Below are 288,358 nucleotides of genomic sequence, written 5' to 3' on the forward strand. Positions count from 1 at the left end.
AAACCCAAACATCATTACCCATGCAGTGCTGCAGAATAATATCCAGATGACCGGTGCTGTTTATGAAAAATATCGCCGCCTGATCAAAGTCTTGGGAGCTCAATGTTAGCAATTCAGCTCCGTAGGTATGGAAATATGTAATAATGATATTTTGTGTTGGGTATCACTTCCCTCCCCCCATGTCCTTTTTGGCAGTGATGCTGTATTAAATAAGCAGTTGCAGAAGAATGATGTTCTTATGTATGCATGGAAACATAAACCACACTTCCATATTTCCCATAATGCATTTTCTCCACAGCTGAATGACATGATTAACTCTGTTACCCACCAATCACAGTGGTTTGCAACAGCTGATCCCAGAGTCAGCTGAGTCAGATATATTACTGCATAAATGTTTTTTAGGGGGTTGAGTTGGGTGAGGAGCACAAGGCGTTCAGGGGACTCTGAGAAGGGTTAGGTTAGGGTTAGGTTAGCGTTAAGGTTAGGTTTAGGTGTATGGAGCTGATTTACAATCACCTAAATTACAAGAGGTTATAAGTGGATGTTATAATATCCAGAAATTATTCACTAGCTCGATTGTCACACATACATAAACAGGCTCCACAAGGTTTGGTTTACAGAAGGTTTAGAAGGCCCCATATCATCCACTTTTAAGAGATGCTGGATAGTTGTGTTTAGATGTGCCTGAAGTGCTGCACAATACCAAATTCCTGAAGCATGAAACATTTTATTTACTATTCTAAGGCTTTGTATCTGCAATTCCAGGCACTAAATGCGATTGTTTAATAAACCTTAAACTTTGGCATGTCATGCGTTTTTTATGTACAAAACCACAAACTATATCCTGCAATAAAAACTGGGACCTTTTTCATTATGTGCCTGGTTTTTTAAAACATCACCCCACCTTGTGTTTGGCCGGGGAATTGCACCACATGTGTCTCTTGTTGGACTTGGCCAAGCATCCAAGCTGTGACTATGACCAAAACACGAAAAGAACAGTGTCAATAAATAAAACTGTTGATAACGCAGAACAGGGCATCCTGTGTCCTGCAAAACAGAAGACATGCAGAAAAGAAAGAAGGAGTAGGAGGAAAGGGGAAGAAGGAGAGAAGCAGAAAGCCAACAAAATTAAAGAAAAAGCAAAGAATGAGACAGATCAAGTGAGTTGATGGCAGAAGCAGCATCTGCAGTCAGAATGAGTTTGAGAAGCTTCAGCTGGTTCAGCAAGGGGATTCATTTTGGAGGAGAAGAGGCAGTCAAGAAGATTCTAGAAGAGAGAAAGTAGACGAACTGGGGGCTGCCTTGCACTCCAATCCGTGAGCAAGCACAACTGAAGTGGAAGGAGACAAATGAAAACCAGCTTACTGACTTTTCCAGATTCTTCTTTTTTGTTTTGGGGCAGAGGGAGGGGGCACCGTGGGCAGGACACCAGTTCGCTACAGGACACAGACAGTCACATCCTATAGGCCACTGATTCCCATCCTGGTCTTCGGGGACCCCTAGATGGTCCACATTTTTGCTCCCTCCCGGACAGTACACATTTTTGCTCCCTCCCAGACAGTCCACATTTTTGCTCCCTCCCAGACAGTCCACATTTTTGCTCCCTCCCAGACAGTCCACATTTTTTGCAAAAGTATGGGCTTTCTGGGGGTCCCCGAGGACTGGGTTGGGAACCACTGCTATAGGCAATTTAGAGAAATCAATTTACCCAAATTCCATGCTGTTTGGACTGTGGGAGGAAACTGAAATACCCCAGGGAATCCCCCATACATAGGGGTCCTCAACTGGCCGACCAAAGTACAATTTAAAAATTAAAGCGGTACTCTACCCCCCCTTGACTTGGTGTTGCTGAAGGAATCTGGCCTTCGGGGAAAAACAGCCGGGGACCCCATCCCCGTAGAGTATGGGGAGAACATGCAAACTCCACATAGACAGACCCAGAGGTAGGAATCAGCTCTCCAGCCCTGGATGATCGAGGCTACAGTGCAGAGCCACCCTGCCACACTGATCGGTTATCCTTCATAGGCTCAGACTTTCTCAGAAAATCACTATCACTTACCTCCAGCTGGAACCAAAACCATGAGCCTGAATCAGTCCTGCCAAAGTTCTGTGAGGTACCCGCGCCAGAATAAACATGCTGATGGGAATTATTATTTACTTTTTATCTTTGAGTGTAGAATGATAACCTGATGATGAAAGAAACATAGTGTTCAGCATGCTTTTGACTCTGTCTCGCTTAAATACATAAAATGTATACCCTTCTTCATAATTCTCAAAATATCGTGATGGCTGCCTTATTGTTTTAAGTAATGCAAAGGCCTTTTCTAGACGTTTTCTATTCAAAATAGGTGAGTCGGAGTAGTCGAGTTACAATAAACAGATATATACCTAAAATGCGACACTAAAGCACCGAGCCAGGGCTCAATTAACATCAATTAACATAGAACAAAATGTTCTGAAATGGACCGGGAACAGCGGTAAATATGCAGGCATAAGGAATGAAAAGAATTCTTTTTCTGGTTGTATCAGTCACTCCATAAAAACATTAATATTTTAACAAAATCATTAGTAAAACATAAACATTACCCTTATAAATAAATACGCTCAGCTTTGTCTGATTTATTTTATATTTAGACACGGTATCATCCACTTAAATAAGTGGGTTCTAGCGGCTGAAGCACGCACTGGAAAATACCCAAGTCCTGATACATTTGTTCGGCATTTTATTTACACGTTATTGCATTCTCAGACAGTACATGCAATTCGTTTGTTAGGTTTATTCATGGGATACACATCAGCTTTACCCAGAACTACTTATCTCATTTTTAGGTATTTCAAGCAACAGTTTTATCTCACATGACAGGCTTTAGAGGAATACCGCGCGGAAGGCCACGGCGGCCGTGGGAATACTGTGACGGGACAGGCTACTGCCTGTGGCGATGTACTGTCAATGCTTTGACGAGATCGTTAGAAATGCAGCTATAAGATTATCCATATTAGGAATGCTTTAGGTGGAGCAACGAAACTGCACACACACGCAATATAGCACATAGAAACTTCGCCTTACAATATGGGTAATTTAAACTAAGACTGGGGTGCGCAGCTGAGTACTGTTTTTGAGACACTATTTTAATTATCCGTGTATCTATAAAATCTATACTATTAAGCTAAACACTCACTTTTAAACTAGACAATGTGATGGAGACGTGAGGAAACGCGCACGCGATTTATTCAAGCCGGCGTATTTTATATAATCGCATGCTGCCACCTAGCGGAACCTTTAAGTCCAACACCACGGCTCGGACGCGCATGTAGCTGGTGTCGTACCCCGCTGTGCATTTACTGGCCTTTACTCCGGAAGTACGACAGAACTTTTCCTGGCCCCACTGTGGAGACAGGTCTGTGTTATGCGCCGGATTCCTGCTTGGTGCTGATTGGTATTAATATACAGAACAGCGCATTCAACAAAAGAAAAGCCATTTTAGCCTGCGTAAATGAATAGCTGAGGTATGTGGGCGTGTGGTTGGGCGGGGCGTCTCGGCCGCAGGCAGTAGGCCGGATGCTGTGAACTCGGCCAGTCCGCAAACATTTATAACACACAAGAAGGAATATTGTACTGTATGGGCAGAATATTTCTGGTCACCTGACAGCCTGCTCCAAGACCACCATATCAAACTTATACACTTAAACAACTCATTATTTTTAGGTATATTATAAGTAATCCTTGTATGGTGCAGAATTTGCATAAATGAGGGTGGGTTTAATAAATTACATTTAAACGTTGCCTCAACCACTAGGTGTCACAGTGACATAGCATTTCCGTGACGCCCGAAGTTGGTGCCAGTGTCTCTACCTTGCTGGCCTACTGAGCAAATCTCACAGCGTTCCAGGTCATGGAGATTTGAATAAATGCTTTGGTTTTTCTTTAACCCTCATTCATTTCATTAAGATTCACCATGAAATTATACGGCCTCTGGAAGATGTTAATTAAAAATGCCTGGAAGCTTTTCTCCAGGGAAGAGTGGTAATTGTCAGCTGGATCAGGTTCATGATAGAAACTAATAAAATATGAAGGGCACAGGGTGGGTGATTGAGTCGCTTCTAAACTGGCCATACTGTGTGAGTGTGAGGCCTGTGATGGGCTGGAATCCCATCTTGGGTATCCCCTGCCTAGTGCCCTGTGATGGGCTGGAATCCCGTCTTGGGTATCCCCTGCCTAGTGCCCCGTGATGGACTGGAATCCCGTCTTGGATATCCCCTGCCTAGTGCCCTGTGATGTACTGGAATCCCGTCTTGGGTATCCCCTGCCTAGTGTCCTGTGATGGGCTGGAATCCCATATTGGGTATCCCCTGCCTAGTGCCCTGTGATGGGCTGGAATCCCGTCTTGGGTATGCCCTTCCTAGTGCCCTGTGATGGGCTGGAATCCCATCTTGGGTATCCCCTGGTGCCCTGTGATGGGCTGGAATCCCATCTTGGGTATCCCCTGCCTAGTGCCCTGTGATGGGCTGGAATCCCGTCTTGGGTATGCCCTTCCTAGTGCCCTGTGATGGGCTGGAATCCCATCTTGGGTATCCCCTGGTGCCCTGTGATGGGCTGGAATCCCATCTTGGGTATCCCCTGCCTAGTGCCCTGTGATGGGCTGGAATCCCGTCTTGGGTATCCCCTGCCTAGTGCCCTGTGATGGACTGGAATCCCGTCTTGGGTATCCCCTGCCTAGTGCCCTGTGATGTACTGGAATCCCGTCTTGGGTATCCCCTGCCTAGTGCCCTGTGATGGGCTGGAATCCCGTCTTGGGTATCCCCTGCCTAGTGCCCTGTGTTTCCTGGGATAGGCTCTAGACCAGGGCTGGAAGGGCAGGGATACACTGGCAGATTCAGGGGGCTCAGCACTTCTTGGGAAAATTTGGATATGGAAAATTATATGTTAAATTGGGCAGGCAGTGACATTTTATCAGGGGACCCACAATTTCATAGTACGCCCCTACTCCAGACTCCTGCTACCATATGTGTTTGAAAGGTAGATAGATGGATAGTAAGTAAAATACTGTGAATGGTTCTCTTCAGAAATATATAATCGTGGGTGAACTGGGCTATAGTATTGTTGAAAAAAACGAAAAAGGACAATTGTTTTAAGGATACCTACAGATTGAATAAGTAGCAATAGGTAAATCTGATATTTAGCCATAAGACCAGAATCAGAAAGCAAAGCCTTCTATTGAGTAATCCCAACCAGCTGTTTCCATAGGGTCTGCTATTATTATGAGCAAAATTATGAGGGTGTTGAAGGAGTTAGTGCTACAGTTAGCCAAACAAGTGAACTTGTGGTCTTGAGTATTGGTGTCAATCACAACTGAAGTAGCAGAGGATATAGCTGTTTGTGCAGGCCTCAGCCAACTGTCCGACTATGAAGAACATTTGAAATACGAACAGGAAACTGGCTGATTATTGGCTACCACAGTTCTCTGGGCAGAACATAAAAAGACATCTGATTGGTTGGTCCCACCTCCCCTAGTTGCTTGGACCCACCTCCTCTACAGTCTGATTGGTTACCTCTCTGAACCAATCTTTATTTTTTTGTTCTGCCCTCAGAACATTTTTGTGTAAGTAAAACTCCCATTAGACGCAGGAAATGTAGGATGGGAAGCCTTCAGAAGGTCACTTAGGTCAGGCTTGTAGAAATACAGTTATTTCTGTCCAAGTGCCCTGTAATTCCTCATTTTTTGCCAGGCAGTAACTAGCCGCTCAAGTAGCAACAGGTCATTCCCTTTTCACTATCAGTCTTGTAAACACTTATATTGCACTGAGCTTTGTGTTAAATCCACAAGGCTAAATGGTGAAACAGGTGGTTAAGATTTAGTCAAAGGTTGCAATTAGCCTGTAATCATCATGGAGAGCGAAACATTCACCCAGATAAACTGGCCAGGTGACTTAACCTTTAACATACCTGCACCTGTAAAACACTCTGAAACATCTGAGGGAAAATGTAACATTCGTGTTACCTAATGCAAAACAAAAAACACAACTAGAGTCATTCAGTCAGAATAACTGATACAGAGATATAAGCCATATTCAGTGGAAGGATCCTTCATTTCTTTCACCCATTGTTCCGTATCCTCATGTTCCGTAACACAAGTGAGGGCCGTGGTGAAATATGCACCGTGTTTTACTGTAAAATATCATAAATTACTTTATATTGCGATGGGTTGGCGCTCCGCCCTGGGTTGTTCTTTGCCTTGTGCCCAGAGCCTCTAGGATAGGCTATGGACCCCCCCCACAACCTTGAACAGGATAAGCAGTTTCAGAAAATGGATGGATGAATGGATTTTATATTGCTGCAGGGATCTCTCTGCCTGACTTGTATGGTACTTCACATGAAAGTGTCTGCCCAATAAATGTAAGTGTACAGAATTGTACTGAATGATTTAACCCCTGATTTTATTACATCTTGTAAGTGTATTTCTAATATTAAATAATAAAATGATGGGCTGTTATTGGTTACAAGGCAGATAATCAGGTATTAGCTCTGTAACTTCACGTATCCGGGGTTGTGGGTTCAGTTCTCTCCATTTGGTCTGTTTGGGTGGAATGTCCACGTTCTCTCTGCTCCCCTTTGGAATTCTGGATCCCTCCCACAACACAAAACATGTGCTCAGTTGGGCGGGAGTCTCTGAATTGGCTGCATTGTGTGCATGATCACAAATATGTGCATTCTATCCCTGTGCCCTATGGCCTGGCATTCCTTCCCGTGCCATATGGGCTGCTATTCCATCCCTATGCCCTATGGGCTGCTATTCCATCCCTATGCCCTATAGGCTGGCATTCCTTCCCGTGCCATATGGGCTGCTATTCCATCCCTGTGCCCTATAGGCTGGCATTCCATCCCTGTGCCCTATAGGCTGGCATTCCATCCCTATGCCCTATAGGCTGGCATTCCATCCCTGTGCCGTATAGGCTGGCATTCCTTCCCTATGCCCTATAGGCTGGCATTCCATCCCTGTGCCCTATAGGCTGGCATTCCATCTCTATGCCCTATAGGCTGCCATTCCATCTCTATGCCCTATAGGCTGGCATTCCATCCCTATGCCCTATAGGCTGGCATTCCATCTCTATGCCCTATAGGCTGGCATTCCATCCCTATGCCCTATAGGCTGGCATTCCATCCCTATGCCCTATAGGCTGGCATTCCATCTCTATGCCCTATAGGCTGCCATTCCATCTCTATGCCCTATAGGCTGCCATTCCATCCCTATGCCCTATAGGCTGCTATTCCATCCCTATGCCCTATAGGCTGGCATTCCATCCCTATGCCCTATAGGCTGGCATTCCATCCCTATGCCCTATAGGCTGGCATTCCATCCCTATGCCCTATAGGCTGGCATTCCATCCCTATGCCCTATAGGCTGCCATTCCATCTCTATGCCCTATAGCCTGGCATTCCATCTCTATGCCCTATAGGCTGCCATTCCATCCCTATGCCCTATAGGCTGCCATTCCATCTCTATGCCCTATAGGCTGGCATTCCATCCCTATGCCCTATAGGCTGCCATTCCATCCCTATGCCCTATAGGCTGGCATTCCATCCCTATGCCCTATAGGCTGGCATTCCATCCCTATGCCCTATAGGCTGCCATTCCATCCCTATGCCCTATAGGCTGGCATTCCATCCCTATGCCCTATAGGCTGCCATTCCATCCCTATGCCCTATAGGCTGCCATTCCATCCCTATGCCCTATAGGCTGCCATTCCATCTCTATGCCCTATAGGCTGGCATTCCATCCCTATGCCCTATAGGCTGGCATTCCATCCCTATGCCCTATAGGCTGGCATTCCATCCCTATGCCCTATAGGCTGCCATTCCATCTCTATGCCCTATAGGCTGGCATTCCATCCCTATGCCCTATAGGCTGGCATTCCATCCCTATGCCCTATAGGCTGGCATTCCATCTCTATGCCCTATAGGCTGGCATTCCATCCCTATGCCCTATAGGCTGCCATTCCATCCCTATGCCCTATAGGCTGCCATTCCATCCCTATGCCCTATAGGCTGCCATTCCATCTCTATGCCCTATAGGCTGCTATTCCATCCCTATGCCCTATAGGCTGGCATTCCATCCCTATGCCCTATAGGCTGCCATTCCATCTCTATGCCCTATAGGCTGGCATTCCATCTCTATGCCCTATAGGCTGCCATTCCATCCCTATGCCCTATAGGCTGGCATTCCATCCCTATGCCCTATAGGCTGGCATTCCATCTCTATGCCCTATAGGCTGGCATTCCATCTCTATGCCCTATAGGCTGCCATTCCATCCCTATGCCCTATAGGCTGCCATTCCATCCCTATGCCCTATAGGCTGCCATTCCATCCCTATGCCCTATAGGCTGGCATTCCATCCCTATGCCCTATAGGCTGGCATTCCATCTCTATGCCCTATAGGCTGGCATTCCATCTCTATGCCCTATAGGCTGCCATTCCATCTCTATGCCCTATAGGCTGCCATTCCATCTCTATGCCCTATAGGCTGCCATTCCATCCCTATGCCCTATAGGCTGCCATTCCATCTCTATGCCCTATAGGCTGGCATTCCATCCCTATGCCCTATAGGCTGGCATTCCATCCCTATGCCCTATAGGCTGGCATTCCATCTCTATGCCCTATAGGCTGGCATTCCATCCCTATGCCCTATAGGCTGGCATTCCATCCCTATGCCCTATAGGCTGCCATTCCATCTCTATGCCCTATAGGCTGCCATTCCATCTCTATGCCCTATAGGCTGCCATTCCATCCCTATGCCCTATAGGCTGCTATTCCATCCCTATGCCCTATAGGCTGGCATTCCATCCCTATGCCCTATAGGCTGGCATTCCATCCCTATGCCCTATAGGCTGGCATTCCATCCCTATGCCCTATAGGCTGCCATTCCATCTCTATGCCCTATAGGCTGGCATTCCATCTCTATGCCCTATAGGCTGCCATTCCATCCCTATGCCCTATAGGCTGCCATTCCATCTCTATGCCCTATAGGCTGGCATTCCATCCCTATGCCCTATAGGCTGCCATTCCATCCCTATGCCCTATAGGCTGGCATTCCATCCCTATGCCCTATAGGCTGGCATTCCATCCCTATGCCCTATAGGCTGCCATTCCATCCCTATGCCCTATAGGCTGGCATTCCATCCCTATGCCCTATAGGCTGGCATTCCATCCCTATGCCCTATAGGCTGCCATTCCATCCCTATGCCCTATAGGCTGGCATTCCATCCCTATGCCCTATAGGCTGCCATTCCATCCCTATGCCCTATAGGCTGCCATTCCATCTCTATGCCCTATAGGCTGCCATTCCATCCCTATGCCCTATAGGCTGGCATTCCATCCCTATGCCCTATAGGCTGGCATTCCATCCCTATGCCCTATAGGCTGCCATTCCATCCCTATGCCCTATAGGCTGGCATTCCATCCCTATGCCCTATAGGCTGGCATTCCATCCCTATGCCCTATAGGCTGCCATTCCATCCCTATGCCCTATAGGCTGCCATTCCATCTCTATGCCCTATAGGCTGCCATTCCATCCCTATGCCCTATAGGCTGGCATTCCATCCCTATGCCCTATAGGCTGGCATTCCATCCCTATGCCCTATAGGCTGGCATTCCATCCCTATGCCCTATAGGCTGCCATTCCATCCCTATGCCCTATAGGCTGGCATTCCATCCCTATGCCCTATAGGCTGCCATTCCATCTCTATGCCCTATAGGCTGCTATTCCATCCCTATGCCCTATAGGCTGGCATTCCATCCCTATGCCCTATAGGCTGCCATTCCATCTCTATGCCCTATAGGCTGGCATTCCATCTCTATGCCCTATAGGCTGCCATTCCATCCCTATGCCCTATAGGCTGGCATTCCATCCCTATGCCCTATAGGCTGGCATTCCATCCCTATGCCCTATAGGCTGCCATTCCATCTCTATGCCCTATAGGCTGGCATTCCATCTCTATGCCCTATAGGCTGCCATTCCATCCCTATGCCCTATAGGCTGCTATTCCATCCCTATGCCCTATAGGCTGGCATTCCATCCCTATGCCCTATAGGCTGGCATTCCATCCCTATGCCCTATAGGCTGCCATTCCATCCCTATGCCCTATAGGCTGGCATTCCATCTCTATGCCCTATAGGCTGGCATTCCATCTCTATGCCCTATAGGCTGGCATTCCATCCCTATGCCCTATAGGCTGCCATTCCATCCCTATGCCCTATAGGCTGGCATTCCATCTCTATGCCCTATAGGCTGCCATTCCATCTCTATGCCCTATAGGCTGGCATTCCATCTCTATGCCCTATAGGCTGCCATTCCATCCCTATGCCCTATAGGCTGGCATTCCATCTCTATGCCCTATAGGCTGGCATTCCATCCCTATGCCCTATAGGCTGGCATTCCATCCCTATGCCCTATAGGCTGGCATTCCATCTCTATGCCCTATAGGCTGCCATTCCATCCCTATGCCCTATAGGCTGGCATTCCATCTCTATGCCCTATAGGCTGGCATTCCATCCCTATGCCCTATAGGCTGCCATTCCATCTCTACACTCTAAAAAACGCTGGGTTGTTTTTTCAACCCAAATGCTGGGTTGAGACTGCTGGGTAACAAAGTTGGGTTGATTTAACCCAATTTGGGTTGAAAATCGGTCTTGATCTATAACCCAGCAGTGCTGGGTTGGGAACGCGGACGTGAAAGAGAGCACGCACGTCACGTCAACATCCAGGGACATCAGCGAGAGTTGACGGAGTTTTGCGCCGTCTTTAGAGGGAAGCCAGTGAAATTCTGTCTGAAACGTAAGTTATTCAGTGTGTATTTAACAATGTTCACAATAAATAAAACATTTGCTTTACTGTATAATATATATACACGCAAATTTTAGGCTTTCGGTCAGTTGAACTGAGATTACCTAACGACTAAGCGACGGCCGTGCTCCGCCTCACGGCCGATCTCTTGCTCAGTGGACGGGAAAGCGCGCGTGACATCGTCATCGGAAGGAGCTTGGAAAGGATAACGTAAAATTTTTAAATATTACTTTTGTATATGTTAAATCTACTTTGTTTATTATTAATGATTTACTGTATTAGATACGGTTTTGATATAGCGGAGTTTACTTAACTAATTTGATTTTGTCAGCACATCCGCATAAATTTCCCGCTCTGCTTGTAAGGTACATTTCGTTCAATTCGTTTGACTTAGTTGTACATTCGACAGCAAACGATGTTAATTTACTACGAACATGTAATTTCTTTAATCCTGTAAATGGTTTGATGCAGGCGGGAATGTCTGAGCTCAGCTCAGGCTAAAGGAGGCTTGAAACTAAGCATGTTCGACGGACATTTTCTAAGCATAGTGCTAAGGCCATGGTCAGTGGTTAACTAATGCTGATAGCTTGGTGTGTTATGGTCTTTAATGCTCCTAAAGGTTTTTTAGGTGTTCTGAAGGTAGCTCTAAGGATATTTAACTTTTACACATTTTTGAGTTCTATACCATTTCTTTATTTATTTATTTTTTCCTTTTTTCAGATTCGGACCAATATGGCTGAGTACCTTCGTTCAGAAGAGTCCATTGAATTTTCTTATGTTCTCATGCTTGGAGACAACCACTGCTTTCAAGCCTTTGCTATAATAAATGGCACAGCATTTGAGCAAAGTACATTACTTGCTGCAGTGGACGTTTGAAATGTTTTCATATTTTAAATACATATTTTCTTGGAAGTAAATTTGACTTCAGTCACTTTATATCTCAGGATATATTGATGTTTGCACATAATTGTTAATGGGAAAGTTATAAAATGTTTTCCTATTTTTTCCTAATCTTAAATATGCATTTTCTTAAGTTTTTTTTTTTGTTTGTTTTTTCAGTCAGTTTGATGCCGTTTCATTATTACTTCTACATATTTTTTTTTTCTACATTGCAGTTGATGATTTATATATATCAGGATATGTTAATGTTTATGCACAAATTTGTATTTTAAAGTTAGTCTTTCTGACTTCAGTCAGTTAGATGCTTTTTCATTATTACTTCTACATACTTTTATTTTTCCTCTACTCTGCAATTACATTGCAATTGATTCTTACTGATGATTCCTGTATATCTCAGGATATATTAATGTTTATGCATGATGTAAATGTTATGAAAAGTTTTCATATTTCAAATTGTGTTTTTCTAAAGTTAATTTGTCTGACTTCAGTCTGATGCATTGTTACTGACTTCAGTCACAGTGTTTCTGTGATACAGTTTGATACATTTTAATAGAAATTGTCTTAATGCTGAGGTGGAGATGGGAAAAATGTCTTAAATTCATATGGACACATTTTTTACATGTTTTGTCATAAATAAAATTCCATTACTGAAGTATGTATTGCTGTAGAATTGTTTTTATTTTAGTAATTTTAATCACCAAAGTTTCTAGATTAAATTTCTGACCCATTTTGGGTTACATTCAACCCAGCAGTGTAGTCATTTTTAACTAATAGTTGGGTTAAAAATCACAACCCAGCATGCTGGGTTAAACGTGTAACCCAACTTGTTGGGTCAAAATAACCCAGCGTTGGGTTAGTCCCTTTTTTACCCAGCGCTGGGTTACCAAAATAACCCAAATTGGGTTGTTTTTAACCCAGCAGTTTTTAGAGTGTATGCCCTATAGGCTGGCATTCCATCTCTATGCCCTATAGGCTGGCATTCCATCCCTGTGCCCTATAGGCTGGCATTCCATCTCTATGCCCTATAGGCTGCCATTCCATCCCATGCCCTATAGGCTGGCATTCCATCCCTATGCCCTATAGGCTGGCATTCCATCCCTATGCCCTATAGGCTGCCATTCCATCCCTATGCCCTATAGGCTGCCATTCCATCCCTATGCCCTATAGGCTGCTATTCCATCCCTATGCCCTATAGGCTGGCATTCCATCCCTATGCCCTATAGGCTGGCATTCCATCTCTATGCCCTATAGGCTGCCATTCCATCCCTATGCCCTATAGGCTGCTATTCCATCCCTATGCCCTATAGGCTGGCATTCCATCTCTATGCCCTATAGGCTGCCATTCCCTCCCTATGCCCTATAGGCTGGCATTCCATCCTCTGCCCTATAGGCTGGAATTCCATCCTGTTCTCTGTAGGCTGCCATTCCATCCCGTGCCCTGTATTTTCTGGGATAGGCTCCAGGCTCACCATGGCCCTGTATTGGATAAGAAGTTATGGAAGATGGGTAGATGAGCAAAACTGGGAGCAGTTCAATGCCCACTATCCCATAATGCACCTGTGAGACTACCCAGCCTGCAGGACTAAATGAATACTGCCAGCTTTGCTGTGTGTCAGGAAAGCACATAGAGAAAGTGGCCAGTGGCAGATTCCATCAAACCAGCATGAACCTGGAGTCTGGGCCAGAGGCGTCAGATTCCTGCAGAATCCTAGATCCATGGCGACCCATGCAGTGCTGGACACAAGTCTGAGTTGTCTAAAATACTGATATAGCAATATAGGACACTAAATACGGCATGCATGCTAACTGACTTGTTTCCACAGTAACAGCCGTGACCACACCCGCCGTCAAGCACGCGGTACGTAGAAAACGTCACTCCACGCCACACATCGAATATTCTGTTGTGTAACATTTTATCTCCTTAGGAAAAAGAAAAGGTTAAACTATTTTATAAACGAACCGGTCCTTGCATGAATGAAAGCCTATTTATGTTTCAACGCAGCAGGGGAAATCGGTTGCGAAGTAGAAATGCCAAAACGTTATTTCGCTTGAACTTAATAAAAAGGCGGCCCGAAAGCGCTGTGATCAGATAAGCGTGATTGCGCGGCAGAACCAGTAGCCAAATAAGCGCTGAAATGAAAGAAACGCCAAACTTGAAGGAGGATGCTGAGGACAGGTTGCCATGGCGACGGCGACGGTGCCCCCGCAGCGCCCATACTTAGACACGGCAGACCCACGGAACCGGGTTCATTAAGCGCTGCGCATTTCCATGCAGCATCTCCGGGGGCGGCATCACAAACCACTTCATTAAAGGGATCGCACCCTCAATTAGGCATAACTAATTAAAGAAAGGTCGCGACATTCACGGCACGCAATCTTATCGGATTGGGGGGAAATCGGCTAATGAATTCGCAGTCATCGATAACCGAGTAGAGGTTATAAAACCGAGGTGGGGACGACAGAGATCTTGTATGCAAAATATTCATTTCTTGAATTTTTCGCAGATTTCCGAATGAGGGAATAGGCATGACGCCGATCCCGAAAGACGGGCACAGGCGGAGAGGCTTTCAACGAGGAAGCTCGCCCGACATCAGCGCCGCACATCTTCAGACGTGTGTCCGTGTCAAAGCGTCTTGGCATCACAAATATGTGATTTATCTCCCCATATGTGACCCTAAAAACCAGAGCTGGGTGCACGTCATTAATACGGGAAATGCCTGCTGCCGCTGTCAGCTCAGAGTCCCCGCTGATTCATAGCCGCCGGCTCTCATAACGCATCCGTTGCTGTAGCCCCCCCCCCCCCCCCCCCCCCCCGCACCTTCGCGCTGTACGACTTAATCCGGCACGACTGAAAAACGGAACCGATACAAAAAATGCTGTCTACTACCTTTTTAATAGAAAAAAAATGTACAGCATTTATCTCATTTATGACCTTCCCTTTTCCCTGTATGGTGTAAAGAATCTTCTTCGGTCTATTCATTTTACAGAGAACATCGCCTAGACTAAATACGCAAGAATAGCCCTACTATAAAACGTGAAAAAAAATGCTAAAATAGCTGATACCTACGTGTAACTAATATGTCATTTTTATGTTTCTGTAGTATGCTGGAATATAAAACTTTGTCCTGCGGGGCGTCAGCGGGAAGGTGGAAGTCAGAAGACCGTATTGAGAGTGAAGCTCTCTAGGTGCGGTGCCTGAGGGCAGCTTCCCGGGCGCCAAGCGTGAAATCCAATATGCCATTAGAGATACAGGCAGGCCGAGTGAGACGTGCCCTGTCAAAACATTTCCTCTCCCAAACCGCCTGGTTACCCGGCAGACTGCAAAATCTCGAGAAACTGAAGTAGTTTTGGCAGTTTAAGTGGAGTCACGACGCCACACTCTGTTGCGCACCTCATAAATAATACACCAGAGCAATAACATTGCTGCAACTTAGTGCTGACCTGATAACGTGTAATTCCAAAGGTTCAGAATTGCACGAAATACTACTTTTAGTTAGATGCATCATTTCATGTAAATTATGTGATTTTGTTTTCAACCAGGCATCCTGAACGACACTGTTAGTCCAAACTTCGGACGAGAAATTAGTTGCTTGTCTCCTTTCGTCCAAATCCCTCCCTGACCCGAGTGAACCGCAAGGTGCAAAATTATTCCAACAGTGAACGTTGGCTGTGTCGCTTTTTACAAGTTGGGCAGAAAACTGATATCTGAGAAATTAACACCTCAGAGTCGCAAGTCTCTTCGGCAGCGTTTCTGTTAAAGCGCCGTCGAGTTTAAAAGGTGCGGCAGCATAGCGATTCCTTTAATTAGAAGACAGCAGAGACAGGGGGGATGAGGGAATATATATTTTGTCCTGCAATACAGTATTCGCTGTGTGTTGTCTTCGTAGGGGACCAAGCAACCGATCCCAGCTCAGATTACTGCTCCTTCCTCGGGCGAGAACAGGAGGTTACAAATAGACCGGTGGCCCAAATGATTGAAAGTTTATTTTGTACCCTGGGGGGGCAAATGATCCCTCGTATTCTTCTATACCCACCAGGTATGGTAGCCTATATAAACAGTTTTAAAAGGAACATGAACTGCATAAATGTGTGATGCAAGCGTGCTTCATCCATCAGCTCCTGTAGCCGTTCTGCTTCAGTTGTTATATTGCTCCATGAAACATTTAATTGGACACTTAACTGGACACTCGGTTAAATTGTAGACCGTAAAAGTGACCGGACTGCGCATGTCTGGCTCTCGCATCCTCTGTACTGTAAGACAGAACATGAGCCATAATTATGCGGGGACGGTACGTGCGATCGATACGCGGCAGGAATTAAGTGAGATCGCGCGTTTCTGCCCATGGCCTTGCAGCCTCACAGCCTGCTCCAACATCACCGCAAAGTCATGCCTTTCTCTGGAATTTCTCTTAATGCTTTAAGACGATAACCAAGTTCATTAAAAGTCACAGTCACGGATCGTTAACCAGTCTACTTGCTCTTTGTGCAAACGGAGCTGGTATGTCTGTTCAGTTAAGAAGTAGCTCTGCATGACCACTGAAAATCTCTCGGAATATTAGAAAAAATGTTTGGCCAGAACTACAGTGTCAGAGTAGTTTCCGTGATGATCTAACTTGCAGATCGCTTTGTCCCGATAGAAGCAGCTTGCTGTGCATTATGACCCCCCACCACCCCCTCACGTCAGTTTATTCCGGCTCACTGCCAGCACTGAACTTAGAAGGCATTGATGTCGTTTGTCCAAGTACAGCTCGTATGTAAAACATTTGTTGTTTATTTCCTGTCCCGACTCTTTTTTCTCTCCCTTCCCTTCTCTCTGACACACTCACTCCGCCGACCCACACGTTACTATATTTGTGAAATTAGTTCGGAGCATCTTAATTTGTACTTTTCCGCCACGGGAAAATGGCTGGTGCTGGTCATCCTGCTTGTAAGATCTGTGTTGCTGTCTATTGTAGGATCCTTTTATGGCTCCGAGCAGAGCAATTGGATAATACGTTTTATGTGCGTCCCCATTAGTACGAGGTGAGCACCGCCAGGGTCAGATGAGGCCAGAGACGGACATTCATAAGTAACAGCCGCATTTTTAATGTACAACAGTCACCCAGCACCGGAACTGGCGCTGTGCCTCAGTTGTCTCTATTTCTTGAACGGAATAGCCAGTTTTTAAATGATTATTCACGAGTAAATGAAAAGACTGTAAATGCGAAACTGCGCTGTCGAAATGACACCATGCTATTAATCGAATGTTCAGAAAAGAATAAACTTCTGAGCACCAAAATTTGAGAATGCAAACATTGTATAATAGATGGATTAATCAAACACTATAATCGCTGTATTACTCAAATTCAGATCTAACGCAGACAGCCGTTGATTGCAATAACTACCAGCTCAGGACATAAAATACTGAAACATGGAAAGTATCAGTGACTATTAACTATTAAAATGTCCGATAAAAAAACGCAGCGCGCTGTTATTAGTCTCACTTTAATAAAATCGATTTTAACAAACAATTTGATTAATTGTTCATATTTGAAAAATTTGTATATACTGTACAATCTTATAAGCAGTCATGTGGGTCGTTATTATGTTGCCAGTTTTAATTATATATAGGCCTACTACATATAGGCTACGTCCTTTAGGCTTTTATCAGCAGTGGTAAGTGCGCAGATGTATTGCACTATTTCTATCCATAAATATAATGCTTCCACCGGCTATCGGCTACTACTTTGCTAAATGCAGATCGTAAAACGGTGACAGCTTAAGATCATTGTGCCGCCAACGCCTCCCCTGTTATGGTACGGTTTATCGCCGATGTGGACATTTTCATGTCATGCGTGATTTAATAGGGACCTCCGGTCTGAGAGAGGTACAGGAATTAAACATGAAATTTTGCATTTGGCTCGCAGGGCGAACTAGAGCTGATTGCGATTCAAGCGCATCCGAGTCAATCCGGCCAGATTCGCACGATTCTCCGGGAGTGAAAAGAAAGCCGATTTGGAAGCAATTTTAATCAGCAAGACATCTCAAGCTGAAAAGGGAGAAACTAGCTTCTTTAAGCCACAGATGTGTCATTTGCAGGGTTGGGGGTGAGAATCTAAATACATCAGCGTTGATTCATAATTAAAACGTAAACTACATCATCTGTTTAACCATTTGTCACACCATAATGATGCGAAAGGCACGAAAGTAAATTTGCACTACTGACAAGTACCTTTAAACTTTATGATTCTGTCTGCGATAAATTAATAATTAAAAGGTCTAGTCTTACACCAGGTGGAAGAAGTCTGACCCTGTCCTAATTTACAAGTGATGTATAGACTGAGAGGATCCAAATGCAGGGTGAACTGATGTTTCATTTGGAGGCTGAGATTGAGAAACCGACCAAGCTGAAGGTGGAATACAGAAGCTGAAACGCGGGTGCTGGCGAAGGGTCGATAACGAGAAGACCGTCAGTGAGGCGACTCAATCCAGGGGAACACAGAGGCGAGAATCAGAAGTCCAGAACATTCGAGACAGTCGCTATGGTGCAGGCAGGCAATACTGCGCAGTGAGCTAGCTAAACACTGGGCTTAAATTAGGTGGCTAATTACTGGGGTTGAGTAGCAGCTGTTCAGTATTCCGGGGGGGACGACCTCTGGAGGCGTGGCCGTTCAGGTGTGTTTGGGCGTGGTCGGGCTCGTTCAGATGCGGACATGACGTCGTGTTTGTATGTTAATGAAAAAGAAAGAAAGTTATTTATGTATTGCGATGTATGGGAAGTGTGCAGTTTATTGAAGCTTAACTACAGGTGCACCACGGAGACTAACCAGCTGTTTTCATTGGCAAGCAGCAAACTATACTGAGCAGATTCCCGTAAATCAACTTCCCACCACAGTGCCCCCTAGTGTTGTAGCACTGTTGCATCTACATACACCATGAAAATTATTTAGAAGACGTCTTTGTCCAAAGCTACATATAAGTGAAGAAAGCTTGGAGTCCAAGGGCAGCCAGCATCGCTGGAGCAGCCGGGCTTAACCGCTCGGCTCAAGGGCCCAACAGTGGTATAAGTACTCTGCAGTCAATGGACTTGAATCCACAACCTCCTGGACTCACACCCCACTCCCGTGCCCTGTAAGGCCAGGGATAGGCTCCAGGACTAACCATGCAAGTAGCACTTGGGGGATGGATGGATGGATGGATAGAAGAATGGATGGATGGATGGATGGATGGAAGGAGAGGTATACTTGAGGTGACCAGAAAAAGAAGTGTGCCAGTTCTATTTTTTCTAGGGTATCTGTTGAACAAAAAGCTGCATCGAATCCCTTAAAGGGCAGGCCGGCGTTTCAAGCCGATTCTTAATGAGGAGAAGAAGATGTACCGAAAGGCGTCGGAGAAAACAGGCGGAACTGAGTCAGTCTCCCCCCACCCACGTCGGTATTCGCCATCTGGGAAAAACCAGCAGGGTCCTATTTTACTTCCCCCCCCCTGGAAGTTCTCTGATTCAAATTTTCATCTGCTTTCTCCATTTCCTTCCCCACACCCTAAGACGTGGGGCACCCTCGTCTGGGCCCATGGAGCTCCTCAGTGGGACTGGAGCCCCCCCCCGCGCCCTCCTGCTGCTCCGAGGGGACTCATCCGGGGATTGGCGGTGGTCGACTTGCGGCTGACGCATTGCTGCCGTTAGTCACCGCTCGGGAAACCAGCTACGGGGGGCGGGGGGGCGTTTCCTCCTCTTCCGAATCGCTCTGCCAGAGGACGCCAGTAGCAGAGCCCCTCACTCTGAAGCCTTATCGGCTGTCCTCACAAATGCCAGTCATCCGCTGTCGGGAGCTCTGGGGGTCAAGCACTCGCGCTGCACATTTTCATTCCTCATTATACGTCAAACTATAATACGCAGAAGCAGACAAAATATAATTCGTACTCTGCTGCACTAGCGAGTTACTAGTTTACAGGTAACCAGACCGCATCACGGCTGACAGCTTTGATCAGATTGTTTTATATATTCATGGTTTACAGCAAGCACTGGTCTTCGCAGAGGGGTGACTGTTTTAAACTGCTGTTGCAGCACTGAAATTGGAAATTCCTGAATGGTACCTCCACGATTGTGGGCTCCGTTCCAAACCAGGCTCTTCCTGCGTGCAGTATGCATGTGTCTTTCCTCCTGCCATCTCTGGCCACGTGGTTAGGCGAGTCGGCGTCTGTAAACGGCCTGAAGCGTGTGACTGTATGAGTGTACGTGCCCTGCGATGGGCTGGCATCCCCGCCTCCTACCCTGAGTTTCCTGTGACCGTGACAGCATGCTAGTAACGAAAAATACATGGAAATAATATAGCAATAATGAAAGTAAACATAAATAGCATGTATACACAAACAGATACGAAGCAGAGCTATTTATGTAATTCTGTGTTGGATTGGTTATGCGCAGCCAGGATTCCTGACCTCGTCGTCAGCTGGCCGGGGGACCCAGAGACGACGCACTGCCTTCTTCCTTATGGCCAGTAGCGTATTTTACATGGGAAATCAGGGGGACCTTCTGTCGCACGCATATATGGCAGATTAATCAGCTCAGTCAAAGAACCTCTGGTGCGTTATTTGCTCTTAGGGATAAAGCAAGAGCCTAAATATATAAAAACACATTAAACACCCCAGGGATGGAAAATTGCAGTGGAACCCAGGGTGAATCCCCCCCCCCCCTCCCCCCAACAAATTGTGTGTCCATCTACCACCCCACCGACAAAAAAAGCACCAATTGGCATTAACTGTCATTTTTATTAATACGTTTGGATCAATACAATACAATAATAAATAACAATAAATTTAGCACTAGGCCTATTTAAATATGAGACTACATACAAAATAAGACACAGAAATGTCAAAAAGAAGTAATTTAGACAAATAGAAACCGTGTTCTACATAAATAATAATAAAAAAAGTGATCCGAATTATTACACTCTGACCCTATTGACAAACAAACACACTACTGTTATACTAAACGATTTTCATTGGTTTATGTCAGTGTAACTATATATTTACATTATTATGATTGACTTGTTATTTATTATATAGACTCCCCCGCTGCCCCTTCCTCTGGCTTCCAGTGGGGTGACCTGAGGTCAGCCCAGTCCTGCCCCATCTCATACTTCTGAGTGGCAGCCTGCCTAGCTCACAAATTTTTATCACGGCGCCCCTTCCGCCAAGATTAATTGGCCCACACAGTTACATGTTACATATCAGTACATATCATTGACATGACGTGCAAATAAGCGATAGAAAACCGATCGCGGGAATGTCACCATTGCAATTTTTATTTTTTTGCGTCGGTGCTTCGTGCCGCTCCCGGTAGGATGATGCCCGGGCCGGATACCAGTGTCACCTATACGTAAATCTACCAGTGTAGAAGTTTAATATATAAATCATCTCGAAACGCACTTTTCCCATTCACACTCTTCACAAAACACCGTCCAAAACTTTTTTTTGTTGTTGTTTCTTAAACCGTGTATTTATGATGCTCGCAGTGATTGAGATGTGTAATTTAAGGATGTATTTTTAAATAAGTCTGACGCTGCGCGCTCCAGCACGGCGTCAGACTTATTAAAAGCGGTACGGACGGCATCGGGGGTGCTGGCAGAAGATTGGAAGTCAGCGGGAATTTTAGACGCACTTTGGTGTATCCATAGTTAATTAAAGCAGACACACATAAATTGTTGTACGGAAGCTTTTGAATCCGACCCTTAAAAAGCAGAATTAATAAAAGCTTAATAATTATCGTAAACTCCATTACATGCCTGACGATTTGCACCCTCAATAAGATATGACGTGATTATTTATACTTGCCTGGAATGCTAATACATGCTAAAAGCTAATCCTAAAAAGATTTTTTTTTAATCTTTTAAATGAATATTCATGGCCAAAGACCTCAAGAAATAGAGAAATCCTGACACCATGTAACCCGACAGGATCCAGATATTTGTGAAACTAAACTAAGAAAATTGACATCACACATAGATATGACATTTAAAAAGTCTAAAGGTGTTTTTTTTCTTCTTCCCCGAACATGGTTGGCACCTCCGGATTAGTCATACTTTACAATGATTCTACAGTATGTTCTATTTTGGTGTAATAAGATACCGGGCTCTCAGGCTTACAGAACAGTGACCTGGCACCTTACGGGGGAAGAGGGGAGCCTCGCTGAAATCTTTTCAGTATTTTATGTTCCTGTATTATTGTGGGGGTTTCAATTTTTTTTATGCGGCTGCCAGGTACTGGAAAACACTGGTGTGACTGTGCCAGGGCAGGACAAAGTCAGGTGATGAATGTATCATTCACATCTAGACGGATAATAGAATGCAATGGGATTCTCATTGAATCTCAACCCCAAACAGACCAGAGCACCAGCCCCTTGGCACGCTGTGTGGCCCCAACTGTGGTTTTTTGGAGCGACTGGAGTTAAGGGCATAATGGTGAAATCAATCTGCTGAACACAAGATTTGAACCAGTGACCTTCCACTCATAGGAACAGAGCCTGAACCTGCAGAGTCACACAGCGCACGACTACTGCCCCATTGAAAAATGACTATCCTTTGTATTTGTTCCCCACAGTCTGTTAAAGCCCAAATCTCTCATAAAGCCCTGATTCCATCCCCATCTCTGTATTTGCATTTGTTTGCTGGAGTAAACCTCACGGTCGGATTTCCGTCCATCACCCTAACACAGGTGCTAATTTGCATCTTAAATGAGACATGTACAGGTACACCATCTAATTTTAGTTTGCCGTGTTCACACCATATGGCTTTACTTTGGATTCTGAGACATATTGTCATAAAGCATTTGACAATGCTTTGGGGACTTTGGGAGATTAAAGCAGAACGAGTCTGTAGCAAAACAAATTAGTCCATTTGGCTATGCTCCAAGATATCACAAAGAGTTCTTCTGTCAATGAAATGTCTTTGAGGTAAGAAGAACTTGGGACATTTTCAGTTGCAGTAGAAGGAGAACCCAACTGGTCAAAACTAAGGAAAAATGGTAGCTTCTGGAACCTGCTGTCGGTCCATCTGTAGTGTGGCAATATCTGGAGGAGACTGTTCTGGCAGGAGAAAGTGCATCATTTTGTGAATGGGTCGGTTCCTAGAACTTCAAAACTTCAAAAATTCCAAAAACTGGAATTCTGCTGGGACAGTAACCTGAAGTTAACTTGGAATTAGTTGCTTAATAAAGGATATTTACTACACCGTGGAGAATCCATGCATGGCAACATTAGTGCTGTCAAAGGGCAAAGAAAAAAAGTGGCTTAACTTACTTGGTTTTTAGTAATCCCGGGTTTTTAGTAATCCCGGCCAGTTCCTCTCTAGTTTGTGTTTGACGTCCCATTTGCGTTAATCCCAGCTCACACGGCAACGCCCCTTCTCCGGGTCACATGACTGCAGCGGCGGACTGACAAGAAGGTGGGATCCTAACCCATAATGCACACTGATGGCTCCTTCAGCACAGTCGTCAAAGGCAGCTAGCATGACGCGAATTAAGTAGCATCGTCGCCCGGGCAACACTGACACAAATCTTCTCTGACAGGACTGTGCCATACCGTGCCAGCTCCCGATGAAATGGAATGAAAACAAAAACAGAAATAAATGGTTTTGCGCCGTCATTAGAAAAAGGGGGAGGGACAAAAGCGTGTAGGCCTGATGGTAAAACACTGCCGTGTGTTCTGACTCTCTTCTGACGTGCTGCTCGAGCTCTGGGAGGGAAACAGTGCTATCACAGAAAACCACATTTGTATCTGTAATTAGAGTGTGTCGCTCGCAGTAAATATATCAGCACGAGGTCGTCCCTTTTGCGATCTTCTTTCCTTGTGACAGCTTTTAGTAAACTGCTGAGCAGATGTACTGCGTACAGTACTGCGTACTGATGTCAATGACTCTCCAGCTCGGCTTTACCTAGAACGTGGCTTAATTTAGCTTTTTTTTTCCAAAAGAAGGAACGTTTTATATAACTTCAAATGACCTTTAAATCAATAAAGTCTGGTGTGCAATTCAGTGATTCCCTCTGTCCGTCTGCCTCGTCTCCAGAAGCAAGCGTATCAATTATGGTTGACACCACGTCTAAATCGGCGTAAATTCAGTAATATTCCTCTCATGTTTGTTGTGATATTGTTGGACTGTGTCTTTTTAAGTCAGACTATTTGCACGGATAATGGGGTCTGCATTCTGAGGTTTGGGCCTTTTTGAATGAAATATTCCGCACAGCAGGTTTTTGGAGTACAGTCCAGGTGATGCTGCTGAATTTTTGTCTTGCTTCTCACCGAAGATCTCAAAACCCATCGATACTATTCGCCACTTACCTGTCAAATGGTCATTTGGCAAGAGGAGCAGGCATGGAACCTATGGGACACTAAGTAAGGAACGTCTGGAGTGTGGGAGACACATCGGCCAGGGAAGCTTCTCTCCATGCCTTTTCCATCACCTCTTATCTAAATGCGAGATCGCAGTGAGTCTGGAGCCAGAGGGCACTGGGGGAAAGAGGGCCCGGAGGAGCTGCCAGTTCATCACCCACACACACACACTGTCATACACAGTCACACTCGGCAGGCTTTTTAGACACACCAGTTCACCTAACAGCCTGTCTGTGGGAGGACACCAGTAGCAGGAGGAACCCCGTGCAAACATGTGGGTAACAAACTCCACATCTGTCACCAGAGCCTGCGTGCACCAGCTCTCACATTCAACCTTCTGATTTCACCTGATTAGACGATGGTAATAAATATGACCTCTCTGCACTGCGGTGGGAACGTCAGCTCAGTCATCCAGGCCCAGGAGAAGAGGTCCACAGAGCCACTTGTAAGCTACTGAGGGGCCTTTGGGCAATGCTCAAGGTCGCGGAGTGCTTTTGGGTCCCCTCCCGTCCCTGCATAGGGAGTTTCTCTAACTGTTGGCTGGAACTGTATCAGTTTGAGTCTGTCAACATCCACCCAGAGGACAGTCTTTATTCTCCATTAAGTGGACCAGAACTGCATCTACTACTTGGCCAGGAAGAAAAGCATTTTTATGGAGGCCCCCACCCCCAACACTCCCCTTCTGCTGCAGGAAACCCAGCGGTGATCCTGAGAGACCTTTGGTTACTTAAAGCGAAGAGGGAGGTGACGGCATGCGACCCAAAGGCCGTCGGGGACTGCGTCACCATCGCAGTTGAGTCATGACTGAAAGATCCGTCTCGGTGATCGGTTTCATCAAGTACACTGCCAGCGACTGTGGGGGGGGGGGGGGAATCCATTTTTAATAAATTAGCAGAAGTGATAGCAGGTCTTTCAAGGGAGGGCGAATCTATAGATGTGAGAAGGGACCTCATTCGCTGATTGTAGTATTCACCAACTGGATGATTACATAACAAGTTTCTAATATCTATGTGAAATAGGGCTAAATAAGCGACATACTGCTTAAATGTCAGTTTATCTCACTTGCAAACGTTAAAGCCTGAAACGGATCAATGTCTCGGTTGACGGCAACCTATCCGCCTTGTAATGACTTTTTAAAACACCGATGAATACTAAGACATTTTCTGCATTAGCCTTTTGAAATCTCTATTTTGTGTCGAACTATAAAATTAACAAAAAGGAAAACTGGAAATATGACTCAATGCCAAATCATTTTTCTTTTCGATTCTTGTTTTTGCAAAGGCGATCAAATGACGCGGGACGTTTATTCCGTTCGCGTGCTTTTGCTAAAAATAACCATTAAATTGTCTCCGTCGGACTGTGGGATGTGGCGCTGAGAGATGAAGCAGGCTAATTGGTCTGCCGGTTCCATTATCCATTCCGGGTCTTGGTGGCATCTTGCTCTTTTCTGTGTAGTTTTCTCCTATCTGTCTACGCCGCAGCAGCACTAGGCGCTGGGTACCGAAAGCAGAGATTCCTGATCCGCCTGAGACATCTCCATCGCTGGATCCCTTTCCCCTAAATTCGCTTCATATCCGGATACTGGTTTAGGATTAACCGAATCTGAGCAAACGTGCGGTCCGTTTCGTCAAAAAAAGACGAGGTAAGAGCTCGACTGGGAAAAAATAATGCTTTTTAAAAAAATACATCAATTTTGCGACTGTGCCTAGCACTGCACACTCATAACAGACCACAATCAGCTGTTGATTTCACAGTTGATTATTGATCTCTGAGAGGTTTTTTTTATATATTCCTTTTGTTTTGCATTTTGCCTTGTTTTGCAATTCAGTGGCTTGGCGAAACGCTCTAGCCATATTCGCTTTATTTATACCCAATGCTAGAGACTCCACGCTTCGGATCATGTTTAACGAACAGGAAACAATATGCTAGATCCAGAAAACAAAGGGACGGGGGCTGGCGACATATTTATGTGTTAATCTGTTAAATGCGAATAATGATTTTTGTAACCGAAGGCTGAGGGTAATCGGATGTTTCAGCTGGGTTTAAAACAGGCATTAACTTGCGCCATGTGATTCTCGGAAATAGCTTTACAGCACGCAGAGCGTTGGCCCTTCTATATAACGGATCCATTGAGCGCAATTATTTCACTTCATCGTTTGCTGTAAATATAAGTCGGAGCGGTCGGTGTTGTGTCGTTTCTGATGGGTTAGATGTGAAAGAAAAGCTTCAAATATAACGATTAAACGCCTGAGTCGACTGAATAAAACAGCCCTCGGAGAAATATGTTTGCTGCCCATGTGGGGTGTTTAATATATTCCAGAAGACTATAATCAAACCCTTTCCTCACAGATAAGAGATGCATGTAAGGAAAGGGGCTGAATAAAAAGCAATGGGCAGCAAAGATGATAACATTTGTTTATCTAGGATTCGGTAATCTGGACGGACTTTCCCGTTAGAGATAAACGCGTGTGTACAAAGCATAAAGTGTAAGATTTAACGAGGGTGCATCTGGCCTGTCTGAGGAATCCATCTCTTCGGTCCTAGTGAAGGCACTGTTATTCATAAAGTATATACATGCTGGTCAATAATAAACCCACTCCTAACTCTTTTCGTTGATTGTAATCCGTCGTCGAACTGCACTTCTTTGAGGGTGATTAAGTGATACTTGAAATACTCAGGCTTGCATTTTCCTTACTTTTTTTTCTAACATGGACTGTACTGAAGAATATTATTATGTTTTTCATTCTCTATATACCGTGATATATTTTAGCAAAATGCCAGGGGGTTTGCCTGTTAGTCACCTACGGCTTGAAAGTGCCGCTTTTATGAAGGCGTGCGAGCGGCGTCATCGTCCCTCATCCCCGATCCGCGCGCACCGACGTCTCGTGGCATCGCGAGGGACTGCGGAAAGCAATCATCTTTTCCACAATAAGAAAAGACGTTAAATCCGATTAAAGGCAAGATTAATTCGCGGGGTGGCACGGGCAAAATAAATGCAGATGAAACTGAAAGGGAGAAAGCGGTCTTAGCAATGCAAATGTAGCTGTCTGTTCCCTTTAACGGACAGCTACTGGCATTTCCGTGGAGTTCGTCCAGCAGTTTCACATATCGATGTCAGATTTTTTTTGACACCTCGGTGCATACGAGGATTATAATTATGTTGCAAGCTTTTGCAAAAATGAGATACCGAGCGCGTTTTTGGAAAACGAATATGAACCTTTATAAAGTTAATCTTCAGAAGGTTGGTTTAGTAATAACGATGATATGGCAAAAGCGGTTCATGTCAGTTCTCTCCTGTTTGGTAATATTTGTAAATCCTCCTCTTAATAGCCTTTCCATCAAATGAGTTGAGTTTATTCTCGTTGAAAAGGTCAGTCTTAACCGGATGCCTGTCCAGTGATTTTATATTAGTTATTTGCTGTTTAGTTTTATATTTTGTTTTTCGTTTAGGCCTAACTTGCACAAACTTGGGATCCTTCTGCAACTTCACCTGTCTGTTGCAAATTCATTTTATTTTTTAAAGGCCCATAGTGTCTTTCACAACAGAGTCACCCAAGGCGCTTTCCATGGGTGTGTTGTGATACAATGCAACATCATTAAGACAGAATAATACGAAAACGGGGAAAAGGAAAGACAGAGAAATTAACTAAAGAAAGCCAGATGACAACAGAGGAGAGAAACAAAAAACTCCAAGTAGGGAGAAATGAAACCTCTGGGGGTCCAAGCCCCCCCCCCCCCCCCCCCAGGGCATGCTAATATTATAGAAAAAGAAAGAGTGGGCTTGCTTGCTAAATGCAAGGTGCAAACTGTGGTCAAGGTCAAAGCCAAACTCCATCAATGAGTCAGTTGTCTATGCTGGCCTGAGTAGGGGGGCAGACTGATGGCTGCACCCTTGATGTTACAGTTCGTGAGTCACATGCACAATGTTACAGTTGCAGTTCGTAAGGCACATCCATGATGTTACAGTTCGTGAGTCACATGCACAATGTTACAGTTGCAGTTCGTAAGGCACATCCATGATGTTACAGTTCGTGAGTCACATGCACAATGTTACAGTTGCAGTTCGTAAGTCACATCCACGGTGTTACAGTTGCAGTTCGTAAGTCACATCCACGGTGTTACAGTTGCAGTTTGTAAGTCACATCCATGATGTTACAGTTGCAGTTTGAAAGTCATATCTATGGTGTTACAGTTGCAGTTCATTAATCACATCCACAATGTTACAGTTTGTAAATCACATCTACGCATGTCACCCTTCAGGTGCTTCCCTGTGTTGAGTCACTACTGAAAAATATATAAAAGCAGAAAAAACAAGCAACTCTGCTATGTCTACAAGGAGCACTGATGTGTATGTTTCATGGAAATTCAGAAGTTCCCCCTACAGTGTGGGACCAGTGAAACTGTATAACTCAATTCTCGTGCTTCTTCAACCACTAAATAACATAAGTGTTGTCCAGGGGTTACATTCTTGTAAGACACACCTGTCCCAGCAGGAAAGGAATGTTGCATTATGGGAAGTATATAGCTTCCTGGGGTGATGAGAGCGGGATCCTGTGTCTGTTGGATCGACCAGCTGCTACAGGGTATGTGTGGCTTTACAGTTGGGAATCATAACCAGGATGAGCTCGGATTTGGAAGGGGGATTACAGAGATGTTCCCCAGAGATAAAGATGTTGCATATTTAAAGTCTGTATTGCTCCAGAATTGAATTACTGCTCTTTTCACAGTCCCCTGGTGCCCGCCCCCCGCCCCTTCCCTGCTGTATTCCCTATTAGCGCCACGGGACAGGAACTCATTGTGTGACGCTCGTTGTCACGGGAGCCACGGCGCAATCGGAGCCGCCGCATTGTTTACTCGCGCTTCCGAGGGGTTCGGCGAAATAATGCCACAAACTTGCCGGCTTTCAGAAAATGGCCTCCTGCGTTTCCTTCTGCTTAACTGGCACATGCGTTGCTATAAAGAGGTGGACTAAGTGATCACCTCTGTCGCCTTATGGTCCCCTTGGACTCTCATTTGTTTCTGATTAAACTGGATGTCTCTTTATAAGGTGAAGGTTGTTTAAATATTTCACGGCTGCCCTCCAGGGTTTGATTAATACATAATGTGAGGCTTGACGAGGCATATCTTGGGGTCCCAAGTGGCCACGCATGAGCACTGTATTGTTGTTTGAGTTCAGAGACTGTTTTGAGGATCTGGCAAAATTGGGAGGTGTTTATTCCAGATGCCTTCTTCACCTCTTGTGAGCCCACGCCCCTCCTCCATCCTGTTCACCCCCAGAAGCCTCCCCAGGGGATCATCTGAGGAACTTGATGATGATGTATTTAGTTGCCACGTCCTGTAACCCAAGCAGAGCAGAAAGTGACTCAAAGAGAAGGGGGAGCTTGCAAGCTGCGGGCGCTCGCTGAGTGATGCCGGACAAGCGGCCCGACGAAGGCAAGTCAGGAGGTCATCTGCTCCGCGAGGTAACTGCACATCATATCATGTAATACACTGAACATGTCTCTGGGTAACTGGCATCCCTATCCAGGGGGTTCCCATGCCCTGTGCCCTGAATGGGCTGCAGGCTCTCTGTGACCCTCTAATGGATTAGTGCTCAGATGGATAGCTGGCTCTTTCTCAGTTGATATATGTGTATTTTTATCGGGACCGACTCTGTGCAGGGTCAGTTTCACCCGTTTGTTTTTTTTTCTGCGATTAAATCCTGTCAGTTTTTTTTAAGCTGCGGATAATTAGTATCAAGGAACAAACTTGCTGTACAGGCTACGGTAAATGCCTTTTTTCCGGTGCCATCGTTGCAGTCAGTTTATTTTCGCTGCAGGTCTGATGTGCTCGGGGCTGACAAGTCATCCCTGACGGGGGAAAACCGCGAAGGGTCTGTAATCTGATTCATTAGAGACGAGCGAGTCCACTGTGTCAAGTGAACTGGAAAGACGTCATGGATTTTTTCCCCCCGGTAATATCTCTGTCATAAATAGGGGATGATTCGCACGGTGGTCGCCCCGATCTAGAGTGTGGTCTACGTTTTCGCTCCGCTGGTCTCTCAGAGCCTTTTCGATGGGGGATAGAGAGACGCGTTTTTCCCCTCCCGGCTATAGCTGGCGAAGCCTTTGCGATCGCGTTCAAGAAAAAGCGAAATTATTTTCCTACTTTAAGAACATTCTGTTCTAAGCCATCTCTGCATTTTCTGTAATGTATACAAACTTTCTCTAAGGAATCTTTATTTAATATCAGGCACATTATACCTGAAAAAACAAATCAGAATTAACGTTGGAAACGGCAAATATTTGCAGGGAGCGTTAAAGAGACGGAATTCAAAACCTTCCTTGCTGTCCTTGGTTCCATTTGCACATTGGCAAGGTGTCAGTTGATATTGTGGTGGTTAGTGTGTTTATATATATAAAAGATTCAGGCTTTGCATTGTCGCACTTTTACGCAAATTGTTCTATGTGAGGTTTTTATGCCGGGTTTGTTATTAATGAGATCCATAAAAACCAAACTGTGGGATGTTGCACATATTACAGGTTCAGCAATCCTAAATAATTATGATGCTAGTGATGCCCCCTGGCTAAGGGCTACGCGGGATGCCAGCCTATGCCTTGTCCTCTAATACGCTCACGCACCGCAGACCACAGTTGACGATTCGCGCGAACGGCGTGTTTTGGGGGCGTGGACGGAGTATGGAGTGTCCATGGAAAGAACAGATCAAAGGCAGAGGAATCTTGGGTCTGCTATTGCAAATGTGCACTGGAGTGGTTTTAAGATATATAACAATCGAGAACCGAGTCTTTCTGTTTTCTCTTAAAGGTCCCAACCAACTCTTAGTATCTCCATCCAGAAACTGTCATAAATTCCTACCTCATGTTTACGTCTTACAATCGATAGTTTATATAGACATACATGCACACACATAGTATACATATAAAAACACGCGCACACACAAATACACACATCCATATACATATATATATATATACACATAAATACACGCATAAAATGTGAATATTATGTTGCTCTTTGCCATCTTATTAGGCACTTCTTTTGTAAATAATAATGTGACAGATAGTTAACCCGTAAGAGAACTGTGGTGGTGGCAGTGACCTTGATCGTACCCAGGCTTGCTGCCATCTCAGTGTGCCTGCACAGGGCTTGACATCTGACACCAATCCTCTTGGCGGTGGCCGAACAGATTCATTAATGGAATCAAAGGAAAACCGGGAAGCATTTTCGCTCCCCCCCCCAGCAAAAAAAAAAAAAAAACGGATACAGGCACGGCTTGAATCTGGATATGCTTTTGCACTCCGCATGAGAAACTTGGAGGCGCTCGGAAAGCTGTTTGGTAACCAGAATAAGAATTTATAATAATGTTCTAGAAGCGTTATTTTTTTCGCAGATTCCTTCCCCACGGACAAATTTAAATGTTTTTTGATCTTCGTAATGGCTTACTGATGTTACATGTACGGAGCGTCGTGATGTTACTGTAGGAACGCAGACGTCCGTCTGACAATAAGGCAGCATTTTAGGACATTACACCTAAAGTATAACACGAGGGCCGTGTGAGAGAGCTGTAAAGGGATGGGGGGAGCAGTCTCGCCGACCGGAAGGGCGCTTATCCGCTAACAGCTGGCTCGCTCTGACTGGCTGCCTCTCCCGCTGGTGGTGGGCGTCGGATGATTCACAGAAACGCCGTAGCATCAGCCAGACCGCATCACGACGGATCTGCGCACAAACTGGGATACGGCGTCGTTTCAGACGGCCCTCTTCTTTCATGCTTCGTATTTGTGTGTGCATGTGTGTGCGTGTGTGTGTGGTGTGTCATAATGGTGAGTGTTCCACCTCCCCCTGAAGGAAGTTTGCACTTGTGAATTAAAGGAAGCGCACCTCCCCCGGCATCATGAGATACGTGCTGACATACGCATCCAGAAGGGCTCAAAGAGCCATAAATAAGTGAGAGCTGCTGCTGTTGAATGAAGCAGCTTGAGGCGTCTGCCTGACCTGAGTGGGAACACAAGGGCGGCGATGTTCAGCTCGTTTGGGACAGTGATGTAGATACCCCCCCCCCCCAATACCCCCTTCTGGATAGTTCAAGGCAGACAGACGTTAGACGTGCTAAAGTCAGGATGTAGAACAGATGCATGAGACGTGGAGGTGGAATGGGGGTTGTATTCTACCCCGGGGGGTACAAAAGATGCCATTTCGGCTTGGGTAGGAGGTTTGTGCCTGTGATCAGAAGGTTGCCAGTTCAAATCCTGGAGTCAGCAGAGTGATTCCGCCACTGGGCCCTTGAGCGAGACCCTTCAGCCCCATTGCTACTGGGACTCTGACCAGCCTCATTAATCTATCTGACAGATAGATTAACCAGCCTCTTCACCTGCTATTATGGTGTGTGCACCCCCCTGTGTTACACCAACAGCCCATAATCCCCCTTGTTTACACCCGCAGTGTTGTTCGGTCACCCAGGTAACCATGGGTCATCTGTTCAGGCCTGTCAGGAACCCAAAATGAATGAGCGGTACCAGGTTCTTGTGAGCATGCTTCTGTGTCCCCGCTGTCTGTTTTAAATTGCCTGGTTTTAGAGGCAGTAAGTGGAAGGACTGAAGCGTTCTGTGAGATTTGCCCCCCCCCCCCCCAGTGAATCACCGCAGTCCGGCACCCATCAACCCCTTATCACTCCGGTAGATGAGCTGCTCCTGAAACAACAGCACAAAGCAATAGCATGCTAACGCTGACGCGCAACATGAGGGCTTTGTGACTTCAGGAACAGGCAGAGGGGAGATGAGCTTGGAAGGTGTTTTCCAGTGTCCAGGCCTTCAAAAAGTGCATGAAACAGCTGTACTATGATAAGTTTATTTAAGTGACTCTAAATGACATTCCCAAAAATATAACAATGGGGTTATTATTCAATAATCAAAATCTCTCCATCCATCCATCCATCCATTTACTATACCTGCTTGTCCTATGCAGGGGCATGGAGGTCCAAACCCTATCACATATGCTTCGGGTGCAAGGCAGGGAATTACCCAGGATGGGGCACCAACCCATTGCAGTGCACACCCACACAGTATAATTTAAAATGCTTTGTGAAACAACCTACTGCATTATCAGTAGATAACATTACAATAATGCCCTATTCAGTTTTTTTGTCATAAAAATCTGTGCTATTTTTCTGATTTTCAATTAAATTTAGTTTTCCAGTAAATGCCTACACAATGAAAGCAATGACAGTGATACTGTTGGACAGTAAAGTGGTTAAGGGATTACCTCTCCATGTGCTCCACACTGCCTGGGACTCTGAGTGGCTGCAGACAGAATCTGCCTCAGGAACTATCGCATCTGAGATTGGGAACTCGATTAATGGACAGATCGGGCGTGAACTTCCCGTCTCTTCATTTAGACTTGGTGGCGTTCCCCCACATTATGCGGAGAGGCCAGTAACACCCTATAATCTGACTGTCTTTGAGGGTTAACGGCAAACAGAGAAGAGACGTCATTTTGACACCCGACTGAAAACGGTGGCATCTTGTCAAGCAGCGGTCTGTCATGGCATCTCGGTGACTCGGCAGGAAGTCTGGTGCTGCCCCCCAATCCTGCTTCCCCCACAAGGTGGATCATCTGTGATTCTGCAGTGGAGATGCTCTTCTGGCGTCTTGGCTCTGACAGGAAGTCTATATAGTGCCCCCTGTGTCATTAATGCTACTCCAGATTAGCAGTGATCTTTGCCCTTTTGGCCGCTACCCTTTTCTAGATAAACAGCTGGTTGATGTACGAATGAATGCATCGATGATCTCTTACAGTGTAACGATGCTGAATATCGTTATGGTTTCATGTGTCTGTGCACCTCGAATCACCATGCACATTTCCAGTCATCATCATAAGAATTAATCAGCCATTTAGTTATCTAAGAAATTATGGATGTTGTGCCATTTATTTACAAATTGATTAATTGGCCATAATTGCATAATTATGTGTGTTGAGCAATTTTAAGCTAAGTATTTTTTTTTCTTTCTGAGAACCTGGCACAGCTTGTGCCCGGGGTCCTGTTGGATAATTAAGAAATTTAGTGGCATGTTCAGGGGCTCAGTAAACTTTACATGGGTCCTTGGATACATAAGATTAGGCGGAGGTCTAGTTGCCAGCCACCCAGGTTATTATGCAATTTGTCAATTTTTCTTACCCCCACTTGGCAAATTAGGGAGACCTAGGGGACTGGGGGGTGGTAACCCTAGTAGGGGTCATGTCCATAATTTAGGTGGATTCTGTGACCGGTACTAGATGTTCATCAATTCAGTTTAAGGTTAGCGTTGGGATCTCTGGCGAAACAATCAGTGTTCATTGTCACTTAGGCTCAGAACCGGCTTTCATCCATCCTGATTAGGGTCTGCAGCAATGCGGAGCGGAGAGGTGCAGATTTAAATCAGGATCACGCAAGTGGCAGGCCACAGTCCTCCTGAACATTCATTACAGCCGCCTGCACCAGAACTCTCATGACAGGCGGGTTGAGATCTGTGGTCCGGTCCTGTAGATGGTGTAGCTGTGACGTTTCTTGCCAGCTTGAAGCTCGAATTGTTGAAAAGGCCCCAGGAACCGGGCAGCCAGTGACACGAGGACTTTGGACAGTAATTGGAGTAAAGGTGCGACCACAGCAGACTCGGCTGCTGAAGGACTCGTGTTTCATCCCCAGGGAGCCATGCAAATTTAGCCCTGTGGTTCTTTGTTGTCCATAATGTGTCCGGTTTTGTTCCTTTCTGGGCACTTTTGAGACTTGCAGCGATTGCTGTTTTACTGCTAGCTGGGTATTTCACTGAAAGTCAAGTCAAGTGTCTTACTAAGCTGGATTTTAACCTTGACTACTATGCCACCTGCTGGTCAATATGGGTAAAGCTGGAGGGAGGAGTTCTCTACCAAGCAATTTATTCATGCCTGGGTTCTTACTTAATGGCAAGATCTTACAGCCAAAGGTGCCAGCTTCGAACTTTTAAAAGTCTGGTCAGGTAGAGAATCCTATCCTGGAACTGGAGAATGTTTTGTAGGGGGTTGGGGGGGATATAATCCCGGTGAATTCAAAGCAGCTGGTTTCCACAGCGACAGCGGGGCTCAAGCTGTGTCCCGTATGTAGCCATTTTAACGAATGCTCTGTACTCAGGTCACAAACATACAGTGTCCGCTTTCGTCGGCAAGCAATTTGAGGACGCAAGGCATCGAGTTTCCATGCCAACCCACTGACAGATTACAGACTGTGAGTGTGATGTGTTGTCAGGTTTGGAATCCTGGCTGGGGAAGGGGGCACTCGAGCGGGGGAGGCCTTGCCGTTGAGCCAGTGGGCTTGTTCGTATAGATGCAGTGACAGCCGGAGATACAGAGAGGTACTTTGATGCAGCTGTGTCATTCATTTCCTGGCCGGACAGATCTGGGCACAGGAAACAGGATCTTAGAGTACGGCAATGGTGTGCGGGGATCGGAACATGCAGGCGCTAGACGGAAGGTCTTAACAACTCAGAGGTGTCATTCCCAATCCACAGTGGATGCTACTGCAGTAGTCTGGCCAAAGTCTTTGACAAAGTAGAGGTGTCTTTGATAGAGTGAGTGTGTCTCTAACAGAGTGAGTGTGTCTTTGACTGGATGTGGCAGAGTGGGTTTGTCTTTGGTAGAGTGGGCGTGTCTTTGATAGAGTGGGCGTGTCTTTGGCAGAGTGGGTTTGTCTTTGGTAGAGTGGGCGTGTCTTTGATAGAGTGGGCGTGTCTTTGGCAGAGTGGGTGTGTCTTTGGCAGAGTGGGCGTGTCTTTGGCAGAGTGAGCGTGTCTTTGGCAGAGTGGGTGTGTGATAGAGTCGGTGTGTCTCTGACAGAGTGAGCGTGTCTTTGGCAGAGTGGGTGTGTCTCTGACAGAGTGAGCGTGTCTTTGGCAGAGTGAGTGTGTCTCTGACAGAGTGAGCGTGTCTTTGGTAGAGTGGGTGTGTCTCTGACAGAGTGAGCGTGTCTTTGGCAGAGTGAGTGTGTCTCTGACAGAGTGAGTCTTTGACTGGATGTGGCAGAGTGAGCATGTCTTTGGCAGAGTGGGTGTGTCTCTGACAGAGTGAGTCTTTGACTGGATGTGGCAGAGTGAGCATGTCTTTGGCAGAGTGGGTGTGTCTCTGACAGAGTGAGTCTTTGACTGGATGTGGCAGAGTGAGCATGTCTTTGGCAGAGTGAGTGTGTCTCTGACAGAGTGAGTCTTTGACTGGATGTGGCAGAGTGAGCATGTCTTTGGCAGAGTGAGTGTGTCTCTGACAGAGTGAGTCTTTGACTGGATGTGGCAGAGTGAGCATGTCTTTGGCAGAGTGGGTGTGTCTGTGGCAGAGTGGGTGTGTCTCTGACAGAGTGAGCGTGTCTGTGGCAGAGTGGGTATGTCTGTAGCAGAGTGGGTATGTCTGTGGCAGAGTGGGTTTGGCCATAACTGTGGTCCTGTCTTAGCTCAGACTGCCAAAGAGCATTTTCCCTTAGCTGGTAGAAAAGGACAGATGACATAGCACAGCTGGATTAAGCAGGGATGGATGAAGTGGCTGAATATGGATGCTTTGATTGTGTTCATGTCAAAGGGACGTGACTGTGGTACCAACACAAACAGCCGCTCTTTTTCACGTTGTGATTGTTTTCGGCGATGAGGCAGACTGATCTCTTGGGACCGGTTCTTCTCCAGCTGTCAGCTCAAGACCCAGTCAGGCATAGAGTGGCTGAGGGGAGCGAGGTGGGGGGGGGGGATAATTAGCTCCACTCATTACGAGCAATTACACTAGTGATGGAAATCAGAGTGCTGGCCGAACATCCAGTTTTAATAGGCATAAAAATCTCCCTGCCTTTGGGAATTTCTCTCCAGCTCCAGAAAGCACCGTAAACCAACTGCCTGGTAATTTGCTATGTATGTGTCTCCTAAAACATCCCTTATAAATATATGGCGTATAACTTTTTTGTGGGCAGTTTATTGGATAATGGTATCGCCTGGGTAGGAGATTTACATCCTGTCTCAGCTTTTAAGTGTGGAGAGTTTGTGGGGGTTTAATCTTACGGTCCAAATCTATACAATTTGAGTGCATTAGTGAGTCTTTGTGTGTGTGTGAGAGAGAGAGGCCTGAAATGGTTTGTGGGTGAATCTCTGATCACGCTGACCCTAATCTGCATAAGCAGTTATGGGAAATGCACGGATGACTAAATATATCGGCTGTACATCATTCTGTTTGTCTAGGTCCGCTGCGCTAAGCTGCGGAAGGACAGCCATGGCAGAAAGTGTCAGACCTGCCTGTCACTTTCACAGTTTCGGGCTGCTTGAGGCTGTGTACTTTCTCATGTACAGAATGTTGACGTTTTGTAGACATTCCATTATTTGGGTTAATTTAGGTCTCTTATTTATTTGTTTTAATGAATAGTGCCTCAGACAGACAGCCGTCTCGCACCCCAACATCAGGCATGTGACGGACAGCTGCCAGCGTGTCCTAAGCAAACTGGGCAGAGTAGCTAACTACTAGCTATTTGCTAACAGGCCTGAAGAAATAGCCTCCACAGTTGTGAGGAGGGAGCTACTTTTGGTGGCCTGCCACCTTGCCAGCAAGAGGGCCCTGCTGGAGCTTGTGGTAGGTGGCTCAGGATTCTGCCTGATTGAAATCGGCGCTCTGTGGCGCTCAGCCATCAGCCTGTGAAACTAACCCTGTTGGCGTCGGACGAGAGGTAGATGAAAGCAGGAAGAAGGCATGCCCAGCAGGCATCGGCCACACCGGGAGCGCCCCCTATGGGCAGGATCCAGCCTTATCGAGCGTCATGCAGGCTTGGCTTCCTGTGCCGGCAGAGGGGGAGCAAGACAGTCAGGAAAATCGGCTTCCTGAGCCCCCCATCTCTGGGATGTTAGGAGGGTTTACTCAGTGTGTCCCATCAGGAACCATAACTGGTGTATGTCAGTGAAGCTACCTCAGGCTTCTTTGGTTATCTGCGGAGTGTCATCTAAAACACTTGCTTGCCACCATGGTAGGATTTTCCTCAAAGATCCCAACGTAGGCTGGCTATGGCTTTGAGAAGGGCGTCATTCTGGTGGCACACCTATGGATTTTGACATCTTTATGTTAGGACCAGCTATGGGTCCCGGAGAAACTATTTTCCCCGGCTAGAGCTTAAGTCTGTTCCTATGCTAATTATAAATAGCATTTTCTAAACAGCCGTTAGCCTGCCAAGTGTTCTCGATAAAAGTGATGCCAGGCACATTTTAATGGCAGCTATTTGCTAGTTTTCAGATAACAGATTAAAAACTGCCAGGTTCTGTCTGTCCTCCAGCATTTCCTGTGGGTTCCTTTCCCCGCCACAGTGCAGTCGTTTTTTTTTTTTTTTTTTTTTCCAAATCTTGATCACCCCACCTCTTCAGGTCAAAACTGAACACGAATCAACAGAGCGCTATGTGGCCATGTGACTATGTGGCAGGACATACGGATCTGAGATGAGATGCCGGAGACAGACAGTAGAGGAGCCTTTTTGGCAGGCCTTAATGGTGCCACCCTTCCCTGTAATTGGATGAGGTCTGTGGCTTGATTCATAAGGGACATCAAGGGATCAGTGCTCTGAGCAGAGGTTTCACCAGATTCACCACTGTCCTGTAGCTTCGCGGTCCTGCAGATTTCATGGGTTTGACTTTACTGTAGGTTATGTGGGCTGTAGTGTGACTGTCATGCAGTTTTTACTGGTTTCTCAGTCCTGCAGTTTCTCAGGTTTCACTGTCCTGCGGGATTCACAGGGTTCACTGTCCTTCAGGATCCACAGCTTTCACTGTCCTGCGGTATTCACAGGTTTTCACTGTCCTGCGGGATTCTCGGGTTTCACTGTCCTGTAGGAGTCACAGCTTTCACTGTCCCGCAGAATTCACAGGATTCACTGACCTGCAGGATTCACCGGTTTCACTGTCCTGCAGGTTTCACCGGTTTCACTGTCCTGCAGAATTCACAGAATTCACTGTCCTACAGGATTCACAGGGTTCACTGTCCTGTAGAATTCACTGTCCTGCTGGATTCACAGGGTTCACTGTCCTGCGGGATTCACAGGGTTCACTGTCCTTCAGGATCCACAGCTTTCACTGTCCTGCGGTATTCACAGGTTTTCACTGTCCTGCGGGATTCTCGGGTTTCACTGTCCTGTAGGAGTCACAGCTTTCACTGTCCCGCAGAATTCACAGGATTCACTGACCTGCAGGATCCACAGGTTTCGCTGTCCTGCAGGATTCACAGGGTTCACTGTCCTGTAGAATTCACTGTCCTGCTGGATTCACAGGGTTCACTGTCCTGCAGGATTCACAGGATTCACTGACCTGCAGGTTTCACGGGTTTCACTGTCCTGCAGAATTCACAGGATTCACTGTCCTGCTGGATTCACAGGGTTCACTGTCCTGCAGGATTCACAGAATTCATTGTCCTGCAGGATTCACAGAATTCACTGTCCTGCAGGATTCCCAGAATTCACTGTCCTGTAAGATTCATAAGTTTCGCTGTCCCGCAGGTTTCACTGTGCTCCTGGTCTGGCAGATTTCACTGCGCTAAAGGTATGACAGATTTTGACTGCTAATGGTGTGATGGATTTCACTGTGCACCAGTGTTACTGTGCCACTGCAGTGACACATTTCACCTCACTGCAGGTGTGACAGGTGTCACCTACTGATGAGCGAGTACTGAAAGCTTAAATGAAGAGGCGAATAAGACATTTGGAGGGACTGAACCCTAAGGGGAAAATCTGAAGCAAATATGAATGAATAAATGAATGAATGAATGGAAGAGGTTTGTTTCAATCAAAAAAACTCCTGACAGTGATCTCGTCGGTTCTCAGAACAATGGGATGCCAGGTCATCGCTGGCCCTTCACACACCCACACACACGCACACACTCACAAACACGCACACACTCATAGTGTGAGTCTTACGCAGAGCCAGCTGGGACACACAGTCTGGCATGTGTGTGTGCACATACACTTTATCTGTCTATGCGCCAAGTGACTAACTCAGCGCAGAAGCCATAACGCGACTCAGGTTCACGCCAGATGCCAAAGGCAATGCTGGAAGGAGATTTTCGCCAACAGATGGCGACGGTGAGTCTGGAGAGGGCAACGCACAAGATAGACTGCAGCAAACTCATCTAGTGGGAGATAAGCCCGGAAGCATGTTATTTGTTCATTACAGCAGTGGAGAAATGAGATCATTTGTGCTTAAAGCTGTCTACAATGGCTCAAAACTTTCAGCTTGTGTTGTTCGATTCTTCTAAGATACCAATCAGACGTCACCTTGCAGACAGGTCTGACCCAGGAACAGCATCTGGTCACATTAAAGGTTACCGATGACATCTATGCTCTTTGTTTCCTTTCTCCCTTGTGACGCACATCAGTATTCCTGCCTGTGGTTTGGACGCGTGTGTCAGTGGCTGTCTATGAGGGACATAGACTGGAAGGTGACCTGTTTCAGAACCTGATCCCTGCTAAAGGAACCCCCCCCAGGGAGACACGATTCTCATTGAGTCGTGATTTGGTGGCGCTTGATGGTCCTTCGCTGAAACAAACTAGAGTCTGTTTTATAGGGCATTTTATACTGGCAGTAACAGGTGTGTTTGGTGCCTGGATGATGGATGAAGGGTATACCAGTGTGGTCTGATGTTGCCTCGTCTTTGGCTGTTTCTTTGTAGTGGCTGTAATTCTTAAGGAATGCAGAACATACTGGACATGAAGCAATATGTCAGTAATTAGGTGGGTATATGCAGGTAGTAATCATGGGCTCCACAGGCCTGCAATTTTCAGGCAAACTGGTGGCTGAGAAAGTGAACTTCAGGACCACGGACAGCACTACCACGTGCGGCATGTACTAAGGCGGAGTATAGTGACATGTTTTAGTAATGGCAGATTACGGCACAGGTTTCAGTTACAGGGCAGATTACAGCAGAGTTTTCAGTAACGGCAGATTGGGGCACAGCTTTCAGTAACAGTACTGACTAGAGCATAGATTTCAGTAACAATACTGATTACAGCACAGCTTTTCACGGTAACAAGGACAATTCCCACTGTCAGTGCATTTTTTTGGAAAATGCATGTGAAAATGTATTAGGTAGTTCTTGAGGACATCTGACTGGGTATGCGAATATGTAGTATTTTGACATTCACAAGTAGAGTATTGTAAGACATACTGTACAGCAGCCTGTATTAAAGGAGAGAACATTATGACAGGACACATTACATGGGATAGCAGTACAATGGATTTTCTTTTGTGGCTTTATGATGTTTATATTCCTGCATTTTGTTATTTGCTATTTTTGTCTGCTTTTATAGATTTTCCAGCGTGTTCATTGTGTTGTCCCTTCCAGGACTATGTGATGTCCTGCCAGTTGAGGTCAGGGAAGGCTTTTTTTTACAGGAACCCCAAATCACTTTGAAGCAGTCTGGAACGTGACATGAATTATTACCCGTACAAACAGTCTGGCCTGAAAGCAGCCAGGGAGAACAGAATAGGGCTGCACTTTATAGATAGACACAGCAGGAAGACAGTGAGTGGAAGACAGGAAGTGCATGAATCTGTGGGTAATTAGCTGCCTGTTACATGTCCCGTTAAATGTTTGGGCGTCTTTGACCAATAGATGATTCATGTTCTATAATCACCGTGGCAACAGAACTCTGAGAGAGGAATAGAATAAGGACCAGGTCAGTGCCAGAACTAGGCCGATCTGGTTGCTGTCTGGCTCTTCCTGTGGGCTTCCTGTAATGGGCCTACCCATTGCCATTCCAGCCGAGACCACCCTACTCTTGATGAGCCCGTTCCAGTAGGTTCCAGGACAGCTCATGTCCCCCTCAGCAACGGACACCATCTGCTGTCTGATTCTCCTCTCACACAAACGCACCGATTCCTCGTGTGGGGGAGATGGTTTCTACTGGTGATGCTGTCACCGACTGCCTGTTTTTGCTGGGATTTTGTTTTTCACTGGGGGCAGGCTTTCACCCAGAGGAAATGCCGTTCCCAAAGCCAAATCCTCTATCCCTGATTCGGTTTAAAACCTCATATAATCAGAGCTCCTGCTGTGCTGTTAATGCACCTAGTTCCTGCACCCTTTCTTTAAGAAAATAATTGCTGCCCCTTCCTTCCATCCCACAATGCCCACGATCAGGTCTCATTAGCGACCTCGTACCACAGAGCCGGGTTCCCAGAGCGGGACGACGGACGCAGGCGCGGTGAAATTTTGAGGAGGCGTACATCAGACCGCGTACATCAGACCGGATCCCTTAATCAGGTCTTTCCACACGTGTGCTCTATTTTGTCTAATCACTGGGAAAGGTGGCATGAACATGTGTGTGTGGAGCCAGTGAGAAGAGGGGGGCTTCTCGGGGGGGGGGGGGGGGGGGGAGCACACACATTACAGGACTGGTGCTGTTTACAGCATAGACGGTTAGTTTCCCTCACTTGCAGAGAGACGTGATTTAGCAGCTGAACCTTGCGGTGTGTATTTCATCCGCGGGTGCATGTGTGTCTGTGTGTGTGTTTGATCAGGGTCCAGGAGGGGTGGGATAACAGGCACACAGGCCATGGGGGGGCACTGTGAGAACAGTGACATCAGGGGTAATATAGTACAGCAACACATTAGTCTGGAGCTCCTAAATTCCTTGGACTCAATAGCACCCCCTACCATCCCTGGTGATGTGATCCTGGTAATGAAGAGCTCTCAGTACCACCACAGATACATATTGAGTGTGGGGAGTGGCCTGTGGACAGTGTGGTGACTATTTGATGGGCAGATGTGGGATGTGTACTTGTGGAGCAGACTGCTGTACTGGTAGATGTGGGATTTGTACTTGTCGAGATGGGTGTCGTAGTGGTGGATGTGGGATTTGTACTTGTCGAGATGGGTGTCGTACTGGTGGATGTGGGATTTGTACTTGTCGAGATGGGTGTCGTACTGGTGGATGTGGGATTTGTACTTGTCGAGATGGGTGTTTGTACTGGTGGATGTGGGATTTGTACTTGTCGAGATGGGTGTCGTACTGGTGGATATGGGATTTGTACTTGTCGAGATGGGTGTCGTACTGGTGGATGCGGGATTTGTACTTGTCGAGATGGGTGTTTGTACTGGTGGATGTGGGATTTGTACTTGTCGAGATGGGTGTTGTACTGGTTGTATGTGTCACTGAGCCTGGTTACTCAGTTATCTCAGATGTGTATAGATTTGAAAGTCTTGCACTTTGTCCCTTTATAATTGCAGAGATACATGTTTATACATTATTCAGGTTTAGTACTATTAAGCCCAGGAATCCAAAGCACAGCCCGTCCAGGGGTTTGAGCTGTGTGAAGGACACAGTGAGTCTGCCCTGGCGTCGTGTCACACCTTCAGTTCATTCAAGGTTCCAAACGTTCCCTACGGGTCAGGAAACATTCTTATGCTGCCCGCCTGAGCCGCGTCCGGTTCCGAGCCGACGTCGCTGCTGGTGTCTCAGACAACGTGCCCTGCGTCTCGATAAGGCCAGACCAATGAGTCATCGTGGGGTAACTCACGCCGTTTAACCATGCAGCAAGATGCTGAACTACAAAGGAGCCATCCTATTAATCATACAAATGATTAATATCTGCAAAGATTTATTAAATCCCTGGCAATGACAAAATCCCTAATCTTGCTATGATGTCAGTGGTCCTTTTGCAGTACAGTTTAACTGGAAACGTAAGACGAACTGATAGACATGCAATTTTCATCTATCTATCTATCTATCTATCTATCTATCGATCTATCTATCTATCCATCTATCTATCTATCCATCCATCCATCCATCCATCTATCTATCCATCCATCCATCCATCCATCCATCCATCCATCTATCCATCCATCCATCCATCCATCCATCCATCCATCCATCCATCTATCTATCTATCTATCTATCTATCTATCTATCCATCCATCTATCTATCTATCTATCTATCTATCTATCTAACTACAAGTTCAGGACATACATTGAATGTTATTGTGCCTGTACAGTACATGACTGAAGCCATGTTTTCATGATTCAATGAATGAATGAACGACTATTTCTCCACACAGCCCTAAGCAGAAGGGGTACGAAGATGGATGGATTGTATTGTGTAATGAGTTTGGGTCTGTAAAGGGACCGTAAAGTAGGTCGAGTCATGACCTCACATCGCCATGGCTTTAGGTTTGAGTCCCACCCCCAGCTCTTGTGGAAATCACTTGTTCTGTCTTCTCCCAAAGTGCAAAGACATCATGTCACGTGAACCGGCGTCTCTAAATGACCGTCGTCTGCCTCCTGGGACAGGCTCAGGCTCAAATACACAGTTATACAAAATGGATGGAACTTTGAAACAGAATAATTAGGACTGCTGCAGGAATACAGTAATCACTCAAGCACACTCTTCATGGATGGACAGCAGGGGCTGGTGAGGATGTTCTAGCACAGCATTTACGTGCTGTTTTATAAATCATCTAACCAGAAGGTTGTGAGATCTAAACCCAGAAGGTTGTGAGATCTAAACCCAGGAGAGGAACCAGTGAAGAGTGAGGCCCTTACCTACATAAACACATGGGGTGTGAAAGTGCGAATCACCTGCCAGGTGGCATTGTCACCAGCGTGTTTCTGCGTGGCACACTTGAGTGGTGTCGTGTGACTGATCTAACCCCATCTGACAGAGTGTGTAGTTGTATGGCTGTTAAATTCCCAGCTCGGAGTTTGATTACTCCTCCCTTGTGGGCTCTGCCTGTCAGCTACACTGGACCGGACACATATGGGGCACCTTAGCGACTCTGCGGTATCTGACCATTTATATACTGCTGCTGCCACCTTAATTTTATAGCTCAACTGCTTTGTGTTTTACTCTCTGGTTCTGAGGTTACTTTGCCTGAACTCCCCGTAGAAGCATTTCAGTGTTATTTATATGCTTTGCGGTTTGACTCTGTATAATAAATATCCATCGCGTAAACATTATTTGTCTGAAATAATAAGAAGTCAACAAATCAATTTTTCGAAGTATTCAGGTTCTGTGTTTTAGCCCGCAACAGCGAGATTCACCAGTGTGATGCGACGTGATGTGTGTAGGCAAGTTATTCTAGAATGTTCTGGAGGTTTGCTTCACCAGTGACGGATGGGATTGCTGTTTTGACTTGGGGGCGTGGGTGATGAGTTCAGCCTGCCAGAGGTATCTTGAGTGATGAGGTGTCCGTGGAGACCTTTTCTTGATGCATTGTCTATGTTACCATTGATACAGTTACCAAGGGCAGCTGGGTCATGTGACAAACATGTACATTCATACAGCCCCCTGGGGACATTACTGAATAGCCCCGATCTATAGCATCTTTCGCTATACAGCTGCTCTGCCCCAAGTGGTCGTTTAAGGTACTTGTTTCTCGCCTGTGTGTGGCATCCTTAAACACTCACATCCAGAGGATAGATATGGCCCTGAAATTCCAGACAGAAATTATTTTGTTCATCACTCAGACTGTCATCTGTGTATCGAGGGGAAATTGTATTACTCATAACATTCAAAGAGCAAGGAATCATCCAGAGACAGGAAGTCTGGGCAGAGGATGACTGATCCACCCTGTAAACATTCTGCTTTTCTATACCTGTTTTTCTTAAAAAAAAAAAAAAAACTATTTCCTCACATTATGATCTTACAGAAAAAATGGCCTCCTTCATTCCACCCCCCCCCCCTATTCCATAGAGACTTTGATCCTAAATAAGGTACAGAGGAGTGTGAGTGATGGTAATACAGCACATCAAATGATTCAGTTTCCGCAGAAATCAACCTTTATCCCTCATCGCCGTGCTACAGACGGGGGTGCCGGAACGGGTCCGGTTCCGCGGTGATCGGGCAGCCCTCTAGAAGCTCAGAGTTCTGACGGGAGGCTCTGATCCTCATAATTGCCCCAGCAGAAGTCGTCTCTGTAGATGAGACAGTGGGAGGAATCACACCCCCACCCCCCCAACGGTTTTATTGCTGCTCCAAGACTTTACTCACTTTCCCAAACACCAATGTATCTGTTCTTCCCAGTGTAGAATATTACAGTGAGTCGTCTGATTTCCCTTCCCGCTTCGCTGCTGTTGTCATGGTTGCAAAAAAAAATCCAGTTTTCCTCCTTTCAAATACAGCCCCCCCCTACCCCCCAAATTTGTACTCCTCTGGATTCAGAATGTCTGTCGTTTTCCAAGATCTTTTCTCCTCTTATCCCTGGTCTTTCTGTATTCAGATGCCAGTTTTGTACAAGAAAACACACACACACAGGTTGGTAATCATATCTTTGTGGGGACTCTCTATTCATTTCTATGGGGAAAACTCTCGACCTTAACCCCTACCCAGCCCTAACCTTAACTACAACCAAACAAAATACGAGGCATTTGGCATTTTTAGTTTTTTTGATTGTATTCACAGATCTTTGTGGGAACCTGAGAAATGGTCTCCACAATGTTAAAGTGACAGGTTTTTATTACATTGTGGGGAACATTTGGTCCCCACAATGTTATATAAACATAATACACACACACACAACCCCTCCCCCCAGACTGGATTAGTCTTACACCGTGCTGCTCCTGTGTATCATGACACGCTTCGTATCAGTCGAGCTGCACATCCATGGTATGTGACACATGGAGGATTATGGGACATGTCAAGTCACAAGCTGTAGCTTTCATGGTCTCCAAATAGGTCACTCTTACCCACTGATCTTCTCACCGCTCTGGTGCACAGTCCACAGCTTGCTGTCTGTAGTTCCTGAAGTCACGTGACTCAAGGCCACCAATCATCTCGGAAAGATGAACGTCCGCACTTCCCTGCACTGAGATCGTGTCTTGATAAGATCCAGTTGGACGTGAGCGGAGATTAATGTTAGCGCCGAGCTCGGTGCCTTGCAGCGTGCAGGTCCAGAAAAACCCGCGGAGTGATAAGCTGTGTACTGGGGCGATATACGAGCGCTGCTGGTAGACAGTGTCCCCTAAATGGGCACTGACACGATGCGGCACGTGCGAGCGCTACGCTCCCTCCGGCCAGGAGTCCCTGTGGAGACCTGGACTGTCATTGGTTCTCCCTAATAAAACATCAGAGCAGGCAGGGGGGGCGTGTTTGGCGGGATGGTGTCGGTATGCAGAGTACAGACGGAGTAGGGTCCCGGGGGCCTTTCCCTGTGTGTGTGGGGGGGTTATTACTCATCCTTACAGGGGTTCACACCTGCTTGCCGGGTCAGCCTTGCCGCCAGGGATACGGGAGCATGACGGCACAGATTAAGCAGCAGGCCACCGCATTCTGATGGGGGGGGGGGGGTCAGGAGTCACCAGCATTGCCCTCCCACACGTGGGGCAGCTGCACACGCTCTCTAGCTACAGCAAGGCTTTTTAATCAAAAAAAGGGCTCCTTGCTGAAAAAAGTGGACATTTTACTGTACAGTCTGTGGCTGAAAGTCTTATTACATCAACAGGTTAACAGGTATTGTTGTAGATGTTTTTGCAACAGCAGATTTGCAGAATGGAAGTTATCAATTAGCAAGACATGGAAATCGGAAAACCTGCACTTTGCTGGTTTAAACTGTAATTTAAAGACAACAATCTTATTTAACAATGACGTATAACATGTATTGTGATGGGCTGGCATTCAGGAGGTGTCCCCGCATTGTGACCCGGAAAAGAGTTTGGGTTGAAGGATGACACAAGCTCACTTGGTTAAAGATTTATAGTCCGGTGTGTTATGAAGAGGGATTTTCCCAGTATTCCAGTAATGACCTGAAGTTTAACCTTGTGCATTTTACATTTTTTAGATAACGTGTAAGACCTGCGATGTCTGTTTGCGACAGTGACCCTCCCAGTCCCTCCAACGTCCCCGATTCCTCACGTCAGCATCGCTGGAAGACTAGCAGGACAGTGTGTCGATGACACCAGCATTACTTTGGTTTGTTTTTAGCTCATGTAATCTACACCCCCACCATCTCTCCAGTGACGGAGTAGCGCTGCGGGGAATCGACGTCCGTCCCCCAGCGGAGTGAGATTCGGGATGGAGGGGGACTCGTCACTCTGAGGAGGTGTAGTCAGCTTGTCCCTCCCAAACTGAAAATCTCAATTTTGACACAAATGCTGCAGTCAATCCAGCAATGCTTTTTCAGATGCAGATGAACCAAGCGTATACCAGCACTTGTATGTGGTAAACATCCATTGAATCATTAAGCGTCTCAAGGTTGGATTGCAACTTTCAATAATAACAATTGATACTTCTTTTTGAGATTGTCTTTTACGCCTCCCTCAACTTGATCTTTGTAGAGTAAGTTGTCCACAAAGGGCAGCCACCTGTTGGGGCGCCCAGGGAGCTGGGGGTTAAGGGCTTTGCTCAAGGACCCACAGACATGCCGGTTTTGAACTGGCGACCTTCCGATTACAGGCTCAGCCCACTGAGCCACACGCTACCCCATTGATGCCCTCGTCTGTTGGACCCAGTTATTTGAAAAAAAGGGGAGGTTTCAAAGATGTAGTAGTTCCTGGCTAGTATTACTGTAGGTTTTACGCTGGTACCTAAACAGATCATCACCGTGGTGATGTGTGTTCCTTAACATGCACATGTGGTCCTGCCGTGTCTCTCTTTGGAACATTCTAAGATTCTAAGACCATCCTTCTAAGGCCCTCCCTACTGCGAGTGTTCTGATCTTCCATGTGAGCCATCCAAACACATCGACTGGATGTTTTGGCCGAGTCCTTGCAGCTTCCACGACCAGCATCCCAGCCCAATCAGTCCTGCTGTCAAAACCGTGTTTGCTGTGAACGATTCCCATGAAAAGTGAAAAGGCTGGTGCCCGATTTATAATGTATGTGAATAATTATGTATATTTATGATGCTATATTAAATATTTATACTAGTATATTAATATTTATAATGATAATAGCATTTATAATTTATAATTATATGTGTGACCGTTTGCTCTGTAGAAGAGTGACTCTTTGGGGTGTTTATGGAGTACAGTTCTCCTTCCAGTCAAACTCGAAGGGATGCAAGAATGTGTAGCAATTACGATGTCGATATGGAGAATCCCAGACGAAAACTGTGTCTAGATGATGCTGGCTAACTGGCATGAAAGTGTCCTGCCCAAATATGGGTACGAGTGAAAAGGAGCATTTTCACACTTAATATTCAAAGTGGGTGTTTTCGAGGCAAACCACGCTTTAGTGGGTTTGCTGATTTCCAGTCAGTGATGGAACAGGCTCAGCACAACTCCTAGGCTAGATATGTTGAGGGTTTCTTTACTGATATCTTCCAGAATAAACTTGAACATGAATGATGCTATGGTGTGAGCAGACTTGGCCCGCCTGTCTCACCTCTCATTGTTTGCATTGCTTCGTTTTGCTTTGCACCACCTGCACGATCCCTAACGATGTTAAACCTGGCACAGTTTGTGAATTGATTGGCTGTAAGGATGTTAAACCTGGCACAGTTTGTGAATTGATTGGCTGTAACGATGTTAAACCTGGCACAGTTTGTGAATTGATTGGCTGACTAGTCGGTGTCGATTTTCATGCAGCTACTTGGTGCATCAAGACTTTAGTGATGTAAATGTAGCTCTTGGGGTCCTTACATATGTCAGTCCCCCTCCCAGAAACTACTTTTTTGACTTCTGTTCACAAGCGTTTAATTCCAGGTCAGTCTAAGTCACGTGGTCTCTCAAGGGTGTGCTATCGAACCACACCTTGTTATACTTGGGATATCGAGGCTAGCATTCTGGCCTTCAGCAAGCCGGTCAGCATTCTCCATCAAGTCCTTTACCTGGATCACTCTGTTTTGGTCAGGATCTACCCATGTTAACTTTGATCAGATCAAGTGTATCTATAGCAGGGGTCTCCAACTCCGGTCCTGGAGAGCTACTATCCAGTAAGTTTTCTATCCTGCTTGGCTTCTGATGAGCCACACCTGTTCCTGGTATTTACCTGAGAGCAGGTGTGACTCATCAGAAGCCGGGAAGGATTGAAAACTCTCCAGGACCGGAGTTGGAGACCCCTGATCTATAGGAACCTTTAGTTTTGTGTATGGACCCAAGCTTCCAAGTTGCGAGGGGCAATTCTGTTCCCAGCAGGAAGGGGATTATGGTGGATCCGTCATGGACATGGGGCTCTTCAAAGGTGTCCTTGCTGGTCCAATCTAGATCTCAGCCACTAGAACATCACGTCTCTCGTTTGAAATGCAGATGTGTTCCCTGGCAAAACTACAGCCTGAACTGCTCTTCAAAAGTAGCTATAAAAAGAACAAGCAATTAACGTGAATTTTGTACTCTCATCTAAAAGTATGTATTTACCGAAGGCGAGTTGTCTGTTGTATAGGTATGATACTGTACTTCTTCACCTAATTTATCCATCCATCCATCCATCCATCCCCATGCATGATCTCCCCCTCCCCATGTGAGCCTGGAGCCCCACTCAGGAAGTAGAGGGCAGGAAGCAGGGGGGGGGACCCTAGACAGGATGCCCTTCCATCACAGAATACACCATAGCCAATTAGACAAGCCAGATCATCTAATCACATCCCATCTTTGGGCAGCAGAAGGAAACCACTCAGAAGAAAGTGCAGGGAAAACATGCAAACTGCACCCACAAAACGCCAGGTGCAGGATTCAAACTGGCACCCTTGGAGGTATGAGGCTCCATTGCCCCCCGAGCCATCATGCCAGCCAAAGATCCAACCACGATACCCGAAAGCGGCGTCCCAGCCCAGTGCCCATCATTACTTACGTGTCAATAGAAATTCACCTACATCCTGAACCCTTGGGTCCCAGTTTCCGTGAAGCTGATCGGTCATTTTCAGTAACCCGGTGTTTCTGGGCAGGGTGTGAGTACCAGGTACGGGGGGGGGGGCTTCAGCTGTGATGCACTGTGCCCGGCGTGCAGCTGCCGGCCGAACCGCCGCAAGCCGTGGGCGCTGACGGCTGCACGGCGCCCTGGAGTAGTAATTACGCCACTGATTGTTCTCTGGCTGGAGCCAGTGTGGTACTAAATGTGGCACCATGCCTGCTGAAGGGATAGACTGAGAGCTAAAAGCAGACTTGGCTGGGGGGGGGGGGGGGCGCGTGGGCGGGGTCACGGTCATGCTAAAGCTGTTGTTAATGAGCCCCCCCCCCCCCCCCCACCACCACCGGTTTAGTCAGCAGCGTTTTCCTTTCACACCTTATAATCATCTCTGATATTATATAATAATTTCTCCCATTCGTTTCATCCATTTTTTCAGGCAGGGAGGACTGCCATGGAATTCTGCACAAAAAACACGTGTGATGTCCCCCACTTGCTGGCCGCAGGAATGCTTGTCTTTGATTTGGGGATGTGAACACATCGCCTACCGGGGGGGGGGGGGGGGGTGCATAACACCTTGAGTCTGAGGCCACTGTCGCCATGCTGGTGAGGCTGGGGAAAGCTGGGGGGATTATGGGATATCGTGTTAAATGGACATTATCATTCGCCCCCCCCTACATCCCAGAGGGACAAGTGAGAGCCGCGATTTGTGCAAGTTCTATATTACAAATGTTTCTTCCTCACATTAACGTCAACGACGGCCTCCATATGCAGATAGATGTTTAATAAACACCTTCATGCTGTCAGTGTTTTTATTCGTTTCATCTTAGAATATCTTTGGTTTCCACGTACCACCATTTTCTTTCAGCCAAGTGTGAAATTGAAATTTCTCCTTACAGTAGTGGAGGAAAAGTCTCCCTTTCAACAAACTTTATTACTGAAAGCATTTCCCAGTTCATAATGATAATCGTGTTTCTTAATCAGCTCATCGAAAGGAGACAAAACGATAGAAAGCCTGAGAGTTTCTCATTAAGGTGACACTTGTGAAAATCATATAGCAATCATATAACAATCATATAACAATCATATAACAATGTCCCTGTCACCCTCGCTGCAAATTTCCCTCAGGGAGATAACAGGTAAACTGCATCTTAAAATGCCACGTCTGCACGGAGATGTGGATATCCATCTTTGTTTGGCACTTGTACAATATGCAAGAATGCCGCTTTGGTGTAAACCCATACACAGGACAAACACACCCTACGTTTATTGCAGGAAATCTAGACTGGAATTTTTGAATTTAGAAAAACAGAAATAAGTATTTAAAATGTACAGGCTTATACAGCGTTCACAATAAATCTTGGGATGCTTGCTTAATTCAGTAAAAATATTGCAAATTTACTGGTTTTATTAAAAAATCATTCATTTATTTGTTTACAAAAATATACATATCACACTTGAAACAATCAGTAGTTTTAAGTAAAACATTCATTTCAAGCAGTAATAAATTGAAACCTGAATTATAGTTCCAAAAGAGCTATTCTGAGTTAAAAGGTTCATTGACAAGCAGTCTCACTCTGTGCTTTTAAATTAGTAACACCTTTGTAATAAAATAAAACACCAAACATTCGTGTTTAGTATCCCTTTGGGACAAATGACCACAATTGCAATTAATAGCAAAATGGTGAGAACAGAACTGAATGAGTCAGTCAAAAAAAATTATGACACTTAATAAAAAGAAAATGTCTGTGTGAAATATATGTGCAGAGATGTTAAATATTGCTTGTCAATGGACTTTTGTTATGAAACCAATAAATTTGCAACATTTTTATAGAATTATGCAAGTGTCCCAAGACTTCCTGTAAGCGCTGTATATAACTATGTGAATTTGCATTAATACACGTTAATGTCCAAAAAAAAAAGATTCATCAGAAGGTCTTGCTTAGAGTAAACTTCTGCATTTGGTAAAGCAGAGACAGGCTTGTTATGGTTATATGTTTAGTGTAACATCCCGTATTGGTGTCTTTCATATGTGTCCAGTGTTGTCAGCTTCCTCTCCTGTGCTAATAAGGGGAGTGCTAACAATGCTAACGACGAAGGGCCGTGGTCACTGACCCACACCACGGGCCACCACCCAGGCCTCTGGGCCAAAATGTCATATCCAGGCAACCCATCTACCAGATGTCACACCCCCCCCCGGTCCCTAACAGGACAGAGACGCCTGCAAAGGGCTGCAGTGATAGCTAACTGTGTGCTCTGTTTCCCATGAATAACAGCAGGAAATCCGTCTCGCAAACGGGCACTTTTATTGTTAAATAAAACGGAGAAATGCGACCATCTCTCTTTTCCCTCCGCAGCAAAGGACATGATCGACCAGGGGACCGGCATCCGGAGGGTTCCGAAGGCCCAGCACCGACATGTGTAAAATGGGTCACTGAGGTGGGTGAGTTGAACCCCCCCCCCCCCCTCCCTGACACGACCCACAGGCACTGATCACCAGCGTCAATCACAGGTTGTCAGGGACTCTACAATGTAACACTGGTACAGGAATCTGTTTTTTTTGTGACATTCAACAAAGAAGCACATTAAAACATCCAATCCTGCACTGTTTAGCATGCCGGCTCTGTAGGTGGCACTGTCTCCTCACACCCCCAGGACTGTGGGTTTTAGTCCAGCGTGTCTTCGGTTTCCCCGTGTTTGTGAAGGTTTCCCCCCGCAGCCCAAAACTATATTCCCACAGCCTGTGCCCTGTGATGTGCTGGCATGTCCGCTGGAGTTTTCCCTGCCCGGTGCCCTCTGCTTCCTGGCATTGCCTCCAGACCCACCACAAACCTGTACTGGGCAATTTTAAATGTTTATACAGCACAGTTTGTGACTTTAGCAAATATTTTCAACTTGGTCAAGGGAATAGACTAGGCAAGAACTAGTAACCCTCAGATTTTGAGTCTTTAATCATAATGCCCTCTGCTGATGTAAGATAATATATTGTGAAGCAAAAATAATCAAAAGGGTGCAGTATATGACAAATCACATCCCTTGTTCTGACCAAGCTCTAACGGGCCTGTGTAACGTAGGACCCGGTGCTTCCTGTGATTGTCTCTCCTCTGTACGGACGATGAGACCCAGGCTGACAGAGCAGCGTGTAAGCAGACTGGGCGATGATGCACTCAGATCTGAGGATGCCATCGGCGGTAGAGAGGAAAGCAGCTCCCGCTCAGCACAGCACACAGGAGTCCCGCGGTCTCGCACCCTCTCCGCGATGGGAGGCACGGGCTTTCTCGTCGCGCTCGTCCCCAACGAGCGCTACCCGATTTTGGGGAACATTTGCGAGCCAGGTTGGGGTGCCTAGGGAACGTCGAGAAGCTGATGCGATTACCCTTTCAGTTCGGGGATTGCCAGGCTTGTATCGAGCTGGGGGGGGACTCCTTTCACCCACTCCTCAGCCAATCAGAGGCCTCCGTTTTGCCTGCGTCACCTGCTTTCTAAGCGTTGTAATGATACTTGGTGATGTGGCCCCCGCTGTCATCACTTGCACATCTCCGACGGCCAAGGAGACACGTGTTTTAATAACACCGGGTTACATTGTGTGGCCTTGAATGATTTAGGGATGGTGCGGCAGGAGGGAGGAACAGGGATCTTTACTTTTATTGGACAAAGAAAGTACGGGCTCATAAAAGGTAGTGAAAGTTTAGTTTTATGAGGCAGCCTGTTTGTGGGCTATTTATGAGGGTTTGTCAGTATGTCTGTTTTTTGGGGCCCTACACAGATCACAGGCTGCACTGGTGTTTGTAAGTAGCCCCTGTTTAATAAGACCGGGAGTAGGGAGGACGTTTTGAGAGAGGGAACTTTTTAAAGGAAGGCAGACCATTGTGGAAACCATCTATTTTTAGGTATATTTTCTATGTATTTTTTAATCAATTTTAAAACTAGTTTTTAAGACCACTTTAAAAAAACAAATGAGATTTGAACTCTGATGTTTTTAAATCTGTCTTGAAACCAGCCACATGTACTCCCTATAGAAATGGGTTATGAAACCAGATTTAAAAAGTGAGAAGCCGCTCTGCTCGTTTTGGTGAACTGCTCACGAGTGGAGCACTTTGAAAAACGGGTCACTTCTGTCACATCAACATGGCCAGATTTGCAATATTTACGAGGCTTGGCTTGTTGTGGTAATAACATATCCCAGTAAAAGGAAGTTGTTATCGATATGAACCGTGGATGCGGATCTCACCGCAGCCGACATTAAATAAATTGCGCAAATTGTAAATTGTACCGGTATGAAAATGCACCATAAATCATCGTATGTGAGAAATATCCTTATATAAAAACTGGAACCATGTCAGCTAATTTGTATTTTTTTTTTTAATATTTGATTTTGCAATATGCTCCTTAATATAAGCCTTGATGTTCTTTCTGACATTTCTGTATTGGTTTATATTTCTTTCTCTTAATGGGGATGTTTCGGAGACTGATTTTGACAGTAGTTTTAGGCCCGACTCCAAAGGAGACATTAAAAAACTCGTCAGCGCTGCTGTCGGATGAAGCGTTAAAAAGGATGATGAAACATGGACAAAGAGGAGAGATAAATCTACGTATGCAATGCTGGGGACTGCTGCTCCTGAAATGTAATTACAGACAGGGGGATTTGGAGCTGCAACTATGGGGAAGAATTAAATACCTCTGATCAAGAGTGTCTCCGTGCGGCGTCCCTGGGGGGGGCGTTCAGGATGGATGACGGGTCACATGCTCGGGACGTGGGGGCCAAGCCGTGCCGTGTGAGTGCGAGGGATGCCCGCCCCGGATGATTCACTCTTCCTGGGCAGTGATTTAATCAAACTGTCGATTTATGCATTTCTGTTTTTGCAATTAAAGCAGTTTATGTGGGGAAAACTGAAGGGGGATGTTATCTGTCGCCGCCTGTTAATTAGGCCTAATATTATTTTGTATGAAGATACCTGATGAATCCCTGAGCTCGAAAGGGACGTGAATTTTTATCTGTCGAGAAGCAGTCAGCTTATCTAATCTAATTCTTCTTCTTTTTGTTGTGGAATAATAGCTCCTCTGTATCAATTAAACATGTTTCGAAAGGACAGCAGGTCTTCTCACATTTTTTTCTGCTCAGATTCCTCCTGCTCGTGCAAATTTATAGGTATATGCATATTTTTTAGCACATCATACAGCTATGTAGATTATTGTTAGTATTAAATTATGTTATGCTCTCAACTTAGTAAATTTACTGGTTTAATATATAATGGCTCAGTAGGTACATATACAATTTCAGTCGATTCAGTGCATATTAAAAGATGAAACTCAAGGTTTCAGGAGAATATAAGTTATTGCTCTTGAACTAGAGCCATTTCTTGTTATGTTTATTTCGACTTTATGCTGAATTACACTACATATTACAATATTCTATCATAATGTCTCAGAGAAGTTTTTTTTTTAATTGTAGAAAAGCAAGTCTATTGTAAAAGCTACATAGATATTTACCTAGAATTAAATAGAGTATTCAAATATGAGGCCTGAAAAGAAATGCAGTTGTTACACTGACTCATAAGTGGTTGAACTTTAACAGGTTACAGTTACCTGAGGGTTGGCTTTATGGAGTTTCATTCCCTTTTCTGGGCATTTTAATTGGGTTGCCTAACAGTGCACAGACGGAGCTCGGTGTATGAGTCACACAGTACATCCACAACAAAAACATTATTTATAATAATCCAATATTAACTCCAATTGCAAATGTTCATATGGTGCGACTTATTCAACAATCTACTCAGAAATACAGTCAGAAATACTGTGATTCAAACTACTTCAAAAAATCCATGTAATACTTCATGGTTTAAAATGCGCTGTCATGCACTGTCAGTAAATAACCGGAAACGCAGCAGCAATCCTGAACACAGGTTAGGATGTAACATTTAGGCCCAGGAAGCAGTTTTATTAACATTGTTGCAGCGTTCAAAGAATTATGAAGAGGGACGTAATGTTTTTTTTATATGTACAATCAATCAAGATGCTTTCACGGACTGTCAGAAAGCACTTTGTTAGCTACGTGTCTCCAATATGAACAGATCCCTGATGAGTTATCCGTATGAACCAGGTACCGGCCTACCATAATTAAACCAGCCAATAAAGTAGGAATCCAATTAAAAGAGCAGGTTTTTATAGACCTTTAATATAGCATTTAATATTATGACGTTTTCAGTATAGTTAAGACGTACTGCATGTTTGTATTCAAGCGTTATTTGAATAAAGGTCAGAGTTGGCGTTATGTCTCACTCTGGAAGTTAAGTTAAGCATTTTTAAAAGCCCTGCAAAGCAGCCTTATGTGGCACTGAGCGGCATGCATATCACTTGGGCTGCGGTGGAAGAGCGGCCCCTTTCATTTCTCTCTGGGCTGTCTTTTCAGACTCCTGGATGGTTCCCCTCTGCCGCAGTCTCGCTCCAGCTCGGGTACATGGCTCCGAACCAGCGGTCAAATTGCCGCTGCCAAATCCAGACATAGGACAAAGCCTCAGAGCTGTAGGACCCCATCGGGCATATTTCACTGATTTATTACCTTATCATGATTGCCACCGTGGATGCTCTACGTTACGTGCTGTAAGTGAGGTTTTCATAACTCTTTATTATCTACAAAGTACTGTTTAGGAGACTTTGGGGACAATGCATTTGTTTTCATTAAAGCGTAGTAATTATGGGTCTCCCCCCAGTGGACACATGGTATGCTCCACAATGAGGGCCTAGGTTTCTGCTGCTAAGACTGTTTTGTATATAGTCTTGGGGGAATACCAGATTAGCCCGTCTGGACACTGTGACAGCCAAGAGAGAAGGACGGGTCTGTTTGGCAGGGTTTACCAAATCTAAACAAGGAATTATCCTATTTACCATAAGTCCCAGTCATTAGACCCCACTCAGAAGGAACTGTTTACTATATAAGGTATTGCACATTTTACCTTACATTTACATCATTATTGATTATGTTTCCTATCCAACAATGTCTTCCCACTTTTTCCAGGCCCGATTGTTATCTTGTCTCTAATTTTGTTCCACTTTTTAATTGGTTTAATCTTTCTTGCTGTCGGTCGTCCTTATGTTAAAATGACCGGCCAGGCCCCGCAGCTTAATGTGAGGCTCTCGCTTTCCCCCGGCCCCAGGGAAGTCTCACTGCCATGAAATGGCCTTCTCGAGGATTCGCGATTGTTGACGAAGAAAACCGTCTCGCTGGTTTAATGTAACATGGGCTAGAATTCATTTGGTGTTGTTGTGATTCCCACTTGAGAGCACAGCATTATCAAGAACTACGCCACCAGCGCCCTCCCTTTAAAAAGGTCTATTGAATTGAATATACGACTCTCACAGAAGGAGTCAAGCTCTGCGGTAGCCCATGGCCAGACCTGGGGGTCAGAGTGGGGGGCCCTCAATGCGGCACATATACCGGTACAACACCAAGGAGGAACTGTGCTCCTTACCACTAAATAAGAAATTCTCTCTTGCTGTAGTGGGCCATGTGATCAAATGACCCAGGAGCTATTCTGTTGTATCCTTGAACCATTATTTACTCTGAATTGCTTCTGCTGAACAGTCATAGTAAACACTTTCTGTGAGTGTAGTTCATTTTCTCAAATTTGGCCATGACATAAGCTTTGGATAAGAGTATCTATGAATGCTGAACAAATATAAACCTTAAACACTCAGGCCAGGGCGCCTTGGATAAAAGTGGATGATTGTAATTAATAATCATCAATCCATCCATCCAACCATCCATCCTGTCTTCCGGTGTGTCACCCTGATATTTTCATGATGCCTTTGCTGTGATGTACTTGATTTAAATATAAATCTACCCTCTGGCTTTATGTTTCTTGCTCAGAGTTCACTTCTCTTGAAATACGGCACCGTTAAACTGCATTTGATGTGTCAGATGTTTTACAGATAATGGCCATTATCACAGAAAGGACGCTGTCTGGGATGTTCAGAATAGCATCATATACAGGCAGCAGGAGAGAGCAGCAGAAATCAGTTTAGTAGTTTCCCCGTAAGAAGCCCCTAGAGGACTAAAGGCCGGTCTCTTCTCTTTTCGGGTGGTGAGACCAGGAGACCATTAGAGTTCCCTGTGGCTTTTTTTCCGTGTTCTTGTGGAAGGCGCTAAGGCAAGCTAATGAGCACTGACTTCCCCGAGACTGGATATTTGCGGCAGAACCTGGCGGGTGGGGTCCGATATGCGTCTTCTCCGGGAACGTAACCAGATGCCAGCGTTCTCCTGAAGCGTGCTGCGGAAGATGTGGTCACCTCTTTTCTGTGGGGGTGGCACTCTGGTCGTTATTCTGTTATGGTGATATTTAGTGTATTTCCTTGGCGTCTGCTCTAACCCCGGATGCAATCAAAATATCTCCCTGGTCCTTCATTGGCTGCAGCACGTAAAGCATCAAAGCTCGCTGTTAGGCCGGGTCATCGCCAGAGGTTTGACTTGCTGTTAGTATGGTAGGGATGTTTCCTGTACCACAGGGAGCACGTCTCAGCCTCGACAACAGGAAACGGTTCACATCTGTAAACATAGAAACAGTGCATGCGCCTGAGGAATCACAGCGCCGCTTTGGGACACGGATGCCGGGGGTTTAGTTAGACGGCGCATTTAGCCACGCGTCTGCATGCGGTGTCGACGGGACAGTTTGTGGGTCTGGGAAGCTGCAAGTGCAGCTGCTGCCCTGCAGTCTTGTAGCCTCGCCGTGACCTTTATTTGTCAATGATGGCTCAACACTCGAAATGCCACAAGGGGACTTTGTGTTTCCGCTCATTTGAACGAGCTGTACCAGGAACTGCAAATGTCTCACAACAGCTATAAAAGCTTCTTACAGCTTCACTTCTTTTTCTCTAGAACAGCACACAGGCAATTTGGTGGGGGGGGGGAGGTGTACACATTTAATGCCGTTACCTTGGGAACGCTACCCTTCTGGAGCAGTGTTTCCCAATCCGATCCTTGGGGACCCACAGATAGTCCGTGTTTTTGCTACTGGGAGCTGGGATGGAGCAAAAATGTGGACCGGCTGTGGGTCTCAAGGAATGGATTGGGAACTATTGCTCTTGAAGGCTAGCGTACCCAAGGTAACAGCACTAAATGAGTCCCCCCCCCACCAAACTGTGCCCTGAGTCCCTTTCAGAGACAGGTGGGGGGGGGGGGGGCGCATCAGCAGCCTGAAAAAGCAGGGCCCACGCTCTGTGCCTGGCTGTGCTGAATCACAGCTCCACGTGGGCGGGAACAAGACTGACGTCTCTCCCAAGCGCGCTGCCAAACGCAGCCCAGAGCCTTTCCTTCAGAGACATACCCCCACGCAGACCACAACCCCCCCCCCCCCAACCACTTGTTCTGCTGTTTTTTTCTAATTTTAATATGCCATAATTTACTGAAGATTCATCTGAGTCCAGTCTGTGGGATGGATGTCCTTCACCCTTTGACCTCCATGAGAATCTGTAGAGCATGTGGTAGGAACAGTTTCACGTCACCCTTGATCTATCCCAGAATTATAAAGTTGAAAATGTAAATAAATAATAGCTGGTTTAACAGAGGTGCAGCTGAAGAGATGAAGATTTTGTAGTTTTAAGATTCCACCTCGGTGCACGGTGGCAGTCAAGTCATCCTACCTCAAGTCCAAGTCAAATCATGAGTCCTGAGTATCTGAGTCCAAGTCAGAGTCATTACATAAAAAACTAAATGCACAAACACATGGACAAATCAAATACGAGTTTACAGGTTTAGTGGAATTTTTTTGTGCAATAAATTTAGATTTTAGCATTGTTCTTCAGAAATGTGATAACTAGCAAAGAACTATTTGTAACAGTATTACATGGCAGCTGATATTCAATGCTGTGGTAGTGCTACAACTTCTATAACTTTCAGTTAACAGTCATGAAGGAAATATATTGTCCAAATAAAGTCACAAGAATGTGAACAAATATTTTCACAGCCTGTTCTAGCAACTTAGATAACTTGAAAATCTTTGTCAGCATATGCATCTTTTTGACTGTTTGCTGACTGAATTCCTCAACAGTGTATATTAAATCATATTTATTTATGCGTTCTAAATGTTTTTGAACTCTGTGTAATAGTTTGTCTCGTAAATTCAAAGCTAGCTATTGTGTTCATTGACATTGCAGCCCTGAAATCATGCATGGCTCACCTGACAGCGCATCACGTAATGAACGTGAGTGAGGAGGGACATGGGAAGCACGGATATGAAGTCTGACACACTCAGCATAAGCATCAGTAGATACGTTTAATATTAGGGTGGTAGATTTTTGCATTTTAAACAGAACTGTTAATGCATAATGTGGACTTTAGATGTCTTTTTAAGACAAGTTATTGTGTCACAAACAACCAAGTCCAAGTCATGAAAGTATTCAGTCCAAGTGCCAGTCAAAGTCATGTATGTGTCAAGTCACAGAAAAATGCAATTTTAGTCCGAGTCCTGGATTGGAGTACTACAGCCCTGCCCAGGTGTAAGTCCCATTGGTCAAGGTCACTGTTGAAACAAGTAACTTAATACCAATAACCATAAGCATTAGAATTAGAATTGATAGTTTGAGGTAGACTGCCACCTGCGATCAGTGAAGCTGGACCTGAATTGCATTGACATCACTTGTCACTGTTCAGCAGAGGCACTAGAGGTTGCATCAGTATGTGCTTGCAGTGTGGTTTAATTCATTCTTCTGACTCAGATATAGCATTGATTTAGCGGTTTAGCTTTGATTCAGCCATTGGGTTCATTTAGTGCTTAAGAACATATTGCCTCTATGCTCTTTCTAGGAACACAGGGGGTTTGGTCTGCAATTTCCCTCTAACCCCCTGCTTCCCAGCCATTCTTTCTTATCAATGTCCCCTTCAGCAACAAGCAATGCCAGGTGACCTTCTAGGAGAAACCAAGCAAACGTATGAGTCCTCTATGTACTGCTATACAACACAGGGTTGCTCACACAGTCAGAGCCTTCCATGGGGTACCTTCAAACAGAGCCAGCCTAGGAAGACTTCTTATGGGGTTCTAGTACATGGGGACCCAGCAGGCCATGCAGCCGGCTGGGATATAAATTGCTGGTCAGCTCACAGACTGTCGTTGTTATCTGCCTGCTTGAAATACACAGGTGATAGCCTCGTATAACAGGAGGACACTGATAGGAGGCCAGTAGAAGATGACTACCCTTCCAACATCTGAGTCGCTGTTTGTGCATTTGGGTATGAGTAACCTGTCTAATTCTGGTTCAGAGCTTGGGTCATGAGGTTCTGAAATCAAACGCAAGTCATGAGTCCGTTTACCGGCACACCACCTAGTTACGAAGTTACAAATGATAAAACCCAGGGTGCATTTGTAGGGAGCAATTTCTTACACCACCCCCCAACCCAGCTTTCCCTCTGGAATCCATGCTTCCAGATTTGGAAAATGCTCTTAAGATGTGTTTCCTTGCTCCAGGCAATTGCTGTTTTCCTTCATCCGGCTTCACGGTAACAGGTTAGGACAGACCAGCGAGGGCCGCAACACCATGGGCAGGGTCTCCACCACAAATCGGACATGTTGGCATGGCGTCCACGTGCATTTTGGTTATTCTACCAGTACAGCAGGGTACAACACGTGCTGATACTTATTATGCCTTGTCAGGAAGGCTTTGAGAAAGATGGGGGCAAGGATTCGATACAGGCCCTTCTGCCAAGGTGCGATTCATCGTGCGGGAGAGGTAGTAATGGAAAAGGGCAGGATGAGACGGGAAACCTGTCATGCACTTTTCAGACTATGAGTGAAGCCAGTTTCAGGAGGCGTGATGTTTTGTGAATGTCCTAGACACTTGCCCATTGAAGTCCAGAGCTCCCCCCACTGGCCAGCTGATGGCCAGCAGATGTGGCAGCCCAGGTAGGGTCATTAGTGCGTTGTCTGCCAGATGTTACTGAACAACACAGGGCAACGACCATAAGGAGGCATTGCATTGGGGTATGCTTGCTGTTCCAGACAGGAGCTGTCAGCATTGGTGTAGCCCAAGGCCTCTTGCCTTAATGACCCATGGGATTACACCCGCGACGCTGATTCAGATAATAGTGTAGCAGGTTTCCTGGACCCTTCTGGAATTCGGTCAACTATTATTTAGAAAAATGAGCTCCAGCCCTAGACACAAAATGTCCCAGAGTTTTGTATTTTTTTGGCGCCGGTCATTAGCTGCCCTGTGAATTGTACTTTTTGTGTTTGTGCCAAACTCAACTTTTCCCAAACAAACAAACTGTTGAAGACTATGACTGGATATGCATATTTTATTGGCTAATGCCTTCACCTCAGCAACTGCTGAATGCGGCATCATTCCAGTGATGGGACCAAGCACACGTATGAGGAATTCTGGAACATTCCACAGTTAGATACAGCCTGCGGTGTTATTTACTCAGCTACTGTGCTGCCTAGGATGGGACAATCCTGCGAAATCTAAAAACAGTTAGGCAAACCCTTTTTTTGTTTAGCTGAAAATGGGAGAAAAAAATGTATTTATATAATGATCTGTTACGGTTCCAGGTTTTTTACTGTTTTGAAATAGCCACCACATCAACAGGGCTGTGCATAAGCCCCATCGCTGGGTTTCCATGGTGACTTTACCACCACAGGAATGCTCTGTTCTGTACATCTCTGTACCTATACGCACTTGTGCAGAATGATGTCTCCACCACAGAGAGCCACGCAGGGCAATACTGAAGAGCTCGGAGACCATAGCCTAAGGAGGGTGAGGGAGGGCTTTCCGAAAGGCCTCTCCCAGGAGACACAGCTGCTGAAATCATGAATCGTTTCTGAAATGGGGTGGATGCATCGCTTAAGGCAGTGAGCTCTAGGACCTGGGTAGACGTGGACTGGGGGGGGGTGGTTTCCTGAACACCTGATAAGTTGACACGACGTGAAGGAAGTTAAGAAGTCGTCGCCACAGCAATCACGGCATCTGTCTCAGGGAGTGGAGGACCTGACAACGTCGAGCGGGTCGAAATGTGCGGATGAACCTGGGGTAAGGAGCTGACTTTGTTGCGATTGCTAATTCGTCTCGCCGAACAATGAGATTATACTTTCGTGTTTTAAGCTTCTATACCAGGGAATTAGTTTCTTTGTTGAATAATTGCAGTAATTAAAATTAAAGTGAAAAACAGAATGTCAGAGAGTGATGATGGACTATAACTGTACTGGATCAGTGTATTAACCACAAAGTTTACTGTCAAGAAAAGCCTTAAATCCAACTGAACTAAAACCAAGACATTCTTAAAATGCTGATGTTTTCATTTTTATAAGCAATAAACTAGATACTTAAGCGGACTTTTACCCTTTTGAAGATGCACAAAGTTGTGTAAAATTGGCAGTTGCCAAACGTCTGGCTACTTACGTGATGCAAAATGCAAACGGGAACGTCCAATTACGATTAACGACTCCAGAGCAAAATTAATTTTTGTCGGCAAGCCTTTTGCAAATCAGGATCGTCTCACTGAGTTCATTGTCCTCCAACAAGCCACACGAAATGCAAGTGACTGATTAGGCAGCTATCAAATTTGCACATGAGACAGAAATAACATTTGAGAGGAGTAGAGAGGATTATGTAATAACCAGCTACAGAGTGACACTGACAGATGTGATGTAGGATCCAGATTGCAAAGGAGTCTGAAATGATCTGCCTCTCCAATTTTTATGTAAAATTGCAATTGAAGGCATGCAACAGAAATTGTTTACGTGTGGTCCAGGTCTGGACTTTGCTCCTCAGCTAGTCACAGTGCCTCGTGGGAAATGTAGTCAATGACCCTTGCCACGTCTTGCTGCTGAAAGGAAGGGCCATGCGATCTGTGCCAAGCTCCCATAAGAATACATGAAGTGAGAAATTAATGGTGAATATCTCCCATTTTGGATTTCATACTTCCATCACTCCAATGCAGCTATGATGCTGCTCTTGTTTTTTAACGTAAACTGAGAAAAAAATGTCTTGAGTTGTTCATCGGTACCTGAATAACCTTGAAGCTGACTTTCAGTCAAGTAAATTTGTACTCCAGGGAATTCAATTGCAAGGAATAGTAGATTATAAAATATGAACATTAACCTACATGAGAAAGAATACGTACATAATATAAAGGCGATAAAATGAATAATATCTCATATGTTCCATTTCCTCAAAGGTAGCTACATTCTAGCAAATACCAAATGAAATATGGAAAAGTCAGGCATTGCCAAGTGCTGTAGAAGCTGAGAGTTGCCATAGCTTATTGCCGACTTACAACGGTTCATTTTGCTAAATGGAGACTCATGTAAGCTACAGTATAGTCACATGGATAATACTGTAACCCAGAGCAAAGTACAACTTCTCCCCGGCCTAGAGGAACTGTTCCGGTTAAGTTCCTTGCTGAAGGGGGGCACAGCATTATGCCACCTGGGGTGTGAACCCACCTTCTTCGGGAGTCCACGCTGTGAACCGTGGTGCTGTCACTGGCTGGCCCTAATTCCTGAGTCTATGCTGGCTGTTTCTTGGTTGCCATGGTGCGTCACACTGTATTGCTATGCTGCACTTTGGTTTATTTTTGGAAACTCGAGGTTCATCGACCAGCTAATCTCCCTCTTTCGGCTTTCAGCTGCCGTTTCTCCTCACCTGCAGTAGGCTTCCCGTCGCGTCCCTAATGTCGCGCACAAGTTTCCGACTCTCCCTGTGCTCGGTGGGGCCCTCCGACGACGGGTGGCAGCGTCTGATCGACTCCCGCCCTCGCAGCTGGTCTGCTGCTTCTTGGCTGTACCAAGAACAGAGATTTCCTGTGGGACTCATCATCTTGCCCTTGGCTGTAGGCTCCCTTGCCAGCTGCGGACAGGGTGGCCCTTTGGCATTTTGTTCCTGATTTGTGGTGCACCCAATTTTGCCATAATCAGAGTGTACTGTACATCCTTGTAGGCAGAAACCCACTTCCAGACTGCCGTTTGATCCGTCAGCTTTAATCGGGCGTGGAATCGCGGTGCATCTTCTCCAGCACCTTGTCAGCTCCTGCCTTAAGGCTTTGTTCTCCACTCCTCTGGGCAGCTCCTCTCCCAGGAAGGAGAATGGTTGTTGTAAGCATCTGTTATACCTGACAGAAAAGACCTGAGTTTCTGTACCTAAGTTCAGGGTCATGTATTGAATGAGGCATTAAGCCCAGACAGGTCAGTGTATAATAACACCATAACTTTTCTGTTGTATCACAGTCCACATCCTTGAGAGGGACCGGGCTTCTTGTGTGCTCCCTTGTGGACGGCCTGCCTGGTGTGCAGAGTAGAAAGTAGATACGTCAAGCTAATAAAGATAGACATAGATATTCATCCATCCATTTTCGTGATTTCCTCATTCTTCCAATACTGCTCTATTTCCTTAGAAAATAGCCCTAAACAGCTATTACATGGCGCCCATTTATTGAATGGTTTCAGTTATTGGAGCAATTCAAACATCGCTTGCAGAAAACAGCGCCACCTGCTGCCTTAATGTGTTTTGGGTTCAAATACCTTAAGCTGTGGAAATAGGAGGCCCCCTCAGACTGAAGAGCCTTCTGTTTGCATTTTTAATACCTCTACAGGGGTAAGATAAAGGACTTACTAATTATAGGGAATTCTGAGAATTGGTATTCCATGTTTCCCGTTTGCGGCCATCCATAAATGATTTTTTATGTTCTTTGGGCTTCTGAAGCATTTTTAATCATTATAGCATGTTAATTTGGCTGAACTTCTGTCTCCCTTAAGCCATCAGGAATAGCCAGGGGCTTTGTCAGAGTTCATTTGCATTTGCCTCATATCTGCTTAGCTGCTGGAAACTCCAGACTGAAGTGGTACTTGACTCTGGCTGTATCTGCGGTAGACTTCCCCATGGAAGAGAGAGCCTTCCACAGGGACACCTGTCTAAAGCGTGATGTAGGAGCTGAGAGAGGATCAGAATGTGCAGGAGAAACTTGAGGACGCACTGATCGATCAGCTGGTGACCAGAAATGGTCGATTTCCGCCCTGATCGTCGCTGACCGTCAATTGGCCAATCAGTCTAATTATGGTCAATTTTATGAGCCAGTCTTTTGTCCAAAGTGACATACATGACAAATAGCACATTACAAATATACATGTTGTCGAGGCTAAGCTGAGCTTCCAGTGAATTCCCAGTTAAAAGTGCACTGCTTAACACTATTATTATAACGAAAGGACAAAGCAAAGCAAGTGCCTATTTCGCGATGCCTGCGTGTTCGGAGGCTGCAACAGTACCACAACAAAAACAGATCAATGTGAAACAAAGCAATTTCAGCCTGCATAACATCTCAGCTCTGTCTGTATATTGCACTCCTTTGTTAATTATCTGTCTCAGTGGATCTCAACTTAGTGAATAGATCTGAAACTAAAAACTTTGACTGCTAAAACTATTGTATTTTTGTCACATGGTAAACGTTACACAGTCCATATATGGGACAACTGTGCTGTTGACCACCTGGAATGTCTGGCTATGCACATATATATGAGTAGCCAAACAGAAGCAAACGAATCTGACTGATGCAAAATTTCAAATTCTTAAACATATACATTTGTTTGTATTTCTTGTAAACTGAGTTCAGACGTGTGCAGTTATCGAACAAGTAATAAATGTTCATCTGTACACAAAACTTTTGAAAAAATTACTCTTGCTATCATGAGTCAGTTTGTTTTATATGTGCAGTATTTTAAATACTTTTATAAATAAGTTTATTATTATTATGCTAAAAGCTTATTGTAAAGAAAGACCTGCAGGTTAATGAACATTACTACATACATTCCAAAGAAAATCTGAACTATTATGGCTTGTGATTATAACCAAAAATATCATGATATGACATATACCATATCGCCCACCCCTAGTCCCAACTCAGTTTCCATCCACAATCGTGTCCCCCACCCCTCACCTTCCCTCCCCCACTAATACTGCCTGATAGGTGAGGTAAAACACTTACCAGAAAAATGTATGTTGTTGGGAAATGCAGTGTGAGACGAAATTGTTAAATTTGTGTTAAAAATGTTACATGGAGGAACTACCCGAAGAAGACTGGGAACGACCGATGTCATTTGACATTTGCGGAGCCATTTTTATTTGAAGGTTATTTAAAATGTTTGGTAACACTTTACATTAACTGCACCTTCATAATGCTTTTATATTGTATTCATAAAATGTTCAGTATTCCTTCATAATGTATTCATTAAGTATTCATAAACATCATGTATGTATACCTTAACATCCTAACATCCCTTAACAGCTGTAATATACATTAATAACAAACATTATAATTGTATAATCATGCAGTGTTTGTTATTAATGTATAATAAAGCTATTAAGGGATGTTAAGGTGTACTCACATGCTGCTTATGAATGTTCTATGAATGCATTATGAAGGTGCACTTAATGTAAAGCGTTACCAAATATTTTGCTTGCGGAAAGCTAGGTTCATTAAAGTGTTTTTTAAAGTATGCTAATTATTATCAAACTAAGAAAATTGGAATTGGAAAATGCATTCCTAGAGGAAATGTAGGAGCTGATGGAGGAGCAGAAAATGTAGGATTGGATAGAAAAGCTTCCAGGATGAGAAAATGGGGGAGCTGTTGGATAGAGTAACTAGGTAATTCATGTCAGGGAGGACACTTCAAGCTACTTCAGGTTTTACAAACTATTTAAAAAATCACAAACTACTTTAAAACTGAAAGGCTCCTGTGCTTGGCCTAATAGGTCAGTTTTTCTTGTGCGTTTATGGTGTCTTTCCTTGATTGAAAGACTCATCCAGCTGTTTCACATTAACATTAGTGACACATGCATGATTATAGGAGACTGACCAATCAGCACACAGCAGGAACTCAGTAATTAAGTGAAATCAAGGTCCTTTTGATGGTAGTTTACAAATCCTGTCCTAGCTCAAAGTGCCCCTCCTGACATGGATGGTCTGGTCACCCTGCTTGTTGAAGGATCACTAGATGTGTAAGTAGATGATGCAGGGATAGTAAGATGGGCTGGTTGAGAATTTGAAGATGTGAGAGCTGGAGGAGGAGCCATTTGAGGAGAGGGTGCTCCAGACAGTGCACTCCAGCAGCCCAATGATGGGCAGGGCTGTGGGCTGGTCTGTCTCCTGCTGAGCTACAGAGTGGCAGTGCCCCATAATAGCTCTGTAATAATAGGCTCCCCACTGGATCTCCCCACCCTCTGCTGGCATAGTCCAGAGGGTGAGGGGCTCACAGACCCCCAGCACCCGTGATTACGCTGATGCAGCTCTGACGGATGGCAAGTGGCTGACGTGGAGAAAAGTGCTTCCTAACCACCCCCTGATGGAAAAATTAAAAGGTCTGAAGACAGGAAGCGGAAGCCTCACTCTCACCACCACTACCCCCCCCCCCCAGCAAGGAGCCTTGCAACATGCACACTCAAAAACACACTGTATACAAGTGCGTGTGTGTTTATTCATTCATTCATCCATTCGTACATTCATTCAGAAATACATAAACAGATAAACTGAGCTACCCCCCCAATCTCCATTTTCTCAACTTAACACTCTCAGGCTTTCATGTTTCATGAATGCAGCCTGTATAGTTACAGTGCTTTAGAGTAAAGGTATACAGCCTATATAGTTACAGTGCTGTACACTGGAGGTTCACTGGCTATATGGGTACAGTCTACAGTATATGGTTACAATATGTTACAGTGGAGGTATGTACAGTGCTTGAGAGTAAAGGTATACAGCTTATAAAGTTACAGTGCTGTACACTGGAGGTTCACTGGCTATATGGGTACAGTGATATAAAGTGATGGGTAGTCTATATGGTTACAGTGTTTCACAGTGGAGGTATCCAGTCTATATGGTTATAGTGTTTCACAGTGAAGGTATCTAGTCTATATGGTTACAGTGTTTCACAGTGGAGGTATCCAGTCTATGTGGTTACAGTGTTTCACAGTGGAGGTATCCAGTCTATATGGTTACAGTGTTTCACAGTGGAGGTACATGGTCTTCATATTCTTGGACACTTCAATAGCCAATTTCTCCCCAGCAAATGCCTTTTATCAGACTAAATATAGCAAGCACTAATGTTAACTTTCCCATAATTGCTCTTTCCAGCTAAAGAGGAAAAAACACCATTTAAATATTCATTGTGCCTGAAACAACCATCAGATGGAAAGTGCTAAATTAGTGGGTTCCATTTGCACATGTGACCCTGCAAGAACACATAGCTACAACGTTTTTTGCCTGATACTGTATGACAATGCCTCCTGTTGACAGGTGTGGGACAGCATTGGTTGATGGGCCAGAGTGTGCTGGAGTTCAAGGGGTGTCCCACTGGAGATGGGTGGGGGGGTGAGCTGGTGGGGGTGTCTTTTGTGTAAGGCTATGTAATCAAGCTCTATCCTTGGTATGATTCTAATCCCTTATAATAATAACAGTAATAATAATCAGGGATTGTTAACCTGCCGGAACATGGAGAAACGCGTCCTTGCCAAAAAACAATGTAAGCAACGTTTTTAAATACCACGTCCATGGTAAATTTGCATTTTGATCAAAATGTCAGAAATCACCATGGTGTTGACCCCGAATAATAATAATCATCATCATCATCATCATCATCATGCAGTGTCTCCCAATCTGGTCCTCAGGGACCAGCACACAGTCCACAGTCTTGTTCCCTCCCAGCTCCTGAGAGAGACCAAAAATATGGACTGTCTGACAGGTAGTTGGGAGGGAGCAAAAACGTCGACTGCCTGTGGGTCCCTGAGGACTGAGTGGATAAGAGGGACTGAGAATGATGGTGATAATGATCAAACCCCAGAAGAGCTGGGTGTGTGGAGTTTGCATGTCCACAGTCTGAAGATATGCAGTGAAGTTAACTAGCACCTCTAAATTGCCAGTAGATAAGTTGCCCTGGAAGGGACTAGAAAATCACCCAGGAATGTAAGCAAGCGGCTAGTCATACATAAATTAAGTTTCGCCTTTTTTAAAACTGGGCCTCTACACAAACAGATCATGAACGTTCGGAGAGTTGCAAAACAGGGTACTGTGACCTCTCGACCTCTGCCAACTCTGCTAATGTCCTCATGTAATTTTTTCCCCTCTGCAGAGCCTGGTGTGAGCGCCCGTTACGGACCCCCCCCCACCCCCACCCCCAGCCCCTCCCCCTGCCGCCATTGAATGCCCTCGGTCAAGGAAGCGCAGCCATGAAAGGCTTGTCGGGCAGCCGGAGCCACCACCACCACATGGTCGCCTGCGCGCCCTCCTATGAGTCGCTGGCTCACCACAATGACCGCAAGCCCTTCCTGCTGACCCAGCCAGAGCCCCTGCCGGGGGACCACCCATACTATAGCCAGCGGGCTGCCTTCCCACAGGAGTGCCCTGCTCCGTACGGCACCTTCCCGCGCCGCTATGGATCCCACCTAGAACTTAAGGAAGAATGTCAGGCCCTGGTTCCGTACGTGGCGCCGGCTCCACCAACCCCGACTAGCCGAGCCCCCTGCAGCCTCCTGGACCAGCTGCCCTCCGGGCGAGACGGCTACCACACGCTGCAGTATAAGCGGGCGGTGGCCGCCGCAGCCGAGCAGCGCGGAGACAGCCCCGGCCGCATTCGTCACCTGGTGCATTCGGTGCAAAAGCTGTTCACCAAGTCGCATTCCCTGGAGGGGCCCACCAAGGGGGGTGTGAACGGCAACAAAGCGGGCCCTGACGAAGTGCCCCCCACCCGCCACCGCAAGCGGAGCAAGAGCCGGGACCGCTGCAAGTCGGCCGAGCCCAAGCTGCGGCCCCACGCCTCCGGCTACTGGAGCTCCGACGACAACCTTGACCGCGACGCCTGCCTCTTCCGCAGCCCCATGGGCGCCATGACGGTGGGCCGGCGACCCGACAAGTCGCAGTCGCAGTATTTCCTGGAGGCGTACAACACTGTCAGCGAGCGCGCGCTCAAGCCGCCGCGCCCCAACAACGACGTCAAGTGCACAGCCTGCTCCAGCGCACCCGTGAACCTGGACACCCAGCTCGTGAAGAAGAGCTCGTGGTCGTCCACGCTAACGGTGAGCAGGGCGCGCCAGGTCTACCAGAAGGTCCCCATAAACGTAGATAACGCATTAATGAGGTCTGAGCCCTGTGGCCAGGAGAGTTCGTGCCACTTCCTGCAGGTAGGTGGCTTTTCCTATGTACCTTGCCTCTCCCCCACCCCATTCCGGAAACCCCCCCCCCCCCCCCACTCCAGTGTCTCCCAGGGAGAAGTAAGTGCCAAACATTAGCTGCCTTACTCTCTTCAGCCTCAGAGCATTACGTCCATCTAGAGTGCGTACCGTCTCCCGTTTCCTGCCTTGTGAACCATCACCTTGTGGATGTCACTGTTTCGGTTTCTCTCTGTGTGCGCGGTGGGAGGGTGTGCATTTCCTTTGGAGCGTGTGTGTATGCATCTGTGTGGGTAGGAAGGTTGGTAGGATGGACAAATGCTTTTTTCCTGTGTTTTTGTAGATAGCTGTGTAGGATGGTGGAGTGTGTGTGGTGGTTATAGATCAGTTAGTAGAATGGGGGTATGCGTGTAGAAAGATTTGTATGTGTATCTGTGTGATTTGTATGTCATATATCACTTAAATTTGGCTGCGTGTGTTTTTGTGTACTTACATGTATGTGTCTGTGTGGGCTGTGTTTCTAGCAGCCTTCCCAAGGGCTCCCCCCAGAGGCCTGGGTGGTATTGCAGCAGGGAGGTCTATAAAAACACCCCCTCCCAGCTCCTCACACCTTCCAGAAGGGAGCCGGGAGCTCTCCAGAGCCTCAACAGAGATGCCCCTGGCTCCCGTAACACAGCCGAAAGCACGAGCGGACAGAGAGAAACCCGACTTTCATGTTCTATCCTGTCATGCTGCATCTCTAACTAACCCCTTCGTGCCACATTTTCACACCGATATTCACCTCCACTAACGTGCCGGCCATTGTTAGAGGCTGTCGGTGGCCATCTTAGACTTTGCTGTTAAAGTGTGACTGCCTCTGTGTGTGTGTGTGTGTGTGGGTTGCGTGTGAATGCTGATTTGGGATTGGCTGAAGCTAGAGCTGAGTTCCATTTCCTTATATTCGTTTTGCCGGGTATCACTGGGTGTTTCCTGGTGTGCGGGAGGCTTTAGCCTCCCCCTTGTCATCTCTCTAGGCAGATTCAGTGTAGCGAGTCACCTGACTGGGCTGAATACTTGATGTTTTCGTCTCACCGCAGTTCAGTGGTTAAAAACCCAGAAGTTGGAGTCTTATCCCTCTTTTTTTGTTTTTGTCTCAGGCACTTGTTCAGTTTCCTTTTTTCTCATTTAAGAACTGATTCCCGGTTGCCATAGTAACACTGAATGACATCAGTATTGCGAAAAGAAACTCCACATCCAAGGAGGTATTTGGAAAGAAACGGCTCCCTCTCACTATAGAAGACTGCAGGAAACCACAACAACAGAATTTGTGTCCTAGAAATTTCCGGTTTTGGAATGTGACCCCTGGTCAAAACTGGACTTTCTGTACTGCTGTGACATCAGGGTAACATCTGACTCTGTACGGTTAACTTCTAGACAGGGGCCGATGTCAGGGAGCTTCAGCGTCGATCTGTTCCTGATATCCACTCCCCCCACTGATCTCCCCACTCCGTTAAAAGGATGTGAGTTTCGTGTGATTCTGAGCCCGTAGAAAATCAGCATAGGTGACCAGCTGAACAAACAGGTGTAAATCCAAATCTGCAGATGTCACCTTGGATAGAAGTGTTTCCTGGGCAACTGATAACAGGATGGTTTGTGGTGATGCAGGGCTGCATCAGTCAGACCTGAACAACAGCTGTAGCTACCTGTTCAGCCTCATTCACCTGAAACAATCGCATGGCCAGCTACAGCAGTTACATGACTACCTGAAGCAAGCACATGTCCAGCTGAAAGTCACATGACTACCTGAAGCAACCACCTGTCCAGCTGAAAGTCACATGACTACCTGAAAATCACATGGCCAGCTGACGCAGTCACATGGCCACCTGAAACAGTCACATGGCCTCCCGATAGAGCCAAGCAGTTTTGAAAGACAGCAAGTAACTGTAGTCCCATTATCCGCTAACACAGGAATCTATAATTAGAAGATCAGGCAGCCCGTGGCGATGTGGGGCTGTACCCACTCTTGGATGGGGACAGGGACATGCGGAACAGCAGGCGATTCTTAGTCTTAGAAGCTGCGGCCCAGAGCCACCCTGCGGGAGACATCATGCGGCACACGGGCCGGCCGCTGACGTATGCGGCTCCCGCTCACGCCTCCCCCGACGGGCTTTATGTTCAGTCAGCCGCCCCTCAGCGCTTACGTTACGGGCTCCTCGCTGTTTCCTTAGTTACCGGCGCCTTTGATTGATCAGTGTAATCTTTGCAGGATTTCTGCTATTTTTTTTCCCTCGCACAATGTTCCCGGTCCACGGTGTTCCTGTGATTTCATAAAGACAGCCTTTCCTGATGTCCCTCCAGCGGTGGCCTGTGACGGATTGCTGTCTTTCACCAGAGTGGGAGAAAGGTGCAGGGAGTCCGTTTGTACACAGACATGTTTGGAACAGCATATCCTCGAAGAGGACTGAAGCTTTGGTTGCTACAGGCAACAAAATGTGCCTTAACATTCTGGAGCATTAAGAGGCAATACCAAAGCACATCATTTTTTTTGTTCTTGAATATTTTGTTGCCCATATATATTTTTTACATATTTATTTATCCCGAGGATATGTGTCTTATGGTGACTAAGATTCACAAAATCTGTTCCCATCCATCCTAAATCTGTTTCTCTTTTTTCCTGGATTGATCAGGTCTACCAGATTTAATTATGGTTTTCGGACTAATGTTGGAGTTACACTGTATCATAGTTCCGTAAATGTCCTGTTCATCAGACAGAGACAGTGTAACAAAGTTTAAAATAAAGCATCATTCCGTGATGAATCTTCATCGCCAATTTGGCCTTGGCACGGCATCACGCTCTTCATTCCGGCTTGTTCTCTCATCGTTCACACCAAGTTCGTGGCAGCAGGACGGGGGGGCTGTGAATCAAAGTGCCCTTCCGCAGCCTCCTGTCTCTGACATCCCTGCGATGTGCATTCTCCGTGTCACTGAGGCTTGTTGCCATGGTGCGCCACATGGGTCAGCGGTAGGGTGGGGAAGCCCTAGCAGAGGCTGCCACACTGTAATGTGGACCTTGGAAGACATGTGGTGTTTGTGGACCATGTCCCACCCGACTCAGCTAGTTATCTGAGTCCTTATCAAATAAGAGCTGTATAGAGACCATATTAGCCCTGTAACCTCCAAGGAATGGGAGGGGTCAAAATGTTTGGCTTTACCTTTTAACATTTTGATGCACCATAATAATGAACTTATTTGAGCCAATGACTCACCCGCTAAAGGCCCAGCCTATTATGAAATGCTGTTGCTCTCATCCAATCAGTGTGGTGCAGAAGTGTCATGTGACAGCAATAGAATTTGAATTTTACCTTTGTACCTTTTAATGAAACATTTAACACAGATAATTTCTAAATTTCCTAACGAGAGGCTGATTCAAAGTCCTACTGCATTTTATTTGTAATGTTTTCATTTTGGATTCACATGAACTACACCACTGTCATTTAAAGTCTGTGCACGTCCCCTCAATTATTGCAGGAACCACATCCCATGCGTTGGACTCCTGTTGCAGGAGTTCCTGAGGAACACACCTCAAGGCAGCATTATTCCCATAGGAAACCATAGGAGCGCTGCTCATTCAATCTCATGTAAAACAGGCCAGAGGATGGGAGTAGAAGATGTGAACGACCATCAGAGCTGAGCTCTGTGATAACGGCAGCTCTGGTCTCCATCGACAGCAGTCTGCTAATGAAATAAGACCCAACAGAGCTCTGTTAGCAAGCCACTAATAGTATCACAGAGAATCTAATGCAAATTAGCCTCTCACCCACATGGTCCTGGAAGGGGGTGAGCCCTCGTTCACCGAGGAACTCCTCCCTTATCACTTGATTTTCTAATGCAGTGTTTCCCAACCCAGTCCTTGAGGACCACTAGACGGTCCACATTTCTGCTCCCTCCCTGCATCCAGCCAATCAAAAACTCAGAATACCTAGCTTGGGTGTGTTGGGAGCTGGGAGGGAACAAAAATATGAACTCACTGGGAGTCCCCAAGGGTTGGGAGACACTGTTCTAAAGAATATATGTGGACGATGTAGTACATGATTAGCAGTTGCTGTATTTGACCAAGATACTGTGCAAATAGTGTTTAGGTTTACTGTCAGACGAAAAGGAAGGTTTCAGAAATAAACAGAAACTGACAGGTGAAAGTAAATTAGCAACACAAAAAGGGTAGGAACACAGTGACTTGGTGCATTTATCATGCAGTTGTTAGGGGCTAAGCTGACTAATATATATATATATATATATATATATATATCTGTTTATGTTATCAGCATATTTCAGATCTAGTGTCTGGATTAAAAGTACAAGAGATTTTTAAAGACTGGACCATTGAGGTTACAATTTATACTACTACGCTGCAAGGGGCTACCATTCATGGTGTCCGCTGCTTCCTGCCCTCTACTTCCTGGGTGGGGCTCCAGGCTCACATGGGGATGGGGAGAACATATATGGGGATGGATGGATGGATGGATAAATTAGGTGAAGAAGTACAGTATCATACCCGTGCAACAGACATCTTGCCTTTGGTAAATACATACTTTTAGATGAGAGTACAAAATTCACCTTAATTGCTTGTTCTTTTTATAGCTACTTTTGAAGAGCAGTTCAGGCTGTAGTTTTGACAGGGAACACATCTGCATTTCAAACGAGAGAAGTGATGTTCTAGTGGCTGAGAACTAGATTGGACCAGCAAGGACACCTTTAATGTCCATGAGGGATCCACCATAATCCTCTTCCTGGTGGAATCTAAACCTCCCAGCCCAGGATGAGAGCAGAACCTCACTCCATGAAGATGGAAGCTTGGGTCCCTTGAAGGAACTAGAGGTTTCTATAGATGCAGATGATTTGACCCAGACTAATCCAGATTCATCTTGACCGACATACACCATAACCTGTACTGGAATAGAGGTTATGGAAGGTGGATGAATGGATGGATGGAGGTATGGATTGGTGGAGATGTGAGTGGCTGAGTATGCAGTCTGCGTTTGACTCTTGGTGATGGATGTGGAATAGGTACAGAAGTGGCTAGTGGAGGAAGGCAGTCCCACCTCTGCATCTTGAAACTTTATCTTCCAGAAGGGGACAGGGCAGAAGGCAGCTCTTATGTGAAAGAGTCAAGTGTAATTTTGGTCTGCCTGACCTGCTGCTATTGCTGTTGTTGCTATGGCATCGCCCCACCCTCCCCGTTCCTGCCCATCCACCCGTCTCCACAGGTGCCCCAGGATGAGTGGAGTGGCTTCCCGTCACTTGGCAAGGATGACGACATCCCGTGCCGGCGAATGCGCAGCGGCAGCTATGTGAAGGCCATGGCAGACGACGACAGTGGTGATTCGGAGGGCAGTCCGCAGCCCTCGCCCAAGGTGCAGGCGCGCCGGGCCAGCTACCTCAAGGCCACACAGCCATCGCTCACCGAGATGACCACTCTCAAGTAAGCATCACCGTCCACGAGCTCCACCCCTCACAGGCCACACCCCCTAGCATAACCCACACTCTCCTTATTTGCTGGTGGGTTTTATAAAGGATCTTAGGCATCATGATACAAAGAGGCAGGTGGATCATGAGGTCATGGACAAGCCCCTCTTACTACAGTTCAATCACTGAAGTACCTCTTTACGTGAGGTAGACAAAAAAAAGGAGAGTGGGATTAATATTCCAACTCATAGGGGCTTCCTGGTTTGTTCCAGCTTTGTACGTTGTGTCTGCTTGGTTCTCCTCACGTTATATCCTGAGGGTACTAGCAACATTTTGCAGATCCATCCCCCAATACCCAAGTCCCAGGAATTGCTGTTCCTTAGAGTCCTTCTCTGGATTCCTCCTCCCCCCAAACTGGAGCAATGATGCCCAGCGAGCCTGCCCAGCTGTTGGCAAGCCTGTAGTCGCTGGCAGGCTAACACGTTAGTGCCAGTTCCCGTGGCACTGCATTGTTGCCAGAAATGGGGTGATAATTGCTTGCATTTCTGAGACTCGCACCTGAATTCTTCCCCGATTCGCAGCGTCATTTTGTTGTCTTGTATGGATTCTTGCCCAACTGGACCTCACAGGTACAGCCGAGATCAGGTTCTGATATGTCACCTTGGTTTTCCTGATCCATTTTGGGCTAAGGGCCAGGTCTGTTGACGATGAGGCGTTATTTTAATTAGCCCCGGGATGTTATTATTTCTTGACACATTTGTCGTGCATGGTATCCAAGGAGAGACATTAATTCTTTTTTCATTTATTGTTAATATCATTAGTGTCTGATGCTTCGGGGTAAAGCAGGTGTGTTCCTTAGCCACAGCACCTTGTGATGGCCTGGCATCCTGTCCAGGCTGTACTTTGCTGTGTGCTTGGTGCCTCCTGGGACAGGAGATAACCTCCCCCGACCCTCTAGTGTACATTACATTTACATTTATTTATTTAGGGAATTACTCAAGGGCGCAAGAGTAGTATTAGGCTGCCAGGAATGGGATGTGAACCAGCAGCCTTCCGATCACAGACAAAGGGTCCTAACCCGCTAAGTCACACACCACCTCCTCATGTAGCAAATCAGAGATCGATAACCCGAAGGGCCCCTTCTATTTATGTAGTCGGTTCTTCAGTGTGGAGTGCGGAGCATGGGGGCCGAGGGCCGTGTATAATAGACTGCCTTGTATACGTCTTGTCAGCTGCCTTTGGAAGGCTAACGGACCGCCGCATTATAAGCTGAAAATTACTTTCCTCACCGCAGCAGGTAATGCTAATTCTCACAAGAAGAGAGCAATCCCCACCGCACAAACAGAACACACACCCGTCCCAGAGACTATCTCTGCAGGGAAGTGTGACTCACTGGCTCGCGTCCATAGCGAATCAGAGCAATATTTAGCCTGGGTCCTTAGGGGCCTCATGGCCACCTCAATTCCCAGGCACCCTCGGGGCAGATTGGCTTCTGCCCAGTCTAACTTGAGACCCCACCTTGAATCAACCGCCACTAAAAACACGACCAGTGTATGTGATGATTAAAGCTGCTGATTAAGACACACACACACAACCTGTACCAGTGAAGTAAACTGGATTAAACCTGTTTATTACCAGTAATAGAAAAGGGACTCTTTAGCCAGTTCAGCCTTGTTTGCCCTACCCGAGCTCAGATGTCTGTTCTGTTTCTCACTGCATTCCTGTTTCGCCAAATCGGAACGACTCCACTCCAGAGAATGTGGTACCGAGGCAAACCACCAAATCCCCTCCCACAGCATACTGCCTAAGCTTCATGCCGGCTCATCTGACTGATTTCCTGACTTTCGGCCCTTAGATCTGACGCGCGTGACCCTGTCATGAGTGACCCTGTCTTCCTCCTCGCAGCATCTCCACGGAGCACTCCCCCAAGCTCCAGATCCGGAGCCACAGCTACTTGCAGGCGGTGAGTCAGGTATCCATTAACAGGAGCATGGACACCCTGGACCCTGGCAAAGCACTGCTGGACCCCAAGAGCCTGCTGTCCTCACCCCAGTACCGCTCACGGAACGAGAGCTACATGAGGGCCATGAGCACAATCAGCCAGGTGAGTGCTCCCCCCGCCCCGCCCCCCCAGCCCTGCCCAAACATGTTACCTGGAACCTCTCCACTGCTCTTTGGCTGGGAAAATGTACTATGAAAATGACAAATAACTGCCATAACAAACTCATTAAAGAAATAAACAAACTTAGCCAATGCTGCCAATGTGAAAAAATTAATGGCCGCTTCAAATTACGCCTAACGTATTCTTCATTTATATCTGATACACAAACTGTGGGGACTTGCATATATATCCAAACTTGTTGGGTTTGACTGCTCAAGCCAAACCACATGCTAGTGTTAACCATTCACCACCATCCATTTTTCTGGTGGGAGCTCAGATGTGGGGGAGGGGCTTACATTGGCCAATCCCATTTTCTCCCGTGCATACTCTTCTGTTGAGGATGAGGAGAGATGCTCGCTGGAATGGTTCAGCCAGCCTTGTGCGACATCATCTCTGCTGAGACTCTGAGAAGCATCAGTGAGCTTATGAGTCCCGTGCCGCACACACCCCGCCTCCCGCACTTGCTCAGTTGCGATTGGCCGACTACGATGCCCGTCCCCTTGTGTCACCAGATAATCCATATTTCAGGTCTGCTCCCATCAGTTCATGGAGCATCAAAGGTACTCATGCCTGACCATCCAGTTGACACTTGAAAGTCAGTAACACCGTCAGCTGAAAATCACTGACTTTGAAAATTACTGACCTCACTACCAGAAGGTCATTGACCCCATCCCCCAAAGATGCTGACCCCATGTCCTCTACCCCCACCTTCTCATGCCATAGCCCACAGCCAGCACTGACTGGGGTCGATTTCATGACTGTGGCATGTCTCTTCTGTCCACTATTTAACTGTATTTGACTCTCCCTCCCGGCCCCTGGAGGATGGGCTCCCCCTTTGAGTCTGGTCCCTCCCAAGGTTTCTTCCTTCTAGGGAGTTTTTCCTTGCCACTGTCGCCTATGGCTTACTCATTGGGGGCTTTGGGTGGGGATGCTGTAAAGCGCTTTGAGACGATGTAATGTTGTGATAATGCGCTATACAAAAATAAATTTGTTGTTGTTGTTGTTATGTTTCTATTGGGCACCTTTGTTCTGTCACATACATTAAAAATGCTTAAGAACATTACAAAAGTGACTTCTAGGAGCAGGGTCTCTGTGGGGATGATCGATTTCCCTCCCAACGCCCCTAGGTGAGCGAGGTGGAGGTGAACGGACAGTTCGAGTCGGTGTGCGAGTCCGTGTTCAGCGAGCTGGAGTCGCAGGCGGTGGACGCGCTGGACCTGCCGCTGCCAGGCTGTTTCCGCATGCGTAGTCACAGCTATGTGCGAGCCATCGACCAAGGCTGCTCGCAGGATGATGACTACCCCCTGCTGCAGACTGCCTCACCACCCCGCACAGCTACCACTGTCAGGACCATCCAGAGCAGCACAGGTCAGTCCTGCATTGGCCTGATTAGAAAACATTTTTAACAGTCCCTTACCTGAGCATAAAATATATTGTATATATATATGTATATAAGTATATATGTATATATAAATATAATATATATGATTGCTTTGTTGGAAAGATTGAACCTGGGTGTTTGGACAATGTTGTCAATCCCCCCCCTTTAGGTGGTCATAAACAAGCGATGGAGGTGGGTGTAGGAGGTAAGCAGTGATCAGCTGACACAAAACTGAAACCAGTTTGCTAGTTTGTCCTGGTTTGTCTAGTTGTGTAGGGAGTGTCTGAAAATTCCCTTCCAGAATCTCTGTGTGTAAAGCTTCAGTCGTCATGCACAAATTTGTTTGTTGTTTTTTTTTTGTTTTCCCCGAATGTTTCATTCAAGTCCCTCCACAAAAAAAATGCTTTTTAGCTTAACTTAATGCCAGGGACTGGGGGTTGGAAGGGAGACTTTAGTGGTCTTAGCAACCTCACATTCTGGTTGTCTGGGTGACTTCCTAATATGTCAGACAATGGCGCCCTCTAGGAAGCGTGGTGTAATGGCACTAACTTTGATGCCAAGACTTCAGGCTTATGGCTAGCAAATTAAAACTATTTAAACGCAACCCAAAGAACTCCGAGTGCTGTAAAAACACCTCAAGTACAGTCGACAATCCTTTGTTGGGGAAAATTGAAGGTAATGCCTTCATTTAGTACCATTTGGCACTCGGCGGTATGTTCTGAATTCCCAGTGGCTGGTTAATTGTCGTTACCGACGATGGAATCCCCCATTCTCCTAAACCACCTCTCAGACAGTGCGGCTTCTCGTGTGTGTGTCATGTTCTCTGACACCCTGCTCTGTTACCTAAATCGGGGAGAAGGTGGATTAGCAGGGAATCCTGCAGCTAACATTGTATTGGCTGACTGATTTAGCCAATCAAGAGTTAAGTCGATTCACATATCCGCAGACTGTCAGACTGGACTGGGTTGGACCTTTTAAAGTAGCAGTCTTACTATTAGTCTGTGACCATCCTATGGTCATGGTAGCTTTACTTCTCATGTAGGCTACAGTGAAAAGGAGCATATGCTCCAATCAGCCTCACTCCATTGCCTGAGCTTTGGGTCCAGTTAACAGCCTCAGTGAAGAAGCTCCAGAACTCTGGTCGGAAAAGCCCATCTCTCAGGTGTGGCCAATGTGAGGTTGCTGGATCTCACATGATGGAAAAGAGGAAGGGACACCTCTAGGGTTTTATGGAACTGTGGAACCCAGAGCTGGTTAGTCACTGAAGGGATGCGGGGAGGGCCAGGGGGAGAATGACACTCACTCTGAATGGAACATCGTTATTGAGTTCCATACCAGTCATCTTTGAGAACCAACCAGGATGACTGGCTTGACCGGAAGGAGGAGGGATACTCTGGAAAGGTATAAGTCATGTTTATATAACATGATTTCTCTTGGTATTGGGGTTGTGGCTCGCCATACACCACGTACCTATGGCAGAACCTTCGCTTTGCCCTGCATTCCATGGCAATCCCTGTCTTCAGTGAAACTCCTCCGCAAATCTATAGGTTCGGTTTCAATCAGTAGTGTTTTGCAACAAGTTGCATATTGGTAGCATGTCTTTGCAAGTCCCCATCTGCGACAATTATGTGAGAAATGCACTCAGGGTACCTGCAGACACTTTCAGATCCTGGCAAAGCGCGCTGTCGCCCCCTAGTGAATGGAGGTCTCCACTGCATATGCCTGAGGATGCAAAGGGTTCAGCTGTTTTGTGAATCTGCTTTCCTTGCATGTTTTTCTTTTTTTTTTTAATTCCTCCTGACGGATTGCGAGCTTTGATCTGCTGATGCCTTTTGGTCTTAACGAAGCTCATTATCATGGGCTCCACCCACAGCTTGATGGGCAGCAGTGTATTGCTTTCATAATGCAGCCTTCATTAGGCAGGGGAGTGAGCCTCTTTAGAGAGCTGCACTTCGCTGACCATCACGTTCTCTCCTTTTTTCATTTGTTACTAAGCATTTTTCTGTGTGTGACTGAAGAGTGCATGTATGCATGAATAAGTGCAAAAAAAGAATGCTAGAATGTACATGGGGCGACGTGTGGCTCACTGGGTTAGAACACATTGGGGTCGTGTCAGACTTAGTGGGTTAGAACACATGCTGTGTGGCTCTACGGGTTAGGACACTATGCCTGAGATCGGATGGTCACTGGTCCCCTGAGCAAGGCCCTTAACCTCTAGCTACACCAGGGACTGCCTTACTCTGCTTTCTCAAAAATATACGCCACTTAAAGAAGTGCCTGCAAAATAAATAAAACGTAAATGTACGTGCCAGAGAGTACATGTGTGTGAGTGTGCATGTGTCTCTGCTCACGTGAATGCTTCTCTATAGGTTAGCATGTTTATATAAGACTGAGCATGTGTATATAGGAATATGCTTGTGTGCCAGAGAAGGTGTGTGTAAAGTTTGTGTATATATGTATGGAAGTGGGTTCATGTCTGTATATGTGGGGGTATGTGTTTGTATCAACGTCTATATGTGTGTATCTGTTGGTCAGTATGCGTGTGTGTGTATGTGTGTATGTATATATGTGTATCGATGTGTTTCCAGCAGTGTTATGTACGGAAATGTCTCTATCACCATCCTCTGCCAACTTGCTGACAAACAAGCAGAACACCACTCCATACGATGACCATTTGGCCCTGTTTACACTCAGTTTTAAAATGCATCTTTGGCGACTGGATCACAAGTAGACAGTGTTAAATACAAGTAAAATGACCACTAAGATGCATTGTGGTCTGATCACTCTAACCACTTGCCGAGGAGGTCTGGGACACATTGACCATATATCTTTTGTAGCGTAAATGCTAATGCATCCTGATGCATCCCCAAACAAGGACGTCACAATAACTGTATGTGGGGCAGTAACCATATCTGAACACTAGAGGTCAGCTGGACGCCTTGATAGATGCATGACAGACACAGGTGTAAACGGCGATGTGTCTCAGCTGTCTACTTGTGATCGGATCACCCCAGATGCATTTTAAAACCAAGTGTGAACAGGGTCTTTGACATTTCAGAGTGGTACCTCTCACTGCAGCATCCCAACAGTGATTCAGATCCAAAGCCAGTTTAATCCTGCCCATATACACTTGCAATGAATCTACCAATAACATTTTACAGAGTGCATTAAACACAGTGAAATCTTTCTTTTCATACATATAACATAATTTGTAATATGATATATTTTGCAATACAATTCTTTTGATACTAAAATATATTCTCAATAACAAAAAAATGCATGTACCTCCATGTTTTAACTTGACTTATATGTGCACTTAATTTCTCAGAAGTGTCACCAGGGATTGTCATTAGTTGTCCCAGAACAGCCTGGTCTTGAAATGTATTATTTTAGTGAAGAGACAAGCTTTCTCCTTAATGGCCCTTTATGTTATTAATTAAAACCCCACAGGTCAAAATTTAGAGATGTAATACAGAGAAAAAAACTTGGTTCATTGGGCTTTACTTTGGGGTTATTGGAAAAGAGGGAGTTTCAATGTGTAGTTTAAAAAATATGTGCCGAATTACATGCACATTATTCTATGCTGATGGGAGGCAGGGTACAAAGGTGAGCCCATCAATTTTCTACACTTCCCCTCCCATCCAGAGATGTTTAAATTCATTACACGCTGTAGAAAACAACATCTTCAGGTGTGAGTGATACAACACCAACCAGAGACAGTCATTTTCATGAAGGTCCCCCCAACGGGTTTGGACCATGCTGCGTTTTAAGAGTCTGTCCCTTTGCATTATTAGAGGTGTAGAAGTGATCTGACAGTCAATTGTTTCTCTAATTTATTCACATTACAAAGATCAATCATGGGTGTATGTCATGTGACTGTCTTGTTCAAATGAAAGCCCCCCAAAATGGCTCCATGCTCCAATCCCAATTTTGTCTCATTTCTATGAGTATCTTTTCTCATGGCTTCACTTTAAAAATCTGACATATTTTAGAAACATTGTTTTTCAATGCCCGAATGCTTTTTTGGACAACCTGGACTGAATGTGTTATTTATTAATAACTAAAAGTGGATAGAGTGCTGAAAACTCTCAAAACGTTGTGTTACTTAAAAAGAAATGGTCTGTGAGTAGAGTAGAAGTACCTATCTTAGAGACTACTGAAGTAAAAGAGCAGCTTGTTTAAAAAGTACTCAGAGTAGTGATTTTTTTTTTTATTGTGTTTTCTGCCCATGACATTTCAATTTACAAATGTAGCCCACATATTGTAAGTAACCTTCTCTTTTGTTTTTCGGAAAGAATGAAAAAGGCATCGTACGATTTTTTTAAAAAATCTGACTAGCAATTAATGCAAAACAAAAGCTCTTCTAATAGTTTTATGCATTTTGTATTTGAAATCAAGTGTAACACTTGCGAACGCAACCAAGTACTAAATATTTTCCAAATACATTAAAAATATTTTTTCCTGTAGGTTAATAAGTACTTAGGACCCTTTAAAGAGAGAGAGAGAGAGAGAGAGAGAGAGAGAGAGAGAGAGAGCTAATGTTACACTGCAGCGCCACCAGTTAAAATAGGGAGATCTTACACCGTTACAGCAGCCTCCTAACAGCAATTTTACCTGACAATAATTTTCCTAATTCGACTGCAAATAAATAGTTTAGCCTACGTAAGTGCTGATAGATTAAAAACATAATAATTAAAAACATTAATTAAACGTGATCTCAGACTGGGAGTTTCGCTGGATGTACACCGTTCGTAGCTGACTAGCCTGCTTGAAGTTATGTGATAAAGGCATAAGTTACCTAACTAAAACTTACCTGTATATGTTTCTTAAGATTGGAAAGCAAATTATTCAGCGTGTCGAGAGCTAAGGAAGCGGCCGCAACATTAGTGTTACCCTTCTTTCATTGACTTGGAAAAGCTGCCGCGGGTATGTCCGCAGGTATGGCCATGGGTGTCACCGGATCTGTAGTCATGGCAACTACCGCCAGGAGCCTTTTAGTGGCTGTCAACTTTTTGGCGGGCGGTAAACAGAAAAGTAAAATTAGCCTTTCAGCTACGCGCGGTCACCTCCACTACCCGCCCTGCGTGCGGTGGACCCACGCGCACCATCATTTACAACACTTAACATTAAACGCTATATGTGACAATACTTTGCAACACAATGACAGCACAATGGACGATGACTACGCCAAGCTATTTACATTAATTACAAGCTGGCATCGGTCCAACCGGTTAAAACATGTACTCTGGTAAAAGTGCATCCAAGTTCCGGAAAAAAAAACACTACTCAGTCACAGTAACAAGCATATTTGAATTTCGTTACTTTACGCCCATGTAAATAACAAACTACATTTAAGTCGTATAATTATTTTCCTTTCCTGTAAACTTGTCATTTGGCTGTATCCATGGATGTTGGCATGCATCCTGATGCTGTGCTGGTGCTTCTTGCCAGGGATGGGCGGTATTGCTGAGTTTCTTTTCGATCAGGTTCCAAGTTTGGTACCGCCGATACCCTATATTAAGTGCCGGCCCAACCCTAACTATAAAATTTGCAGAGCAGGAGGTCAATTGTTTTCTCTAAGCCCCTAAGCTCACTTAAGTGCGACCCTGCCCGTGTCATGCTCTGTTTAAAATTAGCACTTATATTACCAGGCTTAAAAAACGATCATTTTTTATCATTAGAATCGATTCTCAACATGAAAACCTTGAGATCGAAATAACCAATGGTTCGGTATCTTTGCTCAAATGCCTACTTCATGCAGATCTTGGGGCGGCAGATAACAGTACTGGGCGTTTAATCGTTAATGTGAACAAGCGGCTTCTGAGTCCTGGGCAATATCTAGGGAATACAGTATTTTTAGAGCGCCTCTTTGTCCGAGGTTTGCATTTCTTCCAGTGCAGTGAGAAGTCCAAAACGACTCACATGTTATAGATGCAATTATCAGAGGTGGAAATTTCAGGTCCAGAAAGTACAAATCCAGACCAAGATTTTGTTTCAACCAACCAGTTGCGTACTCTGTAACTGTGACTCTTTATGCTCAACTGGTTTCTGGACCTAAAATTGCCACCTCTGGCAATTATGCGTAAGGCTTAATAAAACTTGGCAGCTCGGCAATTTGTAGCAAACAAAACTTAAACCTCTGAGTCTGCAAATACGCAAAACACTCACTTGTTGTAACTTAAGAATATGCTTGGCTGAATCAGTAAAACGTGTTTCCATTGCGTTTGAATGTAGGTTTACACATGGAATGAATGTATGCGTTACACATACATAAACACTAGAGGGAGCACTTTCCTCTTTAGTTTTATTGTAATGTTGTTTTAACGTTAACTTTCGTTTTGAGCTCTTACATGATTTACACAAAGGAGTATATAAACCAGAATAAAATTATACACATTTTTGTCAGTCTCGGTTTTGCAGGAACCTGAAAGGCATTCAGTTTTGAAGACCTCAAAGAGCATTCTTGCATGAAAAATGTAGATTCTGTCATTAGTTCTCATATTTGAAAAAATCTAGAAATAGCTGTCTTTTACCGTTGAAGTGGCCCAGTTTTGTTTAAAAATAAGTGCTTTGTGAAGGTGAATGAGATTAGATTTATTTTTATTATTTATATAGTTGTTTTTTGTACTTCTCTGACAAATATATTCTACTGAAGTCAAGTTGAAATGTTTCACTTCAAGGGGCTGAAAGCAGCAAGTCTTTTGAAGGTAACTCAAGTTCACCAAAATCCAGACAACTTCTGATCTTCTCCAAAACCACGCTGAAGTCTGACCCTCGTTGGCTGTGGACCATAAGAAGTCTCTGCGTAAACCTCACCCAGGCTTTGAAGTGACTGAGGCAGCTGAAAATTCCTTTTATGTGACTCACGCTCTTACAGAAGCATTTTTTATTGTTACAGAGATTAAAAGAACAACATTGCAGCCATTGCACTGCAGTGGGGAATTTCCAAAGGAGGGATCTTGGTGAAAAAGTGGGGAACTTCGAGGAACCACATGTGTTTTGCTTTTGATTCATAGCCACTCCAGCCTGATGCTGTCCACCTATCCCATCTGATACGAGTGTTGGATAATAATGCAGCTTCTCCATTATGCTTTGCATTGTATCCACTCACTTTCGTGACCAGCTAGGTTTGAAGCACAGGGCAGGGGAGTGAGTCCCATTAAATTGGCCACAATCCCACATCAAACGTCACCCGTAGGAAACAGTCCTTCGTTGGTCTGTTGCTAATTACAAGGTTAATTACAGGCAGATCTTCTTTTGACACACCCTGGGAATCCTCTGCCATGTCTAAGGCTGAATGGATGGTGCACGACACAACAAAAAAAAAGAAAACATTTGGGAGAGTCACATATGTGAGGTCATGTGACCCACCCCCTTCTTCACTGTGTGAGGGTCCATCCTGGATGGGGGATTGGGGACTGACTCTCCGCACACAAATGCAGACAGAGCTCCTCTCTAATTTTCGTCTGGCCAGGAGGCATTGAGGAGTGGGCCAAGGATCACTCAGCACTTCAGTTGTCCCATTCCAGTCCCCCCCCCCCCGAAATTGTCTGACAAGCAAGTACGGCACTTAAGTAAGCTTAGTCTGTCGTGGCAGCCGTTTCAGGATCCTTTGTCACTACGCCCCCTGCTGGCCAAGAGGGAGCTGCACACTTGGGGCCTCCATCATGCCCTGCTGTTCTTTATCTCTGCGCTCTGGATGTTACGTGTGAAGACTACTCCCAGGCTGATGTCATTTCACCCTGATGCCCCACATGTCTGGGAATGCGAGCTTGTGGGAACTTGCAAAGCCACTCAGATGAGCCACTGGCAGCACCCAGTGCTGAGATGAATCCAGGAAGACCCATTTGCGTCAGCATGTCTGTGTGTGTGACCAGTCAGGCCAGCCATTTTGAAAGTCTGCTCTTGTCACGGCCTCCAGGTTCTCCTGACTTTTTTCGCCAGTTTATCAGTGGTTTTTGCTAATTGTGCTATGTGGCCAGTAGGGGGTGCCAGACTCACTTTCTGCCTTTGCAGCGCTGACAGGTCGCAGTGTCAGGATCCCACAGAGGGAGTGACTCCACCCACTGGCCCGACATTAAACTTCTCACCACAGTGCCATTCATTTGGCCGGAGCGGCAAGCTCTTTCTCTAGCGCCCCCCCCCCCCACACACACACACACCAATAGAGCCTTGTTACAGCAGCGATGAAGCTAAAAAGCTAACAAGCTAATTATTATTTTGCCACTTATGGTAAGACTGAGACATAGTTTCTAAGGTCTGTTGAGAGACTTTGTAATCTCAGTTTTTGCTTTTTGCGTGTGACCAGGATGACATCACCTGCACAGCCCTATGCAAGTAAAAATACATATTTCTGACGGGTAAATTACAGCTTCCCCCCACCCCACAGTGAATTCAGGCTGTGTGTGCTGTGAGTCATATTTTTCTATGAGCGATATGATGAGGCCCAGCTTAAATTCCTAATTGTGATCTCTCTCTCCACCACTGTGACTATGTTCCTTAAGGGTCTGTACTGGGGGGGGGGGGGGAGGGACCGCCCAGAAAAACTACCGCTGCAAGGCTTTTTTGTACTAAGCCCCGTCATTACATCCAGGGACGTCACGGCCCTTTTTGTGAGACCTTCCCTGCCTGATTTTGGGGCGGGGGTGGTGGTCTCTTAAACAAAGGGCCAGCAGGCGAAAGGTTTGGGGGATCAGAGGGATGAATAGTGTTGGAATGTGGGAATCAAACAAGGGAGCAGTAGGGGATCGGGAATGCTGACGAAAACGGCTGGCCGCCCCCCTCCCCCCGATCACTTAACAGGATATGCATGTCAAAGATCTTCCAGGAGCTCTGAGAAAGAGCCTTCAGCTGCCTGTCATGCCCAGCACTAGTCCAGGTAATGGTTATTCTTTAACTTATTTCAGTTCCTGGTTTAGTGCAGTTTAACTCTCCATTGCGCATTGGCTACTCCTGTAAATCACCGCTGAACATTCCCGCTAAAGTTCCCTCATGCTTACGGGCCTGGTGACTTAATCGCTGCACCTCCTGCTTCAGTCCGGGTCTCCCAGCTCCCTCCAACACGACTGTGGCGCTATGAAGCCAGAAACATGTGTTTAGAATTAGACGTTAGAGAGTCAAGGAGATTTTCAGATCAGGCATTTGCTTTTCATATGATTGCATAGTTAACGTGCTTGATTGAGATTGTCTTGACTAGTATGTGTGTGTGTATGTGTGTGTGTATGTGTGTCTGCCTGGCCAGACACTGGCAGGATTTATTTTAAACTTCTCATTAAAAATTCTCTTAATTACTCTCCAGCCATAACTTGGACGCCCTGTGCTTGTCTTCATGAGACAGCAAGTGTCTGTTGTATAAGCGTTACTAAGCTGCCGTCAGTCCTGTGAAAATTTCATTATCATAAAATAATCTCTGAGCTGTTTCTCTTGTGGGATTTGTTCCCTATGAAGGAGAAAGGTGCCACTTAACGCTGGCGGCTGGTCCTGGTGTGGATTAGAGCTACTGTACTGTGAAATATACTGTAAGGGAAAGGGGCCCAATGACATGCACTGATCTGTGTGTGTGTGTGTGTGTGTGTGTGTGTGTTTGTGTGTGGATTAAATTTATATTACGTCGTGGGGACCAAATGTTCCCTACAAGGTAATAAAAACCTGTTATTTTGACATCGTGGGGACCATTTTTCAGGTCCCCACAAAGATATGTGAATGCAATTAAAAAAATAAAAATGTACTTAGTTTGGTTACTTATGGATAAGGTTAGGGCTGGGCGGGGGTTAAGGTTGTCATGTTTTCCCCATAGAAATGAATGGAGAGTCCCTACAAAGATATAATTTCAAACCTGTGTGTGTGTGTGTGTGTGTTTCTTTTGCCAGTGGACTGAAAGAATTAGCTTGATTATCCTGAACTCTGCGTAGTCGCCACCCTCTAGTGTCATTAGATGCATTTGCTTTTTGGCTGATCTTCCACATAAATCATCCTACATGGTTGTAATGCGCCAGCGAAATACGGAGCCAGGCAGACACACGCCCATGTTAAACACTCTGTCTTTCAGTTTGTGATTCCTCGCTCCATCCATAAGGATCCTGGAGCCTGATAATAAACAAGTTTAATTCCAGAGGTGGATAGTCCAGGTCCAGAAAGTGAAAATCCAGACCAAGATTTTATTTCAACCAACCAGTTGATTTTAAAAAGTCACAGTGACAGAATTCTCAGCTGGTTGGTTGAAACAAAATCATGGTATGGATTTTCACTTTCTGGACCTGAACTATGCAACTGTTTAATTGTTCTGTTTTTAGCTGACAGCAATGCAAAGAGCAGTATTGCCTTGGGGGTAGATTTCCAGTAGGTCTGTTTATCATTCTTTACGACGCTTGTGAGGTTACTTTTTCTTTCTGAATTCACATTCACCTTTGACATACTTGGCAGATTGAATCATCAGCCTGCAGGCGTGTCCAGCCCATTAGTGCCCTAAAAATGACAGGACAGGAAGTGAAGCGCTTCTCGTCGGATTACGTTTCTGTGTGATCTGCTTAGTCATCACTGGCTCTCGCAAAACCGTCCTTCATTGTACAGCAGAAAGATTAGCAATTGGCGGTGCTTGTTGAACGCTACATCACACCATCTCTCATGTTATCATGTTGTGCTTTCGGTGTCTGGGCAATCCATCTACTGGATGATCCATTTCCTGTGTGTGCTATAGTTCGCACGTGTGACAGAGTCCCCCCCCCCCCCCCCCCCTGCAGTATTTTAGAAGGTTGTAAAAACTGTATGAGTCTGGTACCAGTAGGTGGCCTGATAGCGTGCAGCAGTACACCCGAATCACCAGCAGATGGCGCCTGTATGCCTGACAGATTTGCTTTCAAGACTACCTATGAAATGGGCCTGGCAGTTAGGGCGGGAGCAGAGGATTGAATTGGTGGTAAGAGACAGCAGGTGGCAGAGACAGTACCGCCAGTCAGAGTGGTTTAAATAAAAAAAAAAACAACCCTTCTTACTTTTCATATCAGGACCAATCTGTCAGGAAACGTCAAGACAGACAAGGGAAAACAGATCCGTCCTAAATCCTTACAGCTTAGCCACATATGCTACACAGGAGGTAATTCGGCAGGATTCCATCATAACACACTTGCATTTCCTGGCTGACATGCCCTGGATGAGCCAGATGTTAACATCCCTACTGCTGGATCCCCGTTACCCAGGTAACGGCTACACCGAGGCCGGCGCAGGAATGTGGGAGGGCAGTCACCCGTCATGCTGACCGTGGAATCGGGCCAGACCCTGGTTGGACGACGTGAGTCATGTCGTGCAGGACAGTAATCTCAAAGCTGCCTGTAAAATTCTGACCCTTTTTCATGTTTGACAATGCAGGCTTAGAACTTCAGAAGAAGGGGAGGGGGTGTGTTCAGTGTGATAGGCTGGAATCATTCAGCGCTGCACATGCTGCTACTTGCCCGCTCCTTTCAGAGGGATGACAGGAATCTTTATTTAGAAATAAATACATAAACACAGAGAATATAAGAACGAGCATATAATAAAAGGTTTGACACAGGCCTCAATAAAACACATGTGAAGACAGGAAGATGGCGGATGGAGATTAATGAGTCGTGTCCGGGAAATGGAGCGAACGTGAGCCGGTGTTCCGGCTTAGTTTGGACTCCAGGTTCAGTTCTCCTGATATGGATTTAGAGAATCCAGTAGTTGTGCTTGGCTTGTGTCAGCTCTAGCCCCCGAGGGTTCCCCCGGTGAGCCCCGGGCCACCGGCGTTGTCCCCAGGGCACCGACCCAGATTGTGTGCTAACGGGCGAGCGGCCAGACAGGCCATCGGTGTAATTAAATTAGACCTTCACAAGAAGAGGCTGCTTTTTTGTTTTTTGTTTTTTTTTTTTTAAACTTCACAGCTGTCGCCGAGGTGACAGTATTGTGACATCACAGTACCCCTGGGCTGTTTGTGGCGGTCAGCCAGTGAGGACGCTGCACTGATGCCGGTTTATAAGGGCTGTTTGCTGGCGTGTGGCTGGGGGGGGGAGCGGAGGTTTGTGTGGTTTTGCGTGTGTGTGTGTGTGTGTGTGAGGCCACTTCCTGTCTTTGTGTGTCTGTATTGGCTTTGGGGGTGGGGTCAGGCGGGGGTGGGGAGGGCATGTGTCAGCTCAGCTGTGAGCTCTTTGTGCTCGCCGGCGCGTCCCAGCAGACCACAGCATTCCTCGCCGGCGGGAAGCGAAACCTGAGCCTGTCTGGGAGCGGCGCGCTAACGGGCCCGGAACGCACACGGCCCTGCCAGTGTTTATCCTCTCCAGGCCGGAGGAGGAGGGGGCGGGGGGGGGGGGGGGTAGGGGTGAGGAAGGGGGAGGCTGACAGGAGGGGGGATCAGGCCATTGTCTTTGATATTTACCAGCTATTCACACACACTTGTCAGAATGGATTTTACACATATCCGTCAGGCAGACGAGCTCTGGACCGACGCCAGAGTACAGTGGGGCTGGTTTAACTGTTTTGGAGCAGAGCCCCTAACATGCCACCTACGCTGTTCCCAACTCCTCTGAGTTTGCCCTTAATTTGCCCCCCCCCCCATCCCCGCCATCCCCCAGGGGGCAATCTCTGCGTGGCTCTGCCTGCGCGTGGCTCTGCCTGCGCGTGGCTCTACCTGCGCGTGGCTCTGCCTGCGCGTGGCTCTACCTGTGCGTGGCTCTACCTGCGCGTGGCTCTACCTGCGCGTGGCCCTGCCTGCGCGTATCTCTACCTGCGCGTGGCTCTACCTGCGCGTGGCTCTGCCTGCGCGTGGCTCTGCCTGCGCGTATCTCTACCTGCGCGTGGCTCTGCCTGCGCGTATCTCTACCTGCACGTGGCTCTGCCTGCGCATGGCTCTACCTGCGCGTGGCTCTGCCTGCGCGTATCTCTACCTGCACGTGGCTCTACCTGCGCGTGGCTCTGCCGGCGCGTGGCTCTACCGGCGCGTGGCTCTACCTGCGCGTGGCTCTGCCTGCGCATGCTGGCTCCCTGCTCTCGCTGTGAGGGAACCTCCCCTGGCGCTGGGAGGCAGGCGTTTCTGGGTCAGTGGGACTTCGGGAGCCCAACAGATCCATCTTTACTGGGACAGTGCCACCCAACCCCCCCCCCCCCCAAGGAAACGGGGGATTTTCCAATTCCAGGGTAGTTTGTAAATAGAGTGACCCACTTCTTTGAATGAGAAAATAAATAGATGTGGCTCCTCTCCTCTCTATGTATGCGTGTGTGTGTGTGTGTGTGTGTGTGTGTGTGTGTGTGTGTGTGGGCGTGTGTGTGTGTGTGCGTGTTCCTTTGAAGCTCTGTTACACTGCAGATCTCCCACAGCAAAGCATATGCCTGCTTCACCCCGTGGCCTGAACTGTAACACGATACAGTGAGAGAGGAAGAAGAGCCTTTCTCTGGCCTGAGGGGAGGAAAAGTGAAATTCCTGACAGAGGGAGGGAGGGAGCAAGAGGGGAGGGACAGAGAGAGGGAGAGAGAGGGAAGGACAGGCGGAGCAGAGAGAAAGGGGGAGAGAGGGGGAAGACAGGCCTGTCACGTTTGTGTTGACTGTGCAGGCTTGTGTGTGTGCGTGTTTCACTGGCCTGTGCCAAGCTGCTCGCAGTCGGAGGTGACACTGCTGCTCCTGTCATAACCATCCCGCCTCGTTGTCCCGCCATCTCTGCTCCGACTCCGCTGACGAGCCTCCGGCCAGAGATTTACCCCCCCCGCCGTTACTCCCGGCCAGTAACGCGTAGCGATCACAAAAAAAAAAACCAAACAGGAGGGCCGGAGATTGCGCTCGTCTGCTGGGGCCGTTTTAAGGGACGGCAGAGGAAATGAGGCCGGGGCGGGGCGGGGGGGGGGGGAGGGGGGAGGGGGGGGGGTCTGCCCTGGATGCACGCCGCGACCTGCATGTGTGAGGCCATGTGTGTTTACGTGTACATGTGACCGTGCTCACGCCTCCATGTCTAAGTCTACGTGTGTGAGAGATTTCCCACGGGCTGATTCCCACGTTTAAACCACCCCCCCCGCCCCGCAGTGTCGTCATGCATCACGACCTACAAGAAGGCCCCGCCCCCCGTGCCGCCACGCACCGCCACCAAGCCCTTCATCTCCATCACGGCGCAGAGCAGCACCGAGTCGGCGCAGGACGCGCACCTGGACGGGCCCGGTGTGCGCGGGGAGGCCACCATCCAATCCGGCCTCAGCAACTCCACCGAGAGCATCGACAGCATGAAGGCGCTGACGGCGGCCATCGAGGCGGCCAACGCGCAGGTGCACGGCCCCGCCAGCCAGCACGTCAGCAGCAGCACCATCGTCACCATGACCGCCGTCAACGCCGCCTTCGGGCAGACGCCCGAGGACAGGAGGGAGGCCCTCCGCAAGAGCAAGTGCCTCTCCATCGGCATCCAGGTGCCCCCCCCCCCCGGCCTTACTCCACTCTTACTCATGGACGCTGCAGTTCGGGAATCGGTCACCGCGTGGAGAATCCCGAGCCCTGCGTCTCATATCGATCATGTCAAACTCGCCAGGTGGACGGTCCTGACGACATGGAGGACTTGGACGACCACAAGTTCCAGTCAGTGGGCATCCAGGTGGAGGATGAGAGATGGTAAGTGGGGGCACTGTAAAGTCTGACAGCAACGTACAGTGTGTGGAACAGCCACACTGGTTATTCCCATTTCATTTTAACCTAGAGGAAAAGTAAACTACACTCCCCTCCTCTCTTCACTCTCTACTCCTTACTCTACTCCTACTTTACCCTTTTCCCCTTTACTCCCTATCATACTCCATTCATACTCCCTTCTCTCTACCGCTTACTCCCTACCCTTGACTTCTTACACCTCTCCTTTTGACCTTATTTTCCTTACTCTCTACCCTATACTCCCTGTTCCTCTTCTCTTCACCCTTTTCCCCTTTACTCCTAATCATACTCCCCTCACACTAAGTACCCTCTTCTCCCTACTCCTCTCTTCTTCATCCCACTCTGGCTGTCATCTCTGTACTTCCACTCTCTCCTGTCCACACCCTCTCCTCCCTCTACAGATCCCTGCCCCTGGGTAATTTTAGCCAACTGAAGGGACCAATTTTGATGAGGCACTGAAAAACGATGCAGTAATTTGATGGCTGTTTTTCGTGAATAAGAAGCCTCAGACGTGTTATTCCAAGCAGCAGCCGACGAGAGGCAGCTGAGCCTCCTTGCATGGTTCCAGATATGTGCTGCCTGCTGCCCCACCATCCACAGCATCCTCCTCTCATTGGGCTGTCAGAGCAGCTTGGCTCTCCGCTGCCCTTCAGCTTATGGCCAGGGGCTCCACAGGGCTCGAAGGACCGCCTCCTGCTTGCAGAATGCCACGCCCATGGGGAAGCAGGCCATCCAATGAGGGCACAGCACAGCTGACTTAAGGGTGTCATTGATCCCCGGGACAAAGGGAGTTCCCCTGAACAACTAACCTTGAAACTGACTCCCTTTTTTTCCCTTCATAGTAGTTAAGGTTAACATTCAGCGAATCGTCAGCTGATCCTGAATCAGGGACACCAGGTAACCGGTGCCTGACCCGACTGGACTAGCCAATCAGAGCCCATCCCTCCGCTCCCCCTGTAACATTCATTTTCTGACTTCGTTGTTGTCCAGATTACATGAACATACTAAAAATGCCACAATATTTTCTAATCGCTCAATTTATCTATCCCAAAGTAATAATCCTCTCCAGGTAACTGAGCCTGTGCTATGTTTTTGTTCTGTATCCATTATTTGTCCTGGGACTGGATGGTCCAGTGAATATTGTTAATTATTGACCAGAATTAGGGAGCAGAGCTTTTGCGTCGGTTGACCAGCTCGACTTTGCGGATGACTGAGTGTTTGTTTTCACCAGTGGTGGATGGGATCTTTTCCGGCAAACATTCTGAGTCTTGTGAAGCTCACCCCCTCCCCCTCCCTGGCCCCCGCCAAAAAAAAGCCAGAATGACATGGCATGGCTAATGCACACCGGGCTGACACATCACAGGTCCCTATGCGCCAACTGACGGCACACAGGTCAGAGGTCAGCCATGGGAGGGGTGTACCTTCCACCCAATGGGGGGGGGGGGGGTCGTAAACGTCACCAGGTCCATGGGAGCGGAGGAGGAGGAGACTCCCAGATGGTCAACAGTACTGACCATAAACACTCCCTTACTCAGACACCACCTCAAAAGACCACCTCAGTTGGGGGTCTGTTGAACGGAGGGGCACCACCCTCCTGTTTGAAAAGAGCCCTCCATATAAGCAGCCTTTAGTGGGCCCTGAACTGGAGCCACCCCAGCCCTCCCCTGGGGGCTGCCGGCTGTCCTGCCTCTACTCGGCTACCCGGACACTTTCACGGCAGATCTTTTGTCTTTTTGAAAATCACCCCAATGGTCCAGGTCCCTTTATTCTGGAGGAAAATGTACACCCCCCACCCCATATGTTCAACCTTCTCATCACCCCTCCCAGGGTGCTTTGCCCGAGTAGAAAGAAAAGCATCCACATGTATGACTTTTGCTTAGGCTCCCAATTGAAAGTGAATCAGTGGACAATCCTGATCAATTTGGAGTTGCAGTTCATACCTCCAGCCACAGTGGGTGCTCTTCTGTGTGTAAAAGGTTCTGGGCTCGTGGGCTGAGTTCCCCCAGCCTGATGCCCTGCAAGTCGCTTGCATATTACAAGGTTAATGCAGCAAGTTGATGGAAATGCTTGTAGTCCAGTTTGAAATAACAAAAATCTCCTGTGACCGTGCTTAACTAAAAACACTTTGTCCTTCAATAATGATTGAAAATGATATTTTAATCAATTAATGTCAAAATACATATTGTTTAAATACCTGTCATGCTCACCCTTTTGTTCCGCGGAATAGGTTACTGGCAGTGACTGTCTGCTAATGATGTTTGCTGTGAACGGAGTCTGGGAAACGGCTGGCCCGTGTGACACACATTAACCTTTAAGCAGGACGAGCTCTTCACAGGGATGAAGGTGGATCGATGTGACCTGGAGCTACCCTTAGAAAAAGAAAAAAAAAAAAGAAATCGCTCTCCAGGTGAACGAAGTCAAGGCACCCGGCTCTGAATTACCGATGGAAATTAGATCCTTGCCGGCGTTTGGCTTTCAGAATTCAGCCCTTTTCAGAGCTGCAAAAAAAAAAGCATGGTATTGTCACTAAGGCCGTCACTACGGCTGAGAGCATTATTCTCCAGGGCGATTTGCCATCCCGTTCGATAGACTGCACCTGGGAGAGACCCGCGTCCACGCCGAAAGGTTCACTCACCCGATCCGCCACCCCTCCCTTCTTGAGGCGGTTGTTAAGGGTGGCAGTCACAAGACTATGAAAGCATTGCCGCCTCGCTCACCACCTGCTCCTGCGTGTTACTCCCTGCTCGTTTGATCTTGTAGGAATAGAAGTTAATGATTTGGGTTGGGGAGGGGGGGGCGGAGAGATAAACAAGCAAAGGGGGGGGGGGGGATTGTTTAACTAGCAAAGCAGTCTCACTCAACAGGACCTGTGTTGTCTGTTGGCACATTGTGATTTGTTGGGCGGGGGCTCCCAGCGGGGTTAGGAATGGATGGAAAATGTCCCTCCCCTCTTTTATTACAGCAACATCCCTGTCATTGGGAAGGGGGGGGGGGGCTCTTTATTCAGCATAGGGCAAGCTGTAGCGTGTAAGTCCGCATTTATGAAGATCAGGTCCTTTTATGGCAGATGTATCAGAGATTATATGACTGGCGGCCCAAAGGCGATGGCTTTCCGGGACGGCGTCACTAACGAGAAGCCCTGAGTCAGCTTAATACCTCCACTGCTCCCTGCCCGACTCCCCGATGCTCGGCCAGGAGAACCGTCTGCTCCCCCGGCCCGCGAGACGTGCACTTGTCACAGAGATGGGGAAGAAGGCGGGGCCTGTGATTATGAACGTGGTTGGCATGGCGATGCCATTGGGAACAGGCCCTGGCGTGCCCAGCTAGCTGAGTTGCGCCGGGGTACATGTCTAGTTTACGTCGATGGTGCCATTGCACGTTGATTTACACATTGATCCGGTATTGATTGCTTATCATGGTGCATATTTATATGAACGTTGTCTCTGTTCTGAACACCAGGTGTTTCACCTTAATGTTTCGACACCAGAATCCTCTGGTGGGAGACAGGCACTATCTCCAAGGTGTCCCCAGCCCTGTACCTTGTGCCTTTGGGGATAGACTGCAGGCTCTGGGTGACACTATGCTGGATAAGTGATTATGGGCAATGGATAGATGGATGGGTGGATGAATGAATGGATATTTATTATGCTTTACTGCTGAAAATGAGCAATTTCAAAATAACACCGTACATCATTAGTATTTATTTTGTTTAGTTGTAGAGTTGAGTCAAGATGAATCGTACCATTTTTATTTTTCATGATGGAGGAAAAAAAATGTAGAACACGTCAACACTTTGGTTAATATTAATTCGGAAACCAGTTGGTTTGGCTGATTAAAATTCAAGCCACATTGGTAAAGAAAAGAATCAACCCCCCCCCACCCCCGTCAAAAAAAAATTCATTTAGTCACTTTACAGCCTGAAATGTAAACACAGCAGAACTGAATTTGTCCCGCTGTATTTATTCAATGCAACTGATAATATCCAAGTGAAAGAAAAAATAGCACATTCCTGAAAAATAATCACAAATAAAAAACAAGAATAACTGAGACTGATAAAAGATGCTACATAACTACTTTGTGGAGCCCCCTTTTGCTTTAATTACAGCCATGAGTCTGGATCTGTTTGAACTTAGCACACCTAGACTGAGCAATATTTGCTGACTCTTCCTTACTGATCTGTTCAAGCTCAGTCAAATTGATGGTGCCCACTGATGGACTCCAATCTTCCGGTCATTCAATAGATTTTCAATGGGGTTTAAGTCTGGGTTCTAACTAGGTCACACAAGGACATTCACCTTTTTCTCCTTCCGCCACTGTATGGTCAATCTGATTGTGCACTTCCGGTCACTGTCACGGTGAAAGGTGAGACTTCTTCTCACTTTCACCTTTCTGGCAGAAGGCATTAGGTTTGACAAGTTGCTCCAGTCCCTGCTGTGGACAGACAGCCCCCGCTGCAGGTTGCTGCCACCACCGTGCTTTTCTGCCGGCTTGGTGTTCTTTGGATGCTGAGCTGCATTGGCTTTCCGCCAGATCTGGAGAGTTTGGAGAGAGAGCCTGATCTGGGCAGGGTCTGGGTAGTCCCAAACACTTCTTAATTATGGACTTAACCATGCTCCTACGGATAGGTAAGGTCTTCGAAATCATTCTGTACTTTTCAGGACATTTGCAATATTTTTTTCTTTCACTTGGATATTATCAGTTGCATTGAGTAAATGAAGCTGAACAAATTCAGTTCTATTCTGTTTTCATTTCAGTAACAAAATGTGATTTATTTATTTTTTTTTTGACGGGATGATTCTTTTCTACACCCACTGTAAGTAGTTTACAGTTTTACTCATATATAGACCTGGATTTTTTACTGGAGAATTTCAGATACAGGACTCAAAGGTACAACAGCCTGCCCTGGGGTGAATAGATAGTTGTCTATAGACATCTTAAGACTCGCCATTTGGTTTTGCTGGAAGATAACGGGAGGCCTTATTTGTGTTTAAGCAGTTACCGGCGGCTGGCTCGTTCCAACAGCGTGACTGCGGCGGTCCAGGCGGACCTGGACACCAGCGAGGCATCGGACGGCGCTGCGGACTCCCCGATCCCGGAGCCGCCCTTGTCCGCCGGCCTCTCGCGGCAATACTCACGGGAAGCCACGACCTCAACGGTCAGCATCCAGGGCTCGGGGAACCATTACCATGCGTGTGCGACAGATGACGAATACGTGCACGTGGGCTTCGATCCGTCCATCCTGCCACCACCCGACCCCTGGATCGACAGCGTGACCGAAGACCCCATGGAGAGCGTGCAGAGGGCTGCCTGGACCGTGCAGCGTGACGGCCGCTGGTTCCTCAAGCTGCTCCAGGCCGAAACTGACCGCATGGAGGGCTGGTGCCGGCAGATGGAACAGGAGGAGCAGGAGAATGACCTGCCTGATGACAGTGAGCATGCCACTTCAATCTGACCATAGATGACCGTACTTGACCATACTGGACCGTCTTTGATTGAACTTGACCATACTTGACCATCCTTGAATGCACTTGACAGTACTTGACCGTCATTGATCATACTTGACCGTTCTCGACCATAACTGACCATACTCAACCTAACTTGACCATGCTTAACCATACTTGACCATACTTGACCACTAACTAAATGTACACAACTGAAGTCAACTGCACTTGATGACATGCACTAGGCTTTAAAATGATTCAGCATGTAATGCTATGACTTCAGGCAACAGTGTACTGACAGGCGCAGTTCAGGGGGGGCAGGGGCTTTTACACTGGTGACCAGCATGATAGATGACATGACTGAACGAGGATGAAAGAGCCTGAGGAGTACAATTTAGTTCATTCGATATGTAATTCCTGAGTCACAGATGTCAGAGTGGTGATGTCATCGTTTGCCATACACATTACATGCAGTCAAATTACACCTCTTGGTAGAGCCTCACCTTGCGGTGAAACCCGACCCCTCCCTCCCACAGTAACACTACTCACAAGGCCCTGGTAGTGCTCTGAACGCAGGAGCTCAAGGACTGACAGTGGGGTCCGAAGCACAACCGTCCCCATTCCCTGCCCCGCGTGTGGGCTACTCACTGCAGCAAGCGAGCTTCCATCTGCTTCCTGTCTGCTGCCCCCCCCCCCCCCCCCCACCACCGGCTATTTATAAACTAAGTGTGTTCCCAGTTAGCTAAGGCAGGCCCCACCCCCCCACAGTGATGCCACACAGGCCCCGACCCTGACCACACCCCCTTCTGTGTGTCTTCCCGCAGTTCTGGGGAAGATCCGGAGTGCAGTGGGCAGCGCCCAGCTGCTCATGTCTCAGAAGTTCCAGCAATTCCAGGAGCTGTGTGAGGAGAATCTGGTAGGAGCCACCGCAGTCGCTGAGGGCTACAGGCTCTGAGGGCCGCAGTCGCTGATGGTCGCAGGCTCTGAGGGCCGCAGGCTCTGAGGGCCGCAGTCACTAATGGCCGCAGTCTCTGAGGCCCGCAGTCTCTGAGGCCCGCAGTCGCTGATGGCCGCAGTCTCTGAGGGCCGCAGGCTCTGATGGCCGCAGTCTCTGAGGGCCGCAGTCTCTGAGGGTCGCAGTCGCTGAGGGTCGCAGTCGCTGAGGGCCGCAGTCACTGAGGGTCGCAGGTTCTGAGGGTCGCAGTCGCTGAGGTTCGCAGTCACTGAGGGTCGCAGTCTCTGAGGGCCGCAGTCTCTGAGGGCCACAGGCTCTGACGACTGCTCTTCATTGGGCTACATTTGGCCAAAGCAGCTAACACAGCTATAATGGCCTACAATTTACATTCAGCTATTTTAGATAGATGAAAATATTTCTAATGTACAACTGCTAGGCCTTAACTGTTATTATTATCTAAATCAAATCAAAATTTATTTGCCAAATGTACAGCAGTAGAGCGACCAGCAGTAAATGTAGGCAATGAAATGAATTTAGCACTTCAATTCAAAGTAATTAGCAATTAATGTTTGTGGTGATTTTCAATATTAAAATATTTAAAGGTAGTCATCACCTCGCTGGCTCCATTCAGTGTATAATTCCAGTTCCTTGAAGAGCACCTCCTGCTGGCAGGGAGAAAACTGACAAACTTCACCGCCCCCCTCCCAGAACCCAAACACCCATCCGCGGCCCATGTCGCAAGACCTGGCCGGGTTCTGGGACATGCTGCAGCTGTCGATCGAGAACATCAGCCTCAAGTTCGACGAGCTGCACCAGCTGAAGGCCAACAGCTGGAGGCCTCTGGAGCGTCCGGAGAGGAAGGTGGGGGTGGTAGTTTGGGTTGGTGGTCCATCCCAAGTGTAAACACTCAGACTCTGGCCTGGAAACAGTGAGGCCAGCATACTGGCGATGAAAAATACCCAATTTGTCGTGATGTATGATATTTGTTAATAGGAAACGAAAACTTCTCATTAATTATTGTCATCTTGTTGTGTGTTTACCATGTATCAATATGCTTCATGTCTGTAATTTATATGTAGTCTTAAATAATTTTTATCCATTTCCTAATTTTTGTTACCTTCTGTTCCACATACTGTATGTGCTGGATGTGTTTTTTCTTTTTCCCTGATGTGATTTTTTTCCATCTTGACGTTTTTATTTGTGTTTTTCCCATTGACAGTGAGCCGATCATTCCATGTGACACGCGCTGGGTCTTCGCCGCCGGTCGCACGTTCACCCCACGCACTCCACGAGTTCTCTTTGAACTCTAGCACCATCATCAGAGCCGTAACGCCACGGCTGCGGCCGGCTAGGTGTGCGGGCGTCCGCTGGCGCTCAGCGGGGCCGTCCTCCGACTCGCCTCCCGGCCCTCAGCTTAGCCGCCGCTAACTGACTGTTTTGTCATCTCTGTCCAGGAGAGGAGGGTCCCCCCTCCCGTGCCAAAGAAGCCCCCGAAGGCCCACCCCCCTCTGGCACGCGACAGGTCCCTGGAGAGCTCTGAGCGGCAGCGCCTGGAGGCTCGCAAACGCCTCTTGGCCGCTAAACGGGCTGCCTCAGTGCGGCAGAACTCAGCCACCGAGAGCGCGGACAGCATCGAGATCTACATCCCCGAGGCCCAGACCCGGCTATGAGCGCTACCGCCGCCGAGCCACTGCAGGGAACAGAACACACACACTCACATGCGCCCGCGGCAGAGAAATCACGTTCATATCCAGAGAAAGTGTCTCCACACACCTCTGTTTCCCTTCACTAAATGCACACGTCTTTGGACCGGAGGTTTAAATCAGGGTAAGGCACTTTTTCTTCATAGGATCCTCATAGCCGCACATCCGCAAACACGCATCTCGCCCAGAGAGGGCTGAGGGCTAGATGCATGCATTAACGGCCTGTCGGAGCGACGAGGGACGTGATGGTGACACCTGCCACCCGTCCTGCTTTCTCTCCGCGCGGCTGTGGCGCAAATGTTCTCAATGGGTGAGTTGTTCGTATCCCTGCCTCTTTAGCAGAGCCTGTCACCTTCGGCACACTCACGTAGCCACACGAAAAGTACACCACAGCTAGCGCGTACAAAGACGAAGCCACCCCCAACCTGAAGACAGGCCGCAGATCGTGTGCACGTGTGTGTGCGCAGAAGGCTGCTAAACCTCCTGGAATTGGCCCTGGGATGCATGGGAAGAGGACTGTGTTCTGTGGGCTCCCAAGGACCGACCGGAGAGCCCGGTTCCAGAGGTCCACCAGAACTACCCAGCAAGTGAAGCCGTCACCATGGCTACCCTCAGTGGGCAAGAACAGGCAGCTGGCTCCCAGAGGCTTGGGCACGGACACACACATTCCCGCCAACCCTCACTAACTGCGTTTTTTATTTCGGTGTGGCTGGAGGTACCAGTGCAACACGGGCCACCTAAAGCAATATTCTCCTTGAAAGATGACTATCAAGAACATCAAGCAAATGGGGCAGTCAGTCAAATGAAAATACCGTGATGCTTAGGGGGAACTGGGGGGTGTCGACGGTCTTAAACATTATACGCGATCTAAAAGGATGCCTTCATTATGCCGTAGCTATTTCTGTTCGTTAATCATACATAAGCTTGTTATTGCGAATGCTTTGAAGAGAATTATATTTCTCTGTATTAACACTGCTGTAGTCATCTGTGGGACAAAATATTCTTAAATGCTTATTATAGATGAAAGTTTTTTTTTTTTGTTTGTTTTGTTTATTTTTTTGTAAAGTCGGGTGGGGAGTTTTTGTGGATCTGTTTGTGATTCAATGATCTTTTTGGGGCTCAAACGAGTTTCCCGCAAAAGAGGCTAACCGGAATATGACAGCGAGAAAGCAAACGAGAATACCATAAAAAAAAAACAGAGTCATGAAATGCAAACGGTTTCATCATCTTATTTTCTTAATGAAGTCTTTCCAGTTGCTAGTGCAGGGGCTTCATTTTAATAGTGATCTCTTTGGGGTGACCTTCACCTGCTTGGTCACCAGGATCCTCCCCGGGGGGGGCGTGGAGCTCCGGTCCTCCTGATCCTGCCCGCATCACGGTGGGCTGGTTTGGGGGTAACTCTCAGGTAGAGATGGAGGAACAGATAGCACAGCAAAATCAGGGTCTCCCAAAAGGAAAAAAAAAAACAAAGTGTGCGACGTGTTGCGTTTCCGTGTGTGTGTGTGTGTGTGTGTGTGTGTGTGTGTGTGCGCGCGCGTGAGTGAGGTACGGCTGCGTCTCTCAAAGTGCTTCCTGATTTCCAAGGTCGATATACTGGCCAGTGTTTTTGGTCAAGCAGCCTCCAGGACATAGAGCAGAACAGACCAGCGGTCTCACGCCTTCGTGTGAAAAATGGGGATTTGTGTTTGTACAATGAAATCGAAAGAAGATTTGAGCATGTAGACACAATCTGATTAATATAGGCTTAGATCTAAATTGTGTTCTGTTATTATTATTATTATTATTATGATTATTATGATTATTATTATTATTATTATTATTTCCAGTGAACTATTTGGATTCCATTTAGTGTTTTGCTGTCCTGATCTTGTATATCATATGACACAGCCATTGTGTGTGCAAACTTATGATAAACACACTGAATAAAGATTGATTTATTTATATATCTATTTCTTTATTAGTGTATTTTATAATCCTTTCCACTGCCCTAACCATGCCGTCGTGTCAGGCCACCATTTCACTCCTTTGTTGCTGAAACCAGGCTGACCTTTGCCCTTCCGGCAAAACTTTTTAAGTTTCCTCAAACTGCCGACCTCTCGGGAAAGTCCGTTCCCCCCGGCGATGCCCCCCAAGCCGCAGGCCAGCGACGGGATCCAGGGCCCCCTGAATACCCAGCTTTGGGGGACAGGAATGCAGAATGGGGGCATGTGAGGTGTGTCCCTAATTCCTGACACAGGTGGCTATGGAGGGGAGGGGGGCAGGGAGGCCAACCAATCAAAGCTAGAGCACAGAACAGCGACATACACCCCCCACCCCCATGTGCCTCTCAGAGCATCAGCAACTACAGGCTCAGTGGGAATTCCATACTGACATCACTAACTTTCTGTGGGGTCGACAGGAGTCAATACAGACTTTGTTTAGTCACTATAATTTGGTAAATGAGGTACACATCAATGTAAACTATGACTACTATTTCAGCCAATATGTGGCTCTAATTATGTCAGCATATGTTTGTGAACCCTCAAGGACCAAGGGGAATTTGTATACAAAATAATGTCTTTAATCATCAACTAAATTTTTTGGAACTTACAATCTTCTTACTCTAAGAACAAATGACAAATTTGTATATTTAACTAGATTCATCCCAACCAAAATAAGGAACATTTTATTAAAGACAGTTGCTCTGTTTCCCAAATATACTCCACACATCCAGTAATGAATATTTGTATGCTTGAAGTATTTCCATTTCTCCATCAGGCAACCAAGTGATTTACTACTTTGAAATATACAAATGCAATTTCTGACTTGCTCTTTTGAATTGTCTGTAAAAATGTCAAATTAGACTGCAAATCAGTGGATTTTTTCTGTTCTAGGTGAGGAGTCCCAGGCTGTGGAACAATTAGTGCTCATCTGCGGTACATTAAATGCTTGATCAGTTCTCTGCCTTAACACACAATGTAGCAGTCACACACAGGAAGGTCCAGGGACACGGACGGAGCAATATCACGGAGCAAAAGTGTTGTTCAGGAAACGGTTTTCAGAGAAATTTAGGTAGAACGTGTTTCTTCTTGCGACCGTTTTGGTGCATTTGACTTTTAACACCTCTCATGTTTAACTCATCTCGTCTCATTGGGGAAACTACGGGATTCACTGACTTGGCTGAATTGTGTTTAATTAAAAGGAGCAGTGAAATGAATAAAAATATTCAATTATGACTTGAAAAGGGGGTTATTCGCTTAAGTGTGGAAGCATCAACAGAACGGGGACTGTATTAAGACAGAGGACCCCCACACCCCCAGTCACACATTTCAGTGAGGTGTGTACATTCTCAACACATTTCAGCTATTTTGTATTTTTATAATTTACTGCCACCTCAGTATTTCACTTCCACATTTAGGTCTTTGTGAATAAAACTACAAAAGAAAATTTTCTTGCCAGCTTGATAGAGCTAAACAATTAGGTTTTTTTTTCCAAAATTGTGAAGGCTATACTATTTTGTTGAGATTTACAAATGTTTCAAAGGCACTTGAATTTTGCACTGTGCATTTTCGCATAATAATGTGTATTCTGCATATTAAAATATTGATCTGGATCCCTAGGTTTAAGTATGTAAACAAAGATTTATTGTATAAGGCAGACCAGTTGGTATGGTCAAGGCGTCTTTGCGACAGACTGACAAATGCAAATTGAAAAAAAATAATCTGTTATGAAGAAATTTCAGGATTTTTACATCCTCATGCTAGATGACTTTGTATACGTGGAGATAAAACAAGTAAAATGAATATCTGTACATATATGAATGTTTCCCAATGTAAAAAGTAATTAAATCAATATTTATCAAGCCTACTTTGTATTTGTGTCACGTTTTAAGGCAGACCAGTTGGTATGGTCAAGGCGTCTTTGCGACAGACTGACAAATGCAAATTGAAAAAAAATAATCTGTTATGAAGAAATTTCAGGATTTTTACATCCTCATGCTAGATGACTTTGTATACGTGGAGATAAAACAAGTAAAATGAATATCTGTACATATATGAATGTTTCCCAATGTAAAAAGTAATTAAATCAATATTTATCAAGCCTACTTTGTATTTGTGTCACGTTTTATAGTTAATTCGGGTAACGCTGTTTAAAAAAATGGCCTTCAAATATACATTTACTAACATGACCACACAGAGACAGCAATTTATGAAAAAGTAACTATGGAAGCAGTGTGTGGCAAAAAGGGTATGTCCTGAGATATATGCAAACAAACTAACCGATAAATCTCAAGAACTTTAAAAATATGAGACCTAGAAAATGTTTTATTATAAATTTCTTTTAATAAATCTCCTCTATAGTAAACATTTGATTATACCGTATTAAAAATCCCATCATAATTACCTCCATGTATTTCACGCTGCAGCCGTACCGTCCAGTGTAAACAATCAAAATTATGTATGACCAATAGCGATGAGCAGCAAAATTGCTTTGTACCCTGCAGTTAGGAATTAACACAACGCCAGACATCAACTGATATAATTAGCAGATTCCGGGTGCTCTGCTTTATTTATAAATAGTTAAACCTGTTCCACATTCCCCTGGAAAAAAAACTGTTAAACTGTAAAAAGATAACCAAGCTGGTTCTGATTGATAAGGTCAGACGGGACACGGGGTGGGGGGGGGGATGCCATCCATCTTGATTAATATTAAACGCATTAGACAACCTAGCGGGGCCAGCAGAGAAAGCCAATCTGAACATATCTCTCCTAATGACCAGTCAAACTCGCATAGCCTTAAATGAGTGAGCATTTCCAGGTGTACAAAACGTTTATCTAAAGCTAGGTTATTGGTTAAGTGAACACTAACTGTAATAATATTTAAGCTCGTGTCTTTAGATAAATTTGCTTTCAGGTGACGTCTATTATTACATTCCTCCTGGATGCACCTTAAAAGGGCCTTTTGGCTTATTGGTTTTTTTTTTTTTTTTTAATTGTACTAATTGCCTGTGATTCCGCTGAAGACTCGTCGTCGATTTCGTTGTCCTGGAATCAGGAAGGAGCGAAAATCAGGACCGATAAAAGGGGAAAAGAAGGGGATACTTAAGTCTTAAGCCCAAACTTGACCCTGCGATCTGAAGGATTCATTCGCTCTTGTAAATCAACGTATCTGTGTGTTTTTGGGTTGGCAGTTGAGGAAGGGACACGCCCACCTTCAAATTTTGTTACATTTCCTCCTAAATGAGGTCAAACAGTGATGCCGTCATGGGTCCTGTCTTTAGGGAGGGAAACTGGAGATTGAGTCTTACTGCAGCTATACCCACTGGTTAAGTAACTGGCCTTTAAATCCAGCCCAGTGCTAAGACGCACTGTAGCAGTGAATAGGAGATGGCCAACCTTAAATAATGAATCAGGACATTCGCCCATATTCTATACCGTTTATGAAGTACGGTGTCCATATCCCAGGCCGGATGAACTGTAAGGGAGGGGGTAACCTGGATGGGATACCAGTCCATCAAAGGACACTCTCGCACATGCCAATTTACTCAATTGCATGTCTCTGGAAAATTCCACAAACAGAAAGAGCGAAATTCAAACTCCAAGCCTGAGGTTTGAAGCCACAGCACCACCCACTGAGACACCCTATATAAATTCTAAAATGCTTCCAATGTTTTCACTTCTCTATAGAGCAGTAAATTTACCCACCAATCCAGATGTTAAACCTATAGGGAGCAAACTTCGGCCAGCCAATCAGCTGTCAGCAGGACCTGCCGACCAGCCGGTAAGGACCAGAGAGGAATCTGGTTCTCTGAATGGCTGAATGGCTTTCTGTGCGCGAGTAGGGTTAGGAAGTGACACATGCACTGCCACAAAATGCACCAGCACACTTGCGCTCGACCTGCGACGCAATCCACCCTCGAATCTCAGACACGTTGGAAAATAAACCGCAGCAGCATTACGGATTCAGCGACGCGGGCACCCCGTCACGACCAAGGCAGAGACACGCCGTCGCCCTTGTAGACTTAATTAACCGGCTCGGTGCAGAGCGCCCCTGAGGCAGCGATGTGGCGCCTCGCGCCCGTGACGTACACAAACGGGCGTCTCCGTCAGGCCCGCTAACGAGACGCTCGGTGCCGCTCTGCGTTCCCTGTCTGCAATACCCCTCATGCGTAAACCTCTGCGTCGGCCTGCGCCAATTAATGCAAAACTATGCTAATCGAGGTACTTATACAGCCTACATGCGACAAAACGCAAGAATGATTTCTTTCCCCGCAGCTTCGGTAGCACGCCTATCCCATGAGGACGTCGCATCTGGGCTGCAGCGAGGACACAGGCAGCATGCGGAATGAAACCATGCACACTTTACATGCAAATGACAACCAATCACTATTTGCATGGTTACTGTAACAAAACCCTGGATGATTTTCAACAGCAGTTGAGTGACTAAACCTAACCACTGTACACTGCTTCCTGAGAGTACTTTTTACAAGGATCAACGATACATTCTTGCAACACAAATCAACTGTTCTCCTAGAATTTTTATTTTTTTTTAAATTTGGAGGTCATGTGACCCGAACTAGCCATACATTGCACAGTAAGAAAAAGGTGGGCCTTCAGATATCCTGCGATTTTAGTCGGCATACCCATTCAAACAGGTTACGGTCCTTTCCCTTTTGAATTAACAGCACCACAAAGCCATTTTAGTGTCATCCTTCCAGTTTACTTCTAAAAGTACACACGTGCTGTAAGCAGAACATAAAGGCAGTAAAGTTTTGGTAAGGGGGGGGGTCCTTTTCAGCTTGGCAAAGTATCACAGTGTGAAGACCCAGACAAATGAATCTCCAAAGCAAGGACACCCAACCCCAACGACTGACGAAAGCAAAGGAAAACGAATAACTGACGAAAGAAAAGGAAAACGAAAAAGGTTTTAAAACTACAAAAGAAAGTTATAAAAATATATACACTATATATAATATACATACATATTTCCACATAACACAGAGCCACCAACCAGAGGAGTAATGGTGTTCATCATTAATGCCAACAGAAACCTTTAGACAAATGGACCAACCTCCCGTCTCCCCCCTTACCCTATTGTGCAAACAAAAGTAGAGGCACAACTAAAAGATTGCTAAAGTAAAAATAACGAGGAATGATCAAGCCAAACTTTTTTTTTTTTTTTTTTTAAACAAAGAAGGAAAGTCAGGCAGGCCTTCAAGACGCCTCTATCATCTCTACAAAACAAAAGCAAAGGCATGTAGAGCATTAGGTTTGGCCTGGAAAGTCTAGTTTGTTACTGGTCCTCCGATGTGCAAATAGACATTAAAATCCCCGTGTGGCAAGGCTGCGCTTCTCCAGGTCCTATTCGCCGAACGCTTCGTCTGGTGAGTCGTTTGGATTTTGGCAGCCCAGAAATAGGTGCCCCCCCCCCCCCCCCCTCACCCCCAGCCCTGATCGGGAGATCCTTCAGGAAACAAAGGCATTAGCCTGCCTCTCCATCTCGGCACGCCTCTTTAGGGCCACGTCCACCAGTAGCTGAAAGCCACTGAAGTCTTGGGTGAGGTCTGGGGGGGTGGGTGGCGGGGTGTTGAAGAGCCCCGTCTGGGGGCTGGAGCCACCCCCCAGGGGGGGCGCCACCTCTCCATGGCACAGACTGTGACCGGGCTCCATGGTCCGGGGGACAGGCATGCAGGCGTGAGCGGGGTTCCCGGTGACGGTGGTGTGACAGATGACAGTCGGTCTGTGCAGCACCGCCGACATGGGGGCGTCACAGGAGTCGAAGCTCGGCGTGCGAAGCACCCTCTCGTCACAGGGGGGAGCGTTCTCCTGCGGCACGCCGTCGCCCACCTTGCCCGCACGGCGCGACATGGTGAACTGGTTCGGGTCCTTGCCGTCTTTCCTCAACATTTCGGGCAGCAGCCTCCGTCGGGCGTTTATGAACCAGTTACAGACCTGGGTGAAATGGCGATTACGCAGAATGAGCAACTGTCCCTGTAATAGGCTATATACCCGACCTTACATTACATCAGTAGTATTTATCCAAAATCATCGCCTAATTAGCCAAACTATTTCACTGAACCACTTTGTTCAATAATTTATTCACAAACGTTCATTACCTACCACCGATTTTCCCAATTAGTTTTCTCGTTAATACATAGGCCTATTTGTTGATAATTGTGCGCTTATTTAACCTGATGTATTAAATACTGCACTTAACACTATTTTAAATAAAAGTATTTTTAAGTCACGTGTTAAATCAAAGCCACGCTAGAGTCATTCCCCGCTATAAATACCCATCACTTCTCTCCGCTTCCCCCTACTCGTAAAGCGGCCAGCTGCTTACTAGCAGTCATGGCGATGCCCCGACTGCTTTGTTTGAAGCGGGCAGGCGATGCGCATAATGCCCGGACATGCAAATGCGTGCTCCCAGACAGCGGGGGGGAATTCCGGAGAGCAAACGCGGAGCCCCCCACCGACCGCGGCTCAAAGGCACCGGCGCGACCGACCCGATCATCCCCAACACGGAGGGCGACTCGTCGCACTGCAGATGCGAGACGGGGGAAAATGGCTTATAAATTAACAAAAAAAGAAAAAAAACCGCATCTTTCTCATAGTCTTTTTGCTCGTAGGTTACATGTTCCGCATAACAGTCACCAAAAGGGGACAATATTTAATTCCCAGGGCCGGTGAAAATGATCCTTCAATATAAAGGAGCTATTTATCTTAAAGTCAATGAGGCATGAGGAGGCGATCGGGCATGTGCGGGGGGTGGGGGCAGTGAACAGGGACCCAATATGAAAGCGAGACGATTTTGGAGCATTAATTGAAAACTGCAGCGTGTGAGCTGCGCTGACAGCGGTCGCACCTGTAGTGTGGACAGACGGGTCTGCCTGGACAGCAGCGCCTTCTCCTGCTCGGACGGGTACGCGTTGTAGCGGTGCTCGAACAGCCATTCCCGCAGGATCTGCACCGACTCCTTGGGCAGGTTTCCGCGTCGCTTCCTCTTGGCGCTGGAGGACAGGTCCAGGGGACAGTCCATGCCGTCCTCCTCCGTATCGCTCCCATACTGGGAAGACTGGCCTGCGAGCGGGTAGACGGGGATCCCAAGTTACAAGGATTAGAAACGACAGCATGAACCGCCTGGAATGCAGCCTGCATGGGGGAGGGGAAGCGATGGCGTATCCCGTCACATGCCAAGGCGTAGTTATAAGACATCAACACTGCATACTTCCTCGTAAATAAAGCATACGGTTTTATAACACATAAATATACCATTATTAACACGGGGACTAAGTGATTCGTACTCTTTTCTGCAATCAGGGTGCCTTAAATACGTTTTTAACTCCGTATTTGTACCAGTCGCTTTAAACGCAGTCGTTTTCAGAAATCTTTGACAAACTTTAAAACCCTAAATTCCTTTAATACTGGGCAAAATCATCCAGCTGACCAGGTATCCGTGTCTGAATAACACGACTGTTGATCGTGGCTGGGTCGCCGAGATGCCCAGAGCCCGCAATGTTCCGCCATGTGTCACTTTGTCCGACGGAACAAAACAACGTGGTTAAACTTCGCACGTCCCATGTGGCACCGTGAGACCGCAAATGCGACATTACAGATCGCCTGTGTGCATGTATGCATGCGGCATGTTCCCGTTACGAGCCACGTCTCCTGTACTGCACTATAAAGCCGTCAACTGGCCACCTGGTTAACACAATGAAACGAAGGCGAAGTCACAGACCAATACCGACCCACAAGAACAAAGGAGTGACTACCGCTGCCATAACTTGGACCGGGTCTCGCCATACTTCCAACAACACCGACGTCGTTACTTCTACAAACATGGGATAACACGTCTGTCTCATTTACTCGTGTCGTTTTACCCAAAGATAAACAGAAGCCATAACAACTATATTAGCGTGATCTCGCCGGATAGCTGGTTAGCAGCGACGCACGAGTCTGCTGCCAACTTCCAAACCTGTTGAAAATGAGTCTGGAGACAAAGGGAAAGAAGCGGGATTGCAATGTGGCGTTTAGGCATCAGCATTACGCTTTAAAACGGCACAAACCGACTCTGCACTTCCCAAAGGTGCTCAAAACTAATGCATACCGTGGTTTGAGCAGTTAAAAGTGCACAACTACTGAAAATAGTGAGGCAGTCGGACCAAAGCTATTGTGTGAGACTTTCATCTCACGAGGTTGCTAAGAATGCGAAACTGCCCAGGCAAAAGCATAGTTTCACAAAGGGTCGGTTTTTAAAGTTTGTTTCGGGTCTAACAATAATAAGATAAACAAATGGATACAAACAAACAACATGCGTACAAACTAACGGCGTCTGTGAGTGAAAATAAAGAAGTGCATTCATAACTTTAATTAGCTGGCAACTTGGCCGATTAGCTAAATCAACACATGTCTGTAGCTGGCCGGTTGTTTCACGGAGAGATGTCCACGTTAATATAATACCAGCATTAAGTGTCCAGCCTGGGGATTTTTAAATAGCGCATGTAAGCGCAGAGCTACTGCGTCTGAATCCACAACAGGGCAGGCAAAGACAGGGGGAAACAAATCATTTTGACAGCCCACAAACACACGTAACAGAAAATGCAGAATTTTATAGGGTCAGGTAATATGCGCATTGGGCGCGTTAGGTCGCATTTCAAAACGCAAAGTTCTCACTAAATCCACGGGCCGCTTCAGCATTATGAATTCAGAAACATACAGAGTGAACTATTATATTCAGCGTTCAATCGCGCAGTATCAGTTACCTAGCAAGGCGACGTACCTTTTCTTGCTTTCATTGTGGTCCAAAATTTCCGAAAATGTCCTTTTTCACGGCAGCTATCAAGCCAGCCTCCTCCTCCTCCTCCTCCTCCTCCTCAAGTAAAGACCAGGGATCTTTCCGCCGTGTTTCAAGCACCGTCGGTCCGCAGTAAAAAAAATAATAATAAAAATCGCTATTTCACAGCCGGTTTCGGACCTGGTTTGGCTTAACCTGGCGTGTTTAACGCTTCACGGCTCGGCGCATCGTCTCCGGCTCCCCAAATCCCCAGTTTGCGCGACCGGCAAAAAGCGCCGCTCACCGTGCGTTTGATCGCACCACGGGGTGACAGCTATCTTTGACAGCTTTGTGAGTCAACCCTCCAAGATCCACCCACTACAAGCAGCCAGGAAGGCGGGGCGGTGGGGGCGGTGACATCCACAGCCTGGATATACTGAAATCAAAGTTATTTTGCCCAGAAAGAGGGCAATCGCTGTAGCGGAACAGCTGCCGATGACAAATTATATTTAAAGGCGCTCCTGTCATTAATTACAAGGGGTGTGAAGGTGTTGGGTAAGGGCCCGTGTTGCGGCTGCCTTGGGGATCGGTCAAAGCCGCCAGCTTTACTTGGTCAGCGCTTTTTTTCCGACGTGGACCCAACCGCGCTACGTGAAACGAATGAGAAGTAGGCAAATAGTGCATAGTAAATATGCGGAGGTAAGCGGGCTGCGTGATCCAGCTGCATTTTGCATCCGTAGCAGAACATATGAGATGGCTTGGCTTAAAAAAATAAATAAATAAAAATCATACGCGAGAGATCCTTGCGGTTTATGTGTTTCGTGGGAAAAAAAATCTAAACGGATCACTTGGTGATTTTGACAAGCATACACGATTGTCGATATATGGATCAATAAGGCAAAGGAGGCTCAGTGCCGCATTTATGTCGTACGTAATTTAAACCACGTTTTATGGTAGATTGCCATGCGGATGTAGCATATACTTAATCTACACGCCTATCACTTGCTCTTTAGGAAAATAAATCTCCATACAGTACTAACCTATTTAAGTTGTTTGTGATATGTGGTGAGAAAACTGCGCACCTTTTCCATTAAGTACTTTCGACAGCAATTGGTTTAAGGTTCAAAATACAGTCGCGTAATCGTGCTAAACCGGAGACGCGCATTCAATGTCGTCTAGACTCCAGCGCCATAAAAACGGGTCGCGCTTGTTTATTGCGGCTGGCGCTTCGTTAAATTAACGCCTGATAAAGATTAACTTTAGTCCCGTATAAGTGCTTTTATATGTCACCTTAAACGACCTGTTTCTGCAGGAGTGGAGCCACCTGTTTGATTGCTGACAATGAAGCCGTTTGTTTGAGATGGTGAAGGTGTGAGGAGCTTTGACCCCTATCCAGCCCTAGGGAGAGGTTTGACTGAATCACCCCCAGAGCTCTTTTCATAACGCCCCCCCCCCCCCCCCCCCCCCCCCCCCCCACACACACACACACACACAGCAGCCTGATTATCGAGATCAACAGATGAATCCTCTTTCACAAAAGTACTCATATTTTGCTGTGGATATAGGCCTATAGAAGGACGGAGGACAGATTTTACTTCTGGAGGCTAAGGGGAGCTTCATAATCTAAATCAAATGTCTATTAATTTTGGTTGCGGTAAAGAACTGGATTACAAAGACCAAAACAAAACACAAAATTAAATGAATTAGCCAGTGTCATAGGAATAGAGTTATGTGTGTTAAATTTTACAAAGAATTCCGGTATGAAGGGGACGCAGTCATCTATGTACATCGCATACGAGGTGTATTCTCTGCATTTAGTCCTTAAACCATATTCCTAAAATATTTTTCTTGTGATTGTGTTTATATTTGATTGAACCATTACGGGTATTTCTCTCAAACAAAAACTTCTACTTTTTTTTCCATTTGACAATGTCAGATCACTTCGTTAGAGCCTTTTGCCGAGATTTACTTTCCGAAGTCGTCGTTGCAGCTGTTTGTATTGTAATAGTTATTTACGAGAACAAAGAGTCTCTCTCATGTAGTGTGTATCAGCACACATCCACTCTGTTAATTTTTTTTATCTTTTGTTGATTGCACCAAACTGCAGGTCCCAACCGGATGTAGTGAGTCGATTCCTGATGTCTGCGCATTTGCTATTGTTCATATGGTCATATAATCGCGTGAATATCCGCAATCATGTAAGTACTGAAAACTGCATTTGGTAAAAGGCGCCATAGCGGATTCCCAGCAGCGATCAAACTCGGATGTATAAGCCTCCTGTTTCTGTTTTTTTCATTATTTATTTTTTTGCTATCTTACTGGCTGTAAACTTACCTCTGTCTAGCTCAAGTAACACAGTTTTTCAGCCTAGCATGTGAGGGATTCTTATCCGCTGAACTGTGAATTTTATTCTCCACGCCAAATGAACCGACAATTTCAAGTGTAGGTTGCTGCACTTTCAAGATACACCCAACATTCAGCTTCTACAGGAAGCATTAAAATAGGTTTTGGGGCAAACATTGGTGACTAATTTTAATAAATTTTACAAAGTTACGCATTCATCAAATCTCATATATATATTTACTCATTATTCGTTCGATCTTTGTTCTAATGTATTCATGTTTTAGGTCATTTAATGTGACAAATGGCTTCATTTTTCTGAAATTGGACACATTACTGCCCTCTGCTGTTCAAAGTTGAATTGTCCACTTCGCCACTTGGCGCATTGGAGTGCATCATTAATCACCGACATCGGCGCTGTTGGCGTGACACTTCTTGTCATTGTGAAACAATTACAACTAATAAATCGCAATAACGAAAAAGATGAGGTGTGTGAGAGAGGGTGAGGAAAACTATAAGGGAATTGACTGTGTGATTATTTCTACGACTCGGCGACCCTAACGTAAGGTGAGTGGATGGATTATTGCAATTAGAAATGGTTTTTGGGAAGGTTTATACCTTCAGTTATGTAAGTAATTACTAAGATTTGAAATGACTAAGCGTTAAGCTATAATTTATGTAAACTGCTTTGACAAATTGGTTCTGTTAAGAAAGTCAATAATGTAAATAATGAATGACCACAATCAAGAGGCCATACCGTTTAGGCAAATCTCTCCTGCCCTCTTGTGGCCGATCCCTTCAGGAACCGCACAATAAAATCAAGAAATCCATTAATCTAATGACGGGAATTATTGGTGGTGTCACCGATAACAATACCGGCTCTTACCACTGTTCCGATGTCACAACAGAGATTATGAAAGAATCTACCGATCAGTCCTCCAGCAGAAGGCACGTTTTTCCCTTGTCATGGCATTTTACACTCATACCTTATGCAATAGCGTAGGAAAGAGTGTGATATGGGTAGGGGGGCGCACATGAATAATTCCAATACAAACATCTCTTTATTGTGATTAATCTCCCTTTACAGCTGACTAGAGCAGCCTGCGGCGCGTATTCTTCTTCTCTTCTTCAAACAATTGTTCTGTGGATGATCGACGATAACCCTAACAATCTAATACACACCGAAACCCTATTAATTAATATGTACAATGATAGAATGTCTTTTTGCTACATCCATTTAAGTGTGAAGTAGGTACTGCAAATGTTGCTGCTGCACCTTAAAATAATGTATATTGCACAGTGCTAAAATATGCGTGCACTAGGCCTACGTGGGAAAACAAATGTATGTACAATATGCATAACAGCCGCTGATACATACATCACTTCCATTACATTCTTGGTGCAAACTTACGCAAACACCAGGAGAGCATTTGATGCTGCTTCTCCGAGTTTGCTTTATTAAGTTAAATGTTTACTTGTGACGTTTGCGACTGAAAACCCCCGGGAAACAAAAACGGGGTTTTACAACCATTAAGCGATTGTATTTTCTGGCCACTAGATGGAGCTAAAGTCTTTGGCAAGCAGTTTAGCGTTGCCTTGGTACTTCAGTGAAATTTCTTGGGGGAGGTCACAGCAGACCAGTCGTTTTTATGTGTTTGTTTTTTAGACTACCGCCACTCTGCAGGGGATCTTTGGCTCAGTTATTGAAAACATGGCGAATATATCATGAGGGCTGAATCTAATTTGATTATCTCTGCACATGTGTGACCTGATCTCAGTAAGCGACTGATTAAAGGTCAGGATAAGCCCGTAGAAGCTTTGCGGGCTGTATTGCACTTGATCAAGTATCTCTTGAAGTGATTTGTTCGTTTAATTATTATTCTGTCGTTTGATGACTGACATATTTGCAGTATGTAAAATAATTAGCTAATTATAGCCCTACCGAAACAACGTCAAATTTAATAAGCCTGATACCCAGAATCAACAGAATCCATAAACTTAACATTTGCTCTCTCCACTGTCTTATGTTTACATGCCAAATAAAATAATTAGAAAACGCTTAAACTTTCAGAATATGTAGGGCGTCAGAGACCCTAATTCTTAGAATCAGATGGTTATTCAATAAACCTATGATTTATGTATATTATAAATCACAATTATATGTATGGGTATATATAGAACCTTATCTTATTCTGGAGTAACGTAATTAAAGATGTTAAATAGTTTTCATCTTATGACCGGATGCAATATATGGTACCAGTCAAAAGTATTTACACACCACAGGTTTTTACACTTTTCCATTTATTTCATAAACTGCAGATTATATATTCTTCTTAAGCACTATAAAGTTGAGTGAACAACTATAAATGAAAATATAAGTCAAATAGAACAAATTTCATTCATAACTCTACAGTGCATGTCTGACATCCTATTAACTGTGTGGTGATGGCAGTCAAATTCTATGCTGTCTTTTAACTTTAAATGCACTAGTTAACTCTTTCATCCCATGAAACAGAGCAGTATTTAATGTCCCTTGTACAAAGAATGCCTGGAATTTTCTCTTCTGTTATAACTGCTAAAGGAGGTTAATTCAGTGAATCAAAGATATGACATTTTCTTGCTAATCAAGGTACTGACATGGTGAACATACCGTAAATTTATTTGTTAGCAAACAATATTGAGCTTTTTTTTTAGTAATTGCTAAGTGAGTAACATGCACATGTAGAAAATCTTAGTGCGTGCAAAAACATTTGACTGGCAGTGTATAACGACAGGAAACCTTAAAGAGTAAATAAATAGGCTACTGGAAATAAAAGGTGCATTTGAAAATGCCGACTTTCACTGTATTAGCGGGTTGTTTAATCCCCTGAAGTGGCTAGATAAACATAAAGAAGCCGAGTAATACGCTTCGCGACGGAGCTTCCTGGGGTACCCAACCTAACCCATCTCCATCATCGCATGTAGGTTTACGGGACGCCGTGGGGCGGAAATTCTCGCTAATCTCTCTGTGTGAAACAGCCCACGGGCATCCAAAGACCTACATCAATTTGTATAAGGAATAGCGAATCGATAATCCCCCAAATCTCTTCAAGGTTAAACCGCTGATGTCTCCCAGAAACCTTTTGTTTTCCCAGTATTGTACATGCAATTCCGCCAAGGTCATTTGCAGTTGTGTTCCGTATTACACCATAACATATTATAATTTAATCATATTAATGAGTGATGTTTCATTCCTAAGGCATAATACATAATTTATGGACACAATGCAGTCCTGTGTATAAGTTCAGTTTTGACGGCTGTTAAGATTTACGCAGTCTGTTCCGTTTCTGGGCAGCGTGTATTTTCGAAAATATCTTTCCCGTCGCATTCCCACGTTACCAGCGTTATGCAGACTGCAATTTGTCCTCCAGGTAAATAATCAATTACTATGATAACAATCATTTAAATAGGACAGTCTGACATTCTGACATTGAAATTGTGACAGCGGGGGGCGGGATACACACTTGTTGTCAAAATATTATTATTATTATTATTATTATTATTGTTATTGTTATTAATATTATTACCTTAGTTGGTCTGCAATCTATGGCTACTTCTGAAGTCAGTGTTTAAATTGTATGAATCATTAACAAATGGGTTGATGCCTCAATTTATTTCGAGAGTTAATGATTAGAGTTACTGCACTTTAAATACCGCGACTTACAGCTGACTGCTGTGTAAACAAATCTGTAGGCTAATATTCGCTTGTAATTTCGCAGTTCTGCATATATTAAAGCAAGATCGATAGAGCTGTGGAGTTATAACAAGAATGAATCGTTTTTGAATTTGAAGTTGTTTTAGGAAATAAAAGCTGGATAATTGCGCTTTTATTAAATAATTCTTCTGTTTTTTTGTTTAAAAGTTGCTACTACTCATCCCTAAACACTGGCGTTCCCCAAAACCGTCTGTTTACAGACTCCTCGTGGTTATCCACTTGGTGGTCAGCAGTAACAGTAACTGGAAAATCGGGGGACAATACCACAGTTGGAAGGGCCGACGTTAAAAGCGGCATTTTGTTTATTCATCGCCCTGAAAGAAGCGAAACTCGCCACCCATGACCACAATTCTAATTTGTCTGGCAATCTGGAAAGCGAGCGCATCCTGTTCCTAACCTCCGCGCGCTGCTGCCGTCGCCCGGACGCATGTGGTCGGATTCCCAGGAGCTCCCAGTGTTGCGCAGCTCGCGCTGCCAGACAGCGCTGACACTCTGACCTCTTCAGTCAGGCCATGAAAACACTGCGCTCGGGTCGTCAATGGCACTTTACCAGCAAGCAATTCAGGTACCAGGTCACTAAAATGGGCAATGAAAGAAAGCGCGTGCGAATGGGGAAAAGCTACTTACAGCGTGCTGTGTTTTAAAGTGCGGCTATTTATGCACACTTGGCCCTCGACAAACCCAGTAATAATTTATCTGGTGGGACACTCATTGATTGAATATTAGCATAATTGCCACCAATTCATATTGTTAACCTTACAACAAAATGAACTTTTTAAAACCATTAAAATGTTTACACAAGGATAAAATAATGAAACATTGCAAAGTTTTAATAGCCTAATCATTATTTGTAAGCGCATTTGATGTTTTGTTAGCCCAAATTGCATAACTAACACACGCTTGGTGTTTTTATAAAAAAAAATATATCCCGTACCGTCGAAAATGTCTAACATGTAAAGACATTTTCGTTTATATCATGTGAATGTTTAAATCTCAGTAGTAAATGGCAACTAAATATAAATGCGGTGGAAAGTGGACCCATTTCTAAATGTCTGATGAACTGTAGAGACCTTCCCCACCGGTCTATGCCATGACTTTTAATTTGCCGTGACTATACGCAAGGACAGGACATCTCATTTATAATGTTCACCATTGTACCGTTTGTTCAGGAAGCCCAACTGTTGGTTTTCCCATGGTCAGCTGTCGCTCTGCGTCGAATGCACGCGCTGAAATATGTGCCATCCGTAAATTCATTGTAGGAAGTTAATGGTCACGCTTCTGTCTGCCGCGAACCAGTTGAAAGAGTCTCCCCGCAAAACGACCAGGCAGGATTCAGGTACCAGTCTCCTGCCTATCTGTGGCCTGACAGCCAATCACGCAGGTGCTTCCTTTCATTTGGTTACAAGGATGCTCAAGAATTTCACAGCTACCAATGCATGAAAATATTGTTGATTTTTTACATTCCCCGTAGCCAAATACTGCGCCTTTCTTTGTCTTGATATTATTATTATCATCATCATCATCATCATCATCATCATCATCATCATCATTATTATTATAATTATTATAATTATAATTATAATTATTATTTTAATCAGGTGTATGGATTTCCCAGTTTTGTGAATTGATTCAACTTCCAGGTAACATTACAAGCCACAGGTGTAGGTCTATAGAAGATACTGTTACATCCCAGAATGACGTCAAAAGTTACTTCGCGCTGGTGACGTCAGACGCAATTGTGATTTTGCAATTAATTACATATAATCATAAATTATTCGCACTAAAGATTACTCTCAACTGTTGTACTAAGGATTTCCGCTATGTACTTTTAAATTTATTTGACTCTTTACTAAGTGGTATATGTTATTTTTTGACGTGTCCTTCACGCGCTAGAAGAAGCATGTAGTAAAAATGTCAATGGATGTAGTGACATTAGCAAGTTCCTTTGAAAATAAACTGCCAAGTGCGAGCAAAATGTAAAGAAACGTGTTCTGCAAAACGTCTGAGAAGCACACGCGCGTTTGCTGTACGAGCGGCTAATCAACATACCCCATTTATTATGTGCAATGGGTCTCATTGACTGTCGCAGGAGCGCAAGTGTTGGGGTTCCCACGGCTCGTCCTTCGCAGTGCAGCTTGCGCCGGGGTGAAATATCCATGAACGTTTTTTTTTTTTTTTTATCTTTCCCAAACAAAGTGACCCCCTCCGTCTCGTTTTGAATGCGAGTGAATGAGAATTGTTTATAGATTCCTACCAGTTAGAATCTCAGGTACCAGCGTAATTTGTTTTGAGGTGCCTGACATACGACCTCTTTGGCGACCACTGTGAGGCCACGCTGCCTTAATGCAGATACCAGCTCCATTATAATATAACCATGCACACCGCAGTGAAGGGCCTGTCGTCAGGTCCTCTGGTACATTTATTCTTGTTTTCTTCTCGAGGACTGATTCCCGCAACCCCAAGGCACGAGGCACCAGTCAGGACTTTGAATATGTAATGATTACTATTTATATAAGGTAAATTGACGCTGGCTTTCTGTATTCTTATTTATGCTCTTGCAGACCTCACTGCTTGACTGAAGTGTATCGATTAAGCCAGAGACGAAAAACATTATATGTGAAATCGGAAGTCGTTGACTGCATGGTCCATAAGATGAATTGCATTGCATATTTTAAACTACAAAGGAAAAAATAGTCAGAATAAAACAAAGGTCACATGTATTTCACAGATCTCTGTCTAAGGTGTAATCCATAGATTTTCTCGGCTAAAAAAATTATCTTGAATGTCATCTCCTTATTGACAACCATATAATATTTGTAAAAAAAAAAATCGTGCATCTTACTCAATGTAAAATTATATATATATATAAATATAATATAAATATATAAAAATCATAACGTTTATTTAAATACGTGACACTCAATATAACGTATCTCTAACGTTTTGCGTCTTGTATTTCTACTGGAATTATGACGATATCTTCTTTATAATAAATCTTTGTTCTGCCGGTGCATAAAGTGAGTGTAGTAGAGTATACACTATACACCCAGAGCATGGCTTCGAAATGTCAACTCGATTTCCATTAGCGTCGGCACAAAAGTAAATTGTCACTCAATCAATTGTAAATCAATCAAATCAAGTCCTACAGGAACAGGGTGGAACATGTACAAACAGCCTAATTAACTAGCGCTAATTCAACCCAGTTGAATTATCTCAGGTCCAAGCGTTTGCTCAGACCTATTTAATAGACATTTATAAAATGTTTCAAATAAATAGTTTTCTCCGAGTGATTTCGAGTTTTTCACTTAAATGTTTTCTGTATCTCCTTGTACATATTTTTTTCCCGCTCGGTACTCGACCTAAACATAAATCCTAACAGCTAGATATCTTAATCAGGCTGAACCTTTGATCCGTGGAAGTGCCCTGACTCAATATGTTTTGTGGCTGTTTTATGATGTGGCCCTTTCAGCGTTTTTAAAAATAGAGACACCTTATTGTCATAAATTAGTCGTTCACGGTGCCTGAAAGTAGCCGTCATTGAAAGGCAAGGACCGCCCCGGCTTTGTCCCTAAAGTAGTCTCTTATTCTCTGCTGATTGTCGCGTGAACAGGCGAGTGTCCACTGGAGCAACACAGTCGTTCAGAACTGCGGCGTAAAACCTATGATTGATGAGCTGGCCCCTTTTCTCCGGTGTCTCTCTTCCTTAAATAAGGGACTCCTTTCAGCGACGGTGCTCTTACACAAATGTTTGTGTTACATTGTATGGATCCATAAGTGAAAAAAGAAAGGGTTCAAAAGTGACTAGGCGCCCGGATAGTTAATTGGGCCTTTTGGAGCCACAGGTTTTCCACCAAAGCACCAATATATTCTGTTATTTATCGGAAGAGATCGAGAGGGCGAACGTTCCGAATATCCATTGCATTGAAAAAAATAGATTAATCAGGCATTGGTGAAACTGTCTATTAGGGCAGGCAAGGTGCCGTAAGGTCTAATCCATACATTTTCTTGGCCTCGTTAAATATGTCACATCCTCAGTAACATTTGACGTCACTGCCTTATGCAAAATAAAATAAAGTCGCAGTTGAGATAACGACTGAAATTAAAATATATTATTGGAGGGGGGGGGGGGTAGGTTATGTGGTACCGTCAGGGATATATCCGAGGATGACGCGCTGGTGACGCACCTGCCGCATAGACCGTTTATGAATGATTATATTAAAAATAAAGATAAAGAATAACATCGAACAAACTGTGAATTTTAATACATCTACTAACAATGTCTATTTGCTTAATGTTGTATATACACATTACAACTATATGCACTTACAAAAATTCAAAGTACAAAGTGTATATATATATATATATATATATTCATATATATATTAAGCCAACAGCATAGAGGTGACAAACAACAAATTTCTTGGTGTTCTAACAGAAATAAACTCAAAGTGTAATTATATGTCAATAATAAATAGTTACATTTGGTTTAAATGCGGTTGGTGTTGTAGGGGAAATTCACACACATTTTTGTCAAGTTTAAACTGCAACTGGCGATGTATATGCATGCTAAATTTAACTAGTATTAAGTAATTAAAAACTATAACTTTTTAAAACAAACGAAACTATTGTCGAGTTTTAAATCTACGACGAACTCGTGCATACAGAAGTGACTGCGTAAAAGATTAACGCCGAGTAAAAGGAACGAGCCAAAACGCGAGCTTAAAATGGTTTCATTGGCCACTTAGCATCCTGCCTCCTTTTTCGTGTTGTATCAAAGGGGGGTGGGGAGTAGACTGAGGCCACGATCTCTAGGTGTGCAACCTCAACGAGGAGTGCCGCGGAAACTTGAAGGCGATTGGCTGGCGCTTCTGGTTAATGGCACGCGACTATGGATGTAGTTATAAGAGTCCTCGCGTGCCAGCCTTCAGCTGAAGCCACTCCTGAATATCCAGAGACAGGGCACGGAGCAAACAAGTGCTGTTACTGGGCAACAGGAAAACAACCACAAAAATGGACACTGTGTTAGATCAATTCACGGGGTTGGACTCCTTTTCCTCCCCTTATTTCAATGAAGATGATTTTTTTACAGATCAGTCCTCCCGGGACCATTTGGACACAGACGAATTCTTGGACGACGACGTGGATTTCCTCACTAGTCAGATCCAAGATTACTACAAGGACAGCAGGATAATGCACGATGGGGACTACTGTGATGTTGGCAACTTTTCCTTCTCGTCCTCCTCGTCGACCTTTTCCTACGGCTGCGGCGACAGCATATCCGAGCTCTCCCCGCAGATGAGGGGCGAGGGTCTGCTGATGAAGAGGCGGAGACGCATGAGGTCGGAGGCGGAGATGCAACAGTTGCGGCAGGCCGCCAATGTCCGCGAGCGACGGAGGATGCAGTCCATCAACGACGCTTTCGAAGGGCTGCGCTCTCACATCCCCACGCTGCCGTACGAGAAGCGCCTATCGAAGGTCGACACTCTACGTTTAGCGATAGGCTACATCAACTTTCTGGCGGAGCTCGTGCAGTCCGACATGCCTATCCGAAATCCCAACAGTGATGTGTCCAGTCAACCCAAGAAGGTTATTATCTGCCACAGGGGAACAAGTAAGTTCATTTTAACCTGGTAATTCAGATATCGATGACAGTAAACTGCAGTAAAAACTCACAATGACCACGAAACGTCAATGTAATCGGTGTCTCCCAAACTGTCTCCTTGCTCAGGATCTCCGTCCCCGAATGATCCGGACTACGGGCTGCCACCGCTCGCGGGACACTCTCTCTCTTGGACTGACGAGAAACAGTTAAAGGAGCAGAACATCATCCGGACAGCAAAAGTTTGGACACCGGAGGATCCACGAAAGTTAAACTTGAAATCTTCTCTAAACAACATAGAGAATGAGCCTCCATTTGACTTTATTTCATAAGTCTGTAATTTATGAATGCGCAGCATTTGTGTGTCTGAACAACATTATTATATGGGTGTACAAGTGTTAATGCCATTATATCTATTGTGTTATATTTACATATTTATATTTATATTTTAAAATTATCCGGTTTGAATGGTGAAAACAATGGCAATCATAGCGTGTAACAGAATCAAATTTGATGAAATGTGTATTTAATTGCTTTGATTACTGAGTAATATATCGTTTAACTTAATTGTTATATGCATAAAGTATTTATATTAAATTGAACAAAATGTGAAATAATTTATTTTTCGACTTTATAAATAAAAAAAATGATGGCACTAGCTTGCAGTTTTTTTTTTTTTAAAAAAAAAAAAACAATCCATAATGTCAGTCCTTACAACCGGTCACTGCTCCTGTCACATACATTACAGTAACAAGACGAAATCCTCACTGTGTGGGAAGGATTAAAATATCCCCTTATACAGATGGGATTAATGCTCACTGGCGGCCCTCACTGCACTAATATAAGCAGAAGCTATACAGTGTAACGTCTTATGAACGTCTTATGAACGTCTTATGAACATGGCACTCCATGCATGACGGATCAGTTATGCTATAAATAAAGGCATCCTGAGTATGAATTTAAAACAGGAAATACGATTTGCGCGTAAAGACAGGAGAAATTTCGCTGGTATTTGATATTATACAACTTATAAACTTAGACTTATAAAACTAAAGAGTAGTTGTCTATGTAAAATATTCCAGTTTGTTCAATTAGTGACGTCAAAGAGACGCTGGTGACAAAATTAAAAATGCGATTCCTTTACGTACTAGTTCCTGATTTGATCTAATTAGAATGTATTTCGATTGATCTTGAAATTAAATTTTAAGTGTGAACTACTAAGAAGCGTAGAGCTTGCTGCTGTTCCTCATAGGATTGTAATATTACAACAACATAGCCAACCTCCACTATATTGAAATCATAAAATGATACGAAATACCGAGCGATTACTAAGACCTTGATCAAATAAAATTGCCATGGCCAACAATTTAATGGCAATTTCAGCTGGACTGATCTTTATTTGATTTCACGTGACAGTAAAGACAATTGTAAGTCACGCGGACGCATTCTTCCGGAAGGAGCACGTGTTGGTTTGATTGAACTCGGACCTGAGCTCAGCGTACCCATGCTGTAGGAATTGCCAGTCTGCAGGTGCTCCAGAACCAAATTTTCCCGTGGTATCGGCTTCTGTCCTCCCGTTCGTCATGCTGTTCCTACGTCAGCTCCCGTGGTTATTAAGAGGTAGGGTCTGCAACAGCAGATGCCTGTACATACATGTCCACATGTGCACGAGAAAAGCAGCAGACGCGTTTGCTGAGACAAATCTTCAGAGCGGACTGGATCCGGAAATTAAAGGTATTTTTAGTAGGCCTATTATTATTATTATTATTATTATTATTATTATTATTATTATTTTATTATTATTTTATTATTATTATTACTACTACTACTACTACTACTATACGTTAAATGTAGTACTCTGATGTTCGTTTTTTCTTCATCAATCACATGTGAATTTTAAGATTTTTTTTTTTACTTGGACGATGTCAAGTGAAGAATTTACAATTTTTTTCTTCGTTATCATATTTCTGTCAATTTTTATTATCCGACAAAAAAAACTTCTGCGAATAACCGGCGTGATTCAATTTCGCCATACATTAGCACCTCATTAAAAGCTAAAGGATTCGCATAGTAAACGTGACACAAGAAACCATGTAATCTCATTACATTCATTATAAAGTCAAATGTTAGAAAGTCAGACTTTAACCTAATAAAGGATCTTGGAAGTCTTGTAGTGGCTTCGTCTGTTTTGTAGGGGCAACATTTCCATTTGATTTGGTGGCAGAGTACAATAAAACAAACTGCTATCATTGTTTATTGGGACCTACGGCTATTGAGAGCAGCGGAGCGGTGGGGTTTTGTGCCCATAAGCCACAATGCTCCGTAACATCCTTTGGTCTGGTACCGATCAAGCGGAAGGGAAAGTCATACGGAGTGAAACGACAGAGTCTCTATCTTGTCACTGTGGCGCTTGCGCTTGGCAAGTGTTTAAAGCGTACCATTTAATGCCTGACAGGTTTTATTCCGTTTCCCTACTCTGTTAAACTCTTTTTTTCCTACTTTGCCAAACTCCCTCTCAATATGGGATCGTGGCTGTTATTGTGACGCTTCGAATTCAGCATGCTAGCCTGAAAATAATACGTGAACCCGCTGGACTACCTGTTGCAGACGGAGCGAAAACCCTTGGCGTGCAAAGCAAGTTTATGGTCTCTAAATGCTTTGCAGGGGCATTCAAAACAGCAGCGTGTGGGCAGCAATGAATGACAACTATTCAGCCAACATTTAATCACCGTGCACTTTTCGGGAGAACTTTCAGCTCACTATTCGGGAGGCTCTAGATTTTCACAGGGTAACGACATAATCATATGGGCTACATATAGTCACATAAATCAATGAAAGACGCATCTTTGGGCGCCAGTTTTATGTGTATTTAAATGCGGGCACGTGCAGCGCTGAGCACTTAGAAATTAAGCTTTATATCTTTAATTGATAAAATAATTATTGTAAGTATAACGCTAACATGTCAATTACAGCTACAGTTTACAGTCACGTCCGAAAGAGATGGTATTGGAAAACAGCTTGTCAGACGCGTTATTAAGAAAGGAATAATCGTCAAAAACGTTGTTGTTGTAATATTAATGCCCTGTATTGCATTGCCCTTTTGTTGCATTGTATTGCATTGCGGTTTTTAGCTTACATGTTCTTGTCATCTTGGATAAACATGTTTTAAGCATAATATCCAAAACACCCGCAAAGTTACTTAATGACTAAGATATTAGAATTCTAAAAGATAATCGAAACTGGGAAATTATTATTATTATTATTGCTGTTTTTTATTATTATGAAAGCCATTAAAATTAGCATAATAAAATACAAATTACAAATAACTACACTAAACCAACAAGGACTTGCTCTATAAAACGACCGAAGAAAGTAATATATGTCTAAAATGTTTAAGATTCCCTATTAAAAATGAAAATGACGATGAATCTGTACATTTACGTATTGATCTGCGATGCGCATTAAGCGTACGTTAAGCACTGGGAACGACGCGCGACATGATTCTCATAAGCATTAAATATGCTTATACTGGGATTATGGCGCTGGAAAACAAGGGTCTGTAAATCCAGGAATTCGCCACATTTTCATTAATGTATCTCTGCTGTGGCATCGAGCACCAGCTGTGTGGTTTAGCCAGTACCAATTAAGTGTCTCCGGTTAAACCTCGTGGGTAAATCCCCTCCGGGCCCAGCATTTTTGCGGCTTGTGGGAATGGCCACGAAAATATATATTTTTACTTATCTGGTATTATTAAAAGGAGAGGATTCCCACGACGGGGTGCGAGGCCCGGCCAACAGGTGTTCGGGTTTGGCTCGGGGAGATTCTGGCTTGCGGGGACAGCGAGGGAGGGTAAGTGTTTTCCGCCTGAGAACAGCCTGGCCGGGAGTCTGTTTTACACGGCATGGAAGCGCCCAACAATCCAAATGATATCTTTATTGCTGCGCTCATGTCCTGGGCTGTAACATATCCATCCCGGTCGTGCTTCTCTAGGATGCACCTGGTATTTCGAACTTATTCTTTGTGTGCTTCTGGGTCCTGGACTGCAGCTGCTTAAAACAAGCAAAGCGAGAGGCCCTTACAGCGTCTCCAAGACGTGTTGGCATGGTTTTCTTGTCTTTAATGTACCATTAACCATTGTCTTTACACAATATGGGAACTGTAAGGCATGACGTTTGTTATAATAAAACACATTTTCACTGATACACTTGGAGTGAAAGCTCTAATATGAGCGAGCAAACAACCACATGCAGTACTGTTTTGTATTCCTGGCTAAATCTACAGGCAATTAGATTCAAGCCCACTGCTGCATCCTTATCGACCAATTAAATTTATGTCCTCTAATTCTTCACACAGAAAAAAGTCTTAGTTCTGGCTTTTAAAGACACTGATTTCCTCGCTATCACCTGGCGTTCAGACCTTAGTCCTATTTATCAAGAAAGGAAACGTAAGGCGTTTCATGAAGTGACTCCGTTACCATGCGGCTCTCACCATACGGCTCCATTGTCTTTGCTTGTTAATAACTCATTACCAAGATTTAACAAATCAACCATTACATATGTTTTGTGTCTCCATATTTTGATCCGTACGATTAAGCAGATGTTACGATTGAAAACTGAAAAGTCCAAGGCTACTCCTGGCTGAAAGAAAGAGGGCAGACTCGGCGCCCGCCAAACAAAGGGCTTTGGGAGATCTTCAGAAAAACATTTACGACCAATAAACAGACTTCAACCTGCTCTATTTCAACCATTGTGTAGTTTTTGAATAATTAAGGTTAATAGGAATAGGTTTGTATACTTTGAATGCCAAGACCACAGGTGCGGGGTGACATGATGAATGATTTGCCTGATTTTTGCCAAGCTCAAGGGCTCTTCTCTTGGACCTTCAAGCTGATAGAAAATATTGTCATTTCTTTAATTCACAGCATTACTTTCATTCAGAACAAAGCAGATTGATGAAAAGCTTATGCCATAATGACACACGCTACGTGGTGGCCGCTACGCTTCAGAAAGAAAGGGCGAGTCAATACCAAAGCGCGCTTTGGTTTTTGCGCAAGTACTCCATCTAAATCAAATAAAGGACCCTTTCCAACTTTAAAAGACTACGTTTTACCTTTATTGAGTCCCTACGGCTGTATTCATTGGGCATATGGTGCTAAGACACCCGTCGTTTGCATTCAAGACGCTCCCCCAGACGACATCCACGTCGTACTGCGAATTACTCAACTTGATAAAAGTTTGCCAAACTCTAGACTTACAAGTGGACAAAGGCGCGCATGCGTACCAGATTTTTAAAAGAAGAAATATTGTCAAATTAACATAATCAAAGCCACTGAATTACATAGACTTAACGTGCATAGTCCTCATTGATTGTAGGACACGAATAATTGACTTAATGGTTGCAAGCGTTGTCTTACGAACGTTAAACTAATATCCCCAAAACGGCGTCTATTTTTGCGCATTGACGTGTCCATGGACGAAGCATGTAGAACTGGCGGTGCTGCGCGCGGAAGGCGCTCGGCTGCCAGTTCGCCTTGAGACCGGGTGAATCCAAGGAAAAAAACATCGTCAGTGCTGGTCTTGGTCCTTTTCCAAATCTTAATTTCCGAAAAATGCCATTGTGCAACAGTTCAGAACAAACAATTATTCCGATAGTTTTTGAGAATGCTTTTCCAAATGAAAGAATTCAGTCGACGGTGCTGCAAAACCGTTATGTTTACAAATGTTATGTACTGCTTACAAAATTAGATGCATCGTTTTATTGAAACAAGAGATTTAATTAATATTAAAGAAGGGTTTCTGATTCACTATCCGCATAAATTTAGAAGATATTATACAAGGGGTTTATCTGCGGTGGTGCGTAAACGACAAGCCTGGGTGTTTTAATGAGGCGCGCAACTTAATTATTCAACTTTGACCCATCGACGCTTAATGAGGTGAAATTATTCGGACAATCGCTTACTCTGTTACCTCTTTGACCAGGACGCAAGTCAGCGACCGGAATACAAGGCAATTAAATTACCAGCTACCCTTGCAGTTTTTATTTATTTATTTGCAAAGATAAAATATCGATGGAGTGATTTACAGCTTGCTAAACGATTTAAGTGGTCACGCATAATTAATTAGATCTATTGAATAAATTATTATTTACACAAAATTCCCTTCATCCTTAGGTAATTGGTGTTAAATAGCAAGAGATTCTGGTTCTGCTATACCTAACCAAAATCGAACTTTCCCTTTAATATACCAACGTGACATGGAGTTTTGGTGATATATTATATGGAAATTCCAGTATTAAGGAATAGCGCGGGTTGTGTACCTACGTACTTGGGCGTTCAGTATGACAATGGGATGCATTTTCCATACTTGAGACTAAAAAAAATAATTTTCACGATGACCCAAAGACTAATATTTGCTTTTACTGCTTTTGAATTTATTCTGGTCCACATTGGTATCTTCTAGGCGATTCCCTAATATCGCGTTACTTTTACTAGTTCAAATTCCTGAACAAAATAAGAAAAACCACGGAGAAGTGTCGGAATCGGTATATCTTGCAGGTGTAGAATGGTTATAACAACCGTGCACAGTGTGCGTTCTCCCAACAGTCGGAGTGTGACAGGGACAGCTGGCTTTGCCGCCCCCGTGAAAACACCCCCTCGGCGGACCAAACACAGCGACACTGACCTTTCTGCGGGAGAATAAGCATCAGGCCTTTGACTGAATTAGCCATAAAGACGTCGTGCTATGATCTTTGTTCGGCTCCAAAAAGGAAGAATATCGCGCTTAATATGAGAGGTATTGTGTCCAGCTTTTGCGTGCCCTATATGAATTATTACAGTCCTTTTATTATCGGCCTCCTTGCCGTCCCTTGGGATTCAGCCATCAGACGGATTTTCCCAGTCGGGAACACAATTCCATTCAAGAGACAAACTTTTAGTATTATCATAAAACGCGTCTGGTGTTTGGATAATGTATTCCTGTTAATACATTTAGATCTAAATCATTGACGCACTTGATTTTCATCTAAATATATATTTTTAAATATGAAATGTCTTTATTTGTTCTTGACGGCATTCTTTTTTAAATAATAACACGAACCACTCCGGGGCAATATGTGGAAACATAAACGGTCTTGTTTTCTTGTCAGTGTTAGAATTTTGCAAAGACAAGACTACGCGGGAAAGTGATGCTAAAATAATGTCTGCATTAATATTTTCTTGCAGTACAAAGTTTCACTCCCGAAGACTAAAACCGTGTATTTGGTTATTTCAATGACACTTGATATAAAGCCTAGTAGTATGGTGGAATCAGATTTGTTCCACGTTTGTAGAACTTTTTTTGTATCAAACAGAAACGAATTTGATAAACGTGCTTTCCCCCTTTTTCAGTCTAAGAAAACTGTGAATTGTATAGCTAACGCTTCTTTGATGATTGATCTGTTTTTATTCAGTCTACTTTTTACCTTCCAGAGAAAAAAGTTGAACAAAAATGTGATAAATTACAAATATGCTAATTTCTTTCAATGGTCTTGTAAGTGTGTCTCGCTGGAAGTGAATAACGCCTCGCGGTCGGAACGCGCGCACTCGGAAGCCGGGATCCCAGCGCGCGGATCAAAGCAGTCCATTCTCTTTTATCCCGGTATTTTCCCCAAAACTATTTCGGTACAATATGTTTAAATGATGCAAGTAATGGACTTTGGGACATGCAACTCGTTGCAACCAAGCTAAATGTGCTGGAGCTAGCGTCTTTGTTCCAAAAGATTAAGCTTAAAGTTTTTTTTTTTTTTTAGTTGCCAGGTTTCTAAATGGTAAAAGCATGCATCATTTTTCACCAGGTCTCGTTTTAATATACTCAAAAGGCAATCCATGCAACGGACCCAGCGCCTTCTCTCTGGCATGAACTTCATTGCTGTCCAGAGGACCTCTTTCTGCTATTATATCCATTTCTCAGCGGGGACGTATTTGCAAGACAAATGCAGCTGCGAGTTAAGCAGCAACAAACATTTTCACCAAAGGGAATAAATTCAAGTTATGGTGATTAATACGCTTGTTTCTGTGAGATAGTTATCTCTCCAATTCATCTGTCTTTTTTTTTTTTTTCCGAGCGATATGAAAGCAATGATTTGCAACAGAGAAGGGAGACACTAGATGAATTGTACGAAAACAACATTTAATGTTTATGAAGAAGTATTTATTTTCTATCAAATATATTTAAACTGACCTTATTCTGGATTGTAAGAAAATATGCGTTTTTATATTCGGCAATGAGGTTTAACAACCCTTGCAAATCCATCTTATTCAACAGGCAGACGTATCTGAAGTCAAAGTTGTTGGATTTTCTGAGTGTTGTTTTTTTTTTTTTAAGCGAGTCTTATTCTTCACGTAACGAGGGAGCGGCGGATCGAGCTGGGGAGGGGCGAGGGGGCGTTTGCCTTGGTTACCTACCGCCAAGTGCAACCGGTGCTGGATGGAGCATGGAGCGTGGAGCTGAACGCGGGCCAGAGGCGAACAGAAAAGCAGGAACAGAAAGTAATTCTGCATGGTCTGGCTATATGTTGGGGTGATTGGTTGGCGTGGCTGACAGCCAGGGCTGGGACCATGCCCAGTCCTCACTTTGATTAACCCTCCCTGCTGAAACTCCGCAGGAATCCAGCGCACCAGCTAGTCCCATTGATCGGGCAGGCAATGAAACCAATTAATTTCTGCAGTTAAAAAAATCCTCTTTATGTTGTTTTACAAACTAAGTTGCAAGCGTCCCCCATCCCTCCCTCCTGATTCCCCCTATCCCTCAAAAGACATTTAAAGGTAAAACTGTTTGACACCTGAGGAAAGTTTCTATGGCAACAGCATTGACGACAGACAGCAGTGTCTTATGCAGCACTGGAGTGGAATATAAAATTAGCCAACTACCTGAACAAAAAAGCACAGTTTAAAAACAAAGAAGAATTATGGCAGAGTCACATCATCGCTATAGATCGAGTGATGGCCTAGCAAAATGCGCAAATCTTACTCCAATGAACATTATTCATAATTGACAGATATTTGATCTGAAATTGGTAATTGATTATAGGCTTGTCGCCAAGGGTCACATGGTTCAAGTCGCATGTGTGATGACAGTTTTTCAGAGATGTACCCGCTGGGGAAGAGTAGGGTGAGATACCAGGATGTTGACCCTTTTCTGGTGTAATCTGAGGGGGGGCTTATGAATACCAAAATAAACATGGGAGGGGGGTGTGAAACAAGAAAACATTCCTGAAAGTCTCTGAATGAAGCCTCTTAGGGGATGAGAAAATGTAATTATGAACAAGTCACTTGTGATCTTCAATGCGCTCATTATGTGTTACTGTCTACAGCAGCAGAGACCAAATGACTGTGTGTTTGACACCACTGGAAATGTATAAACCCCCCCCCACCCCTCTCAAATGGGGAAAACAGTTACAGGCCACATGAATTAAAGACATAAACATTCATTGTTAGTATAGCCACAGAGCCATTGAACGCATCTCGGGAAGGATGGAATTCCTCTGTTTTTGTGAGGCCCGAGACAGACAGAGAACTAAATAACATTCTGGAATGTTCCGCTGGCGGCGTGCAAGGCTGCGGCCTGTCGTGTCCCCACAATGCAGCGGCGCTCTCTGTCCGGGGCCCAATTCGGTCCGCCTTATCGCATTCACGCTCAGTCAGATGCTCGCTTGTATTCTGCCGTAAATTAACCGCCCCCTCCACCATTCTCCTTCCACCTCGGGCCAGACTAGCTTCCGGATCAAATGGAAAGTGTTAAGGGTGCTCTACCTGACCAGAAGCCGCACAGTGACACAGTCAGATTGACTTGAATTTTTGTTGTTTTAAAACATAAAAGAATACTAAACTACAGTACAGAAAATAAAGTAAACAACAAAAAAAAAAAAACACATTGTGAGGATTTCCAGGGCTAATCTGTCAAGCAAATTAAAACAGGATGTACATTCGCATCACAAAAACTAGATCACGACACAGTTTGCAGGTTTCCAGCTTGACAAATCTACCGGATCTTGTAGAAGGATGACCTAGAGGCCAGCATTTCGGAAGGTGAGGCGCTGTGTCGTTTCACAGGTAAGCGGCCTTTTGGGGGATCGCGGTCCTCTGTGTTTTCCACTGCAAACAATGCGCATTTCTGTTAAGTGCTATAAACTGCGACGGGAAGGCGGTGATTTAACCATCCCCAATCATTTTTTATACCAATCAAATGAATGTGGATACTCCTCTGTGGGAGGGGCGACATGACATTTCCCCGGGCGATTCTAAACAGGTCACGCACCCTCCATAGTCCCCAAGGCGGTGGGTGGGGAACTTAACCAAACCGTATAACCGAATCAAACCAGTGGTTGCCCCTTTTTAGCCGCGGAGGAATAAGGAGCACAAAGCCATTCACACAGGGGAATAGAGGACATGCTTATCTGAGAAGGAGGGGACTTCGCTCTCGACTTTCCGTCGCGACACTGAAAGGCCTTTGTGTTTGTCCTCCTTTGGCTTCCTTTCTCTCTATATTTTTCTCTCCCCCCCCCACCCCCCACCCGTTCTTGCCGTAAACATTTTACACCTAAAAAGAAAAAACGAAACGGACGCGACGGAAAGCGGAGCCCGGCTGGTTGGTCGCACCACATGACTAGCGCAGAGCACAGAGCTGGCCCGTCGATGACCCCTCAGCTCTCGGGGTCAGCTAAACACATCACAATTCCTATTGTTCCTCTTGATTAATTGAGACTGATAAGTTACCATGAATAAAGATAGTTTTTTTTTTTTCGGTTTAATGCGGTGGGCTTGGATTTGTATACGCCTCTTTCACGTAGCTCTGTAGTCGCTGTATATGAGCCAGACAGACTCACTGACAAGGCAAGGGAATGAAACGAATGCTATTTATTATGCCGCTACATTGCGGCGGTCTCGCGCTTTATCCCGCTATGATTCTTTGTTCACTCGCCGACTTTGTCCTTCCACGCCGCCTTGCCATGTGGAAAAAGTCGCATTTGAACACTGATTGTTTAAGTAAGCGCGCAATGACAGATAAAAGGCTAACCTTTTATTGGTTAATGTGTACCTTGAAAACAGCTTTTAAACAAACAATGAAATAAAGCAGGAGAAAATATATTCTAAAGTCCATGTCTGTAAAATAAGGCATTTTTTGTCTTATTTTTTCATTGTGTATTTTTTAGGTATTTTTTTCTGATGTAGAGAATTATGACATGACGTGGAAATGTTTTAATGCATCAAACAGAGACTGGAGAATTCAAGATTTTTTTTTTTCATTTGCATAATTTTTTTTTTTTTTAAGATTTAGATGGATCCCACAGTGAACAGCACAATCGACTAGGCCGATGTAGGTTTCTGGCTCACCGGATGGATGGCCCCAGTCTGGCATCTGACTATAGTGTTTGCAGATCCCTGTCCAGAAGTTAAGACGAAAGTCAGCACCTTATCTGGCGTTGTTCAGTTAAAGGGTGACAGGAGCTAAATGTATCGGCTCTATTCCCATGGTGTGGGCTGGGGGGGGGGGAGGGGTAACCTGATGTCGTCCAGAAGTCGTCTCCTCTAGCTGTCGAGTGACCATGCCAGCTCCCGAACACCGGCTTCCCTCGCACGGGTATCAGACAGCCAGGACCCTCCATGCTAACTCCTTACTCAAACTCTGTCCTCAGTGCGACTGTCCTCAGTGCGACTGTCCTCAGTGCGACTGTCCTCAGTGCGACTGTCCTCAGTGCGACTGTCCTCAGTGCGACTGTCCTCAGTCAGACTGTCCTCAGTGCGACTGTCCTCAGTCAGACTGTCCTCAGTCAGACTGTCCAATTGGCGTAAAGCTTTAGCTTGTTCACCTACAGCCAGAAGGTGATCACTGGGCAAGTGTGTGTGTGTGTGTGTGTGAGAGAGAGAGAGAGAGAGGGGGAGAAAACCACTGAGCTCATCTCTCTGTGTGGAGGGGTGGGGGGTTGTATTTTGGTCCCCACAATGTGGTAAAATCTGTTACTTTTTAACTTGCGGTGGACAATTTTCAGCTCCCCGCAACATAAACCTCAATTTTATAAAAATCTGTGAATGTGATCAAAAAACTAAAAATGTCGAAAGATCTGTATTTTGTTTGCTTGCTTGAGGGTAAGGTTAGGGCTGGGTAGGGGTTAAGGTCATCATGTTGTGATTAGAGTTTTCCCCCTAGAAATGAACCCCCACAAAGATATAATTACAAATATGTGTGTGTGTGTGTGTACGTTTAGGTTGTTTTATCATCATTAGTATAAAATTCAGGTTCACAAAGAGACAGTGGATTTTTTTTAATGTAGGAGGTTGAAAAGGACAACTGTTGACTGCTCATTGATTATTGGATTGTTTGAATATTTCAGTGGGATAACAGTGTAATCTACCAGATTAATTTGTTAGCTTCTGTGCATCGGAAATTTTGTCTCAGAGCTTCCATATTGACAGAGGGAATTAAGACTGCCGGTTAGTTATCTGAGTTATGTCCGTTAAGCTCATTAGTGAAGTTCCTAATTATCAAAATGTCAATAGACTGTAAAGAGAGAGATTAAAGAAGCTTAGCTAGGAAGCCTCTGTCTGTGATTCAGGGCTGTGTCCCAACAAATTAATCCAAAAATCCCTTTATTGTTCATATTCTTTAATAGGAGCTGGATTAACAGCCAATGTGTAAAAGAATATATTTTAATTATGTTATATAATAAAAGGCTTAACTGAAAAGTTTTACAGTTAGCAATTGGATATGGTAAATTTACATTTGCTAACAAAGATATAGATCCAGTATTTAACATCATTTCATGGATTATTATTTTTTAAAAATTGATTTATTTTTCTGCTGCTTTTTGTTGATACTCAGGCGGTACGTTACGTCCTAATGGTTATTGAATTAGGATCTGATATCTACATAATAGGTTCCTTATTTAAGACTGAGCAAGGAATTTTCAAGCACTGACACATTTTCCGGAAAAAACACATTTTAAAATTGTCGGCTAATTGACTACAAAATAGCATGCATGTACTGACATTATAAAGATTGAGGTTAATTAAAGCAGCTACACTTTACATGAGTCTCTTATACTCAGACCTTCACTCAGACTCCCTCCACCTCTTCTCTTTACAGGACTTCACCTTCACTCAGACTCCCTCCACCTCTCCTCTTTACAAGACTCCACATTCACTCAGATTCCCTCCACCTTCACTCAGACTCCCTCCACCTGTCCTCTTTACAGGACTCCACCTTCACTCAGACTCCCTCCACCTTCACTCAGACTCCCTCCACCTCTTCTCTTTACAAGACTCCACATTCACTCAGATTCCCTCCACCTGTCCTCTCTACAGGACTCCACCTTCACTCAGACTCCCCTCCACCTGTCATCTTTACAGGACTCCACATTCACGCAGACTCCCTCCACCTGTCCTCTTTACAGGACTCCACCTCCATTCAAACTCCCTCCACTTGTTCTCTTTATAGGACTCCACCTTCACTCAGACTCCCTCCACCTTCACTCAGACTCCCTCCACCTGTCCTCTTTACAGGACTCCACCTTCACTCAGACTCCCTCCACCTTCACTCAGACTCCCTCCACCTGTCCTCTTTACAGGACTCCACCTTCACTCAGACTCCCTCCACCTTCACTCAGACTCCCTCCACCTGTCCTCTTTACAGGACTCCACCTTCACTCAGACTCCCTCCACCTTCACTCAGACTCCCTCCACCTGTCCTCTTTACAGGACTCCACCTTCACTCAGACTCCCTCCACCTTCACTCAGACTCCCTCCACCTGTCCTCTTTACAGGACTCCACCTTCACTCAGACTCCCTCCACCTGTCCTCTTTACAGGACTCCACCTTCACTCAGACTCCCTCCACCTTCACTCAGACTCCCTCCACCTGTCCTCTTTACAGGACTCCACCTTCACTCAGACTCCCTCCACCTTCACTCAGACTCCCTCCACCTGTCCTCTTTACAGGACTCCACCTTCACTCAGACTCCCTCCACCTTCACTCAGACTCCCTCCACCTGTCCTCTTTACAGGACTCCACCTTCACTCAGACTCCCTCCACCTGTCCTCTTTACAAGACTCCACCTTCACTCAGACTCCCTCCACCTTCACTCAGACTCCCTCCACCTGTCCTCTTTACAGGACTCCACCTTCACTCAGACTCCCTCCATCTTCACTCAGACTCCCTCCACCTGTCCTCTTTACAGGACTCCACCTTCACTCAGACTCCCTCCACCTGTCCTCTTTACAGGACTCCACCCATCACTCACATCCTTGTCACACTATGGAGATTTTATATTTCACTTGAAATAGGTGTGAAATACATTTAAATTTAACATCTAGGTCTGAGGTGAAGTCCCATTTCAGGTAATCCAGGGTCTTGGTCAGGCTGAAAAACAGAGCCCAGTGTCTGTGCATCAGCCTCAGAGGTACCTCCATCTTATTTTCATAAAAACACAATCTTCCACCTCATTATTTCTTTAAAGACTAACTTCCTGTCCTTTCAGTCCCTACTTCAGCATGAATACCGCGATCTGAGACAGATTACACACATGAGCACAATGCGGGGCTGGGCAGGCCAATACTTATGAATATTCATAAGGCGACGACCATTCATGGCAGCGATGGAGAGCTTAAGGGTCCTGCACCTGTTAATGTCTTATGTCGGGTTGCCGCATGCGTCTGTCATGGAAATGCAGTGGAGGGGAGGAGCTTAATCGTGGCTCATTTGCATGCGCGACACCCAGGTGGGGCTGCCGTGCACCGCGTCCGATGGCAGTAATGGCTTCCCGCCTTTTAGAACCAGGGGGAACCTTTGGCGTGAGCGTTCATTTTGTTTTAATGTAACGAGGTGAAAACAAAAGAGCTTTTACCTTTTGTGGTGCAAAGATCAGTTCGCAGACACACAGCTTCATTCCAGCTGGGTCCAGATTCCGGTAAGTGGCTCCCTCTCTGCGGCGACCTGCCTTGGCTTCCATGAAGACAGACCCTCACGACGGCCGAAACACAGCAGTCCGGACATCTTCCTGATGATGTGAGCTGCACAGCACAAAGACACTCTGCTTCCTGTAAATGCTAAATGGTTTTGAAATAGGGGATCAGTATAAAGCGACCTGATAGCGCACAGATGGATACTGTAGCCGGAGTCTGGAGTCGGGACCTTTGGACTTCACTGCAGCTTCCTTAGCTGGGCACTGAGGGATAAACCCAGCCTATTCCACCATCATCCTCCAGCACCATGGTGTGCTGCTATGGGAAGCGGCCTCAGATTTGCAGGATCAGATCTTCTACTTTGGGTCCATGCCAGCCCTTGTTACTACAATGGGAATGCATGGCTGTCCCAATAAAATAAACTATCATAAACGGGTCTGGAGATGGTGCAGTGGTTCGCACTTTTGTCTCACACCTACAGGACCCGGGTTCGAGTCTCTGCCTTGGCTCCATGTGAGTGGAGTTTGCATGTTCTCCCCGTGTCGTTGTGGGGTTCCCTCTAGTGCCCTGCTTTCCTCCTGCCCTCAAGCCAAAAAGCTGAGGTTGGTTGGAGTTAGCGAATCGCCAATAGGTGTGTCCCTGTGAGTGAATGGTGTGCGAGTGTGCCGTGTGATAGGGTTGGTGCCCCATCCTTGGCTGTTTCCTGCCTTGTGCTCTGTGACCCGGAATGTGACACGTGGGTACAGAATAAGGGTAGAAATTAGTCTCAGCCACTCAAGCTTCTCCAGCATGAAGTTAAAAATATCAATTCACTGTTTGTTTTAGTGAAGTGGTATTCTATATAGCAGGTAAACGTATTGGTCAAGGATAAAAAGCATCTGATCACTTTCTGCCAGACTTCAGCTGTTGGTCTTTAGAACCCTTTAAATCCTTAAAATTCCATATGTCTGTCCTTTTTTCTCGGCCAGATTAAAAACCACACAGATGCCTCTGTGTGAATGTATAAAAGCAAGAGCGTCATTCTGAGCTGGACAGGGATCTGCAGCAGGCAGAAGATAAAGAGACCACATGAGCATTATGGGTATAGAAAGAGACTTGTACCTCATGGCGCCTCTGCGGTGGGGGGAGAGGGGGGTCACATAGGCAGCCAAAGCATCCCATTGGTTAGACTTCACCAATCAGAGCTCACTTCTTTTTCGATATATCGATGGCCATTTAATTTACGGATTATCAACCTGGATGGGATGCCAGTCTATCTGAGGTAACTCGCACAAAACGGGCAGTTTAGAGATGCCAGGTCACTTAACCGCACAGGAATCTGGAGGACCTGAAGGAAACCCGCACAACAGGGGGAGAAGACGCAAACTCTGCCCTCAGTGGAGGGCCAGGATTTGAACCATCAAACACAGGAGGCTCACTGAGACCTTGTGCCACACTGTGACAAAACAGTGCTATCGTATAATCCCCGAAATATCCATCCCGCCAAGCCCACACTTAGAATCCCCAATGCGACTCAACAATCACACAAAAATGATTAAAACAAAATAAATGAAACAAAAATCCATAAAACGACAAAGGGCATTTATTCTGGTTCATTAAATCGCGGAAAGTGCTGGAAACGGCTGGCATCAAAAGGGCCCGAGTCCCCCGGTTTATGGCGTGAGGCTCTCCTGACGCTTCAGCCTTGACCTCTTTATTGATGGTTCACAGAGATACTGACCAGCCGCAGAGAAATGAATGGGCCCCAGAAGACCCCTTAAACATGATTTAAATGGAGAACCTTGCGTTCAGGCCCATTACATCAACTCACCCGTCACAAAGGGCATTCTTATAAACCGCCTCTGAGTTTGGTTAGGGCCTGTTTTCCTGGCATGTCCAATCGGGACCTGGACATCTTTCACTGGCCCTCTCTTGTTAGTTGATTTAGGGCCCGGGCGGTCACGGGGCGGGCTCTGTAGACAGGGTCGGCTCGGACATCCACTTTTTCTCCGGAGGTCAGGAGGGCATCAATAGGGTGGGAGTGGTTGTGGACACATCATTGTGCTGGGGACTCAAATGGAGATGTAGGGGCGGAGATGGGGGGCTGGCGATTAAAGAGAGCATCACCTCCCTCTGGGGTGGGGGGTGCTTTTGGGCCACATATGCAATTCAGACTCCTGGAGTTGCCTGTCAGCATGTGGGTGAGCGAGGAAGATGGAGGCAGCTGGAACTACAGAAGTGAAGAGAAGGTGTCAGAACAGCTGGACCGATGACTTATAATGGTGGGAAAGGCCTCCACGTTTCCAGCTCTGACTATGTATGTCTTACCAAGGCCCATGCATAAGGGCTCAACATCGCTGGGATTGGTCAACACTACATATTGGGTTTGCTCAATGAAATTATCGTCTGTAGAGTACTGATTGACTTAAACCTTCCTTTTTTGAGATTCAGAATTATTTATACTCATTTCTTTCTTACAGGCATGTGACAGAAGCAAAATAACATTCCTGTAGCTTAAGGTGTTTGTAGGCAAAAGAAATGTAGAAAGTACCAGAAGAAAACAATACCTACAGAATATACCTCAATGATTTCCGTGACAGGTGGATCCAATTCTACCAAGAGTTTACATGACACTGTTGTGAAGAGCAGAGAGACAGGGGAATACAGCATATTGACCCTGTCAATGTCTGTATGGTCACAGGCAGTCAACACAGTACTTTGATCAGCCATGTGGAAGGCGAGGTGCACAAATACTCCGTGGACAGAAATCTGACACAAGTGCGGAACAATCATTGTCACCACAAGAAAGTCGGGACAGACTGTCCACTACCACTGTAGTCAGAATAGCAGACGGGCCAGTCAGGCGAATGGCCAACCAAAAACACGACATACGATCATCGTCGGAAGTCTTCATGCTGTAAGTAAGACAGGAAGTCATGGCGAATATGAGCAGTAAACGCCGATTTCTTGGCAAGAACAAATTGGGAATAGTGACAGACAGTCTCTGGAAGTCGTCCAGCGGAAGGGTGATTTGTTTTGTGGTTCTAGATCAGCTCAACACAAAAGTTGGCTGTGATCCGATATTAAAAGGTAGAGATACCTCACAGTTGTTTTTTCTAAATCACACCATGGACTCTTTTTCATGGGCAATAAATGTGAATATGTACCTTTATACTTGTACCACTAACACTACTGTGTTTATTAACATCCATCTATAATTAAAATTGCTTGTCACTGATTGTTTTTATTAGAAGTGGATGTTTGTTTTTAGTGCTGTTCATTCCCTTACCTGCCCACCCCCATGTTCTCAGAATGACAATAAACCTTCGTGAACTTTGAATTTCGAATGGGTAGAGACCTCTGATGTGTGGAATCCACGTGGTCCTGTGGTTGAGTGCCTTGCCGAAACACTGCCGTGCGCTGCTAACGCTAGCTAGAAAAACAATGCGATGCTAACGCTAGGAAAACAATTAGCGGGATACCATCGGGAGGAGAAGACGAGAAGCCGAGCGAGGCCACCACACGTGACATGTGACACCTTCCTCAAGTCCCACCAGCTGAAAGCTGCGCCGTAACAGCTCATGGAGCTGACCGTGTTGGGACCAGCGAGGAAAAAATAGCCAGACACCGACGATGCTGGACAGATCTTTGACTTCCCCCGAATTAGATTTCCCTGAAAAAGCTACGGTCATGTCGTGCTGGATGAGGAAGATCCTCGTCACAAACGCGCTGGGATGCTGAGCCCAAGACAAGCCACAAATCAACCGGGGCTACAATTCCACTGAAAGAAACAACAGTCCCATTATGCAATAATAAGGGTCAACCAAAGTGCTGCTGGCATCAAGATATATACCTGCATGCACACGCCTGAAACTGACTGATCACTTTAAACAAAGTATATTTGTTACACCAGACAGTTAAATTAAGGGAAATTGTTCACTTGCAAGGTATTACAGGTAATGTTTACAATACAGTAATGTGTGTTGTTCCCCAAAAAGGACCAGGAGACTGAATAGGATTTTCTTTGATCATTTTAAAATTTCCAGCAGATTTTAAATGTAACTCACTTAAATCAATAGCTTAGTCAAAATAGCTCATTTTCAGCGTTGTACGAGGGTTTATGCAGTCCTTTATTTTGTTAATAAAGTGATATTATGCCACGTGTTTGGCCAGCCAATCACACTCTTCCCCAGGCCCTTAATGGGGGTGCCCGGTTGCACTTGAGTAAAATACATGGCACACAGGACAAAACTCAGCAAGTGGACTTTCACCCCCCCCCCCCGAGCACCGACCCCCCCCAGGGGTGCACCCGCACACAGCCAACCGCCTGCCGTAGCCTCCGGCTGTGTTGTGTCAGCTGCGGGCAAACGGCACTCACCCCCTGCGGTGGGGCTACCCGCCTCTGTGTGGCCAGTGTGTTGACAGAGTGGCGGCCCGGCGAGCGGTGCCCAGCAAACATCATCTCTGCCGGGGCGACCGGCACACGGGAGACATGAGAGTGTCACCCGGCTAAAACGTAAGGGACAGATATAACCAGAGCACAGGAACAAGTGCCGCTCTATTTCTCTTTATTTATATAAAATTAATCACCGGGTCGTAACGTCCACCTGACCCTCCTGTCTCCTCCCTCACGTGCCCCTGATTAGCCGCACCTGATACTTATTGTCTTTCCTTAGTTTGTTTGTTTAAGTCCCAGCCCGGTCATTAATGTCCCTTCTCCTGTCAGCCCATTTTGTTCCCATTTTTAATTCCCAGCCCGGTCATTAATGTCCCTTCTCCTGTCAGCCCATTTTGTTCCCGTTTTTAATTCCCAGCCCGGTCATTAATGTCCCTTCTCCTGTCAGCCCATTTTGTTCCCGTTTTTAATTCCCAGCCCGGTCATTAATGTCCCTTCTCCTGTCAGCCCATTTTGTTCCCGTTTTTAAGTCCCAGCCCGATCATTAATGTCCCTTCTCCTGTCAGCCCATTTTGTTCCCGTTTTTAAGTCCCAGCCCGATCATTAATGTTCCTTCTCCTGTCAGCCCATTTTGTTCCCCTTTTTCCGTTTTTAATTCCCAGCCCGGTCATTAATGTCCCTCCTCCTGTCAGCCCATTTTGTTCCCATTTTTAAGTCCCAGCCCGGTCATTAATGTCCCTCCTCTTGTCAGCCCATTTTGTTCCCGTTTTTAATTCCCAGCCCAGTCATTAATGTCCCTCCTCCTGTCAGCCCATTTTGTTCCCGTTTTTAAGTCCCAGCCCGGTCAAGGTTAAGGTTAGGGCTGGGTAGGGGTTAAGGTTGCCATAGCAGGTATTAGGGTTTTTCCCCAAAGCAATGCATGGAGGGTCCCCACAAAGATATGAATATATGTGTGTATGTGAGTGTGTGTCTCTACCTGTTCTGCACTCAAGCTTAGACTCCACACTGGATATTGCATCACAGTCCTGCCTGATTTTTGTAGTCCAACACCAACCTGCACCAGAGAAACTCAGAGCTTCACACGTCAGGGCAGTCCTACTGACAAATGGGTTCCCTTTTTGACTCTGGGGGGAGGGAGGCAGGTTGGGCTTTAACCAGCCCCCACATGAGGAATCGATATGCCAGGAACAGCCCACTATCTGCAGCCGGCTGATGTCTTCCCGGCCAGGACAGCAGGCCCACTGGTCCACCTGCGGAGAACATTGAGTTTCGTCACCACGGCTGGGTTGGTCCTACATGGTCAGGGAAGCTGCAGGTACCCAGACACACTGGTTATACACATGAACACCCACAGTGTCACCTCAGCCTTCCGCTTCTTCCCCTCAGGAATAGGACCTTCTGTCACCACAAAGCCGTGGAACATTCTGAACCTTCTGAAGAATGTCCAGGAGTCACCTGGCCTCTAAGCCAGATAATGTTAAGAGGAGCCTTATGGATCATACAGTTACCATACACTTGTGGAAGATCTCAGCAGGACACAGACGTGACAGCCAGCCGGGGGAAAGGTACAAATCCAACATGTATGTAGCTCTGAAATAAAACTCCCAATAATAAACCCAGAAACAAAGTCCTACAAATCTAACAAAAGAACAAAAATCCAGAATTAAACTTCACAACATCGCCACTCAATCCCTAGGCTCAAAACCTTAAAACAGTTGAAATAACCGAAATTTAAAGTCACAACCACATTTCTGTGATAAGCGCCCAGAACCTAGACACCGTATTACGTCCATCGCCTTCATAGTTATTGCTTCAGTAGAATGCAAAAGCCACACAAGGTTCCAGAAGCCAGAACAAGAACATATTCAAAGACCAGCCTCAGAACTTGCTTCTAGAACCACCTACTATGCCAAAAGAATGTTTCATTAAAAGGTATGTATGAATGACTAAAGCAGGATTCCATCGCAATGAGAAACGTTCCTTCTACTTGCATCCCGCATCGTCGCCTCTGGCACAGTGCCATTCTACATTACTACTGTTAGTTTAAAGCATTTTATGGCAGTAAAATGGCAGTAATAAAATGTCATGCTCGATTCCCTCCCAAAATACATGGAAGCACCATCCTCATAACACATGAACCATGTTATACCAGATTTTACACACCATCACAGCAGAATCATGTATTAAAAATTGGGGGGTGGGTATCTCAAACACAAGTGTCTGTAGTTATTCACCATGTTCACCAGTTGCTCTGTCACTCTTGGCAACAAGCCAGTTAATCTCTTCCATACTCCAAACAGAATTAAGAGTGTGATGGACAGAGGCTTAGAACCCAGATCCAACTCCAGAAATGAGGGAAGAATCAGATAAAAGGGCAGAACCCATCCATGGTGTTGGTGAAAAATTTGGAATATAATTGCAATATAATGCATGTTTGTTAATGCAATTGTCAGGTTTTAGGAACTCAGAATGAATTATTCCTCCTGGGAATAATAAAGTATGTCATCCATCCATCCATCCATCCATCCAAACATTTTACCTGGGAATAGATGCCAGTAGTTCATCTATGTGTAATTAAAGTACCATTCATACATAATTAGATACTGGAGCGCAAACACACCAGTTGTGGAGCTCCACGCATCACCTCACATTCTTTTCTTTCTTTCAGATGAGCCGATTTTAAATCGTCCGCGTCTCATGACACCTTTTGGCAAAGGAGACTTCACGGCAACGGTGACATTTGGTGCAAAGCAGGTCGTTTTGGCTGCCACTGTCTCAAAGGCTTTTCAGCTTTGGGAGAAGGTTGGGGTGGGGGGGGGGGGGGCACACCAACCCCCCAGCTGGGCTTTCAGAAGCGACACTGGGAGTTACTGAGCTCCCCTATTCCAAGGCTCCCTCAGAAGATCCCAGCTATGGAGACTAATTTTCTGCTCCATTGATCAAAGTCACAAAAATAATGTGGAAAAGTTCAAATTTTTTTTGTTTTGTTACATTTTTATGCATAAACGCCACATTAAGAACTTAACATTGAGTTTGTCAGTCACAGTACAAAAGGCCATTGGGACAATGGACGATGAAAAGGCAGGATGTGAATTGCTCCACATCAACGCACGATCCCTTTCACCGATGACTGAAATGACATTAGGAAAGTCTTTATTAGTGCCTCTTTTACCACGATCCCTTGCACCGGCGGTGTAGACCACCATCTGCTCTCGTGCTGCTCACCTCCGATCTTCCTCCCCAGTAGGCTGATGTCCGAAGGCCCTCTGTGGACCTTTACTACCCTTATGCAGCGTTAGGAACATTTGAACATGACCATAGAAACAGCCCCCGCCCCAGATTACCATGTGATCATAATACAACATATTCAATGAGATTCCTTAAATCTACAGCCACGGAAAAAATTAAGAGACCACAGCACAATTTTTTGTTTCACTCATTTCTCCATTTATGGGTGTGCGGCTGTGAGTTATGTATACACGTTTTTGCAAAACTGAAGCCTGGTTCTTCCCTGTTTATCATAAACAAAGAGCTTCTTCTTCCTTGCTTCAGTCCTGCTTCCAGGAGCCAGGTGCAAACTGTCCTAACTGTGCTCTTCACACCCACACTTAATGTTTCCCTTTGTAAGTCACATGGTGTCATCCTCCGATTCATGAAAAACTGGTGCATAAGTTGATAGTCATCTCTGGCATCATAAAATTGCTTCTGCCCTTTATCTGGCTGGTTTCTGGTCGTTCCCAGTGTCTCCTGCTTCACCTTATTCTTGTGTACGGCTGTCTTAGAGATTTTGAACCTGGAAGCATCCTGCTGCTCAGTGTAGCCTCTGCCAGCAGAACCAGGATTAAGCCTGGATTTAAAAATGCAGATTTGTTTAAAAATAGTGTTTTTTTTTCCGCGGCTGTATATATCTTTCAGACAAACAAAATGTCTTCACGTCTGCTTCATATGTTTTGCTGTACTGTAGTGATTGTAATACTATTGCATTCATCGAATATTCACTGCACTTTCATAATGCATTCTTAATACATTCACAGAACATCCATGAGTATCTTGAATATCTTCACTTTCTAACATACCTTAACAGCATTAATATATTATTATCATTTAATGTTTGTTATTAACACAACAAACATCATTGTATAATCATATAATGCTTTTTATTAAACTATATTAAAGCTGTCAAGGGATGTTAGGATGTAATGGTATACTTACATGCTGCTTATGAATGTTCTATGAATGCATTATGAAGGTGCACTGAATGTTCTATGAATGCATTACGAAGGTGCAGTTCATGTAAAGCGTTTCTGTTAAATGCCTCTAATTATATAACTGGGAGTATACTAGGGCTGTCTGGACATTGTTCTCCTTCTGGAAAGGTTGTAAATCTCCATCCATGGCATAAATACTACGATATGCAATCATCTGTGATGTTGAACAGCTGTGGATCCAAGAGACAGACACTGAACATAGGAAGTAGAATTCTTGATCACCATGGCGACGCTCAACATCTCATAATGGGAACAATTGGAAGCGGGGTGGATGGAAGAACATCCGAGAGAACCAGAAAACCTATGACTTCATCAAACATCTGGCTGTCCTACAAAACCATAGATCTTTGAATATAAATAGACAGACCAGGGGTTTTAAGATGCTGGTAATTAATAAATCAATACAGATGACACAACACGGACATGACAGGAGGTCGCCACCTACAGCCCAGATGTGGCATCACCACAGTTTACATAATGATTCATTTACAGCGTCAATAAAGCACTACAGGATAGCCTTTCACTGCTTCTGCGAGCACATCATAACCCATATGCCAAGCGGACCTCACGCTCCATTCGCCAAACACAGGCAGCACATGCAGCCATGGCAAACGAGCCTCTGTTTGCCCGGCGGGCGGACCAAGGTCGCTTAAACACCATAAAAACAGAGCAGATAAGAACAGTTTGCTTTCCTCTACAACACTGCGTCACACTTAGCACATCCCACTTTACCAGGAACACACTGATGTTCAATGTTATTACTATGATAAATATTATTATACCTCTTCACTGGGGGTGGAAGGGTGTCAACCCATGATATTTTCTGCTCTGCCCCCCCCCGGCCAACATCTATATTTATTTAACAGATGCTTTTGTCCAAAGTGATGAACAAAAGAGGCAGACAGTATATCAAAGATTACAGCTGGACTAAAAAGGGAACCAATACCCGGAACCATTTGGGTAAGTACAGCTAGGCTGAGCTTCTAATGAGCGACCAGTAACAAGGGCTGGTTAGGGTTAGTGCCAGAGGTGTATAACACATACCATACAGGACAAAACATAATAAAAACCTAACAGGAGAGCTACTCAGCCCAATGCCACTTTGAGTACTGGGTTTCCACAGAACAAGTCAGCCCAATGCCACTTTGAGTACTGGGGTTCGCCAGACAAGCGGGCTGGACGGCTCGTTTGAGTACTGGGGTTCCACAGAACAAGTCAGCCCAATGCCACTTTGAGTACTGGGGTTCGCCAGAACAAGTCAGCCCAATGCCACTTTGAGTACTGGGTTTCCACAGAACAAGTCAGCCCAATGCCACTTTGAGTACTGGGTTTCCACAGAATAAGTCAGCCCAATGCCACTTTGAGTACTGGGTTTCCACAGAACAAGTCAGCCCAATGCCACTTTGAATACTGGGGTTCCACAGAATAAATCAGCCCAATGCCACTTTGAGTACTGGGGTTCCACAGAATAAGTCAGCCCAATGCCACTTTGAGTACTGGGGTTCCACAGAATAAGTCAGCCCAATGCCACTTTGAGTACTGGGTTTCCACAGAACAAGTCAGCCCAATGCCACTTTGAATACTGGGGTTCCACAGAATAAGTCAGCCCAATGCCACTTTGAGTACTGGGTTTCCACAGAACAAGTCAGCCCAATGCCACTTTGAGTACTGGGTTTCCACAGAACAGGTGTGGCCAGGAGGCCATAACCAAAGGATGTCTAATGAAGACGGAGCAGGCGAGTGGTCGGATGAGCCAGTTGAGGTGTTTCCGGAAAACCAAAAACAGTGATTCTAAGATATGAAAGGTGGGGACCAGCATGCAAATAAAATGACAAATGCAGGCTAAGCCTGTAGATTGATTAAAGGACAGAGGCTGGTTCAGGAGGACAACAAGAGCCGAAGAAGGACACTGGCGCTGCGCACCTGAGAAACGTGTCCTGCTCTGGGCCCTAAAAGACGCCCTGACCCTGAGTCAGGTCTGTCTCCAGGCTCCAGCTCTCACTGCGCAGCAGAGATGCAAAAACCAGAAGTCAATCAGCATTCAACCGAAAGCAGTTTGCGTGACCCGTGTGGGGCGAAAATGACGAGAATCAGACTGCATTTATCGGGGCTTCACAAAGTCTTTTCAACCGAAGCCATCGGATTTTTGTAAACGAGTAATTTCTTTTGCGTTGTTACCTGGTTACCAGATGAACATTTATGACTGGACAATAGACTGGAGGCTTGTAACTTTTCTATGATGCTTTTGTCTTCCTCTAGCTTGACTTTCATTGTAGCCAAATTCTGTCCAACAAAGAGAGGGACTCAGGGAGACAGAAAGAGGGAGAGAAGGAGAGAGAGGGGCCACGTCAGGGCCTGACCCTCCAGTCCCTGAGAAAAAGTCCACTTGAACCCAGGGGTGGCCTCGGTCCTGCGGGGCCTGCTGGGTGTGCGACCTGCTGTCCCGCCCTTGAGCCGAATCGGCCCCTTCCCACTGTTCTGCCGGCCTGGAAAAGAGAGTCCGGCCAGCGGGTTCAAGGGCCAAGTGTGGGAGGGGTCCTGGTGCTCTTTGGCCCCCCCCTGCTCTTCAGCAGGTGGCTCCACAGGCCCAAGAAAGAAGCTGGCCATCAAAGAACGGGTTGCCGCATTACCAAGGACAAGCGGGCTGGACGGCGCACGTACGCTGCCTGTCACATTAGCAGGAGTGGGGCGGGGTGTCAACACGCGCCACGTCCACAAGCTTCCCGTCTTCTGAAGTGGCAATTTCCGTGTTTATCCTGCCTCTCCAGGGCCCCCAAGGGGGTGGTGGGGGCTGGGGAGGTTGGGGCATATATGTGAGATAGTAACCAGAGCTACGCAAGGCGCAAGCGAACATCAAACACGGCTATGCGTGAAACACCCCCCCCCCCTCTCCATCCTCGAAAAAGCACCTGTCTCGTGTTTGCTTTCCCTCGAGAGGCTCCCACACGCCGCTGCCAAACACGCACCCGCCAAGCCGGATGCCATGACCACCGCTGCGGCTCTGAGAACGGCCATTAACTATCCTGCCAGGACCCCGGCACCTCCGGGATGACAGCGGCCCCCCAGAGTGAACAAGCAGGTACATGACATCCATCACCAACCATAATCACCCTGGTCCAGATACAGTGAGCCCAGAGCCAATTCTAGGAAGCAGCAAGCACAGAGCACCCTAGATGGGATGCCAGACAGGACACAGGCAGAGTGACAGAGAATCAGAACGGAAGCCAAAAGGTATGGGGAGAATGGACGAACTCGACACGGGATATGCTTCAAACCTTCGACCTAAGGCATAAATCTGCCAGAGAAATCGCTAAGCCACCCTGCCACCCTCAGAAACACGTTTGAAAAATGTAAAAACATGAAAAAGTGACGTAGGAAAGGCCTGACAGCGTGACTTTTCCCAGAATGCCCCTGGAACGAGGCACCTGAGTCAGCAGAGGCCAGACTCTGGTCTAGCATTTCGTGCCCCTCAGACCTCCTAAGCACTGCCTCGCCTCCTGACCTCTCCTCCCACTGCCTCTGCCTCTGCCTCCCTTTCTTGGGATGGGAGGGGGGGTCCTCCATTGCCACTGAGCTCATCTGAAAAATTACAGAAAGTCCTTTTCGCTTTTATTTTTTTTCCATTCCGCTCCGCCGGCCGAACAAAGGGCCCCCTCGCTCAAGCTGCGTGGCAAATATGAGGGGTATCGGGGCAACAAAGCGATCGCGACGTCGTTTCTGCCTCCTAGGATTTCTCCTGAATAATAAAAAGAGGCACAAAAAAGACAACTTGGGCCGGAGGGGAGGGTTTCTCTCGCTCTCTCTCTCTCTGCCCCCCCCCCACCTCTTTTTGCCCGGAAGAAAGAAGCAGAGTACATTATATACAAAGAGCATAATTCATGGGGACATTTTTATTGACAGGGATAATACACATCATAGTGTTTGTGCACCCCTGTCATTCAGGTCAATTTATTCTGGAAGTCAGAGGGGCCAGCTGGGCCCCCCCCCACCCACCCACGTCCCTCACTGCTGTCTAACAAGCAGGGGCCGTAACCAGGCAGGGCTTGTGTTTGGGGGAGGGGGGGGTTGGCTGTGGCCCGGCAGCACCAGGGGGCTTGTGAAGCACAGTGTGTCTGCAGGCGAGCGGGAGGAGTGTTGGGGGGGGGGGGAGAGGCGACGTCTTGTTGCCTTTGTAGCAACCCCCCCCCCCACCCCCGCCAGTGACTGCGCTGCTCCATGTCACCAGGATCACATCACACGTCAAGCCGATGAAGAGTGCAGTCTGGGGGCCACACGGACTCCGTCAGGTCCTGTAATCACGCGGCCCGGCCGCCATTCACGCCCTGGACATTAACAGGGCTCTCCATGCCTGTCACACCAAGGGCTCTGCATACGCTCAAAGCCTTTCAATACCGCCCCCCCACTCAAAAAAAACCCCACTTTGTTTTGTTTTATACGCCTCTGTTTTCATTATGAAAGCGCTGGGTACATTGTTACTAGGGGTCACAGTAAAATAAAGAAATCTCACTTTTTAAATATTATCAATGCGTTTTTTGTTTTAACTGGAGAGCATCCAAATCTGTGGGTTTCTAGACAGTGCGGAGAATAGAACCAGTTTCATACAAATAAAACTGACTGCCATACAACGGAACCATTCAGCCCTCTGAAAGGAAAAGTGCTAGAAAAAGGCAGGAAAAAATGAAAATAGACAAAGAAAAATAATTACCCCCTCGAGTTGGACTTCAAATAGCGAAGCTGAATAACGCAGACGGCAAAAAAAAAAAAATCGCACATAATGCTGTGTGAAGTTATGCATGGCAAAGAAGCGAATGCCAACTGTTCAACTGTTCAAGCCCCCGGATCGGAAAGTCGGACACGGAGGTAAGGAAGCCGCACACTGAGCTTCAAGAGCCTCCATCTGCCCCCAGCTCCCCCCGCCGCGGGCACCCACCGCAGTGGCAAAATCCGTGTTTCAGCAGATGACCGAGAGTTTGGCTTGACCACCCAAAACCCTAACCCCAATCCAAACACTAGAAATGCAAATCCAAACCGCGGTCCTATAACAGTAACCAAAATCAACTTGTAAAGCATTAAATAAATGTGGTTCAATCAAAGCATTTTAACGCTTTAATACCAGCCGCACAAATGGCGCAAATAATCGCACACGGCATTTGTACCTCCGCCTCGTACAAATGTATTCGCTTGCACACGCTCTCACATCCCTTTGCTCTGTCTCCCCCCTCTGGCGCACAGCGGTACTGCGGGTGATTAACTATGCGCTCTCCCAGCGCACTGAGAGCTCTCATTAGCACAAGGAACAAAGGGGCGATTCTCTGGGGCCACGGTCATCTGTTTCACTTTGAGTGGCAGGTTTTTTTGTGCGCGCTCTCCCCGCCATCTGCCCGCGGCAGCGGCCTTTGGTTGGACGCAGCTCAAGCGCTTAGGACAAGACGACCCGGACAGCAACGCTGGAGAGCGCCATATTTTTTAAAACGCAACTAAAGAAGGGCCACACCTTTTGACAACTGATATCTAATTAATGTTGATTTCTAATCAGAAAATAAAGACTATAGCGAAAGAGGGGTAAAACACCGAGTCCAGTAGGTAAAACAGACCTATCTGTGCCCAATTTGTCTGCTATCATCCACTCAAGCTGTCCGAATGTCCTTTAAACCCTAAGGAGGAGAGAAGATACAAAGAGCCCCGAACTGATTGTTCTCCTCTCAAGACCCTAACATTAAATCATTAAATTGGCTGAAGGCGTCTTGACACAATAATCACCTGCCTTCTTGACAAGATGCTCAAAATCAACGATTGTTTAAGGGTAAAAAGACATCAAACTGAGGATTACGCCAGCAAAGGCAAACAGGAAGAGAAAGGCATGACCTGAGCAAAAGTCACGGCAGCCATAAGATGTCCACCTTTCTTTCCTACAGTCAGAATAAAGAATAAAGAATATCAATTTGTACCTTTGCTTGTCACTGGGGCTGTACCCTGAAGGGTCTGTCATTTAGCCCTATCCTAGAAATGGACAAGTTACACCCTGCTGCATATATGATAACTGAGGGTATAGTAAGCTTCTAAGTGATAACTGAGGGTATAGTAAGCTTCTAAGTGATAACATTTAGGGGCTTACTATACCATCAGTTATCACTTAGAAGCTTACTATACCCTCAGTTAACTGAAGGTATGGTAAGCTTCTAAGTGATAACTGAGGGTATATTAAGCGTCTAAATTTTAACTGAGGGTATAGTAAGCTTCTAAATGATAACTGAGGGTATAGTAAGCTTCTAAGTGATAACTGAGGGTATAGTAAACTTCTAAGTGATAACTGATGGTATAGTAAGCTTCTAAATGTTATCTGCGGGTATAGTAAGCTTCTAAGTGATAACTGAGGGTATACTAAGCTTCTAAATGTTAACTGAGGGTATAGTAAGCTTCTAAGTGATAACTGAGGGAATATTAAGCTTCTAAATGTTAACTGAGGGTATAGTAAGTTTCTAAGTGATAACTGAGGGTATAGTAAGCTTCTAAGTGATAACTGAGGGTATAGTAAGCTTCTAAGTGATAACTGAGGGTATAGTAAGCTTCTAGCCTTATGTGAGGCTAGAAAGGGTTTGGTTCAGTGTGCCTCAGGTTCCAGACCAGAAACCTGAAGAACTTGAACCTGCAAAATCCTTTCGTCTCTCACTACAGCCTCCTGCTGGCCTTTTGGTGTATTGTCTCTCACGTGTTGCCCTATCCTAGAAACTAGGTAAACAGCAAATGAAAATGCAGACACTGTGACATGACCCAGAAGCTGAGAACTGTTTCTGATCAGCCTCGCTGGGTTGGATCTTGCAGCCGCTCTCCCGAGGATGTGGTTTAGGAGCTTCTCTGAAATCCATGCAGGGACGTCTACAGTCTTCCAAAGTTAAGTGGACGACTGACAATCTTCTGCCCGTTGCCTGTGTTTATCTTACAAAGACGGCAAATGATAAATAAGCAAGACAACAAATCCATATAAAGCGTGTCTGTAGTCTTCCCAGGACCATGTATACTTTGTTAGTAACATGGGGAACTTCCAGCGAGGTGGCAGCCCATGATAAATTAAAACCTCTGACCTTCAGGGGACGACGTGACCTTCTCTCTCTCTAAGAGTGATCAGCTGCGGGAAACCAGGCATTTAGTTTAATGTTCCTTTTTTATTTAGAGCTGAAATCAGCACCACTCTGGAAATAATAACACCAATCACAGGTATTTATTTTTTCACATCCAGGCACCAGCTTTCTTGTCTAAGAATTTAAAAGCAGTATGGTTTTAGCTACAATAATAATCAGTATGGCCTACAGGACTGAATTTCACGGTTCAAAATATAATTAGCCGAGGATCTCAGAAGTTAGCAGAAATTTTATGCATGATGAGCACTCTCTGATTTTACTTATCAGCAGTGGTGTATGTCAGAATAAAGTGTGCTTCAATCGACATGCCATGTTGCTAGCGGTCGCCATGGTGTTGTCATGGCGCGTCTATAGCTGAACAAGACGGGCAGCAGCCACTGAGACGAAAGGCAGGGGCTGAGACCGGAGAGGCTTGGCAAACAGAGGGTGACACAGGTCACGATACAGCAGTGTTTCCCGATCCAGTCCTGGGGGACCCACAGCCGGTCCATGTTTTTCCTCCCTCCGAACTCCCTGAAGGCAGTCCACATAGGGAGCTGGGAGGGAGCAAAAACATGGACTGGCTGTGGGTCCCGGAGGATCGGATTGGGAAACACCGCTGTACAGAACCACACCTGATTGCGGTCCAAATCAGTACAGACTAATTAGACCAGAACCCAGATCAAATGAAGGCTAATATTACTGCACTGCAAAAAAGATAGTCAACATTTAATTCCAGAACAGACAGAAGTGCAATTTCAGATTTGCAATTCAAACTAATTTAAACTGGCTGACTTTCTTTTGAAGGACTTGGATGGGTGGATAATGGATTGCATATCTCTCAGCTGTCAACAGACAGACAATACTCGTCGCATAGATTTCCTATCCAGGTGCAGAATATGATATAAGTCTAAGCTACACTTAGGTAGCAGTTAGGACAGAGTGTAAAGATTATGAATGTGGAAACGGGACAGGGACAGGTTGTAGCCGCAGTAGGGGCAGTGGCGTCTGAGGGAGTTGAGACATTGAAGAGGGCCGAATTCGCCCCCCGCTCGGGGGTGGCGTGCGATGTACAGTATATCGTGACATTATACAATGGGCACAATGCAGCAGTCACATCGCGAAAAGATTTGGTGTAAGAAAGATTTTAAAGTAATTTTAGAATAATTACGATTTCATCATTTATAATAAGACTGACACTGTTTAGGGTGCAAAAAAATGATAATAAATAACTGATCCTCGCGCACTGCATGCAGACAATTGGCCTCAGTAACGCGTGGATTCATAATAAAAGATAAGGAACTTGCTTTATTTATGGTGAGGCGGTCTGCCGATATGTTCCCCCCGTCCCCCATATTATTAGGGGTGACTCGGATCTGGCATGTGAGGAACATGTGTGTGAAGTATAAACCAAGTAGGATCCAAGTCGCGATGCTTTTGTAATAATTACCATGCAACTAAATAGCACAGTTACAAAGGTAAATTATGATAGCCATGTGCTGTTGGGTTTCCTTCCCGAGAACTTGGACAGTGCTCTCGGTTCTATAGTGGGATTAGATTTTCTCACACTGAAGCGTTTCGTTTTATATATATATCTTGTTATTAAAAAATCCCTGGTACCTTAATTCATGTCTTATTTGAAATATATAACATTTCATTCGATATTTTGATGAGGATTACTGGATAATTTTAAAACTCTGTTGCATTTAAAACGCTCCCCGAGTCTCAAGAAAACGCCCAATCGTCATATTACCGGTCAGACGGTCGGAGCACAAAAGACGGAAAGAAACGTTCGCGATAATTACAGGTGCGTGACAGTATTTAGGGGAGCTTAGGAATCCTACTCCTGCTTATAACAACTCTGCGGACTCCACCTATGTTTTTGACTTTTGACATGTACAACTTTCCGTCTACCTCATCACAAGCTTACAGCCATATACAATACCTGCAATACAATGCTCTCTAAAATTAGACATTATTCCACAATTACTTAGGGTAAAAATAAAAAAATTGACTTTCCTTTAGCTATGAAATCAATCTTTGACAATTTTTTTTGTACGATTATCAAATATTAATTGCTTTGCAAAAGCAAAATCGTTAAATATTGCTGTTTTGAAGTACACTATATATATTTTTCACTTGCTCAGGTTAAAGCAAATAATGGCAACGAATAGGCTCTCTATCCACCTTCCAATTGTTTGTTCTGGTCTGGGTTACAACGAGGTGACATGCAAACGGGTTACTTTTAATCAAGATGGATTTTTACTTACATTTTAACTTCGATACTCAGTGGCGTATGTTGCTGATGTAAATAACGATTCCATTTTTTTCCCCACAGCGGGGCGGGACGCTGATGTTTTCCGCAGCCTTAGGTCGTGTAGCTTACAATAGCCTAGGCGTTATTCAGCTCCTATAGCAGGTATTCAATAGCCTAGGCCAGCGTTGGCCAATCTTATCCGCAAAGGGCCGGTGTGTATGCAGGTTTTTGGGATAACCTGTAGGTCAGCTGTTCAAACCTAGCTGTGAGGACTCTTCTGCCAATCAGTCCTCTAATTAGTAATCTAATTAGGGAGCTGCAGCGAAAACCCGCACACACAGTAGCCATTTCTTCATAAGATTGAGCACCCCTGGCCTAGGCGTTATTCAGCTCCTAGCAGGTATTCAGCAGGTATTCTGCTGTGCTGATAACCTTCTGCCTTATGGGGCCAATTTTAAAAAGCAATGCTGCTTAATTATATGGACTTTTGGGGGTCCCTAAATTAGTCAAGTAATTTATTTTTATAGCACATTTAAAAACAACAGGAGCTGACCCAAATTTCTTTCCAGGCTAAATAGAGCTGATTAATGAGTACTACATATGTAGTAAGATATAGGGAAAAAAATCACGTGAATAAAATAGTAAAATATATATAAATAAAATTGCATAATAAGAGGTCTGAGAACCAGATGTATGTATGTATGTATTTAAGTCTGTATGTATCTGTGTGTACGTATGTATTTTATGTAGGCTATGTATGTATGTATGTTTGTATGTATATATAAAGCTTTAGTGTGCTTGAACCCAAGCGTTATTATTACCATTGCCCTTGTTTTCTGGATAAAGGTAAACACCTATAACCATTGGACTACTTGGCATTAAATCAATACAATTACCTCGACAAGCCTTTCATTGTTACCACGGTAGGTAACCCGAAACACCGGTTTCCATGCAATTGTCCATTGACAGTCTAAATAAATGAATTACTAAGATACATAGGCGTGTGCTCATAGTTACATAATAATGCAATGTTGTATAAATAGCTAGATAGGCCTACACTTGCCCGCCAACAAAATCAGTGACTTGATATATCCGATTTAATCAAACGGATTCTTTTAACCGCACGTTTAGAAGCATGGTAAAAAGTTTTGCGATCTTTAAATTGTTTTCAGGTGTTTTAAGGTTAACCGTTCAATACCCTAAGTGCCCACCTGTGATTTAGAAAATGCGTCTATAACGTAAAATTAGCCAATCGTTATATAAATGCATTACAATTCAATACACCATTGCCATTTCCCTGCTTGTATGCGTTTTAAAAAGCAAATTACTTAGAACTTTCTTTCTAAGTAAGTTAATTATGTCAGCAAATGCAAACTTAAGTTAATATAAGAGATATTGCACGTACTGGTCCAAATTTAATGTGTGATGTGCAGTTTAGTTTCTCAGTTGCTATGGGTGAAAAATATAATAATCCGCAACAAGGTACGTTTTAACCGAAGCTTTTATGCAGGTGGATTTAGAGGACAGATTAGGGCACATTTGACAAAAAGTAACAGAGCAAATACAATATTCCGAGTTCATTTAAGGCAAGCCTATAATCTCCTGTATTTATATGTACTGCTGGTGTTCCTTCGGTGAATGAGACCCTACCCTACATTCACAGGGTCATTTCCTAAACCAGCACATCACCTTTGACTCATACGGGAAGCGGCTGTCGTGACAGGGCAGCGGCTGTCAGCACCCAGCTCTGACGCCACATGTACTGGCAGCCCCAGGAATTTGTCCCGAGACGCGGAGGACCGGGAAGTGTGACAGAGGTTCCCTCGAGTATCTCACCAGCGCGCCGTCACCAGCTTGTTTGGGACTGGCTGTCGCACAAACGGTGAAACGGAATACTAATATAATTCCGGAATTCGTAATATAATAGCGATAATTATTGTTATTACTAAGAAACTGAATTGAAATTGATTATTTAATCAACAATTGATATTTTAAACAGAACTGAATATCAGTATAAAAACATAAGAAGAGGTTTTAGGACCGCCGAGGAAAAATAACGAAGATATTTCAAATTACAATGAATAAACACACACATTCACAGAACAGGGTAATACGCGGTATAGTTCCTTTTAAAGTATTTTTACACAGTATAAAAGCATATAAAAGCACCATGTGTTATACATTATGCGACTGATTGGCCATGTTTAATGGTACTCCCACACCAGCAGAGCTATTGGAAAGGCGGGACTTGCTAAGCGCTAGACGCCGGAGAGAGATAGTGCGCCTCTTGATGTTCTTGCGGTTATATTTGCGCCTTGGCGAGCCTGGCGCATTCCAGCACCCTGACGCATCAGTCACAGTGAAGGGCAAACAATCCCAGCGACTGTGTTTCCGAGACTCGGAGCTGTGGATCAAATGCTTCTGATGTGTCCGGCAGGACTGCTTCGTAACGGAATGTAAAAGAAAGGATCGGGATATCTCGGGCAGCCCGGTAATTTTTGGGAGCTTAGTACTGACGCAGGCGGCTAAAGATGGATTTCGCCTGAGAGTAATCAGAGACGCAGGAGTGGAAACATAATTCATAGCATAGATATCTGTGGATGGCAGAAGATATTTTTAACCACCATTATCATTCGGGTGGTATTTAAATAGCAGTCTTTAAATGCAGCTCTACAGCGGGGCGTCCGTCACCCTAGATTTTGTAATGGTTCCATACTGAGTCTTAAGGACCATTCGCCTGAAAGAACGACTGCAGCCGGAAGAAACGCGCCGGGAACCAACTGGAAAGTACTGAATCTGCTGGAAACATGCCGGCCTTTTCGTTTTACGAGACTGCCTCCGATGACCCGGCCTGCTTGGTCCCGAACGCGGAAATCATCATTTCGCTGCCAGGCGGAGTAGAAAGTCGGGTTCCCGTCCGCGTCGTGCGGGAGCCGCCCTCCGAGCGCGCGCAGCTCTCCGCCAACACGTACCGGATTCGGCATGAGGTCGTCAACGGGGAGAATCGCTACACCCTGGATCCCGAATCTCTGAACAACTTTCTCAGTCATGTGGAACTGCTTGAGAAACAGCGGGAAATGGACAAGGCAGGAGGCACTGAGATGTTTCCACCGGACAGCTCGAATGACGCCGAACCTACCACGTACTCCGCAGATGTAACCGAGAACCGCAGCCGTGCGCCGCAGACCGGCGAAGGGGAGCGCTGCGTACCAGTGAAGGGGTCTGTGATCAGCGCAGACCAGGTACAAAATACCCTGCAAGACCAATCCGAAAGAAATTACAAAGTGATGAATTACTTAGCAGAACTGGACAAACAGAACAAATATCTCAAAGAGAGGAATATGTACAGATTCCACATAATTCCGGACGGGAACTGTCTGTACAGGGCGGTGTGTAAAGCCGTTTATGGGGACCAGTCGAGACATGTGGAGCTGAGAGAGTATACCGTCCACCACATAGCCGATCACCTGGAGGAGTTTGGCCCCATAATCGAGGGGGACATTGGGGAGTTTATTATCGACGCGGCGCAGGACGGGGCGTGGGCCGGCTACCCCGAGCTGCTGGCGATGAGTCAGATGCTCGGCGTCAATATTCACCTCACCACTGGCGGAAGCTTGGGGAGTCCTACCGTGTCCACCATGGTGCATTACCTGGGCGAAGAAGGGGCCTCCAAGCCTTCCATCTGGCTAAGCTGGCTCAGCAGTGGTCACTACGACGTTGTGTTTGACAGGTGTTTGGCCAACCCAGAATACGACAGCTGGTGCAGACAGATACAGGCGCAGAGGATAAGGGACGAGGAAATGGCGAATTCAATAGCAACATCCTTATCCAAAATGTACATCGACTCCTGAATATATATGTGCGCACGTGTCTGTGTAAAATGATGAACTTTGTATTTAAACCAGTGCCACCTTAAAAAAAACGGATACACTTTATCTGTATACCAGGATGTAAATGTTATTTTAAGCTATTTATTTCATAACTGTGTTCATTTTATATCGCATTGCAAAATGTTTACGTTGCAACAACTGGACTGTTGATTAATGATTTTGTAGTTTCGTATATCACTATTGTTTGTATCTGAGCAATAATCTGAGCTTAAGAACATTAATAATCTTCGTGAAAGGTAATGGTGAGAGAGCATGTTCTGCTGGGCCAAATAATTATTCTCTCTTTACTCGTTGTCTCAATAAAGATTTAGTCTTAGTAGATTTGAACATTGTCATTGTGTAGTTCCTTGTCATTTGTAAAGCTTTATTTTCTTTTATAAAGCTTAGTAGCCGGAAATGTATATTAACAAGCTAATTCTTTGCAGCTGATGTCTCAAGTCTTCGGACTATAGTTAACATTAATATAAATTCCGTGAAAACATTCAAAAACATCGTAAAACATTACTAGTAGTTATCAACAATAACATGTCTCACATTACTAATACAGTATCATTGTGAGAGCTTTTCCTGTAAAATAAGGCCATTTAGGTTTCACTTCATAAACGTGTACGTCCGATTTAAAGAGACGACTGTCTTAAGGTTATAAGCGCGTAAAACCGCATTTATGTTTTATTTAATATCAATATCAGGGTTATAGTTTTGTTCGAATTCCCTTTGAAGTGACGCATCAATTATTTTCGACCAATCAAAATATTTCTCAAAGTTGGCCTATACGGGAGTTAATCTGTTTGTGGCAATAAAACATCTTTGGTTACAGCTAGTGGCGAGTAAACCATCTTCCAAAATGTAAAATGGTTCGCTTATGTAACTTAAACGGCCGCAGATAATTCAGTTTCGTCGGAGAATACTCAAAAAGGATTACCAACAAAACCTTGAAATTGTTACTGCGGTTTTATACAATGTGGGGAAATCCAATTTAGATTCACTTTACATGCAGCATGCTTTATCCTATTATTCACAAAGCCGATTGCTATTTCACCCCCAAAACTTTACATACATTAGACCAGCATAATCTTTCTGCGTCTCCTTTAAGTGGCATTATCTCTCAGGTGGTTTTAACAGCAGGATATATTATCTCTAGATCTGAAATACTCGCCGTCTAAGTTATCAGTAGCTCTTGACAGATACTTGAGGTATGTTTTCCCAGCCGCCTGTCCCAGAGGTGAACGGCAGGCGTTGCTTCTCCTGCTTCGTACGAGTCTGTCCTGGGGGTATGCAATATGGCGTTTTAATTAATCGTTTAGTCTGCCCTCAGGGCACGAAAGCTACAGCTTGCACTGTCTATCCACTTTTCACTGAATATTATAGTTTCTTTAAGGGCGTAGCTGAAAAAGCTTTTTCAGATTCCTTTAAATCTGTACCAATAATACATTTAAGGCTACTATTAAACCGAACTGTAGTATTTTTCTGCTCAACATGCAAAGAATGTATAACGAAATATGTATTTTCAACAACTATAGGCTATATAACGAAATGTATAACTGATACATACCAACATATAAGATCTCATACAAATGTCTGATAAACAGTAAAATCCGGCAAAGTTTGCAGAGCTGGGCCGAGAGAGCGGAGAGCTTCGGGAAAAGATGACCAGCAAAATCTGGAATTTGAGTTAAGTCTCCCAGACATCCCAAAAGGTCCCATTAGCAACTTACATTTTTGGAATCGGTCACGTGCATGGTTCCAACTACGGTACCTGCTAACATTATTAGCAACTAACGTGCCTCAGGTTTGAAATACTCATATAAGGAAACGGCCGCGCTAAATCGAATTATCTTTCGTTAAAAAAAAGATTGGTTTACTTTGCGAAATGGGGATGAAAATGAATGAAATTAAAAGAGTAATTCTAAGTGTGTTTACATAATTGACGGGGAAAATGGCCTTTGACGCTAATTGATTGTTTGCTGTCTGTGGCTTTTCAGTGCTAGTGACGCAAATATGCTCGCTGAAGTTAAGTGATCTAATTGAAACTGGCAGCAAAAAGGTCCTTGACATTCTGTTATAACTTTGACAACGTTATAAAACACGTCCTGTTGAATTTAACCCTACCATTAAAGAGATTACTGCTTAGTTACCATTGTGCTTTTCGCTGTGAAAAGCCTAATACACTTGGAGCCCGTGGACATAGACATAAGCAGGTCATATACAGGCCCACCGCGTGCTGAATTAATGACATTTTAATAACAACGTTCCATTATTTCATCATAATCCTGACACATTTGGGCTGTCCTGTATGACCGTCTTTTACAATCGTATTTTAAAGAATTTAACGCATTTTTTTCGTGTTGCCACCTTATGGTAGTGGGGGTAATAAAATAAGGTTTAGCACTTTTAACACATCGGTTTAATTAATGTGATGTATATTTCCTTCTTAGAAATAATTAACTTTTTTTCACCTGAAATGTATTGATTTACACAGGTTAAATGAAGTGAGCTCTAGCATGTTTGTCTGGCAGCTTTAAATTCAAACGAACAGACAGACACTAAAACCATCCTAGTTTGATCACAGAAATATATTTATATTTTAATCATGAAGGGAAAAAAGAAAAAGATACAAAAAGAAAGATAAGAACAAAAATACAAACGTGCATTTGATTTCTTTACATGTGCTGCCACCCAGTGGTCCGAATTCTGTTAACATACGGAAGAAATTAATTAATTGTATTACAACCTCTATTGTAAAAGACACATCCTTAAGTTCAGCCTTATCCTATAATTAAATCATTCATTTTTAATCCACAGATATTTTTGTTAATACTAACCTACCGAAATAATCAAAGGATATTTGTAACGTTGTTGACCTATTGTGTTTTGGTTAATGTTAACAGAGCTTATTAAATGGAAATAGCGCTGACAGTACACAGTGACTGTCCCAGTCTCTGACCTCCAGTGGAAATGAGGTCAGCACATTATGTGCAGACTAAAGTCACAAATGGGCCGTCAGCCAATTATTTGAGACATGTTCAGCTGTGGCTGGCTGGGAGATGTTAATTACAGTGCAGTTCTGCACAGCAAGGAAAACTGGATTATCACGTGTTTTGACTGTACTGTTCTGGATCTTTGCGTTAGAGTTTTAATCCAAATCAGGCTTTTTTTTCGGTCACTGTGATCACGAGAAGAGCCAGCTTAGTACGTCCTCCCTGACACTCCACCCGTTTGTTGCGTCCCATGAGCTGAAGCGTCAGATAAAACCGGTAAAATATGCCAGCGAAGTGGATTAACTGAGCGTCTGGCCCGCCGACGCGGCGCTGAAATACACCGCAGGCGCGCTGTAACCTTGGCTTTTAACATGGGTGGTAAATTAACCCTGTGAGACCTAGACAAACAGACTGCAATAGAAAAGGAAAGCAAACCCAGCTCTCACCCCCCCGTGAGGAGATTAGCAAATGTGTCCATATGCAAATAAATAAAGTAATTAATTAATGTGGGGGCAGTGAAGCGTCTGACGATATGGCTTACCATTACAGGGAGCATATGGGCTAACTGGGAGAAGGGGAGTTCTGACCCATAAGAACCAATTGTGTTACACTGGGTCACTATTGCACAAGAGGCTTGACATGCTGGTGGGAAACATCGCTGTTCTGTATTTATGCGAAAGGGCTTGAGGGCTGTGTATGGTTTTCAAAATATATTTCCAGTTTGTCCTCTAGAGGGCGCCAGAGGTACAGAGACACTGACAGCTGTCAGTGTACAGAAACGATTTTTGGGTATTTAAGTCCTGGTTAGGGAACAAGTAAAAGGGACATGGTGATGCACGGAAATGCAATGAATCAGACAGTGAAGAAAATAATGGAGGAGGAGAGAGATGTGTTTCACATTTCATTGGACAAAATGCCACTGTGTGAGATGGGAAATTCCCAAATGGAAGCTGTCATTTTATATGGCAGTGTGTCTCACAGCCTGGGGTTAATGTGCAGGAAGATAAGTTCCCATGCACTCAGACGGGCTGCCCTGGTCCGAGCTTAGCTGGATTAATCACAGATATACCGAATGATGGTGATATCAAACTCACCAGCAGGTTCTACCGCATGAGCACAAGAAGAAAGCCTCTTCATCTTCTGCACCAGACCTGCATTATCTTCGCATTCCTCTTCGGCTGCAACGAGTATATCATGAGAACCTGGCTTCTGGTTCATCGTGAAGATTGGAACAAGATGGTGAAACTCAGCTGGGTCCAATCCCTGACGGACAACGGAGAGCGACAGCTGGTGATGTTAGCGTACAATTCGCAGGAGAAGATATGCATAAACATTTGGTCGCACGAAAATAAGCACCTTGCTTGAAAGTGCAAGACATTCAAGGCACCTCAAAATTCCTCATTTTATACGAGAATTACGGTTGTTGAAAGAAGAAAAATTTATTCCACTAGCTGTGGCACAGACATTTGCCTCCTATTCGAAAACAGATTTGGTGTCGGGGAGCTAATTTTCACAGCTGCATGCTCTGAAAGTGTTTATCCAAAATACGTGGAACGCCTATGTCTCGCACATAGGTCAATGCCTTAGTGTGTAGGTCACTCTGATGAGAACCTTAGCGAACTCATTAAGACACAGTGTATAAAGAACATTTTCCAGTCTGCCCCGAAGCATCTGCGATTTGATCATTCTTATTATCCCGCAGTGGAAAAACCAGCTTCTGTGGTTTGTGTGTCCTTACAAAAATTGCAAATGACCACCTACACCCTCTTAATTTATGTTTCCTCACTTCGTTGCTGGGTTCTTTTGATTTCATCCGTGTGTGATTTACCTTGAGTTACCAATGGAGCATTAGGAGGACCTAGAACTGTCCAATAATGTGGCCAATATTCTGGGCTGTTTAAAAAGTTCAGTGACGAGTGACGTCAGATGCGTTTGTGATTCAGAGCTTCACCGGGAAGCGTCAGGAGTCACTGGAGAGGGAGGTTAATGATGCCATTTGTGCGTGTCATTGAGTCGACTCTACAAAGCAGGTGATTTTCCAGTAAGGACATTTTCTTTTGATGACGGAGGGTTTTGGGGGGGGGACTGAATTCCTCCATGATACATTTATTATGTGTAAACGTGAGATTGATAACATGTGGTTCCAGAATGAAAAACCAAGACACCTGACCCGTCTAACCGAAATAACATGTTTACTAAAGGTGTTCATTGGTTTGCCAGCAAAATCCTGATCAAGTCCTCTCAGAAGGATGAAGGACGCGAATTGAGTACATCCGTACATTTTTTTGCGTTTTCTTTTCATCATAGGAGTGGATGTTTATATGTAACCGTACATTTTTTTGCGTTTTCTTTTCATCATAGGAGTGGATGTTTATATGTAACCGTCCAGGACATTTTACACACTGATGTAAATCTTGTGAACTCCTGGTAGTGTAACAGAGACCCTGCATTACGTTTCGAGCATGTGTTCATACAGAATGGGACAACAGTTCATTTCACAATACACTGCACATCATCCTATCGCACTAATCATAATTTACTGGGAGTTACCTAGTATTAGAATGAAGAAAATATCCATTTGAAGTCACCAAACTAACATGTCACTCATCTGGTTTAAATAAACCTCGCAAATCATCTGTGTTTTCTTCCTTATGACAAACCTCGCTTTTGTTTTCCCTGTGCAATATCAAAGAGGCACTATTTAAAGATCTTTGTAGCTACCAGTAGATATGTGGGGGCTGAAGCCATAACTGAGGTCAGCATGGTTGAGCTTTGGTGAAGTCAGACAGGGCTCTCTGCTCTTCCAGGTCTGCACTGTGGCTCAATCTCATTGTGTTTTATTACAAAGGGCTCTTGTTGCAGATCGAATGCTTGACTCATTATCTCCAGGTCTGTCAGAAGAGAACATCGGTATTTTGCCCCAGGGCCTTGTGTGCAGTTGTTCCGCCACTGGTTGTGATATTTTATTCATCCCAATGGGGAAGCTGTCTTTCTGCCTGTCTTACTCTCCATGAGACACACAGACAGATAAGAGCCAGATTTTTGTCAGCACCCGTGTCCAGCACCCATGGAGCAATTAAGAGTCTTGTTCAAGGGCCCAAAAGTGGCATCACTCTGCCAGCCGTGGGATTCAAACTAACAACCTTCCGATTATGGGCAAGAGTAGGGTGACTACCTAATCTATGTCAGGAGGGACATTATGAGGGTTTGTAAAGTACCATTTCAATCAAACGGACCTGGATTTCACTATAGCACTGAGTTCTTGCCGTGTGCTGATTGGTCAGTCTTCTATAATCATGCATGTGTCAATAATGTTAATGTGAAAGAGCTGGACGAGTCTTTCAATCAAAGAAACAAACCAGTAGAAGTACAAGACGAACCAGACAATTCAGCCGAGCAGAGAGGCCTTTCAGTTTTAAAGCAGTTTGTAAATCCTGGAGTAGCTTATAGTGCCCCCCCCCCCCATCATGGATTAGATGGGTCACCCTGGGCAGGAGTCTTAGCCTGCTGAGTCGCACACCACCCCCACCTGAGCTTGTGACATCACAGATGACATCACCAACCCTTCTTCATATACAAAAGCACAAAGGTGATGGAAATTAGAGCTGGGGGTTAGGGTAGTCAGCCTATGCTTGAACATTCTACGTACATTTTGATTTTATAAGGTATCCAAGCTCATATTCAACAAAACGAACTGGAAAAACATCTTTAAACTTCCTCCTCACTCTAGATACTGATTTGACGTGTGGCTGAGCCGTACTGGGCGGCCACTGGGAGATCTTTCCACATTGTGTTCCTGACTACTCTTTCCCAGGTCACGCCGGTTCACATCCTTCTACTCTGCCACTCGAGTGTGAGGACGTCTCGTGGTTTTTCCTTCCGCCGAGTCAGGAGCCGCTTGTGTAGAATTCCAAAGTCAGTCTTTATTGCATCCATGTAGGTTATAACCAAGGCTGGACATTCCATGTATGTAGCAAGCCTCATCATTTCAGTTGGCGACATGTTGCTCAGCTACAGTGCTGATTATATTTTTGGCCTTCGACATACTGATAAGCTACTAGGGGCAAAAAGATACTTATATGATCACACTGTGCAACAGTAATTGACATAAATTCTCTAACAGTTACAAAGTCACATTATGTTCTTCATTTTACATCTTTGTAGTATTGTCCTAAGGATTACATTCTGTATTGTCATACAGTGTTATGTAAAATTCCATAATCTCTGGAAGATCTCCAGTTTCTTCTCAAGAACATCTGTCTCCTGCTGGTACATTGATGCATGCACATTTTTCTGTGGACTGTAGATGTGGTTCTGAGCAATTGTGATTGCAACATTGTTCGAAAAACACTTATAATATAGGCAATTCTAGCTACTCATCCATCCATCCATCTATCCATCTTTCAACTGATTATTATGATGGGAGCACACTGGATGGGATGCCCGTAACTAATCAACATTGCTACATTTTAAGCTGTCAATTATAACTCAATATAGAATTGAATAGACAACTGAATTAACATCAAATACACATTTGGCGGAGTAAGCAATAATAATTGGTGCCACCTAAGTCGACCCTCGTTAACAGGGAACCTACAGGTCACTGAATAATTGCTCCTTGTTGCACATTCCAGTGGTGAGCAGCTTCTGTACACAGGCCAACCTCACGCTGCATCACACACGCTCGCGCACACCTGAGGAATGCAGCTCATTTCCTCCCCAGCACTGCCGAGCTGCGCACCATGCAATCCATCAGCTCCGGGGGCGTGGGGCTGCCGGCTGGGGGTGTCATCACATGTTGAAGCTTCCGTCGGCTCCCACCAACTAGACGTGAGACTAGCCGTTCTTGATCAAGCACAAAGTAGATCAAAGTCTGATGCACTCCAAGCAGAACTGATCCAGGATGTTCATTCGGACAGATGTTTAACATAGTAGTTTAGGTTGAGGGAACATCATCAACATGCCACCTGCTGTCTTAGACAATTGGTGGCCAAATGACCTCTTTAAGCAATAGATAAGACTGTAAATATTTAGCCCCATTGAAAGTACAATTCTGCACTTATTCTGTGATCACATGACTTATATTAGCCCCCCTGAGCAGGTGTCTGAACAGTTTGCCTTTTTCTGGTGGGGGCTCAACGATTCATGGTGACACTTCAACGTGGGATTGGTCTAAAGTGAGAAGAGGACAGTCATCTGGACGTTGAAGTCACATTATCTACCCAGAGCGCACCATAAGGACATCTTAGAAACAATAGACCCATCCTGCTCGCTGGGTGTTGCTGGATACATTTTCCCTGGGGTTAAAATATAATAAATTAGCCGGTGTGAATGTGACTGCAGTTTCTATCAACCGATTTCTGTCTTTGCTTTGATCCAAAATGCTTCAGCGTTATCATGTGTGGCCCTTTGTTCCTGAATGAGTGATAACAGAACTAATTCAAGATGGCGGGGGGGGGGGGGGGGGGGAAACAAGGGGAAACTTGTTCTCAGTCTTCAGATGTGGGAATAGCCATGTGGGATGGGGGGGGGGGGCAGGGGTTCAGTGTCAGAAGCAGCAGAGATTAGTCAGGGCAGCCTAGTCGTTCGCGGTGTGATCTTAGGATGAAGCCCTTTGATGTCACTACCTCTGCGATCTCAGGCGGCCTGGGAATGAACTTCACTGTTTACTGTAAACAAACGAAGCTGTTGAGATTCCTTTTGTTTGCAGCTGACTGGTGCAGCCTTTTTGGATACAACCCTGTAAACATAACTGTTTACTTAGGACTTGACCTTCTAACAAACCAACCATATTTGTTTCAGGCTATTAGTCACATGCAATTATCGAATTTAACAGATTGAAAATGTTTGCATGTATTTAGTCTGTTACCTGTCACTGTTACCCGAACATAAATAGCTCATATATATCTCACAGTTTGGTGAGGTATCTCATCACAGACAACCTTTATATCTCACAGTTTGGTGAGGTATCTCATCACAGACAACCTTTATATCTCACAGTTTGGTGAGGTATCTCATCACAGACAACCTTTATATCTCACAGTTTGGTGAGGTATCTCATCACAGACAACCTTTATATCTCACAGTTTGGTGAGGTATCTCATCACAGACAACCTTTATATCTCACAGTTTGGTGAGGTATCTCATCACAGACAACCTTTATATCTCACAGTTTGGTGAGGTATCTCATCACAGACAACCTTTATATAGCACAGTTTGGTGAGGTATCTCATCACAGACAACCTTTATATAGCACAGTTTGGTGAGGTATCTCATCACAGACAACCTTTATATAGCACAGTTTGGTGAGGTATCTCATCACAGACAACCTTTATATGGCACAGTTTGGTGAGGTATCTCATCACAGACAACCTTTATATGGCATAGTTTGGTGAGGTATCTCATCACAGACAACCTTTATATAGCACAGTTTGGTGAGGTATCTCATCACAGACAACCTTTATATAGCACAGTTTGGTGAGGTATCTCATCACAGACAGCCTTTATATGGCACAGTTTGGTGAGGCATCTCATCACAGACAACCTTTATATAGCACAGTTTGGTGAGGTATCTCATCTCAGACAACCTTTATATAGCACAGTTTGGTGAGGTATCTCATCACAGACAACCTTTATATAGCACAGTTTGGTGAGGCATCTCATCACAGACAACCTTTATATAGCACAGTTTGGTGAGGTATCTCATCACAGACAACCTTTATATAGCACAGTTTGGGGAGGTATCTCATCACAGACAACTTTTATATAGCACAGTTTGGTGAGGTATCTCATCACAGACAACCTTTATATAGCACAGTTTGGTGAGTTATCTCATCACAGACAACCTTTATATGGCACAGTTTGGTGAGGTATCTCATCACAGACAACCTTTATATCTCACAGTTTGGTGAGATATCTCATCACAGACAACCTTTATATCTCACAGTTTGGTGAGATATCTCATCACAGACAACCTTTATATGGCACAGTTTGGTGATTAGTTAAAAGTAAAGGGGGGGTGGGTTTGTCTGGCATATGTTCTGATGATCTAGACAACTTTTTGTTTGACTTTAGAAGAAGATGAGTAATATTACATTCACTGTTAAATATGTGGATAAACTGGGCATGTATAGTCAGCATAATGACTTGTGCAAATTAGATTATAAACATATAAAAATAACTGTTCTGCCATGGAAGCCACATCCACCACCACAAAAGACACACAAACTACCATACATACTGCCTTCCATCCATCTATCCATCCATCCTTATCCTTAGTAGTGGTGTGACAGTCAAGGGAATCATGGGGGATTGGCGCCGGATTCACCCTGACCGGGATGTTAAAGTCTCCGTGGGGAATAATCGCTCTCTGGCTTTCAACTTCTCACATCAAACACAGGCCATCAACTGCTGTTCTACCCGCTGAATAACACCAACAACAACAAGAATCAAATGGCCGGAGCACTTAAGATGTTGTTTTCGGTTCCACAGACCCATCCATCAAAGGAGGCTGTGGGAAGCACAGTTATAAATCAGAATCAATTTACCCACAAGCCTTTGCTAGGCATTAATTCCCTCCCTATTGTCTGGGCGTCTCCACCACATCTGAAGGTAAGATTACTGTTTGAGTCCGTGCATCACAACAAGTTTCTCTTCGGGTCGTCTATTCAGCTCTGTTAATTTTGTACGCAGGCTTTCCGAGGGTGACCTACAAACATAGAAATGACACAACACAGAAAAAATAAAGAGTATACAGAGTCACATGGGCAGGTAGCCACAGTCACATGATCCATAAAGGCTGATTTTTACTTCTATGTCGAATTGATTGCGTAAGTACACTGTAGCCGTGGGCTCTGCGCCATAACCTTCTCCGCAGCCTGACAGGCACCATCCCAGAAATGCAACTACATGTTGCAGCGACGCAGAACTGTGATTGGTCTGCTTGGTAGCGTTTGTTTTTTGCACGGGAGCAAAGAAAGCGTTCCAGGTGTACTTATATCGCTGATTGAACCTGAAGCGCTATTTATATCTAGCATTAAATAACCCACCCTAGGCGTCGTAACAACAGGTCTACAAAACACTCAGGATGACAGCGCCAATTTCAGTTACGCTGATAAGTTTATTTGCACTTTACAAGGCTATAAAGAAAGTAAAAAGCAGTATAGACACTAACTTTAGTAGGGAAATGCATTAAAAGTTTGTAGCAGCATATATACAAACAGGAATCGATAAATTGATACTTTGTTAAATGTTTTTCGTTTTGTTTCAGTTATGCGATCCAACAATCATTCATCCAGGGAAGGCCATAAATGCAACATACAAAACTTTGGGTAACGCTTTACATTAACTGCATCTTCATAATGCTTTTATATTGCATTCATAAAACGTTCAGTACACCTTCATAATGTATTCATTAAGTATTCATAAACATCATGTATGTATACCTTAACATCATAACATCCCTTAATAGCTGTAATATACATAAATAAGAAACATTGTATAATAATAACAAGCATTATAATTGTATAATCATGTAATGTTTGTTGTTAATGTATATTAAAGCTGTTAAGGGCTGTTAGGATGTTAAGGTGTACTTGCATGCTGCTTATGAATGTTCTATGAATGCATTATGAATGCATTATGAAGGTGCACTGAATGTTGTATGAATGCATAATGAATGCATTATGAAGGTGCAGTTAATGTAAAGTGTTACCAAACTTTGTATCACCCAGTGTTTTGCTGGTATAATTGCGACACAAACACACCAGGAAACAGGTATAGATGCTCGCAACAGCACTGGCCACTTGCGTAGGCTCAACACAGAAGTACGTCATACTTAAGTGAACCGAACTGATAGGATCACAGCCCGCAGTGCCCTGCATATTCTGTGGCCTCTGTGCTGAAACATCGGGAGGTCGTATGATCCCAGAGACAGGAAGGTACAGTAAGAAGCCACACGGTGCCACCCTCTGAACGCTGGACACGGAGCGAGATATAGAAGCAAAATATTTTCTGCTGATGGCATTTAGGGGGGGCGGCATGGTGGTGCAGTGGTTAGCACTGTTGCCTCACACCTCTGGGACCTGGGTTCGAGTCTCCACTTGGGTCACATGTGTGTGGAGTTTGCATGTTCTCCCCGTGTCATCATGGGGTTTCCTCTGGGTATTCCGGTTTCCCCCCACAGTCCAAAGACATGCTGAGGCTAATTGGAGTTGCTAAATTGCCCTTAGGTGTGCATGTGTGAGTGTGCCCTGCGATGGGCTGGCCCCCCGTCCAGGGTTGTTCCCTGCCTCGTGCCCGTTGCTTCCGGGATAGGCTCCAGACCCCCCGCGACCCAGTAGGATAAGTGGGTTGGACAATGGATGGATGGATGGCATTTAGGGGATCTGAACTGATGTTGGGGGATAATGAAGCTGTAAAACTCACCATGTGTGGAATTAATATGAAGCAGTGAATAAGTGGTTTAACCAGATAGGGGGAAAAAAGTAACCAATGGGAAGTGGGAGAAACCACTCTGCCAGGATGGTGGGGGTCAAATGCTTGTTCCTTTCTTCAGTACTTTCAGCAGACACTCGCGAATCTTCAGGGTGCCACTCACCTCGACAGCATTCTGGCACCGCTGAGCCGAATTCTGCAGTAGAGGAGCAAAGCCAAAGACAAACAGAAGGATAAGACTGACTTTGTGAGTGTGTGGTCAGAAAGCATTTCCGGCCACGGAATCTCATAATAATTGCACAAGCTTTGTAAAGGGGCTGAAAGGCACGATAATCGCTTTAAGTACGTGCAAAAATGTTGATGCGAATGTTGCAAGATTAAGTCTGGACCCAGTGCTTCCCTGCCAACCAGTTTCCAACCCAGAGGTTTTCTCCAGGAACATCCGTGTTATGTTTATACAGATGTGGTTGGGTGTGACTGGACGTGGTCGTGGAATGACCACCCTCCTGTCTGGGCTCTCGAGGCCGATGGACGTCACTGGGACGGGGGACTTAGGGCCTGACAAGCAGGGTGGTGTGTTTTCTTTCATCCTTGCCGAGTGCATAATTAATTAGCCTCAATTAGCTCTGGTCTGAACGAATTCACCAAATCAAATTGCAAGCAATCATAAATTAGCCGAAGTCTTTATATTGTTCTGATTTGTTGAAATGAATGTGTTTTACATGAGGATTACATGTAGGGATGAAATGGAAAACAAAGTATAGTAAAGTAGATATTTCAGTTACTTACATATTGTCCATCTGTGGTGGCTGGTGACTAAAAAAAATCGAGGAGGTAAGAAAATAATATATTTTGCGAAGCTGCAATAGTGAATTTTTCGCCAAGAAGACAAAGAATGGGTTTTTAAATGTGAATACGATTCTAGAACTGCTAGAATTATTCATATAATTAATTTCTTAATTATTATTTATTAATTAGTCGTAACTTAATTTCAAATATGGTGGGAATGCTAACTCCTCCATATTGGACCCAGTCGCCTCAGGTGTTTATCAGTGTTCCATAGCGTGAGTCTGTCCCAGGAAGAACAGAATATTACACTGGGGGAGTTTAGATGGGATGCCGGTCCATTGGAGGGAACACATATGTACACAGTCACACGCTACGGGAAATTCAGAGACACCAGTTCACATAGGCTGCACGTCTTCCTGAAGGAAGCCCGGACAGGAATGGGGGAGGGGGGGGGGTACTTGTAAACTCCACACTAATAATGAGGAACCATAACTGAACCCAAGATATGGGGGTATGAAGTAAACCTGGAGACTGGAGACAGTGATGGTTACTCGAAACTGAAACTTTTACACGCTAGTTTTGGATTTTACTACTGTAGTTTTACAGCAACGGCTGCAGTGAAAAGCCACCAGTTACAAAGCTGGCCGAAAATGGAGCTTAATGAGAATCTCTGTTCATTTAAGAATAATAAAGTCTTCAGCTCAGTAGCGAGGCAATTAGAAGCATTGGCTCCAACAACCTGTAATTAGCACTGCGGGTAGCACTGCGGGTAGCACTGCAGTAAACACACTGTCTGCATGCCAGTGGGGCGCTTTCAGTAAATGTCACTGAAGGAAAAAAAGCAACCAAAAAAAAAAACACATCTGAGAGTTTATGGAAAGCCCACCGTTCAGAAATGTTTATCAGTCACACACATGGTGTGAATGTGAACAGGGGCGGAGCCTGGAATTCTGCCCCCTACCCCCCCCCCCCCCCCCCAGACGAAATGTCAACCTGGGCCCCCGCATAGGCCAACACATTCAGTGTGAAGAAATATGGATCCCACGGCAACCAGAACTTTGCCAAAAAGGTTTCCCCATCTGTAGAATTTGCCTGGGGGGCAGGTCTCGCTCAGGAGATTTTGCCTAGGTGGGGGGGAGCCCTTCTGGAGATTTCTGAATGCCCCCCCTCAATGCCTCTGAACAAGAGAAAAAAAAAATGATTCCATAGAAATCAATATGGGTGCACATACTTTGATACATGATTTATAAATGTTTATTGGTCGAAATCTAGGACAAGTAATGTTATTAATTATCTGTAATTTGTGTTTTGAAAAATATAATTTAATGTGAACATATAGTGTTAATGTAGATTACAGTTAAATATATGACAGACTCTGAATAATGATAACCAACCCAGACTGTGTCTGTCTGTCTGCCTGTCAAACTGTCTGTCTGTCAATCTGTCTGCCTGTCTGTCAGTCTGTCTGTCAATCTGTTTGCCTGTTTGTCTGTCATTCTGTCTGCATGCCTGTCTGCCTGTCTGTCAATCTGTCCGTCAATCTGTCTGTCTGCTTGTCTGTCAATCTGTCTGTCTGTCAATCTGTTTGGCTGTTTGTCTGTCATTCTGTCTGCATGCCTGTCTGTCAGTCTGTCTGTCTGTCTGTCAATCTGTTTGGCTGTTTGTCTGTCATTCTGTCTGCATGCCTGTCTGTCAGTCTGGCTGCCTGTCTGTCTGTCAATCTGACTGTCTATCTGTCTATGGTAACATTTTACATTAACTGCACCATCAAAATGCATTCACAGAACATTAATAAGCTACATGTATACCCTAACATCCTAACGTACCTTAACAGGTTTAATATACACCAATAACAAGGATTATATGATTATATGATAATGCTTATCATGTTTGTTATTGATGTATACAGCAGTCAAAGTATGATAGGATGTTAAGGTATATTTGCATGCTGATTATAAATGTTCTATGAATGCATTATGAATAAATTATGGCAGTGCAATGAATATTCCATGTTCCAGTTAATGTAAATTGTTACTATATGAGCGTGTGTGTGTCTGTGTCTGTGTGTAAGTGTTTGTAGTAGGAAAATCCTGCCACTGTAGCGTTTCTTCTGTGGCCGGTATAAAACAATTAGGTTAACTAGCTTATGTGAAATTAAAGATTTTGGTCTAATGTGCTGCTTCTATATAAAACGGAACGAAATCCCTATAGTCTCTGTCGCAGTTTGCTCGGCAGATCACCTGGCAAAAGCCTGTTTGCTACGAAAACACTCATGTGTGTTATAGTGTACATTTTAAAGTGCCCTGTCATTTGCTGTCTCATAGTCAACAGATCGTGTTTACCGAGGGTTTTATCTGCCACGACGCTAAAACCCGTAAATGTCCCAGCCAGTGCCACCTATGATCTGCCGATCACATCTGACTCCATTGCTCAATGTTTCAGTTCGCAGGTTCCGACGAGGCCCCTATAATTACTGAATACCACAGCGTCGGCCAGACTTAAAAATATATATGTCACCCACTTCATTTCTTAGTGAGGTGGTTCGGAAAAGTTAATAATTTAGTTAAAAAGCATGCTCAGGTGGGCTGACTTTGGCTCGCGATCTGCTTGTTATTTGTCATCTGTAGTTGAACCCTTATCCCCTTCTGAAGCGAATTATAAGCGGATTGCGTTAGTCCGAACGCGGGTGACCCTCAGAGGTTACGTGCCAATGACAGGAACACTTTGTTCTTCAAAAGTAAACAACCCAAATGTAGTGTGTGACTTTATTATTACTAATAATCGTTTGTTTATTTAGCCTATGTAGTGCATTACTATGTATTACATATAAGCGTATATTAATTTAAGCGTCAAAAAGAGCCAGTCTTAAGGTCTTCGTCATCTTTACAAATGTAATCGGAATCTAAATTCTGCTTTAACTGTTTTGGTATGTTCGTATTTTTTTTCTTTTCTTTTTACGTTTACATAATCTTTTTAATAATTAAAAAAGGTAATTTAAAATACTAAACGTTACTGTTGAAAATATCCTGGAAAATTCTCGAAATCACGTCGAACCTGTATAATTGCGCTTTGAATACAAAATCCAGCGGATCTGGACGTGAACAGCGTGCAGCGTCTTTCTTATGAAGGTACGTGCTGTCTGATATCCGTAAATTTTCCAGATGTATGAGGAATTCTGCAGGCAATTACATGGAAGTGGCGAAATTTATACCATGCAGCTTTTAACATTCACAGAAGTTTCTGGATGCGCAAGAACGTGTCTTGTGTAGCTATATTTTGTGAGATGTTGAATTAAAATATACTTATATCACTAGGAATCGTTATTATTCTTCCGGGTAACAGTCTGTCTTTTCAGCATCGGTTTTTGAATACAGCAAATAGTAGTTTGTTACTATTTTACTGTAAGTCGCTTTTATCCAAAGGAATTTTAACTGCTTACAATTTATATAAATACTTGCCATTTCACATACAGACCTACAATCTGCAAAGTGCGTTTGTCTTACAGCAGAATGATGCAGGAATTGTTTAAGAGTGTAAAAATTGAGAATTTGCCGTAGGGCGTGTAAAGCACTGAGACAAGGAAGAAGGAAGACAGCCTGTTGAGACACGTCGGGCTTCAGAGAGGTAGCGCTCACCTCCCTCGGCGGCCGGCCGGCCGGCGGCGGCTGTACCTGGGAGGGCGGGCTGTTCTGGGGGACTGTCGGCATGCCTCGGCGCGTCACTCGCTCCATCCACCGGCACCGCGGTTGGGCGCTGAAAAGCCAGCCAATCAGCGAGGGGGGCAGATTTTAAAAGCTGTGGGGGGAGAAAATAGTGAAGCAGGAGGGAGAGGCTGCGAAAAAGGGTGGCAGAACGGGAGAGAGAGAGAGGGAGACCGAGGAGAAGGCTGACTGAGCTGAGAGGAAAGAGAAGCGTCAGTGTTAAGGTCAGCTGGTGCTTTTGACACAGCAGCACCTGGGTTGTGGGGACCATGAGATGAGTGCTGGTGAAGCAGGGTTATCTTAACCCCCATTCCCATCCCCTCCTCCTCCTGCGGCCCAAAGACCCCAGAACCACCGAGGTCCAGGGAGCTTCAGACGCCAGCATGCAGTCCTCGGCTCGCCGCGCTTTCCCACCTTCTCGTCTGCTGAGACCGTCGTCGGCAGGGTCGGCATCCAAGCTTCGCTCGGCCGCAGGGGGCGGCTTCAGCAAGCGTCCGAGGGCGCTGAGCCTAGGGGAGCGGCCCGCGGTGGACGTACCGCTCAGCAAGCGCGAGATGGCGCCCCCTACAGGTAAGGCCGCCTGAACGCTCCAGCAGCTTGCGGGCTCGAATTGAATCCCTCGACCCTGGATTCATGGTTCATGTGCCGGCTTCAGCCATTGCCACAAATTTACCAGTTTAATTAACGAATAGGTCAGCTGTCTCAAGTTTTGGTAAAATAACATTCTTGTGTGTCTTTAGACTACAATGGCCATAAATGCAAGGCAATAAGGGCAATAGTAATAATATGTAATAACCAGAAATGTCATCTTTTCAGATAAACATTTATATATACAGACAAACGAGACACATTAGAGGTAGTAGATAATGTATCTATAATACTACAGCCATCTTGTGGCTTAACTGAAGTTAAAACTTTCTGACTGAGTCAATAAATGGGCTTTGCTTTCCGCTGGCTAAACAAGCAGTCGAGCGCATACTCACTTCCTGCTTCATGCCCTGGCTATTTGTGGCGTTCCTGGTCAAAGCCTGCGTCAGCTTGTGAGCCATTGTTCCCCTGTGCGCCCCCACCCCTTTCTGGGGGCCGAGGATTAGGGCAGCGGTGACGGGTCTTTCAGCACTGGGCTTTGCCGGCCCCCCACATCACCGGCATCATCACATTCCGATCACCTGGGGCCGCAGGGCGGGGATTATCTGAGGCAGCAAATCGATTGTTACGCATTTTTACATTTAAAACTCGCCATCGGCGTAATGCAGTCTTTCCTGGCTGTTTTGTGATTTCCTGACCTCCGTGGTTCAGTTCGCTTAAACAGATGGTGGTAAACATCAATTGGCGACCTCGTTCCTTTCCAGTCCAACGGCGTCATGCAGCGACATGATGGAGGACAACAGTCATACATGTCAACTATAACTACTGAACAAATGGCAGGACATAGGACAGGCGTGATATACCTGCCAATCACCCAGTGCTTAGGGGACCAGTTTGAGCTGGCAGAATGTCATTTGAAGAAGGAGACTGGTGGATATTTTATTGAAGTAACTTGGGAGGGACACTTTGTTTCTGAGTGGCTAAAAACATCAACGTCAACATTCGTGGAACCTGCAGCTACAAGACAAGCAAGCTGAGAAACGTTTACAGAAGTAATTTCAAAAGCGTCTGGGTATTATGTCTCATAGGTTTGATTCTCCAGCAGTGTGTCTGGATTTTAAATGTTCATCTTCTCGTAGTTGACGGCGTTTCCTGCGATGGTTTGGGTGGATCAGTGTCTCCGACTGGCCCGTAGTGGCTGTGCCCTGTGATGGACTGGCACCCCATCCAGGCCGTTTCTTGCTTTGTGCCCCTCTGCTTCCTGGGATGTAATGCACTGCTACGGAAGAGTGACAGTTCCAAGGACCATGCAACTCTAGGTTTAACGGTGATCGCAAAATTAAACAGGCTTCACAATAAGATATTAAGATTGTTGCATTTATATTCTCTGTCTGAATTTTTGACAGAAAATCCATCACTAATGGCAGATATTAACATCATCCATCCCATCATCGGCAACATATAGTAGTGGGAAGGATTACAATTCATTAGTGTTCCCTGCGATTCAAACTCACAAGCTTTGCATTTTTAACACACTATTTGTTAACTTACTGCGGGATAATTAGATGGTCAGGTATCATTTTTTGGTAAGTGTTTTTTTTTTTAACTTACAGCTGCAGATTTTCATACCCTTCACAGCTAGGTAATCACCCCTAGTACTTTTTCTTCAATTGTTAGCTCAATGGTAAAACAACAGACAGTGTGATTGTTAGGGTTAACCTTAACTTACTGGGGAATGCGCCAGATACTACAAGCAGCCTGTTACCTAATTCCTGCAGAGTGGACAACGGGCGGGTGATGGAGAGCGAGGGGCAAAGGGGCCCTGAAAGGGTTAATCCGGGTGATGCATCTGTGTTCGATTAATCTCCCCTGGTTCCCCTCCAATGCCCTCCACGATAAGCATCTGGATATTGTCTCTGGAGTGTTATGTCAGATGTCTGCGCAGGACGCAGCGCACCTGAGAGCTCAGGTAAACAAACGCCGTGTGGCTGCCTCTGCTGCCCCCAGGGCTCCCGGCTTCCGCCCTCGCCTTTGTCTTCACTCAGCCCCATCATGGCATTCCAGGATTAGATAACGCTATCGCCCCACACAATGACACCATTTATCTGCTCTGTTTGCGGGCTTCCTGCCGCTTTTCATTGGCCACGGGACACACGAGGTGTTTAAACACTCGTTATTCGTTAATCTCTTCTCTCTCTCTCTCTCTCTCTCTCTCTCTTTTCCCCCTTTTAATCTGTGACACCGGGTCCACCTGGAAAATGCGAGCGAGTCGGGATTGTGTTTCCTGGAGAGCGAACTGAAATGGGAAGCGAATGAAACTTCTGATTAAGTGGCCTTATGTTTTTAATCTCAGGGTTCATCTGAGATAAACCTCCCCCCCCCCCCAAGGATTATCTAGCATCAGTGGCGTCTGGCAGCTTTGTTTCCAAAGTATAGCTCCTTCTTCCAGTGTTTTTTTTTTTTTTAAATCCCCCGCAATTCCCCCTCCCCCCGATACCTCTGAGACAGGGCGTGCTTTGATTTCTTCATACACTAGCAAACGCACAGCACTGTTAGGATCCCGGTCCTTCCCACCTGAGAGAGATCTTTCATCGATCAGGAGTGATCACCTCTCATGAATGTCTTTTCTGCTTTTCAGGACCGGAAAGCTATTTTTCCGACTGTGTTCTGTTTACATGCTTGCCTTTTTCCCCTGAATCAGAATTGATGGTGGTTCTGCTATCATGGACGATTTATTGTGAGTTATTTCATTTGCTACCTCTGTGGTTTTTGGCAAGTTTCTGAACTGAGGCGGTCAGTTATTTCACGGGAACAGTTTTGCTTTGGCGCCTACCTCAGTATAGTGCTTTGATATCTGTGAGCTTCTGGACTGAACCAGGGACGATACGGCGTGACCACATCACAGGGTGACGGTAGACCTGAGTGGGCCCGACCACAGACGACACGTCTGTCGGACACCTTTATCTCGGGCAGCTGAAGGAGTCACATCACACGTCCTTTAGAAGGTGAAATGTTTGCACGGCGGATCCATTGAAGTTCACTCGCATTCACCATCTCCTCAAAGACAAAGTTTCCTTTATTGAACACCTTTGAGCCTAGCCGAACGCTGGGCGCGGAGCTCTTCACGTCAGCCGTGATGGTTTGTGGCAGCAAAGACCAAACAGAAGGGAGATTTTTCCTCAGAAGGGCTGTGGATGGGTGGAATGTTTGCCAAACAAGCAAAGGCTGGAACAGCTGTTGTTGTCTTTGTGAGAAGGACTTTGGTTCCTGAAAAGCAGAGTGACTTTTAAAGCTGCATTTCTACTGCTTTTTGTTCAGTGAATCTCCCTGCCAACCACCACAGGACGTTTCACCATGGCGGCTCCCCCCCCCCTCCCCCTCCCCCACATCCCTGCTGCAAGATGAAGTCTTGAAGAGAAGTTCACAATCCCTTCCCCAGTCTGGGCCTGTTCTGCTTCACTGTCTGCCGAGTGAAATCGCTGAGTATGGCTCTGTGGCATTTCCTCAAGCTCAGTGGTTTCTCTGAAGGCCCAAGTCGAGCAGACATGTGACAGGGCCCTCGGCTGCTCGGGCTACAGTGATTCCTCCAATGAGAGGGCTGCCCTGCGGCTTGGGCTTCCTGATAGGCCAGCCACTGTGTCGCCAGATACTTATTAATCAATTCAAAAGATTTCCGGCAGAAATCTCTTAGAGTATTGGGATGATGGTAGAGTGAGGAGGTATTACTTCTAATGAAAGAGTGTAGGGTATGAATGAGAAATTCATACGAAGCGTCAACACAACACATCTGTCGAAAGTGGGGAAGAAGGGTTGGCTTTAACTAAAAATAATAATTTAAAAAAACCATCCAGAATTCCTTCAGCATCTGTGGCTGTCACAGCCCGGCTGCCTCAGCTGTTTTTGCGTCAAGGAGTTCTCTGTAAACTGCGAGGTGCTTGGTGAGGATTGTCGAGGGAGCCGATTCTCAGTGTGAGATGTCAGGTAGTCGACAGAATTTCTCCCTGGGGCTATGCATGCTGTAGGTAATGTGTCCTTCCCAGGGGGAAAGGTGCTCGCTTCTGGTGTGAGATTAGAGTCAAATTTCCAGAGGAACTTTCTAGCGCGTCGGCTTTTCCGCTGTCAACGATCCGGAGAAAAAGTGTTCCACTGTGTCCCAGAATCATATTGACCTACTGCAGTTCTTTTTTTTCCAGAAAAGTGTGGAGATCAAATGGGCTGCTTAGAGAGTAATTCAGGCGAATTAAAACCCCAGTATCGTACAGAGTTTACTAGACCCTGATGGCATTCAGCAATCAGTGTTCGGCTTGTCAGCCTTTGGGCCGGAAACCTCTGGTGTTTATCGTCATGGAAACGCAAGTCGGCTTTAAAGACAGCATAGGTTTGCAGAGGGTCGGAATTTTCAATTGCCGCCAAAGATTGAGGCTACATTATTACTTTAAGTTATTCAGGTGAATTCTGCAGCGAATGTCTTTAAGGTACCATGCTGGGGTGCAGCTGGTGTATTTATGTGTTATTTTGGATTATAGAAAAGGTGAAACAGCCTAAAACCAGACCTAAATGTATGAAAAGGGAAAAGGTGTAATTAATGGTGGCTTATGTTCTAATGTAGGAGCACTAATCTGAGGTCATAGTGGACTTTGGCTCGCAGGTCTTCTGAGGTGTTTTGGAGATATATACAGCATGAAGCTCAGTGCCAATACAGTGTAGCGAGGAAACTGGCTTTACTGAGGCTGCCGGTCTTTTCCAGGTAAATTTTACACGGTCAGCATCTGAACAGTATCGATAATGACATCACATGACAGGCTTCGCTCTCCCTAGTGTAGACGGTTGTTATTATCCATTGTGGATCTGCTGTACAGCCTGTAACAAACACAATCTATACACTCATATATTAACTTTATTCATTTAGCAGAAGCTTTTATCCAAAGCATTTAAAGGAGCAGGTCAGACACTCCCTGGAGCAGTTGGGGTTAAGGGCCTTGCTCAAGGGCTCAATGGTGACATCACTCTGCCAGCCGGGGATTTGAACCAACAACCTGCTGATCACAGACTGCTAACCCAAAGAGCCGCATCGTCATCTTTAATCACCATAACAGCATTGGTCCCTCTGCACTGGCATATTTGGCGCTGGCATTGCTCATACAAGGGCCAGTATTACTGGGAACCAGCTAAATCGCAGTTCTTTACCACAGTATTCCAGGGGTCCCCAAAGACTGAGTGAGAGGTCACCAACAGGGACACCAGCAGAATCCCTGCTCCTGAGGTTCAGAAGACAGCAGGTGAGAGGATCATGAGCCTATCTCACCATGCTTTGAGGGTGAGGGGATCATGAGCCTTTCTCCCCATGCTTTGAGGGTGAGGGGATCATGAGCCTTTCTCGTCATACTTTGAGGGTGAGGGGATCATGAGCCTTTCTCTCCATGCTTTGAGGCTGAGGGGATCATGAGCCTTTCTCTCCATGCTTTGAGGCTGAGGGGATCATGAGCCTTTCTCACCATGCTTTGAGGGTGAGGGGATCATGAGCCTTTCTCTCCATGCTTTGAGGGTGAGGGGATCATGAGCCTTTCTCATCATGGTTTGGGGATGAGGGGATCATGAGCCTTTCTCCCCATACTTTGAGGATGAGGGGATCATGAGCCTTTCTCCCCATGCTTTGAGGGTGAGGGGATCATGAGCCTCCCCATGCTTTGAGGGTGAGGGGATCATGAGCCTTTCTCATCATGGTTTGAGGATGAGGGGATCATGAGCCTTTCTCGCCATACTTTGAGGATATGGGGATCATGAGCCTTTCTCCCCATACTTTGAGGGTGAGGGGATCATGAGCCTTTCTCTCCATGCTTTGAGGGTGAGGGGATCATGAACCATTCTCATCATGGTTTGAGGATGAGGGGATCATGAGCCTTTCTCCCCATACTTTGAGGATGAGGGGATCATGAGCCTTTCTCCCCATACTTTGAGGATGAGGGGATCATGAGCCTTTCTCCCCATACTTTGAGGATGAGGGGATCATGAGCCTTTCTCCCCATGCTTTGAGGGTGAGGGACGGGATCCACCTCAGCCCCTCTCACATTGCCGATGAGTGTGAGCTGTGTCACATGGCAGCACCAGCACGTCCACAGGCCTCTGGACTGTCTCAGCAGGAGTCTGCTGGGGGCGGGGTGCGGAGGGGCAGCCTCCATATGTTTTCTTAAAGCCAACAAGGACTTGTTTGGTTCTTTTCTTATCTTCTGCCCTTGAGTGAGTAGCCCACCGCCAAAGACGGCAGCATTGGGTCCTCAGACGATGAGCAACATTCTTTCAGAAGTGCACATGCATGCTACTTAGTAGTTATTAGGGTTGAAAGCAGGCTGATCCAGAATGGTGGTGGTTGTGGGGAGGGGGGGGGGGGGCTCGCCTTGTGTAAACACATAGCCTTGGAAATGTAGCCACTCTGCAAACGTCCCCCCCAAACTGAATAGGAATCTGCAAAGGCTTCTGCAGAGCTAGCAGTCAGAGGCAAGCGCGCGCACACACAGAGCAGACTGGACCTGGCCGCGTGAGTATCTCCGCAAATACCTACTGAACCCCCCTGTTTAAATAAATAACCGTGCGCGGCATTCCTCTGCTGCCGACCTGGGGTCAGATTTTCCAGTTTAAGCTTGACGCATGAATGATTCTGCGGTATCGGATGATAAGCGCTTAAAGCACCTTGATTTAAGGTAAACAAATTAAGCATGCAGGAAGTTTGACTTAACAGTGCGCCAGCTGCCATTTATAATACAAATTAAATCGTGAACTTTCTTCACTCGCTATGATCTCATTTTGAACTTTTTTTCCCCCTAGAATTATAAATGGTTGCACGTATATAGAGTATTGTTTTTTAAACTTTCCTGCTAGGATTTCTGGGGACAAATTGAGACATGTTACTAAAAGGTAGAAGGGCTCTTTAACTGAGTAACACGATAAGCTGCAGCAGTAGTGAATGATCGATCTCATGCATTCACGGTTCTGTTATCTAAGTAAACTAGCATGTGTTTACCAGCAGTCTGGCGCAATGCTTTTATAAGGGCTAGATTTAAATTCGCGAAGCCGTGCGCCGTTTTAATATGATTTTAGGGAAGCAGGTTTTTAAATGACTTAAGGCGTTTGAAAGGAACATCAGCTCAGCAGGTGGGTTAACGTGGACGCTGAAGCGGCTCGGCTTCAGCTTCTTACTGAGCGTAAAGATAAACATCCTGACTGCCTACAATCCAGCATTTGTGTGTTACACGAAAATATCCCCATGGACTTATACTTTAATAGTTCGGTGGATTCTGTGTCTATCTCATCCGGCTGTCTGACTCGCGCGGTTTATAACATTATGGCCACAAGCACAAAGCTGGAGGTTTATGTAGGATTAAGATATGAAGAATCTTGTACAAAAAGATAATTATATTTTTAAACAATGTATTAAATAGTAATAGTAAACGTAGTAGTTTGTGGGAATGCGTTTTCAAAAATTATATACGTTTGCGTGCCGCATCTTTTTAAAATGTTTTTCAAGACAACTCATTTCAATTTGAAAGTAGTGACTTTTAGTGACGTGATTTCGGACAAATGGATGCCTTATCTAAGGCGGCGAGTCATATATCCTGGTAGCTCAACACCTAGAACATTTGGTGTGGAACATTTGGCAGCGATTTTTAAAATATATTTCTTATTTTATCTTTTTTGCGATAGGTATAGAAAATGGATGGATTGTAAAAGTGCAGCTCTTTACTGTCCTTCCTTGCATCACATTCCATCCACGAACCCACCCTTTGGTATGACTTAGCCTCGTTGGATATTAACCGTGGACCGCTCTCTGGGAATCTGAGATTTTAATGGGTTGGCACGCTAATATGTAAGTAGCACCATATTAGTGGGTTGTGTCTCTGGAAAGTCTCCTTCTTTCTCCATTTATGGAAATTGTCAGAAACCGCGTGGACGTTTAATGACCTTTTCCAAATGCTTTATTGTTGGGGAAAAAGCTGAAGATTAAATAATGCAACTTTTAAGTTTATGTACTGCTCCACAAACTGTGCAGTTCTGCATATGCTGTGCGTTTTAAATGCAGTGGAAACACTCGGCTCTGGTTATACTGCCGAATTTGGCCCAGAGGCCTATCTTCGCATCTGGTAGCGCTATGACTTCGAAACCCGTCTCAGGAAAGTTTTCAGTCAAACTTTTTTTTATAATGAAACCAATTTAACTTTTACCTTTCTGTCTCAGTAGCCTATGCATGAAAAACGTTAAAGGAACTTAAACTCTGCTATGATGCATTGCGGGGAGACCATAAACTACCAATTGGCCAATTTTACGCAGTAATTTTATTTAATGATCCTCTCAAATCATCATAACTAAGCTGATTCCCTTTTTCCCACAGACAAGAGGACGTGCATACCTTACAATGTATCGTTTCTTATTTTGATGCAGGGATACGGTCTGATTTACACTTACACAGTGACTTTATGTTTTATCAGCCTGCAAAGTCACACGTGCCTGATAAATTCCTTTACGCCCCCTTTGCGCGCGCATGGGATATCGATCCGCTCCCCGGGAAGCATTTAAATTTTTTATTAAATAGTATCGCTAATTGTCGCTGTATGTCGTAACTGAAGCTCCCTGTCAGAATCCAGCAATTCAATTAGGGATTAAAGAAATACTCTGTGATGGGGTTTCTGATTAAAAATGTAGGGCCTAGGCTATTTGAAATTATTATATACGATGAAAATAGCGTCTAATAACTAACGTTTAATGAGAACAAATTTGGTTCTGGTGTACAAAGTCACCATTTCCACACGTCAAACCCACAAAGATAAACAATTTACTGTGATTTCGTTAGGCCTATATATGAACCTGCTATTTAAGCATGCTGTCAATTTCTGTTTAATTTTTAAACGTTTTTTTTTTCTATTTATAAGTTACGTACTGACAAATGTTTACGTTGCCAAAATACACTGCAGGGGTTGTTAATTTAGGTCCTTAGTAGTTTAAACAGCGGACCGTACTGGAGAGATGGCCTTAAGTAAACAAAGGGCTCGAATGGTAGGGTAATAAAGTGCTGAAGTGCCCCCGGTATAATAACCGTGCAGAGAAAACTGAACGGTAACTCTGCAGGGACGCGCCAATATTTCTTTTAAACATTTGATAGATGATAAGGCAGAAGCCATGACCAGGAACACCTCTGCAGCGTTGCACGTCTTATTTCCCAAAGACTCCGCTGACATGACAAATAGATCTTCTTCTCACCAACTGGCCTGTGTTTACATCAATAACCTTAACAACATCCATCACCGTAGACCACAATACCAATCTGTCACTCTGCCAGCGCTATAAATGCGGGAACACTTGAGTGAAATCATGAGGGGTTCCGTGAGTGTACTAGCATTTGGTATCAAATGTAAGTCCCGTTAACTGCAATAACTATAATATTTCGTTCCACTTTTTCAAAGTGTCCAGCAGTTTCAAGCTGCCTATAGTTCAGGGCACCATACCTCCTCTGCTTATAAATAACCTAACTGCTGGACCTTGGATCTGTTTGAAGCTCCTCCCTGCAGCCTCGCAATCCTTCTGATAGTTTTCCCTTACTGTGCTACCAGGCCGCTGCTTGTGCTATATAAACATGCGCGTATGAATCAGCGGAGCGCGGGAGCTTGGATGATAGCGGGACCCGCATACTGACCACTTTGCTTACTCCTGATAGACTAAACAAAAGCCAGATTGGGGGAAAAAACACTGGCAGTTTAAAAGATAAACAGTAATAAAACAGGCTCTTTATTTTCAGAAAGAGGCTCTTCAGGAAACATTATAAACTGTAGATGTCCTCTCAGCTACGTGGGAACCAGAATTTTCACGTTTGCCGGATATTTTCCGCGCATGAATGACACCACGCTTTCATGTTTGTGTGTGTTTGAGTTGTGGTCAAATTTCAGGGTTCTTTTTACGTGTTCATAAATGCATTGGTTATATCATATATAGCTAATATGTGGGACCGTATTGTATTCTGGTTAAGAGAATGCAGACAGTCTGTTTTAACGCTTTTCTAGCACCGAGAAATTGCGGTCAGCCGCGCATTCCTGCCTCTCTACACGTCAAGCAGCAGATGAAAACGCTAAGGGAGTTATGATTGCTAGCATGTGTCTTAAGATGACATTTATATTGTCCTTAATGTTCGGTTAAATATCTTCTCCCCCCTGGATGTCCGTAGCAGGCTCCCAGATGCGCAGCTATTGGATGTGCTCACCAAATGGGAGTTTCTCAGAACGAGGGTGGGGGTGTGTGTGTGAGTGGGGGGTGCGTTGCACCACCGCAAACAACATATTTACCCTGTACTTTTGAGAAACTTTTTGCAAGGAGACTTTATTTAACACGTAATTCAGATTGTTTTCAGTAATATTCTGATTATTGTTAATCCACTATCACTATTTTAAATTGATAGTGAAGTGCAGCGATTCCTATGGACCCAACCCAAGGGAGTCGATTTGGACATGGATCGTAGAGACATGTAGCATACCTACCGTGTGTGTTTACGGGGACAGGGGGGGGGGGGGTTCAGGGCTGATTTGGTCCCTAGCTATGTTGAAACCAAACCTATATGCCCTTGACCCGACCCCAACATGAACAAGTGTTTGGTAGAACTGTACTAATGTAGCCCCGGTGATTGCGCGGCGGGGTTTGTTTGTATTTTCTGGCCGCTAGATGGCACTAAAACATGGAAAATGAGGCGGCGCTTTTTCAAGGCTTAGTTACCTGCGTCTGTCCGCATTCTTATTTGCGCCGAAGGCTTAAGGCATGATTATTGCATGTAGATGGCGCGAAGCCTAGACACAAAGCTTTTATTATTTTTTATGCTAGTAAGACTAGCCTCTTCCTGGCACAAGATGTTTTTTTTTGCTTTACCACACGAGTGCTTTTCTCCGAACAAGTAGGCCTATACAGCACCCACACCCAAATCCACCTCCGCCAAATTTAAGAAGCCTGGAAAACACTTAGAGGATTAATTTTAATTAATGGATAGAATAATGGATGGAATCCTTTAGCATCTATTAAATACATCAGATATGTCTGATGACTTTTACAGTTGAAATGGGTGCAGAAAAGTTAGATGAGAATGTGAGAAATGAGTTCACTGGCGAACATAAGGATCTTTCTATCTCTGCCAACAAATGCTGTTTGGACATTTAAATGTTCCACATTTTCCGTAACTAGTCATCTTAAGCAGGGTCACAACGAATGTGGAGTACACCAGGAAGCATGGGGCAGGGTACATACTGGATGGGACACTGGTCCGTCACAGGACAGGGTACATACTGGATGGGACACTGGTCCGTCAAGGGGCAGGGTACATACTGGATGGGACACTGGTCCGTCACAGGACAGGGTACATACTGGATGGGACACTGGTCCGTCAAGGGGCAGGGTACATACTGGATGGGACACTGGTCCGTCACGGGGCAGGGTACATACTGGATGGGACACTGGTCCGTCACGGGACAGGGTACATACTGGATGGGACACTGGCCCGTCACGGGGCAGGGTACATACTGGATGGGACACTGGTCCGTCACGGGGCAGGGTACATACTGGATGGGACACTGGCCCGTCACGGGGCAGGGTACATACTGGATGGGACACTGGTCCGTCACGGGGCAGGGTACATACTGGATGGGACACTGGCCCGTCACGGGGCAGGGTACATACTGGATGGGACACTGGTCCGTCAAGGGGCAGGGTACATACTGGATGGGACACTGGTCCGTCACGGGACAGGGTACATACTGGATGGGACACTGGTCCGTCAAGGGGCAGGGTACATACTGGATGGGACACTGGTCCGTCACGGGGCAGGGTACATACTGGATGGGACACTGGTCCGTCACGGGACAGGGTACATACTGGATGGGACACTGGCCCGTCACGGGGCAGGGTACATACTGGATGGGACACTGGCCCGTCACGGGGCAGGGTACATACTGGATGGGACACTGGTCCGTCAAGGGGCAGGGTACATACTGGATGGGACACTGGTCCGTCACGGGGCAGGGTACATACTGGATGGGACACTGGTCCGTCACGGGGCAGGGTACATACTTGATGGGACACTGGTCCGTCAAAGGGCAGGGTACATACTGGATGGGACACTGGTCCGTCAAAGGGCAGGGTACATACTGGAAGGGGCACTGGTCCGTCAAAGGGCAGGGTACATACTGGATGGGACACTGGTCCGTCAAAGGGCAGGGTACATACTAGATGGGACACTGGTCCGTTACAGGGCAGACTCACACTTAGTTTGGTGGAAATTAGGCAGAAGGAAGGTGAGGACATCCACAGGGGGCTAGGGGTGGGATTCATGCAGAGGCAGACATTTCAGATCCAAAAAGTACAAATCCAGACCAAGATTTTGTTTCAACCAACCAGCTGAGAACAAAGAGTCACAGTTACATAATACTGAACTGATTGGTTGAAACAAAATCCTGGTCTGGATTTTTTTCTTTCTGGACCTGAACTGTCCACCTCTGGACTCATGGTCCTGGAAGTGTGCAGCTGGGGGTCAACAGCCATTACAGTCATTTCTTCACAGTTTAAGTTTTCATGTTCAGTGTCTAGAAATGTGTGCTGACGTGCATAGGGTATTAAGGGCGAAGGGGATCTCGCTGAAAAACAAGCAATTTTATTATCGCGAGGCAAAGCAGCACAAGAGAGGGAATAACATTGCTGAGCTACTAGGAGGAACAAGATCAGACAAGGGCAGGTTTGAATGTGGCGGATTCAAAGTAAACTAATCAGTCCTTCCAAGGAACCATCAATGTGTTACCTTTAACGGGGGTTATAATATAATGATCATTTCTAGGTGTTTCAGAGATAGTACGGCCCACATTTGACTTTGGTTTCCTGGATATTGGTCTGCTGAACGCATTCAAAAAAACCGTGTCTCTTTTCAAAGATTATGATGTATCTTTGATGTACGTTTTTCATTCTCTCATTTTCCGAATGTCAATCACTACCTCCACCCCCCCAGTCTCGTCCAGGAATACAAACTTAGTATATTGTTTTTCTCCGTGTTTCTTGCAGCCCTGATTGGGGCCAGTCAGGGGATTGTTTTGACTGGGCGTGACGATTTTCCTGTCACTTACATTCTCTCCCCCACTTAAGTACGTGTCGGGGATGAAGCGAGGGATCGGTTTCCTTTCTGCCCCATTTGTGTCCATCGCTTACCAGGGTTTGTCGGTTGGCCGGGAGATTGATCCCAGCTTGCAGGAGCAGAGGACGGGCCATGACATGTCAGGGAGGGTGCAGATGCTTAACATAGACATGAGAGTTAAGGCTCTGTGCTCACATGAAGGGAGACACTGTTTATGAAGCCCCAGTTACACTGGATGTACTTTCATTACATGCAAGGTTCCACAGTGCTTGGCCTGATATCTTCCAGGATGTTAGCATAGCTAATGTCGGCTAGCGGCCTGTCGTCTTGGTTCAGTCAGGTGTTTCTCTGGATCTAACGTCCTGAAGCTGCCCCAACACGTACCTGTGGCTCATGTTCCCTGTGTTTACGGTCATGTTGAGCCTAAAGTTCCCTTCTTATGACCTTCTGTGCCTCTTCTCCGTCGTGGTGACCGTCTTTAAAAAGGGGTCGCTCCAAATGACCGAACACAAGCTGACATGACTGTGTTAGAGGGAGGCAACGTTGTGGGATGGGTGAAAGGCAATCTTTCGGGGGCAATATTTTGAGAAGCACTATGCTGTGGCAGCTCTGCGGTGGGGGGGGGCGTTGCAGACAGCCCTGGTCTAGGACTGTTGGGATGAGGTCGCCGATGTGCCCGGGACCACGAAACAGCTGCACACAGAGCTCATTGTCCCCTCTGTCACCACCTACCGCGATGAAGCCTGGAACCTTTTTTGGTGTCCCGGGAGAGGGGGGGCTGTATACATAGCTAGGTACCGATAATTATTCTCGTCAAGGAGTTTGAGAGGTGTGGACAGAATGACAGGAGTTCGATTCTCAGTCAGGGGTCTGCTTTCAGCAGGTGGTCTTTGCCACCCAGCTAATAGTCAGTAGTCGCAGTAGACTGCTTGATAGCGAGGCACATTCATGGTTCTTACATAAGCCTCCTACAAACGACACAAGTGGCTCTGAGGTGGGGGTGGGCGGTAACTGGAAGGGGGGGTGGGAGCCACTTTTGGGAGCAGAAAAACTGGAACTGGATTCTAGGAAAGTCTTCCGCTGAATTTCCTCTTTATGATGACAGCTCATCATATTTTTCCTTGTTGTCTTCGCAAGAGGCTGCGGCACACACATGGAAATATGCGCACATAGTTTCCAGAAGCAGGTACCTGAACTCCACGAAAATAAGCCCATTTGCCAATTCCCTCTTTTGTCCTCACTTTTGCCCTCGTTCATGTCGACTGCTTCGCTCTGGTCAGCTTCGTCCAGATCGCATTTACAAGCTTCAGATGGACTCCCAGGGATCTTATTGTCGCATGTTTCCACACCAGTAGGTGCACGTGATTTAGCTCATCGTGCACATAATACTGGTAATGTTCCCGTGCACCTCGGTCGCCATGGGAACCGGCCGTCAGGACCTGCAAAATGGGCTGGGACAGTGGGCCACCTCACCGGGACGCTGCGCTTCAGAACCCAGGTGGGGGAGGTGATCCATCCAGTGGGGGAGGGAAGCGAAGCTGGTCAGCGCTGGCCGAGCGTGTCGGGGGGGGGGGGCGGCTTTCCTGCTCCTCCCTTCTACAGGAAGTCAGACACCAGGGCCGCTGGGAATAGGGTGGGGGGGTGAAGTGAGGGGCATTGTTGCTGTTTTAGCGTGTCAGGGTGTCATTGATATATGCACTTACTGATGCTTTCCAAAGAAGGTACAGCGTGTTACAGACAGCAGGAAAAGAAAAGACAGAGGTTGCACCAGCTGGGAGTTCCGGGAAGGGTCATATTTCTTTGGCTGAGGTGGAACCAGCGAGCGGCAGCCAAAGGTTGTGTCAAGCTGTCTTACTGCTCACTTAATGGCGAACGTAACGGTTGTTTCGAGTCAGGTGATGCGTTCTGCATGCTTGTCATTGGCTGCTGCCCAGCTCCCCCGCCCCCAACCCCCCCCCCCCCCCCCCCCGCCTGCTCGGCTGAGCTGGATGTTTATTTCCAATAAATTCCTAATGAATTAATTTCCAAAGAACTAGTGATGTATCATCCAGCGCAGCACAGCCGTGACCAAAATGACCAGGTGAAAATAAAGTCAGAGAATTACTCACCCTTTGGACCCAAAGACAAAGTAAATCCAATGTATGCTTCACTCTTTCTGATTTCTTTCAGAAGTCATTGTCTTATTCAATTATTTGATAATTTGATAATTGGTCACAATTTATTAATAATCAGAATAGTGATTTTTTTATCATTTACAAATAATTTAACATTAGACTTTTGATATTATGCCTGGTAGCACATGACGGTCAAGAACTAGGACTCCAGAGTAGTGAAAATAAATGTTAACTACTTATTGTAATACGTATCTGATCCTGACCGGAATAAGCGGTAAGATGACGGATGGGCGGATTTATTATATATGATTCAGAGATTATAAATTATTATCTCCATATAATTATATTTTATAGTAGGCTACATACTGTTAGATTGAATCTTAACACTCGTTTGACTGTTTGGGCATGTCTGAAATCCAGGAAATTAAAAAATGTCTCACCTCCTAAAATCGCTAATATTTTGGCTTTCAGAATCAGGAGGTATGCTGCTTTTTTATGACCTACAATGTCTGTTTTGTTCTGCTGGTCGCGTATTAGGCAGAAGCAGGCACATTCCTGCCTAAGCAAACACGTGCAGCCCGGCCGGTTTTAGCAGGAGACGAGTCGCTCCTGGGAGACGTTAGCCGCGAGAATCCCGGGAAGCCGGTCCTCACTGCTCCGGGCGCTGAACAACGGCGGCCGTAACTCACGGCTCCCTCTGGTGGATCCGGTTCGGTCGACTCAACCTCTCGGGGATCCCGTCTCATAGTTTAACGTCTCCAAACATGTTAAACGGTGCTTATGGTCTGTGAGAAACATGTTTATATCCCTACTGGGCAGTCATTTATCAAGGAGTGTGCTGCCATGTATAATTTTGTCTGCTTGTTCTTGGGCGTCTCAGTTTTCACAGACATCGTCATACCGATAGTCATAGTGCAGCTTAGCGCCAGGTACAGAAATTAAACCTGCTCATCCTATAAAAACTTTGTTCAAAGGTACAACAGCACCCCCCAGCCTGGGATGGGAATCCACCACGCTGGGGTGTCTACCTAATTAAACTTGTGTCGCCCTTCCGCTGCCCCATCTTGTGTTTCCACGGCAACGCACCCCAGAGGCCTGCCTTTATCTGATTGGTCTGCGTGTGAGAACACGCTGGAGCTCCTCGCAGTCTTCCCGCCGTCTTGCCGCGGCGGCTTCTGACAGACTCCGCCCACAGTTTGTCTTCGGGGCAGAACCTGGCTGACCCTGTTAAGTCGCCACGTCCAACCAGTGTGACATTCTGAAGCCTTGGATGGCCAACACACACATCCACCATAAATATAATATGGTCATCAGTCAATGATACAATGTAAAAGGCATTGCCATGACAACCTTAAAGAGCTTGTATTCATTTTTATACATTAACTGGTTCATTTGATGATTACTTGGCTACTGTTCTTGCACGTCTGCAATGGGTTTGGGCCCCTTCCTTGGTTGTTCCCTGCCTTGTGCCCGTAGCCTCGGGGATGGGCTCCAGACCCACTGCGACCCTGAATGGGACAAGCAGTTAGAGAAAGTGGATGGATGGATGGATATTCTTGCACGTCTTGCCGTCACTCAGAGATATCTCCACAAGTATAGCAGTAAAAAAACAGTAAAACAATAAAAACCCATTAACAAGGCTTATAATTGGGTAGGAAATCCTTCTAGACTGTTTCGCTAATTTCTTTGCAGGATTTTGCTGGGTGTGTACTGACTTCAGCTTAACGACATCCCAAAGACACACTAAAATGAAACCGAGCAGAGGTGTCATGGGATGGGAAAGAATGATTTCCTCTTTAAACGCAGTGCTAGTTTCCAGGTTACGTCAGCAAAGAGGCACTCCAGCGTCCGCGTAAACGTGATGCTGTTGACCGTTTAGCCAAAATGCTAGCAGTCATGATGGATACAACAGCTGCGTTTCCTAAATGTTTTTTTTTTTCCTGTGGGAGATGTTGGAAAATAAATAATAATAAATAACTCCTAGTTCTGTTCTGTCCGTCTCTCCTGGCCTCATTTTGACTGTGTCACTCTTTATAAAGTAGGAGTTTCTGGTCGTTCCAAAGGGAGTCAAAGGAAGCAGGTTGTTTACTAAATACAGCTTGAGAGATAATGACACAAAATAATGTTTTAAATGGTTTTTGGTCTGTGGAAGAAGAGTCACAGAAATGCAACCGTGGAGCCGGGGGTGTGCGTCCTACCCTCAGCCCTGGGGGTGTGAAACAGCAGCCATCGCCCTTGCCTGAAAAATATACTTTAAATCCCTCAGCATTCTTACCGCTTAATACTATAATTAATCCCTAGCATTCTATCTGGGTGCATGATTTCATTCGGATCTCTTTTGTTTCAAATGAAGATGTAGTTTTAATATTTAGTCCCTTTCCTAGACGTTCCTTTGCTCTCCTAAACGCGCTGGAGATGTAATCGGACAGGACAGCTGTAGTTCATACAAGCCCACTTTCGTTTTTTCTTGATCTTTGAAGCCGCACGTTACCCTCCCTGAGGGAGAAAGTTTTCATTGAAGTTAATTCTCCTGCCGTGACATTCGCGATCTGTAATTTCATTGCCCCGTACCCTGGGGTGTTTAGCTTGCCTTTTTCTCTCTCTCTCTCTCTTTTTTTTGGGCTTTATTGGTTCGGTGCCACAGGCTCCGGTCCACGGTGTCGAGGCAGATCCGTTCCTGTCCCGGGCCGCAAGCACGCCCCGGGAGACGGTCTGCTGCTGTGGCGTTATGGCGTGTCAGTTAATTATGGCTTTGGAAGGAAATGAATAAACAGTGGTGCAGAGTATAATGTGGCGGAGGAGACTCTTAGGGTAGTTAGAGGAGACAAGAATAACTCTGGGGGGTCTGGGGCAAATCGGTCGTTCAACCCCTGCCGCCCGATTTTATAAAGTCATGCAATAAGTGTTATTATGACAAAAATTAGTGGTGGTACGACGGGGGCGACTGTAGGAGGGGAGGAGTGATCATGGCCTTTGTTTTCTATTCCAGAAGGTAATCTGAGGACAGCCTCTCTAGAGCAGAGCGCCCCCCCAAGCAGGAAACGGGGCTTCGCAAATGGGGGCAGCTGCGTGGATGCCAGGCCCCCCCACAGCATCCCCTGCAGGAGACACACGCTAGGCGGGCGTGGCCCCCAGGCCCCCTACATGGAGCGTAAGCGAGAGGCCTTCCTGGAGCACCTGAAGCAGAAATACCCCCACCACGCCTCCACCATCATGGGCCATCAGGACCAGGTAGGCCCCGCCCCTTTACCTGGTTGTCATGGTGACTGTCGTCTCGACCACCACGTCGCCATGGCACGTCGGGAGCGATTCCAGGAATGGGTAGGTTTACCTGGCCCCCTGTCAACGTGGTGTTGGTTTCCACACCATAATAGTTTCCAGATGATCTGTACGTGCTGCATTGTGCTTCTGGTGTAGAAAGTGTGTGAACTTTATTAGAACCTGTATGGGGTGGGTTTGGTTTGAGGAGATGCCTTTCACTAAGCTTAAGCACTTCTGTCATCTAAACGTCCGGTAAGCTAACCCTGAGTAACGTTTCTGGAACGTTAAGAAATTGCCGACTGATTCAGTGCTCTGCATCTGCCGCGGGCTTGCTGGAGCAACTCATGTCCTGTATGACAGAACACATCGACGCCCCATCTGTACGAACGCGACGGCGCCTAAACCCCACCAAAGCTTGTCTGATCTCCATCTGGCTGGTACACATGGAGGGTATCTTCTCCCAGGAACCTGCAGTCGTCTAGCCAAATTTGCCCATCTGTGCCCCCACCAGTACCAGACCCATAGTGTGCGTCGTCATCGTGAAGGTCAGAGGTATTGTGTGGACCCCCAAAGGTCACTTCACGTGACACCTCCCCCACTGTGACAGAAGTAACAGGAATTTCACGTCAGATGTGTTCGTCTGAGGGGCTCGGGAGTTGCCGGCGCGAGCGACTGAAAGGTTCAAACTTAACGAACTTCCTTGTTACGGTCGAGACGTGTCACCCGGCAACAGGGCGTCTCCGTATTGACTGGCTGCCCTGGGGAGGGACAATGTGACCCGCGAAACCTCAGGAATGAGCGAGGCTCTGATTGCATCCCCGCGGATTAAGGTGGACTGAGTTCACAGCTAAACCTTTCATTTCGCACCGCTGAGTAACGGCAAATATGCACGCGGTGTACAGTTACTCCGAGCCGAAGGGAGATGGGGAGACGACAGCCACATTCCTGCTGTATCTGCCCCACAGTCTCTGCAGCAGTGATCTCAGGGTCTCTGTCTTTTAATCTGATTTCCTTATACAACAGTAACGCTTCGCTTTTTTTAGATTCTGCCTACATTAATGTGCCTGAAACATCAGTCTAGTGGAAAGCAGACAAACATGAAGCTCGTTTGCTTGGAGTTTGCTCTCTGCATAAATTTGCCTGCAACATCTAAACAATTGCAGATCCACCGAATCTGTCTCTAAATTCGACCTACAGATGTTTTCGTGTCCGTCTATCACTCCAGAGTCCTCCGCTCTCCGTAACCCCATCTGTGACTAATCACAGATGTTTTCATCCGGTTCCTCCTCTTTGTACTCCCATTTAACAGCAATTTATCTTCAATAGGCCTCCTGCAGTGGTGCGTTTAATAATAGGAAAGATAAATAGCAAGATGTCTTACTGTACACATAGAAAAAGATCCTGCGTTTCAACATTCTTTAAAGTTTGACGTAAAAAAAAACCTTTACGCTTACATATAATACTACGATACTACTACTAAAAATAGTAATAATAATTTTCATCCCACCCTTATTCTTTATGTAATACACCCCACGTGCACGAACCTATATTTGAAGTGTTTCCTGTATTATGTTACGTCTCCATACTGAAGGTGGTATATCTTAGGGGTATGGGACAGGGGTAGGTCTGCGCGCTTAGCAGGTACGCTGGGCTTAGGTGGGGTTTCCGTTACTATGGAGAGCCGTGATGTCACAGCTGGCGGAGCTCCTTCTGCAGGCGCTCTCCGGCTGCCGCTCAGTCGCCGACCGGGTGCCTCAGCCAGGCATGGAGCCGCTTCTGCGCTGCTGAAAGGGCGAGAGGCACAGCGCAGCTTCGCACCGAGGTAGTTCACGGCTCCGTACGTTGGTTAGAAACTTATTTTAAAAGATCGATGCACTTTAAAATTGCCCTTCTGGGGACGTGCATGTGTTCGGTGGTCAGAATAAGGTAGCGGGGTAGATCACAGACGTGCGACTGATTAATGTGCTTTAAAAAGTTAGAAAAGACCTTTTAGCACAGTTTGTAAACGCGGCAATAAGCAGCGTTAATGGCAAAGCGAACGTGTGCAGCACATACACTTGAAATACTAAAGGGAAGGTGGCGCTCTATTCGAATAATTAGGTATGAATGTCATTATATTACAATGTCTGGGGGGCGTTCAGTGGAAGGTTTGCCAGTTTACCTGACTTTGCATGTTTTGTTTTGTTCAGACTTGGCCGTAAGATGTAAGTCTCCTTTATAATTTCATTGCATGTGTCCGTGTGGTGGAAAAAAAAGCTTCTTTAAAGGAACTTTATTAATGAACTATAGATAAATAGCACAGTAACAAACTCAATGCTATACAATTTACATAACGTTTCCTGTCCAAAACAAAATCACACCTCCTAAGAATGGTATTTAAAAATTCTCCGTAGGATTCAGCGGATTAGACATTAATGTGTGCCATAAGTATACTTTCCTTTGCATGTTTATTTGATTGCCTGAGGTTTTTTTGCCGAGCGCTCGATTTTTTGGGGATTTTTTAGGGTATTTTTGAATAATCATTAAGCTTATTTTTACTGTGAGCAGTAATGACCGCTTATTATTATATTATTGTTATTGTTGTTTGTTTATTTTGTGGTTGTTGTTATTACTGAGGTGCCCTCAAGTTGACTTAATCCTAATCAATCACAGAGACAGCACTTTCCCACAATGCCCCATCTTCTGTCTGGATCTTCAGGCTTTACTGTCGAGATTATTGAGAGTTTCAGCATTTTTTGTTGGTCTTCCACCGCTTGGACTTCCTGCTTTCCCGCTCCGGGTCTTCACATAACAAGCCCGCGATAATACGCCCTAAGTCTGGCCATGGTCATGAATCCACTTGTCTGTTTTCCTCGCACACTCTTACTTCCTTCTCTCACTTGTATGCGGTTACTTGTGAGTTAAATGTCACTGGGATTGAACCTGACATTCACCTGGTGAGAAATGATCCCAAAATAATGTAGGAGGGGCCAGTTGACTTTATGTTTTTTGTTTTGTTTTGTTTTAAATCTGTTGTGAAGGTTATCCTCCTTGTTGATGTTGCTTGTGGGTGTTCATACCCCAAGCCACGCAACTCAGGTGTGAAGCTGCAGTGTGCGGAGTCATGTTCTGACATGCTTTTTGGCGTTATTCTAATATGCATGTTGCATTTTGAGTCTTGGCAATGGTGAGGTTCTGGAGACTGCAGGTATGTGATTTACTTGTTTTTTTTCCACGTGCAGAATTTTTTTCTTTTTTTCCATGATGAAGAGTTTAAACCAGTTTGACCAGTTAGTGTACAATGGACCCTAAGTGGGTAGAAAGGGTGCCCATTTGGTATAAAAAATCTGGCTCATTTGTTCGGCGGCATCCCTCGTATCCTGGACCGCAGTATACTGTGTCTTTACCTGGCTTTCCTCCACCGTGGTCTCCTTCCCAACCAGGCGTGAAGTTTGCACAAGGCCCTGCCAAGGTGTCTCGCTTTGCAAGCAGCCCGTGGTTCTCAGGGTTTGGCGAGAATTCTGGGGAAACCCAAGGTGGAGGGAGAAAGTTCCAGAAATGCCTTTAGGTATTATCCTTTTTCTCCCCTCTTCGGTAGGTAAAGACGGATCAGTTGTCCTCTCTGGTGTGTGGCTAATGACCACCCATAGGTCCAGCTGCCTGCCAATCACCTGAGAGCCTTCCCCACAAGCCGTCGGCTGTGCATGACTCTCTGGCAAACGCCTTAATGAAACAGGCAGGCTAATTCCTTGATTGCATCTTGGGAAAGAGGCTGCCATTGATTTGCCTTCAGCGGTACTTGAAAGGCCCGGCGCGCGAGCGGCGGCGGTGAGATCTGTCCGGCCCGTCCATCTGACAGCAATTAGACGGGAATGCAGTTGGGCACCTCAGCCTCCAGCTCCCTTATCCCTACCACCGTAATCCCCTCCTCCGCCCCCTTACCACGTGAAGGCCGTGTGGGTCGCCAGCTTGTGCACTGGGGGACTCGAAGCTCCTGTGTGGACCTTAAAGCCAAGGTGTCAGACCCTGTTGACGTGGTAAAGGTATCTATCTATCACTATCACACTGTCCAGACTACAATACTGTAACAACCAACTGTTTACTCCAGGTCAAGCTTTTCTGTTTTATATAAACTGCACTATTATATATTAATGCACATACATACATTGACATGTATGTATAATGCTTTGATAGACTTGGAGGGATAGGAGTGATTTTACCAAAAGGTACATGCCACCCTCACAATTCCCAGAGCATGAGAAAGATGTCATGCGCTCATTGGTTGGCAGGTCTGGTCACTGTTTGTCATAGCAGACCGCAGCCCTTGGTGATTAACGATTGCGACATGACTGACCTCATGGCCCAGGTGTGCGGCTTCGCACAGTGAAAGCGGAAGACCCTCTGCCCTCCTCCTTTGTTAGACCGCAGAATTCCCCTCTTCCGTGCCGACTTATCACCCCGGGATTGTGAGCAGGCCGTGAGTTATTAGAAAAGCGTTTCCGGTCAAGCGGGATCGCGCTCTGTGGTTTAATGAGCCGCTGTGTTGCCCGCCGTGACCCGTTAAGCCAAACGGGATGATGTCATTGCGATCCCGTCAACGGGCAGGAGGAAACCTCTCCGGCTGTGGGCTTTGATCTGACAATCAGCTCCTTCCATCGCCGTACGGCGGCCCAGTATCGCATATGTGCTACATGTCTGGCCAGATTAGACAACTGGCCGACTAGCAAGCAAGCCAGTCATCCTCAGCACAAGGCTGTGTAGGAAATTAACATGCGTGACACGTGTATGCCGTTTCATATATGACATGCTGCTACAACGTCAGGTTGTATATTCTAGTAATGATACAATATCTGGAAGTGATATGCAACTAGGATCAGGGTGTAAAGTGTATAGTTTCCATGAACACTAGGTTCTAGAACGTCCTGTAGACATTGCGAGGATCATTTCTGTAATCTGAGCATACTCATTGGACAGTATGGGTCTATGGTCCTACACCCATTGGACAGGGTGGGTCTATGGTCCTACACCCATTGGACAGGGTGGGTCTATGGACCTACACCCATTGGACAGGGTGGGTCTATGGTCCTACACCCATTGGACAGGGTGGGTCTATGGACCTACACCCATTGGACAGGGTGGGTCTATGGTCCTACACCCATTGGACAGGGTGGGTCTATGGACCTACACCCATTGGACAGTGTGGGTCTATGGTCCTACACCCATTGGACAGGGTGGGTCTATGGTCCTACACCCATTGGACGGGGTGGGTCTATGGTCCTACACCCATTGGACAGGGTGGGTATATCTTTATCTGGGTTGTACCTGCTGCTGTTACACAAAACACAAAGTCCTTTAAAATGGTTACAATTCCTGTGAGGGATCCTTGTTCATGGATACAACAGTGGATTCCTTACCTAGCAGTAAAACCAGTGACCCCTCTGAGCGGGGATGCGACTTCCTCACCTCTGAACTCCCCACTGGGAGCAGGAAGGAATCTGGGAAGCCTGGTGGAAGTTAAACAAGCCTGAGGGACCCTGGCCATTAACGAGCTGCACTCCTTACCCCATTGGCTGGGCGCCATAAGGAGCTTGTTTACATTATGGCTACCTCAGGGCTGCACATGAATCATGCTGTTTGTCTGACAGGGCTTTCCAGGAAGTAGCCACACAGTAGATGCAAAGGGGAAATTTGGGATGGGCGGGGGTATTTTTTTTAATTGCCCCTCTGGGGGAAGGCACGCACCCGTGGTCATATGTCACTTGTCATCAGCTGCTGCAAGTTACTGGGCGGTTAAGGGGGTCACATGCTCTCTAATGGAAGTGCGCCAGGACAGGAAGTGTGGAGTGACACTGGGGTCCTGCCTGGAGGGGAAGGGGTGTCCCATTACTTCTGATATGGGCCCCTCTATAAACTCGTCCTTTTTTTCGTCTTTCCAACTGCCTGCGAGAAAACTCAGCTGTGGACCAGAATGCTATGAAAAGCTAAACTTTGTCCAGAATAGCAGGAATGGCGCTAATTTAGAAGCCCGTAAAGCTGCAGTGCGAATGACATGAATGCAGTTATAACTGAGAGTGTAGCTGCTTTACGGACCAGGTGGCACCCCTGCTTTTTATGGCTCGAGTAACTGTTTGCCTTTGGGGAAACTCTGCGCATTTTCATTGCTATACTTCTGCCCTGGCAAGTACCTAGGAGTGGAATGTGAAGATGCGGGCTCTCCTGCGGCGGGATTTCCGCTAGCTATATCGAATTTAACTAGCGGGAGATCCGCGCAGATAGGGGCCCGCTCCGAAGCGAGCGGCCCGGACGTTACGTTTCACCGCCGAAAGCCAGTGAGAAACGGGAGGACAGAGAGAACAAAACACGCAAGTCCTTGACCTTCCGGTTTCCCAGGACGACGGGAGGCCCCTTGTCGCCGCCGAGGGCGTCTGCTGCTCCTACATCCGTGCCGGCCACTGAAAGCTGTACGATAAAGAATCTCCTAAGCAATAAAACCTGGGAACAGGCCGCCTAGCCGAGCATTATTACTCACTTTGTTTTTGTTAGGCCTTCTAAAGGCCTGACAGCATGAACGGCTGGTTTCCACGGCAGTTAGCACTTAGCGGATCGCGTATTTCTGCGTGTGACGGGCGGCGGGGCCTACAAAGGCCCCTTCCTGCGGCGATGGCTTATTGGAAGCCCTAATTATCCTCAATTATCGGAATTTCTTGCAGCCATTACTCACTCTCCGTCATGCCATCGGTGGGATGAATGGGAACGCCACGGGTCGACGCCAAGACCGTTTAGGAAGTCGTCGTCTTCTAAATTCGCCCGTCGACCTGCTAGCGCAGCAGATCTGATGTATCAGTTGAGGAGATTCGTGCCTGGGGTAGTGACGTTTTGCGGAAGAGTAGTTTGGTGTAAATATCTGTGATTTGGAAGGCTTAACTTCTCTGGGGGCTCTAGGCTGACATGGTTGGGGGGGGCGATTGAGCTGTGTTTTGCAAAGATAAATTAGATTAGCTTAGATTCAACTTTATTGTCATTACACATGTACAAGTATAAGGCAACGAAATGCAGTTTAGGTCTAACCAGGAGTGTAAGGTATAAGTTATAAGTGCACTTAAATGGGATATGTGCAGGGAGAAAGTAAAGGTAATATTTACAGATGGATATACTGTGAGTATAATATACAGATTGCTAGTGACTATAATCAGAAATTTACTAATAGATGAACAATATATACAGGTTGCTATTAACTGTGATCAGGAATTGCCGATAGATATGAACATAATGTACAGATTGCTATTTCTAGATACAAATTGCTATTTCTAGAAACAGGAAACAGGAATTTACAAATAGAACAGGAATTTACAAATAGAACAGGAATTTACAAATAAATGAAAATGAAAGAGGCCAGGCGGCCTAAATGAAAGAGACTGAAAAATGATGCAACATCAATAATCTGCTAAACAGCATGTGGAGTGAAGGTTGTAGAATTCAGTGATCTGGTCTTTTATAAAAATTTGCCGGGCCTAGGGGGGTGCTTGCAGTTAAATTCACTGGTCAGGGAAGGCCGGCCATAGCCCATATATTAATCCGCCCCTGTTTACCGGGATAGCTGACTGCGATCCCGCGTCCCGTGGCCTTCAGTGTGGCACTGACACAAGTGAAACTCCTTTATTGTTTGCTAGTCTTGCAACTTGACTTGTTACTTTTTAATTCACATGGTCTTTGCACCATAGGCATTCAGTCCACTTGACATTCAGAGGCTCTCCTGGAGAAAATATTCATCCTGACCAGTGAGCTCTGGTTTCCTGTCACTCACCTCGTTCTGGTTCTCTACCAGTTTCCAGTTATCCGAAGGTGGCCTCCACTTTCCCCCGAAGAGCTGGATGTAGCCATTGTGAGTCTGTGTGTGTCTGATGTTCGCGTGTCAGGTCAGATCTTATCTTTTTGCCAGTGGTCCAACCCTGCAGCGTGATGTACGGGAGACTGAGTCGTCACGTGATCACCATCAGCCAGAATTCTCACAAGGCTTTGTCTGGGTACCATGGCTGACGGACGCTGTCTCTTTCACTCCCCAGAGCAGGAGCGCCCAGCCCACCGCCGGACAGCCAGGGAGCCAGTTCTGTGTCGGCTCCTTCGACTCGCTGGACGCCATGTCCGAGGGAGGAGAGCCCCCCCAGGCCTTCACCCGGGGCAGCCGCTCCCGCGCCAGCCTGCCTGTGGTGCGCTCCACTAACCAGACCAAGGACCGCTCGCTCGGTACGGCCCACGCGTGCGACGCTCACTTCCCTGTCACACAACATGATCCGTCCCTTCCTGCGCTTCTCACACGCACTGAAACATCACTCTCCCTGTCACACGCACCTGTTTTTCCGACTCAAACACAAACATAAAGTTCAGGCCAGCGTAGTGACCCCACCCACCTCCTAACAATGGAATCTTTTAAGGCGAGGAAGTATCTCGCTCATAAGTTGTGGATGATTATGTTTTTCTAAAGTTACAAAAGAAGTAGGAGCTGGTGACACGTCCGGTTTGCCCAGATATTATTCGTTGTGCTTTATAACATAGTAAAAAAGAGAAAGGTAGTTCATATATTAATTGTTTGTATTTTTTATTACGTAATCCCATGTATGTTTGTTGACTTATTCTGAGTTCCGTTTCCCATAATGCATTTGGGTAGGCCGCAGACCCTTCAGAGCACTCCGTTCTGTGTCACACATTGTCATGGTGTCTGCTCAGAGAACAGCGCTGCCAGCTACAGTCACCAGGGGGCACATGTCCCCAAAAGCTCAGGTTTGACTCTTATTGACCCTGGAGTAAAAAGGCCATGTGTTTGACCATGATGTTGTTTAAATACGTTAGATTGAGGAAGCATCGGTTTTGCCAGATCCATCCCCACTGAGGTTCCTCCATGGTTCCACTTAAGCGAAATTGTTCTGTAAAAAGGATCATGCTGTATAAAGTGGCCTGCTAAGCAATCACACGTTTCCAGTGCACATAAGCAGCAGTTAATCGTTTCAGCCCTGCAGTGTCTGTGCAGATCTCAGTGTGCTTTTCGAGGGCCTGGCAATGAGGTTTAATGAACGGGATGATCTACTGGAGGGGATCCATTTCATTTGCAGAAGTGCGGTTTGTTTTTAAGGACAGAAAATAGTTCGACTGGCGAAACCTAAACGTACTTTATGAATTGTTACATGAAAGCGAAGCTCTGTGAGGTGCTTTTGGAAAGGGCTTCTGGGGCTGTGTGTGGTGCTTCAGAATCATCTGAGGCCCTTTCTGTCCTCTCTGCGGCGGAATATTTTAAAGAAAAAACATCGCCTTGGATTTGGAGCGGGTCGGAGGCAGTCTGCTCGCGCTCCAGCAGCCTGTGGTACCGCAGACGGGGGGGGGGGGGGGGGGGCATCCTCCTGGGTTTGGGGGATCTTCTAGGCCACCCACATGGAGAAAACATGCCAATGGGAGCCACTCGTGTCCAGGTTGTCCTCAGGGATACGCGGCTTCTGCAGCTGGGGAGTGCAAGGAAAGCTGAGCTGGGAGATTTGTGGCCCAAGAGCCCCCCAGCGAGGAAAAGTATAGCTGTACTGTGGTCATCGCCTGTCCATCCATCCATCCATCCATCCATCCATTCTCTTATCCTGTACAGGGTTACAATATCATCATTATTCATACCATACAGCAGTCCGACATTCTTTTTCACTGCATGGATTTTTCTAAATTTAAATGTATTCTTAGTACACTGTATAGTCAACATATAAATTGCTTATGAAACACTGGGAAAATTTTAGGATTTTTGTGTATGCGTGTACTGTGCAGTATAATCAAGGCTATTATCTTAAGAAAATAACTGATGAATGCTAATTTTACGAATGTAACAGTTGGTTTCTCTTAGGTTTATTGTATATTGACTGGATTGTGTAGTTGCAGTATATTCAGGGTAGTGTAACTCCGCGTACCTCGCCCTGACTTCCTGGAGAGGTGAACATGGACGGTGCTCTCTCTCTCTCTCTGCGTGTGACAGGCGTGCTGTACCTGCAGTACGGCGACGAGACCAAGCAGATGCGCATGCCGAACGAGGTCACCAGCGAGGACACCATTCGGGCACTGTTCGTCAGCGCCTTCCCCCAGCGCCTCACCATGGAGATGCTGGAGTCCCCAGCCGTGGCCGTCTACGTGCGGGACGACGGCAGGAACGTGTACTACGAGCTGGATGACGTCAGGTGGGTGGGGTCGAGGGGGGAGGAGGGGGGACCGTAGTCTGCACAAGTAGCTATGGACTCAGGATGTGCATGTAGAGCCGCATGAACGCGCACATGGTCGAGGTATACCTTACCTTGTGGGGACCAAACGTCCCCACAACGTGATGAATACCCGTTTCTTTTTTTTTTACCTTATGGGGACCAGTTGCCTAGTCCAGTTTCCTGGTCCCCATGTGGGAAAACTCTATTTTATAAAAATCCATGCCTGCAATGAAAAAACTAAAAATGCAAAAAAAATTTGTTTGGTTACTTATGGTTATGGTTAGGGCTGGGTAGGGGCTAAGGTTGTCATAGTTAGCATTAGCATTTCTCCCATAGAAATGAATGGGCGGTTTCCAAAAAGATATGATTACACGACTGTGCGTGTGTGTGTGTGTGTGCGTGTGTGTGAGGGAGGGAGAGAGAGAGAAAGTGTAGGTTATATTATACGATGATGATTTTTCCTACAATTAAAGTAATGAATGAAATATAGACCTTCTGGGTAAATTTTTACAAAACACATGTAATTAGCATTTAAAAAAAATTATTTTTATGTACGACTGCTTCGTGTTTCGTTGCAGTGGAGGTAGAATTGCAAATGCAAAGGTTAAGTAGAAGGCGGGCGTGAGCACGTGTGCACGAGAGTCACATTTGAGAAGCACGTTTTGCAGAATTTACGGTGGTTCTGGGGCTGCCTGATGGCACGGCCCCTTCTGTTATCCGAGAAGAGGGTAGGATGGCAGATCATGGGGTGGGGGGGTGGGGGGGGAGTTCATTCAGAGTTCAAAGTAGGAGTGTAAACGTGAAGGTATGTAATTTCAGGCCTGATGGGGGGGCAGAGATAACCAGCTTAGGAGCTGTTCTTTCTGATACAATGTTCTGTATCGTTATTATGACTCAAAAAGCTGGAGTCGATTAAAAGAGAGTAGCTCTGTAAAGTCCAAAAGATAGCCGTGCTCTGCGTTCACGTCAGCCAGTTTTATTTCCATACCGGGCGGCTTAAATCTTTTACGGGCTGTTTTGTTGAGCGTTTGGAGAAATCTCTTCCAGACCGCCGCCTTTCATTTTGAGCCAGCGCCGAAGTCTGACTGCCTCTCGGCCGTCTGAGGCCTGATGGGGCCTCGTGTGCGGCCCTGCCTCTGTGGTGTATCTCGGGCACCAGGAAAGACACGAGTGACCTCCTGATGAGTTATTGGAATTACTCTTATTACTCAGTAGCTGGAAGTGCGTTTGAGGCTTGGCCCTCGTTGGCTATCAAGGTGGGGCCGTTGATCCTCTGTTACGACGTCTTCAGCTGGGAGGGAGCTGGAGATGACAGTTGCAGTGGAAATTGGATGCCCTGAACCATCACTGGACCTGGCTGTATTTACCTACATAAATCTGGGTTGCCAAGTTTGACTCATTTCTAAGGGATTGTCTAAAAACTTCCGTCTTTGGTTTTTCAGTGGAATCCTCAATACATATTTTGTTCCATGGCTGAAATTGTACTCAGGTGCTTTAGTTTTAGGTTACCTTCTGCTCAATCCCCAAAGTCAGCCTGCTGTCTTCTCTCTGTTTCCCCTGAGCGAGAGCGTGATCTGGTCTTTTCCTTAGAATCTGACATTTCAATGGGTTCTTGAGTATACCTCAACTGTCCCTCAGTGATTAAAAGAAGGTGGCAGACTGAGATTGGTCTTCCCCCTTTAAATACGGCGGTGTATGTGTTCTTAGGGTCATCACGGACCACTCCTGGCTGAAGATCTATCACAGAGACCCAGGCCAGGTCTTCACTCATGGCTGCCGGCCCAGCAATGGAGATGCCAGGGTGAGAAGCTGCCACTCCCTCCACACACCCCAAAGGGTATCCATCTGTTATCATGACCAGATTATGACCAGGAACCCTCAATAGCACAGAGGAACAAATGGGCCGCCTGCTCCCAGGGGTTCCACCAATTAGAACTTGTCACATGACACCATTTGGGGTTCCACCAATTAGAAGCTCTGTCACATGACACCGCATGGGCTTCCACCAATTAGAAGCTCTGTCACATGACACCACATGGGCTTCCACCAATTAGAAGCTCTGTCACATGACACAAGATAGACTGAGACATGGGGATTCGCATACTTGCTGGTGAGATTGTTATAGACAGCTGAGCTTGTCACAACTGAACACATTTCAGATTTCTTCTGGTCCTGGAGTGATATAATGATGGACACACTTGACCAAACAATTTGTATTACAATTGGCAAGTTCACCATACATAAAAAAAAAAAAATATTCCTCTTCAGGTACAGCAAAGGGAATCTTACATATTGTTGTCTGGTAGGAATATTGTCATTTTATCGTGTGTGTAGTTCGATGGTTTAACTTAAACCAGTCACCTGGCATTCTGCACTTGTCTGTCTGACAGTTCTGTAACAACGGGGAAAAGATTCAAGAACAATAATAGGTTTAAGGTGTTGTCAAAGTTTTACACAGCTGTGCCAAGAACTGCCAAAACCTATATCGTTTACACACATAATATCCAGCTGAGCAGAAGTGTCAGGTTTCTTGCCTTGGAACGAGCTTGCCTGGATGGCGAGGCATGAATCTGCTCACATCTAAGGTATTGAGCTTACGGTGCTTTGGAGCAGGATTCATGGATCTGGAGGGTTTGAATGACTGACATGGTATTTCCGCCTGGCACTGGTATCAGATCTGTCTTCTGTGGCAAAGATTAGGTGGTCATCCATTAAAATGGGCAGCTGTTGTTGACTGTTTGAAGGGTTATGCTGCCCTAAAAAGGCACAAAACAGTAACTGCACTAACACTGAATCTGAGGAAAAGGGCTTCAGAGTTTTCTGAGTGTCCACCTGTGTGTGTAGTAGGTGGGTAAATGATGGTGTTTTCTTTAAAGCTGAGTTCAGCTGAATTAAGTCAGTTTTGATAAAATACACAGTTTCAGTGTTTTGCCTTTCAGGACACTACTGGCCAAAATTGTGGGTCACTTCCAATTTTTAGAGGTTGCAGAACTTGATTCAACTGTTGCTCCAGTTACGTATAAAATCGTCCAATGTATGATATTGGTAACATTCTTTCATTTTTTAAAAATATTACCGCCAATATTCGTGTAATACTTTTTAAATGTAATGCAAAAAATGCTAGGTGTTTCCACAATTTTGGCCACTAGTGCATATGAGGATTGGATCGTCTTGACATAGTGCTGAAAAGACATAAACATGGTTATGTAAGTTCTCTAAGATGGTGTCATCTTTCTATCTAGTCTTCCTATAAGTCTAGTCATTCTCTGGCTGCTTTTGGTTGGTTTTCTTAATTTTTCAGTAGCCCTGGGTAGTTTCATGTCAGGCAGAAGGCGAGGGGGCCTGGCCCCAATCCCGTGTCGGCATGGGGGTGCCGAAGGAGATTTATTTACATTGCTTCGAGCCGTAGAGGCAGTGGGGGGGCCCAGCCAAGCCTCAGCTGTGATTGGGAGCAGATGAGCGGGACAAGGCCGCACTTTCATCTCCCCCGCGCGCCCCGGGGAACGTCGTAAGGTGGTTTGAGAGATCACCTCTGGCACGAAATGTGCGCGAGGGGGGGGGGAGGTAGACGATAAATTTGAAGCAGGGATAATAAATACTGAAGTGCTGTCCTAATGTGGCTGGCATGGTCCCCCGGGGGCACCTTACCGTTCCACACCACTGAGAAGGTCTGTTCCTCCAAGGTACTGTGAAGGAGAACAGCCTCCCTGTATGACCGTCCGTATCTCTTACATATTTATTCAAAGTATAGGGAAAGTTTTGGGGAAACTGCATCTGCGGACCTCCATCGTGGAATATGGCCGTCTAATGAAATGGTGAAAGGTGAACTGCAGCTTCTGGCATAACTTCGCCTGGGCTGGCCACCAAGCAGATGTTCTGCATTTCTCCCGCAAACCGTATGAAACCTCAGAGTCCTGCCTGGGGCTCCTCCAGCTGTGCCCCCCCCCTCCCCCCCGTTTCTCTGGAGTAGCAACCCACTCAACAGGCAAGCGCTACACCTGTCTAAACAGGCCTCCCCCCATTTGAATAGGTCTATATGTCCCTCTTCTAAATAGGGGGAAGCTGATAGGTCTTTCAGTAGGACAGTCCACTTTAATGGGGGGAATATATTACTGCTGACGAGTCTGCCCAGATTCAATTAGAGTCAGAAACGAGTGCCTTTTGAAGGCATTGAGAAGGAGGTTGTGGATTCATTGGATTCATGGCTAACCAGAACAATATGATGGAGAATGGAATGCGGCTATGGTATTAGGTCTTAAAACCCAAACATGCTGGCTCAATGGGAACCAGATGTCCACGTACCACAACTGCCAGGTTTCCAGCATCTGAAACACCTTCTTCCAGCTTCTAAAGGATCAATGGTTATGAAAGACATAAAGTCATATTTCCCCAAACATGACGTATCCTGTTGTGATTTACTCAAGAATCTGTTTGGGCGTCTTCCAAACAAGAATCAGACGTATCACGATAGACTTCGGGGTGCATTTTTAGGATGGTTTAATTTGTTTTCTTAGGAACCTCGACTTGTTTCAACAAATGAACAGTAAAAGTAAACTGAATTTCTTCTCAAAATAAAGAGTGAGCCAAAGGCATTTATTAAAAATCAAACTCAATTTTAAGAGTAGTTTAGTTTTGACATTTAGTTAGAAATGTTTATGGATGGATAAGCGAGAACCTCTGTACTTTTGCCTTATAAAAAGCATGATTGAAGCCTAAGGTATCTACTGTGGCGATTCAGGTTAGGGGTCTTTGTCCAAGTGAGGACCTGCCAGGGGCTTGAATCAGCCACCTCCTGTTTTCATTTTGATTATGTAAATAACTCTTTGTGGACAAATTGTATTTTAAAGTCTTGAGTTCCATACACAGTGCTAGCGACCAACATCCGGAGACTCCACATACCCTATACCCTGTTCACATTAGCATAGCCTTACTATACCCTGTTCACATTAGCATAGCCTTACTATACCCTGTTCACATTAGCATAGCCTTACTATACCCTGTTCACATTAGCATAGCCTTACTATACCCTGTTCACATTAGCATAGCCTTACTATACCCTGTTCACATTAGCATAGCCTTAGGTGAGGTCAGGTTGGGGAGCCGGCGCTGATGTAGCGCGTTGCCGCACCCACCACACGCCGAAACTCCTCGGGATCCCGGCCAGCGACCCCCCAGCCCCACCCTCCGGAAATACCCATCCATCTGCCGCAGCCAGGTGTTACGTGGGCGTCCCCTCGGCCTGGTCCAGCCGCTCGGGTCCTCAGCAAAGAGGATCCTGTGAGCCGGATCCCCCTCAGGCCGTCGCGCCACATAGCTTTAGTGCAGTAGCATTAGCATAGCCTGCAACAGCTAATTATCCATCTGTTTTCCATAAGCAATTTTAAAGTTGTATAGTGGTAATTAATGGTTAATTAAATACTTCCAGTGGCCAGCCTATTGGCCCCCCCACAGCCTATGAATCATTCTCCTCACCCATTGGCTCCTACCTTAAGATTAAATCTGATAAGGAATGCTTGATTCTGTGCTGACATGTTTCCCCCCCCCCCACCTGCAGGTACAGCCTGTTGGCAGGGAGGGGCACCAGGTTTTGAGACAGCAGTCCCTCCCCACTCCCATCCCAGCTCACTCTGCGCACTCTTCCTCCTCCTCATCACTCACCCGCATTCCGTTTGGGCCCCGGAGCAACACCGCCCCAGTTCTCCCCAGGGACCGTGTCCTTAGCGCCCCCCCGGCGATGCCAGCACAGCCGTGCCCCAGCGCCATCCTGGAACGGAGGGATGTCAAGCCGGACGAGGACTCTGGCGCCGCACTGAGCACTGTGCCTGAGGGGGTGGAGCACCCAAACAGCCACCACCACCGGCCCCTGGCTGGCGGTCCTTTCCTAGGCCAAGCCGTGGCTCCTGAAGCTGCTGAACACCCCTGCCTATACAGGCAGAGGTCCAGAAGATATGCCGACAGCCAGCTGCCACCACTGGCGTCCAGGACACCCCCCGCATCCCCTCACAAGCCTGGAGACGCGAGACACCGGGAGCTCCACCAGCCCCATCAGGTGGGGGCATTGGAGAGGGCTGCCCCAAGTCGTCAGTCCCTCAGGAGGGACAATTCCATGGAAGGGGGGGTCAAGTCGCGGCCTGGCGTGGTTGCAGCTCCCAACTGTGATCAGTCCGTGGCAACAGCTGGAGATCCTCAGACCAGGTACTACAGGCCGTGCTTAGCAGGTGTTTTCCAGGAAGCTTAAGGTGTTTTCCAGGAAGTGGGAGGTGTTTTCCTGGAAGTAGGAGGTATTTTCCAGGAAGCATAAGGTGTTTTCCAGGAAGTGGGAGGTGTTTTCCAGGAAGCTTAATGTATTTTCCAGGAAGTGTAGGGTGTTTTCCAGGAAGCTTAATGTATTTTCCAGGAAGTGTAGGGTGTTTTCCAGGAAGCTTAAGGTGTTTTCCAGGAAGTGGGAGGTGTTTTCCAGGAAGTGGGAGGTGTTTTCCAGGAAGCTTAAGGTGTTTTCCAGGAAGTGGGAGGTGTTTTCCAGGGAGCTTAAGGTGTTTTCCTGGAAGCTTAATGTATTTTCCAGGAAGTGTAGGGTGTTTTCCAGGAAGCTGAGTTGTCCTATTGACATGCCCATAGATACCTGAGATATTCTTCAGTGGCGCAGTACACTATAGTACTGTCTCAGTCTGGTCTAGTAAGGACAATACAGAGAGATTCTTTTATGTCAGAGGCTTTGTTTTTACCTCACAGGCTATGCAGAAATTAAAGGAACTGGGTGATTCCATGACAGAGTTAGAAGCCCAGGAGCGCAGTATGGCTGAGTACTGTCAATGTGGCCTGAGTACTGTCAATGTGGCCTTTCAAAGGCAAACAGTGAGCTCCTTTCATACATCCCCCCCCAATTCACTCATCCTCCTTCGCACACAAAAACAAGCTGCCCTTCTTAGTTACATTTCCCTTACGTTGGCATGGGTACTGACAGGAAGTGACGTAAACGAGCCATTCTTGGCGCCACCAGAAGGTGGCATTTCTCTGCTAGGGCCCCCCCCCCCCCTCTCCCCGCCAGGTCTGGAGAGAGATGGAAGAGGTATAGACGGGTGTTCGTTACAGGGGGCCAAGCCCAGGGGGGGGGGGTCCTGGGTGGAGCCGGCTTTTTGTCTGGCCACCTGCAGGAAACACACTCAGGTCTCCACGGAGGGGCTCAGGAGAACATCTCCTCCATATTTTCAATATTAACCCTTCTACCCTTATATTGGTTAAAAAAAAAAAAACGTATAAAAAAAAAATATATTGATTCAGTATATTTTTGTCCTGCAGACATTATAGAAAAAAGACACTTTCATCCTAGGTTTCCGGTACATTTCAAAGTGAAATGTTTGTTTAAAGCCCTTTTCCTTTGATGATAGTCGGCCTTTGTCCCCTTTTGGCTAAGACCCCGATCGCTATATCATGTCACAGTTGCAGTTTGTGTTTCCAAAAAGTGGAAAAGAGATGCTTCAGACCCTAACTGAGGGCCGTGGCTTGCGTTTTAATTGCAGCGGTTTTAGAGGAACGTAAAATGTAAAAGTCTGGGCTTACCAGCCTGGTCTTGAGGGCATTTTCTGTTGGAATAAAAGAATATGGAAAGAAAGCAGACTGGATATGACTTGTCACTGATTGCAGGGCGAGTAACAGCTCGGCGCGGGTCGGCTGTGCGTTATGATCGCAGATCTGCTCTCCCTGTGATTAACGCTGAAGGAACGTGGCACAGACGTGCCAAGTTGCAGCATGCAGTCCTGTCCATATTCTGGCCAGCTGCACCCATATGCATGCCGCTCTTGAAGTCGAATGAAACCAATGGGCTGACTAACCAGAAGTTTAATTGTGGTTTTATTGCACCGTCACCGAAAGCGATCGCTGTTTGTGAATTTTCCATATCTGATCTGTCAGACTGCTATTTCCCCTAAAATCATTCTTAGAGCTGAACATGGCTTCCAGCCTGTCTTTGGTCAGTTAGCTGCCTGTGTGGTGGTTGCCCTAGTCCGTCAGTGAGCTGATTCGCTCTCTGCAGGGAGCGGATGAAGGCTATGGAGCAGCAGATTGCCAGTCTAACCGGCCTGGTCCAACACGCACTTCTGATTGGACCCAGTCCTGGTACCGCCCAAGAGGCCAACGGGTAAGACATGAAATATTTAGCTAATGGTCTGAGATAAGCCATTTGGGGATCAAATATGGACGCCGAGCAACAGCGAGCATGATGGGTAATAACATGGACATGACATGGATGGAAGGTGCCTGACCTGAATTGCTCCAGCTGAGAAATTCAACTGTGGATACAGTGGATATAATGGAATGAATAAAGCTTTACAACCCCGGTGGGTGTGATTATTGTTTAGTGCCCTCTGGGATAACTATGACAGTGATTGACAGCCCACAGAAATCCCACTCAAAACCAGAGTCAAAGTAAGTCTTATAAGATTTTCAAAAAAAGCCTTCAGCTATACAGCATAACTGAGAGGCTGGTGTACGGCGTAGGGCTGAAGCTCAGAAGTCATTTGATTGAGGTTTCCAGAGCAGCAGTGGGTTTTCTGGGTTGTATTACTTCATCCAGTTTAACCAGTAACAACTGTAGGATAAGTTTAGGTTTGATTAACAAGCTAACGTGTCTACTTATCTTCAACTTAATTCGGTTATGTGTTAGATGCACGAAGGTGATCTGAATTCTGCCAAGACCTGTGACCTGTTGTCCCCCTTGGTCTTTTGTTTCAGCGAGAAGCCTTCTAAGGTAGCATCTGATGTTCCCAGTGCGGACGGTGGAGGTGAGTGTCCCGGGGGAGGATGCAAGGTGACAGCAGGTGACCTTTGCAGGTGGAGTCGATGGTCAGCTAAGGTGCATGTTATGGTCAGGTGATTTTCAAGGCAAGTCTCTCTAAGGTCCATTTATACTGTAACACAATTTAACGAAATTCTTGCAACCGGTGAGAAATAAAAGATCGTGAGTGCTTCTTACATTTTGGAGGTCTTTTCTCTTTTTCCTCGCCTGAAGTCACTGCCGATAGTCTTAAATAAAATACCCTCAGTCTGGTGAGCTACTGAGCACAAAAACGCAAGCATTGCAATAATTATGAGTTTCAATAATGAGTCATAGACATCAACTGTATCCTTGGGCCATGAGGAGGGTAAAAGTGCTTTACATTTGACTTTTTAAGTACTTGGTAATTATGGGTCAAGGCACATAATTTTCTCTTAGTTTTTAGAGGGATTTCACTGTAATTTAGCAAATACGGGGAATACCATGGCTGATCGCTGGGTATATTGGTTTTGGATGACATTTCTCTAGTTTATTATTATTTGTTTCTGTCCTTCCTGTATGTAGCATTATTTCTAGCTGCCTTTCCATTGGTGGTTATGGAGCGACATCAGTCACCAATAAGCCAATAAGATCCATGCACCCATAAGCAGGGTATCTGCTGTCAATGACTGTACGGCCTTCTCTCACTTTCCAGGTGGATCACCTCTCTCTGTGACTGGGAGCCAAGGCCCCCTGGCTGATGCCCAGGTCACACCCACCTGCCCCACCCACCTGCGTGCCAGCCTGGCTGTCTTCAGCAAGAGTGTCTCAGATCTGCGGCTGCAGCTGCAGGAGATGCGGCGACTGCAGGTGCTCCCATCTGCTCACCTTGCGCATACAGCTGCCGTTAGACGGATTCTCAGTTTGCTCCTTGCTGAGGTTATTGTTGGTAGCCTCTAGATTAGAATGACCTCTGCATCTTCAGGTTGGGCTATTCGTTGCAGATATTAACCTGAGGTTTGTAAGCCTGCTACATACTTGTCGGTCCCTCAACTTACATCTGGAAGATCTTCCACTCCTTCCACATCTTCTCATTATGCGTTTACTTTTTAAACCGCCGCCCATGTGTGTAACTTGACAGCTTCAGAACCTGGATTCCTTGAAGCTGATGCTCAGGCATGCAGAGCAGGAGATCAGCCACAAGATGGCGATGGTGACCAGGCTTCCAGACGAGCCGGTGCAGAGGCAGCGGGTGCTGGTGGAGGACGAGAGGCACAGATACCTCGATGTGGAAGAGAGTATCCAGCTACAGCTGGGGTAAGGAGCGAAAACTGAGACAAAATCGTGGAAACAGTGGGAAGACAGTGAGTCTTTTGTCTATGCAGACTTTGTAGTATTCAAATTTAAGCTTTCACTCCTCTCTTCACAAATAGACCATAGACATTGCCATTCCATGACTGCAGAAAACACCAGGACTTGCTGTGCTGTATCCTATCTAAAATGGTTTTTAGCACTATAACAAATATATATATATATATATATATATATATATACCTATAAACATACAAATAAAAAAACTTACTTTAGCTACTAAGCTTAGATGTCACTTAGATGGGTGAACTGAATTTTTGGTTTACATTAACATCTGACAGGGAGCTGGACCAATATGTGGGCAGCCTGAAGCGGGACCCCGCCCCCGGGTCTGCTCAACAGCCAATCACGCTCCGGGACCTGGATGACGCCGCTGCCCGACTGCAAAGAGTGGCCGACGCCCTGAAGGCGCTTAAAGGTGTGAGCGGTGTTGTTCTGCCACTTCTGGATTTGGTTGCTATAACAGCAGCACGTCCCACGGTGGATGAACGGAGGGGGTGTTTGGCTAAGCCTCCTGACCCACTGTCCCCTGCACTCTGCCCTTCCCCCCCCCCCAGGTGAGTTCCCGGCTCTCCAGGGCAGGATGCGGGCCGTGCTGCGGGTGGAGGTGGAGGCTGTGCGCTTCCTGAAGGAGGAGCCTCACAAGTTGGATAGCATGCTTAAGAAGGTCAGGAGCCTAAGGGAGACACTGGGCTGCCTGAGGAGGTAGGAATCTCTGCCAGACTCTACTGACTGTCCTACAGAAGAACGTGGCCTTCACCCTGTGCCCTGCATTGAGGCATTTTATGCATTAGTGTGTGTGCATGTGTTTTGCAGTCATGTCTCAGGGAACCACCTTGAAGAGCCCAAAGTGGTTGGAGTCCATCCAGTAGATGTCACCATGGGAATCACATCTGAACCACTCACAGGTCTGAAGACACCTCTTCTAACAGTAGAGGCCCCGGAGCCGACACCACCAGTCGTCACCCAGCAAAAGCCGTCACAGATGGCAACACAGGGGGCCCCTCAACCACTCGTGTCACAAGAGTCTCCTCAACCAATCACAGTTAAAGAGTCTCCTCAACCAATCGTGGTCTTAGACGCCCCTCAGCCACCCGTGGATCGGGACTCGCAGAGTCCTCTCCCTGAGTCCCAGAGCTCCTCTGTCCACTCGGAGGTGGTGCCCACCAGCCCTGTCGTGATCCATCGAGCCTGCAGCTCCCCGGTCCAGGTGCAGCGGTCTCAGCAGTCCGTCGCCCTGTCCCGTCTCCCGAGTCCGCCGCCTACACCACCCCATAGCCAAGATCCACAGAGCCAGGAGTGCAGCCCCAAGTCTGAGAGGCGAGGTCATTACGACCGCAACGGCCCAATCGTACAGCCGCGAGGGAGCAGGAACACGGCCAAGTCCAGGGCCTTGTCCATAGAGGTAGGTTCTCCCACCACATCAGATACTTCAGAACCTGTGTAGATATGATGATCGCTATGGAGATCCTGCACAGTGAGGCAAGGAAATACTCCAGCAGCCAGACCCCTGGACATGAACAGACAGAAAAGCAGAAACGAAACTTTCTTCCTTGATGGAAAGCACTGTCTAATTTCTGTCTTGCCAATGCCCCGCCCACCCGTCCCCATAGGCTGCCAAGAAAGAGTGGGCGGAGCACCAGCGTACATCAGAATTTGATAAGATGCTCCAAGAGGCGCAGGCCACCATGATGATGGCTATCCCAAGCCTGGAGGTGACAGGCAAGGAGGAGAGGCCAGAAGTCACCCCCCTCCCATCACAGGAGAGAACAGACACGCCCCAATCAGCGTCTTCACCGGCAGGTAAGATAATACTGCTTATACTCTAGGTCAGTGTTTCTCAACCCAGTCCTCGGGGAAACCCCAGACGGTCCACATTTTTGTTATCTCCCAGGTCTCTGCCAGACAGACCAGGAGCAAAAATGTGGACCGTCTGGCAGGGAGCAAAAACATGGACTGTCTGGCATGGAGCTGGGAGGGAGCAAAAACATGGACTGTCTGGCATGGAGCTGGGAGGGAGCAAAAACATGGACTGTCTGGCAGGGAGCTGGGAGGAAGCAAAAACATGGACTGTCTGGCAGGGAGCTGGGAGGGAGCAAAAACATGGACTGTCTGGGGTCACTGAGGATCAGTTTGCGAAACACTACTCTAGGTTAACATGAATTTGGAGACCATATCTGGTATCACCCCCACCCCCCTTTTATTTAAAACCTACACAGCCTTGACTGTGCCCCAAAAGAGCTTTTGTCCACCAGTTTGGACACAAGTATCTGGTGAATAAATACATGTAAATGAACGCAGGCCTCACAGGAAAGATGAAGTTTCGGCTGAACAGACGGACATATTCGGGGGGCTGGCATCAGTCCGACTTAGCTGAGGCTGATCGTCTGCAGTCCGTGGTCACATGTGCTGGATGTGCGCAGACCTCAAGCTGTTACACTGCCTGTGGGTTTGGTCTTGGCAGAATTAGTTTTTTTTTTAATGCAGATCCATTTCTCACTAGTTTTTGTGGTTTAGATGGTTCATTCTCAGGCTGAAACGTCAGTGGATCTCTGGTGTACTGTCTAGAACTTCATTTTAACGTGACTCGTTGCTGGAGTGAGCCATTTTTTAAAGTCGTTTGTGTGTCTGTGCACGCCGGTGCGTTTGCCGCTTGTCTCGGCACAGATGAGGCTTCGCCGCTGGAGCCCCCGGCCGGGACGCCCCCAGAGACCCAGGGACCTCAGACGCCGAGCAAGTCCCCCCCACCCCCCCCACCCAGGCGAAGTCACCCCGCCAACACTGGTCTCACCACGGGGCGATCGGGGGAGGTCATCTACACCACCAGGAAGGAGTCCACCACGACTCAGGTAAATATACCCCCCCACACCAGCTGGGCGGCAGGGGATGAGAGAGCAGGGAGGTATCAAAGCAGACCCATCGCAACCAGGTGGCAGGTGTAAATCCCAGAAGTGGAGCTGCCGTTGTACCTTTTAACCTTTAAATATCCTGAACAATTGGGCAGCACTGCTTAACTGCCGTATGAGGTGATGTAGAGCGAGGGTGTCTCCCTCCACCAGGGGGCGGTAGAGGACGCGTCGCCGCCACCGTTCCCCAAACCCAACAAGACCCCCCCGCCACCCCTGACCCCCCCTCCCATTGTGGCCTCTGCCATCAAAGAGGAGGAAGACGACGGCGACAGGATCATGGCCGAACTGCAGGTGCGTGAGGGTGCGGCGCTCAGCATGGGGAACCACAGCCGCTCACACGCGCACTGATTGGGTCTGACACAGACTGGTGATGGGCTCCCATCCTTCCTGCGGGTTGGACTCTTCCTGCCTTTGGAGCCACTTGGCCTGGGAAACTGCAACACAGTTCAGCTCAACCAGTATCACCTGCATGCCACTGGCCCAGCAAAAAACACCCATGATGCTAGTTTCTCTGTTGGATTACTGACATCCCAAAAATCTCCACTGATGACTTTCAGATGTCAACTCCAATTACTCTGAGTTCTGAACATCACTAGTCAGCAATTAAGAAATTATGGGTGACAGTCTGAATAAGAGCAATGATTCAACTGTATAAGATAGATAGATAGATAGATCCCCATTGAAACTCAGGTTTTCAGTACCACAACATACATTTACACAGCATTTACGCTGCAATACACAGTAAACTGCAAGTCATACCAGTGTGATACTGCTCTAATGTTCAGCACACCTTTGGTTCCTCAGGTCTTCCAGAAGTGCACAGTTAAGGATGTAGGGGCCAAGTGTTTGGCTGAGCCCCGAGTCAGAGATCAGTGGTCCGGGGGCACCGTGCCACCTGGAGAGAAAAAGGTAACTGAGGCAAGCAGGGGCATCGTAGTTGGCCCTCGATGGCCCATTGGCACATACTGTTAGGCTTAACACCTGCCCTGTCCTATCCGAGCCCACCCCCCACAAACTCCTCCCATCCCCACTAAACCCCACCCACCCCCACAAACCCCACCCATCCCACCAAACCCCGCCCCCAATGCCCTGGCCACACTCCCCAGTCAATGCACCCTCAAACCTGGCCTGCCACTCACACCAACGCTAACTTGATAACGCTAACAGACTGTGGAATGCTCTTTGTCTAACACGTGTCTTATTAAACTTCTTACGTTCCAAACTATGGTGTGGAAACCAAAACACAAATGAGCAATCAAAAATTTTACAGGTCACGTTGATGCGAATCTGAGGTCTTTTGGTATCTCGCCTACAAATGAAACTGACCCATATTGCTTGTGGCTGAACAAAGTGAAGATCAGATCTCGCATTCTTTGCTCTGCGGTTCTTTATTCTTTCATTAAAACCTGAATTTTGTAGGAGATTTAAATGACTCTGCGGTCTGCTTTGGAGATTGTAAACATGATCTGCTTTTAATACACAGAGAGTTAAAAACAATCAAGGACTAACAAGCTAAACAGAACAGTAAAGGAAAGTCATCACAGTCAAGCTTTTCCTCCTTATTATGCAGGTGATGTTAGAATCTGTCTTCAGTCCAAGTATTTATATCTGAGTTGCTAAAAAAGGTTGCTGGAAAACATCAGATAAGAGTGTTGCAGTTTGTCTATGAAGTGGTTCTGTCTATCCAAGTCGCATTGGCTCTGGTGGCTTTTCTCTCTCCTAAGCTGTGTCAGGGATGCCCCATTTTCCTCTCCACCTCAGTTCCTCCACATCGTCTTCAGATCTTTCTTCCAGGTTGCGTGGTTCTTTTCGGTCTCTCCTAATCCCTCTCCTCTCATAACTTCCAGCATGATTTCTGAGCTTGGTGGTAACTTCCACCTTATAGTTTAGTCACTGTCCACTGACACCGTTAAGCCCTGCCACCTCTTTGGACTTCTCAGGCCTCAGGACACAAGCTGGTGGTCCTCCTTAAAAACGGAGCGCATCGTACTATTCGTCACATCAGTCAACACATGCCATAGCTTTTTAAAATATGTGAATATCTTTCCTCTGCTTTTTCATCAACGGAAGAGATTAACATTAAATATTAAAATATCTGATTTTCAAATTGTCTGCTGATGATCTTAGGTAATTACGATTGGTTTTTAAAAACTTTTTCGTATAACTGAGTGGTGATTTATTCCCGTGATCTGGTGGGGGCGGGTGAGCCTCTCCTAGTGAGAGTAAAATCTCCCCCAAGGAGGAATTTTATGCAGAACTCATGTCCTGTCGTAGCAGAATGTGGGGCTCCAGTGCAAAGAGAAGGAACTGGAAACCAACGAAAGCGTCTCAGCTCGACATGCTGCAAGGGTATGCTGACTTTCCGAAGTCTGCTCTCCACCGCCATTTTGTTTCTGTGTTCAGAGGCATATTCACCATTTGATATTTCTCCGACTCACCACTTCTGCAGGTACTGTATTACGTCACAGGACAGATATCCAATCAGCCGCCTTCGCCGGGAGCAGATGAGCCAATCAGTCGGAGAGAAGGAGCAGCCCCCGCCTCTCAGGTTCAGAGTGCAAACGCTTACAGAACCTCCCCAGGGCTACAGCAGTCGGCCACTGCAGCAGAGCCACTGACCGAAAACCGCGGGGCCCTGGAGGACCCAAATCCAGACAGTCTTGTTCCAAGAGGAGTGGTGGCCGAAAATATGCCTGTTCAAAATGTTGCCAACAAGGTGCTAGCGCCCAAACTTGTTCAGGAAGGAGTTCCGTGGGCAGGTGCCAAGGTAGTTAGGGAGAAGCTCACGGTGGACCAAGATGCTTCTGATAGTCTGGATGAGCCTGCTGCTGGAGACCAGGCAGTAGTGTTACGGTCATCCAAAGCTAGGGTAAAGCTTGCTGACGAGGCTTCCACGAGCCCGGCACCCGCTAGCGAGGAATCTTCACCCGCCTCTGACAACATCGCCTTCATGATCACCGACACCGAAGTCCAGGCTCTCTCGTGTGGGGAGTATGAGAAGATCGTGAGCACGACGGGAGGAAACGTTCAGACGATCAAGGTGGGTGAGAGCCGGCAGATGACCGCCGAAGAGGAGAGTGGGCTCGGGAAGAAACCAGTGATCATCATATTCGACGAGCCCATGGACATCCGGACGGCCTACAACCGACTCTCTACAATATTTGAGTGCGAGGAGGAACTAGACAGGATGTTGGATGAACACAAGAGCACAAAGATGGCAGAAGAACTGGATAGACGTGTCGTCCAGGTAAAATCCAGTGTCGATGAAGTGCAAGGTGCCACTCGGGTAGCCCACCCCCCAAACTATCGCGGGTCACGCAAAGTCACTGCGCGCAGTCACAGCCCATCTGGGGAACCTTCAGCGTCAGCTGAAGAACTGGATGCAGAGCCAGTGAACGACGGCAAGCTGGACCTCAAGAAGAAGTTCAAGCTCAAGTTCCCCAAAAAGAAGCTGTCTGCTCTCAGCCAAGCCATCCGCACGGGAACGAAGACGGGCAAGAAAACGCTTCAGGTGGTAGTTTACGAAGATGAGGAGGAGCCAGACGGGACAGTGAAGCAGTTTAAGGAAGCCAAGAGATTTGAAATTGGGTGCAGAACAGTCCAAGTAGACAATAGTACAACCATAATCAGCTCTGTGAGGACAGAGGAACTTCAGCCGACCTCCTCCAGTTTCCAACACCGGATGGATGAAAGTGAGCAGAAAACATCCACAAGGACTGATCTCCAGCAACAGGAAACATCAGTAAGTGGCCTGAGTCTCAGAGCAGCTGAGGGGCCAGGCGTAGAAGAACACAAGACCTACTTGGTTCAGTCAAAGGAGCCTGTAATCAAAGATGGGGGACAGCAGGGGGACAGAGGAGTCCCTCTGAGCTGCCAGGCTCCCAAGGCTCCACGCCACAAGCGACCCAAACCACAGCTTCATCCCCGGCCAGCGGTCATTCCTCGCAGTGCCACCCACAGCCAGCAGGTGTCCCCATTAAGCTCTTCTCACTTCGTCGCTGGCTTGGTCTCTTGGGTCTTTCACCTTTGGTGCACCACAAATGATTTGTGTGTAATTTCAGGTGCTGGGCACTGATGGCAGGCCTCTTTTATCATTGTGTGTAATTTCAGGTGCTGGGCACTGATGGCAGGCCTCTTTAATCATTTGTGTAATCACGATCCGGTTCAATTCGGGATTTCCACTGTGGGTTGCTGTTGTTTTTTTCTGCATTTCTTGTTTTAATTTGGGATTTTGGGCAGACAAATGATTAAATGTCTGAATTCATTCGAATCATTCTTTTAAGTCTGGGTGTCATGTGACCTTAGTGCATGAGTCGTGGCGAATCCTCTATTGTTGGTGTACTGGTGCATGCACTATTCTTTACTGGTATATCTTGAAAATAAATCTGAGATGTTTAAACGCTGTGGCATGGTTACATGACCTCTGACATGCATCTTTCCCACTTCCCTTGTTCCTGACTTATACAGAACGGTTCCTCCTCCACGAGTCGGACGCAGACAGCCAACAACGGCAAGCATCGCACAACGCCCACCGTGGCAGAGAAAGCAGGGAAACCACAAGCGCTTCAGGACCCTCCGAGGCAGATCCGACAGGTAGTTTTACTGTAGCCAGCGCCCCCTGCTGGTTAAATAATGACAACGCGCAAACCACCAGTTGGTAGGGCTGCAGCAGCCAGATGAAAATTATAAAATGTATTTGTTTGAGAGAAAGGTGGTGGGAGGGGTTGAGGGGCTTTTCTAGCACGTTTTGTATACATGAAATTTAGTGGACCGATTCATTGTCAACTCTGATAAAGCCCTCAGTAGTGCACTGCCTAGATAGGAATAGACACATAGTCTTTAGCTTAAATTACAGGGTGTAGTTTAACTCCTCAATAAGTGTTTGAATTGGGGGGGATCCGGGGGGGGGGGGGGGGTCACAGGACTCTCATAAAACCTCAAACCCCCCCCCCCATAATTATATGCACCTGTGGGGTTCCCTTTAAAACGACCATCTTGCGATTCAGTACCCCCCCCCCACCACCACCCCCACCCCCGTTCAACAACTCCTACTGTCACCAACTCCCCTGGTCGACAACTTTTTTTTCCACATTATGGTCTGCTTTCCCACCAGGGGACCCCCCTCCCCAGGACGTCTGACACAATTCGCAAACCGCCCCTGCATGACACACACACACACACACGCATGCACGCACGCACGCATGCACACACACACACGCACGCACGCACACACACACACACACACGCCCGGCTGGAGAAGGTGCCCAGGGCTCTCCGCCTCCCTCTGGATGTTAGCGATGGTGTGGAAGTGTCTCATGTTGTGACGACCCCTGTCTCCCGGCCTCTCTGTTTACAGGCTAACGGAGGTGCTAAGGACGCTAAAGCTGCCCCCCCCGCTTTCCCCCCCTCTAAGATCCCCGCCTTTTCTCCTAGCTCTGGGAAAAGCAGCCCTCCTTCCGCTGCCGACTCCGAAGCCACTAACCTAAATCCCTCCCCTTCTTCCTCCAAGTCATCCCTCCCTCCCCCACAAGCCCACCGACCCCTCTCTTCCATCCCCTCCCCCTGCAATGGCTCTCTTCATCTCTCAAGCCCCTCCCTCTCATCGCAGAACCAAAATGGCCGCCTGCCCTGCTCTTCCTCCCCAGTTTCCCCTCCTTCCCTGGGTCAGGGAGGCAGGACCATCAGAACCATACACACGCCCAGCTTCACCAGCTACAAGCTTCAGACTGGCAATAGCAGCAAACCCACCCTAGAACCTGCTTCTACTTCCAAGACCATGGTGTGATGTCTGGGTATCTGTCTGCTTCTTTCTTGCTTACAAAATGTGTTCAATGTCTCACAAAAATTGCACACACTTATGAGCACACACATACACACACACACACACACACACACATGTAGGGTAAACATTTCCTTATGGGGACCGCTCATTCATTTCAATGGGAAAAATGCTAACGCTAACTATGACAACCTTAACCCCTACCCTGCTCTAACCATAACCATAAGTAACCAAACAAAATACAAGAGTTTTTGCATTTTTAGTTTTTTCATAGCAGTCACTGATTTTTATAAAATAGAGTTTTCCCTTATGGGGACCAGGAAACCGGTCCCCATAAGGAAAAAAAACGGATATTTATCACGTTATGGGGACATTGTGTCCCCATAAGGATAGGTAAACCCGCTCACACACACATACACACACACACACACAAAACAACCTCTGTGGCCTTTTATGAAATTTAATACAGTTTGTACAACTAAACATGGATAGTAGAGGAACAATGTAAATATAATGAATTCCAGTGAATTGATCCTAAATTGAAGAGCAAATTTCCAAAATTCACTCAGACCATTTTGTGTTGTGTTTCAAACTGCCAATGACTTTGAATAAAACCCAAGGCTTCGTAATCATATGTTACAGTTTTGGGAGCCAAAACTCATTCAGTCCTCATGTAACCCAGCAAGGAACTTTTATAAAATTTCCAAAACTCACTAAGCCCCCAGAAATATTCTTGAAAACGTTTCCTGTGGACCGAGTGAGTTTTGCAAATTTGCTCTTCGGTTGTGAGACTCTTGGCTTTACTCGATGATGTCAGCCATCAATTTCCAATAAAAGAATGTATAAGGGGCTTAGGAGATCTTTATTACGGAAGGTACCCGGAAGAATAGTGTCATTTGAGCTTATATTTCTAAGCTGACGGACGTCTTTGCAGTATTAGTGCGTTTGAGGAGCTTCACACAAATTTTGTGTCGTATTTTAGTTTCCTTCAGAAACCAATTCACTGCCACCCCACTTTCAGATAAAAGGGCAAAACTGTGTACTCTTGTAATTCTACCTTTCAAGGTACAGAAATGGACTCTGAGGAACATCCCAAAGGTACAAACTGCATTAATGTACCATCAATGGTACAGAAACGTTCCCAAAATTCAGTTTTAAAAGGTACATTTACCTACAGCTAAAGGTACAACTGGCGGACCCTTGAGGGTTCAAGGTACAAATGTTTACCCTTTTTTACCTGAGAGTGCATATTGTAACAGACTAAATGTAATGCTGGCAACAGGGAATAGTGTTTGCAGATAAATCACGCATTAAATCTGATTTGGTGGCTGGAGTCCTTGGGTATTAATTTCAAACTGAATTTCAGAAGCCTAGGATTTGCTTGTTACTTAAGGTAACGTTTATTAGCTTTATAGCAGAGACAGATGCTTACACATCAGGGTTTGTGTGTACAGCTGCATCGCAACCATGACAGTCCCATCACACCAAAGCTTATTATTTCATTGCATGTCCATGTTTTATATCCCATGACTGCGATCTGAGTGAAAGAGCCGTTTCCAGTGTGGAGAGAGATTTTGTAAATAGTCTTTCAATTTTGTAAAGCTTTATGTCATACTGTACAAAAAGCACTATGGAAAGAGACAATAAAGGGCTTCCTGCTTGCAAATGCTGTCTTTTCTTAACTGATATACCAAATAATTGTGTTTTTTTTTCCCTTGCAATTATAAAATATCTTAGACCAGTGATTCTCAAACTTTCTGGACAAAGTACTCCTTTGGGTCAAACCAAAGCGTCCAAGCAAGGGGGATAAAAAAATCACAGTAACCTGAACACACTCACAGACACACACACACACACAGATTAGTGTATAGTGTATATTAGTGTAGATTGTGTATATCTTTGTGGGGACTCTCCATTCATTCCTGTGGGCATTATTCCCACTTATGGCGACCTTAACCCCTACCGAGCTCTAACCTTTATCATAAGTAACCAGACAAAATACAAAATGTCACACACAAGGTTACAATTACAGGTAATTATAGGCTGGCAAATATTTGGTCTCCATGAGGTAATACAGACATGCACACACACACACACACACACACTGAAAAAAAAACAGCAGTTACCATTTCAGCGAGGGAGGTGAGTCTGTCTGGAAGGAAAAAGCTTTGAAATGTCAGGGATGAGTGCAGTAAGCTTTACACGCAGAATATAGCCCAAGAATTGCCATATACTGTATTGTGCAGGCTGCTTTAGCCCACTCTACATGTGCCCTGACAGAGAATATGAAAAATATCTCAATCAACCTGAAAACGATTAAGATTTTTGCTATATAAAGTAGTTTAACATTGATTTCAATTTTCAATTCCAATTTTTTTTTCCAGTGCACACAACATATTACCAGAGTCTTCCCCTGCAACACCCCAGGGGCCCGCCCTATACTGCTGGAGGTGTGCAACGGGGTTTGATTGGCATTTCCATCTCCGTGGCAACGTCTTTCTGATTGTGGCACTTCTTAAAATATCCACAAGATGGTAGACAAATGCCATTGATGGAAGTCTGTCGATTTCTAGAGCCAAGCGAAGGACGTGCAGCGGGTCTGGTAGCATAGAGGCGAGCCTGGAAGGTCGACATTTTCCATTGATATTCCAGTGGGAGGTAAACTGGGGATACCGGTGGGAACGTGGCATTTCAAAGTAATCAATGAAATCCCCAGTTATGCCTTTGAGGTCACAGCTGGAAGACACAGGACATTGGTGCCATATTAAAACCACTGGCGACTGAGTACCGAGGTTCATGTCTGTTGGCTACTGCTCAGATTGAATGGTAGCCGGATCTTTGACAAATAAGCTGATAAGCTTCTAATAATCTGCAGGCTCCATTTTACGAGCTTCCTGGAAGGGTGACAGACGCGCTACCCCACGCATCGGGTTCCTGCTGACCGCTAGCCGTGCGGCGACCATGCTGAGCCGTGACTGACCTGCTACGGCGGCGTCGCCATGGTCACTCCTTCACAAGTCGGGCTGCAGGTTATGGAATGATTGGCTCGTTGGTACCACACATCATACCTAGCAGAAGGTCATCGGTCCAGAGAACTCCATCAGATTGAACACATGGATCAGCAGTTGGCACTTTTGCCTCACACCTTCAGGGAGGCTGGGGTTCGAACCCCAGCCTTATTTTGTGTGGTTGCTTAATTTGCATGTTTCCCCTGTTGTGCAGGATTCGTCTAGGTAAGTGTCTCCAATTGGTGGCTCGTGAGATGATTTTCAGGGGGTTTCTGCTTGCTACCATGATTTTGGTTCGTGGCTTACAGACCAAAGATTAATGTGCATTCTCTGGATAATCCAGTCCAGAGCCCCAATTGGTGTCCTCTGGATTCCTGCTGTAGTTCAAAGACTTGCAAGTTAGGTTAACTGGTATGTTTAAATATGCCTGTAGTGTCTGAGCATATGTGATGGACTGGCATCCCATCCAGGGTGTCCCCTGCCCTGTGCCCCGTGATGGACTGGCATCCCGTCCAGGGTGTCCCCCTGCCCTGTGCCCCGTGATAGACTGGCATCCCATCCAGGGTGTCCCCCTGCCCTGTGCCCCGTGATGGACTGGCATCCCGTCCAGGGTGTCCCCTGCCCTGTGCCCCGTGATGGACTGGCATCCCGTCCAGGGTGTCCCCCTGCCCTGTGCCCCGTGATGGACTGGCATCCCGTCCAGGGTGTCCCCCTGCCCTGTGCCCTGTGATGGACTGGCATCCCGTCCAGGGTGTCCCCCTGCCCTGTGCCCTGTGATGGACTGGCATCCCGTCCAGGGTGACCCCCCGCCCTGTGCCCCATGCTGTCTCAGATAATCTCCAGACCGCTATGAAACCCCAATCAGGACAAGCAGCAGGAATATGGATGTATGGATATAATTCCATGGATTTACATCAATCTTTCTGTCTAACAGAAACCAAAGGAGGGGGACATTTCTCCAGGTAATTTGACTGATGGATCATCACTGAATGCTAATTCTTATATCTAATTTCAAACGTATTTGGCTAAAGGGGAATAAAATAATCACTCTGAAAGTAAAAAAAAAACCATTCCACTGACGCAAGTGGGAGAGGGAATTAATGTCAAAATCAGTAATAACTATATATATAGACATTCACTTCCAGATATCAGTTAAAACTGTGAGTGGCATGTCAATGATCATAGGATATGTTGACATTAGATATATTAGTTTGTCTATTTCCTTGTCATCCATTGTTTTTCTGAATGAAATATGTTCAATTTAACTCCCAAACAATCTGGCATTTAGACAATTTGCACTCACAAATACCTTAAATAAAGCAAGACATTATTTGAATAACAGATGTCCTTACCAGTGGAAAACGTCAATCATGAATTACAATGTTAAGATTGAACAAATCCTACATCTATGGTTTTTAAATCAAAAGAATAGTGAAAAATAAAAAATAACGAAATTGGACTTAAATACATTATTTGACATATTTGACATTGGTGTTTTTATTTAAACATTTCTTTGATTTTTGAACATGCTACTTATTCCCATGTATTTGGTTTTTGGGGCAAAACAATAGTTCCCGATTTCTTCAAAAATATATGGAGGAGGGAACTGCAGTTTCGGTCGAGGTACGAATGCTTTGCTTTTGTGGTCTCTGAGCATTTGCTGCTCTGCCGTGTTATTGTTTGGTCATTGCCCCCAACATTCTGGAGTCCTGTGATGCAGAAATAAGCTAACAGACTTAATAAGTGGTTCCAAAAGCCACAGCCCATTACCAAATATTTATGGAATCAATTTTATCTGAGTATTAAGCTTCACATCCATAGTAATTTAAAGGGTACAAATGAAACAACAGACTTAATGAAACAGATTTAAACCATGAATAAATAATACATAAGTTGCAGATTTTAAAAGCCAGGTGAGTTTAATCAAAACACAAACAGATGTTGTGCATTTAGATCAAGGTTGGCCTTCAGGAGGAAAAGGGAAACGTTTTCAGGCAGCGGCACAGAGCACCTGACTTAATACCATCTGCTAAAGGACTTCAGGGGTGCAAGATGGAGATTTTGAAAGAACTCAAGGAAACAAAACGATTCATCAAAGACCTCATTGGTAGCCATTGAAAGAGACAGCAGTTGACTTCCATAGAAAGCTGATTACTGCTCCAATCCCCCAGTGTCCCCCTCTCATTGTCTAACTTTTAAAGTCAATTAATCTAATCACAAAGCCAATGTAAAGAAAGCCAAGGAACTCTGAACTGGGAGCACCACTGAGACAAATGACCCATTAATTCCCACTCCTATTAATTTGATTTTGATCTCCTTTGAGACAATTTAGAAAGTGAAGGCTAATTAGTTAAACATATTAATACATTGACAAATCATTAATATTCCTTTTGGGATTTACTCATTAACTGATAATTACCATTTTCAGACAGCAAAATAGACCAGGGGGAGACAGCAAAGCATTTTTCATCTAGGTCTAGCTTTTCTAGAGTTTAGAATTGTTTTTTTAGGTGGTAATGGAAAGAAAAACTTTTTTTCTGCTCACAATTAATCTGTGTTGGCATCTCAGGATGCATTATGGTTGTATGGTATGTGTACCCCGTCCTCTGCATGGGCGGGGGGGGGGTGACCTCTCACTGTTTATGTTCGGTACTTCAGAACAGAAAAGCCAAAGGACTTTACAGGCTACCGGCCACTAATACCTGAATGCTGTCAGCCAGCCACATACCAGGATGTAATTATGTGCTGAGCTGTCTGTCATCTGAAAAGCATTGATCTACAAATGACCCATCAGCTCCTATATTTATAATGTATGTATTTAATGACATGAGTTGCTATCATGAATTAATCTCAAACCCATTGTCTTATTATTGCTCTTATTATTCCTAAACCTCACCACCTTCATTTTATGCTACTGACAGCCCCGTGTTTCTGAATCCATGTTAACATTAAAAGAATCCTCTGACCTCAGCTAGCCTCCTAGACGAGTGGTACCGCCGACTCCTGTGTTGTTCCTATACATCAGCAGAGATAATTTGGCTTCTTGATCTGAAGATTAATGCTGGTGCCAGGAGCTCGTGGATGTCATACGTGGTAAAACTGCCAGTCAGACCACAGCCGTTATGCATCCACGCACAGCATGTAGGGTCCGGCCGACCAACTGTGACAACACATGCTCAGTGTTGCAGCAAGCATAGCCACGTGGCTACATTAACCTCGGACATTCACCAGGACGCCAACTCACCATTAAAATTCACAAGATGCAAAACAGCAGGTACTGGCCACTGGTTAACAGTGGCAATGTTTGAGTCTCCGGCTTGCCGTAGAGTATCGAGCAGACCACTGCATACTTTTAACTGAAAATGGATGGATACAACTCAAACAACCAAGACCACCAACCCATTACAGCCAGGTATCCCTTCCCAAAACCTTCTAACCCACAGCAAGTGTCACCACCAAGTCCCTTCATCTGAGCCAAAATATCGTCCTTTAACTGAAGGCAAGGTTCACATATCTAAACCCAATCAACCATCCTTTCTATGGTCAAGGCATTCCAACAGTTGTCAACAAGAAAACGCTGCTTTAAGCTATTTGTTGCTAAACAATGCAAATTTCTATCAAGGATTGAATGGCCATGCGCCACATATATTGCGGGGTAGTTTTGAATTATTCGTTCATATTCTTGATGACAAAAAAAAGAATGAAATAGCCTAAACATGGATAGCAACTGGGTAAATCACCCAATTAATTTGCTAAATTGTTAATTATCTTTGTTTAAGATAATTAGCACATATGCAAATTTCAGAATTAATTGATCCCAAAGTACATCCACTGTAATTAGCATGTAATTCCTTCCTTTTATTGTATTTAACACAAAACGATAAAGTCCAGATGCTGAGATGTTGAACAGAGGGAGGAAAATGTGGTAATTAAGAATACAGCAGCTTATTTTAGCATTTTAACTTAATTAGCCGAGTGACTTTCACCGTTACTTTATAGCAAATTTGTATCAACAGAACAAATCTTTGAGGACATTTACAAACCAACAAGGAACACAGCATAACTTAATCAAAGATTTATATCCTAATTAACGTTTATTAGCTGAACTTACAAGTGCGTCAATTAACGTGTATGCAAATCCAACTAAGACATTGTAATTTCAGTTAATCATGTAGTACATTTGACTTCTGCTTTTTAAACACATCATTCTTTACGTTCTTCAGAATTAAACCTCATATGAACACACATAAAAATATGTACATAATGCAAAAATATTATTTTTTTGTATGTTCAAGTACACCATGAATATTTAATAACCACTCAAAGAGCAATAACTGTATGTTTTTAAGATTGTCATGTTATTCACATAGTATTGTAGTAACATGTTAATACATTAATTAACTGGATTTTGTGGTTATAGGAAATCTCACCCATTATACTTACACAGATGGTGTCATACTGCGTCAAACTTTTGTGATCTTTGCCCTGTCTGTATAGCATTTCAAAAGCAGGTTTAAACATTTTAACGGTACTAAATTATCCAGATCAGGCCATGGTGACTAAAATCAATCATCATCATCATAGATAGATAGATAGATAAAACTATTAGCTATTTTAAGCTATATTTATTATTTGTTTCAGAAACCATAATGCTTCTCTTTTATGGGTATTCAGATTTTAGATCTATCGAGTGAATTAGTTTCCTTTTCGCGTATTTAGACTAATCAAATGACACATTGTTTCATACATTTAGAAATGAGTCAAAATGCTTGTCTAACGAATTATAAAGCGAATTAAATTAGCAATGATATTTTTTAATGGCTTGATCTGGACAGAAGACCATTTTCCCACCAAAAGCTTGTTCTTGTCTGAACATCATAATGCCGTCCATGAGTAACGGCGACTTTACCGTTAACTCGCAGCGAGAACAGCCGATAGCCATTTTTTCCCAGTCCCACTCAAGCCTCCGCATCTCTCGGGCGATTCTGGTGCGTGACCTTGAAGAGGCAGCTCTAATTTTGCTCAATTTTTTTTTTCCCGTACGCCGACCGCCCAAGGCTACGCGCCCAAAGGGACCTGGGGGAGCGGCTGACGGCGGAGAAATTAGCGGCAGCCAATTTTCTGAAATCAGTAAGTACTCCAATACTTCATTAACAATTAATTAAATCAAGTCTATTAGGAATAATCACTTAAAAATAAAATTAGACACGTACACTTCGCCTCCATCAAGTTTTAAGTTTCATAAAGATTAGCTTAAAACTTCATTGTGGTTATAATCCCAAAACAATGAGTGAATCGTGTGCGTGTGCCCTGATGTGGGACGCATGTCTGCCTAGCGGGCCCCCGGCCTGGTGCCCTTGGCTGCCTGGGATGGGCTCCAGGCCCCCCCCCCCACAGTAACATTTAGTGTCGAGGAATCACCCATTCTCATGCGATAAAGCCTGGTGTGTCAACTCCCTGCAAACCACAACCTGACGGGTCACCCAAGAAAAAGGACAGGAACACGACTGGCCGATTACAAGGTGACAGCCACAAAGTTTTATTTGAAAATCATGAAAGGGAACAAAAAGAACACGTGATTAAGAACTTTACAGTAAAAAACATTTATTTTGATCTATAATTTAAAGTCTTTAAAAATAACAGCTTTTTCTTTTTACGTTCAAGTTTTACTGTCATCACTCAATTCTTTAAAAAAAAAAAAAAATGCAACGACATTGATTCCGAGTAGTAACTGTATATAAAATATTGCAGACTGATAACCAGCATCACGCAGCTGTACATTACTACTGCCCAGACCGGCAGGAACCTGTTCGGCCTTCTCCAGTGTTGGCCGTCCAGAGGCGGGAGGAGGAGGATCGCCCGGGGGGGGGCCTGTAAGGACCAATCGCGTCCACAGGAGGCTCCATCATGTGAATTTATATGTGGCATTGTTAAGGAAGCGGACGGGTGCACAGGAAGAGCATGGGCGTGCTAACACGGCAAGCAGAGCCTTCTTGGGGCCTTTCAAGAAGAAAGGGTTCAAAAAAAGCTACAATAAAAGGACCCCCGACTGTGGTTTGTAACATTATAACCAGCAATCAGAAAAGCTTTTATTACTGGAACCTAGAGCACCTTAAATATTTGTTGTGCTCCATTACTTACCAAGGTACGTTGGACAAGAGCACAGTGATTCAAAGAGAAGAAAAAAAAAATCCGTATTATTGTGATTTTATAGCATTTAGGTTTGTTAGTGGTAGATGTCTAGAAAAGGATATGAATCATAGTCCAAGGTCTGCGTCAGCACCCCCGTTAGGACGAACTCTGCGTTGTGGACATCTGGAACAGGAAGAGCCTCAGGTTATACCAGGCCATGCAAACGCACCGCGCACCCAACCGAGGTTCTGAACACAAATTTCGCGGCTTACCGATGTTCTTTAAGAAATATTCTCTGCATAGGTGGAGGTCATTCTCACAAGATATTAATATGATCTCCGGAAGGCTCTGAGGAGGGTAAAGGGAACAAAAAATGACGAGCTACGTAAGAAATGTCTTCCGATTTGGGGGGCGTCGCATACAACGCTGCCACCCGATCGTTATCGCTTGCGGATGCGACCCCGACACCCCGGGCTCTGCCACTCTACCTTGTTCTGCTTGTGTTCCATCACCTTCCGGAAAGACGGCTGCTTGGCCAGGACTTTCCCCCCCGCACATTCCACTATGGCCTTCATGGTGGTCAGGCTGGGACAGATCCCGGGGGTGATGTAGAAGTACTTCCCCTAGAAGTAGATGTACTCATCTGAGCCTCTGGCATTTCAGCCGTCCCCACAACTCACAATAGCCTACATTTCATACATTTACTAGAACGTTTATTCAGAGTGATGGATTATTTTGAAAGTGGGGTCAAATAGACCCTGGACCATTTGGGGCTTAAGGGCTTTGCTCAGGGTCCCAACGATAAAATCACTCCACCGACTATGCGATTAGAACCAGCACCCACCATGTATGTGCTGTTTGTTCCCGTTCTGTGTGTGTGATAACAGGAAGACGGCATGACACCGTGGCCCCCCCACGTCCCCCCGCTCACCTTGAACAGAGGTGCCGTCCGCGCCCTCTTCAGCGACTCCTCCAGGCTGAAGCAGAACAGCACCTCCGCCTCGGCGTCCCTCAGCATGAAGTTCTGCTCGTCTGTGGACACAGGGCCCCGCGGTCAGGCCTGCCTCTCGCGCACCGCGGTCAGGCCTGCCTCTCGCGCACCGCGGTCAGGCCTGCCTCTCGCGCACCGCGGTCAGGCCTGCCTCTCGATCACCGCGGTCAGGCCTGCCTCTCGCTCACCGCGCCCTGGCCACACGAGGCTATACCAAGCTTTTGGTTCATCATCTCAAATGAGGGGGACCAAACCGATACCTGGCTTTTTCGTCAATTTTCAATGGTCCATTTTCATTGGTACACTTTTACTGGTCCATTTTCATTGGTTACTAGTTAACAGACTCTAGTCACTAATAAACAGTATTTTTTTTTCCCCACTGATTTTTTTTCTAAATATAACACAAAATAATTCATGTCAAAATAACGTTAAAAGGCACTCTGCGATTAAAAGTCCACCATGAAAATAACAGGTAATTACCGAATTAATACACGGCTACTACAACGGAACATACCGGCAAATTTCTGGGCTTTCCAGCTTTCCTCCAGCCACTCGGGCGTGACGATGTGCTTCACGATGGAAACGGCCGTTAGGAATTTGACGGTGCGGGTCACCTTGCCCGCGATGAGGTGGGTGCACTTCTGGGCACTCTCGGCCACCTCCCCCCCGAGCTCGTACAGCTTCTGCACAGGCGACACGGAGACGAGCGCCTGAACGCGCAAACCTCTCTTCTCAGGAAACACATACATGCCCTCTACAGGTCATATGAATAAATCTCTTCAGAAGCTCAGCCAATGGGTCGAAGAACGCTGCGTTATGATTGGAGAAGTGGTGCCATCTCACTGTTAGGAGGAAACTGACTGGACGACACAGGAAGACAGATGTGTACCGTGACTCCTCCCCCCACAGATGGTTACCTTTATGTACAGCTGGACCTGCATGGGCTCAAACCCCGTGAAGAAAACGTACGGGGTGGACTCTGCCGGAAGCTTCTTCAAGGGCGTCGGCAGCTCCTCAAGCCTGCGAACGAGTGAGCGGCGGATGGAGAGTGAGGTTATCGTGTGACCTGCTGCCCATGAAACGAATTCAAGACAAAACATAAAAAATTACAAAATAAACGTCACCGACCCCCTGCCTCTCCCAGCCCTTGCTAAGGAGAAACAAAAAAACGTCAGCGCCCTGCCCAACACTGCCCCCTAGTGTCTCCCCACCACTCACTCATATTCCTGGGTCCTTCACCCAATGCTGAAAAAAACCATGGACATAGCTCATGGGCTTTCTTATGGATCACCTCGTTTCATTCACAGGCATTTTTCAGATTTCCAGATGGTGTGCTGTTTACCCAGAGCGTCAACAAACATCCGGAAAGCATTTCCCCCCTGCCTGATTCATTTCTAGTAAATGTCACTGGTACTGATGATGTAGGTCAGGGTTCCCCAGTACCTGGGGGGCCAGAATCCAACACAGTTTGCAGATTTCCCTGCTTAAACACATCTTACTCAGCTAATTACCAGGTTCAGTCAGTGTGTTTGAACAAGAAATTCTGTAAAGTAAGTTGGATTCTGGCCCTCCAGGACCAGAACTGGGGAACGTTGATGTAGGTCATCCTCTGAACTGCAATGTACTGGTTACGACCATCTAAGAAGCATTAATATGCTGATGTGTGAACCGTAATGGAGGCAGCGGATTAAGAACATAAGAAATTTACAAAGGAGAGGAGGCCATTCGGCCCATTATGCTGCAGGACACAATGATTTACAAATAGTAAATATGGAATCAAACAAGAAAACACCAGATGAATGGAGGGATACTGAGGGATGAGCCATGGAGATTTATCTCACCTGGGCTTCTTGGTAGGAGGCTGGGAGCTGGACTCAGTCTGCTTGTGCTTGTGCTGAAGGCGGATGCTCTGTGATCGACACACAAACCATTATGGAAGAAACTAAAACAAGGCAAGGTCTCAGAGCGGGTTTCTGACATGCCCTCCAGCAGACATCAGGAGCATGCATGCTAACGTGCTAACACACCTACGACTCAACCAGACAGGGGTTTCTGACATATCCTTTAGCAATGATAAGGAGCATCCAGGCTAACGTGATAACACACCTACGACAACCAGAAAAGGGTTTCTGACATATGCTTTAGGAGTGATAATGAGCATCCAGGCTAACGTGCTAATATACCTACGACTCAACCAGACAGGGGTTTCTGACATATCCTTTAGCAATGATAAGGAGCATCCAGGCTAACGTGCTAACACACCTACGACTCAACCAGACAGGGGTTTCTGACATATCCTTTAGCAATGATAAGGAGCATCCAGGCTAATGTGATAACACACCTAAGACTCAACCAGAAAGGGGTTTCTGACATATCCTTTAGGAGTGAAAAGGAGCATCCAGGCTAACGTGCTAATACACCTACGACACAACCAGAGAGGGGTTTCTGACATATCCTTTAGGAGTGAAAAGGAGCATCCAGGCTAACGTGCTAATACACCTACGACACAACCAGAGAGGGGTTTCTGACATATCCTTTAGGAGTGATAAGGAGCATCCAGGCTAACGTGCTAATACACCTACGACTCAACCAGAGAGGGGTTTTTGACATATCCTTTAGGAGTGATAAGGAGCATCCAGGCTAACGTGCTAACACACCTACGACTCAACCAGAGAGGGGTTTCTGACATATCCTTTAGGAGTGATAAGGAGCATCCAGGCTAACGTGCTAACACACCTACGACTCAACCAGAGAGGGGTTTCTGACATATCCTTTAGGAGTGATAAGGAGCATCCAGGCTAACGTGCTAACACACCTACGACTCAACCAGAGAGGGGTTTCTGACATATCCTTTAGGAGTGATAAGGAGCATCCAGGCTAACGTCACACCTACGACTGAACAAGGCAGGGGTTTTTGATATGCCCTCGGGTAGAGATTATGAGCATGCACGCTATGACGCTAAGACAGAGCACAGACAGAGACTCACCACCAGCATTTCTGTGGAGACCTTCACGGGGTTTCTCCAGGCAGCTGCATGACAAAAATACACCACATAACTCCTCAACACAAGCCTTCCATTGCCTTCCATTCTTATGTGGACAGCTAATGAAACACATAAAAGAACACAGCATAGCTAAAAACAGGGAGGGGGGGCAATTCATTATTTTACATGCATTCATTACACTCCACTTTTTTAATAAGTGATATTTACTAGAACACCACACGGCACACGGCAGATTGCAGCCAAAGTGAGAAATGGCACTTGCCTGGACCAAGTGTTTAACCGCCATGCCACCTGCTGTTTGTCTGTTAATATGCAAGCTGTCGGGCGTTTCGCCTCCTCCTCACAGCGTCAAAACGGCAGAGCGGGTCACTTACCCAGCAGGTTCTGCACCAGGTGCGGACTGGGCGCCAGCGGTTCCGGGAGTCCGAATGTCGCATAGCGGCTGTGCTGGATCTGCCGCAGGGCCTCGAAGTTGCCCAGCAGGACGTCACACAGCCACTGGGCATTGACGCAGGGGATCCTCCATTCCTTGGCTTTTTCGTACTTTAGCCCGCTAGCCCTGAGTTCGGAGGGGTCGGGGGGAGGGGTGGGGGTTTCCCTGGATAAGCCACTCCTTACACCTCAGCTGTTACAACATTTCTTCTTAGCCGATACAACAGTGATGACATAAATCCCACCATCCGGAACACAAATCGTGACGGCGGAATGTCAGCCACATAAACAGGTCATGAAAGCGGTGGAAGCCCGAGCGAGGGGAAACGCCACATGGAAAGCGAGTTGACTCAGAAATAATTATATCACAATCACACACACAGCCGCTTAGGTGAGTCATATTAGGCCGATTAGCAGGACATGTCAGCTATAGAAGAGCTGTGAAACTTCAATATGTGAGTTTTCAAAGCAACAGGAGGCAGCTTTGTTGGGTCCTGTATGACGGCGCTCTAATCAGGCAGAGGGCGGCCATCCTCCTTATCAAGCCCCTGATATTGATACATTGCTACGCGTTTCCCTCGTTTTGTCCAACTCCATATTAAATAATAACGCTAACACTTTACTTGACGGGACACAAATACTAGTAACTCAGTTACTACTGAAGTATAAATCGTGAACAAACCGTGAACAAATATAGATGCTACTTGAGATAAAAGACGCGTCACGATTCGTTAACGACGAACAAACATGAGGTCAGAGCTTCACTTGTGTTGTTCATTACTTGTTCCTTCAGTGGTTCCTTCAGTATTTCACAAAGGTTCACAGAATTAACAGATACAGGAACAAATACAGCAATTGTTTGAGATGAAGAATGCGTCACAATTCATTAATGATGAATTAGCACGAGATCACTATGTAGCTAAGACTTAGTTTGTGGTTAATTAATACATTAGTAACAGTATAACACTATATTATTTGTGTCCCATGAAGTAAAGTGTTACCATAATAAGAGTGTAACATGCAAACAAAGCTACAGCCCTAGGGCGTGTTTCACACACGGTTACGCCCTCATCTCTGGCCAGAGAGGACAGCACTTACTCTTTACAGATGAGGACCGTGTTGCTGCGACACAGGTAACCCGTGTACCTGGCCCCCGCCAGGTAGGCCATGAGCTTCAGGTCGTCCCGGTCCGTGTCCACGAAACCGGTCACGGAAATAATCTGCGGGTCGCACGATTTAAAAAAAAATAAACCCAAAAAAGTCTGCTTAATTCCATATAACCTCAGATAACTAGCACCCACCTAACAACCAACCTGAAATTACATGCACAGAAATTCTGACCAACGCCCCCCCCCTCCAGTTAGAATGGTGCTGACAGGAAGTGATGCGTACATGCTGGGAGCAGGGTTTGGCACCAGGTGGGAATGCGAACGGCACGTGCAGCATCCTGTGGGGTGGGGCCATCTTCTTCTTCCTCAGGATGGTGTTGAGCCAGTGGGCCGTGACACAACGCTTCCCCTCTCGCAAGGCCTGGGCCACATACAAGGGCAGACAACCGCTCAGAGATGCTTAAACACACTGGCGGACAGATGCACAAATGGAGAGACAGAGACAGGCAGAGACATAGACACAGACAGACAGTGAGAAAAAGGTACAGACAGCCACACAAAGGGAAAGGGAAACGGCCAGAGACAGGCACAGATAGAGAGACAGAAAGACAGACAGACAGCCACACAGACAGTCAGTCAGAGAAAGACAGCCACCCAGAGGGACAGAGAGAAAGAGGGAGCGAGAGAGACACAGAGAGACAGAAAGCCACACAGACAGGCACACAGAGACAGCCAGACAGAGACTGACAGACACAAAGAGAGACATAGACAGCCACAGATAACCAGACACAGCCAGAGAAATATCCAGACATAGACAGAGACAGACAGACTTGGATAGAGTGACAGACAGAGAGACAGACAGACTTAGATAGAGTGACAGACAGACAGAGCGAGGCGCATAGACAGACAGACAGACAGACTTGGATAGAGTGACAGACAGACAGACAGACTTGGATAGAGTGACAGACAGACAGACAGACAGACAGACTTGGATAGAGTGACAGACAGACAGACAGACTTGGATAGAGTGACAGACAGACAGACAGACAGACTTGGATAGAGTGACAGACAGACAGACAGACAGACTTGGATAGAGTGACAGACAGACAGACAGACAGACTTGGATAGAGTGACAGACAGACAGACAGACAGACAGACAGACAGACAGACTTGGATAGAGTGACAGACAGACAGACAGACTTGGATAGAGTGACAGACAGACAGACAGACTTGGATAGAGTGACAGACAGACAGACAGACAGACTTGGATAGAGTGACGGACAGACAGACAGACAGACTTGGATAGAGTGACAGACAGACAGACAGACAGACTTGGATAGAGTGACAGACAGACAGACAGACAGACTTGGATAGAGTGACAGACAGACAGACAGACTTGGATAGAGTGACAGACAGACAGACAGACAGACAGACAGACAGACTTGGATAGAGTGACAGACAGACAGACAGACAGACTTGGATAGAGTGACAGACAGACAGAGCGAGGCGCAGAGACAGACAGACAGACAGACTTGGATAGAGTGACAGACAGAGTGACAGACAGACAGACAGACAGACAGAGCAAGGCGCAGAGACAGAACCACAGGAAATCACACATGACAGTATGTGCATAGGGGGCAGCACTCACCTGGACGTACATATTGCTGACCTGGCTCTCACACAGGAGGTGGGTACAGCGGCTGCTCAGGGACGAATCCACAGTCCCGCCGTAAGACTGGATGATCTGCAATACAGCAGCAGTAGCTCAGGTCCCGTAGTCTCTAGGTCACAAGTGTAGTGCACAAGTGTAGTTGCCCTTCCGGGTCAACGGCCGGACCGCCTCAGTAGGGATGTGGTGCAGCACACAGGAAGCTGACATGACAGAGCAGGCGCCTCAGGTCACAGGGACCCGCAGAGTAACACCGGACATCCTCTCATGGCGGCGATGTAACACGATGCACATCAGGAGGTAGAGTACCTCGCTCCGACATGAAACAGCACAGAATCACCCAAGATTTTCATCTTGAACAAGCTGAAAGCTGCCCCCCCCCCCTCCGTGGGGGAAACTACGAGACTCACCCGCTTCCACGTGACCAGCAGCTGCTTATCCGCCATCTGCTCGGGATAGTCGGCGATGGAGAAGACGCAGCCGGCCAGGAAGCTGTCCTCGGGAACTACGGGGGAGGTTTACATACCCGTTAGTCTCGCCTAGTGATGGGCACCTTAATGTCTGATCTGTCAGGATTATCGTCTGGCTACGGGTGTTACGATCTGACAGCTTCAAGAAGAACGTGACCCGGGCCTTACTGTCTAAGCCTGGCTCGTGGCCGAACAGCTGCTGAGGCTGTAGGGGCTGCAGGGGGCCCGGGTGCTGCAGGGGCTGCTGGGAGTTTGGGCCTTGAAGCTGCTGGTGCTGTTGCTGATGCTGATGTTGCTGCTGTTGATGCTGTTGTTGGAGATGGTGCTGCTGCTGCTGCAGTTGCATGTGTTGCTGCTGCAGCAGGTGCTGCTGCTGCTGCTGCTGTAGATGTTGCTGCTGCTGGTGGTGCAACTGCTGATGATGGTTTTGCTGTAGATGTTGTTGTTGCTGCTGCTGCTGCTGCTGCTGCAACTGCAGCTGGAGCTGTTGCTGCTGCTGCAAATGTTGCTGTAATGCATGCTGTTGTAATGCATGCTGCTGTTGCGGCTGCAGTGGGGGCCGAAGCATCTGCTGTGGACGAATCTGCTGCTGCTGCTGCTGCTGCTGCATGAAGGCATGCGGCGGCTGTTGCAGCTGCTGCGAGAAGACTTGTTGCTGATGTGGTTGTTGCAAGAACTGGTGCTGCTGCTGTTGCTGCTGCAGGTAGCCCTGCGGGGGACCCTGCTGCTGCTGTTGCTGCTGTTGCATGAGCTGCTGCGGCGACATGTGGAGAAGTGGATGGTGCTGTGGGTGCTGATGCTGCTGCTGTTGCACCTGCAGCGGCTGCGGGATTCCATGCGACGGAGGCTGCTGGGCCTCTGCTGCGATGGGCTGGGGCTGCGGCTTGACTTGGTTGAACAGAAGAGGATTCTGGTGGCCCATCTGGGCCTGATTTGACTGCTGCTCGACCTTTGGCGGCGCTGAAAGACTCTGTAAAATCTGTCAGAAACAAATGCGCGTTAGAAGATACGCATCTCAATGGCGCGCAGAAGATCGACTGCATCATGACATACCTGGGTCACGTTGGAGGGCCTGGGCACCTGCTGGATGTCGGTGTTGTTGGTGATGTTCCTCAGAGTCCGTGCAGTGGGGTTCCAGGGTCCCATGACGTCGGGCCTGTCCAAGGCTGCAGAGCCCTGCCCAGGACCCAACATGGCAGCTCTGCCATCAGGGGGAGTAACGCCAGGTAAGGGGGGCACAGTGGCACACAGATTGATGAGGCCCGAGTCTCTGTCCTGTAGCCTCCGCTTCACGGAGGTGGGCTGGGGCACCTCCGCGGGGGTCCAGTTCAGGTTCCGCTCCTCTTTTTCCGGGGATGAGTCGGAGGAGTCGTCGAACATGAGCTCATCCCGCCGCTCGAGCTTCGGAGACGGCCCGCGGGTCGTGCTCAGCGGGGAACCGTCCCGGGAGAAGGGAGGGCTGGAACGGCGGGAACGCCGCTCCACATAGCTGCCGTCCGACTGAGAACCGCGGTCGTACTCCTCCTCACTCTCCTCCTCTTCCTCCTCCTCCTGATAGGTCAGCCGTGGATGGTAGGGGGCCTCTTCTTTCCTGCTCTTCTCCGCCACCGAGTGCAAAATCCACTCCGGAGTGACGATCTTAATGCCGCTGTGTTTGAGAGCACACTCATACTTCTCCTAAGAGGCGGGAGGCAGGCCACCATCAGAATCCAATTCGCACGTATGACACATATTCCATCTGCTACCCCATACGCCCAGGGAGGAACAACTGCTGCAATCTCTAGCTCAGCTGGTCTATTTAACAAAGAGCAAAACAATCTAGTTCCAAACAAGAGCCAAGTGGTCAACGTATTAGAAAAGATAGAATCGTTACACATGTTTGAATTAGGGGTGCAAAGATGCATCAATATGAAAAAATTATTAAGGTGGCAATTCCACCTTAAACAATTTCTGATCTGAAGCAATTTTTGGGGGCGAACCCAAACCTTCTTCAGGGTTGCATGCTCTCACGTTCACGTGCCGTCGACAGACACACAAAGCACCAGTACGGGCACACAAATTCCCAAAACGTAGGACGGCAGAACCAAATTCATTAACATTCAAAGAGGTAGAGCTACCTGGTAGACTTTGCTCTACGATGCTTTGGGGAAACTTGCCCCTGTTTTTTAGCACACAATGTTCACTCTTATGGTTAAGATTATCTTTGTGCTATAATGCTTTTGGAAAACAAAAGCAAAAAAAAAAAAAAAAAAATTTATTTTTTTTTTAATTTTGCAAGCTATGGAACCAATGACCCGGAAGCAACTAACTAGCTAGCCAAGTAAAAAGTAATGTTAGCCTTAGAGATGCACGACATCTGGGTTAACATATTGGTATTAGCCAATATTTATTAAAAATAAAGATATTGGCATCGATCCAATCTGGGTCAATACTATCAGCTGAAATACACTGTATGGACATAAGTACTGGGACACCTGACCATTACATCCACAGGAACTTCTATGACATCCCATTCTAAATCCATAGGCATCAATATGGAGTTGGCCCCCCTCTGCAGTTATAACAGCTGCCACTCTTCTGGGGAGGATTTCCACAAGATTATGGAGTGTGTCTGAGGGAATTTTTGCCCATTCATCCAGAAGAGCATTTGTGAGGTCAGGCATTGATTATGAGCCAAGCCTTCATGCCCAACAATCTCCATTCTAGTTCATCCCAAAGGTGTTTGACGGGGTTGAGGTCAGGGTTCTGTGCGGGCGGGCCAGTCATGTTCTCCCACACCAAACTCACCCAACCATGTCATGCTGGAACAGAAAAGGGCCTTCCCCCAAACTGTTCCCATAAAGTCGGAAACATAGAATTGTCCAAAATGTCTTGGTTTGCTGAAGCATTAAGAGATTCCTTCACTGGAACTAAGTGGCCAAGCCCAACCCCTAAAACAATCCTACAATCCCTCCTCCACCAACCTTTACAGTTGGCACAATGCAGTCAGACAGGTGATGTTCTCCTGGCCAAACCCAAACTCATCTATCAGACTGCCAGACAGAGAAGTGCGATTCATCATTCCATGGAACGTGTTTCCACTGCTCTGGAATCCAGTGGCAGTGTGCTTTACGCCACTGCATCCCGCACTCGGCCTTGCGCTTGGTGATGTGAGGCTTGCATGCAGCTGCTCGGCCATAGAAGCCCATTCCATGAAGCTCCCGGCGCTGGGGTTAATGCCAGAGTCAACACACTGTTGGCACCTCAGTACTCAGCGACCCGCTGCTACTTTACATGCTCTGCCACTCTGTGGCTCAGTTTGTTGTTTCTTAAATGCTTCCGCTTTGCAATAATGCCATTTACAGTTGACGGGGGATCATCTAGCGGAGAAGAAATGTCATGAACTGACTAATTGGAAAGGTGGCATCCTATGACATCACCACGCTTGAATTCACTGAGCTCTTCAGAATGACCCATTCTTTCACAAATGTTTATAAACCTGACTGCATGGCTAGGTGCTTGATTTTATATACCTTTATCAATGGGTCTGAATGAAACACCTGATTTTGATTATTATGAGCTGTGTCTCAATACTTCTGTCCATGAAGTGTATAAACCTTTCAGTATTCAAAGTTAGCAGCACCAGAGCTAAAAACACTATTAAAATAATGGAGATGATTGCATTGGAAATCAGCCAACTTCCCTAGTTGAGCACGAGGGATTTCATCAGCTCATTCATCTCTTAGAAGATGTCTCAAAGTATCAGCCTGTGACATGTTTATAATTCATTATTAAATCTAGCCCGCAGATCGATCTTTGGTTTTCCACAGAATAAAAAACGATTTAACATCATTCCGCTAATCTGCGCCAGAAAGCTCAGCAAGCAGCACCGCCAGCAAACCCCCTATCAGCAAGCAGCACCACCGGCAAACCCCCTATCAGCAAGCAGCACTGCCGGCAAACCCCCTATCAGCAAGCAGCACTGCCGGCAAACCCCCCTATCAGCAAGCAGCACCGCCGGCAAACCCCCTATCAGCAAGCAGCACCACCGGCAAACCCCCTATCAGCAAGCAGCACTGCCGGCAAACCCCCTATCAGCAAGCAGCACTGCCGGCAAACCCCCCTATCAGCAAGCAGCACCGCCGGCAAACCCCCCTATCAGCAAGCAGCACCGCCGCCAAACCCCCTATAAGCAAGCAGCACCGCCGGCAAACCCCCCTATAAGCAAGCAGCACCGCCGGCAAACCCCCTATCAGCAAGCAGCACCGCCAGCAAACCCCCCTATCAGCAAGCAGCACCGCCGGCAAACCCCCCTATCAGCAAGCAGCACCGCCGGCAAACCCCCCTATCAGCAAGCAGCACCGCCAGCAAACCCCCTATAAGCAAGCAGCACCGCCGGCAAACCCCCCTATCAGCAAGCAGCACCGCCGGCAAACCCCCCTATCAGCAAGCAGCACCGCCAGCAAACCCCCTATCAGCAAGCAGCACCGCCGGCAAACCCCCTATCAGCAAGCAGCACCACCGGCAAACCCCCCTATCAGCAAGCAGCACCGCCGGCAAACCCCCCTATCAGCAAGCAGCACCGCCGGCAAACCCCCCTATCAGCAAGCAGCACCGCCAGCAAACCCCCCTATCAGCAAGCAGCACCGCCAGCAAACCCCCCTATCAGCAAGCAGCACCGCCGGCAAACCCCCCTATCAGCAAGCAGCACCGCCAGCAAACCCCCTATCAGCAAGCAGCACCGCCAGCAAACCCCCTATCAGCAAGCAGCACCGCCGGCAAACCCCCCTATCAGCAAGCAGCACCGCCGGCAAACCCCCCCCATCAGGTAGCTTGTTTTACCTTTTTCGGTACAGTTCACTAGTCAGCCTTTTGAAAATTTTACACTGGAGTGTTCTCCCAGATTAATAATAACAATAAAAATTAATGTTCTGAGATTTTACTTCCTTTGCATTCCATAATGTAATGAAGTTCCCATGGTGATATTTGTGAATTTTTTCAGCAAGGTTAAATGGTTTGAATTTAGGTTATTAAAAATAATTGAATAATCAATTTGTCAAAATTAATAAGGATAGCAATTAAAGATGGATGGAATCGCTCCTTCGGTAATTGTAATCAAATCGCCTTGGAACCAACAATTTACATGCTCAGTATACATATAAACTTAACATAATTAAATAATTAAGCAATCCACTTTTTCCACAATAGTTCCATATATGAAAACATACAACATCCATACTAGGTTTTCCCCATGTTAACAGATGACAAAGGGATTCTACACTCCTGCAACCACATATATAAAAGTCCAGGGAGACCGGAACGGCTGGAGGTGACAGTTTCTGAACGCTGAGAAAGATGTGAAAAGAACAGAATGTCATGCGAGACCACCTTGTTAGATTTTCATCTAAAAAGAATCAACTGGACTAAAAAAAAAAAAAAATATATGGAATAACAGGCAACTGAATAAAGGGCAATGACTGTCAAAGGGCTGACGAAACTCACTGCGGCGTAAAACAGACCTGATCAGAATCAGCAGCACTAACAGCATCTCTGCAAGTTCAGTTTAGCTATCTGGTAAGTCCAGCGCATTCAGGTAGACGCCGAATGCGATGATGGGGCTGTCTGAAGCCAGGGAGGGTTACGGTCCTGCTCAGCACTCCCCCAGAATTCCCCCCAGAAGTGGCCATAAACCCCCCAGTTCCCTTCCTGTCATAAGGGTTAAACAAAGTGCTCCCCTAAAGGCCTGACCAATAAAAACCAGTCCAAACCGGCCCAAACTGACGACAGGCAAACAGGCCCCTCAGACAACACTAGGACGAGGACCCGCACAAAGACCATCTTCTCCTTAAAGCTGATTAAAATGCAAAATGCGCAAAAATAAAACCACCTGTATTCCTGGCTAACTCCAAACTTAGCATTACGCTAGTCATTCTTAATCTCTTAGCAATACACTGTCCCTCCCAGGCCTCTTAGCATTATACTACCAATTCGTTGCTACCAATTCTGACCCCCTTGGCGGCACACTCACATTCCGAAACCCTTAGCATTACCCGAACCAATACAAGCCCCTTGGCAATAAAATAGCCACTTAGCATCACGCTAGCCATTCCAATTGCCTTTTACTGTCAGGACGTAAAAGGTGCCCAATCAACTGCATATAAAATACAAAGACAAAAACTCCAGGAGAAGAGCACTAAAAAAAGCCACTAAAAACAGCAGTTCTGAAAACACCGCCATTCTTTAGACTTTTATTAATATAATACTTTAAAAACATAAAAGTGTCTATTGACACGGAATTATTAACTGAGCTAACGCTTTGGCAGAGGAACTTGAAAATATTGATTTAAGCTTTCTAAATATATTATAGTAACATCAATTTCTCCACCACCATTAAAAAGGCAAAGACGGAAATAAAAAAACGGACAACAATAAACAGGGAGAAAGACAGATATAATTACCCCTTTCGGTTCGGGCACAACCAAGTGAGTGCACTTCTTGTTAAGATTAAGCTGACAGTCTCCTCCATAGAAAGTAATTAGCGCCCATAGAGCGTTCAGGTCCTCTGGCAGCTAAAAGGAGAGAGCGCAGGTCAGAGATACGATGCTTTCATTCCCCGTATGAGCAGAGTCATTCCCTGACACTGGTAACTCACTAACAAACAGTTACCAGGCATGGGTTGGAAGACATGAACCATGCTTCACGTACCTTGGGTAGACATGCAGTGACACCGAAGAATACCTGCCCAGATTCTGGGGAGAAACCTGTCACTCTGTAAAACGTGCACTAAGAAAAATATACCATTGTGTATTATACCAGGCATATAACTTTATCCAAAATGACATTTAGGAAAGCAGATGTTCAACATACTTATTTATACCAAATCATTACTAAAAGATTTCTGGGTGAAAACTCTTAGATACTCAGAACAAAAATGGCACAAACCAGATATTTCATATGTTTTAATGTACGTGACTCAAGGTATCTAGCTGCCAAATGATCTCACCATTACTTACGCTACCAGTCAAAGGTTTTTGCACACAATGACATTTTCTACATGTGCATGTTACTCACTTAACATTTACTAAAAATAAACTCAATATACATGTTCTTTGCTAACCAATGAGTTTACTGTCACTGTCTGAGTACCTTTATTAACAAGAAAATGTCATATCGTTCATAAAAGTAGCCTCCTCTAGCAGTATTAACAGCAGAGAACATTCCAGGCATTCTTTCTACAAGGTTACTTTGATTAACGATACGACATTTTCTTAATAAAGGCACTCAAATGGTGAGCAAAGAACATGTATATTGAGTTTATTTTTAGTTACATGGGATGAAAGTGTTAAGTAGTGCATTTAAAGTTAAAGGACAGCATAGAATGTGACCATGCCATCACCACACAAACAGTTAATAGGATGTCAGACATGCACTGTTACATACTCTATGCGTCCGTCCGTCCGTCCATCCGTCCGTCCATCCATCCATCCATCTTATAAAAATGTTTATCCTATTCAGGCTCACGGGGGGGGGGGGGGGTCTGAAGCCTATCCGGGATGGGTTGCCAACCCATCGCATGGCACACTCACACACACACACACACACACACACACACACCATTCACACACACCATTCGCTTGCCCAAGCACACCTACTGTTACATGCTCTTTCCATGTTATAAAGAGATTTTTTATTTGAGATTCTTCCATCTATAGTTGTTCACTCAACTTTCAAGTGCTAAAGAATTGAAAATCTGCAGTTTATGAAATAAATGAAAAAGCAGTAAAAATCTGTGGAGTGCAAACACTTTTGACTGGGAGTGTATATGTATACATGTTTATATATTTTTGCAGATTTCCACTACAATTTACATTCTATTTAATGTCTTTCGTGTGACTGTATGTTTAACTGTACGCCTCATGCACCAAAACTAATTCCTTGTACTTTTCATACTTGGCAAATAAAAGGATTCTGATTCAGAACAATTGTCCTGCACGCAACAGGGCTATGTGCGTTGAGCAATACACATCACATAACCAAACTTACTGTCAAAGTCTCAAGGGCCGTTCTGGCTTCAACTAGCTGTTTGAAAAATTTCACATGACATATATTTATCCATGACGACAGAACCAGCCCAGAAAAAGACAAAAACAAAGAAATAATGAGAACAGGGTGGCTGTGGCTGTGCTGTCGGCAGCTCAGGGGTGTCGGACTTTAGAGAGCTTGCAACCTAGTGTGTCCAGAGGACTGTAAAAGGATACGGAAGCAAGTCTCCACATCTCACAGACAAAATCACCCAAGCAGGCTGTAAGGAGAAAACATATATCAGATATTATATTAGTCACAATTGCTTCATCGTGTCACTGCACCTGACTGTGTTATTCCTAGTACCACTACAGCCATGTAAGATAAATAAATCTCTGTTCGGTTAAACAGGTCAATTAAATTTAAGCAAAACATTGAATATGTGCATTTATTTTTTGGTCCAGAATTCCATCCACGCAGAGGAGCTTCAATGTGACGTCATGCTAGACAGGCTGTTTAGCGACGTCAATCAGAATACAACACAAGTGAATCTGCAGCAAGTGTCTTTCGGGGCGGGAGGGGTGCGAACCTTGACGACAGGCAGGTCGAAGACCTCGCGGGACTCTCCAACTTCGGGATTGTCCCCATCCTCAGCTATGATGTGGGTGGCCAATGCATTGTAGGAGACCTCCTTTGCCTTACCTGCCTTGAGTAACTGCACCACCTAAAGAAACACATGCAGTAATCAACCTGACGCACAAAACACATAAGTACAAAGAATTATGCTGTTTAGTCAGTAAAAATTAAATTATAACGACTACCATGTGTGTAGGAACCGAGATATTAACCATTTGTTTACATTTACATATTTGTCACCAAAACCAAGAATCATACAAACGACGACATGTTATCTATTCTATTTAATAGCAATGAAAAAACACGGAACGGCAACATAAACAAGTACAGTGTCTGGCTGCCACTTATCATCACGTTTTGAAAACGTGTGTTAATGATACAGTAGCTGCCAGCCCATCTTCGCTCTCGGTCTCACTATATGGCAGGAAGTTAAACCCCGTGCGCCATCCGCTCATTACACAGCCCCGAGCATGCGCAGAACGAAGCGCATAATTCAGCAAGACATAGGAGTCAATCAATTAAAACACATACGGCTCATTTGCCAGGCATCGGTTTGAACAAAATAAGCACCGATAAGAGCACGAGAAAACCGACTCCGCAATATCAAACTCCGTGCAGCCACTCGATCGGCACTTTAATGCATTAGCAAGCTAGGTACGACCAAGCCAAGCAATTCACACCACTGCAGAATGGTAGCTATGAAAACTCTTAATTCTCAAAGGCAGTTTCAAAGGTAACTAATACGATCGTAACTTTTTTCCATGTGGAGGTTTCTCCCAATGCGCATGGAAGAGGTCCCCCCATTGAGCAATACTTGTTAGTGTTTTTTTTTTGTAAACAAGAACTGATAGCCAGTTAGCTATGTAGCTTTTAGGATCATTTCACCTTTTGGTCAATATCCCCAACCACGTAGAATTTGACATCTTTAAACAGCTCGTCCGGAACTTTCAGCTCCTCATCCGACATTATTTTGAAGAAGGTAATCCAGTGAAAAGAAGTGACTGATCAGCGGACACAAAACAACACAAAGTTATTTTCGTAGCAATATTTCTTCCTCTAACAGTACATAAGCGCCAAACAGTACTAAGCGCGCTTTGGGGCGTAAGCATTAGTCTCCGTAGGGGTGCATGAAGGACATTATACTCACTTTCGTTCATTTATAGGTTATGTTGCCAGATTTTATATGTTTATATATGTATATAAATACAAAATGTACTATTTCTGAGTTCACTGTACAACCATCGATGATTTATCGTGTTTACTAATTTGAAGCACTTTCGTGATTCCCCCCATGTATAAGAGTTTGAAAGTGGTAGGAGGGGCCAAATTCTGGGGTTTAGGCTTTGACGGTAAGGCGCCACATCGGTGTATGTATAAGCATTAACAGATAGACGCAATCAGAATAGCTGCTAAATTGTGGAAATTAGTGTTCTTCTCACTTGTCCACGAGTCAGCATTTTATGTCAGGACCACGCGTTCTTTAGATCTATTATGTTATCAAAGAAGTATGAACTACAAAGCGCCAAGAACACGCGGAAAATATGCGACGCATAACCTTAATGCTTTGTATGATAGTTTCATTAGTTCACTTTATTCGGGTCGTGCAATTTTATCCAAAGATTATAAATGTTTCCCTGTGTGGTCTTGCAGTCTCTAGCGCCATTTAAAGATCGTTGCCTCCTTTCTGTGCTGTTACTCTGTGTGTTACCCTGTGTTTCGCGTTTTGCAAATTAGGATATCCCTTTCAATTCTTGGAGAAGGATCAGACGAAGAGGGATGTTATAAGATGTGTTTTTTGGAGTTTATTTTATAAAAGCTTGTTCTTAGCCTCCACTATTTGCGAAGACGATAAATAAATATGGGACATAATATGGGAGTTCGTTTATGTGCTCAAACACCTCCAACATTGTGGCATTTGCTTAGACACCACGTGTGGGAATCTAAACTTGTATAATACTGTATAAAAGGTTAAACCTTTCACACCACTCTCAGCTCTAACGACAAGCCCTCTTTTCGGATAAAATCAGCAATGGTTTACTCACAGTACAATTTCCTTAGTCACTGCACCACCCGCCGCTTGTAAAAGTGGGCAGTAATCCGGGGGCCTTCCGGCCGCTAAACTTGCCTGAGTACTTCCGACTCCCTAACCAACGGAGAGACTTGACTGACGGGGGTGGGAGGTCGTCTCCACTGGCATTTGCATCTGCAGGCTGTGCAGCTTGATTAGACTCAAGGGTCTGTGAGTAACTCCACTTACTGTCGTTGGTATTCATGGCTGTCAATGTTCATCACCAGCTAGCAAAAAAAAAACCAAGCGCATTCACTGACAATACAAAGCAACAACAAACAAACAAATTTATTTTTGTATAGCACATTATCACAACATTACATCGTCTCAAAGCACTTTACAGCATCCCCACCCAAAGCCCCCAGTGAGTAAGCCATAGGCGACAGTGGCAAGGAAAAACTCCCGAGAAGGAAGAAACCTTGTGAGGGGCCAGACTCAAAGGGGGAGCCCATCCTCCAGAGGCCGGCAGGGAGAGTCAAATACAGTAAAATTTCAGACACAAACGGAGCAGGGGGGAGATGACAGCCGGTGCCAACGCTCCCTCCAATCGCCAGGCAACCAGAAGGCAGGGAGCGGGTTATACAAGGAAGATGACACAGGCAGAACGGCGAGCTGGATGCACGGACGTCATTGGTAGTGGCGACGTCACATGTTGCAGGGTCTGCTGGACATCTTGATAGACTGAGGTCTCCAAGCAGCACCCCCCAGGAGGAGTAGGGGAAATAAAATGTGCAATTAGTCAAAGTAGGGGAGACTATACGCAGGGCTAACAGTTAGGTGAGTGCAATATGAAATGCAATGTGCAAGCTCCGGCAGATATGGCTACGGCAGCATAAGTAGGAGGGAGAGGCAAGTGGGAATGCAGGCATGGGGAGTCCCTGAAATGTCAGCACTCCAATCCCACAAGCGATTGTGAAGCTAGAGTGACAGCACTGTCAATTCAGTTTATCCAAAGCCAATGGCACCGATCCCCACCCAGCTCTACACCTCACACTATAGGTTTAACTGGGAGTGAGAAGCTAGCTAGAGCTAGAACTAGTGTCCTTATAAGCTAAACTAAATAGGTGTGTTTTTAGTCTAGACTTGAATATTGAGAGTGAGCCTGAAACCCGCACATCCGGTGGAAGACCATTCCACAGCTGAGGAGCTCTACAGGAGAAAGCTCTGCAGCCTGCCGTAGCTCTTTCTACCCTGGGTACTAACAGATATCCCGCGCTTTGAGAATGAAGCAAGCGCAGGGGGTTGTATGAGGTCAGCAGATCATTAAGGTATTCTGGTGCAAGGCCATTCAGTGCTTTGTAGTTTAATAGCAGTATTTTATAGTAAATCTGAGACTTAACTGGTAACCAATGAAGAGAGGATAAGACTGGTGTAATGTGGTCAAATTTTTTAGTGTTTGTTAGATCTCTGGCTGCTGCATTCTGTACCAGCTGAATTTTATGTAAGGATTCAAAGGTTGTGGATAAACATTTAATCAAAATTGTTAATATATGAATGATTATGTATATATGTTGAAAATAATATGCATAATAATATCATATACAGTGGTACCTCAGAACTCGAATTTAATCCGTTCAGAACTCCGGATCGAATCCTAAAAAGTTCGAGTTGTGATCGAATTTTCCCTATAAGAAATAATGGAAAACCAATTAATTGGTTCCCAGCCCCAAAAAATTACACCTAAATATGTTTTTTTTTTTTAGCATTTAAACACAAAATGAACTGGAAAAAACAAGAAGAGCATATACTGTACTAAACACATCTAAGCACGTTTATCAAAACAGTAATTTGTAAAGTAAGAAAATGTATCCAAACAATGTGTAAAGTTAAAAAAAACAATGCGTCCTGCCCCGATCATCCGCTTCTTCCGTGTGCCACGCCCCCTCGTTAACCCCGTGTGGAATCCCCGCCTGATCGGCTATTTCTGGTTGTTGCCATTAGTCCTCTGTATTTCGTCCGTGTTTCAGTTTGTTTCCCCAGCCCGGTCATTGTATTGTCCGTCTGCGTTTTGCCTGCCTTACCTGTAATTAAACCCGGTATTCCCGATACCCTGACGTCTGCGTCTTTGTCTCCGTTCTGTCCCCGCTGGGCACCACAATATTATTATAATAAAATGTATTAATGGTTTATTATTAATATTAAAATAATTAATAAGAAATCTTTATTTTAAAATGTATTTTATTATATAATAATAATTACTGTTACTGTCTATCATTGTCTGAATGTATTTTTACTGTCTAAATATATGTATTCAGCTAGTGTAAACATGCAGGATGCTATCACAGCGAATGCCAGGCTGAGACTGAAGCGTTACCCTTTGTTTCCTCTGAGAGACGTGTCGCGTGACTCATTTCCCCGCGTGTACAAGTTATCTTAGGTCGGCGTTCACGGTTTGACTTCCGAGATTCAGATCGAGTTCTAGGTAATTTTTTTTTTCGAACTGGTTGGTTCGACTTTTAAGAAATTCTAGCTCTAATGAGTTTGAGAACTGAGGTACCACTGTAATTATGTGTAACAGTGTTTGCAAAACAACTAAACAACCTATAGAGGCTGTATATCGTCATCCTTCTATTCTGCATGATACATGTCTATCACGGAGTTGCACAGCGTGGTGCACAGTGTCCATACATGCAGCAGTAACAGTGATTAATGTCCAGGCCTTATTTATCAATGACATGGCCTGTGGAAAGAAGCTGTTTGAGCAGTGAGTTGATTTAGTTCTTAATGATGCTAAAGTGTTTAGCAGAGGGGAGCATTTGGGGGTCATCGTGTCACTGCTTAAGACAGAGCTTCCAGATGGAGATTGGGAAGCTGGTTGTCAGATTGCAACCAGAAGAGGTGGAACGGTCATCAGAGTCTTGGTTTATCCCATACCATTTAGCAGTGTTAGGCATTTCAGGTCCAGAAACTACAAATCCAGACCAAGATTTTGTTTCTACCAACCAGTTGAGTGCTCTGTGACTGTGACTCTTTATACTCAACTTGTTGGTAGAACCAAAATCTTGGTCTGGATTTGTGCAGCATAATGGAAAGAACAGAGTGGTTTTCAGCTGTCCATTCCAGTGTCAGGGTGACGATCTAAATTAGCCCCTCCTCCTATAACCTATACTAACTCCTTTATTTGTAGTGCTCCTTCAATTTAGAGAACGTAAGCTGGCTATCTCAAATGACAAGCTTGTCTGGATGCATGTGAGTGGTAGGTCTAGTCCTTTGGAACGACGCCATCGACTTTCTGTGCATAGTCAGAGGTACCATCGGAGGTTCTGTAGAACTGCACAGAAGTGACAAGGGACATGTATTGTGGGCTGTAGGGTGAGGATGCCAGTGGGCTTTCTCACTGCATCATGAACTTCATCTGCTTCTATGTGAACATAGATATTCCCTAGAAAACAGTTTGTTGTGTCTTAAATATAACAAGCTCTGTATTGTGAAACGCATCAAAACACTCCCCACGAAGAAGAGTAAGAGGAAATTTCTGGTAGGACAGGCAGACTGATTGGGCTCTTCATTGGCTCTTAATTCATTCATTGGGCATGAGCATTGAGCAAAGGCCCTTAACCCCGAACGCTCCAGGGGCTGGCTGACCCTGCCTTCTCATACTCACTGCTATGTTGCTTTGGCCAGAAGTGTCTGCTTGGGGGCCAGTATGCAGAGGTGGAGATTTCAGGTCCAGAGAGTACAAATCCAGACCAGGATTTTGTTTCAACCAACCAGTTGAGTATCTGTGACTGTGACTCTTTATGCTCAACTAGTTGGTTGAAACAAAATCCTGGTCTGGATTTGTACTCTCTGGGCCTGAAATCTCCACCTCTACCGGTTTGTGGCTTCCCCAGAACTGTCACATCACTTGAACAAGGCCTTTAACTGATCACAAAGGAGAGCACAATGGCATATGTTAAAAGAAGCATTCCGGTACTACAGTATTAACCTGTACTATAGCAAATAAAGCATCATCGTTTGGAGTAAATGTAATAAGACTATATCCACATAGAGGGATTTGAAGAAGGTCAGGAAGGGGAGAAGGAAATTTAGGGAGAGGGTTGAATGTAAGCTGGAATATAATGAAGGAGGTATGGAGAGGGTTGAAGAAGATCACTGGCTACAGCATGTTAGATGGACCTGGTGAATTTGGGAGTTGAACCTGGTCTTTAGCACGGGCACCTTCAGCCCAGCAGGGGATGCTCACAGACACTGCACCTTGCCGGGAGACAAAGGAGCTTGTGGTGGACTTGTGTGTGGCTAAACAGGAAGTCATTGACCACTCCATGACCATCTAAGGAGAGTGTAGATACGGTAGAGTGCTACCTCGGCATGTCCATCAATGACAGCATGGACTGGCATGACAACACAGGGGTTTACAAGGAAATGATTAGGGTAAACAAGATTTGAGGAAAGCCAGTTCTGTCATAGGATTGAGTCTGGACCACATGGAACCAGTGATTAAGGGAAGAATGGTGCTTAGACTCTTTCTGAGTAGTAAGGTCCATCCTCTAAACAGGTTCTCCTTTATACCTATTGAAATTTGCTTATTCAGTGCTCTTGGTCATGCAAAACCCCATATAACTCAAAGGACACTAACCCAACGCTCATAACTGCTGTTCCACTTACACTCATTTGTGTACTTTTTATGTTTACAAGGCACATTTTTACTTCTCCCACATGCATTGCACTATACGTTTTATTTATGTGTTATTATACTCTACTTGCTCTTGACTGTTGTCCTGCATGATCCTGGGAGATCTTATCTCTGACCTTGGAAGTGAAAAGGTTGTGCTATTTTTTCCACATGGATCTTAGTCTGACCCACTGTTCAAGGTTCAGTCTCCTCCCAATTGACATTCTCAAAACTTTCGTCTCGGAATGGCTCAATTTCTACACACTGCTCGCATTTCTGCGAAGCGACTCTTGCTGGTGTGAAAGGGCCCCGTTCCGTCCTCCTTTGTCAGGTGCTGGCCAATCATATTTAAGAGGTAGAGTGATGGAACCAGAACTAGCCAGACATTCACAGCAGGTGGAAGTTGGAGGAATATTGAAGTACCCCTGTTATGATTGGACGACATAAAGTGATTCATCCAAAATCCAATCTGAAGTCGTCCAGCTGTACTGCCTAATAAGTCTTCATCGGTGCGTGCAGAACTTGAGTAAAGGTGGTTTAGCATGAAACGCTCCTGCAATTGTTGTTGCTAATACTCTTTACCCAACATTAATTCAGCAGAATATTTACAAAAGAAATATAAGTTAATGTCCTGCTCAGGGCCCTCAGGGACACACCTTGCACACAAGAATACCACAACCTCTTGTTCAAAAGCCCAGTTCCATAATAACTAAGTCCAGGGCTCTTACACCGATGGGCGATTAAATCAGTGATCTGTTTAATAGAGTAATCAAGGCAATACGCCGTTTGAAAGGAAGGAAATTAGACATGAAAAACGGAAGTGTTCTACACTGTGCTTTTAATCAACATTTCGTTGTCGAAACAGAAAAGAAAATGAGACTCCAAAAGGAAATTAATAACAAAGTGCCTCGAACTCATAAACTTTTAAAAATCAGTAGTCAAATCACGTTAAGGCATAAAAAAATAATTAATGTTTGTTCTAACCCTTCTACTGTCTTGCTGAACTGCCTGAAATTGCTCCTCAGCTGTCATGGATGTATTCTCTTACCGTGATTAAAAATAAAATAAAAATTAATTATTTACAATTGCATTTCCTTTCTTACTGAGAAGAAACACCTGCAGATTCCACCCCCAAATCTACTGCAATGCTCATGTCTGCGGTTTCATTTCCACGTTTGTACGATAAATATGCAGTTATCGATTGTACACGCTTTTCCATATCGGCGCTATGTTCCTGCCGGAAATCAAATAAAAAATTTAAATTGGATTTAAGTTTTTTTGGTAGTTGTGCACACATGATCAGCGCTAGATTGAAAACGGAGACGCAATCCCTTTTCCATTCTGCTCAACTTCACGATGTTTGACTTTCAGCTTTTGGGATCGGGCGCATCGAAAGAGGCTGAAGACAAGGAAGAGACGACCGAGGACTGGAGGTTTCTCTAAAAGAATATATATAGGAAGCATCCGTGAAATAATATCCTGACAAAATCATTTTAGACAGGCATAGTCACTAGGCTTACTACTCGCCGCGAACTTCAATAAACTGACCATGGGCAAAAGCCTGAACTGATAACGAATCGTGAAACTTACCTACCAGATATATTTTTTCTGCCTGGAACTTTTCTACGTCTAATGTAAAGAGGTAAAGAATCCGTCATAAAAAGGGATTGTTGCCTTAAAAATAACCGGATGGTTAAATTAATTTAATTTTAGGTCTGTTTTCTGTGTACTGAAAATTTAAATATGCTGTACGCTTTTTTAGAAACCATCTATCACGCCCTCACAGTGACATTTCTTGGGTCTTTAAAGAACTATTGTCGTGCAGTGTAAATGGTGTGACTAATTGTTTAAAAAATTAATTAGGATTCAATTTGAACTGCACGAGACTCATTTATTTCTTGCAAAGAACCGTCTTTCCCCGCGGAGCCGAATAGCTCCTTGGATTCAAAAGAAATTAATTATAAACTCTACTTTGCCGTGTGTGGCAAGGTCCCAGTTACACCTAAATCACCGGCCAGCTATGTACTGTGCATTAATTAAATGTACCCCGAAAAATAAAAAACTCTGATGTGACCTGCGGAGTTTTGTACCCTGTAGCCTAATTGGAAACAAGAGGAACAAACATCCGTAAGGCAGACATGTGTCCTGAACGTGCATACTGCTGTTTGTAATGCGCGATTATGAATTGTAAATGGACCCCTTTCGTCAACCGTGGTTTATTCCGGAGTCGATAAACACATTGAAATACAGGCTGCTTGTCAACTACAGCAGCGCCGGTGCTCCGGGTTGGAGGAGACGCACTGACGCGGCGCCGAGATTCCGCTCGCAACAGTGCGCTTCCTCTCGAATATTCGGAAAGGTAAGTAAATTCAGATTCTAGGGCGTATTGGCGGCGATTTTACTGTCTGACACATGCGTCCGCGTCAGTTACACATAACGCACTTACAACTGCGTGTGACACCTGTGCTTATGTAAGTATATGGGTTTTTTTTAAGAATAATGTATTCAAATACAAGGGATATTTAATCACTCTGCTGACTCTCTCCAGCAGTTTATCCAGATATCTGTTTCTCGGACCAGAGTAGCCTCTTCGGGAATGTGACCGAAAGTCACTTCCCATCTGCTCGGAGTGAGTATCCCTCTCAAGAGGAATCACATATCCTAACTGGGAAATCAGCTTCATATGTAGCCGATGGAGCTTTTGGATATAGGGTGTTTAATGACTGACCATGCAATGTAAAGCAGAGCATCCATGGTAATAACTTTTATTTTTAAATATATGTATAATATATATATATCTTTCAAAGGACGTGTGTATGTGTATGTGTGTGTTTTTTTCCCATGGTAGAATGTCGTTTTACCGTGAATCTACAGAATACAGTTTGCTTTATAGTTTGGTGTTTCAGATGATAAGTTTGAGAAGCCCGACATTACTTTTTTATTTATTTTTATTTCATTGCATTTCTGCATTTGGATTCTACTCAGATAGTAATATATGAGCTACATTTATTTTCATGTGTAAACCGTATTAAGCGATGGTCAAGATAAAAATTAAATTCAGCAACGGTCAAGCAACACCTCAGAAACCAATTAAGAAAGCCCAGTACAACTCTAAGGCTTGCGGGCGGAAATGTACACGCTTAGATATTACATCTTGAAAGAGACATCTATTTCTCCAGACTGCTTGCCAGTGTCATCCCTGAAATATTCATATAAAATGTCCTAGCTGTCGCCTTTATCCAAGCTACAACCTTTATGCCTGTCTGTTTTCACTGGAGACGTTCATCCAGTGTGTTGCTTGAGGGTACTATACCGCATCAGCCCTTTTGGGGTTTGATTCGGGAAAAAACACCTTCAAAACGACTTCAACGCCGTGTTCCTTGATATGTATTTTGTAAGTGATGTAATTAGAGTACAATGGCAGCTTGACCTTAGAGATATTTAACTAAGAATCTGCAATGATCATAATGTATGCAAGTGTAGAGTGTGAATTTTTGTATCATTTCGTTACTGGGGTAACAATGCGTTTGGAATTATTTAGTGATTCTGTGTCATGATTCTGGCTGGAGTCAGAACATATCAGTGTGGTCTCCTAATACATCAAATATCACAGTGAATTATAGGTGACGAGTGAAATATTCTGCATCTGCTAGGATTTGTAGTGAGTCATGGACCGGCACCGAAGCGAAACCGATTCAGCGGCTGATTTTAATACGTCGTAGTGCTACAACTGTTGCTGCGACCGGAGTCTCTTCGCGAGGGTTGTACACAAACAGAGATCACTGGACTGCGGTCAGACTGTTAAATCTGAAGAGACAGAGGGGCTTCTGGCGCCTCGCTGGAGTGCCGGCCTGTTAGATCATTTCATCTGATTATGCCTGATTATTCATGCGTCGCCTTTCCTGGTCGGAAGAGTTATTAACATAACAAGTGAGGGAGAAATCTGAAGACCCGCGTGCAGCAGCACCTGCTGCGGATGAGGCGCCGCGGACGACCGTGACCTTGTGAGATTACGATCGTCAGGTGGTCCCAGGTTTTACCGGTGGGGAGGGATTCCCTCCTGAGGTCAGACAGCTGTCCATATAACGACGTTTATCTTCACAGGGAAAATACCTACGCCGTTTTCATTTTGCATTTTCTTCACGGTCTATTTGCGTATATTTTTCCAGCATCCCAAAAACACGCAATTACGCCATGAAAGAGACAATAATTATGTAAATAACCAGGACCGCAGTACAATATGTAAGTAATTTGTAATAAAGTAATTTGTTTATACCAGTCTCTGTACTGAACACTAAAAGCTATATCATTTCTAAAGGACAGGAAAATGGAATGAATCACAGTACAAACTATAACTACAGTTAAATACAAGGAGAATTCTCTCAAAATGTGTAATTAGCATTTAATATAAAATATAAATATTGATGTTTTGCACACCTGTCATATTTTAGGAATAAGGACATTAATGAATGCATCAATAAATTTTAGCAGACCAACTCTATACTATTTTGACATGTTTTTCATCACTTCAGTCCCAGGTTGATATAGAAACTCAGATAGAATACAGTGATGGATAGGACCCCCTTGATAAGAACCCTGACACTGAAATGAATTTGTCTTGTTTAAACAATCATATTTGCATGACATTAGGGGAGGGGCATTCAAGAAGCTGCTGGATTTGCATAATGCGAGCATTGTTATGTAATGCATGTTAATGGTGGAGGTCCTAGTCCAAATGCATTATATATTTAATATTTGCATTTTTGAAGGGCCCAGGAGAGCCATTGCTTGTTATCTTGACTCGTTACTCAGCTTTTACAGCAAAATGTTGAGCTTTACAACTACCAAATTGTACATCGTATAAAATGCATCCAGCTGCCTTCAATAACCACCCAAAAAAAAATTAATCCGTGTTAACTGTAATTACCAGAGCACAGATGGACATAATCACGTAGCTGTAAATTAAACATGCCAGTGCTTTGGCCGTCTGAACACAGTCTCATACAGCAAGCAGTGCTGGAACAAATGGTTTTGCCCAAAAACATCTGTGGAAATGTCAAAACAATATTTTCAGACAACCATCTGAACTATTCCATTTATAGGCAAGATGATCTTTTCTCTGTGAGTTTTCTTCTTAAATATGACGCCTCCATAGTCTCCGTGTCAGGCATTTTCCCTATATTAATGTTAATGTCAGCGAGGACGTCATTAAGCTCCAGTTTCTCCTCAGTCGCCTAACAAGCCATCCTAAAATTATGCCCTGTCTCTCAATAGGAAGACACGTGCTTCAGTATTAAGACACATGCTTCAGTATTAAGACAAATGCTTCAGTAGGAAGACACATGCTTCAGTAGGAAGACACATGCTTCAGTATTAAGACAAATGCTTCAGTAGGAAGACACATGCTTCAGTAGGAAGACACCTGCTTCAGTAGGAAGACACATGCTTCAGTATTAAGACACCTGCTTCAGTAGGAAGACACATGCTTCAGTAGGAAGACACATGCTTCAGTAGGAAGACACATGTCACCCTTCTGCATCCTTTCCTGTGACTCTTAGTGGCATTATAAAAAGTGGGATTATATACTTCATGGGAATATAATGAAGTTAAATTTTCTTTAAATTGAGTGGATATCACACCCTCCAAATAAAATAGGATGGTGAAATCATGATTTCACTGTAAAGTTTAAAAACTACCTCATTAGAAGGGATCCTGAAATCATTTCCTGAACATTTTATCTAATATATCATGAAATACGGGAATGGGGAGGGGGGTATAATTTCAATGCAGATGTGGAGGCTATATTCCCTGAAACAGATATATATAACTAATGTATGACTACAGGACAATTGCATTAATTGTCAGATTGCATTAAAGTATGTGTAATCTTTTCATAGTTGTTCATCGCTGAATTCTTAATGATGCTGCAAAAGTATTTTGTGTGTGTGTGTGTGTGTGTGTGTGTCCCAATATATATTTGGTTTCATCTTCTAGGGTCCATTTAACACATGAATGAAAAACTGTTTTGGGATAACGGGCCATCAGCTGTTTGCTGGTAACTGCAGACAAATAAAAGACACTGAAGTCATCCGTCACGTCAGTTGGTTCCACTTCCGTAAATCCCGACGAAGAGCTGCAGGTCAAATCGAAAACCTATTTTCCTCTCGGAAGCCGAAAGGAAGGACTAATCTGATCAGCGTGTGAACCTAGCTCGGCGAGTTCGATGTACCTGGGTTTTCGGCTGTCCGCGTCGCCGGGAACGAGACAGAGGGGACGGCGTCCTCACAAAGACACGCCAGGGGGCGCTGTGGGGAGAAAGCGCTGTGTCGGCTAGCGCGGAGGGACGGTGGAAGCCCCAGGTGCTTTTAATTAGGAGCGTTCGGTGCCCTCAGGGCTGGATTTCTGCCGGTTTTAAAAAAAACTCTTTAATTAGCACTTGATGGACATGAAAAACCCAGGTGAGGTGACTTACTATCCAATTAATTGCTTGACTAAAGCAATTAAAAGCTGGGGTTGTGTTAAACCAGCACACCCCCGGAGGCCTTAAGCAAAGGGGTTAGGTGCCCCGTACTCCCAGTACCCAATCTGTGGTCTGTCACACTGTGTCACTGCATTGATGTCTCCGCGAATGCCTGAATTCCCTATATTAATGACGTAACCGTGAATTAGTTTCATTCATTCTAATTATGCAAGCGCAACACGCCGTGTGCCGTGCTTGCGATACGATTGTCCCTGTACCTGAAAGTTATCAGTGTTTGATTTTGTTTATGAGAAAATCTATTATGAGCCTCTGTGGAGGCTAATGGGACGATTATTGCAAGTCATTGAATTGTAGTAAGTTGTCAGTGAAGATTTAAAAATAGGATGTAGCGTCATGTAATCGCCATGTTTGTGGAGGCGTTCTTCAGAGGTTTACTTTCTTCCCACTGTCTGACGACATGCAGTTACGTGACCTGGTAGCTTTAAATGGCCAGCGGTCTGTGGTCGTGTTTGTGAGTGTCCTCCACGTCAGCGGAAGGCATTCCCCCCCCCACTTTGCTGCCTTGTGCCTTGCTCTTCTAGGATTGGGAGTTAGAATTACTAGTTTGTTTTTTTTGTTTCTGTGTCTTGAGGAATGATTGGGGTGGAATGATGAGGCTTTTACTGCTTATGGGATGACTGACCAATAGGGTGTCAGTATCTGGATTTGTTGTCCTGGAATTCTGGGAAACCCCGCCTCTTGTTTGTCAGCAGGATATCACCTGAGTGGTGGATGGCACTTTTCTCTGCCCCCACCTGAAGCCATATCCCCATCCCCCTACGTGAACACAAGGAGAACATGCAAACACTACAGATACAGAGCAGAGAGACAATTCAAACCCCCCAACACTAGAGGGCACCATCCTTCCTCATTCCACTAGCATATACATGTTCAGTACCACTGTGTACGACTGAGGTAACTTCTGTCCCATCTTTCTGGAGGGAACGTACGTGCACATGCACGTCTCTAACTGATCTCGGGTCAGGGAGCCTGAGCGATCTTCTTCCAGAAATTGAGTTTAGTCCAGTTACTCCAGTTACTTATTTAATCGTCCAATGTATGATATTGAGCTGTGTGAAGTTTTTGTGGTGGCTATAGTTCCAATCCCGCCACCAACCCCAAAATCCTTCCCTGCAAGTAGGAAGACCTGCTTAACAGATAGACGGTCATTTCCGGTCATTGTTTATAAACATTACCACCAATTTTTCTGTGGTTCTTAAAGCCTAATGCCTAAAATACCTGATATGCTTTCACAATTTTTCCCACTAGCGTGCACTTTGGGACAAAAAACAATGTGCAAATTCACGTATGAATATTTCACTGTTACTTTAGTGGTGACGTACTAACTTAAAAATATCACACAAGACACACATACAGTTAAATGTGATTGATTGTATTAGTTACGGAAGGATTAGAGTAACCCTCTGATTACGGAAGGATATGATTCATACTACTGGTAATTATGGTTCATTTAGAACATTCATTTTGAGTTATTGGAGGCTTATTAATAAAAACATTGTATTCAGTCCTGGATGCTACTTCAGACAGCGTCTATTCTCTCTGCCAAGGACTTACTGCAGGAATATCTTTGTTCAGTCTTGTTGGAGCTGGAACTAATCTCAGTTAGGCATTTACTGTCCCGCTTCGAGCTAAATCACTCAGGCTGGAATAGATGGGGAGCAGAAATGGTGTTGGCCTCACAAGCACATGCCAAAACACAAACACACACACACATTTGTATTTATATCTTTGTGGGGACCATCTGTTTATTTCTACGGGAAAAACCCTAATCCCAACAATGATAACCTTAACCCCTACCCAATCCTAACCTTAACTGTAAGTAACCAAACAAAATACAAGGCTATTGCCATTTTTAGTTTTTTGAATATAGTCACAGATTTGAATGAAATTCAAAAAATGGTCCCCACAACGTCAAAATAACAGGTTCTTATCACACTGTGGGGACATTTGGTCCCCACAATGTAATATATATATCACACATACACACACAATGCTTTCCCAATCTTTGGACCAAATAAGTTACATCAGACCCTTCAGTCATTATGTTCCTTTAGCATGTTTGTATTTATTCACCTTTAGGCTGTGTAGAACGAATGCTAACCTTTTTCCCGTTTTCCGCTACAGATGAATGCATCAGGAGATTCTGACCTTCTGTGACCGCCTTTCCTGAGACCATAAGACCTAGCGATCGGTCGCTAAAATGATTAGCAATGCTAGTGCGGCTGCCTCAGCCAATCACAGTTCAGGGTCCGGCAACCTCTACCGGCCCTTTTCGGTGTTCAGCGTCCTTACGCTGACCCTGCTGGCCATGCTGGCGGCGGCCACGTTCATGTGGAACGCCCTGGTACTGGCCACCATCCTGAGGGTGCGCACCTTCCATCGCGTCCCCCACAACCTGGTGGCCTCTATGGCCATGTCCGACGTGATGGTGGCCGTGCTGGTCATGCCGCTCAGCTTGGTCCACGAGCTGAACGGAAGACGCTGGAAGCTGGGCCGGGCCCTCTGCCAGCTCTGGGTCTCCTTCGACGTCCTCTGCTGCACAGCCAGCATCTGGAACGTGACCGCCATCGCCCTGGACCGCTATTGGTCCATCACCCGGCACCTAGAGTACACCCTGAAGACCAGGAAGAGGATCTCCAATGTGATGATCGCCCTCACCTGGCTCCTGTCGGCGGTCATCTCCCTGTCGCCGCTCTTCGGCTGGGGCGAGACCTACTCGGAGGAGCGGATGGGTTGCCAAGTCAGCAGGGAACCCTCGTACACCGTATTCTCCACTGTCGGAGCCTTCTACCTGCCTCTCTGCGTCGTGCTGTTCGTTTACTGGAAAATATACCGGGCTGCCAGGTTCCGGATTGGATCCCGCAGGACTAACACCATCACCCCCATGGCAGAAGTCGTGGAGGTACGGCTGCCTATTTTACAGGCTACTTTAAGGGTTTCAGAGAGCTGATACAACCAGCACCAGATACATTAGAGCCAGTACTCACTGTATACCGTCGAACCTAGATACTGACACACAACGCAGACGGTGTAAGTAATTACTGAGCAGAAGGTGCGTAAACAGGGGTATTACCGCTGTGGGAAGGGGACGCGGCGGCGGAGAGAACCGGCGCTGCTCGCATCGTGGGAATAGGAAGGAGCAAAATTCACAGCAGAATTCAATATTAGTTTAAATCCCAGGTGATGGGTTACGATGCACCGGGATTTCCGAAAGGCTAGGTGCTACGGTGATGAAGACATCATCAGACGGTCTCCTACTTTGACGTTTGATGTAAGTAAAATATCCACCGTGCCAGAAATACAGCCACCCAAGGACTGTCTAACTTGTTAAAAAGCAATGATGTAGCTCGTAGGAAAAGTGGCTTTTTTTTCTCATTGCCAGAGTCAGAGTTCTTCCTCGCGCCGTGACAAGAGGCAGCCTTTGAAAATAACTGACAATGAGAAAGCCAAAATGTAGAACGTGGGAGCAGAATGCAAACAAAAATGAGGATTTGACTTTGAAACTATTTTCAGCACCCAGAAGGTTGTTTTTTTTTTTTTTAGGTTTGAGGATAATCCTGTCGACTACAGTAAAGGGTGGAATTTCGTGTGTCCGTGTCTCCTCCGACAGAGCTGAAAGCGAGCACCCTAAATCACGCCCTTCTGTGAATCAACTGTAGGACTCTGACAATCTGGATATTCTTGTACATGATTCTATGGAATGGAACAAACAATGTAGAATTCATAAGAAATGTTTATGGTACCGGGACAGCTGGAGATGATGGGATTTAAAAGAATTTTGTTATTGAAATAGAACCATCAAAACAAGAAGTATATGTAGCAATATAATGCGCTTTATAACGAGACCTAGAGCAACACCACTCTCATCTTCTGTGCTGCAGTACTGCTTAATGGCTAATTACTGATTCACTCTCCACTGATGTCCATACATCCTCTGCATTGCCCTGTGGATGGAATGATGCGTGGGGGGTGGGGTATGACCCCTCATGGTTCTGATGAAGGGGAGGTGGAGAGTCAATACGGCTTCTAAATCACATACGTGCTGCACCCTGCCTGTAGGACAAAATGACGCCCGGGCATCTCGGTGGTAAATATCTCAGTCGGCGTGAAACGCTCTCCAGAGCGACTCTGACGCCCACACCTCTGTGCCCAAAAAAGCAGTCATTGCTGGTTACCTACAGCAGTGTTTCCCAACCCGGTCCTCAGACACCACAGATGCTCCATGTTTTCGCTCCCTCCCAGCTGCCCTGCCTTCCAAGGGAGCAAAAACGTGGGCTGACTGGGTTGGGAAACGCTGACCTAGAGGAACCGGTGACACCCTTGCATGTTCATGATTTGGGCTGCTTCAGAATACTGTCAACTGGAGACAACAAAGCCAGTGTCTCTGAAACGCACTGCGCACCTTCCAGTTAGGGACGCACTGATACCAGTACTGTCCTCGTACTCATGGGTACCTGCAGCTGCAGAGACTGTGCCAACCCTTGGCATTTAGACTTGTAATTATTTGGCTAACGTTATGTTAATGTAATGTTTTTTTCTGCCTCATTATTTCCGCAACAGAAACATAAAAAGTAGAGAAGGGCTCCATGATTGTGGGTAAATTATGAATCACGATTTTTTTTCTCCCTCTCAGAATCGGGATTGTGATTCTCTCTCACGATTCCTGAGCAATATATTTGTATTTTTTGTGATTATTTAGCATCACATGCCATCTTTATGAAGATGGAACGAACAATATGTAGAGATGCATATGGTATATTGGTTCACAAACCGATATTGCCGTCTGTTAGGCCTGTTTGAGCTTCATCAATATCTGAAGTTGGAAGCACCAGAGCTAAAGACACAACTGCTGAAATAATGGAGACGACTGCATTGGGCAATCAGTGATTTTCCGTATTGGAGGATGAGGGATTTTGTCTCAAAGTACTGGTCCACAACATGTTTATAATTCATTACATCTGAATCTTGATTTTACGGTTTCCACAGATTAAAATATAATGAAACGTTATTCCGGTAATCTGCGCCAGAAAGCTCAGCAAATTTCTCCGCCAGCATCCTCCATGTCCACTCCCCACTTGGCAAGTGGCTCAGAGATTAGCTGATCATTAGTTTGGGCAATATTAGACAAAAATATATCGGATATTGGTTGAAATGTCCACATTGGGGCACCACTAACGATATATCTGTTACTGAAATGGGACTGTCACATCAACTTTGCAGAATAGCAAAGGCACATTCCTAGCATCTCCATACTCGTCTCCAAATGAAAGAAACTCTAAACATAAAGTTAGTCTCTTTATTATAACACCTGTTTTTCTGCCCCCTGTGCCTGTCACATGGTGCAACAATCCTGCAACAATCTATCACGCAGCAAGCGCTAGCAGAGAGAGAGAAAACGTCAAGTGATAACCCTTGTGCAGTGAAAATAACGGAAGCAGACCTGCCATGCGTATTGCTCATTCCTGGAACAACAGGACCCTCCAAAGTGCCATTTTGTCAGTCACAAAACTGCAATAGTGATCTTCCTTCACCTAGTCTTTTATATAGCTCATTACGATACTAGGTAACGACAGAATCTCAACGACGCGATTCATACTCATTACAAAGTCATTCCTCTGCAGCTGAAGCGTCCGTGACCCGAAGTATTACAGCAACGTCAGCGATCTGGTTCCCACCACGTCTCGATACACGTGGGAGCAGTTTAAAGCTTATGAAAGTTTAGATGTATGTGAATTTATATGGGAAATTCCAAGAAAAGATCACTTCCTAATCGTTTAGAAGGTGAGAGTTGTATCCTTTTCTTACCAATCCCTGTCTAACGTCAAAGAGAAAGCACGCAAAACAAACAGCCTGTCAAAAAAAACATGGTCGTGATGCATTCATGATTCTCAGGAGCAGCACTGAATTCTCACCAAGCAGCCTTCAGTTCGCCTTCTCAGACACCAGCACCAAACCAGCACTAACCTGCTAGTCTGTGCCGTTTTTTTTTTCAGCAGGGATAATTTTCGTGTATCCATTTTAAGAAGATCTGGCAGAATTCCCTTTGCTTCAGGTAGCACTGATTGCTGCCTGCTGTTGTAATTCTGACTGGCCGGGCAAAACACCTGACCCTAATTTATCCAATCAGGCGTTTTTGCAGCTGCCTGGGAACCGAACAGCACCGTGCAAGAAAGATTCCTTGTCTCATTCATTGTATAATGGAAGATTAAAGGAAAGATTCTTAAAATAGATCACCATTAATGGTGCAGCACAGATGGCAGATGGAGAGAAATGGTTATTAGATGCTAACAGCAATGGCGATACCAAGAATAGTCAGTTATTATAATTAATACTATTAACAGTATTTATATTAGCTTTGGGGGGGGTTGGTACCTTACTGGGCAGCGCTGTGGTCTCACACTTGAGGGTTGGGGGTTTTGATCCCTGCCCCTACCGAGTGTGTTTCGATTTCTCATGTTTTCCATTCATCTGCACAGGCTTCCTCCCAAAAACAAGTGGATAGGTGAACTAGTATCTCCAAATGACCCTTAGTGAATGAGATTGTCCTGTGCGATTGACTGGCACGCCCAGACGGGCGACCCCCTGTGTTTACTGGGCTGGGCTCCAGGCTCAGCGTGACCAAATAACGGGCAAATGGTTATGGAAGGGGAATGGAGGGAAGATTGGAGTTGGTGGACTGATATTTGCTGTTGCCTCTAGTGAGGCTGGTTTGCTGAGTTCCTGTTTGGCGCCCCCTGCAGGTGAAAGAGGCATCCCGTCAACCCCAGCTAGCATTCCGTACACGGCACGCCACGGTGACCTTCCAGGCGGACGGGGACTCGTGGCGGGAGCAGAAGGAGCGACGTGCCGCTCTGATGGTGGGGATCCTGATCGGGGTGTTCGTTCTCTGCTGGATCCCCTTCTTCACGGCAGAGCTAGCCCAGCCGCTCTGCTCCTGCGACATGCCCCCCCTCTGGAAGAGCGTCTTCCTCTGGCTCGGCTACTCGAACTCCTTCTTCAACCCGCTCATCTACACCGCCTTCAACAAGAACTACAACAGCGCTTTCCGGAACCTGTTCAGCCGGCAGCGTTGAGACGCCTGTCCTCGCATCTGTCCCGCTTGGAGCTCAGAGGGTCCATCGTGCAGGTTCCGAAAGGTCCAGCGTTAATCCCCTTCTGCCCGCAAAGTACAGATCCCTAAAGGCAGGCTGCTTTGACTGAGGCCTGCTGTTGCTTAACGCTAAACACACATGAAACCGCAGAGAGACAAATCTGTCGGCACTCGGGAAGCTGAGCCGACGTTCCAGAAGCTGATCGCTGTCCATGTCTGACGTCTGTCTTCCTCCGTCACACACTGGCTCACAAATACAACTTTCCATTAACCAGGGAGTAGTTGTGCTGAGGGGTATCAAGCGGATCTCCTTCTGGAAGCTTCCTCCAGATGCCCAGGGTGGACACTCGGCATACACATATGCTCTGCTGCACCTTGGGACTCTTGGACTCAAGTCCTGATGTTCTCCAAACCATGACACTAAATAACTTATCGAACAGACACTCATGTGCTCAATATGTATCACAGTCTGTAAGCTCTGAAAATTCCCAGTGAGTGTTTATTCGTCTGCTCCTCTTTCCGTCTTCGAAAAAGAAGCGATGCGATCTTCTCCATTCTCTAGCGCGTATCAGCCACAGAAAGGCAAAGAGATTAAGGAGCCAGACTATAAAGCCAGTAGTGATCAGTTGTCATGGCTAGATATGATATTTACAGACACAATTTAGGTTCGTAGCTGGTTAAAAGATACACATATATGTGGTCTATGTATCCTTGGTTGAGAATGTCTGTTAAGATGTAGCGAAATATGTAAACGTGAAGGGAACGCTTGTTTCTTTATAATGACAGGTGAGGAGTAGTTGACAGGACAGAGGCAAAAGGCTTCTTGTCAACACCAGACTTGTGCTGCAAGTCACACACATCTAGGTTCATCGGAATTCCGAAGCAAAGTATGAAAGTGCCGTTTGAAGGAGAGGAGTTCTGAAGAGTGGATGTTATTACCTCACAGAGGATTTGAGTTCTTACGCCATATCCTGCCACCCAAGGCAGGAAAATGTTCTAGTGGCATATTGGAAGGAACTCTCTGTTCGGTGTCGGTATTCAGTATTGCACGGCTGTGTGCACCATCCGATTTTTTATTGGAGGTGAATCCATCACTAGTGAAACACTACCTGACTTTCACCTTTTATTTTAGTTAATGAAATCACATTAAATTCTTTCCTGAGGGAATCTGTTCGCCATCTAGGCTATTAGAGAAATCGGTTAAAATTATATCTGTGAAGTCCACCTGTATTTGGACACCGATTTATCAAATGAGAGCTGTACTGACATAAATCTTGTTCCTCGCGTTTTGGAAAAAAAAAAAAACGGCGATGTGTTTGAGCGCAGGAATTGACAGCAATTAAAAGTGAGCGGCTTGTGACAGTGGTGCGATCACATTTGTGCTGCGGAACCAGAGGACATGGCGTTAAGCTGTGGTGACAGAGGAATATGGAAATTATGGACTGGAAACGCAAGAGAAGATATGAGATGACATGATATTCCTCTAACAAAATGATTTTTCTGTCGTTCTTTCACAGGTACTGTAATTGGCAACCATGCTACAATGAAATACAGGAACAAAATAATCAAATCCCCCCCCACCCCTCACGTAATTTAATTATCCCCCTTGTGTGTGTTTCTCTTGGAAGATAAAAAAGGAATTCTTCAAATCTCTGCCTATTCTCCTTGCTTCAAAGGACACACATTGATGTTATATGAGGAAGAACGCTGCATGTTGTAGGACAAAGACACAGGTTGAAATGATTTTTTTCTACCTGAAGGTTTATTTCTGTTTTTTTTTTTTTTTTGGTAAAATGTGTTTTGTTCACAGCCAGTATGTCTGCAATTTCTGGATAAAACCATCGCTGGCCTCAATTTCTTACACCCGAGTAAATAACGATTAACTAAATAATTCAATAAATAACAATAAACCAAATAAATAAACTACTATATATAAAGAACATCCACGCGGTAAACCAATGTTTCTCAGTCCGGTCCTCGGGGATCCCAGGACAGTCTGTGTTTTTGCTCCCTCCCAGCTCAGTGTTGACTGTCTAGCAGGGAGCTGGGATGGAGCAAAAACGTGGACCGGATCGAGAAATACTGCTGTAAACCACCTGCTTTCTGCATGATTAATAAAAGCATTTGTACTCGTTGTATCTGATATTTTGCCACATTTGTTCTTTAGGTCATCAAAGCAGGGGAAAGTTAGGACGATTCCAAGGGCCCTAAAAAATTTGGAACTTAATTGTATTGGTCTGGGGGCCCAAAATCTCTAGCGGCACCCCTGCATCAAAGACATCCTTTACCTGGCACTGGACTTATGTGGGGGGGCAGCATGGTAGCACTGTTGCCTCACACCTCTAGGACCAGGGTTCGAGTCTCTGCCATGTGTGTGGAGTGTGCATGTTCTCCCCATGTCCTTGAGGGGTTTCCGATGGGGTCTCTGGTTACCCCACAGTCCAAAAACATGCTGAGGCTGATTGGAGTTAACGGATTGTCTCTAGGTGCGCATGTGTGATGGGTTGTTGCCTGCTTTGCGCCTGTGGGCTCCAGGATACCCCCTGCAACCCTGAATAGGACACGCGATTACAGAAGATGGATGGATGGACTCGTGAGGCTGAGTTTGAAGAGAACTAAACAAAATGAATGCAGTAATCCTGTAAATTGGTTGTAGGTGATCTGATTTTGACAGGGGTAAGTGTAACCTTAAAGCCTGACAAATCGTTGGGTGATCTTCTCTATAGCCAGATTTTTTATGCAGGATTTCAGTGGAGCTTTAGGGTTGTCTGAGTAACTAGGCTTCATCCAGGATCTTTCCATCAGAGTCCTGGTGCATCCACTGGAACACGCCTGCAGGATGTTCGGTGATGCACCTCCACTGTCGAGTGCATTTTCAGAAGACCCAGGAGATGTGGAGGAGTTCCAATGCGGTCACCCAGCAGAGCTGCAAAACGAAACCCCTTTGAAGGAGGTAACTTCCATGTCGTCCAGATATTCCATCTGGAGTGTATCTGAGCTATGCCCGGACCAAGGTATTATGAATCCCTAGGCAAGATTCTGCAATTGCATCCACCACCCCCCCCCCCCCCAAACACAATGAAATAAATAAAAAAAATAAACCCAAATATAGTTCACCTCTATAACATAAAATTTTTCTCAACCTGTTTGTTTATTCAAAGCACCAACAAAATATAAACATGAAGTTATTAAATGCAACAAATGCAAAAAGAGCAAATGTGTTGAATAAACACAAACATCAAAGCACGAAACACCCAAAGCTCAACTAGGCTTTGTAGCATATGCTGAATTTTAAATGCAACATGTTTCAAAAATCAGATGGTTCTCCACACATTTGAAGATCCCTCATTTGCATTCTAAATTAAAAAACGATGGACTGTACATTGAAAATGGAGGGATTATTGCAGTGAAGAATGTTAAGTGGTGAGATCTGATGCCTAACACTGTCGAAAAGGTGACATGCTTTTATTGGGTTTGAAAACATTTTACACTGAAGTGACAAACCTCGCAATGCAGGGGCAAAACAAATATTTGCAATTAATTTAGATTAAAAAACATTCCAGTAGTGCAAACTAGTTTAATAGTGAACTATTAAAACTCATCAGATTTTTATTACTGTCTAAACAAGAACATCAAACAATACAATTGCAGAAAAAAGTAAAAAATCAGACAGCATGGGGACAGGGGGGGAAATATTAACAACAAGAATAATAATTAAAATAATGAATTTTCCACATAAGGAAAGATAGAACAGAAGAAAGGAAAATAATAATAATTTAAAAGAATTAAAGAACTAACTAGCTGCAGTAGCGAAACACTTTAGTTGTTTTTGTTTTCCTCCTTCCTCCTTTCGCCATTTTCCTCCCTGAGCCCCAGATTCTTCTGAGTGCTTCATTTTCTTGCCAAATCACTGACTGCTCTGATGTTTAATGGGGGCTGCGGGTGCTTATCCCAGCAATAGATGTCGATATTTCTACCGTGCAAGTAACTTCAATGTCATGGAATGCAGCCCCAGGTATTTATACTGATGTTATTCACTCACTATTCTGCGCCCCCAAATCAAACGCTGCTGTAGCTGATTGCCTACGTCAGGGGCGGGCAATCTTATCCAGAGACGTCCGCTGTGTATGTGGGTTTCCACGGCAACTCCCTAATTAGAGGACTAATTGGCTGAAGAGGCCTCACACCTGGGTTTGAACAGCTGACCTACAGGTTATCCCAAAAACCTGCATACACACCGGCCCTTTGCGGATAAGATTGCCCACCCCTGGTCTATATACAGTGCTCAAAAAAATTAAAGGAACACTTTGAAAACACATCAGATCTCAATGGGGGAAAAATCATGCTGTATATCTATACTGATATGGACTGGGTAATGTGTTACGAACAAAGGATGCCACGTTGTTTGTTGGAAATGAAAATGATAAACCTACAGAGGGCTGAATTCAAAGACACACCAAAAATCAAAGTGAAAAAATGATGCGGCAGGCTGGTCCATTTTGCTGAAATTCCATTGCAGCAACTCAAAATCGTACTCAGTAGTTTGTATGGCCCCCACGTGCTTGTATGCATGCCTGACAATGTCTGGGCATCCTCCTGGACAGTCTGAGGTGCAACCTGGTGGCGTCGGATGGACTGAAACATAATGTCCCAGAGGTGTCCTATTGGATTTAGGTCAGGCGAGCATGGGGGCCAGTCAATGGTATCCATTCCTTCATCCTCCAGGAACTGCCTGCATACTCTCACCACATGAGGCCGGTCATTGTCGTGCACCAGGAGGAACCCAGGAACCACTGCTCCAGCGTAGGGTCTGACAATGGGTCCAAGGATTTCATCCTGATACCTAATGGCAGTCAAGGTGCCATTGTCTAGCCTGTAGAGGTCTGTGTGTCCCTCCATGGATATGCCACCCCAGACCATCACTGACCCACCACCAAAACGGTCTTGCTGAATAATGTCACAGGCGGCATAATGTTCTCCGCAGCTTCTCCAGACCCTTTCACTTCTGTCACATGTGCTCAGGGTGAACCTGCTCTCATCTGTGAAAAGCACAGGGCTCCAGTGGTGGACCTGCCAATTCTGGTATTCTGTGGCAAATGCCCATCGAGCTCCACGGTCCTGGGCAGTGAACACAGGGCCCACTAGAGGACGTCGGGCCCTCAGGCCACCCTCATGAAGTCTGTTTCTGATTGTTTGCTCAGACATGCACACCAGTGGCCTGCTGGAGGTCATTCTGTAGGGCTCTGGCAGTGCTCTTCCTGTTCCTCCTTGCACAAAGAAGCAGATACTGGTCCTACTTATGGGTTAAGGACCTTCTACGGCCCTGTCCATCTCTCCTAGAGTAACTGCCTATCTCCTGGAATGTCCTCCATGGCCTTGAGACTGGGCTGGGAGACACAGTAAACCTTCTGGCATTGGCACATATTGATGCACCATCCTGGAGGAGTTGGACTACCTGTGCAACCTCTGTAGGGTCCAGGTATCACCTCATGCTACCAGTATGCAAAATGAGTGAAAAAAAACTGTCAGAAAAGATGAAGAGGGAAAAATGTCAGTGGCCTCCACCTGTTAAACCACTCTTGTTTTGGGGGTCGTCTCATTGTTGCCCCTCTAGTGCACCTGTTGTTAACTTCTTTAACACCAAAGCAGCTGAAACCGATTAACAACCCCCATTGCTACTTAACGGACTAGATCAATATCCCAGAAGTTAAATTGACTCGATGCTATACTCTGATTAAAAAGTGTTCCTTTAATTTTTTTGAGCAGTGTATATGTTGTCTATAGGGCAGGTCCGGTCTTGACCCGAGCCTTGAGTCCGACGCTACTTGGGAGAGACTCCAGGCCCCTCAAGGACCTAAAAAAACAACCAGTTTGGAGATGGATGGACAAGTGGATGTAAAATCTGCCCGATAGGCTTAGGTGTAAAGGAACAAGAACCTTAAGTCAGTCACTATAGCCATCGCTGACACTTGTTACGATATTAAATTGATCACATTGGAAATGATGATGAATAAGGGATCACAATGGATCCTTCTTCTTGCACCACAAATCCACCGGAAAAGGACAGTAAGCCACTGCTGAATTTGTGTGCCAGTCAGTATCTCCGCAAGCAGCAAGAAAACAAGCACATCCGGCGTTAATTGGATCGAGCGCTGTCGGTGAACATGAATATTTAATGAGACATCTCTCTCAGTTTATAACACCCCCTTCCCCCGTAGGATTCATTCAGTTATTTGGGGCGGGAATTGAGTCCATGGTGCACCGCCGAGAAAATGTCACGAATCGCGTCCAGTTTGATTATAATTGCCGGTTTTCTTACGGAAATGGCTCATAGGAGGGAGTGACAATCACGCGGAGATCAGGCGCTATGCAGCACAATCGATTTCGGCTCCTTATGAAACCCGGATAATTGGACATAAAACAACATTCAAAATAAATAGGAAAACAGAATGAAAACGCAGACAGGGGGAGAAAAAAGGAAGTGTTTGATACACAGATCTCTACTCGGCAAATTATTCTGAATGACACGAAACTCTGGGCTGCTTTTGGCTGTGCTTTTTAAGCCGTTCATTCGCAATCTTTTTTCCAGAAGGAAACTTTATAGACACTTAGTGGCAAATACCTCACATCGGCATAAAATCTAGAAGCCCAACTACCTTCTGCTAGATATGGATCTAGTTAATCGGTTGTCAGATTGAATTTACTCAGATCATCCAGTCAAGTGAAGATCAGCTGAAGGGTTGTATTTTAGATATATATATTATATATCAACATGATCAAAAATTATGGGTGGTTTTGAGGTGGGTTGTAACCCACCAATAATCAAAACCAATACAATCCCCTGGACCCCATTAAATGGGTAGAGACCTCGACCCCCCAATGCTCAACCCAAAGTTATATCCTTGTATGTCAAGTTTCGTTTAAAACATTCCCATGCTGTTTTCATGCTGTAAATATTGCATTATATATACTCTAATTTTATCATTTGTTGTGCTTTACACTTTATTTTAGGAAATGTGGATTAATAGGCCTACCAAATTGGTTACACATATTACAATTATGTACAGACAATTTATTCAAGACGCATTTTTATTCAAAACCTAAAAATACGACTCCCAAATTTTTTTGTGACAGGGTTTGAACGGTGATGGACAAAAACAGGGCATTGAGGCATTATGATTAAACAGACGTCCTTAGGCGGCACAGCCACACACAGCTTGTCTGGACGGGCGCTTAGGTGAACGATCTAAGGACAAGGTGAGCGAAACAGGCCACCGTAGGAGCGAAAACCCCACAGCCGAATCAGCCGGCCGTTAGCTTCCTGAATTCAGTCTCCTGTCTATTTTTACACTTAAACCTGAATTAGCCAGACGGGAACGGGAATCGTGATCGTGCGTCCCCCCCAGGCAGAGCACGTGTAGCTATGATGCTGGGGTTTGTCTGCCACAGGCTAAGTAAACATGGAGAGACGGATATCTCTGTGTATCCACAGCAACGGGACGGCTGCTTCTAAAATTACCATCAGAAGGAACTGAGAAAATAACCTTTTATGAGAACGACTGAAATTGCTGCTTTACGATGTAGCAATAAGCCCATTGCTACTGTATATCCTTATATCGATATACACTCACCTAAAGGATTATTAGGAACACCTGTTCAATTTCTCATTAATGCAATTATCTAATCAACCAATCACATGGCAGTTGCTTCAATGCATTTAGGGGTGTGGTCCTGGTCAAGACAATCTCCGGAACTCCAAACTGAATGTCAGAATGGGAAAGAAAGGTGATTTAAGCAATTTTGAGCGTGGCATGGTTGTTGGTGCCAGACGGGCCGGTCTGAGTATTTCACAATCTGCTCAGTTACTGGGATTTTCACGCACAACCATTTCTAGGGTTTACAAAGAATGGTGTGCAAAGGGAAAAACATCCAGTATGCGGCAGTCCTGTGGGCAAAAATGCCTTGTTGATGCTAGAGGTCAGAGGGGAATGGGCCGACTGATTCAAGCTGATAGAAGAGCAACTTTGACTGAAATAACCACTCGTTACAACCGAGGTATGCAGCAAAGCATTTGTGAAGCCACAACACGCACAACCTTGAGGCGGATGGGCTACAACAGCAGAAGACCCCACCGGGTACCACTCATCTCCACTACAAATAGGAAAAAGAGGCTACAATTTGCATGACCTCACCAAAATTGGACAGTTGAAGACTGGAAAAATGTTGCCTGGTATGATGAGTCTCGATTTTTGTTGAGACATTCAAATGGTAGTGTCAGAATTTGGTGTTAACAGAATGAGAACATGGATCCATCATGCCTTGTTACCACTGTGCAGGCGGGTGGTGGTGGTGTAATGGTGTGGGGGATGTTTTCTTGGCATACTTTAGGCCCCTTAGTGCCAATTGGGCATCGTTTAAATGCCACGGCCTACCTGAGCATTGTTTCTGACCATGTCCATCCCTTTATGACCATCATGTACCCATCCTCTGATGGCTACTTCCAGCAGGATAATGCACCATGTCACAAAGCTCGAATCATTTCAAATTGGTTTCTTGAACATGACAATGAGTTCACTGTACTAAAATGGCCCCCACAGTCACCAGATCTCAACCCAATAGAGCATCTTTGGGATGTGGTGGAACGGGAGCTTCGTGCCCTGGATGTGCATCCCACAAATCTCCATCAACTGCAAGATGCTATCCTATCAATATGGGCCAACATTTCTAAAGAATGCTTTCAGCACCTTGTTGAATCAATGCCATGTAGAATTAAGGCAGTTCTGAAGGCGAAAGTGGGTCAAACACCGTATTAGTATGGTGTTCCTAATAATCCTTTAGGTGAGTGTATATGTACAGCTGTTATGTGACTAACAGTATCAACATTATGAATCTATTTGATATGCTATTACTCGACTTGATGCAAATAAAACACTGCTTGGCTTTTCAGTAAGGAAGCATGCAGGCAGGCAGTATTGTAGTGCGCTACGCCACGTCATTGGGTGACATAGCAGGCCGTGTCCCATCATGCCGTGCGGCCGATTGCCAGTGGTGAAAAGTGAACCACCGCGAGCAAGACTGAGCGTGTGTGGAAGGTGTTAGAGTCTCAGTCTCTGATGCAGGATCAGTGAAAAATGAAAGAGCACAATTTCCATTGCCGTTTTAAAGGTCCTGTGAGAGCAGTATTCTTTGTGTGTTAAGGTTTTCCCACTTACCTGCAGTTCAACATTCTAGTCAGAAGGGGGATTCAGTATTTGAGACTGGAGTTGATATTAACTGGTCAAAAGGGTGGTGAAAATAAACCAGGGAGGGGAAAGCAGAGAACAGCTGCTTGGAGAAGGAGGAGCTTCTTGCTGCTACAGCAGGCCTGCTCAGTCCTGCTCATGGAGGCCTACCACCCTGCAGAGCTTAGGTACAGGCCTAATTTAACACACCTGATACGGATAATCAGGCCCTTCGGTTATATCTCAGTATGAGAACCAGCTTAACTTCAACATAGCTGACTCTAATACTGAAGTGATACTGAGGTGCCTGATTATCTGTATCAGGTGTGTTAAATTGGGGCTGTCCCTTAAACTCTGCAGGGTGGTAGGCCTCCATGAGCAGGATTGGACAGCCCTGCACTACACTGTAGTTCAGCACCTATCTGGATTATTTGAACGAGCTAGACCAGGGGTGTCAAACTCCAGTCCTGGGGGGCCAGAGCCCTGCACATTTTTGGGTTTCCCCTCATTTAACACACCTGATTCAACTCCTTGTGCTAATTACAACTCAGCTCTTTAGTTGCATAATTTGTGGTGGAACAGGGAAAGAACTAAGCTACACAGGGCTCCAACCCCCCAGGACTGGAGTTTGACACCCCTGAGCTAGACTAAGGGTGGGCAATCTTATCCGCAAAGGGCCGGTGTGTATGCAGGCTTTTGGGATAACCTGTAGGTCAGCTGTTCAATCCCAGGTGTGAGGACTCTTCTGCCAATCAGTCCTCTAATAATTAACCTAATTAGGGAGTTTCAGCGAAAACCCGCATACCTAACAGCCTGGATAAGATTGGGCAGAGCAGTGAGGCTATGGCCTCCCCTCCACCCGGCTATCCCTCAGCTAGGAGAAGATCCCACTGCACTGTGAGTCTCTCTGTGAGGTCTAGTCTGTGACTTAGCCAGGCAAAAGACAGGTGTAAAATGTCCATTGTCTTTTTAAAGGGCTTCAAAAAGCACCATCTCCCCTTTCTCCGTTTGTTCCACCACCTGCGATGCAGCATGATGGCTAAAGTTGTGAAGGTTCATCTTCTAAAACTGTTAGATGCATTACTAGACGTTCAATGCCATCCACCCTGGTTTGGGTCACAGTAAAAGTACAATGGACACATTCTGTTTTGGTTCGTTACATTTTCACCGCGTTTTTGACTTTATTGAGCTAGATGTAATAAGTCGATGAAGAGCAATATTATCTTAAATGTTTTGGGCATGCAGACTGCGATATCTGTGCAGTGCACTCTGGAAATACATGAGATTTTTAACAACTTAGTTTTCATAATTCATTACAGCAATGCAGTTTAGTAATTCATATAAATTGGACATTTATACCAGTTTCATTTAATTGGTCTAAGACCAATTAATTTAAATGGCATAACAATTAATTACTACGAATATGAATGCGATCGGCATGTTACAGCTATTAAAGCTGAATAATAGGTTTTAGGAGGATCATACCAAAAAATCCCTTTAGAGCTCGTCCTATTAATTTTTCAATTATGTTTTAAACATACAGTACATTTAGCTATCTAGATGGTTATTAATGTTTAAATTGATTAACACAGAACAAATCACGGGGTTTACAGATTAAATCTTTGTTCTAGTTCACTACTATAATGGTGTAATTGATTTTATTGTTTTTCTTTTTTCATTTTTAAACTTTCTGTTCTCTTTTTCATCCCCCTCATATTTAAATATTAGACACAAGTAGGATAATTATTTCGAAATTCCACGTATTGCAGTTACGTGGACTAGTTGTATGAAGTTGACATGAACCCGTGTTGTTTCAATCATTTTAATCACATTTTATCGGTAATGTTTTATGTATATATTAAGGTGCATTTGCATTGGCTGTATATTTTCTCATTTCTGACAGTGATGAAGATCTTAGTAAAAAATACAGTCTTCTTGTACATGACACAACACTGTAGTTTGCAAAGACAAAGTCCTTTGGAACAATAAGACTGCATTTTAATTTCTTTTGCTATAAATACACAAATAAATTAATATAAATACAGTATTGAACCCCCTGAAACCAAATAGTACAGTGTCCTACATTTAATTTTCAATTATTCTTCTCAGGGCAAAAATCAAGCTCCCATACAAGATTGCTGTATGGTTCTATGAGAAGTTTGCTACAAATGAGAGTGATCAGTATCTATGGTGTAATTATTGACATAATCACATAATTAGGTATTTTCAGTATTTTCAGCTGTTGTAACAGGTCTTTGTTTTAATGTTTTTTTTTACATAAATAATTGCTTACTCATAAATCATCTGCAGACTCGAGACGTTTTGTTGTGCAGTAGAGCCCCCTAGTGGATGCAATGTGGATTTCACAAATAAAACCCGCAGGATTGTGTAGTAAATAGGCCTAGTTTTAAATATTACGGCATATGACATTGAAAGTATTAAGCTATAGTATAATCTACTTAAAATTAATATCTATCTTTGATTAACAGCTGATCTATCTTATCTCTCATAATCAGATGACACCTTGTTTATGTTTGTTTTATTGGTCTTTTATTTTAATTGCAATTTGCCTGTATGTGAGTGCCTTGCAGTATATTGAGAGTGTTGCCATTAATAGCCCTTGCTGCTTTCTCCTGGGACAATCATGGCGCCTTCAATTCGGTAAGCGTGTAATGAAAATGATGGGACCGGGATTCTGGCTTTGCCGAGATGCAAATATGTTAATTTAAATTATGGTTTTTGTTGGATAGATGTGCAAATGTACACTACCGTTCAAAGGTTTGGGGTCAATTTCCTTGTTTTCCATGAAAACATACATGAAATGAGTTTGAATAGGAAATATAGCTAAATAAATAGGAAATAATCATTGACAAAGTTAGAAATTAAAATAATAATTGTGCTCTTCCAACTTTGCTGTCGTCAAAGAGTCCTCCATTTTCAGCAATTACAGCCCTGTAGACCTTGGGAACTCTAGATGTCAGTTTGTTGAGGTAATCTGAACGAGATTTCACCCTGTTCTTCCTGAACCATCTCCCACAAGTTGGATTGGCTTGATGGACACTTATGTACCATTTGGTCAAGCTGCTTCCTACTCAATAGACCTGAGAACCAGTGACTCCATTATAGTTCTTGCATAGCTTGGAGCTGTGTTTGGGTCATGGTCCTGTTGTAAGAAGAAATTGGCTCCAATTAAGTGCCGTCTAACAGGGTCTGGCATGATGTTGCAGAATGGAGTGATAGTCTTCCTTCTTCAAGACCCCTTTTACCCTGTATAAACCTCCCACTTTACCATCACCAAAGCAGCCCCAGACCATCGCATTGCCTCCACCATGCTTGACAGATGTCGTCAAACTCTCCTCCAGTGTCTGTCCATTTGATCTGCGTCTCACAAATGTTCTTTTTGTGATTCAAACGCCTCAAACTTAGATTTCTCAAGTCCAGGCCTGCCCAGTCCTCCTTCTGGAGGCCTACCACCCTGCAGAGTTTACATGCAGCCCTAATTTAACACACCTGGTACAGATAATCAGGCCCTTCAGTTATATCTCAGTATGAGAACCAGCTTAACTTCAACATAGCTGACTCTAATACTGAGGTGATACTGAAGCGCCTGATTACCTGTATCAGGTGTGTTAAATTAGGGCTGTACCTTAAACTCTACTTTCCAATCTTCCACTGTCCAGTGTCTGTGTTCATTTGTTCATCTCAGTCTTTTTCTTTTTAATCGATCATTCTGAGATGCGACTTTTTCGTTGCATTACTGCCTAGAAGGCCAGCATAACAGAGTCGCCCCTTCACTGTTGTCGTTGAGGCTGGTCTTTTGCAGGTACTATTGAATGAAGCTGCCAGTTGAAGACCTATGAGGCGTCTGTTTCTCAAAACTACACACTGTAATATATTTACCCTCTCGCTCTGTTGTACACTGGGGCCTCCCTCTCCTCTGTCTATTGTGGTTAGAGTCGGTTTGCGCTGCTCTGTGAAGGGAGTGACACACAGAATTGTACGAGATCTTCAGTTTCCTTGCAATTTTTCGCATGGAATAGCCTTCATTTCTCAGAACAAGTAAACTGATGAGTTTCAGAAGAAAGTTCGTTTTGAGCTTGTAATCGAACCCACAACTGCTGCTGCTCCAGATACTCAACTTGTCCAAAGAAGGACAGTTTTATTGCTTCTTTAATCAGCACAACAACCTTTCATCTGTGCTGACATAATTGCAAAAGGGTTTTCTAATGATCAAGTGACCTTTCAAAATCATAAACTTGCATTAGCAAACACGACATTCCACTGGAACACAGGTCTAACTGTTGTTGATAATGGGCCTCTGTACACCTATGTAGAGATTCCATTAAAACCAGCCATTTCCAGCTATGATTTGAAATATAAATGTCATTTATAACATTAAAAATGTCTACACAGCATTTCTGATTAATCTGATGTTATTTTAATGGACAAAAAACTTGCGTTTTCAAAAGCAAGGAAATTTCTAAGTGGCCCCAAACTTTTGAACAGTAGTGTAAAGGAGACAAAGAGAGGAAATTTAGCTGATTGAATAAGAAATTTAGCTGATTGAATAGGAAATTTAGCTGATTGAAGGCTTTTTACCAGTTTGAAGTCTGAGTATCCACATTTTCCCTTATCTGTGTCGCCAAAAAACATTTATTTATTTACAATCGTTTACCTGATTTGTCTGAGGAAACATCGCTGAGGAGAGTAAATATTCCTGTATTCACAATAGCAGACATAGATGAGATACTGAACTGAAGCATATAGTGTATTTTTAAAAATGCTTAAAATTTCTCCAAAAACTCAAATCATAAATACCACTCAATGAGGGAATCAACTGCTAAAATTTAGCATAGATTAACACAGTATCAGTCAATGCAACCATTAGATGCTTATGATGATAACTGCCCCAGCCAGCACAAGGCTACTAGGCTAGAATACAGCATCAGGGCCGACCCGCCCTACAGGCAACATAGGCGATCGCCTAGGGCACCGTTTGATTAGGGGGCACAAAAGAGAGAGTGAAAAAAAATCTGAAGAAATACCTCTGGTTGCATTCCATGATATTACCGTTATTTACGCTAGTTTTTATATTTCACTGCTGTTCTTGTGAAACAGATGGAAGCTGTTAGTTAAGCCAGATACCCTGTGATACTGAAATGTGTTTAATATAAATGAATTGACAAAACGTGTTTTCTGCTGCTGGGTGGGTGAGGGGGGGGGGGGGCTTCAGCACACCCAGGGCTGACCTGACCCTGTATACCCTGAAATGGATCCCAGTCTCCCACAAGGTTCATCCACATTCGGAGCAATTTAGTGGCACCAGTTAGCCTGGCTGCATGCCTATCAGAT

At 45.4% G+C, this 288,358-nt stretch overlaps 7 protein-coding genes and 2 long non-coding RNA genes across 28 annotated transcripts; 6 read left to right on the forward strand and 3 right to left on the reverse strand.

Annotated features, from left to right (window-relative positions):
* The first annotated feature begins 25,074 nt into the window (after positions 1–25,074).
* LOC111840210 (uncharacterized) lies at positions 25,075–71,018 on the forward strand. Its single transcript, XR_002837336.2, has 3 exons — positions 25,075–25,745; positions 53,231–53,312; positions 70,970–71,018. It is a non-coding gene; the product is annotated as an uncharacterized lncRNA (long non-coding RNA).
* On the forward strand, positions 71,014–104,361 carry dlgap1a (discs, large (Drosophila) homolog-associated protein 1a). Of its 7 annotated transcripts, none has more exons than XR_002837335.1 (11): positions 71,014–72,017; positions 77,249–77,463; positions 79,353–79,551; positions 80,736–80,976; positions 81,159–81,194; positions 95,010–95,383; positions 95,503–95,582; positions 100,608–101,044; positions 101,881–101,972; positions 102,720–103,363; positions 103,466–103,581. XR_002837335.1 is itself a non-coding variant. In XM_023804804.2 (11 exons), exons 1-11 carry the CDS (start codon positions 71,067–71,069, stop codon positions 103,679–103,681), a joined length of 2,994 nt encoding a protein of 997 aa, XP_023660572.1. In that variant the 5' UTR covers positions 71,014–71,066; the 3' UTR covers positions 103,682–104,361. The 7 variants fall into 7 exon arrangements, 6 of the variants coding, with proteins under 6 accessions (XP_023660572.1, XP_023660573.1, XP_023660576.1 ...); XM_023804804.2 differs by having other exon boundaries at positions 102,720–102,872; positions 103,466–104,361; XM_023804805.2 differs by having other exon boundaries at positions 100,611–101,044; positions 102,720–102,872; positions 103,466–104,361.
* Positions 104,362–108,227: 3,866 nt separating this feature from the next.
* On the reverse strand, positions 108,228–114,921 carry LOC111840208 (homeobox protein AKR-like). Of its 5 annotated transcripts, none has more exons than XM_023804813.2 (3): positions 114,473–114,921; positions 112,559–112,773; positions 108,228–111,645 (listed from the first exon to the last, which is right to left on the reverse strand). In XM_023804813.2, the coding sequence occupies exons 1-3, from the start codon at positions 114,486–114,488 to the stop codon at positions 111,160–111,162; spliced, it is 717 nt and encodes a 238-aa protein (XP_023660581.1). In that variant the 5' UTR covers positions 114,489–114,921; the 3' UTR covers positions 108,228–111,159. The 5 variants fall into 5 exon arrangements, with proteins under 5 accessions (XP_023660581.1, XP_023660582.1, XP_023660583.1 ...); XM_023804814.2 differs by having other exon boundaries at positions 114,456–114,477; XM_023804815.2 differs by lacking the exon at positions 114,473–114,921 and adding an exon at positions 113,801–114,445.
* A 10,449-nt stretch (positions 114,922–125,370) lies between these two features.
* ptf1a (pancreas associated transcription factor 1a) lies at positions 125,371–126,648 on the forward strand. Its single transcript, XM_023804816.2, has 2 exons — positions 125,371–126,171; positions 126,289–126,648. The coding sequence occupies exons 1-2, from the start codon at positions 125,571–125,573 to the stop codon at positions 126,489–126,491; spliced, it is 804 nt and encodes a 267-aa protein (XP_023660584.1). The 5' UTR covers positions 125,371–125,570; the 3' UTR covers positions 126,492–126,648.
* A 13,617-nt stretch (positions 126,649–140,265) lies between these two features.
* On the reverse strand, positions 140,266–159,262 carry LOC111840211 (uncharacterized). Its single transcript, XR_002837337.2, has 3 exons — positions 159,122–159,262; positions 141,033–141,198; positions 140,266–140,548 (listed from the first exon to the last, which is right to left on the reverse strand). It is a non-coding gene; the product is annotated as an uncharacterized lncRNA (long non-coding RNA).
* Positions 159,263–161,334: 2,072 nt separating this feature from the next.
* On the forward strand, positions 161,335–163,325 carry LOC111840186 (OTU domain-containing protein 1-like). Its single transcript, XM_023804740.2, has one exon. The coding sequence runs from the start codon at positions 161,916–161,918 to the stop codon at positions 162,957–162,959; it is 1,044 nt and encodes a 347-aa protein (XP_023660508.2). The 5' UTR covers positions 161,335–161,915; the 3' UTR covers positions 162,960–163,325.
* A 16,664-nt stretch (positions 163,326–179,989) lies between these two features.
* Positions 179,990–232,934, forward strand: kiaa1217 (KIAA1217 ortholog). Of its 10 annotated transcripts, XM_023804782.2 has the most exons (22): positions 179,990–180,125; positions 180,244–180,471; positions 198,734–198,975; positions 207,048–207,228; positions 208,988–209,186; positions 210,915–211,008; positions 214,762–215,402; positions 217,240–217,344; positions 217,938–217,987; positions 218,675–218,829; positions 219,101–219,276; positions 219,612–219,748; positions 219,888–220,035; positions 220,147–220,735; positions 220,944–221,133; positions 221,998–222,179; positions 222,390–222,530; positions 223,044–223,148; positions 224,514–224,588; positions 224,689–226,206; positions 226,707–226,832; positions 227,596–229,684. In XM_023804782.2, the coding sequence occupies exons 2-22, from the start codon at positions 180,285–180,287 to the stop codon at positions 228,022–228,024; spliced, it is 5,670 nt and encodes a 1,889-aa protein (XP_023660550.2). In that variant the 5' UTR covers positions 179,990–180,125; positions 180,244–180,284; the 3' UTR covers positions 228,025–229,684. The 10 variants fall into 10 exon arrangements, with proteins under 10 accessions (XP_023660550.2, XP_023660558.2, XP_072566935.1 ...); XM_023804790.2 differs by having other exon boundaries at positions 179,998–180,471; positions 224,689–224,787; XM_072710834.1 differs by lacking the exon at positions 227,596–229,684 and adding an exon at positions 231,497–232,934 and having other exon boundaries at positions 180,000–180,471.
* A 3,600-nt stretch (positions 232,935–236,534) lies between these two features.
* Positions 236,535–254,554, reverse strand: paxip1 (PAX interacting (with transcription-activation domain) protein 1). Its single transcript, XM_072710835.1, has 21 exons — positions 254,357–254,554; positions 253,425–253,559; positions 253,072–253,115; positions 251,519–251,582; positions 251,272–251,382; positions 245,888–246,511; positions 245,003–245,813; positions 244,775–244,869; positions 244,344–244,439; positions 242,979–243,116; positions 242,685–242,806; positions 241,529–241,713; positions 241,137–241,180; positions 239,991–240,058; positions 239,067–239,169; positions 238,664–238,832; positions 238,090–238,190; positions 237,647–237,781; positions 237,431–237,506; positions 237,277–237,341; positions 236,535–236,943 (listed from the first exon to the last, which is right to left on the reverse strand). Exons 1-21 carry the CDS (start codon positions 254,435–254,437, stop codon positions 236,932–236,934), a joined length of 3,279 nt encoding a protein of 1,092 aa, XP_072566936.1. The 5' UTR covers positions 254,438–254,554; the 3' UTR covers positions 236,535–236,931.
* A 13,842-nt stretch (positions 254,555–268,396) lies between these two features.
* htr5aa (5-hydroxytryptamine (serotonin) receptor 5A, genome duplicate a) lies at positions 268,397–274,801 on the forward strand. Its single transcript, XM_023804874.2, has 2 exons — positions 268,397–269,597; positions 273,436–274,801. The coding sequence occupies exons 1-2, from the start codon at positions 268,896–268,898 to the stop codon at positions 273,766–273,768; spliced, it is 1,035 nt and encodes a 344-aa protein (XP_023660642.2). The 5' UTR covers positions 268,397–268,895; the 3' UTR covers positions 273,769–274,801.
* Positions 274,802–288,358: the final 13,557 nt, after the last annotated feature.

This window comes from Paramormyrops kingsleyae, chromosome 4 (assembly GCF_048594095.1).
Source record: "Paramormyrops kingsleyae isolate MSU_618 chromosome 4, PKINGS_0.4, whole genome shotgun sequence".
Classification (NCBI taxonomy): domain Eukaryota; kingdom Metazoa; phylum Chordata; class Actinopteri; order Osteoglossiformes; family Mormyridae; genus Paramormyrops; species Paramormyrops kingsleyae.

Bases quoted from the DNA above. Each gene is read 5' to 3' on its own strand.
- dlgap1a (XM_023804804.2), top strand. From the start codon at position 71,067: ATGAAAGGCTTGTCGGGCAGCCGGAGCCACCACCACCACATGGTCGCC. The intron at 81,195-95,009 runs GTAAGCAGTGAT...CCCGCCCCGCAG, and splicing joins GATGGAGGTGGGTGTAGGAG to TGTCGTCATGCATCACGACC. The intron at 102,873-103,465 runs GTGGGGGTGGTA...ATCTCTGTCCAG, and splicing joins TGGAGCGTCCGGAGAGGAAG to GAGAGGAGGGTCCCCCCTCC.
- LOC111840186 (XM_023804740.2), top strand. From the start codon at position 161,916: ATGCCGGCCTTTTCGTTTTACGAGACTGCCTCCGATGACCCGGCCTGC.
- kiaa1217 (XM_023804782.2), top strand. From the start codon at position 180,285: ATGCAGTCCTCGGCTCGCCGCGCTTTCCCACCTTCTCGTCTGCTGAGA. The intron at 207,229-208,987 runs GTACGGCCCACG...TGCGTGTGACAG, and splicing joins GACCAAGGACCGCTCGCTCG to GCGTGCTGTACCTGCAGTAC. The intron at 224,589-224,688 runs GTATGCTGACTT...CCACTTCTGCAG, and splicing joins CAGCTCGACATGCTGCAAGG to GTACTGTATTACGTCACAGG.
- htr5aa (XM_023804874.2), top strand. From the start codon at position 268,896: ATGATTAGCAATGCTAGTGCGGCTGCCTCAGCCAATCACAGTTCAGGG. The intron at 269,598-273,435 runs GTACGGCTGCCT...CGCCCCCTGCAG, and splicing joins CCATGGCAGAAGTCGTGGAG to GTGAAAGAGGCATCCCGTCA.
- ptf1a (XM_023804816.2), top strand. From the start codon at position 125,571: ATGGACACTGTGTTAGATCAATTCACGGGGTTGGACTCCTTTTCCTCC. The intron at 126,172-126,288 runs GTAAGTTCATTT...CTCCTTGCTCAG, and splicing joins TATCTGCCACAGGGGAACAA to GATCTCCGTCCCCGAATGAT.
- LOC111840208 (XM_023804811.2), bottom strand. From the start codon at position 113,303: ATGTCGCATTTGCGGTCTCACGGTGCCACATGGGACGTGCGAAGTTTA. The intron at 112,774-113,140 runs GTCAGCTGGATG...ACCCGCTCGCAG, and splicing joins TATTCAGACACGGATACCTG to GCCAGTCTTCCCAGTATGGG. The intron at 111,646-112,558 runs GTGCGACCGCTG...CATTTCACCCAG, and splicing joins CCCGTCTGTCCACACTACAG to GTCTGTAACTGGTTCATAAA.
- paxip1 (XM_072710835.1), bottom strand. From the start codon at position 254,437: ATGTCGGATGAGGAGCTGAAAGTTCCGGACGAGCTGTTTAAAGATGTC. The intron at 253,560-254,356 runs GTGAAATGATCC...GTGTTTCTTTAG, and splicing joins TTGGGGATATTGACCAAAAG to GTGGTGCAGTTACTCAAGGC. The intron at 238,833-239,066 runs GTAACCATCTGT...TCGCCTGTGCAG, and splicing joins AGGTCCAGCTGTACATAAAG to AAGCTGTACGAGCTCGGGGG.